This window comes from Acinonyx jubatus, chromosome E3, assembly GCF_027475565.1.
Source record: "Acinonyx jubatus isolate Ajub_Pintada_27869175 chromosome E3, VMU_Ajub_asm_v1.0, whole genome shotgun sequence".
In the NCBI taxonomy this organism is placed as follows: Eukaryota; Metazoa; Chordata; class Mammalia; order Carnivora; family Felidae; genus Acinonyx; species Acinonyx jubatus.
In genome coordinates this window covers 13,070,864-13,353,649 of record NC_069398.1, presented here as the reverse complement: position 1 = coordinate 13,353,649, position 282,786 = coordinate 13,070,864, and the positions used below count along the sequence as shown (strand labels likewise).

At 42.4% G+C, this 282,786-nt stretch overlaps 5 protein-coding genes, 1 long non-coding RNA gene and 1 other non-coding gene across 14 annotated transcripts; 3 read left to right on the top strand and 4 right to left on the bottom strand.

The window, feature by feature from the left end:
• Positions 1-10,713: 10,713 nt before the first annotated feature.
• Positions 10,714-18,006, bottom strand: LOC106970459 (uncharacterized). The gene is made up of 4 exons (XR_003415237.2): positions 17,664-18,006; positions 16,549-16,691; positions 16,079-16,164; positions 10,714-11,076 (listed from the first exon to the last, which is right to left on the bottom strand). It is a non-coding gene; the product is annotated as an uncharacterized LOC106970459 (transcript).
• A 38,284-nt stretch (positions 18,007-56,290) lies between these two features.
• OTOA (otoancorin) lies at positions 56,291-129,603 on the bottom strand. 3 transcript variants are annotated; one of them, XM_027043043.2, is made up of 29 exons: positions 129,424-129,603; positions 120,652-120,746; positions 120,010-120,038; positions 119,888-119,918; positions 119,744-119,771; positions 117,842-117,929; positions 114,353-114,484; positions 111,792-112,027; positions 108,624-108,727; positions 104,426-104,526; positions 102,425-102,564; positions 100,292-100,415; positions 97,467-97,682; positions 94,577-94,744; positions 93,660-93,800; positions 89,696-89,754; positions 89,141-89,258; positions 86,207-86,280; positions 83,547-83,682; positions 82,163-82,353; positions 80,209-80,302; positions 77,361-77,490; positions 73,991-74,178; positions 72,161-72,316; positions 64,957-65,099; positions 64,393-64,529; positions 63,775-63,872; positions 59,293-59,488; positions 56,291-56,884 (listed from the first exon to the last, which is right to left on the bottom strand). In XM_027043043.2, the coding sequence occupies exons 2-29, from the start codon at positions 120,740-120,742 to the stop codon at positions 56,814-56,816; spliced, it is 3,420 nt and encodes a 1,139-aa protein (XP_026898844.2). In that variant the 5' UTR covers positions 120,743-120,746; positions 129,424-129,603; the 3' UTR covers positions 56,291-56,813. The 3 variants fall into 3 exon arrangements, with proteins under 3 accessions (XP_026898844.2, XP_053069266.1, XP_053069265.1); XM_053213291.1 differs by lacking the exons at positions 119,744-119,771; positions 129,424-129,603 and having other exon boundaries at positions 114,353-114,480; positions 120,652-120,688; XM_053213290.1 differs by lacking the exons at positions 120,652-120,746; positions 129,424-129,603 and having other exon boundaries at positions 114,353-114,480; positions 117,842-117,990.
• A 6,847-nt stretch (positions 129,604-136,450) lies between these two features.
• On the bottom strand, positions 136,451-186,033 carry METTL9 (methyltransferase like 9). 2 transcript variants are annotated; one of them, XM_027043047.2, is made up of 5 exons: positions 185,635-186,033; positions 172,000-172,190; positions 166,525-166,734; positions 158,793-158,977; positions 136,451-137,154 (listed from the first exon to the last, which is right to left on the bottom strand). In XM_027043047.2, exons 1-5 carry the CDS (start codon positions 185,797-185,799, stop codon positions 136,952-136,954), a joined length of 954 nt encoding a protein of 317 aa, XP_026898848.1. In that variant the 5' UTR covers positions 185,800-186,033; the 3' UTR covers positions 136,451-136,951. The 2 variants fall into 2 exon arrangements, with proteins under 2 accessions (XP_026898848.1, XP_026898847.1); XM_027043046.2 differs by having other exon boundaries at positions 136,451-137,157; positions 185,635-186,031.
• IGSF6 (immunoglobulin superfamily member 6) lies at positions 139,028-152,961 on the top strand. Of its 4 annotated transcripts, XR_008294731.1 has the most exons (7): positions 139,028-139,176; positions 142,845-143,204; positions 145,090-145,184; positions 145,836-145,883; positions 148,647-148,797; positions 150,423-150,510; positions 152,785-152,961. XR_008294731.1 is itself a non-coding variant. In XM_015067130.3 (5 exons), the coding sequence occupies exons 1-5, from the start codon at positions 139,110-139,112 to the stop codon at positions 148,668-148,670; spliced, it is 594 nt and encodes a 197-aa protein (XP_014922616.2). In that variant the 5' UTR covers positions 139,028-139,109; the 3' UTR covers positions 148,671-149,026. The 4 variants fall into 4 exon arrangements, 2 of the variants coding, with proteins under 2 accessions (XP_014922616.2, XP_026898850.1); XR_008294730.1 differs by having other exon boundaries at positions 150,423-152,961; XM_015067130.3 differs by lacking the exons at positions 150,423-150,510; positions 152,785-152,961 and having other exon boundaries at positions 148,647-149,026.
• A 220-nt stretch (positions 186,034-186,253) lies between the features above and the next one.
• Positions 186,254-215,526, top strand: LOC106970504 (uncharacterized). Its single transcript, XR_003415240.2, has 2 exons — positions 186,254-187,021; positions 215,069-215,526. It is a non-coding gene; the product is annotated as an uncharacterized LOC106970504 (long non-coding RNA).
• LOC106970500 (transmembrane protein 180) lies at positions 207,152-242,001 on the bottom strand. Its single transcript, XM_027043045.2, is given in 7 exon segments — positions 207,152-207,473; positions 224,331-224,453; positions 228,798-228,881; positions 230,450-230,604; positions 239,989-240,711; positions 241,853-241,974; positions 241,977-242,001. Coding segments are annotated over 7 exon segments (1,365 nt in total). The 3' UTR covers positions 207,152-207,340.
• Positions 242,002-246,664: 4,663 nt separating this feature from the next.
• On the top strand, positions 246,665-273,324 carry CDR2 (cerebellar degeneration related protein 2). Of its 2 annotated transcripts, XM_053213686.1 has the most exons (6): positions 246,666-247,082; positions 255,758-255,956; positions 256,607-256,719; positions 269,762-269,910; positions 270,167-270,331; positions 271,397-273,324. In XM_053213686.1, exons 3-6 carry the CDS (start codon positions 256,681-256,683, stop codon positions 272,259-272,261), a joined length of 1,218 nt encoding a protein of 405 aa, XP_053069661.1. In that variant the 5' UTR covers positions 246,666-247,082; positions 255,758-255,956; positions 256,607-256,680; the 3' UTR covers positions 272,262-273,324. The 2 variants fall into 2 exon arrangements, with proteins under 2 accessions (XP_014922618.1, XP_053069661.1); XM_015067132.3 differs by lacking the exon at positions 255,758-255,956 and having other exon boundaries at positions 246,665-247,082.
• Positions 273,325-282,786: the final 9,462 nt, after the last annotated feature.

Here is a 282,786-nt window from a genome sequence, read left to right as displayed (position 1 = left end):
AGCTGGAGAAGGTCTGCCTGATCCAAAGGGGGCGACTGTTTCTCCATTCTACCCACACTTTCCACTGCGGACTGTGGATCCAATGTTACCAGATCATTTTAGTCTTCATTAAAATTTTTAAATTTGGATTGTAATCTGAGAAATAAAACCCTACTTTTGAGCTGGTAGCAAATATTTTTAAGAGTTTAAATACTTTTCAGGCCTTGTGATTTCTCATGTATAAGTTGACTCTCTAGATCTTTAAAGTTTCTTCCCCTTAGTTCATTCTTTAGCAAACAATGTGGTTTGTTTTGTTTTTTTTTTTTAGTTGGTAGCAAATATTTTTAAATGTTTAAATACTTTGCAGGCATTGTGAGTTCTCATTTATAAATTGTCTCTAGATATTTAAAGTTGTTTCTTCCCTTTGATTCATTTTTCCTTTTAACAAACATTCAACAAATGCCCACTGTATGCCCGGCAATGTTCCAGGCACCGGAGATAGAACACTGAACAACATGAAGATCTCTGTCCTTATGGGGGAGATTGACAAAAAGCAATATACATGATACATAGGTAAAGTATACGGTATGTTAGACTAGTGCTAAAAAAGGACAGAAAAAGCACAGTAGGAGTAAAGGGAATTAGAAATTGCAAAAGGGCTACCTATTGATATTTAGACAGGGTGGTTGAGGAAGGCCTCCAGAGAAGGGGACATTTGAGCAGAGACTTGAAGGAGAGAATAAGCCATGCCAATACCTGGGAGAAGAGATTCTAGGAAGAAGGAACAGCCCATGCAAAGTGCCCCAAATAGGAGTGAGCCTGGTGTGTTCAAGAAACAGCAAATAGGGCACCTGGCCAGCTCGGTCGGTAGAGCATGCAAGTTTTGATCTTGGGGTCATGAGTTTGAGCACCACATTGGGTGTAGAGTTTACTTAAAATAAAAATTAAAGTATAAAGTTTTTTTGAAAAGGAAACATCAAATAAACTCATGTGGCTGGAACAGAATGAGTGAGGGAGAAAGTGGCAGGAGGTGAGGAGACAGAACAGCGGAGGGAGAAGATCACATAGGGAGAGAGCGATGGGGCCACATCAGTCACTGGAATGACTTCGGGTTTTAGTCTAGGAGAGATGGGGACCCAATGGAAGGTTTTGAGCAGAGAAGAGATGTGGGCAGACTTGTGTTTTACTTCTCTGTGCTGAGAAGACTTGGAAACAAAGAAGCTACAGCTAGGAGGCCATAGTAGTGCCCAGGAGTGAAAGGACAGCGGCCCAGACAGAGTAGCAGCAGGGGAGGGGGTAGAAAGGTAGCCAGCTTCTATTTTAAAGGTAAAACCAACAGGAATACCTGATGCACGGATTGAAGGGAGTGAGAAAAACAGAAGATTCAAGGGCAATTCCAAGCTTTCAGCTTGAATAACTGGAAGGATGACAGGTATCCACATATACCCCCAAACCCAAATTTTCCCAGATGATTTCAAACAGCCAGGGCACCCCAATTATCATCCCCTGTCCAAGAATAGTGATGATGTTAAGGAGTATTATCTTTTGATTGAGCACTTACTGTACAGCCAGGCACTTTCTATGCATTACTGTATTTAATCCTACCTACACTCTGGGAGTTAGACCCTGTTATTTAGTGCCATTTCCTCCATGAGGACGCCGAGGTTTGGGAAAGTTAAACAAGTTGTCAAGTTCACAAAGCTGGTAAGTGACAAAGCCAGGATTTAAAGCCATGGCTCTATGACTGCAAGCCCTATGACTATAACCACCATGACATCTTCAAATTTATCTTTTTATGGCTATCTCCCATAGGTCAGGCATGGGCCAGGGCCTTCCACAGATGTGGTCTCACTTAACCTCTACAACAGTCTTAGGAAGTAGATATTCATGTTCCCATTTTCAAATGGAAGCCAATGGAAATACCTATCCACAACCTATTTCCCTTATTCAGAAATCTTTGTGTTCCAGGAAAATACGATAGAGCAGGTGACATCTACCCACCTGCCTCCGTACTGGCTTGGGTAGAACAACTGAGTAAATTGGGGGCGGATAAAAAGAGGCAAAAGACACAGTCTCCTCTGGTAGGGGGTGTGACTCCCCCCGAGAAGATAATCAGCTACCCGAGGCCAAACGCCACTAGGTCTAAGTCTGTGCCTGCCTTCGGCAGGCAGCCCACCCAGTGCACGGAGGGCTTGCTCCATGACACACTCTGTGCTAGCCTTTGAGAACAGAAAGATGGACAAGAGGAAACTCCTACATAATCTAAGGGCAATTAAGAATTTTGGAGGCATATGCATTTCTGTAAATGATGTGCAAAGCTTATTTAAATGCATCATAACTGCCACTGAGCCGAGTGTCTATTCCCAGTTCTTTCCCTTAAATGTTAAAGACTAAAGACAGCACTTACCATCTGCTGTAGCTTGAGATCTGCTCCTTCCCCCAAGGTCTCCTGACATGGCAAGGCCTAGCTGGCAGCCCCATCTGACACAGCCCACCAGCAACGTCTAGAAGCAGTCAGAACATCTGCTGGCCTTTCCTCAGCAACATGCAGCTGCTGGAGACTTGTAACCCTTGCCCCTCAGATCACTTCAGCCAGATTCAAGAGCATTTAGTTCAGTTCTCATCCAGTCTGGGCCCCTGGACTCCTGGTTATTTATTCAGCAAGTGTTTACTGAGCACCTGCTAAGTGCCAGGCATGGGTATAAATGATACCATGGTAAACAACAGAGATGTAGAACCTTGCCTGATAGGAAAAAAAATCTAGAAGGGAAACAAACTTGGCATAAGTTCACTGGATACTGGGAAGACGTATAGAGTATTTCAGGAGCATGTAATTGGTAGATCCAAACCAATGTGGGGTATCCTAGAATGAGTGATCTTTGAGCTAAGAAATGACGCAGCATTAGCTCAGTAAAGGCGGGGACTGGTGATCATTCCAGGCAGAGGGAACAGCATGAGGAAAGGTCTTAAGCCTGGACAGAGAAAGTCACTTTTGAAGACGAACTGTACAACAGTGGAGAGGGTGATGTAAAATAAAGCAAAGACACCAGATCATATAAGGCCTGGTCACTGTAAGGAGTTCTTTTTATCTCCTGAAGGCAGTGGGGAGCCATTAAGGGGTTTAAGCAAATGAGGGGCTTGATTAGATTGACAGTGTTGAAAGATCATTCTGTTGGCTGTGAGGAGAATGATGGGAGGATCACAAGAGAACAAGGAGCTGAGTCCAGGCTGTTGCAGTGGTCCAGGTCAGAGAGGATGGTGCCTGAGGCCAAAAAGGTGGAAATGAAGAGGATGGGGTCTAAGTATGTTTTTGGAAGATGCAACCAAATATGGTGAGACTATAGGAGGTGGGTGAGAGGAAAGAAAGAATTGAGGCTGCTTCTGCCTTTTGGGAATGATGATGTCATTTATGGGATGGGGAAAGGCAGAAGAGGGGTAAGTTTGCTGAGTAAGGGTGATGAATTCATTTCAAGACATTCTGAATCTGAGATGACTACAAGATATTCAAGAGAATACATACGTCCAGAAAGAAAACCCAGTCAGCACCCTATACTGGGTGGTTATTTGTTGTGACTCTTACAAAGATGGCATAGCCAGAAAAGAAAAACTTCCAGCCTAGGAGTCCTGCCTGCTACATGCTGCTGCTGCTGCAAATAAAAACATACAAATAGATGGGGTGCCCGGGTGACTCAGTCAGTTAAGCATCCGACTTCAGCTCAAGTCATGATCTCATGGTTCATGGGTTCAAGCCCTGCATCGGGCTCTGTGCTGACAGCTCAGAGCCTGAAGCCTGCTTCAGATTCTGTCTCCGTCTCTCTCTGCTCCTCCCCCACTCATGCTGTCTCTCTCTGCCTCTCAAAAATGAATAAACATTAAACATTTAAAAAAAAAAACACACAGGGGCGCCTGGGTGGCTCAGTCGGTTGAGCCTCCGACTTCGGCTCCGGTGATGATCTCATGGTTCGTAAGTTCGAGCCCCGTGTCGGGCTCTGTGCTGGCAGCTCAGAGCCTGGAGCCTGCTTCCGATTCTGTGTCTCCCTCTCTCTCTCTGACCCTCCCCTGTTAATGCTCTGTCTGTCTCTGTCTCAAAGATAAATAAACATTAAAAAAAAAAATACAAATATGGGGTTCTTGTGTGGCTCAGTTGGTTAAGCGCCTGACTTAGGCTCAGGTTATGATCTCGCAGTCCATGAGTTCAAGCCCCACATCGGGCTCTGTGCTGACAGCTCAGAGCCTGGAGCCTGCTTCGAATTCTGTGTCTGTCTCTCTGTTTCTCTGTCTCTCTCTGCCCCTCCTCTGCTCTTGTTTTGTCTGTCTGTCTCTCTCTCTCTCTCTCCATCTCTCTCTCATACATGCAAACAAATAAACATTAAAATTTTTTTAAGAATACAAATAGATACCTTAAATATCCAGTGGTTAAATACCCAGTGGTGTTTCAGCACGCACTGTATAGCACCTCAGACAGATCCCTGGCTGCCCTCCCCACAAATCTAGGCTTAAGTCATTCTACTTACTGTGCACCATACCTTCTATACTGCCCCTTACTACTCCCACCATCCTCCTCAAACACTACTTTCCACTTGTCAATTCATCTGCTCCTCTTACTTACAGCTTAGAACCCAAACAACATAACCTTGAATTAAAGTCTTCCACCATCTGACTCCTGGTGTGAGATGCCGGGAGACAAGCCTAAGGAAAAGTAGGGGCTGGAGACCACTGAGGATCTTCCCAGCATCTGACCAGGTGCAGGAGACAGAACACTAAACCAGGGAAAGCATGAAGGAAGAGAGAGAGGTACAAGAGATCTGACCGAGAAATTAACTCACGACGGATCCTTCCAAAGCTAAAGTACACTTAGGAGGTCAAGACCAGGGTTGAGCCCTGCAGGACATGGAGCGAGAGACTGGAAAAACAACCAGGAAGATAATGGGAGGAAGAGTAGCTGGAGGACAGGACTTGTAATGGAGCTTGCAGCAACACCAAACAACAACGTATGCTTAAAATGCTGTGCGAGTGGAAGGATGCAGCTTGGTAGTGCATAAAAACACTTCAGTAATGGTATTGATTTAGGTCCACAACTTCTAATTAGGAGATAAAAGGAAAAGCAAGAGCATAAGGTAATTCTTTTGTGTGCCCACATCACATAATGTTCACAATACACTCTGCTTTGGGAGGGGAGAAAAGGAAAACCTGTGGTTCAGAATGCATAGTAAGATCTTGTTTGTGTTTGCACACAAAATTTAAAGTCTGGCAGGATACACCCTAAACTGTTAGCAACAGTTCTCTCTGAGGGGTGGGATCATGATGAGATTCCATTTTCTCTGTAATGTTTTGGTTTTTATAATTCTATACCAGGTCAGTATTTGGCCAGTAGGCACAAGTGCAGTGGTGTGGATTGCTAAAATGAAATACTTCTGATTGGTTGGAAAAAGCCACTCTCACAATCCCCCCACCCCCGCAAAGAACCTTCCACAATCTACCTGTGATCCAGCAGGTGAAGGGTTAACACCAAGTAGGGCTGGTTTGAGACTTTGTTTCTTATTTGCACTTCACCCAGATGTAGCTGCCAAAAGGAGAGTCCCAGCCAGGAGTCTCTGCTTGATGCCTGTCACAGCCCAAATGTGGTTGTTCCTTCCTGAAGACCTGTGTCAGTTCCCTCTCCCCCATTCACTTTATACTTGGCCTCTGTTCCTTAATATTTATTATTATTATGTTCTGTCACCCTGACTGCTTTGTAAGCACTTTGAAGACATATAATTTGGCAGATTTTTTTGTCCTCGCTCTACCTAGCCTGCTGCCTGGTTTGTGGAGACTTTCAAGGATATTTATTGTTATTGATACTGAAACGTGTTATTTGCAAAGTGCTCCTCTTCCCTGGTTACTGCCAGAACTGTCCCCACAGGGTTAGCACGGTGGAGGATACAAATCCTGTCATCGGTGGCTTAAACAGGACCAAGGGTGGGAAATACTCCCCCATCCAAAGGAGCAGAAATCATTTGTCTGTCTGCCTGCCTGTCCCAATGGGCATTGCTTTTACAGTCCTCTCTTATCTTTAATATCCTTTTCTACTCATCCCATTATCTGGTAACAAACATCACTCTCTTCTCTCTGCAAACAGTGGTTACAGGACAAAAGTTCCTTACCTATCCTGTATGTTCCACGCTGGACATTAGGAGTCACTGCTTTTATCAGCATCCCTGTGTTAGGAGGTCAAAGTGCCTTAAGCCAGATGAAGATTTTCAGCACCTGGCTGATCAGCCAGTGTATGGTTAATGAGGGCAATCCATGCAGTTATAATAGGCAAATCCCAAATTCAGTGGTTTAGCATAATGAGAGCTTATTTCTCACTCACATCGAGGCCCAGTGTGAGTGTTTGTGGTCAGCAGGCAACTTCATTCCATGCAGTGACTCAGGGGCCTGGGTTCTTTCCATCTCATAATTCTACTTTTCCCGAGGGCTTTGACATTACCTGCACTCAGCAAAGAAAGAAAAAGAATGGAAAAGGTACCCACTTCTGAAAAGACCCTGACCCAGAAGTGACATATGTCACTTCTGCTCATGTTCCCTTTAAGGGCTAATCCAGTGACCACATGTTGATGCAAGGGGGGCTGGGTTGTGTGGTCCCTGGTACCAGAAGCAACTCCGGGGATAATGAGATATTGGTGGATAGATAGCCATCTGCCATAGCAAATGAATTTCAAAGGTTTAGAAGATCATCCAATGAGGCTCTTAAGGAAAACCATCTCCAAATGGAGGCAAAAGAAGCATTTTCAGGCTTATTCTAAGTCTCTTAAGAACACTCCTGTTACTTGCCACAGGATGGGAATTTTCATGGTAATGGGGGAAGGGTCTGAACTGGGAAGGGATTATGCAAGGTGATACCCATATAAACCTTCAAGCTAGGCTTGTAGCATTATATGATCTGCTTCAGTAAAGCATGTGGGCATCAGGAAGTCAAAAAACATCCTGCAATTCTTTGAACCAAACTGGTCTCCGTTCAGGGTTACCACTGCCCGCCAGAGCACCCCCAGACTGCCATCACCCATACTTCTAGTCCTTGAGACAAGAATCAAGCCCACAAGGGAAACCTGAAGTAAACTCACAGAACACGTGTCTAATATTAAAGCTATTTCTTTCAAAAATATAAGCAACTGCTACTGGTCCATAATGAACATTTTTATTTCTAAAGTATTTTCTTTCATAGGAAAGAAATGTAATTCATTCTCTTCCCCAAAATAATAAAGAAAATTGCTACTGGGAACAGTTTGGCATTTGAAACCTAGTGGGAGATTTCTCCAGCAGATGGTTTTGTGGCAAAAAGCTTTTAAGAATTTCTGACTGCTAGCAAAAAATATATAAGAGAGAGAAAAGGAGAGAAGGAGGGAGGGAGGGAGGGAAGGAGAGAGAGAGGGAGAGATTGATTTGATGTGATCAAGAAAAGATGTACCCAAAGAAAGCAATCCTTATTCAAGTTCTGATGACTCAAATGATCCATAGACTAGATTGTAGATTCCAAAAGCTGGCTGTGCATCAGAATAGCATGGAAGGCTTGTTTAAAATAACCATGGAATCGGAATATCTGTGGGTGGTGACCAGACATGCATATTTTTTTAAGCTCCATAGATGATTCTGTTGAAAACCGGTGGCCCAGTCATTTGTTAAAATTCTGAGGATGGTGATGCAAACTGGTAGGCAATATTATTAGCTTAGCAAAGATCCTGCCCTCTTGGCCACTTGGCTGTCATTTGCTACATGCACACATCCACCTGCAGCAGGGTTTCATCAGGTCCCTCATCTTATCACACAAAGCACTTGGATGATGTTCTTAAAAACCCCATGGGCCAAGATACCAAAGCATTTAATTACCTCATTTGGAAGCAAGGGGGACAGATTTCACAGCCAATCCACCCAGCACTATCTGCAGAGAATCAGAGCTATGTCACAGCCAATGGCTCTACCAAATACCATTGGCCACAGCCTCTGGGAAGTCTTGGGGGGGGGGGGGGCGTGGGGGAATCCTGGGAGGCTTGGGCGGATCAGCTTTCACTTGCAACACAGCTGCCTGCTAGCTGAGGGCCTGGGACAAGTCCCTCCGACCCAGTTTGCTTATTTGTAAAATAGTAACTGAAAATTCTGACCCCATAGTGCTGTGAGCTGCAGATGGATAAAAGGTGAGAAAAGCACCTGGAACCTGGAGAAGAACGTGGGATAGAAAAGGAACTTGATCAGTGGTACTTCCCTTACATTTATTTTAACCTCCTTCTCCCTGGAAAAGGGAGAACCAATTGTCAAAGGCTGACAGAAGACATTCATATTTTCCCAGTACTCCGTGAGTTGTCTACCGAAGGGTTATCCACGATAGAATTTGGAGAGGTGTCGATCTGTTATTCTTTGTTTTTTTTGGTTTTTTTTGGTTTTTTTTTTTATTTTGAGACAGAGAGAGACAGAGCATGAACGGGGGAGGGGCAGAGAGAGAGGGAGACACAGAACCGGAAGCAGGCTCCAGGCTCTGAGCCATCAGCCCAGAGTCCGACGCGGGGCTCGAACTCATGGAACGTGAGATCGTGACCTGAGCTGAAGTCGGACGCCTAACCGACTGAGCCACCCAGGCGCCCCGATCTGTTATTCTTTATGAAAGGTGGCTACCACTGAATAGACTCTTACTTCTAGTCCCTGGTGTCACCTCAACCAGAAAGCATCTCTTGGTACCTGAGGCCATGGTCAGAAATGCCAGGTATGGTTTTTGCAGCTGTAACTTGCATACGGGCATGATCTCTATGAGTCCCACATGATCAAATACTAAATTATATGGGATTCAAATGAATCATATAGGCAGTTATAAAACACCAGACTCTAAATATTATTTACCCAGCATCAAGCAGATGTTTGTTTCCAAGCTACAATCCCCTCTAATTGGCTGACATTGTGCTGCATAAACACCAGTGCAAGCTTATGTTCTCTAATGAATGACAAATGCCTAGAAGAATCCTTTGTGAATTGGCAGCCTCCCCCTCCAGCATGCAAATTACGTGGAAATTCCATCGGCACATGCAGATAAGCTGATCTGCATGATTGGCAGACTAGTGGATAAACACACCCATGGATTCATTGTCCAAATTCAGTTTGGTTGATTCATCTCTGTTTGTAGCAGTCATTTGTTAATTCATTCATCCAGCCAACATTTATTGAACAGCCATTCCACAACAGGCACTGTCCTGGGCTTTAGGAATATGTAGATGACTAAAAATATGGTCTCTCACTTCAAGTAGTCCACAATGAAAGAAGGGAGACACGACTGGTAAAGAAATAAAAATCACAATGTGAAAGGTGCAAAAATAGAATGTGGGCAAGCGTCTGTGGTCAGAAAAAGGGAATAAATCAACTCTACTTATAGGGGTTGGTGACGGCTTCCCAGATTTTCAAGACAAAACTCAGAAGATTTTAGAGTCAGCTAGACAGACAAAGCGTAGAAAAGGAGGCCCCAATAAAAAGAATAGCAAGGACACATGACAAAATATGTCAGGTTCTGGGAACCAACAACAGTTTGAACTTGCTGGAGCATACAGTGCACGCAACTGTCTGCTGTTTCAGCTCCTTAAAAATGCATGCAAACTACACAACCCCTTCGAAGGGTAACATGGCTGTACCTCTTAAAATTTAAAATGTGCGTGTCTTGCTTATACAGTAGCAACAGATGGGGGGGGAGGGAAGTGATCCTCTATAATGGAGTAAATAACCTACATCCACATAAAGAGATACTATGCAAACTAAATACTGTGTAAAAAGGCATGGGTATGTGCTCCGTATACTTATATGAGATTTACAGTTACGGGAAGATCTCCAGAATATACTGTCAAGTGAGAAAAATCATGAGAAAAAAAAGTATATAGATAGGATGCTACCTTGTGTGTAAGAGAGAAGACAATATAGGAATACCTATCCCTTATTCATAAAGAAATCCTGGAAGGATATAAAAGAATACAAGATATATAAGACAAAATAGGAATACCTATTCTTATCTATTCATAAAGAAACTCTGGAAGGATATACAAGAAACTAATATCTATAGGGGTAGGGGAGGGCAAAATAGATTAGAAAACAAGGGGTGAGATTTTGCAATGTATACCTTGTATATCTTTTATTTTCAAATCACATAAATGCATAATCTATTAAAAAGTATGACCAAATTTTAAAACGTATCTGCCTCGTGGCCTGGCAATTCTAGTCTTGGTATCAATCACAATCACTCACTCACCCATGTGCATAAAGGATATTTATTGTGGTACTGTTTTGGTGGGTGAAAAAAAGAAGAAAAAGGAAACAGCAAAACGTCCATTGAGAAAATGATGGAATAAAAAAGTATGTTCATACTTTTGAATACCATGCAGCAGTTAAAACTGTGAAGTAGATCTGTCTACTAACATGGACAAATCCAAGACTCCCCAGAAGGATGGGATACCATTACTATAACACACACACACACACACACACACGCATACCCCAAGTAATGCTGTGCCATCTAAACTGAAATAATCCACACCAAACTGGTAACACTGCTTACATCTGGAAATGGGTCTACAGCAGTAGTCAGTGATCTTTTATAAAGAGCCAGATGGTTAATATTTTAGGTTTTTCAGGCCTTATAAGGTCTCTGCTGTAGATAATCACAGATATGTCAAATGCAACCACAGACAATCTATAAATGAATAAGCTGTGTTCTGATAAAACTTTATTTCAAAACCAGAGAGAGAGCCAGACTGGGACAGTGGGCCACAGATTGCCAATTGCCAGGTTAAAGAACCAAGGTAGGAGATGTTGGTTAAAAACTCTTTAATGATTTTTTTTTTTTTTTACAAGGAGATTCAAAGTAACTCTTACTTATCTAACTAAAGTTAATTAAAACAACATGGGTACATTAGTCTGCTGGGCCTCCATAACAAAATACCATAGACTAGGTGGCTTAAACAACAAACATGTATTTTCTAATTGTTCTGGAGGTTAGAAGTCCAAGATCAAGGTTCCAGGGTTGGCTTTGGTGAGGACTTTCTTCTGGCTTGAAGATGCTGCCCTGTTGCTGTATCTTCACATGCTTTTCCTCTGGGCTCATGGAGGGAAAAAGAGAGACAGCACTCTGTTGTCTCTTCCTTTTTTTTATAAGGATATCAGTCCTATCAGATCAGGGATCGATCCTTATGATGTCATTTCACCCTACCTCCCCCCCTAAAGGCCCTACCTCCACATACAGTCACTTTGGGGGTTAAGCCTTCAACATATGAATTTTAAGGAAATGCAATTCAGTGTGTAAGAGGGGGTCAAGATTTGTCCCCTATAATAACAATGCACATAAGCTCCTCTGCCCAGAATCCAAATCAGTCAAGATCATGATTGCTCTTGATAAAAGAAGGCCCAGCCAGAGGGCACCTGGGTGGCTCAGTCAGCTCAGGTCATGATCCCAGGTTCGTGAGATCGAGTCCCACATCACACTCTACACTGAGCATAGAGCCTGTTTAAGATTCTCTCTCTCCCTCTGTCCCTCTCCCCTACTCACACACTCTATCTCTTTAAAAAAAAAAAAAAAGGCCCAGCCAGGGATTATATCTTCCTTCCCTAACACTCTCTCCTCCTTCTCCCTGAGCCAGGGTTGCTGTCCTGTCTGGGTAGGAAGTCTTTACCAACATCCCTCCCCGACTCTCTCTCTCTCTCTCTCTCTCTCTCTCTCTCTGGATTCCTCCTCACCTATCAGAGGTGCTAGAAAGGCATGTGTTGAGAAAACCATGGCAATAGATCTATACCCCCTTTGGGATTTGTATCTTTGTATATCTCTATCTTTCCCTATTTATCTGTCTATAACTATATCCAGAGAGAGAAATTATAAGGAATTGGCTTATGCAATTATAAAGGCTGAGAAGTCCAGACCCAGGAAAGTCAGTGGTATAGTTCCAGTATGAGTCTGAGTCCGAGTTCAAATGCAAGGAAGACCAATGTCTCATCTTGAAGACAGGCAGAGAGAGAATACTTCAGCCTTGTATTCTCTTCAGGCCTTCAACTGATTGGATGAGGCCCACCCACATTGGGGAGGGCAATGTGCTTACTCAGTCTACTGAATCAAATGCTAATCTCATCCAGAAACTCCCTCACAGACATACCCAAAAATCATGTTTAACCAAATGTTTGGCACCTTATGGCCCAGACAAAATGACACATAAAATTAACCATCACATCAAGTGACTAGAAATGACTCAAATGTCCACTGTTAGAAGACTGGCAAAATAAATTATGGGACAGCCACCAGACAATGGGACACTGTGCAATTGTGAATTTAAAAAAGAAAAAAAAAGGGGTGCCTGGGTGGCTTAGTCAGTTAAGTGTCTGACTTCAGTTCAGGTCATGATCTCATGGCTCATGAGTTTGAGCCCCGCATCGGGCTCTGTGCTGACAGCTCAGAGCCTGGAGCCTGTTTCAGATTCTGTCTCAGTCTCTCTCTGCCCTTCCCCTGCTCACATACTCTCACTCTCTCTCAAATGTAAGTAAACATTTCCAAAACAATTTTTTTTTAATTTTTTAACATTTATTCACCTTTGAGAGACAGAGAGTGAGCAGGGGAAGGACAGAGACAGAGGGAGAGACAGAATCTGAAGCAGGCTCCAGGCTCTGAGCCATCAGCACAGAGTCCGATGCAGGGCTTGAACCCAAGAACCATGAGGTCATGAACCTGAGCCGAAGTCGGACACTTAACCGACTGAGCCACCCAGGTGCCCCTCAAAAAAAATTTTTTTAAATAAAAAGAAAAAAAAATGAACTTCTCTAAATACTGTCATGGAAAGATCAAAAGTGAAAAAAGCAAAGTGCAGAATATGTGTAGAACATTTGAGGAGAAAACGAGGGAAAATTAGCATTTATATTTGTATTTTCTTCTATATATGTAAAGAGCCTCTGGAAGGAGTCATAAGAACCCAGCACTGCTCTCCCATAAAGACAGGAACCAGGCACATACAGGACAAAGAAGCGGGGTGGGGGGGGTTTGCAGACTCCTCATATTGTCTAGGTTTTAACTATGAAGATGTAGTTAACTGAGAAGGGCCATGTAAATAACTGAGAAGGGAAAAACAAGTGTTGGGCACCTCCAAAGGGTCAGTCTGGAAGTCATCAGTACACATCCAGCCAGTAGTGAAAGTCTTGAAGGAAATGAGGCTGTCCAGGCAAATATGGAGAGAAGAAAATAATGTGGAAGTCAGGCCCTGGGGAGCACTGACATCTCAGGCAAGGGGGAAGGAGGGGTCTTGAAGGAGCAGACAGAAAGGTAGAGAAGGGGAGAGGCAGGTGGTCTCTGAGGGCGTGTAATGGTCTCACGACAACAAGAAATATAAAGTACAGACTTAAGCATTCGGCGGTTGGATCATTTCTGGGATGATATATTTAACCAGATAGTCTGTATTGTGTTTGCACTTTCTGTAGGAAATAGATCATGCAGTTACATCTCTTCCCTGGAATTTCTTTAGCTGCTGTCAGTGCAACCTGATTTGAGATGTAAATAAACTGAGGAGATAATGCCGGGATCTCGGCAGACTCAGTTCTGCCACCCGCCCAGGACGAGGGCGGTGATGGATGGTGTGAGGACCACTGCATAATCTCTTCTGTTTTAATACTTGATTATCATGTCCCTCATCTTTCCCAGAACCCAACTCAACACATTAAAATCTCTTTGTTCCTTCCACAATGCTTGTATCTCCCTTGCATCTCCAGCCTCCTTTAATACCGTTCATTATTGAAATGAACACAGAAAACCAATTACCTGGGTGGCAGCAGGAGCTGGTCATGTGCACAACTTGGCCGCACTGGGAGCCTGATTCCCTGTTGAGGTAAACAAGAATCCCCATGCACAGCCGGGCGCCTCACCTGTCCTCAGGCTCCTGGGAGCCACCCTGATGCAGCCACAGGGCTTTAAACATTTGTGTTCAGCTAATTCAGTACATGTTTGTTGTCACCAGATGCCGCGGGAGGGAGGGCCCGGCGTGCCTGAAGTGCCAAGCCAGGCAGCTCTGCAGGCAAAGCAGTTGTTAACACAGTGGTTAAGAGCACAGACTCTCAGAATACCTGAGTTCAAATCCAGGCTCTGCTAATAAAGCTGTTTGATTCTGGACAGATTCTTTTGTTTTGTTTTTTTAATGTTTATTTATTTTTGAGAGAGAGAGCATGTGTGCGCACGCACAAGTTGGGGAGGGGCAGAGAAAGAAAGACACAGAATCCCAAGCAGGCTCCAGGCTCTGAGCTGTCAGCACAGAGGGGCTGGAACTCACAGACCGCGAGATCGTAACCTGAGTTGAAGTCAGACGCTTAACCGACTGAGCCACCCTGGCGGCCTGACTTTGGACAGATTCTTAACTTCACGATGCCTTGCCTTGGATCCTCACTTGTGAAATGGAAACAGTAACAGTACCTCCCTGTTGTGGGTCAAATTGTGTCCTCCCTCAAAAGTTGGAAGTCCTAACCCCCAACATCTGTGAATGTGACCTTATTTGGAAACAGGGTCTTTGCAGATATCATCAAGTTAAGATGAGATCCTGGTGGATTAGGGTAGCATCAAAGTGTGATGACCAATGTCCTTGTGAGGAGAGAGATCTGGAGCCACAGAGACAGACATCCAGGGGAAATGCCATGTGATGGTGGGGGCAGAAATGGGAGTCATGCAGCCCCAAGCCATGGAGCAGAGGGGTGGGGGCCACCAGACGGGGCAGGGGCAGCCACAAGACGCCAGGAGAGTTGGCATCCCCTAGAGGCTGCAGAGGGGGCACATCCTAGCCAACACCTTGATTTCAGACTTCCAGCCTCCAGAACGAAGAGAGAGAAAAATTTCTCTTAAGCAACCAAGTTTGTGGCAATTTGTTACAGCAGCCATAGGAAACTAATACACCCCCTCAAATGGCTGTTACGAGGATTAATTAATTATACAGACAAGCCATGCAAAGTGCCTAGGAGAGTGTCCAATATCTAGTGACTCATACAGAAGTGCAGGGTGATTGTTAACCTACAACCTACAGCTTCTGGTTGGTAAGCAAGTCCTCAGTCCACCTCTGGTGCAGGTGAAGAGACCAGCTTCTCCCATCTACACTGCTTGAGTCACCTTTGCAGGGGTATTGTGAGAGAGAGGATATCAAGGGCATTTCCCTAGGTTGACAACTTTTCAGAGACTAGGCCGGTTTCTGCTATACCGAATAGTCCCGGTGGGATGAACTAATTCTTTAGTCAAGGTAAGTGAGGCAAGGGGAGCACTGTGGGGGCTAGGGACATTGATCTTAGAGTCGGACTATCCGGTTCAAATCCCGCTCCCTCCCCTTACCAGCTCTGTGACCTTCAGCAATTCATTAACCTCTCTGGACCTCAGTTTCCTTGTCTGTAAAATGGGCAAAAGCTAGCATAAAGTATATAATAACGTATAGGTGAATAATCTAGAGAAGGTGGGGAAAAGGGAAGTTTGTTCAGGACCAACAGAGCCACTCTTCCTCCTACACGCACAGGCACACATATGCCTACTGTAATTACCTCTTCTTCTGTCTGTCTCTCTGTGTGGACTAAGCCCCTTCAAGACAGAGGATCTATGTTCTGAGCACCCTGAATGCACAGAGTAGTTGCAATAGAGAACACATACTGAACAAAGGGATAGCTTAAACCAAGTGTCTCAATCCTAAAACATGTACATTCTGCTTTAAGGTTTCTACTATGTCCACTTACTCCCTGAATTCTTGTTTTAATAAGTTCCTTGAAATCAAAGCTCAGCAAGCTGCAGGCCAAACCTGACCACACCCATTCATGTACGATTGTCTACAGCCACTTTGAAGCTTCCACGGCAGAATCGAGTAGTTGCCATACAGGCCATGTAGCCCACAAAACTGAAAATATTTCCTATTTGGCCCTTTACAGAAAAAGTTGGTCAATCCCTGCTCTCAATCAACTCATTTTTTAATTTAAGTGCATTTTTAAATAGGAAACTTCATGCAACTAAGGTAATTGGAAACCAGTATTCCTTGCTATACGTGGAAGGCAACATTCCAATCAATATGTAACTACTGAAATAAACCACAGACCAGCTAAAAGTACTTACCACGCCCCAGGAAGCCAGGTTGCAGTGCACAAAGCAGAAGCGAGGACGGAGGTGGCAGGATGGTGAAAACTTGGTAGCTGGCTACTCTGCAGGAATCAGTGTAGAGAGAAAAAAAAGAACGTGTTAGTACTGGATCTTGAAGGATAGCCATGCAATAGCATGGAAGGAGGAAAAACATGCCAGTAAAGGAGTCAAAGAAGAAACACTTGGGGGCAGAAGATAAACCACAGGTTTTAAGAGCAGGAACTCAGAGATCACACAGGCAAAGGGTCCACTGAGCGAGGTAGTAAAGGCTCCTCAGAGATGAATGAATAAATAGATAGATAGATAGATAGACAGATAGATTTTTCAACATCTCAAAGTAGTAAGCATAATTTATAAACTGGATTAGAAAGTACATCTCAGCACGTTTATAATGAAAACAGCTGATGCTAATGAGAGCAATAACATTTAAATAGAAATCTGTTTACCTTTGGGAGATTCACGCAGAACTTCAATGAGGTCCTGATTGATTTAAGGGCCAGGGACCGGACTGATTAAACTTCCTGAGTTTGGGGGGGGGTCTCAAAGGGTAGTTGGCTGAGGTACAAAGGCACACCGACAACCTCACAGCCTAACCAACCAGTGATTGGGAGTAATTAGAACCAGGTGGAAAAGAGGTCACAGTGCCCAACCTGGCCATATGCTACGGTTCTTTCCTTTATGAGCACCACAGACTCCTCGAAAAAGCTGAAGAAAGCTATGCCCCTCCTTCCCAGAAAACTGCACAGAAATACATACACCAAAACTTTTGCATTTAAATTTTTTTCTATGTTGGAAATATATTTTCTACACATGAAGAAAAATTAAAAGCAATCTTTTTTTAAAAAAAGTCTTGGCCTCATTTTTTTTTATAACACGTTAAGATTCAAGGTCTATTTGAGTGGTAGAGGGAATAGATCTAAAATTGCACATAAAGCAAAAAATTTCAATTCTTCTCAAAATCTCATTTTAATGAGATTTCTGTGATTTCTTGGCTTGAATAGAAAGTTGGAACTGTGCAGTGGTCTTTGCAAGTATCAAAACCAAATCAACTTCATATTTTCATTTAAATGGCACCCGCATCATCAAAAAACCTGAACCCCCGAAACGCACAGGAAAAAGAAAAAATTAATATTCCCGTAATTCACTTTGCCAACTTTGTGTTTGTGTCAATAAACACCAAATCCTCCAAAATATTTTTAACATTGAATTTGTGTCAATTGTTTTTTTGTCTTTAAGTAATGAGAGAAATCCTTACAGATCATGTTTAAATTTGAAGATGGTCTGAGAATAAGTAACCCTTGTTAACCTTAAAAATAACACTGCCAGGGGGCACCTGAGTAGTTCTGTTGGTTAAGTATCTGACTCTTGACTTCAGCTCAGGTCATGGTGCCATGGTTCGTGACACTGAGCCCCAAGTCAGGCTCTGCGCTGACAGTGCAGAGCCTGCTTGGGATTCTCTCTCTCCCTCTCTCTCTGCCCCTCCCCCACTCGCGTGTGCTCGCTCTCTCTCACAAAATAAACAAACTTTTAAATACATAAATAAAAGTGCCAGTTATTTTACCAGGAAAAATGGGTTTATCTGGGAGTAGCAGAGAATTGCAACTACCTAGAACCAGCAAGCTTCGGCAGAACCACAAGCAAGTCTGGAGAACAAAGGAGAGGAACGTTCTTTTCTAGGGGAAAGGGGGAAGCAGGCAAGGCTCTTCTAAACGAAAAGTCCACTGGAGGAAACTGGGAGTCTGAAGTACAGTGGCTTCTCATTGGCTGAGCTGTGAAGGCCTCCCATTGGCTGGGCTGTTGCCAGGTCTTCCTCCTGCTGGAGCAGTAAAGTACTAGCTAAGGTAGCCTATCCCGTGCAAGGTCTCTTCCTGATGGCTCTGTCATTGACTAGCGCTGAGCATGAGAGCTCCCCCTGCCGGCCTCCCAACTCCATCCTAAACAAGGTTTCCTTTTATTAACCTTGTCTTATCTCCCCCCGCTTTGATAAAGATCTTTCTTTGAAAAGCACTGCTGATAAAGATTCAAGTTTTCTACATTTAGTGGTACCTCAGTACCAGGCAGGACCTTTCCTGGTTGTCACGCGTAGCAGCCGGAAGCTACTTAAAGCCACATCTGAGTAACAAGGAAGCTTAGGAAGGAGAAACCCTCAGGCCCTTCCCATCTGTGGTCCATTTTTTGTCGAGATGGTTAAGCACTGCAGACCATCTCGAGATGTTGCGCCAACATCTTCTTGGGTACATTATCTTTAAGAAGTTTGACAGGCAACAAAATACAAAACTTCAAATAATTATACACCAGAAATAGTAACATGACCATTCCAAATTGTATGGTGGTTCTAAATCAGGACTCTAGGTCTGAAAGTAGGCAACTGAAAAAGTACTTATTGGCACTTATTCCAACCTCAGGGATAAAGGTGCTCCCCCAAAGGAGGCATATCTGGACTCACGTATGCCTTCTAGAAGTCTCCACTTAAAGCAGCCATGAAAGCAGAGTGGTGGATGCTGCAAGAGCACACTCAAAGAATTAACCAAGTCGGGGGTGCCTGAGTGGCTCATTCAGTTAAGCATCCGACTTCAGCTCAGGCCATGAACTTGCATTTCATGAGTTCGAGCCCCGTGTAAGGCTCTGTGCTGACAGCTTAAAGCCTGAAGCCTGCTTCGGATTCTGTGTCTCCCTCTCTCTCTGCCCCTCCCCTGCTCACACTCTCTCTCTCTCTCTCTCTCTCTCTCTAAAATAAATAAACATTAAAAAAAAAAAAAAGAATGAGCCAAGTACATTTGGGAAGATACAGTGCAGGTATAAAGAGGAAACAATCACTGATGAACTTTGGGCAAAAGAGCAAAACTTCAAAGACATTTTAAAGTCGTACTCATCACAAAAGAACTGTCTGCACCAAATATTATCAATAATACAGTCTGTAAAGTCATAAATTAAAAAAATCATGAATATGAATAAGAATTCAAAGTCAGTTAATAGTTCAGATGACTTGTAGATTCTGAACTTTCTAACCCTTCAGGAAAAGCAAGTGAAAGATGAGTTTGTCCTGAGATCAAGACGAGGCTATTTCCAAAAGGCCATAATCAGAAAAGGAAGTTTCTGGGGCACCTGGGTGGCTCAGTGAGTTGAACTTACAACTTCAGCTCAGATCATGATCTCACAGTTCATGAGTTCAAGCCCGGCATCAAGTCACTGCTGTCAGCGCAGAGCCCGCTTCGGATCCTCTGTTGCCCTTTCTCTGCCCCTCCCCTGCTCACGCTCTCTCTCTCTCTTCTCTCTCTCAAAAATGAATAATCATTTTTTTAAAAAAAGGAGGGGGTTGCCTGGGTGGCTCAGTCGGTTGAGCATCCAACTTGGACTCAGGTCATGATCTCACAGTTTGTGAGTTCTAGCCCCACGTCGGGCTCTGTGCTGACAGCTCAGAGCCTGGAGCATGCTTCGGATTCTGTCTCCCTCTCTCTGCTCCTCTTCTGCTCTCTTTTTCAAAAATAACTAAACATTAAAAATTTTCAAAAAAAAAAAGGAAAGAAAGGAAAGGAGGTTTTCCCTTTCACCAGGGCTTGGAAAATACAGACAAGGGCATTATCTTTCCACAAAAGACAGAAAAGAAACAACACTGAGAAAAGGTACACAGGCCTAGTCTCGACATCTTGGGAAAGCTGTCTTATCAGATGCTGTCCTGTTCAATTCTGGGAAACCTTAACTTTCAGGTCACCAGAAGGTGTGCGGGTTCAGTCAGGGCTGGGTGCTTCCTTTAGATGTTTTATGTGACTCCAAGAGTCTATCCCCTGGAGTTCGGTGGCACAAAGCAGTTCCTGATAAGGGCTTTTCATTGAGGTTGAAATCTTTTGGGAGGTGTCTTTTCAAATAGATGAAATCTCCAGGTAGCAAAATGTGATGCCTGAGGTCATTGTCTCCTGGAAGCCAACTGAAAAGATTCCTCCACCAAAGCGTGGTTATTTTTAATAGCAGCAATCAGGCCTTTATAATATTGAAGTATATCTCCTTTTAGCAGGTATGGCTCAAAGGAGGCAGGGGCCAAGTACATTGGTTGCCCTGGGACTATCTCAAAGGGTGAGAGGCCATGAGTTCCAAAGGGGGTGGATCTGAGATTTAGAAGGACCAATGATAGTATTTTTGGTCAAAATATTTGGGGGTCTCTACACATTATGCCAACTGAGTCTAATAGTGCCATTAGTATGTTTGACTAATCTTGAAAACGGAGGATGGTACACACAATGAAAGCATTGTAAAACCAGCCAAAAAGCACACACCTGACCTGTAAATGGGTTCCTTGGTCACCATGAAGTTCAAGAGAAGTTCCCCAGGTAACAGAAATTTAGTTACAGAAACACTGGCCTATCTACAAGAGAAATCTTTGGTCCAGTAGAAAACATAGAAACCATGACTAAAATATATTTATATCTATGAGACAGGGAAGCTATATGAAATCTATTTACACAATCAGGTTTCCCTAGATTATACTTTGGACAGTGGGGCAAGTGATGTAGGTACTATCTGGGGCCTTATTAATATTTCCCCACCAATACTGGTTCATAAATGCTATCATTTTGTCACTAGACCAATGGTTTCATGAATATACAATGGTAAACAATGGGAATTTTAGAATTTCTTGTAGGACTGGATTGTTATTTGATCCAAATCAGAGTTCTCTCTTTTTCTTGAGTCAACATTTGTTAGATTTCCAATACTGTTTTTCCCTATCTAGGGCCAAATGTTCGGTATCTCTGGTCAATTTTTCCAAATTATCATTTGGGTGAACATCACTTTGGAACATGACAGAGGTTTGGCTGTGGGTTTCCTTGGAAGCAGTGCTTTTTGTCAGAAATATCAGGGAGGTGGTTTACTTTGGTCTCCAGGGAGCAGAGTCTAGAATGCCCAGGAACCTTAACAGCCAGAGCAGCCAGCAAAAGTATGGCATCGAATAAATTTTGGACATAGGAGCCATTTTAAATTTTATTCCCATTGGAGATAAGGAAACCTCGTTGTTTCCATAATATTCCAAAGTCATGAACTACCCCAAAGATATGCTGACTATAGGTATAAATGCTTAGGGTTTTCTTGGTTAAAGTACAAGCCCAAGTAAGGGCATATCAGTCAGCCTGCAGGGCTGAAGTATCCAAAGGTGAACTTGTCATCTCGATGACTTCAAAAAGAATTGCAATAATAGACTCAGCATGTTTACCATTTCATCCTTTAAACAAGAACTATTGTATACCAGGCGCTCAGTTGGTTAAACATCTGACTCTTGATTTTGGCTCAGATCATGATCTCATGGTTCACAAGATCGAGTCCTACGTCGGGCTCTGTCTGCACTGCAGTTCTTGGGACTCTCTCTCTCCCTCTGCCCCTCCTCTGCTCACACTTTCTCCCTCAAAATAAATAAATAAACATTAAAAACAAACTATCAGTATACCATGAAAATTCTGCATTGGCTAGAGGAGTTTCCTGTAAATTTCCACAGGGAGTCAAAAGGTAATCTATTAGGGTTAAGTGGTCATGAAGGGTTTCATCTGGGACCAAATGTGGTCTTTATTTCAAGATCAGATGCCCTAAGTATAGAACCTGAGTTTAGGCTAACTGCAATTTTTCTTTGGAAACTCTGTGTCCCTTTAAAGCCAAAAGTCGTAATAGGTGAATGTAGTTTCCTGTGAAGAGGTTTAAGAAGGGAACAGAGAAGCAAATCATCTGCATATTGCAACAAAGGAGAGCCTACAGAAAACTTTCTATCAACCAAATCAGCTTTTAAGGTTTGTGAAAAGTAAAGGCTCTGTAAAACTCTGGGGCATTACTGTCCAGATGTATTTCTGTTCTTCCCAAGTGAAAGCAAAAAGATACTGGCTATCCTTATCAACAGGAATACTAAAAATGCACTGTGCATATCATTTGCAATGGAAAAATTGCTTTCAGTGGGAATGGATGTCGGTACCATAACGGGTGTTAGGAAAACAGGGTGCCGAGGGATAACTGTTATTTATTGCTCGCAGGTCCAGGATAAACTTCCATCCTGTTACTAGACTTTCTCACAAGTAAAATGGGGTGTTACAGGGACTAGTGCAGGGACTCAGGAGGCCCTGAGTGTTGTAACCTTCTATATAGGCTTGCTGTTTTCAAGGGCTTCTTTATTTATAGGGTATTAATGAATTCTGAAAAGAGGTTTTGAGGAGTCTATTTGAATCTTGATGGGAGGTACACAGTAGATTCCAATAGGAATTCTGCCCATAAAGAGGATGGTAGCTGACCCAATAGGAATAAAATGATCAGTGTCCCTAGACTCAGCTAGAGTGCCACATCAGAGACAGAACAAATAAAAGATGTCAAAGGGGCATTCAATTCCCCCTGGTTGGCTATTTTGGTTACTACTCTCAAATTCTAGAATTATTTTCCTCTTTTGGGAGAAAGAAATTCTGGCATGATTGTAGATACTTTTCTAAGCAATCTTGGCCCAGGAGTGCTGCCTGGGTGGCTCAGTCAGTTAAGCATCCAACTTCGGCTCAGGTCATGATCTCATGGTTCATGGGTTCAAGCCCTGCATTGGGCTCTGTGCTGACAGCTTAGAGCCTGGAGCCTGCTTCGGATTCTCTCTCTCTCTCTCTCTCTCTCTCTCTCTCTCTCTCTGCCCCACCCTGCTCGCTCACTCTCTCTCTCTCTTTCTCTCTCTCTCAAAAATAAATAAACTTGAAAAAAAAGGAAATAAATTATGGCCCAATAAACGAACAGGGACAGAGGAACTAAGGAGAAAAGGGTGCATATCTTTCAAAGGGCCTAGAAAAAGGGAATCAATTCAGAGACAGGAACCTGTTGAGGTTTGTTAGAGACCCCTAGTACTTGAACTGTTTTAGTACTCGAAAGCAGGGTGCTGCTTTAGAGCAGTGGGGCTGGGCACTGAGAGTGTAGCTCCAGTGTACATAGGGACAGAGACAGATTCATTCGTAATCTGGAGAATGGTTTCTCCGAGCCGATTAAGAGTGAGGATTGGGAAGTTCCTCAGAGCCTGTCACTGGGAATTGGGAGGACACTGGAAAGACTGAGCAGAAGGCTGAGAAGTGTCTGGAATGCTTAAGTTGGTAACATCTTAAACCAGTGCCCTGGCTCTTTACAATAACAGGAGAAACTAGAAGGTTTTTTGATTTTGTTTAAGGCCCTTCATCGGCTGCAGTTAAAAAAATGGAGAATTTTAGCAGTCTTTTAGTCAGCTCATCTAGGATATGAGCAAGCAAGTTGCCAAATTAACTAAATCGAAGTGGACAAAATACACCCCCCCCCCCATTCTATCCTGACCCTTTGGTCTGATTCCTTCTGGAAGCAGGCTGTTCCAAACAGAAGAAAGAAGAAACCAACTCAGCCCATTAATAAACACAGTTTAGGGAGCCTGGATGGTTCAGTCAGCGAAGTGTCTGACTTCGGCTCAAGTCATGATTTCACGGCTGGTGAGATTTGGCCCCACATGAGGCTCTGTGCTGACAGCTCAGAGCCTGGAGCATGCTTCAGATTCTGTGTCTCCCTCTCTCTCTTCCCCTCCCCCCTCCTCTCTCTCTCTCAAAAATAAACATTTAAAAAATTTTAGTAAATAAATAAAAATAAACACAGTGTTAAATGCTACTCACTCTGGTGGGTTCAACGTCTAAAAAGGACCAGAATTTTCTTTAAAGGCAATTTGGAGTTGGTTGTAATAGTCATGAACAGGTTCATCAGGCTTTTATGTGAAAGAATGAATTTGGTTCCAAGCTCGAATTTGGCTTAGAAGAAGCTACAGTAACTGTTCAATGGTGATTTCCAGGGTTCTAACATCTTACCAAAAGTTAGGGGTTTCTCTAAATCCCCTTCAATCCTGAATCCCAGTTCCCACTGGGCTAGTTTTATCCACTGTTGGCCTGGCCCTCAGCAACAAGCATGTAGACTAATTTCTAGAAATCTGAGAAGGCAGGTTGGGAAGTCTGGATAACTATGTTAAATTGTTGAGCAAACCTATGGGAGTCCTCAGCTACGTTAGGAAACTCGTGAACTATGACTGCAATTCAGCCTTAGTCCAGGGAACATAAAGACCTGGGGGGGGGGGGGGTTATTTGGATTCTCAAAAGACTTAACTTTGAAAGGGAGGTTTTAACAGGTTCAGGAGAGGAGGGAGCAGGGGGAGGTTCAGTGGAAAAGGGAAGTTCGGCAGAGAATAGAGGAAAATGGCCCAGGAGGCAGGGACTGAACACACGGTGGCTGCCCTGTGTCAGGAAACACAAGAGAAGCAGGAGGGGGAAAAGAGGCCCCAGAGTCATTTCCACTTCTTTCAACTGTCTGTCTCAGTTAATTTAGAAATAACGTACTATTTTGCAAAGAGGCAAACTTCGAATCCAGAAAGCATTTAGAAGCCTCAAGTTACCATTTAAAATAGGAATCGCATTCAGTTGTTTGTTTTTATTTTAGGAGCCACGGCTTCCTAGTTTAATTTTGAGTAAAATAAGTTTGGGGAGATCAGAAGTTCTCCACAATGGCCATTGATGTTCTAAATTACTTTTGTTGAGGGGCGCCTGGGTGGCTCAGTCGGTTGAGCCTCCGACTTCGGCTCAGGTGATGATCTCATGGTTCGTGAGTTCGAGCCCCGCGTCAGGCTCTGTGCTGGCAGCTCAGAGCCTGGAGCCTGCTTCCGATTCTGTGTCTCCCTCTCTCTCTCTGACCCTCCCCCGTTAATGCTCTGTCTCTGTCTCAAAGATAAATAAACATTAAAAAAAAATTTAAAAAAATAAAAAATAAATAAACTACTTTTGTTGAGTTGGTCCATTTCGTTAGAAATGTGCATCAGGAGGGACCATAGTTTTTAAACAACGCCAGCATTGTCCCAGCAGGAGGTTACCCTCAAGCATTTTGATGACTGGGATCTCATTTTTTTTTCAAGTAGGCTTCATACTCAGCATGGAGCCCAACAAAGGGCTTGAACTCAGAGCCATGAAATCAAGACCTGAGCTGATATCAAGAGTCAGACACTTAAGTGACTGAGCCATCCACCAGACGCCCCAACTGGGATCCCATTTCTTAGAGGCAGATTTCTAGAGCAAAGAGAAAAATTCCTAAACAGCGAAGTTTCAACAGGAGTAGCCTGGTTCCAGAGGGACCAGACCAAAGACCAACACAATTCCAATGGGCACAGTCCGGTCCCAAAAAGAACTCGGACCAAGAGCCAAACAAGGACTCTGAGTAAGGACAAAGCCTTAAATAAAGCCTGTAGAGCTTGGACACAAAGAGAGCAGAGCTCGAAATCCAGGAGAAAACTTACCCTCAGACTCCAGGGTCCCCAAGAAAGCAATGAACTCAGTTGGCTCCGTGGGTGCTGGCACCTGTTCACTCACCAGCCTCAGAGTTGATGGCGGGGGGGGGGGGGGGGGGGGTCTTCTCTGGATCCCACTCTGATCACTAAGTAACATTAACCTTAAAAATAAAACGGCCAGCGGGGGGGCACCTGGGTGGCTCCATTGGTTAAGCGACGACTCTTGATTTCGGCTCAGGTCATAATCTCACAGTTTGTGAGTGTGAGCCTGCACCGGGCTCTGCGCTGACAGCGCGGAGCCCGCATGGGATTCTCTGTGTCTCTCTCTCTCTCTGCCCCTCCCCAGCTCAGGCCAGCTCGGGTTCCCTGTCTCTCTCTCTCAAAATAAATATATAAACTTAAAAAAAATAATAATAAAACAGATATCTTACCATCAAAAAGGAGCGTATTCTAGACAAGAAATCCACTGCAAGTCGGCAGAACAAAGGAGAGGAGCTTTTTTATAGAGGAGAGGGGAGGAGTTACAGGGGCTGTTATAAACAAAGAGCCCATTGGACTAAACTGGGAGTTCTAAGTACAGTGGCTTGTCATTGGCTGAGTTGTGAGAGTCTCTCATTGGCTGGGCTGTTGCCAGGAGAGGAGGCAAGCCTCTTACTTCGGCTGGGGTAGGGAAATAGTATCTGTGTATAAGATGCGTCTCTTCCTTTTGGGTCTGCAGTTGATAAGCGATAGGGTGTGAGAGCTCCGCCTGCCTCCCGATTCCATGACTCCATTCTAAAGAAAATTCCCTCCTGGGGCGCCTGGGTGGCTCAGTCAGTTAAGTGGCCAACTTCCGCCCAGATCATGATCTCATGGTTCGTAGGTTCCAGCCCCGTGTGGGGCTATGCTGACAGCTCAGAGCCTCAGGCCTGCTTCTGATTCTGTCTCCCTCTCTCTCTGCCCCTCTCCCGCTCACTCTCTCAAAAAAAAAAAAAAAAAATTTTTTTTAAATTTTAAACAAGGTTACCCTTTAGTAATTTTCACACCCTCTGAGTTCCTGTGATATTATGATTTATTAGAAATATATATATACTTTGGGGTGCCTCATTGGCTCAGCCAGTTTAGCATCCAACTTCAGCTCAGGTCATGCTCTCACAGTTCGTGAGTTTGGGCCCCATGTAGGGCTCTCTGCTGTCAGTGCAGAGCCCACTTCAGATCGTCTGTTTCCCTCTCTCTCTGCCCCTCCCCCGCTTGTTCTCTCTCTCTCTCTCTCTCTCTCTCTCTCTCTTAAAAAAAATTAGCATTGGGGCGCCTGGGTGGCTCAGTCGGTTGAGCGTCCGACTTCAGCTCAGGTCAGGATCTCGCGGTCCGTGAGTTCGAGCCCCACGTCAGGCTCTGGGCTGATGGCTCGGAGCCGGGAGCCTGCTTCCGATTCTGTGTCTCCCTCTCTCTCTGCCCCTCCCCCGTTCATGCTCTGTCTCTCTCTGTCTCAAAAATAAATAAACGTAAAAAAAAAATTAGCATTTAAAAAAAAATTTTAAATAAGAAACACATATTTGGTCTCGTCCCATTCCTGGCACAGAGCTCCTAAAACCTTTGGAATTTCCTAAATTGTGAGACCAATCAAGGTATCTTTTGTTATGTTAATGAGGTGGCAGTTGGACGTAGAGGAGGGGAGCTGGTTGCCAGGAGAACCAGCCTGGTGCCTAGGTACATGGAGGAGAGTGGGGCTGGAGGTTGAAACAATCACCAATGGCTGATGATTTAATCAATCATATTTGTGCAATGAAGCCTCCATAAAAAAAAAAAAAAAAAAGGACCGGGTTCAGAGAGCTTCTGGGTTAGTGAACACGTAGAGCGCCAAGCTCAGAGAGGGTACGGAAGCTCCATGCCCCTTTCCCCATATTTTTCCCTACACATCCCTTCCATCTGGCTGTTCCTGAGTTTTATCCTTTTATAATAAACCTGTGATCTAGTAAGTAAAATGCCTCTCTGAGTTCCACGAGCCACTTTAGCAAATTAATCAAAGTTAAGGAGGGGTTCCTAGGAACCTCTGATTTTTAGCCATTCAATCAGAAGTACAGGCAACAACTGGGCTTGAGACTGGCATCTGAAGTGATGGGGGAGGCAGTCTTGCATGACTGAGCCTTTAACCTGTGACATCTGATGCTAGCTCCAGGTAGATAGTGTCAGAATTGAGTTGCATTATAGGACACCCAAATGGTGTTGGAAAATTGCTTGCTGGTATGGGAATACCACCCCCCCCACACACACACACATTGGTGAATTGGTACCAGAACCTATTTAGTTCCTCAGTGCTCCTAAGTGTGTTCAGATTTTAACACACCAAGAAGCGAATAAGGATCTGTCATTCTCAACTCCAGTCTGCAGAAGCACTTTCTTTCAGTCTTATACACCTTGGAGAGGCTGAAAGAGCTCACAGCTTTTCTGCAACATCCGTAATGGTAACTGAAGGACCTTGAGTGGAAATGCCTGCCCTATTCAGTTGGCTAGCAAGGCCCTCCGGGTAGGGCCTGTGGTGGAAGAAAGTGCTGCCACATGGTCCACAGGTGGGCTTTTCATCCCCTCCTAGAGGGGAAAATTCCATTCAATATTCAATCAAGAGGTCGGGGATTTGTTTTCTGGAGAGGCAACACACTTGTGTTTAAACAAGATGAACATAATATTACGCTTGCATTTTGTGACAAAAACTCCTCAAAAGACCAGCGTTTACGGCACTAGACAAGACTCCTTTCAAGATTTTGGCCCAGTCTTTGATGACAACGTAGACAGTAATGAGGCACGTGACATCTCCACCAAAGGAAGGAAGCCATGTGTTGTCAAGCATGCCAGATGTTCCCTTCCATGCCCGGATTTTTTTCCAGTTAAAGTGCCCGAGAAAAAAAAACAAAAAAAACTTTTCAGCCATTAACAGCTCCAAAGGGACCCACCAAAAGGAAATGTTTCTTCTGATGACACCAGAGGGCGAGTAGTAGCTCCATACTGAAAAGGGTAGGCATTTTCATGCCATTGCAGGCTGAGGGAAAGGAAAGCTGCGATTTCTGCTTTCAACTATCAAGAAGAAATGTGTGTCTCTTAGGTAGGTGAGGTTATTTGATGGAGACACATCTCTGCTCCAAGTCATAAACCGGCTTGACCATTGCTAGGGCACAGGTATCCCCAGCAAGACATCCCCTACTACACAGATATTCTGTTATTTGGCAATGTGAGAGGCAGAGATGTAGAATGGTCCCACATCTGGCTTTAGGGCAGGAGCAAAGGCAAGTTCAGGGGGAGTTTCATCCTTTTCAAATCTAATCTTCTTCTCAGGAAATATACCTACACTGCAAGATACTGTACGAGGATGCTGAAAAGAACATGCTCTTTCAGCTTTGTTCCATGCACCTGCTGACAAGTCATTCTTATTCCAAAAAACCATTATGGCTTTAGTGACCCATTATGTTCAGTAATGAAACTAAAAACAAGGGATACAGAAGTTTCTTCCTGCTTTCATTTCATGATACTTCCCCTATGAGCTAAGCTTATGCTCTCCTTAAGCATTATGGCAAGGTAAACCTTCTTTAATTTCTATCAGAGAAATTCATCTAGGTATTGACATGTGACAACCATAACCTTAGTATATTACTTTGCTGCGCAACCATCCCATTCCACAGCACAATTATTTGGGATGAACTAACACCTTCATTATATCATTTGAACACAGATGAGGACTTCTATTCCAAATAACAGAAAGAAAACTGGAAGAAAAGCACCGTGCGTGTGTCCATGCACACGTGTATGCCTACGTGCGTGCATGTGTATGTGTGTGTCTGACTCACAGAACACTAGCTGCTTGTCCACAGGCCCCATATCTGGCCCTCCCCTCTCCTCTGCCCCAGGTTAAGAAACTGCAATTAATATTGAGTGGCCTACTGCTGCTTGTACAGATAATCGAATGCGATCGTAGTGTGCCGTTCTGGGAAACCAGACCAAAGGACAGAAATTACAGTCAACATATATCTCAAGCCCAAAGGGGCCCATATTTCCCACCCTTCCTGAATTTTTGTACTCTAACATTGTCCAACTCCTTATTTACAGATAGGGTCCTCCAGTGTTGACTGATACTCCCTTTGTAAACTTTCAGATGCCCAGATTGTTCGAGGTAGGACTATTTACTTTCCTCCAGGGAGGCAATGTAGCCTAGTGGTCAAGCGAACAGGTTTGGAAGTCAGATGGGCGTGGGTTTGGCTTCCAGATCCACTATTTATTTTACTTCTTTAAGAGCTATGTGGCCTATTTAACCTTTCTAAAGCTGTGACCTCATCTGTAAAATTGGAAATTAAAGGAAATAACACATCTGTAGTAAAGAGTCTGACTCCATTTTTTCTTTTGACTGCTGATAAACTTCAAACTCTGCCCTTTCCCCTTCTGCTTCGGACCCACATCTCAGCAAGCTGATAAGAGAGCCTGGGTGTTCCTTCCTTTGGTGACAGGGAGACGTGCACACCACATAAGCCCTGGCATGTGGGCAGGAGTCCTCACCCCAGCCATATCCCCTAATCACCATAAAAGCCAAGACAGTCTCCATTCTTTGCTCTTTCAAGACATTTTATACCTGCTTGGGAAGCTTGCCCTGCTTTTCCCCCAGCAAGCCTTGTGATTTGAGGAACACACCTTGGCATACCCTCCTGTGTGTGTGTGTGTGTGTGTGTGTGTGTGCATATGAACCTTACTGTGACTGATGGAGTCCATCCCACTGCTTCAGGGTGACCACAAGAAGTGGCGCTATTAGCAGGATGTCTAGGCAATGCCCACCAACGGGGGTGTTTCTTCTCTTGCTTTGGTTTGCAAACTGGCTCTTCTACCCACCTTGGAGAGCATGCATTTTAAGGTGCTGCCTGCTGGCTAGCTTGCATTCTGAGCTGAGCTGCTGTGCTGCAGTTGCTGAGTTCTTTCAAGGCTCTGTCATATTTAACCAACCTAAGTCAGAAGTTTTAGTAATAATTGGCATTTAGGGACAGGAGTATGGGATTGGGGCCCTCCTTAAAGTAGCCCTGGGTCATGTGTCTTGGCCTGGACCCACAGGCGTGTCTCAGATTGAACTGTATGTATCTCCATTCTAGCATAAGCCATTCTGCCACTAGGTTTAGGGGAATGACTCCTACACTGTGACCATTGTGTGTGTGTTGTAACCAGGCTTTAGCCCCCTGGAGGGCTCAGGGGAAAGACTGATACCCTACACAACATGCCTGCCCTCTGGGTGGTCACTTATGTGGAAGAACATGCTGACGTCATATGCCTAAAAATGCTTGGGCCCACAAAATGCTTTTGCTGCTGCCTTTGCCTCTGTCACAGTAAGTTTTGACCTCACAGTTATAGGGAAAAACACTCACGGCACCACCTGTGGCACAGCCAAAGGGTTAATTTAAATACTACAGGGGCGCCTGGGTGGCTTGGTTGGTTAAGCGTCCGACTTCGGCTCAGGTCACGATCTCGCGGTCCGTGAGTTCGAGCCCCCCGTCGGGCTCTATATTGACAGCTCAGAGCCTGGAGCCTGTTTCAGATTCTGTGTCTCCCTCTCTCTCTGCCCCTCCCCTGTTCATGCTCTCTCTCTGTCTCAAAAATAAATAAACGTTTAAAATAAATAAATAAATACTACATAAGCTATGGGTACTACAACCCAATAAAACAATCATCTCCATGGGGGAGGCCCCTAATCCTGACAATACCAATTTGAGGGTCTTTGGAAGAAGAAATGTCTAAATATGAGCATGGTAGAGATGACCGACTCCCAGCAATATAGTAACAACCACCAGGTGATGATGATGATGATGGTGGTGGTGATGACGATGATGATGGTGATGATGATGATGGTGATGATGGTGATGGCAGTGATGGTGATGGCATCACCTGGATAGAGAAAGAAACAAAACAACTGAAACAGAGATTTAGCCCAATTGGAAATCCATAACTTACTAAAAGAATTTATAGAATAAAAAGGAGTAGATTGGCTTTTACAACCTTTACAGCATGGGTTCTGAATTAACCTTAGCATCTACTGAGACACACCGGTTAGAAGACCTTCATGGCCTTAATCAACACGGAGACTCAAATTATACTTACACCTGAAGATCCCACTCAAATTATAGCCAAACCTGACATCCCACTAAATTTAAACATGGTATTCCCAGGGTGGCTGGCTGGTTCAGTTGGTGGAGCACACAACTCCTGATCTCAGGGTTGTGAGTTCGAGCCCCATGTTGGGTATGGAGACACTAAAAAATAAAATCTTTAAAAAATAATAATAAACATGGTATTCCCTATAATATTATGGGAGTCACTGAACATAAAATACAAGAGCAAAAACTGTGCCTCTCCTTCACCGTCAGAAACATTGCCTTGCCTAAATTCCCCGTAGTCAAAGTGTCCATTGCCCTAAAATATATCCCATAGTGGGCATGGACACTCTGATTCAAAGTGTGATAAATTAAAATTAAATTAAATCTTTGCCACTTACAATCAGCTTAACAAAAATGAGCCCCACGGACCTCCCTGCCCCTGGTTAAAATATTTAATAAAACCCAATATAAATAAAAACAGCGTATTTAAGGCTGAAACACATTATCCAAGAACTATTTGAAGAAGGGAATGATTGGGGCGCCTGGGTGGCGCAGTCGGTTAAGCGTCTGACTTCAGCCAGGTCACGATCTCGCGGTCCGTGAGTTCGAGCCCCGCGTCAGGCTCTGGGCTGATGGCTCAGAGCCTGGAGCCTGTTTCCGATTCTGTGTCTCCCTCTCTCTCTGACCCTCCCCTGCTCATGCTCTGTCTCTCTCTGTCCCAAAAATAAATAAACGTTGAAAAAAAAAAGGGAATGATTATCCCCATTACTGTTCCATTTAAGAGCCCAAGTTGGCCTGTTCCTAACCTTGAAAGGAATGAATAGTACCTTCCTAAAGATACTGTGATCTTAATGTCATGGTCCCACCCACTGAGGCCCCCCTATCCAGTATTATTGAAATTACTGACTTCATCCAATCAGCAACTGGTAAACACTTTGCAGTCATAGATTTGACTGAATCTCTTCTATTCAGTGTTTATTTTAATAGTCTGTCATTCACAATTTGTCTTCACCATCAAAGAGACATAATACAGCTTTACCTGGCTACCCAGAGAGTACCTCAATGCCCCTGCCATTGCACAATCTTTGCAGGCAAAATCATAACCACAACCAATGTGATGGAACATGCTAGGAAGCTACTGCTTTTCATCCCTAATCAGGACATCCTTAAAAAAGGATGGGACCCAAGGGTCAGCACAATTCACTGAACTTCAGAAAGTTATCTTAGCACTGAATACCCTGGCTAACAATCAGCAACATCTGCACACTTTTATAGGCTCATGGACCATTGCCATGATCTGGTCATTGGTCTTGCCAATGGCAGAAACAATTCCTTATCCAAGGTTGCCCCTTTTGGGGTAAAGAACTCCATGAATCTCTTGCTTCACAGATCCTCAAAATACAAATCAAGGTCACACATGTCTCTGTATATACCTAAGTCACAGTAGAAGGCCTCATCAAGCCACTTTTTAAATCTCCTTTCAAGTTTTGACCAAAGCATTCATTTCAATTCTCAAAATACTCAATGCTGGGCTCTTTAATGATTCATTCAATGGAAATTTCATCTCCCTTACTGCTCTCAAGATATAGGCTCATAGAGAACTATTATTGCTTAATTAAACAAGCTCAAACTCAATTAAATGAAACACAGAACATTTCAGTCATTAGTCAGACATCAAGGGTGAATTGTAATAAAGAGTCTGCCTCCATTACTGATGTTTGACTGATGACATGTCATCCCTCCCTCTTCTACCTCTGCCCCAAATCTGAGCAAGCTGATAAGGAAGCCTAGATGCTCTCTCCTTTGGAGCCAGCAGGAAGTTCCAAGCCTACCCCTCACACAAGACCCCTCACTCCAGCCGCCCCCCTAACCACCATAAATGCTAAGCCACTCTCCTCTTCCTGCTCTGTCAAGCCATTTTTGGACCTGCTCGAGTCTGCCCTGCTCTCCCTAGAAAGCCTCATGTTGTAAGAAATAAACCTCTTCCTACCCTCTTCGTACACATGTGGCATCATCAATCTTAACATCTGAACTAAATTGGGCAGCAGGGGGGAGGGGGGCAGTCCACGTTATCTTTGCTAGGTGACCGCAATAGTTCCTGGCATATTGTGTGTCTAATAAATGGAAGTTAGTGGCGTTTTTATTTTTCTGTGTAAATTGGCGGATATATGTAAACCTGACCGTTTTCGTATTTATGCTTGGATACAAGAGAGACAATGTATTAGTCTAAGTGACATCTTTGATGCCAAAGATGTCAGGAAACTTCTTTGCCAATGGCACATCTTTTATGTCACAGGATGCTAAGAACTCCCAATAAAGAGCACTGAATGAAAGCTTAGAGATTAAACATCTCCTGATCGAGGGAGAAGGTGGCACACACTGGGCATTCAATAAACATTTTTTGAATGAATGAAACATTTTTGGAATGAATGGACCCAGGATGTGGGATTTGAGAACTAACTGGACGTAAGGGAGAGAACAGGAATAAGTCAAAAATAATTCAGAACAAGAAAGCCACCCTGATGTGCTTCATCCAGGGGCACTTGGCAAACTTTGGTGATTAAGAAAGTAATGTTTTTAGAAAAAGTTTTGGCAGTGAGACACTCAGGAAAACCTATCAAAAAATAGCAAGCCTGGTCCTTTTTAAGACACTGTGTAGAAAGAATTCCAAAAAAGATTAAAATCAGTGGAGAAACCAAGGAACCATTTTTTTTTTATATCATATTGATCATTCCAAGTGGAACTGTTAGCTATCTTAGAAAAATTGTGGTTCTGAATTGCTTTTGCCTCTAACTCTGGACCTCTGTTCCTAAAGGATTGTTTCCTAAAGGAAAACATTCAACCAGAAAATTTTAGCACATCAGAATCTCTCTACAGATTAAGAAGTCTGTGTGGGACTGACTGTCTAAATTGAAAAGTTTTTGCTGTCACACTCAGGTATAAATGAAATAGTTCTTCATATCCCCTTCCTTTCTGTCTGTAGTTCACCTCTGTCAACTTCTCTCTCAGAAGTGAAATAAAATTAAAGCCCATGACACTGAGTGTCAGTCATGGAGGGACATGTCCCCAAGTCTGCCTCTGCTAAAGTGTTTCCAGAGACACCTGTCTCACACCAAGTCTCCATTGTGCTTCGTCTCGACTCATTTTCACATAATCCAAAAGTCGTATTTCAGATGCACAGATCCCACTGGGGTATAGGCCTGGCCACCTCTGTAACTATTTGAGAAGTCTCTTGCTTGAATGATTAGTCCCCCTCTCCAGACTGTGTGGGTTGACTTTCTCCCCATCTGGGTTGGTTGGAACAAAAATAACTACCTCAAATCTTTGTCACTAAAGCAAGAGGAGGTGGCGTTAGATTTCTCGGAACTGGATGTCATTACAGGTTTTCCTTGTTAGCCACAGGTAAGACATTTGAGTGGTCCTCCTTCTGCTGACCTTTCTACACCATCCTCCCAAGTCTGGCTTCTGACCTTCAAGGTGCCACCAGCAAAGGGACTCACAATCCAGAAACTTAATGAGGATGGAATGCAGGGATCTGGGGCCCCACCTTTAGCGACTCCACTGGTTTCTTTCGTGTACCTCTGCTTCTACGTTAACTGGGGGAAGGCCTTTCAAGATGGCGGTCAATGAGGGCACCTGGGTGGCTCAGTAGGTTAAGCATCTGAGTCTTGGTTTCAGCTCAGGTCATGATCTTGTAGCTTCGTGGGTTCAAGCCCTGCATTGGGCTCTGCACTGGCAGCACGGAGTCTGCTTGATATTCTCTCTCTCTCTCTCTCTCTCTCTCTCTCTCTCTGTCCCTCCCCACTTGCACTGTATCTGTCTCTCTCAAAATAAATAAACTTCTTTTAAAAATGGTGGTCAACCTTCTTGGTTGTTGGTTGACCTGATTATGTAAACCTCATCCTCCAAATCCAACAGAAAGCTAGCTATTGGCTGGACTTCTGGTGCCTGGAAAGGCCAGATTTGGCTGCTACCTCCCAACCCTCAATCCTGGTAACATCACATGTAGACTTGGGAATGTAAGGGAATGTGGGAAATCCGACTTCATGAATTTACTTATCATCTCTCCATCTTCATTCATTCTTCTTTGGAACCAAGGTAATTTTCCTGCTTAAAGAGCTATTTTATTAGAGTAATGGGCAGGATGGACATGGCTTCAGTGCTTTCAAACTTTCATGACCACCTTCACTATTTTGGCTGTGTACCATTTGTCCTATGACTTGCTTAACATTGTTCTTTAAGTCAGCTCATTCTTAGCTTGTTTTTTTAATCTTAAGCAATAATATCTAAGAGCTAATGAGTTTGGTGTGTTATTTATACACTTTCCATAATATACATTATGCTACATACCCATTCAAATATTTTTCAAATGTTCAACTTGGTACCATTTAAAATAATCTTATACACCACACCATATGTAACAGTCAAGATTCAGGCAGGACCACAGAAACTGCACAAGTTTATCTTAGAATTTTTTAGATAGTATGGGAGAACTAAAAATGCAAAAAAGGAATGCTTGAGTTAACACAGAAATAGTAACTGCATGAAGCAGTTACTGAAGGAACGGAGGGAGGAGTACAGGGTTATAAGAACCCAGAAGCTTGGAAGAAGGAAGCCTTGGAGCTGGGACTCAGACCTCTGAGGCAGAGATGATTCCCAGACAATGCTGGTCCTTATGAATGGGGCTCCCAAGGCTGGTTCTGGGAGTGCGGGGGACGAAACTGGGAACTGGAATGACTGCTGGTGTAACCACATGCCCCTGGCAAGGTACTGCTGGAGGGATGATACCCAGAAGGGCAAGCAGATAAGAGGAAAGCATCCCTTCTTCCTCCTTCTTCCTTCCAGTCTCCCTATTCGTGGAGCATCCAGCTGGCAAAGGAAAAATGTGGTTCACAGATCCCCAGCCCCAGCATCACAGAGTAGAGCCTAGAAGGATGCGTTAGTTGAGAGGCGATACCCTACCAACCAGCATACCACACTTGGCAAAATACAGCAGTCCCCCCCTTCTCTGTGCTTTCAGTTACCCGTGGTCCAGGAGCAGACGATCTTCCTTCTGATATATCATCAGGTCAGTACAGCCTACCACCATGTGACGACACCTACTTCATTCGCCTCACTTCATCTCATCACATAGGTATTTTGTTATCTTGCATGGCCAGAAAAAGAAGGGTGAGGACAGTACAATAAGATGTTTTAAGGGAGAGAGACCACATTCACAGAACTTTTACTATAGTATATTGTTATAACTGTTCTATTTTATTATTAGATATTACTGCTAATCTCTTACTGTGCCTGATTTCTAAATTAAACTTTATTATTGGTATGTACATATAGGAAAAAAACATAGTACATACAGCATCTGGTAATATCTGCGGGTTCAGGCATCCACTGGGGGTCTTGGAACATGTACCCCACAGATAAGGGGGGGACTACTATACTTCCAGAAAAGATGCACAGAAGAGAAATGCCTGATCGGGCATATACGCTTGTGTGTTATAAGAGAGAGAAGTTGGAACAGGCTTTCCAGACCCCCTCAAGGCCCAACAAACAAATTATAATTTAGACAAGTCTGGGATTCTTCGCAGCTCAGCTTGTGGTGAGGGTATTAGCTTCGCAACTCCAAACAAGCTAAGCTGTCTGTACGAAACACCCCCAATGGCACCTCACTGGGAAGCCTAGAGGTGCTGAAAACATAAAGCTTTCGATTCTTGTTTCCAGCCACAGGGCGTTGAGCTGGCAGATGGGCTCTATCCAGCCCCGGGAAAGGATACCACAGACCTTGCATCCAAAGAGATCACAACCAAGATGGTAAGGCATAAACTCTCGACAGTTCCCACCACGGTGCAGTACAACTCACCTTGGTCGTGTGCCCTGTTATTGCTAGCTGCTGCTTAAAAATCACCTGTGCTTTCCAATCACACAAATTCCTTACTTGGTTGCAAAACATGCCCTCAATCGTTCACCCCTCCCTATCCCCACTCTTTACAATGTGACTCTGTAGCTCCTCTTGTCATGAGTTGGTGTCTATTTCCTCACCCCATGGGCTGGCTGTGTGACCTTCTTTGGCCAATAGAATGTGGCAGAAATAACAGAGTGGCAGTTCTGAGTAAGTCCAGAGGTCTTGCGTGCTTCCACTTTCCCTTAGAACCTTGTCATCACGTGACCAAGCCTGCCCAAGCGAGCCTGATGGAGGATGAGGGACCAGATGGAGGGTGGCTAAGGTTCCCCAGCCAGCAGGCAACCTGCCCCCAGAAGCAGAGGCACCTACTGATCTGTAGGTGACTAGAGACACAAAAGAGAGCTCAGCCTAGATCACAAAACCACCCAGCTGAGTCCGGCCTAAATTGCCAACCTGCTGAATCATGAACCAACACATTCCTGTCATTTTAAGCCACTACATTTTGTTTGATATACAGCAACAACTTACTGCAACACACGGCCAATGACACTGTAGGAGAACTCTCCTGCTTCTCTCTCCAGCCACATGTTTCATTTCTCTCCCCCTCATTCACTGTTCTAATCCCTCTACCTAGACCCCTCTTCCTCCTCCCTCACCTGCCAGCCAACTCTCACACATCTACTTTTTGGCCCCTGTTTAAATAGGACTTCCTCTAAGACCTCCCTCAATCTCTAATGTAAATTAAATCCCTATGTCATACTTTCCCATAGAATACTTTTTCCTTCAAGGAATGTATCAGAATCTGTAGTTATGTATGTAGTTGTTAAGGGTCTTGGGTTAAACGTCTACTTCCTCCAGTCTCCTGGAAGCTCTGTGAGGACCTGTCCACAGTCAGCACCTAGGCAGTGCCTGGCACATAGCAGGTGCTCTGTTAATGATCTGTTGAAAAGAAACCTATTTGAAAGCCTGAAGAAGAAAGGGACGCCTTTTCCTCACTGTTTTGCCCATTCCTGGCACCAGCTCAGGACATTTGGAAGGGATGTGACTAATTCCATATGCAGTATTGCCTTTCATGGACATAGATTCCTTCCGGCTCTGGACCCACGTGGCAGAGAAAGCTAATTATCCTCCAATACCTATCCCTCCTTCTTCCTTTTATACGCCTCCATGTGGTTTTAACAGGGCACATTGTTGTCCTACTGGAATCTCACTTCTCAGCAACTAGATATGGTGATGTAACTAAATTCTCACCAAGGCAATGTGAGTCCATCTGCGTCCTGATCATTTCCGTAACAGGAAATTGCTGGTCCTCAATTCCCTTTCTTTCACCCTTCCTATGAGCTAGAATGAGCTGGCAAGTCAGCTTCAACCACACAAATCAAGGTAAAACTCCAGAGGATAGCAAAGCAATAAGACAGAAGGAACCCAAGACTCTGGATGAGTTCATGGAACCAAGCTGTCCTACCCAGGCTTGGGTTAACCCGGATGGGAACACGGGAAAGAAAGAAGCTGTTATCATGTGTCTGAGACATTGTAGCTTAGGGCTTCTTTGTTATAGCAGCCAGCCTATAGTCTAACCAACACACTTCACCAAGTCTCCTGTTCTTGGGGAATCAGGACAGGAAAACGGATGCAGAACATCAACTCCACCGGTTTTGGTCTGTGAGCAGAGTTCAGAATCTTACAATGTTCCTTCACATTCTCCCACCTAGCTCCAGTCATCAGGCAGAATAAATTCCCAGGGGTCCTTCTCCCTCACAGCTTTTACATTAGCAACGAGGGCTTGAGGCGCCTGGGTGGCCCAGTCGATTAAGCGTCTGACTTCGGCTCAGGTCATGATCTCACAGTTTGTGGGTTCGAGCCCCGTGTCGGACTCTGTGCTGACAACTCAGAGCCTGGAGCCAGCTTGGGATTCTGTGTCTCTGTCTCTCTCTGCCCCTCCCCTGCTCACTCTGTCTCTGTCTCTCAATAAATATATAAACATTAAAAAAATTTTTTTAATTTAAAAAAAGAAAGGAGAGCTTAACTTTCACTGTCCTGGGTCCTGCTAAGACTCATTCAAGAAAGCAGGGTGCATAGCCATTGCTAGCATTTCACTTTATGATGCTGAGGCTGGAGGTTTAATGAATGGTAGGAACAAAAATATTCTAAACTCCAACTCATGACAAGTCACACAACAAAATTCTTTAACTCATTATACATTTTAAATTAAAACGTACTTAATGTCTTAACCTAAACAGATCCAGTATTCTGAAAATCCCATATACAGATGGACACCTGCTCTCCTGAATTGTAAGAAAATCTCCCTATACCAACATGCAGAACTTCTCACACTCCTGTCAGAGTTCCCTTACTAGGAAAGAGAATTTGTAGCCAAAGATGTCTGGATTTAGCATAAAGCAGCATTCCACAAGCAGGGGATTTCTTTAAAGTATTATATTTTACTTTCAAATTCCAATGCAGATTGTTTAGACTCCACTTATTTTTCTAAGTTTACTTATTTATTTTTTAGTAATCTCTACATCCAACATGGGGCTCGAACTCACAACCCAGAGATCAATAGTCACATGCTCTACCAACTGAGCCAGCCAGGTGCCCCAACGCTCCGCTTACTTTAATAGGAAACAATGTTTTCATCTGCTTGCTATCATTTTTAGGTAGGTGGAGATACGTTCGACCTCACTCATAATAAAAAGAAAAGCAAATTAAAACTACGACGACATAACACTTTCGCCTATACAATTGCAAACATTTTTAAACGTGATCGCTCTGTTGACAAGAGTGTGAAAAACAATTCTCTCCTCCCTGCCTGATGGGACTCTTCTCCCTGTAAACTGGTACAGCCTCACAGGAGAAGAAGGTGATCAGATGATGTGTATCAAAAGATTAAACGCCAAATTTAAATTGAGCCGCCACCGACTTCTGGGAATTCGCTCTCCGGATACTCTGGCATCTGCATGGAAAGACAGGTGTGCAAAGATTTGCATCCAGCACTACTTGCAAAAGCAAGACTGGAGACACCCTGAGTGTCAATCAGCAGAAGACTGGATCTGGGAGATGCGGGATGTGGGTATGTGTGGCGTGGGGTCTCCGAGAAGCAGATGTCGAGACAGAGTGCAGGATGTATATGGGGGAGTCACAGCTATGAAGGAAAAAGGAGAGGAAATAAAATTGGGTGGGGAGGGCTCCCACTGGAACAAGGTTCAGGGCTAACAAAGCCTCCCCACCTCCCAGAGGGAAGCAAAGATCGCCTGTTAGGGAAATAGCCAGGCTCACCTTGGTATCACCAGTACCACCACCGTTTGCCCAGCCCTGGGCTGCGGGCTGCCTGGAGAAGACCGTGACCCCAACTCAACAGCTGAGGGGGAACCCTGGAAAAGCTGCCAGCTTCCCAGTCCTCAGGGAGGCAGTGAGCCCTTTTACAAGGAGAGTCTAAACAACTCATTCCTGGGTCTGACATAAGAGTCACCCATACAATAAAGAGATAAATCTATATGACTTGCCTGGGAACAGTCTCCAGGATATAGGTTAAGTGAAAAATATATAAATCAAGTGCAAAAGAGAGCACAGTGTTTTGGAACCAAGTACAGGTGATGGTTGCCCAACAATGTCTATGTACTGAACGCCATGGCATTGTACATTTTATTTTTTAATTTTTTTCAACGTTTTTATTTATTTTTGGGACAGAGAGAGACAGAGCATGAACAGGGGAGGGGCAGAGAGAGAGGGAGACACAGAATCGGAAACAGGCTCCAGGCTCCGAGCCATCCGCCCAGAGCCCGATGCGGGGCTTGAACTCACGGACCACGAGATCGTGACCTGGCTGAAGTCGGACGCTTAACCGACTGCGCCACCCAGACGCCCCAGGAATTGTACATTTTAAAATGGTTAATTTTGTTATGTGAAATTCATGTCAATTTTTTAAAGAAAGGACACAATGCGTTACCATCGTGTTAATAAAAAAGGAAATGCACCTATGTGCATGTATGCACAGAAAGGCATGGAAAATCTCCGGAAGGATCCGTGAAAGACTGGTTCTGTGTCTGGCACTGAGGAGAGAGACCTAATTTTCACTGAATGCTCTTGGTACTGCTTAAATTTTTACCACATGCATGTCATTACACCCTCTCTGAAATGAACCATCATCAAAGATGTTAATTGTTCTGATGAATGAATTACTTGCCGTCAGGAGAAATCAATGAAAAATTCCCTGCCAGATTACTATTAACCAGACACTATCATATTGGTCTTTCAATTTCAGAAAATTCAGCCCCCGTCAAGGTGCATGGACAGCACATACCAGGTTCCTTTCCCTCTCGGGGTCAGAGTACTTGAGGAACACAGACACAGTAAATTTCTGGAACCACGCGCGTGAACACCGATACTTGCTAGAAAAGGAGGAAAATTGTATCTTACTGAAAATCCCTTCACCAGCTGCTGTATCATGCAACATTGAGCAAATTAGCATGCCTTCACAGACTTCATTATTTTAAAGATGGCAAAATGGCCAAGTCACTGACGTTTCCCCTTTCATCAAAACGTAGAGGACTGGTTGCCTCTGGGTCTCTCCACCAATTGCTCCAGCATGTCTTTTGAACCCATTTGATGGTGTCACTCAAAAAGGGCACCTCTTTCAACTTGGCTGCCTCTTTTTGACCCAAAATAATTTCAGCCATTTCTACAGCTCCAGGCTCCACCAGGTTTTCTATTATTACATGCATCTTTCACGGTGATTCTGAACTGACCTTGAATGAAGAGACAAACAATTTTTTATCTGTTTGCTTGATTGTACTTCTCAGGCATTGCTCCAAGCCAAGGCTTTTCTTTTGCGTTGCAAAAAACACTAGTGCTTTGCCTCTAAAGTCACACAAGGGGCTTTCCAATGCCTCTGCAAGTGTTTCGTTGCATGCAATCAGGGCTCAGATTTTTCTTGATGGAGAGACATATGGTCGGGCCCATTTTAGCAACTCCGTAATAAAACCAATTACAAAAATAAGCATCTAAGAATATCTTACGCTTTTAAGATTGACACCACTGCTCACACTACTCAATTGCTACTTGTGGCTGGCAGTTCATGCAGTGTCTTCGTGGTCAAGTTCACTGTGGCAAACTCAGAGGCAATGCCATTTCATAGCTAAAGGACTTTGGGTTCTATGGGATCCATTCATTAGGTGGCACATGTTCCTGATTTCAAGCTTTTGCTTCAGATTTTTAAACCTTTTAGCTGATGTAAAACTGTAAGCTTACTGCTCTTTAAGAAAGTAAATGAGGGGCACCTGGATGGCTCAGTCTGTTTGGGCTCCGACTTCGGCTCAGGCCATGATCTCGTGATCTGTGAGTTTGGGCCCCGCATCGGGCTCTGTGCTGACAGCTCAGAGCCTGGAGCCTGTTTCGGATTCTGTGTCTCCCTCTCTCTCTGCCCCTCCCCTGCTCATGCTCTGTCTCTCAAAAATAAATATTGGGGGAAAAAAAAGTAAATGAAAACTAATACTAAAATCCAAAAAGTCAGAATTGTCAGCAACCTTAATAGGTATATATATATATATATTTCATTCATTCATTCACTCATTCACCCATTCATTCAGCAAATATTTATTGAGTGCCTATCTGCATGTTAGGCACTGTGCAGGGCCCTGGAAACACAGTGGTGAGCCATAAGAACAAGTCCCTGACAACACGGAGCTTATGATTTAATAGGAGATACAGATGCTAGATAAATCATCAAACATATAATTATATATTGTGACAAGTGTTCTGAAGAAAAGTATGCTACTCTAAATGAATACAGGAGACCTACTTTAATTTGGAGCAGTAGAGAAGGGACATTTAAGGCAAGACCTTGTCTTGGTCTGTTTGAGCTGCTGTAACAGATCACCAGACACTGGGTGGCTTATAAACAACAGAAATTTATTTCTCATAGTTCTGGAAATTGGAAGTCCAAGATCAGGGTGCCAGCATGGTCGTGTTCTGAGGAGGATCTTCTTCCGGGTTAGACACAGCCAACTTCTCGTGTCCTCACATGGCAAAAAGCCGGAGAGGAGGCAAGCCCCGTCTTCATGACCTCATCTAATTCTAGCCACCTCCCAAAGGCCCCACCTCCTCCTCCTAATACCATCACATTGGAGGGTAGGGTTTTAACATGCGGATTTTGGGGGTGGTGGACACATTCAGTCCACAACAGATAAGTAATCTCACAGGTGCGAAGTGGAAGGAAAAGTGTTTTAAGCAGAGGAAACAACACAAGTGAAGACCCTGGGGAATGAAAGAGAGGATGTAGTCAAAGAACTGGAGGAAGGTCAACATGGCGGGGATACAATGACTGAGGAGGGTGAAGATACTACTGGAGAGGATGGCAGAGACCAGACTGTGTGGGGGATATGGACCACAATGGTAACTTTTAAGGAAGCCTTTGAAAGTTGTAACGGAGGGACCCACTTTAGTGGACATGTGTTTGTTTGAAGTTCTTCTGGCTTTTGTTGAAAGGACAGACGAGGCAGGCAGCAAAGAGGAAGTGAGGGGGTACAGTTGAGACATGATGGTGACCTAGAGTGAGGACAAGGGGATGGAAAGAAGTGGATGAATTAGGGGCCTGTTTTGAAGGTAGAACAGACAACATTTGGAAAGAGTGTGGCTGGTTCAGAGCAGAGGAAGAGAGGGAGAATGTCAAGAATGTCAGTAGAACAGGGGCACCTGGGTGACTAAGTCGGTTAAGCATCCAACTCTTGATTTTGGCTCAGGTCGTGTTCTTGGGGTTCGTGGGCTCAAGCCCCACATTGGGCCCTGCACTGACAGTGCAGAGCCTGCTTCGGATTCTCTCTCTCCTTCTCTCTCTCCACGTCCCCTGCTTGTGCTGTCTCTGTCTCTCTCTCAAGATAAATTTTTAAAAATTAAAAAAAAAAAAAAGAAAAGAATGTCAGCAGGATAGCTAACCACACTCCCTGTTAGAAACCCAGTCTTCACTGACCATCTCCAACATATGCAAGCCCCAATTTCCTCCTGTATGAAACAGGAACACTGCTCCTTGCTACTTACCTTTTCAGGTCGTTGTGCCGATTGAAAGGGTCAATGCATGGAAAGCGTCAATGGGCAATGCTCGAAATGGCCCTCCTATGATTATCCCCTTTTTGCCCCGTATCTTCATCTTTGCCCTTTGGTAATACTGCTATTCTTCAGATGGACCAGATATTGTCCTCTCTTTGCTCATCCACTCACCTCCATCTAAATTTCCTCTCTCTTCCTTTTGAGCAAAATGGAGGTTACCCCTTCTCAGTCCGTGAATTCTCCCAGCCATCAACTTTCAGGTCCACGGCAATTCCTTCTGCAATGCTGAGCAAGAAGAAGCTGGGGTCTCTTCCACTACCGCAGGTCCCTTAGGTACAGTCCCTCAACTTTTATTATTTTGCAGGGCAACAGAGTCACCTAGATATGGTTTCCCTGGTCTCCAACATGGTTGCTAAAGCATTTTCTCCAACAGATGAAGAATAAAATGCCCTCCAACAAGATCTTGTGGATGTGCTCGTCACCCATACGCATGGTTCTCAAGAAAGAAAAGCCATGATAGGGAAACTCAGGTTGTGTCCCCCCAACAAGGTGATGTCATCGTGGAAATTTCTAAAGTATAAGCGGCTAGCTGTTCTCCTAGAAACTAACTGCAACTTCTTGGGCTAGGAATTCCAAAGTTTGTGGTAGCTGCTTCCAGATAACATCCCAACTAAATCAATTAAGGATTTAATAAGTAAATGAAGCTTAAAAATCAATTGGAATGGTATCATGCCAACATCAATCTGCTGGTTTTAACAGTGTGATACGGTTATGTAAATATCACTGAGGGAAGATGGGTGATGGGTATAGAGAAAATCTGTGTAAGTGTTGTTCATCTTACACTATTTCAAAATAAGACGTTATAATTTTTAAAATCAAATGCAACTCAAAAGTTAATTATGGCAATCAGTTTTGAAACGCTCTATGATTGTACTTCTACGTGCTTTAAGGAAGAACAAAATGCTTCATAAGTCATCAAAGCTGCAGAAGCAGAATGCAAGTCATGTGAAAAGTCAGGTAGACACAACACTACAAAAATACCTCCATTGACAGAGTCTGAGTTTCCAGACAGTTACCCCAGAATCCCGAGTGGTAGTGACGCTTCCCAGCTCTTGTGACAAGGTTATCCCCTACCTTGGTTCCACGAAGCCATCCAGCCCTTGGGCCCTCCCCACCTTCCTTAGCCTAAATCCTGAAAAGTTCACTGGGCCAAAAGGTCAACCACATATTTATCCACCCATAAGCCCTGGCACAAATGTCCCCAAATATGCCCAATCAGCTTGTGTGCCATAGTAACAATAACAACAGTGGCTAACAGTGACTGGATACTTCTCTTTTCTTAATTTTTTTTTTTAATTTTTTGAGAAAGAGAGAGAGAGAGAGAAAGAGAGCACAAGTGGGGGAGGGGCAGAGAGAGACTGAAGAAACACAGAATCCGAAGCAAGCTCCAGGCTGAAGATGTCAGCACAGAGCCTGACACAGAGCTCTAACTCACAAGCCGTGAGATCATGACCTGAGCCAAAGTCATACACTTAGCCCACTGAGTCACCCAGGCCCCCCTCCACCTTCATTTTTAGCCCTTCTAGAAAAACTCTGCCCCTCCTCCTCTGAGACCGAAGAATTTATAAGTGAAAAACGACCCCATTTTTCGCAAGTGTGGAGGGAGAGGAATAATCACAGCCACTTTCATCCAAAAGTGTGGAAAAAAAAAAAGCATCACCAAACCTGAGACAAACTTTTTTATGCCTTTGAAAAGACATACAAATCAAATAGCATTTGTCCATCTCTCTGCTCTTCAAAATTATCGTGCTTGCACCTGAAGTTTAAGCAAAGAAATCCGTTCAACAAACCTAAAATCATGAAACCCAGATTTAGAGATGTATCCCCTTGCTCTAATGAATGTCCAATTCAGAATACCATTTTGTCTTCAAAGAGCCCTGAAGGTTCTCATCCTTATCTTTCTGTTCTGGTAGCAGAAATATTACATCTTTGAAAAGAAAAAAAAAAACCACATTATTCTGAGAGCTAAAACAGAAAAGGCTTTGAACTATTTAGAGATAAATCAACTCATAGTTACCAATAAACCAAAAAGAAAAAAAGAGACTATTTCAAACCAAGTAGGCCCCTCTTACATATATTCAAATGTTAATTTCCAAATCAGCCTTAAACTATCCACACATGCATTCGCATTCTGCTGAAATGTCATACAAGCCCCCATTCAATCAGTTAAACAATTTAATTTTCTCTGAGGAAGGAACCAGGTCGCCAGAGAAGCAAACCTCAGGTAAAGCATCTACACCCTAATTCAGGTAGCTATTACCAGTGACATATAACCTCTTTCCCCTGGATGGCATTCCTAAGAATTCATATACAAATTTACCTTACTTCATTTAAATTTTAAAATTCTTCTTTCAGCTGAGTTGCTGAATTTTGTAATGAGGAGGAATAGCAGGTATCCTCAGGGCCTCCAAGGACAGTTGGGCTGTGTGTGCACTGCACAAAGGCACTTGGCCAAGGCGATGAGTGGGGACAAATGCAGTCCTCCCTCTGATCAGTAGCTAAGCCATCTGGCTGGGTCCAAAGGCCTTTAGACAAAGGAAGGAATGTTTTTTGGTAATTTGCCCTCCCCCATCACTCTGAGAAAGCACTTTTTATGGAAGTGGCACTTCTTTGTAAGCCACCTAAAAAAAACCATAAGTGCCAGTTGTGGCCCTAGACATCACACACCTGTGGGCTGTATCCTTAAGATGATCTACATATGACTTGTAGGTAGAGGCTTTTATCCACAGAATTCCTCAGCTCTCAGCTCCAGCCCTTCCCTACTCTTATCCCCAGGCTTCACTCTTTTTTTTTTCCATCTATTTTTAATGTTTATTTATATTTGAGAGAGACAGAGAGACAGAGAGAGAGAGAGAGATTACGCAAGCGGGAGAGGGAGAAAGACGGAGACAGAATCCAAAGCAGGCTCCAGGCTCTGAATTATCAGCACAGAACCCGATGCAGGACTCAAACTCGCTAGCCATGAGATCATGACTTGAGCCAAAGTCAGACGCCTAACCGAATGAGCCACCCAGGTGCCCTTTTCTTAAAGTTTATTTATTTCGAGAGAGAGATTGAGAGAGAGAGAGAGAGAGAGAGAGAGAGAGAGAACAAGCGAGGGAGGGGCAGAGAGAGAGAGAGAGAGAGAGGGAGAGAGGGAGAATCCCAAGCAGGCTCTGAGCCATCAGCACAGAGACTGATACGGGACTCGAACTCACAAACCGTTGAGATCATGACCCGAGCCAAAATCAAGAGCTCAACCAATTGAGCCACCCAGGTGCCCCGCTTCACCCTTATTCCATTTCCATAAATTCAAGTACAAGACCCATTATTTCTGATTCTTAATTTTACCAAGAAATTAAAGTACAGATGCTTCCTGGAATACTCAACCCTCAACAGATTATTTTATAAAGTGCCTAATGCTATTTCATGGATAAATAACATGTTGCATCACAGATGAACCCCAAAGAACCTCAGTATCAGTAAACTAAATTTATTCTTACTCAAAACTGGATAGTGCCTGGCTAATCTGGCAACTCTACAAAATTCAAGTTTTTCCATACATGCCTTCTTTTTTAATGGCCATCACTGAAATACAATTCGCACCCCATAGAACTTACCCATTTAAAGTATGTAAGTCAATGTTTTTAGCGTATTAAGAGTTGTGCAACCATCACCATGATCAAGGTTAGTGCATTTCCATCAGCCCAAAAAGAAACTCTGTACCCATTAATAGTCACTCCCCATTCTGTCCTCCCCCCCAAATCCTGGTAGTCACTGATTTACTTTCTGTCTCTGTGGGTTCTAAACATTTCATATGAATGGATTCGTACACTAGGTGGTCTTTCGTGACTGGTTCCTTTCATTCATTCAACGTAGCGTTTTCAAGATTCATCCATGTTGTAACAGGTGCCAGTATTTCATTGCATCATATGGATGTACCTCATTTGTTCATCCATTCTTCAGTTGATGGGCATGTGGGTTGTTTCCACCTTTTGACTATTATAAATAATACTCTGACTTACCTTTGTAAAGGCATGTTCCGATTGCTGTGTTGAAAATAGAATAGAATGGTGCATCTGAGACAAGGAGAACAGCAAGGAGTTCTTGCAGGGATCCGGGTGAGAGTGGTTGGCAGCTCACGCTTGGGTAAACATGTCAAAAATGGCCACTTTCTGATGTATTTTTATATAACCTGCTTCTGAAGCTTCCCCTGCTTCTTTTTCTTTTTTAAACCATCACTACACTTACTTCACTGCATTTTTGCCGACTTATTGGATTACAGATATAACACCTTGATGTAAACACCTACGATTATCTTTCTTGCTGGGTACGTGTTAGAATTTAACAAAATCTTAGCTCTCCCAGGGTTTGCCTGCATGAACCAACCAAATCAAAATCTGCAAAATGAGAACTTTCCAGTGTCTCTACAGTTTTGCTATAAAGATTTCATGGCCTCAGCCTCTAAAATTATTTCATCAAGTTCAATGGATAGGTGTTCAATTCTTTGCTAGCCCATTTTTTCCAACAATTTTGCTAATGATGTTTCTGTAGCAGACTTCTTGTCTAATGTACTAGTTGAAATGTCAAAAAGCACAGGGTTTAAAAAGCTTTTCTCCAACAGAATATACTCCTTCATATGTGACATGGTAACTTGATTCGAACAATGTCATAAGGGCATTTTCTTGGTTACATTAAAATTTTGTTTGCATGCATTTTTCGATAGCTTTCAGCTATTGAATAGCAATATATATAAGAAGCTGAGAGACTTATGTAATCAATATTTTGTATGTCCAAAAATAGCACAGCTCCCTGAGAAAGTTGGTCTGTGATAACAGAGAAGACCTTATTCTGGGGGGCATCTGGACAAGTTTGTCAACAAGTTTGGGCGTGGAAGTCAGAAAGAGCTAGAATTCTTTGCAAAATGGACAGAAAAAGAATTGAAAACCCAGAAGAAGATAAGAGCCAATGAGACTGGGCATCACAAAATTGAAGAGTGAAATCAAGAAAGAACAGGGGCAATCGGGGCACCCGGGTGGCTCAGTCAGTTAAGCGTCCCACTTCAGCTCAGGTCATGATCTCACGGTCCGTGAGTTCAAGCCCCATGTCGGGCTCTGTGCTGTCAGTTCAGAGCCTGGAGCTTGCTTCGGATTCTGTGTCTCCCGCTCTCTCTGGCCCTCCCCCACTCACTCTATCAAAAAATGAATAAACGCTAAAAAAAATTAAAAGAAAAAAGAAAGAGCAAGAGACAGGATCCCTCTCCTGACCACTGCGAGACCTGAGGATGTACAGGAATGCCTGCTGGATAGGTCAGTGATTTGTTGTGAGGCGTGCAATGCCAATCCCACTTTGATCCCCCCACTGGAATCATCAGTGAAGTCTAGGCTGCTGTATCAGCTATCTATTGCTGCGTAACATGTTACCCCAAAATGCAGTGGCTTAAAATGACCATGTTTATTACCTCACAGTTTCCGTGGGTCAGAAATCTGAGCCTGGATTAGCTGGTCACAAGAGTGTCAGGCCTTGGGGAGAACTGGGATGCCAGAACCTTAAAAGCATGTGTACAGGGATCAGTATTGGGGTTCAGCATCATTGTATATCATCTTCAAGCTTCTGTTCTTTCATTTCTATAGCTAAGTAATTGACAAGACCAGTGTGGGTGTTTGAATATGGGAACGGTCATGGACTAGACACCAACAAAGAGAAAAGCCCCTGCATCTGTACAGAGATCAGAAGGGCCTTCACAAGAAGTCATGTGACAAGGCGATTCTGGGTGCCACTTAGAAAATGAGACTTGGAAAGAGCATGTTGCTGTGTGAGCAACACCAGACTATACAAGGGGACTACAGGTCCCTCCCCACACTCCAGAATTCTTGCCCTGCATGATGCTAAATCAGGAGGAAGAAAAGCAGGAGCCCGTACTGGCTGCCCTTGGGGGACAGGAGGCATAGGCCCAGTTGGACAAGCAGGCTTGAGTACCTGGAGTCAGTTGGATATGACTCAGTCTCCCTGAGGCCAAATTCCCAAACAAGGAAGGCCCCTGGAGGGCCAGAGAAGCAAACCTCTCACCCCCGGTTGAGAGTCACTTCCAGAACAAGCCCAGGGCTCAAGGAAAAAGCCTTAAATATTATTGTGCTATTTTGTCATCTGTGTAAAGACAGTTTTCAAAAACAGGGTCCCTGTAACCTGTCAGGTGCTCAGGTGCATCTGAGCTCAATTCAGGGTAAAGCTTGGTGCTCTCTGGGGCCCTGTGAAGCCAGAATCTCCACACTCTACTTGTTACAGAGAAAATAGCGCTGTGTGATCAGTTGCACCTACAATAAAAAACAATATTCAGATGTCCAAAAATTAAGACAAGCAGGGAAGAGAAGCCATTCTAACCAGCTGAAGGTTATCAGAAAATCCAACCCAAACTTGTTCACGTAACTGAATGGACCAGGGGCAGATCTACAGGTATGATTTGATCCAGGCTCTAAAACCTTTTACCAGAACCTGGTTTTGCTCACACCTTTTTTTTTTTTTAATGTTATTTATTTTTGAGAGAGAGTACACAAGGAGGGGAGGGGCAGAGAGAGAAAGGGAGACACATAATTTGAAGCAGGCTCTAGGCTGTCAGCACACAAACCCACCAACCATGAGATCATGACCTGAGCCGAAGTCAGACGCTTAACCAACTGAGCCACCCAGGTGCCCCTGCTCACACCAATTCTTAGTTCCATTCCTTCACAGCTTCTCTTCCTACGATTTCAAGATGGCTGGACAGTTCATGTCCAGAAGGAAAGCAAATCTTTCTCCCTCGCTTCCTGTCTCTTATTTCTGCCTCTCTGTCTTTCTGTCCATCTCTCTCCTTTTCCCCTCCAATAGTTGAATAAAAATCCATGGTCTGGGGGTGCCTGGGTGGCTTAGTCAGTTAAGTGTCCAACTCTTGATTTTTGTTTTTGTTTTTTTTTGTTTTTAATTTTGAGCCCCACATCAGGTTCTGCACTGACAGCAGACAGCCTGCTTGGAATTCTCTCTCTCCCCCTCTCTTTGCCCCTCCCCTGCTCACGTGTACCAGTGTGCATGCTCTCTTTCTCTCTCAAAGTAAATAAACGTTAAAAAAAAAAAAAAATCCGGGGCACGTCCGACTTCGGATGTATCCAACTTCAGCTCAAGTCATGATCTCATGGTCCGTGAGTTCAAGCCTCGCGTTGGGCTCTGTGCTGACAGCTCAGAGCCTGGAGCCTGTTTCAGATTCTGTGTCTCCCTCTTTCTCTCTCCTCCCCAGCTCATGCTCTGTCTCTCTCTTCTCACAAATAAATAAACATTAAGAAAAAAAAATTTTAAAAATCCACATCCTGGCTGTCACTGGCCCATCCCTGAATCAATCCCTATGGTTTAAGGAATGTGATATGCGGATTGATTTAAGAGAATCAGAGCCCACCCTGGAGCTGAAGGTGGGATTCATCTCACCTAATCCACGAGTGACAGTCCCAGAGGAATGCTTCCCCAAACGAAATTCAGTCTTGTGGGGAAGGAGGAATTGATGCTGAGTCATTATAAATGGTAAGTGCTAAAGATAAATAAACATACCAGGCCTCCATCTTCACAAGAAGTAAAAGATCCCTGAGGGAGAACTGAAAAGGAATAGGATGCCCACCCACAGCAATGTTAGGTTTCCGGGCTAAGCTTACATTCCAGAGCTAGACTGTTTCAGCCAGAGATGGCTGCCTGTTTCTCAGCTCCTTGCACATGGCTGGCATTTGCCTACCCTGCACTCATTTCCCCTTATTCTGTGTATTCAATTCAGGAGGTCACAAGTCGGAGCGTGGCTCGGCTGGGTTCTCTGCTCAGGGTCTCACCTGGCTGAGAGCATGTTGGGGCTGGGGTCCCATCTGAGGCTTGGGTCCCCTTCTAAGATTGCAGGCTGTTTTCAAACTTTAGTTCCTTATGATTGTATGATGAGGTCTCCCCATTCTCTTGCTGGCGGTCAGCCAGGGACCTCTAAGCTTCCAAGGTCCACGCTAGGTCCTTGCCACGTGGTCCCCTCCATAGGCTCTCTCACACTGAATACCTCTGACTTCAGGAAGGGCTAGTTCCTTTGAATGGTACAGCTAGTTAAGTATGACTCACTCGGACAATCTGCCTTTTTTTTAGTGTTTATTTATTTTTAATTTTAAATTATTTATTTATTTTGAGAGAGACAGAGAGAGTGTGAGTGGGGAAGGGGCAGAGAGACAGAGAATCCCAAGCAGGCTCCATGCGGTCAGTGCACAGAGGCTGATGTGGGGCTTGAACTCATGAGACCGTGAGATCATGACCTGAGCCAAAGTTGGATGCTTAACCAACTGAGCCACCCAGGTGCCCCAATGCTTATTTGTTTTTGAGAGAGGAGAGAGCCAGAGACAGAGCATGAGTTGGGAGGGGCGGGGGGGGGGGGGGCGGGGAGGGGGGAAAGAATCCAAAGCAGGCTCCGGGCTCTGAGCTGTCAGCACAGAGACCAATGCAGGGCTTAAACTCATGAACCACAAAATCATGACCTGAGCTGAAGTCGGAACTGAGCCACCTAGGCACCCCAATCTACCTTTTTATTAAGTGAAAAAATTAGTAAAAGCTAATAGCCTAAGACTAAAGTCATAGGAGTGGCACTGCATCACACCCACAGATTCTGCCTGGACTCAGGGGGAAGAGATTACACAGGGTGTGCACACCAAGGAGCTTAGCGCCACCTTAGAATTCTGTCTACCACAGTTTAGTAACTGAACTCTTCTGGAATCATCCATTTCCTTTTCAGTCAGTGTGACTTGGGGTAAAGTGTATCATCTTCCAATCCACAGCATGGGACAAGCACTGTGCAAAGGAGGGCATGCTGAAGACACGGTTTATAAGTCAGCTTTGGCTGCAGTGACAAATAACTCCAAAGTCTCAATGGCTTCCCATAACAAGTATTTATTTCTTGCTCCTGAGTATTCAGGTTGGCTGTGGCTCTGCTGGGTTCTGCTGATCTCAGCTTGGCTGTAAGCTGCAGGATGTGTTCATGTCTGTTCCCTATGTCTCCTCATCTATACATTGCCTCACGTGGAGAAGCAACTACCAACAGGTCAGGCCAAATCATGTGAGCACATGTAAGACTACTGCTGTGGAATCTATCATTTCTGCTCACGTTCCAACAACCAAAGCCCAAAGTCAGCGGTGTTGAGATACATGGATGTATAAGCCTAATAAAGGAAGTAACCAAAGGAAGTTGGGGATGGTCATCTGGTCCACCACACACATGGGAATGTTCCAGAGGATTTCAGAGACTGAAAGCAATTCCTCAGTCTTCTCCTAAGGACAGCCCCTCCCTCCAGATTTCATCAGCATATGTCCAGTCTGAGTCATCAAAGGCCAGGATGGAGGTGAAGGCCAGTAAGGTCTTCACCTGTGGGCAACACCTATGCAGATCTCTCCCAATAGGTCAGACAAGCCCATACCCCTTTCTGAAATAATCAGTAACAATAAGCAGTAAAGGCAGAGAAATATAAAATGAATCTCCTATGGTGGCTGAAAATCCCAGGAATCACTGGACGGCTGGGATGGATTTATAGAGAGGGTACTCACCCCAAGACATACTTTGTAGATGTCGCACCTGTTCACTCTACGACCTGGTAATTCTGCAGTGTTTAATTTTATTTTTTTTATTACATATATGTTTTCCTTGGAAACAATATAGATGTTTTTAAAGGTAAGAATGGGCAACAGACTTAAGGACAAAGGAATATTGAATATTTAATACTAAGCTCTTTACTGTGTTGTCACTCTCAGCATTCCTTTAGTAAAGCCAGGGAAACACACACACACACACACACACACACACACACACACACACCCCAAGACGCAGCCACCTCTCCTTGGTAATGCAACCCATCTCCAGCAACTGTGGTGACTCCCTGGGCACCAGGACTAGAGAGAATAATGTATTTCTAGGTCTCATTGAAGTTGCAGCCCCCACAAGCTACTTCCAGCCCCCACAAGCTACGCTCAGCATCTGGACGGGGCCTGGTATCTGGACGGGGCCTGAAGTTGGGGGTTCCGCCAAAGGATCCAGCTGGGGGTGATATTCAGATATCTAACAACCTATATGGAGCAGGTCCCAACCAATCAGGACCATGACACCGCGACCTGTGTGCTAGTGACCATGATCCCTGCAGCCACCTGGGGGGCCAGTTGTAGAAGATGGAGGCTGGGAATGCAACGGCCGGCCGGGTTGACACTGAAAGGTGAACAGGAACAACACCTATCAGTGTGACCCGCTGCTTCCCTGCGCATCTCAACCTGAGACCCCAGGGGTCCTGCGGGGCATAAGCTGGATTTGTCTTTCTGCCTGAGGCAATCACCAATTATAAGTGCTGTGAGGCAAGCTGGCCTCCCGCCAGAGGAGGAGGTGAAGGGAGTTACAGAATCTCTCTCTGATCTAACTTATTGGAGAAGTTAAAAGATACTCATCTAGGAGGCAGCACAGTGCGAGGTAAAAAGTCAAGATCCAAAAATCCTTCCTACCTGAGGGGCCTTAGACCACAGTTCTTTAACCTCTTGGGCTCAGTCCCCTCATCTGAAAATGGGAATCACAACTGCACCCACGTAGCAGAGTTGTGATGACAACCAAGTGAGCTAATGATATAGGCAAAGCCCCTTCAGCAGTGCCTGATGCAGAGCTGGCCCTCCAGGAGTCACTGTCGCCATCCAACATGGCAGGCAGGGTCCAGGAAGTCAATCAAAACCAAATGATCAGAAGGGAAGGTGAGACACAAAAGCTCCACGACATTGGCAGCGTGACGCCTGACCCAAAGGAAAGTTGTTTTAATTGCTGTTCCCCAGGAAAATCCAAGGCCGAAGGAAAGTGGGTCCTGAGCTGGATCCAAGCCTGCTTGGACCCAACTGGAACCCACAGACCCATTCTCACACAACGCCCCTCTCAGATCAGCCAGTCTGGCCCCGCTAAACCGGGGGCTGGTGCTGTTGGTAACAAGATTGATGATCTGTGATTGAGAAGGAACATGAGCTGCCACTTCCCCGCCAAGATGAGAGAAGAACCAAATCAGACCCTAAACAACACCTGCAGGGCCACACCTTCCATATGCCAGCCTTTCAATTTTCTATCATAACTGCATGTGACATCTGAAAATACACCAGTCTCTACAACACCTACCCATGCTGCTTTTTAAAATCCACCCACCTCTTATGGAACACCAGAGATCTTTGGAAACTCAGGCAGGCTTTTCTTCCTATCTCCAGATGAGACATCTACTGTGGATGCGTGACCAGGAAGAGAACGCAGGGCGTGCTGGTGGCAGAAGAGAAGTGCCCAGGATGTCTAACTTGCTCCCTAAGGGATGTCATGAGAAATGACTCTGATTGCTATTTTTGAGACGGCATAACACCTGGGAGGTGGCAAACCACACTGCCGTTGCCCTTTCCTGAGCCCGACGCCAAGAGCATCCTGCAAATTTCCAGAAGTAACTCCATCCCAGCCTCCAAAAGGATTGGGCCAGTGGGCTGACTTTGCCCTGCTGTGCTATAATCACATGGGTGATTGACTTGCACCATGTATTTCCTTTTTATTTCAACCCATCCCCAAAGCCCAGGGCAACTTAAAACCGGAAGAGCCACCACCTTCGTCAAAAAAAGGACTGTTTTAAAAGCTTAACGGATAACTCCACAGCCATTCATTCAGCTGACTCCCAAAGAAATGGAAGGCATCTGGAAAATGTATTTAAAAATTGATTTAACGTTGAGCCATGTTAAATGTTTTAATTTCCAGGCAATGCAATGCCCACCAAAACATCAATTAGTCCCAGCAATCAGGCAGGAATATTGGCTTCTGTTGAGGGATTCATTTATTTCGGCTCTGCTAAATACCTAAGAAGGAGAAATCCATTGTAGCCTATAGCTCCGAGGAAGAGACATTAAGCCAGAGAAGAAGCCAGATCAGGTCCTGGATAAAATGGTACCACTGCCAGCACCCGCCAATCCTTACGCACAAGTTACTGCCCTCTCTTCGGAGAGAGATGCCAGGAACTCGGGCGTCAGGTCCTCATGCCCTTGACAGAAAACACCCTTCCCACCCACAGTTTCTCTGTCTCCAAGCTGGAAAGCAAGAGAGGCTGAAACGGGGCAGAGAACGTCTCTCTGCTGAGGACACAAGCCAGCTGAAGAACTTTTAAAATCATTTTTGACAATTATTCTTCCTTTTGGTGTCTTTGAAATTTCAAGGCCCTGGGGTCTCCCCGCCCCAGCGGAGGATGTGGATTGGGGTAGGGGGTCTCACAGTCTGAAGTGCCTCTGTTTCCACACACCCTGGGCCGACTGCTTGGGCACTGAAGGGCGATGCACACACGCTGCTCACCACACGGTCTCGGCCATAAGAACCAGCAAAGGACAGCAGAGCCAAAGACCCCAGGCGCTGGAGGCTCCTAAAAGGAAACAGGGATGCACAGGAGGCCTCAGCAACCCGCGGGGGAAGGAGGAGTGGTCGTGGGCAGATGCATCATGCCCAGTTCCCTGAGTCTCCCTCTGGCCCATTCACGTGATTCCCCCCGGAACGCGGTTTGTTTGCTCTTTTCTCTTACGTGGGAATCATGACCCGAATGCAGGGCCCGAGAAGTGAGAATTCAATGTCATTATGTGAATCAGCTGGTACCAGAGCTGCCTTAATCCTAAGAGTCACCTGGGGAGATGGTTAAAAATGCAAATCCCAGGCTCCTCCCCCCCGGAGACTGTGATTGAGCAAGTCTGACACGAGGCCCAGGAATCTGTATTTTAAGGATCCCTCCCAGGTGGTCCTGATAATGAAGCGAGTTTAAGAAACAAGAGAGTAAGGGTCTTCCCCTCAGGAAGGGCCTGTGGGATGAATGCAAGGAGTAGGGCATCTAAGGTCCCACAGGGACACCACTTTCTGACACTGTTCGTTCAAGGAAAAACTAGTCCTGCCTCTCTACAGGGGATTTTGCAATATCCGTCAAAATTACCAATGTACATACCCTCTGACCTAGCAATAACACTTTGAAGACTTTATCCTGGAGACATACTTGAACAGATGCAAAGGATAAAAGGTTATTCCCTGCAGCCTTGTTTGTAAGTTGTTTTTTGTTTTTTGTTTTTAAAGAAAACACTGACCTATCCGTCTGTAGAGATCTGGTTAAATGCAGTTATGATGCAACTAGAAAACCAACCATTGCCGGGCTCCTATGTACAGATACATAACAAAGGGTACAACTACCCTTTATAAAAGTGCGGAGATAATCTATGGACATGCACAGGCTGACTATCTCTGGACAGATACACAAGAAGCTGGTAACATCACTTGCCTCTGGGGAAGGGAAGGTGATGATGGGACAGGAGACAGACAGAGGGAGACATTTCACTGTATTCCTTGTCAGACCTTACTTACCTGTTTTGAACCCTGTGTACTAACTCTTGTGTGTAGTATATAAAACACACAAAACACGATGTTTAAAAGTAATTTTTAAATGTATGCATATTCTATTTCAATGAAAAGTTTTAAAAATAATAGTAGTGTATCAAAGGTCATGGCTCCTGTTTGTGAGTGCCGTCTGTGGCCACTTGTGGTTGCAGAAATTGGGAATTCCCCCAGTCCTCCATCCCCCGCCAAGGGAAGGCTGGGGCAGACGGAGGGAGACATTCAGGTCAGGAAAAGGCAGAGTGGAGGTTTTGAGCACCAAGTTCTCCTCGCTCCCTGGGTATTTGCTGACGCTGCTCCCTCTACCTGGGACACTGTCCATGGGGCTGAGTCTATCTTCTCCCCAGCTTGGGCTCCAGTTTAGACATTACCATCTTTGGGAGGTTGCCATGGGCACTCCCCGATCCCCCCAAGCCCACATCAGCTGCTTCACCCATGTGTTCCCTCAGTGCCTGTGTTCCCCATCACAGCACCTGTCATACTGCCTCATGGTCGCCTGGCTACGTAGGGCCTCCCTCAACCCCAGGCTCAACTGGTAGCTCAGTGAGCATGGAGAACACATCTGGCTTGCTCTCTGCTATCTCCCCAGAGTCCAACACCATGCTTTGTCCAGAGATGGTGCTCACTAAAGATAGGAGGGGCCACAAAGAAGTGACAGACCGAGGGGGAAGGAAGAGAAGAGAAAAGAAAGGCAAGGAAAGCCACACATCCCTGATCCCCTTATCCTAGCTGAGCCCTAGTCACCCCCACCTCCCTCTGCCTCCTTCCGTCCCTGGTCTTCCTGGATGTGAAATCATCTTGTTCATTTACAAGACAGCCTCACCTGTCTTGCTCACCCCCATATGCCCAGCCCCTGCTGCAGGCTTGATGCATAGTAGGTGCCCAATATATACTGGTCGAATTTATTAATTAATAGTGCTCAGTGAGAAGGAGGTAGGATGCAAAGGAACCGGTGAAATGCATTTACACTCGAGAGATTCTGATTCAACGAGTTCTGGATGGGGTCCCAGAAACTGGCTGTTTTAAAAGTTCCCCCAGGGCACCTGGGGTGGCTCGGTAGGTTAAGAGTCCAACTCCTGCTTTCGGCTCCGGTCTGGGCTGGCAGTGTGGAGCCTGCTTGGGACTGGGATTCTCATTCTCATTCTCTCTCTCTCCCTCTCTCTCTAAATAAATAAACTTAAAATTTTTTTCTTTTAATTTTTTAAGTTCCCCCAGGTGACTTCAAAGTACAGGCAGAGTTGAGGGTCATTTACAGACGCTTGCTACGGACTTTAGATTTTTCTCTGAATGCAGAGTCTCGGATGACTATGAGAGACCCCACTTTTAATCTTAGGAAGGTCCCCGCCCAAGAACAGGGAACACGGCTAAGGAGGACCAGGGAGAGTGTCCCCCCCCCCTCACCTAGAGTAGAAGCGTAGGAGACGGTCCTGGTGGGGCTGGCGCTCGGGGGCGTGTCCAGCCAGGAGCGAGTCTTGGCGCCATCTAGCGCCCGCTGGAGGCTCTGCAGCTGCAACACGCTGAGCTGCCTGCGCTGGGCTGGGGTCACCGCCGCTGCGTTCTCGGGACCCAAGGAGGCTATCTGCTCCGCGGACAGCTCCTGCAGCGGGATGGGGGGGGGGGGGGGGAGGGACAGCGCCCTCAGTGGGTCTCCTCCGCGGGTTACCCAAACCTTGGTCATGGGCCGAGGGCCAGGGCCGCACACAACTTTGCCACACCCGTGTACCCTTTCTGCTCCTCTTGAGGATCTTTCCCTAAAATCTCCTCGCTCTTTCACTGCTAGAATAAATTTATTTTTAAAATGGAAAATTTTGGGGCGCCTGGGTGGCTCAGTCGGTTGAGCGTCCGACTTCGGCTCAGGTCATGATCTCACAGTCTGTGGGTTCGAGCCCCGCATCAGGCTCTGTGCTGACAGCTCAGAGCCTGGAGCCTGTTCCCAATCCTGTGTCTCCCTCTCTCTGCCCCTCCCCCAGTCTCACTTTGTCTCACTCTGTCTCTCAAAAATAAATATTTAAAAAAATAAAATAAAAATAAATAAATAAATAAATAAATAAAATAAAATGGAAAATTTTAAGTGGAAATTTCCAAAAATGGAAGACCAGAGTGACTTGCCATCAGTAACCATTAACAATAGGCCCAAAGAAATGAAACAACCTTCCTGAATTCTAGCTAGAGTTGTGGGCCAACAATTTCTGAACCCACATCTCTTAAAATGTAATAAAAAGGAGGCTTTAAGCGTTATAGAGGTGTTAAAGACGTTTTAGCTCCAAACTGAAACTTCCTCCTTGAAGTAATCAGCATTAACAGAGAGTTGAAAAGAGAGTCACGATTTTCTCACTGTGTGACTTAATGTTGTTTAATTCAGCACAAGGTACCTCCTTCTCCAGGCTCCAGGTCCCCCACCTGAGAAACACTGATTTAGAGAAGAAAACACAAGCCTAAAGGCTAACGATCTGAATCTGTGTCCCAGCCAATATCATATGGCTAGTATCTATGTCTGCCATATACTTGCTGTGTGACCTTAGGCAAGTTTCACAGCCTCTCTGGGCTCTAGACTAGATGTGGAATGGCACAGAGAACTCATCTCCTGTGTGGATTCTGATGACTGCATGCACACCATGCGGGTGGGTCCTGTGAGGGCTCAGTGGAGGAAAGTGACGTCTGCCATGGGCACTGGAAGTGGGAAATTCTGCCAAGGACACTAGGGTCTTTGAGGACCCTGACGAAGATGTTTTCTGAAGTCGCTTCTAGCTCAGAGGACTTGGTGGCTAGTTTCAGTGGGTCTGGAATGAGATGGGATGGCAGGATTCTGAATTTGTAGAGGGGCTTTTAAAGTTATGTTGCTTATTTTCTAAGGACCCCAAAGATTCTGGGAAAGGGGTTATGCCCCCTCACCCGCCCCTCTTCTTTCCTTCACCCTCTTCTTATTCCATAAGGAGATGCTTCACTGGAATCGTGTTGTTCCCCTGCTTGGAACCCTTCCCTGCCCCCCGCTTTCAGGACACAGTTCCGGCTCCTGAATGCGGCAATGGGGACTTCATACTCTGGGCCAAGCCCACCTCCGCAGCTGCCTCCCCCCAGGACTCTTCACTGCAGGAGAATGAGTGCCCGTATTTGTAGCCCTCAGGAGAGGCAGCACCTTTGCCCTGCCCTTCCGTGTGCCACACCGTTCCTCCCTCCGACCTAGCTGACCTGCCGCACAAGGTCAGCATCACCTCCTCCCTCAGACACACAGACACACCCAACACAGGTACTCTTCTGGCTTACACCTTACATCTACCATTAATGGAGTCTGTACTATAAAAATTATCTATCTTTCCAATGGGGCTGGCTTGCAGCCCAGAGGCCAGGCTGAATCTCTAGGCCTACCGGACTCTGTTTTAAAAAAATAAATAAATTTAAAAGTGGTTGCCAACATTTAATTATCAGGAGGTTTCACATGAAAATGGAGACCTCTGGAATCTGTAAAATAAAATTAAAAAAAAGGGAGATCCAGTAATAGTGATCCCAGATTGTCACACTGCATTGAGGTGCCAGAGACGAGACGCAGCTTCCCCGTTTAGAGAGGGCTAAGTTTACACAGTTCACCTGAGACTCCACCCAGGCCACTGCACTCTTTCATGTTACCTTCTGAGGCCCAGCATGCACTGGGTTACACCCCAGGGGCCTCTCCCAGAGCCCACCACAGGGGAGTGGTCAGTAGGGATTTCTGACATAAATACCCAAACAAGGAAGCAACCACAAAGTGCATCCCAAACAAGACCAGGAGAAAGTGCTCAGCAGTGTGCAGCATCCAGAACCAAGCTGCCTATCCCATGCAGAGCCCCCCAGAGGGGAAGCTCTGTAGCCTCAAGGACTACGATTTATCTCCCAGAAACAGCTGGGGAACTGTCTGTCCTGGCATCTGTCCTGTCTTCTGAAGTCATTCGAGGTCTGCCATCTGTCTTGAAATGAACCAGTGATGTGGCATCGCGGGAGTCTGTCCGGCCTCGTTTGTGTGTCTTACATGGTTGTGGTGGACAGAATGTATTTCCAAGTTACCCAGCAAGCAAGAGTACCAGGGCCACTCCTCATCAGAGTGCACCGTCCCCACCAAACACTAGTCTTGTACGGGGACACAAAGCAAGGACCCCTCACTGACTACCCCACTACAATTGACCCAATGCCACCCTGTCAATTTTTTTCCATTGCATCATCACATGTCCTTTGAGGTTTTCTTTTTTTTTTTCCATTAATAATTTATTGTCACGTTAGCTAACATACTCCTTTGATGTTTTCTTATCACTTTTCCTTAAACCAACTAAAATATTTTTACTTAAATTCATTTAAAAGGGAAATGTTATGTGGGAATGCAAGCTGGTGCAGCCACTCTGGAAAACAGTATGGAGTTTCCTCAAAAAACTAAAAATAGAACTACCCTACGACCCAGCAATTGCACTACTAGGTATTTATCCACAGGATACAGGTGTGCTGTTTTGAAGGGACACATGCACCCCCATGTTTATAGCAGCACTATCAACAATAGCCAAAGTATGGAGAGAGCCCAAATGTCCATCCATGGATGAACGGATAAAGAAGATGTGGTATATATATATATATATATATATATATATATATATATATATATAGACACACACACACACACAACAGAGTATTACTCGGCAATCAAAAAGAATGAAATCTTGCCATTTGTTATGCTAAGTGAAATTAGTCAGAGAAAGACAAAAATCCTATGACTTGACTCATATGAGGACTTTAAGAGACAAAACAGATGAATATAAGGGAAGGGAAACAAAAATACTATAAAAACAGGGAGGGGGACAAAACAGAAGAGACTCATAAATATGGAGAATAAACTGAGGGTTACAGGAGGGGTTGTGGGAGGGGGGATGGGCTAAGTGGATAAGGGGCACTAAGGAATCTACTCCTGAAATCATTGTTGCACTCTATGCTAACTAATTTGGAGGTAAATTTTAAAAAAGAAAAAAGAAAATTAAAAAAAAAAAGAAAAAAAGGGAAATGTTATGGGCACCTTGGGAGCTCAGCTGGTTAAGCATCCGATTCTTGATTGTGGTTCAGGTCATGATTTCACAGTTTGTAAGTTCAAGCCCCGTATTGGGCTCTGTGCTGACAATGCAGAGCCTGCTTGGGATTCTCTGTCTCCCTCTCTCTCTGCCCCTCCCCAGCTTGCGACCTCTCTCTCTCTCTCTCTCTCTCTCTCAAAAATAAGTAAATAACCATTCTAAAAAAATAAATAATTTAAAAATAAAAACAGTAAGGAAATGTTATATAGGTCTACAATCCCTCATTGGCAATTCTGAAATCCAGAAACGTCTCAAAGCTGAAAGTGTTTTCCAAAGTTTAAGACAAACTTCTTTGCCTGCAAAACCTGAATTGATTGAAGGCCATTTAGAGTCTCTATTCCAATTAATGTGACATCATTGATTACTTCACAGAAATATTAATGCGTAAGGTGCTTCCCCAGACACTGCTGGGGGTGTTAAGTTACATACTGTAGATTCACAGAGTGATCTTTTTATAATCTGGAAAATTCTGAACTCTGAAATATATCTGTCCCCAAGGGTTCTGGATAAAGAAATATGAACCTGTCCTACCATCATAAATAGAAAATCAATACCACCTGCTATGAAGGGAAGACAAACATAAAAATAAGTACAATTAAAACATAAATTAAAGTTTTAAGAAAAAAAAATTTTTAACCCAGAATTATCATGCGACCCATTCATTGTTGGCATACAGCTCCCCCCTGGCCCTTTCCGAGAAGGCTGGTTGCAAGCCTCTAGAATCCGAGGCCTGCCATCTGTTCCCCTATGTGATTTGAAATGGGGTCAAGCTCCTATTCTCCTTGAAGAACTGGGTACCTACTTTGAATATCTCATCAGGAAGGCATTTGATTGCTGATGGCTGGAAATACGGCATCAAATCCTTGTCCAGCATTTGGAGCTCTTCCTTAGTTAATCCAGCTGAGGAGGAAAAGGAATCACGAGGGTTTAGATCCAGCCATCAGAACTCTACTTGTTTTATTAATGGTGCTGCCTAATGTACAGATCTGTCTGTTCTAGGCAAGCCGCATTCCTTACCAAAGGCCCTGAAAATCACACTGGAGAATCAAGTTCCTTAATCAACTCAAAAAAAAAAAAAAAGTGGGTCATAGCAGCCCTGATTGGTCTCCTACAAGGAAATGTATGCCCAGAAGGAACTTTACGCAATTTCAGATTGTGTATGAAACTAGTTAGGAGCCAATTAAATGACATCCTAAACCGCTTTAGTGAGCACAGGAATCACCAAGGGGAGATTTGTAGACCCCACCCTCTTCACCTTCAAGTCATGAATCTAGGTTCCACTGTAACCTTAGAGATGTTCACTACACACAGCCAAGGATTCTATTATTATTATTATTATTATTATTATTATTATTATTTGCTTTTGTCCCCAGGACAAAGGTTGGAAAGGGAGAGAAGGCATGCTCAAGGTGCCTCTTACCTGCAATGGTCCCGAGTTCCTGCAAGACAGGGCCGGACCACTTGGCGGGATCCCCAAATACAACTTCTGCCTTCCTCTTAAACTCAGCCAAGACATGGGTGCTGCAGAGCAGGGTTCCGATTCTGGCCACCACCACCCTAATTAAGAGGGAAGAATATAGTGTGAGCCTGGGAGACTCTTCAGACACAACTGGTATGCAGAAAGTAGGCAGGCTCGGGGCCTGAGCGGCTCAGTTAATAAGCATCTGACTCTTGGTTTCGGCTCAGGTCATGATCTCATGGTTCGTGGGATCAAGCCCTGCGTCAGGCTCTGTGATGACAGCATGGGGCCTGCTTGGGATTCTCTCTCTGCCCTTCCCATGCTTGCTCTCTCTCAAATAAATAACAAACATTAAAAAAAAAAAAAAAAGAAGGTACGTAGGCTCAGCATCCAGAAAGGATCCAGCTGACTCCACTCCTTATCTTAGCCCAGAAAGGCGGCAAAGCATCAGGAAGCGGAGAACATGTTGCTGGATGAATGAGCTGGTCAATCATTTGCCATTGTGCACACAACTGGTTTGGTTACCTGAATTCTGAGATTTTTATAAGTGAGACTTCAGTGATGTTCATAGCACACAAGGTTGTACCAAGTCCTACTAAGTGGAAACTCTTCAGATCCTGGATACGATAGCCTGCATCCTCCAGGAATCCTTGCAGAATGGATTTAGCCTATAAAAAATAAGGAAGAATAAAGATGAACCATCCAGAGACTAGGAGGGAATAACAGAGCTAGATCAGTAGCCTCTGGACCAATCCCCCACCCGTACTCCTCTGGACACACTCCCATTCCGAAGCATCCTAGCCACCGCCTCCATGTTCGTGTCCCTAAGGTGCTGCTTCCATTGAGTGTGTCCCCTGATCCAGGGAGGTGTCTTCTGGCAGTGAAACTCTTGTATCCTTCACCAGCATGAAAGGAACTGTGTCCTGTGCCTGTGTCTGTGTCTGCTGGCGTATTTTCCTCAGTCACTCATGACCTTCAGATAGTTTGCTCACATAAGTTCTCCTGCGTCAGAATCCAAACTTTTCCAGCATCTGTTTCCAGCACTGTCTCACAAACCTTGTAATATTCTGCTCCTTTGCCTTTGCTCAAATCATTCCCTCCATCTGAAATGTACTTCCTGCATCCCCAACTGTTATAATCCAACCAGCTTTTTATTTGGGCGGGATGGTGGGGGCGTGGAGGGGCAGTGGTTCAAGTCAAATGTCACTTTCTTCATGAAGTCTTCCCTGGCTATCTTGGCCACAGTGAATTTTTCTTTCTCTAAAGTCCTACAGAAATAGGTTTGTCCTTCTCTCTTCAATTCCAGAGAGTAGTAAGTATATCAAAGGCTTTGGTGTAGAAAATCACAGAGGAATCTCTTCAGTGAGCTTTGATTCAAGGGGGTTGGTGTGGATGTGTAGGGTTCTCTGAAATTCTTCCACAGTAGCCATTCATTGTGCACGACTTTCCCTGGAGAGCCACCCCTCCCACACTCTTACTTCATGTGGTTCAGCTGGAGTAACTGCCTGCTGAGTTCCAGAAGTGATGCTATGGCCCAGTCCCGACTAGTCAAGTTTTCCCTCAGCTTGGCTGCCATGATTTGTTCTAGACTGGGCATGTGATCCAGTCAAAACCAACCAGGACGTTAGCTGGAATAATTAGGGATGTACTAATTGAAATAGAGGAATAAGACAGTCTTTCTCTGGACTGACCTTGGAAGGATAAACACCTGAACCTGCTAGAATTCACTGCATGGAAAGAACCTGCCTCTGACTGAAGCCAACGCAAAGGAAAGTAGGGTCAAAAGATGGTGAGAGACAGATTCTTTACAATAGTGTTGAAGACTCAGAATCCAGCCATACCTGAACTCTTTACTTGAACTTTTCAGTTAAGGGAGCCAATAAATTCCTTTGCTTGGTCAAGCCACTTTGGGTTGTTTTTTCTGCCACTTGTAACTAAATGAACCCTGATTCATTTGATCTACTTATGTCAGACATGAGGAAGGATTCAAGTCAAGCCTTTGGAGATTCTCTGTATAATAAAGTCTGGATCCCTCAGTGCTCCTACAGGCAGGTGCAAAAGATTACAAGAGGACAAGAGCTCCCAAGGCAAAGAAAGGGAGGAGACATCCAAGGACAAACATCTGAATGGGAGTGAGGGTCACAAGGATATAGTGAGTCTTCCCATCTCCTTTACTTTTACTTCTTTTTAAAGTAGACTTCACACCCAGCCTGGAGCCCAATGCAGAGCTTGAACTCACGACCCTGAGATCAAGACCTGAGCTGAGATCATGAGTTGGACACTTAACCAACTGAGCCACCCAGACACCCCCACCATCCCTTTTCAATTCATCCCTATCACACAATAAGAATAGTTAGTTCATCCTTATCACACAATAAGAATCATTACAGTGTTAAGAGAAAGTGTTCACAAAGACTGTGAAATGTTGCACTGGGTTTCTACTTTTCATGTCTGCTGCCTCCCCATTCCTCAGGTCTGTTTATTTACTTTATTTATTTTGAGAGAGACAGAGAAAGGGCGAGCTGAGAAGGGGCAGAGAGAGAGGGAGAGAGAGAATCCCAAGCAGGCTCTGTGTTCAGCACAGGGCTGAAACCCACAAACCCCAAGATCATGACATGAGCTGAAATCAAGAGTTGGACGCTTAACCCATTGAGCCACTCAGGCACCCCTCCTCAGGTCTGCTTACATGCTACCTCTTCCCCTGATTCACCTATCTTAAATAGCCTCCTTCCTTGACTATTTCTATGAGCACCTTGCCCATTTTCTGTTATCAATTATCGTCATTTTATTTTTTTAATGTTTATTTTATTTTTGAGAGAGAGAGAGAGAGAGAGAGAGAGAGAGTGAGAGTACACAAGTAGGGAAGGGGCAGAAAGAAAGGGAGACACAGAATCTGAAGCAGGCTCCAGGCTCTGAGCTATCAGTGCTGAGCCCGACATGGGGCTCAAACCCACGAACCAGGAGATTAGGACCAAAGTCAGACGCTTAACTAACTGAGCCACCCAGGTGCTCCATCAATTATCACAATTTCGAAACACTTGTCACTGTGCTCACTTTTTTGTCTGTGCCACCGTAGAATCCCAAGACGCACAGAATATCCAGCTAGCTATTGAATCCCTACTGCTTGGTACGACGCCTGACACACAGTTTGGTTCAGTAAGTACTTTTTAAATGAATGAATGAATATCTGAGTGAGTGATCTACAGAAGTTGTAGGCAATAGGTACCCCCTTTGAAATGGCATTGGATCGGGGCGCCTGGTGGCTCAGTTGGCTAAGCGTCCAACTTCAGCTCCGGTCATGATCTCACGGTCTGTGAGTTTGAGCCCCACGTCGGGCTCTATGCTGACAGCTCAGAGCCTGGAGCCGGCTTCGGATTCTGCGTCTCCTTCTCTCTCTGCCCCCTCCCCTGCTTGCACTCTGTCTCTCTCTCTCTCTCTCTCTCTGTCTCTCTCTCTCTCTCAAATACAAATTAAAAAAAAAAGCATTTAAAAATGTCAAAAAAACAAACAAACAAACAAACAAAAGAAATGGCATCGGATTGCTGCCTTCACATGGACTGGCTTCAGGAAGATTTCCCATGTTCCTGCAAATCAGACTGATCAGGTTCTCCATGAAACTTCCCTCAGTGATTACAAAGCTCACAGTCTGACTCCAGAGCCTGTACTCGTAGCCTGTGAAGATGTCTGGGTATGACGAGAACATAGAGATTCGAGGTAGCTTTTGAACGTTTCCTATCAAGGCTTCCCAAATCAGGTTTCACTAGATGACTCGTAACGATGTGTGCTCCTCAACTATCAGGCGTGCCCATTTTAAAATGAAAGCGCAAAAATACAATTCAAATAAAATTACTTTGAGGACGCGGTATTAAATTGTCCTCACCACTGGAACCCGGAAAACGCAAGCTCAGCTTGCGAGGTGATAAGCCAAAATATATTTACTTGAATGACTGGACCAGTGTATCTGTAATGATTCCCAGACAATTAATACTAACACTTTGAGGCAATATTAACCCTCTGAAAAATGAATAGCTCTAAGATTTCAATCTCCCTGTTCATCCCTCTGGCTTCTCTAATAGTTTCCTCCCCCCCCTTATATTGGTTTTTAAACTGAACTCCGTTAATGTAGTTCCGCCAGGTCTGTCTATTAATCTAGAAGCATGCATTTAAGGGTTTGATTGGGAGCGAAAGTTGAGGGACTGACTGCAAATGATCTATGCAAATGTTAGGTTTTCATATCCTCTTCAAACATATTGATAAATCTCACTGGCATCCATGGGAATTAAAACTGGTGCAAAGGGAAAGAGATACTCTAGTTTCTAAGTTGGATATATATTTGTTTCCTCCAGGACTGTAAATAGAAGGATTTTAATATCTGAAGGCTGAGGTGGCACTTCCCAAACCAGTCAAAACCAGTCATTATGGAATGTCAGGATAGAAGGAACCTCCAATTGCTTGGTTTAGACCATCTTGGAAATGAGGCAACTTATTTTTTTCTTTTCTTTTTTTGAGGCAACTTTTAAACTTCCAGAGAGAGGAAGTGTGATGATGATGATGATGATGGCCATGACAATGAAAACAATTACTTTCTGGGCCGCCTGGGTGGCTTAGTCGGTTAAGTGTCCGACTCTTGATTTTGACTCAAGTCATGATCTCACAGTTCCGGGGTTCGAGCCCCATGACAGTGCAGAGCCTGCTTGGCATTCTCTCTCTCCCCCTCTCTCTGCCCCTCCCTTGTTCACGTTCACTCTCTCTCAAAATAAATACATAAACATTAAAAAAAAAAGTATAGGGTCGCCTGGGTGGCTCAGTCGGTTAAGCCTCCGACTTCGGCTCAGGTCACGATCTCACGGTCCGTGAATTCGAGCCCCGCATCGGGCTCTGGGCTGATGGCTCAGAGCCTGGAGCCTGCTTCCGATTCTGTGCCTCCCTCTCTCTCTGCCCCTCCCCCGTTCATGCTCTGTCTCTCTCTGTCTCAAAAATAAATAAACGTTAAAAAAAAAAAAAAGTACTTTTTACTGAACACTATGTGCCAGGCATTGTTCAAAATGTTTCCCATGTATTGACTGGTGTAACCCTCACAGCCATGGCTGTGGAATGGCTGCCTGGAATCCTGGATTCCTGCCTGGAATCATGGAATCCTGATTCCAAAAAGCTCACACAACTGGGGGACATGCAGTGGTTTTGCCTGCCCAGCACCCGTGCCCCCCCCACCCCGTGTTTGATAACACCATGCTTTTCTTTTGGTGAACCCCCCTGTATTTGTTTCCTCTTGCTGCTGTAACAAATTGCCACAGAGTCAGTGGTTTCAAACAACACAAATGTATTCTCTTACGTTTCTGGAGGCCCTAAGTCCTAAAATGGGTCGGCAGGGTGTGTTCCTCCTGGAAACTCGAGAGAATGTTGTTTCCTTGCCTCTTCTAGCTTCCACAGGGTGCCTGTAGCTGCACCCTCCCTCTTCAGAACCAGCAGCCTGGGCCTTCGAATCTTTCTCTGTGTCCTTGTGTATCTGTGGCCTCCTGCCTCCTTCTCATAAGGACCCTTGTGATTACATCGGGCTCATCAGGAGAATCTTCCCACCTCAAAATCCTTAAATTAATCATCTCTGAAAAATCTCTTTTGCCATATAAGGGAACATCTTCCAAGGTTCCAGGGATTGGGGCATAGATGTCTTTGGGGGCCTTTAGGCAGCCCCCACATTCCCATTCTCCACTGTCAGTTCACAGGGTCATGTTGAGACGGACTCTGCTCCCTGACACATGCCTGGCCACCCGACTTGCTCTACTCCTGACTACAGTGATGGTTTGCAGTGGGCAATTACAGCCAATGCTGCAATTTTTTCAAAAATTAGTGCAGAAAGGGGCGCCTGGGCGGCTCAGTCAGTTAGGTGTCCAACTTTGGCTCAGGTCATGATGTCCCAGTCCATGGGTTTGAGCCCCATGTCGGGCTCTGTGCTGACAAACTCAGAGCTGGAACCTGTTTCAGATTCTGTGTCTCCCTCTCTCTCTGCCCCTCCCCCACTCGTGCTCTGTCTCTGTCTCTGTCTCTGTCTCTCTCTCTCTCAAAAATAAACATTAAAAAAATGTAAAAAAAAATTAATGCAAAAGAGGCACTCTTTTTATGGGGTTACTAAGTAGATAATATATAAACCTGGTGTTGAAAATGACCACTGAGGGAGGGCTGCCTGAGAATGAAGATACCACGAAGCAGCTAAGACTCCCCTTTCTAGCAATCCAGTGGGTTAACTTCCCTCCCAGTTGAAGTAATTAAATTCTGGGGAATTCTTCTTTAAACCATGAAGGATTAAGTGACACAGGAATCACCCTCCCACCGTAAACAATGAGAACACTGAACAAAATACAGAAACAATTGTATTCAGACACTGAACAATGGAGAACATAGGACTATAATCCTGAAAGAGGGAAAATAAGAAGAGTCCGAAAATCACCCTTGCTTATGGCCCAGAAGCAGCTTGCAGTCCAGGGAGCAGGGAAGGGACCCCAAAACCCCAGTGGTCCATCTGAGTTGGAAATACAGAGATCCAAGGTCAGGGAGGCCAGGGCACCAGTAATTTGTGGGGGAAAGTACTGGAAAATAAGAAAGTTCAGAGAGAGAGAGACAGAACACCAGAAGAGAAACTTCACAGAAGAGAGAGAGGTCTTCTCCGGTCTGGCTCAGTATTGACCTATCTACACAGGCCAGAAGTGAAATCCACATAAATACCAGGAAGAGGCATCAGAAAGCAGCAGGCTGAACAATTCTCAGAGCTCGTATGGAGTTAGAAAGAGAACACACATTCCCACCAGCCAAAGCAGAAAGGTCTTGAAATACATACACATTAGACAGAGTCCCCCGAAGAATCATGTCTGAGTAATGGGGACAAATTAACTAGAGAATTAAGGTCACTCTGGACTCACCCTAATTACACTCAAAAAGAAGCCTCAGAAGGACCAAACTGATTTGAAAGTAATTTAAATGTATGTCAGAACAAAGCCAAATACTCTTCAAAGGAGTATAACTAAATCAAGCACTCAAAAAGATAAAATTAACAATGCCTATCAGCCAGTCAAAATTACTAGCCATGACCCATACATGACCCATAACTAGGAGAAAAATTAGCCCATAGAAACAAACTCAGAAATGACTGATGATGGAAATTTAGCAGCAAAGATTTAAAAATTTTTTTTATTTAAAAAAAATTTTTTTTTAACATTTATTTTTGACAGAGACAGAGTGTGAGCAGGGGAGGGGGAGAGAGAGAGGGAGACACCGAATCCGAAGCAGGCTCCAGTCTCTGAGCTGTCAGCCCAGAGCACAACATGGGGCTCGAACTCACAGACTGTGAGATCATGACCCGAGCCAAAGTCAGATGCCCAACTGACTGAGCCATACTGGCGCCCCTAAATTTTTTTTAATGTTTATTTATTTTTCAGAGAGAGAGAGAGAGAGAGAACAAGGGAGACGCAGAGAAAGAGGGAGACACAGAATCTGAAGTAGGCTTTAGGCTCTGAGCTGTCAGCACAGAGCCCAACATGGGGCTCAAACCCATAAACCGTGAGATCATACCTGAGCTGAAGTCAGATGCTTAACTGACGCAGCCACCTAGGAAACCCTGGCAGCAAAGATTTTAAAACAGTTATTATAAATATTGTATGTTCAAGATATAAAGGAAAATATACAGAAAATTAAGATCAAAATGGGATATTTAAAAGATCCAGCAACATCTACCTACCTGTCCAGGGGTCCATTCTGTCTGCTGGCTGAGGGAAGCCACAGTGTCAATGGAGCTGAGATCCAGCTGCTCCAGCTCGCTCTCATTAAGAGCCAGAGCAATGCGCCCCAGGGAGACAATATGGTACTCTTTCCAGTAAGAAGGCATGTCCCAAAACTTCAAGCCAAAAAAAAAAAAAAAAATCCAGATTAGACTGACCATTACCAATAGTATTTTAAACAGACACAGGGTAAATCTCTTTAATATATAAAATTCTCTTAAAAATCACAAGAAAAATATGACTACACTTGTTTTTACTTAAATATATATATGCAAAAGACATGAACAGAACAACTTTGTATCACAGGAATGGACTGGTCTGATTTCTTGTTGGCCACATCTAGGGTCCCTGGCCAGTGGACTAAGGCTTTGTCTAAGGCCATTTATCTTGTAAACACAAACATTTTTGCTTTCCCTAGTTTTCTGTTAATGGTGAAAGAACAGAAGCAAAGTTTTACTGATTTTCGAAAAAAAAAAGACATGAATAAGAAATTCACAAAAGAAGAAACATGGAAAAAAGTTCAGTCTTAGTCATAACTTTTTAAATTGTACATTAACAACAATCAAGGGATACCATGTTAGCTGATCATATTGACAAGGAATAAACAGAATGATCATTTATGGTGTTGAAGAGATATGGGATAAAGGATACCCTCATTTGTGGATGTTGAGAATATAATTGGTACGTACTTTTTGGAGAGGAATTTGGTCATATGTATCAATAGCTTTTCAAATATTTACACTCTTTGACCCCAAAATTCCACCTTAGGAATTTATCCTAAGTAAATAATGAGACAAGTATCCAAAGAAATATGTACAAATACGTACTTTGAGGCATTAAAAAAATATAAGCAACCTAAAAGTCTACCAATTTGCTAAATAAATAAGGACAGGAATAAAAAGGACCAGCCATAAAACAAAATATTATATAGCTATTTAAAATGCTGATATAAATTTATATTTCTGATAAAGAAAAATATGCATTTATACTGTTGGGTGTGGACAGCAAGTTATTGAATAGTGAGTGAGCACGATACTATTTTTTGAAACATATATGTGTAAGTATACACGAAATACACGCATGAAATATATAAATATATTTTATACACATATACAGAAGTCTGGGGAGCTTCAGGTGAATATACCAAAATGTTAACAGTGCTTATCTCTAGGTAGAAGATTATGACCGATTTTCTTTTTTATTATTTTCCCACCTTTCTACAATAAACTTGGGTCATCTATATAAAAAAGAGTTATAAATATAATTTTAAGAAATTTAATGCCTTAACCCCACAAAGGTAACTAGATATTCCACAACTATCCTAATGGCTGAAATGAGCCACTCAAAGGGACCCTTTTATAAAAATGAAAAATGACTTCTAGTCTTCTTTTCACTTTTTTCTGCTATGTTTTCCGACAAAATCGCAACAGCCTCTGAGAAAACCTGCTGTAAGCAGCAACTGAGGTCCTCCATGTGGAGAAAGAAAAGGCACAGTTCCTGGAAACCGTCTGAGTCAGAGGCACCAGAACATCCACAGAACTTTTTACTGAACATCCATTAGATGCCAAGACACATGTCTGTTCTCTGCCACAGCCCTAAGAGAGAGGAACTAGAAATTTGTCAGATGCGAAGAGCACGCCTACAGCACTGGGTTCATCCAGAGAAACTGCAACACGGTAACACCAAGTGAAAACCCCCTGGGGTGGGCTCTGCCCACAGAAATGCTGGGACCGTCCTTCTGGGGTTTTCTCTCTGTTGAAAGCTCCCACCCACCCTGACGTGGGCTTTACCTGTACTGCCTTCTCCTTCAGGGTCATCAGCTGAGGTTGGTCGAAACTCCTGACAGCCCCCAGAAGTTCCACGTTCCTGATGAACGTGTGCTCCTCCATGCAGAGCAGGTCCTCGGGGGCCCAGCAGGCATTGGCTTCAGCCAGCGTGAAGATGTCACCAGAGGTAGGAGCCACGACTCCATGGCAACCTGAAGAATGGGGAGGAACAGAAGAAAGAGGGCTTCAGGCACGTTAGTCTGTTTCTTTATTGAAACGAGTAACCTTCTCCAGTTGGATTTATGCACGAGAGGCAGCTTAGCGTCGACGTTGAGAGCAGGGACACATGGAGCAGCCTAAATCCCACTTCTGGAACTTCTTGCTAATTACCTGGTAATGAAATTGCGGAAATGCCAACTTTTTGCACACCACATGCACACCACAGGAGCTCTGCAACGTTTCACTGGGGCTCCAAATTGCCTGGAGGACAGTAGGAGCCGGTGGTGAACAGTTTTGGCTTCAGATTCAAATCCAAAACTATATAACCCCTGTCTGCCTCAGTTCCCTCGTCAATAAAATAAGGATAAAATTACCTCATGGAACTTCTGTGAAGGCTAAATGTATTATTACATCTGAGGCACTTAGAACAATGCCAGGTATACAGTAAGTGCTCAATACGTGTTAGCTATCTTTATTAGCTATGTACCCGCAGCCCCCCTGCATACATTTGAGTTTGCAACCCAGAGTTAAAGCTCCCAGAATTACGAGGAAGGAGCATTCAGTTCTCGGTGTGGGAAGGGAGGATGAATGATGTGCTGTCCATGAAAATCATCGTGGAGGCTATGGCCTTCCCACTGCCTCAGGGAGAGGAGAAATGGACCTGTTGCATTTTCTTCGCAACAGGAGAAACCCGTCCATTTCAGTCTTGGAATAAGTTGAACCTCATCTGGTCAAATGAGCTCACAGCATCAACACGCAAACGAAATGTTTCTCCCAGATATGCCCAACCTGGGAGAAAACCAAACGCTCCTTGTCTTTTTTTTTTTTTTTTTTAAGGATACCATCTCTCTCTCTCTCTTTTTTTTTTAAGTTTATTCATTTACTTTGAGAAACACAGTGAGGTGGAGAGGGACGGAGCAAGAGAGAGAGAATCTGAAGCAGGCTCCACACTACCAGCAGCAAGTCCAATGAGGGGCTCAAAGCCATGAACTGTGAGACCATGACCCGAGCTGAAATCCAGAGTGGGACACCCAACCGACTGAGCCACCCAGAGCCACCAGGGCTCCTTATCTTGAGAGCAATCCTGGCTTTCCTGTCTTAGCAGCTGTCTATCCCTGAGGCTCACAGACTCACCAGCACCACCTGGGCCAGGGCATTCCCAAGCTCTGTGGCCATTCCCTTACCAATGGCAACTCACTGGACTCTGGTCAAGAGGGGAAATCAGACCAGATCAAGGGCACCACGTGTGGTCCTCAAGTATCTTTATCACAAAAGACACCTCCTTCCTAGACTCCCCCACTCCAACCCACTTTCCCAGGAAAACAGGATCCAGTGATAAAGAATTAGAGAGGAACAAAATGGTTGAATAGTGCAGCAGGGACTTGGTATTATCACTGCTGTGTTCCAGGCCCGGCACATAGTAGGTGTTTCGCAAATATTTGTTGAATGAATCAACACATACATATAAATTAACTAAAATGAAACCAAGTTGTAAGTCTGCTAATCCATTAATTACTATAAGTGCGGCAGTAACTAATACCCAGACCACTAAAGAAAATCCCAATGGTGTGCTGGTAACAGAGGCTCCTCCCCAGCATGTGACATGTCTTACCTTCGCACACCCACATGCACAGAGTAGGAGCACTGCCATCTGACAAGGGCACTGCTAGGTCGTGAGGGCAGGAGGAGCTAATGGAGATCACCACCGGCTCTGGGTACGAATCCAAGAGCTGCCATTACTCACTCAGTGACTTTGGCCAAGTCTCTTAATCCCCTCTAAACCTCAGTTTCCCATGTCAAGAAAATGGGAGCAAGCACAGCACCCACATCATAGTACAGAGGTGAGGTGAGACAGGGCACGGAGAGCGGACCACCCGAGGTAAACCTACAACAGACTGTGACACTTCTTTGCTCGATTCCCCCATGACACCCCAACCCAAGGACAAAGACAAAGTCCTTAGGACTTCCTTTATACGGCCCCACGTGGCCTTGCCTCTCGTGTGCTCCAGCCACACTGGCCTCTCATTTTCCATCCCTTCTCGTTCCTGTTACACTTCTATTTGCCCGTAAGAGTCCAACACTACATGTCCACACAGTCCACGCCCACACTCCCTGAGTCTACTGAAAGGTCACCTTCTCAGTGAAACCCGCATCCACCGTTCTTTTTTTAATTATTATTTAAAAAAAATTTTTTTTTAACGTTTATTTATTTTTGAGACAGAGAGAGACAGAGCATGAACAGGGGAGGGGCAGAGAGAGAGGGAGACACAGAATCTGAAATCTTTTTTCAAATTATAATCCCCCACCCCACACCCCCTGACCCCCTTCCTTCCCTTGCTTTATCTTCCTTCTTGGCACTCATCATCATACCATCTACTACGTCTTTTACTTACTGTGCGTGTGATTTATACTGTCTGGCACCTGCCCTCCCCCCCAGGTCCCTTGGAAGTAAGCTCTGCCAGAACAGGGATTTTTGTCTGTTTTGTTCACAGAGCCGGCGCTCAGTAATTATTTGTTGCAGGAAAGCAAGCGAGCACTGGCTGCCAATGATTATTATTACAATTATGATTGGGTCCGATTAACCTTGCCTCCTCCTGCCTGGCACAAGTCTGTGCTGCGTGGGTGCACAAAAGTCATAAAAGTATGACTTTTATGTCATACTTTAAGTGCTCACTTACTGAGCACTTCCTACATGCCAGGCAATGTTGTGAACACATTTACAGGTTCAAATCCATTAACTCTCATAATAACCTAATGAGGTAGAGACTTTCATTGTCCCCATCTTACAGACGTTGAACACTGAGGCACAGAGAGGTTAAAGGGCTTACCCAAAGGCACACAGCCAGTAAGCAGCAGATCCAAGGTTCACACCGGCCAGCCTGGCCCCAGCACTGCAATGCCCAGTCACTCAGCCATTTAGACCCTTTAAGTCAATCTTTTTGAAATGTGTGTTGCACGCATTCACCATTTAACCCACTGGCCTGGGGAAGGAGTGGAAGACGTGATTCCAAATCACTTTTCCAAAGGTGTAGTTCTTTGGTCTATGGCTTTTTGCCATGCCACTGCCTTGCAAACGTTTCAACCAGCCCCCTGGACGAGGAGGCCTCTTCATGCCAGGGACTCAGCCCAAACATTGCTGCCATAGCTCCAGCTCAGACACCCCGGAAACACTCACCAGGGCTGGGGTCAGAGCTGAGGCTCTTCTCACTGCTGTTCCGGACAGATTCAAAGACAGCCCAGAGGAATTCTTTGGGGAGCAAAGTCCCGGCCATCTTGGAAGCTGTTTGTTGAAGGATATCAGGAAACTGTGTGGGGGGAAGAAGAGGAAGGAGGAGGAATGAATAATAATTAAAGCACATTAAACACAGACTTAAACTGTGATACTACTTACTCCCTCAGGGGTTGTTTTTCTTTTATAGCAGCTTCTTATATAAATTTATCTCCTAGCTCAACTAATTTGTTCTCTACGAAGAATCATATAAAATAATACTTAACCTCAATAGCATCCAATAAATGTTCAATAACACGAGTATATATTGTTTTTTACCTATCAGACTGCCAAAAATAAAATAAAGTGATATTACCTAAAAAAAAAAAAAGCTATTACTTAATGCTGAACAAATGCAGTAAATACACACATTTATTTTTCTATGGGACTGTTAAATGGTGCATCATTACTGGAGCAACCTGATAATTTCTATAAAAAATGTAGGTGAGCCTACCCCATTTTGATCTGGTACTGTTTTTAAATTTTTACTAAACTTTCTATTTATCATCAAAAAAGAGGAAAAGAGGGTTATGTCTGATTCTGGGTGGAAACCAGCAATGAAGCGGCTTCCAGAGGTACCCTGGAGAAGGTACCATTTCTAATCTAGAACCAATGCAATTTGTCAAGACTCAGGATCTTTGTCAAGACTCAGGTAGACGTGTTCATGAGCCCAGAGCATTCGTCAAACTCGCTCACACAGCTGTGCATCACTGTGTCCCACTCGGTCCAAAGAGAATGCACCTCAGGTTTCGAGAGTTCCTCTTTCTGTTCTAACCTTCAGAATTTGAGTCACATTCTAAGCCAGTAGTTCCATCTTGGCTGTAGGTGACAATCACCTGGGAAATCTACATATACTCAGGCCCCACTCCAGAGATTCTAAGACAATTGGCCTGGGGTGGAGGCCATGTATGTGTCCTTTTAGAATCTCTCCAGTGATTCTCATGGGCAGGTAAGGTCACATGCAACTCACAAGAGACATGGTTAACTGTTAAACAGCAAAATGCACAGTAGAGTGAATGGTATTTTCCATTTTGCGTTTTTTAAAGGAAGAACACATATAAGGAGGATGAGGGTTTTTATGGAAGGATGCAGAAGAATCTAGGAAAAGCAATTGTCTTTGGGGAGGCAGGCTGGGGAGTGGGAGGGAGACGTCCTGTCATCTTGTAGCTTCTGGTACAGTTGAAATTTCTTAACAGGAGTATGTACTACTTGTTTTATTAAACATTTCTGTCATTAAAAAAAAAGTAGAGAGAATAATACAACACAACACCCATGTACCCACAACCTAGCTTAAAAATTAAACATCACAAATATAATTGATGGGTCCTTGCCTCACTCTTTGGTCTCCTTCCTTCCAGAGAAGGAACGAACCATCACCCTGAATTGAGCACTAACCATTCTCATGCACTCCTAAACTTGTCTTACATGTAGAACTGTTTTGCATGTACTTAAAACTAATGTAACTATTTCCACAGTGGGAAAAAAAACCCACCATTAAAGCATTTTCACAGTGAAAACAAAATTTAACTAGTATCTGCTAATTTACTTAGTATCCTACTATACATATTCTTTTGCAACTTGCCTTTTTTTAACCCTACCTTACACTGTGTTTTTGAGATGTAACCATCTGGAGACAAAACTTTTTCCATTTCAAAAGTTGATCTTTAGAAAATAAGTATATAATATGTAAGTATATCACATATAAGTATATCATATATATATATATATATATATATATATATATGTCTGTGTGTGTGTGTGTGTGTGTATAATATATATATGTATGTATATATCTGCTGCTTATGACTGTATGTTTGGACACACCAGAAGATGATTTTACCATGCATGGACACTGGAATGTGTGCTGTGCATATGTGTGAACCTGGGTGATAGGCCACGTTCAGGTCCTTCTGAGCACAGGTGACAATGTACATCTTGCAGGTGCATGTACAGGGATGAGAGCACGTGGACGTGCCTTGCAGTCCATCTGAGTCTTGTCCAGGAAACATTCACTCCCTCCCCACCCTCCACTTGTGCATGAAGGAGACTACTTCCTATCCCCGCCCTGAGGTTGGGCTCAGTCATGTGACTTGCTTTGACCAATGGAAAGTGACAGTGTGCCATTTCCCTGTGTAGGCTTTAGAAAAACTGCACTTCGGTGCTCCCTTTTCTGGAGTTTCAGACCTTCGTGGTAAGAAGAACGAGCCCCAGGGAGCCTGGGCCCCAGAAGCAGAACTGTCCTGGTGACCCACAGACCAGTCAGCAAGAAATTAATGCTTATTGCTGTATGCCAGTGAGATTGTGTGGCTTCATTATGTAGCAAAAGATGAGGCATTTATGCTTATCTGGCATGACTCTTAGTCTAGACCGTCTAATTTTGGAGACTTGCTCCAAGCAAAGCGTGTGCCCAAAGGCAATGCCCCATGAGATTCTGGTTCTGGATTAAATGTGTTTGTGCACGTGATTATACACACTGGACAGAAGTGTGCATGTGCCTATGGCACTGGAAGGTGTAAGCCCTTGAACAGGCATGCATGTGGGAAGCTCATGGATAGCAGAGTGGTAGCTAACAGCTCCCATCTGTGCACATCTGTCTGAAGGGCCATGTGAAAAGCCCAGAGTTGGATTCGCTGTTGCCTCACTCCCTTTCCCCAAACCTCAGACATCCTGGAGTGGAGCTGGAAACATCTGAGCCCTGTGAAGCAGGGAGGATAGGTTCCAGAAAGCAAAGGGGCAGTAAACCCCACAGAAGTACCTTTGTGGCAATAGAGCTTAATTCATCTCCTGAGAAAAGTACTAGAAAGGGTCCCAAGTCCTTCGTAGTCTCAGCTGTCCAGTTCCCGGGGAGTCTACGAAGAGATGATAAGCAGTGAACTGAAAAACCATGCTGTTGTCCCTGGCTCGCAGCATCCTTTTCTTTTTTTTTTTTAATTTTTAAAAAATGTGTTTTAATGTCTATTATTTTTGAGACAGAGACACAGAGCGTGAGTGGGGGAGGGGCAGAGACAGAGGGAGACACAGACTCTGAAGCAGGCTCCAGGCTCTGAACTGTCAGCACAGAGCCCGACGTGGGGCTCAAACCCACAAACTGTGAGATCATAACCTGAGCTGAAGTCAGACGCTCAACCAACTGAGGCACCCAGGTGCCCCTCCCAGCAATCTTTTCTTGCAGGAACAGATTTCATACGTGGACAAGTCCCACTTCCCCGACCAAGAGAACAGGCACGTGATGCAGGATATCACATGCAGGACACCAAGCCACCCTTGGGGATTTTGTTGGAACTAGACTCTCTTTCTTCTGGTATCCCCAGCAGTAAAGAGGACATTGGAAGCGGTTCCTGTTACCAAGTGCAGAAAGTAAAGGCCACACCAAGGAACACAGAGCTGAGGGATGGGAGGAGCATATTCCCGACAACATCGCTTGAGCCTCTGGATCCAGTCATGTGTGAAGTATACCCCTGCAGTTTTTAGTTACATTCTATTTCTGAACTCAGTAAATTCCCTTTTGTTAGCCTGAATTGAATTGTTGGATTTCTGTCATTTATATCACAACCTTTCCTTCCTCCCCTTCTTCTTCCATACTGTCCCCGTCCTACAGGTGTAGAAATTAAAGTACATGGGGTGCCTGGGTGGCTCAGTCGGTTAAGCGTCCGACTCTTGACTTCAGCTCAAGTCATGATCTCACGGTTCATGAGTTTGAGCCCCCGCATCAGGCTCTGAGCTGACAGCACAGAGCCTGCTTGGAATTCTGTCTCCTTCTCTCTCTGCCCCTCCCCTGCTTGCTCTTTATCTCTTTCTCAAAATAAATAAAAATAAACTTTTAAAAAAAATGTTAAAAGAAAGGAAATTAAAGTGCAAAAAGATTAAGTAGGTTTTCCCAGGTCACACACACAATAAATGATACAAACAAAATTTTAACCCAAGGAGTCGGCCTTCCGAGTCCATGATCTTAAACTGTATATAAAAGGGACATGGTAATTGCTCCACAAACATTTGCTGTTTAACCGCTGACTGATGGTTAGGCCCTACTCAAATATCTGCCCTAACTTCAGAAGACTCTACATGAGAGACAACAGTTCTGTGTTCCCCCAGAGAGCTCCCCCACTGAGCTGACAGTAGTTCAATTAGTTGCATTATTATTATTGCCATTGTTATTTCACAAGAACAATAATGCCACCTCCCTGCAATTGTAAAGTGCCATCGTTCTAAAAACTTTACATAAGCCAAGATGTATTGGTGACAACCACATGAGTGGCTACTGTTACTGTCATTTTACAGGGCATCTGAGGCCAAAAAAAGGTCACATTTCTAGAATAAATGTAAGCCAGACCCTTCTAGAATAAACATAAGCATCTAACCTTGCCCTAAACTAGAGACTCTCTCTGGGTTTTTCGGGGTATTTTTAAATTTTTTTAATGGTACTTATTTGAGAGAGAGAGAGAGAGAGAGAGAGCGAGCTGGGGAGGGGCAGAGAGAGAGGGAGACACAGAACCCGAAGCAGGCTCCAGGCTCTGAGCTGTCAGCACAGAGCCCGACGTGGGGCTCGAACCCACGAGCCGTGAGATCATGACCTGAGCTGAAGTCAGAGGCTTAACCGACTGAGCCACCCAGGGACCCCAAGACTGTCTCTGTTTTAAGGGCAGGAGCACCAGGGCTCGGTGCCCCAGAGCCTGCACCCCACCACAAAGCGAGCCCCAGCCCCTCCTCACCCCTGCTGTTCCAGGAGCCTGAGCCTCACTGCAGTCTTCTGCTCCGGGCTGAGGTGCGGGCAGTCTTGGAGTCTATGCAGGGCTGTGGCCCAGGCCCGGGGGGAGACCCCGTGGTGGATGGTGGCTGCCGGCAAGTGGCAGAGCAGGTCTCCCACGATGTCTACCATGAACTCGTCGGCAATGGAGTTGTTCTGAAACCGACAAGTGGAGCTGATGGGAAGATCCAGCAGGGTTCAAGACCGTGACCCCTCAACAACCCATCCCGATCCCAAACCTTGTCAAGGTTCCAGGATCTGAATCACCCGCCCCACCATGGACTAGTAATGACAGCACAGGGTCTGATTTTACCCCAGGGATGCAGGCTTCGGGAGCTAGAAGGCCCCACCAAGGGGCCGGTGAGGGCAGAAGACTCGGCACATGGTGGACACTCCATAAATGAGGGCTGATGTCGTCACTGGTGCCACTGCTGGGAGGTTACCCCAGAGTTCAACAACCATTCTAATACTACAACAATAATAAAAACAGCACCTCAAACTGTGGATGGGACTAGAAAGCCTCTAAGGCTCTTTCCCCAAATGACCAAAGTAGGTAACATTTGAGTGCTTAATACATGCCAGGTCTTAATCTCCACCTTCAAAGTAACTGTAAGGGATAAGTACTAATATCACCCACTTTTTAAAAATTCTTTTAACATTTATTCATTTTTGAGAGACAAAGTGCAAGCAGGGGAGGAGCAGAGAGAGGGAGACACAGAATCCAAAGCAGCCTCCAGGCTCTGAGCTGTCAGCACAGAACCCGACATGGGGCTCGAACTCACAAATGGCAAGATCATGACCTGAGCCAAAGTCGGATGCTTAACCGACTGAGACACCCAGGTGCCCCTGTATTATTCACTTTTTTAAAGACAAACTGCCAGCCAGTGGCAAGGCTGAGATTTACACTCAGACAGTCCACCCTTTGGGCCTTGGCACTGAATATATTGCCTATTTCATGCCCTTAATAACTTTGTGCAGGAAGTGCTCTTGCACCCATCTTAGGGATGAGAAGACTGAGGCTCAGAGAGAGGAAGTGGCTTGCTGGAAGCCACACAAACAATCACTGCCAGAGGCCAGTCTAGATCCCAGACTCTGTGTACTGTGATCTTTCTAGTCCCCACACCAGCCTCCCATCATTCAAGTCCCAGGATGACAGTCCTCAAAACCAATGGCCAAGACTGTCCCACCCAGGGCTCCAGGACCAGCTTTGAGACCCACAAGTCAGACTTCTGGCCATCACCACAAGCTCAAGATCCCAGCCAGATTCCCTGAGGGCTCCCCAGGATGGCCAAGATACCCAGAGGGGAAGGGACCCCAGGGAAAGTGCCAACCAGGAAGAGTTTCCTTACCAGGCACTGCTGTACCTTCCTAAGGACTGAATTCTTCTTGTGGGTATCTAAAACCAAGGAGTCCAACCGACTCTTCCCCAGGCTGATCAGAAAGGGCACACACTGGGAAGCTGGGACAGAAGCCAGGTAGTGAGCCCTGGAAAGAGACAGAAGAATGAGAGAGGAGGGAACAGTGGCTGTTCTGCATTTGCCCCTGAAATCAGCCTTCACATGCCCAAGAGCTTATCCCAGGACCATTCTTTAAACGTTTGTTCTCCCTAGTGATGTGACTCCTCTTGGCAGGTAGCCAGCCTCCCACCCATCACGCTCCTCTTCCCCACGCCCCTCTCCTATGATCGGGAAGCAAACTCCCATCATGCTTCTCTTCTATGCCCCAGTAGCAATGATCAGGGAATGGGGTCTCCATAAACATATGTTGACTGATGGACTGGCTGAGGGGAGATGAAGGGAAAGAAAGAGAAAAAGTAGAAGAGACAAAGAAGAGAGAATAAAATAGAAAGTAAGAAAGACAAGGAGAGAGCAGAGAAAGTAAGAGAAATGACACCCAATTCTGGCATCTCCGGGGTAGAATCCCCCAAACTCTTGACCATGTATTCTTAACAGAGGCAATATGGCCCCCAAGGGGGAAAAACCGGTTCAGGTAGAGAGAGGGAGTGAAAAAAAAAACTTAGTTACTACAATGATTTGTGACCCACTAAAGCTCAACTCTATTCAACAAAATCTTATTCCTGAAAAATTCTCTCATTCCAGAGAAATTAAATTGTTCCCTTTAGGGAGGCAATAATGAAACAAAAGTTGAGAAAGACTGCTCTAGACCCATACGGCCTACTCATCATGATCACTAGACTGTTCCAAAACCAAATTCTACAGGTTCTTCTTCCTCTATGCCATCCCAGATGTCTTTTTCCCTTTAACCCCAAATCTGTCATTGCTACCAACTTAGTATTACTCAAATCTGTTCTCCCCTCTCCATTCACAGTACTGGGGTTTTATTTATCTCTTCATTCATTCAGCAAATCTCTGCTGCCTGCCAGGCACTGTACTGGGCATGAACACGACATGAGGGGCAGGTGCTCGCTCTCAGGATACTTCATCCTAGTAGAGTAAAGACAACAGAAACCAGTGAATAAAACAGGCCATTTCAGCCAGTGATAAATGAAAATGGTTCTGCAGTGGAGAATGATGGTAAGGACAGCTGGGGAGCCCGTTCTAAGACAGAGGTATTTAAGCTGGGATGTGGATGAGTGGAAAGAAACAGCCATGCCAAGGGCCAGGCTGTAGAAACAAGCTTTCACTGTCTCCCTCCTTCCAGCCAGGCCCCCTGTCCATCCACTGCATGGACAGAGGTAACCATCTCTCTGAAACATAAACCTGAGGATCGTGCCAGGAATACAGGAGGAATACCTCAGGGTGTCACAGAGGCCCTCCCTGATTGGACTGTCCCTTACCTCTCTGGCCTTCTCTCTCCCAGCTACTCTGCAGACACACACCATGCATTCCCCAGAGTGCTTCACTGAACCAAACATCCCTTGTGCTCCTGCCTGGAGTGTCCATCTCGAACTCCAAAATGCCAGCTCCTTCTCTGAGCTTTACTTTAGTCTCCTCCGACTCTCCAGTCGGAAGGAGACAAGTCCCCCTCCGTGCCCTGTGCCTTTCACTCCTTCCCATGGTAGCAGCACCTGGCTCTCTTAGAGAACCACCCACTTCACTCGAAAACCTTGCGGTTTGGAGTGGACCCCGCTTCACTCTTGGCTCCGGGGATGTAATACCAAACTAAGCCAGTCAAAGTTACCCATCTCCCCTAATCTCAGTCAGACTCAAAACTTATTGAGAAGGATGAGGGGAAAAAGTCTTTTAACCAGGAAGATATAACCTTGAATCGGCCAGACACAACCACAGAGAAAGAAATTGTCTAATAGAGAAGCCTACAGAGGAAAGCTGGGTTAAAAGACAGATAGATGACCACTGAGACCCTGGATCCAGCCATGCCTGAAGTCTATCCCTGGATTTTCCAGTTACCTGGAACCAAAACTGCCTTTTACTGTCTAAGCCAGTTTGAGCTAAGGCTTTATCACTTTCAACCAAAGAGCAACTTGACATTGTAATTGACTTCATGCTTGTCTATACCCCCTCCCCAAGATTGTAAGCTCACGTACAGGGGAAAATAAATTATCTTTGAGGACACAGTAAGCACTCAGTAAATATTTTTTGAAGAAATGAGGGCAATTAACAGCAAGAGAAGGAAGAGGGAAATAAAGAGAAGAGGAAAGAGTGTCCAGACTATGAAAAGCAGGGTTGCGCCCTCCCACGTCTGAATGCCCACACATACCAGGAGAAATCCCCATGACTTACATCAGCCCTGATCACTTTGGAGCCTGGCACAGCTGAGAGGCCAGCCCAGATGGGACCTGTGTCAAGGACATTCACTCAGGCTTAGGTTGCTTTGGCTTTGGTTTTTAAATAACCGAAAAAAAGCAAGAGCGTCTGTCTGAAATGTTTACGTGGGACTCAGAATTCAAATCCTGATTTGCAAGGGCTTAACCGTGGAAGACACTCTCCACTCTGTCTCTGGTTCCTCACAAAAACCCGGGGGTAGATGACTTGGATGGCTCCCACCAATCTCACTCTTGGGCCAGAGAGGGGAGCCAATGTTCACTTACGGGAGGGCAGCCAAGAGGAAGGGCGGCAGAGAGGATCTGGAGACCTCCCAGTATTTCCACGCCAAACAATTAACCTGAAAGATTAAAGCAGTTCTAGGAATCTAGTCCTGTAGTAATAAGAGCAAACACAGACTGTGCTTTCTGTGGGCCAGGCACTGTGCTAAGTGCTCTGTATACGCTTACTTTCTATTTAATAAAACACCCTACGACGTAGGTACTGCTACTGTGCCCAGTTTATGGATGAGAAAACTGAGGCAATCACAAAGGGAATACAAAAATTTAAGTCTGAGAATGCTCCCCTGTTTTGCTTATAACTGCAAGGAAGTAAGATATTAGATTAATTAAAGAAGGAGGCCATTAGGGGCATTTGGGTGGCTCAGTCGGTTGAGCGGCCAACTTCGGTCAGGTCAAGATCTCGCGGCTTGCAAGTTCGAGCCCCGCGTCGGGCTCTGTGCTGACAGCTCAGAGCCTGTAGCCTATTTCGGTTTCTGTGTCTCCCTCTCTCTCTGCCCCTAACCCACTCGCATTCTGTCTCTGTCTCTCTCAAAAATAAATAAACGTTAAAAAAAAAAATTTTTTTTAAAAAGAAGGAGGCCATTAGACTAATGTGGCCCTAATGACACGGTGCCCTCAGTGAGCACACCAAAATCTAAGTCTGTAAATGCCTCGAGGTTATGAAATCAAAGCACTGACGACAACCATCACAAAGAGCCAACTGGGCTTTAAGCGACAGCCAGTCAAATAATTTCCTTTCTCTGCGTCTGCACCTTTCTCTCTATAAGTCTTTCCAGAGCGCTCCAAACCACCTCCTGTTTGGTGCTGCCTGATTCTCATCGATTTTTTGCTCAAATTAACTCTTAAAATCTTTAATACTCCTCAGTTTACTTTTTAACAGAGATACAACTTGACTGTCTCTGGGTTTGGGATTGGTGACATAAACTGTGGTATATCCACATAACCGAATGCTGTGCAACTGTTTTGTTTCAATAAGGTAGACTTGTATCTGTGAACACCGGAATGATGGCCAGGTCCTATTTTATATACATACACCCGTGTTACAGAGCGAAACAGAACAGTGTATATAGTATGAACTCATTTGTGTTTTTTTTTTAATTACACGTGCATATGTTTTATACACACCAAAAAAAAAAAAAAAAAAACCTCTCAAAGTTGATAACAAACTTTTCCTTGTGGTTACCTTAAGGGCAGGGACTCTCAATCTTAGATCCTTTGCCATTTTGGGTTGGAGAGTCCTTGTGTGTGGGGCTGCATTGTAGTTAGGAAGCAGCATCCCTGGCCTCTACTCAATGGATGCCGGTGGCATCTCCCCCAGAAGTAACAACCCAAAGTGTCTCCAGATTTGGCCAAACAGTGCTCTGAGAATCACTGCTCCAGGGGAAATGGGGGGAACATTTGCTCTCTCTATATTGTCTTATTTTTTTATGATAATTATGTATTTTCAGCAAAAATGTAAACAATAAAGGCAAATTTTCTAATTAACTGGTATTTGAACGTCCTGAGAATGGGAGGATTCTAGGTCAGGAGCTTTGTCGGGACAATTCTTCCTCTTTGAACGTGTAGGTCTTCCTCAAAGTGGGTCTGACCTCCATCCATTGGATCGGTGTGATGAGTATAAAGGACAAAACCATGCCGGGTCCAGGTTCCAGAAATAATTTGCTTTCCTCCCTGCCTGGGTCAATAGTTCTCACCAGGGAACTGCTGGAAATGTCAATTAGGAGGCTTCACCCCAGGCTTACTGTAAGGGAAGGGAAACTGCCAGTGAGGCTCTGTAATCTGCGTTGGCTTTTCTTTTTTTATTCTGTGTGTTTTTAACAGCTTCACTGAGGAATACTGATATGCAAAGACCTGCACGTATTTAACGGGTACACTGTGATGAGTTTGGACACATGCAAACACCGTGATGCCATTATGACAAGCAAAGTAACAGACACATCCAACACCTCCCAGTTTCCTTGTGTCTCTTTGTTTCTGTTTTTGTGGTAAGAGCACTTAACGTGAGAGCTACCCTCTTAACAAATTCTGAAGTGCACAATATCATATTGTTAATTACAGGCACAGCGCTGCACAGCAGATTTCTAGAACTTATTCATCTAGCAACACTGAAACTTTATACCCATCAAACAACTCCAGCCTTCCAGGTAATGCTGATGCTCACATTTGGGAACCACTGACACAATGGACAATCCAATGGAATGGCAGAGCTTTGTGAAATTTTTGCATAGTCCTCCAATGACCTCAAAGGATTATACACCAAGCTTTACTCTTACTTCCTGGCTCTCGGGAAGAGAATTCGTTGGTTGGAAACTTTTCATTCAGATCTGCAACACTCGGGCCTGAGCTGGGAAGATGCCTTGTACATCTGCCCGCTCACCCTCTCTGGACCCCGTATCACCAACGGTTTACACTTCCAAGTCCAAATGCTGTTCCCAAGGCCTATCTTTACTTGCTTAGATCCACTAAAAAGTCAGTGTCTGCCTCTGGTCTCCCCAAAGAGTTAACGAGCCTCCCTAGCCATTTGGAAAATGAAGTATTAAATGAAGAAGGAAAGTACTCTCCTTGGAGTATTGTTCTATTTCAGGTTACCCCTGGAAAGGCTGGGAAGGAGGGAACGACCTTCGGTCTCAGGAGGACATAATTAGGAATATGAGAAATGGTATACCCTACCACTGGATTTTAAGGTTCAGATCTGAGTATGGAATAACCCATCTGTTGAAGCTCTGGCTGTAGAGATGGGTTATCTGGAGCTTTTAAAAGAGAAACTGGAGAAAAACCTGGCTCAGTATTTGGCCCCACGTCATCGCCTGCATGGGAATACATATCTTGGCACAAATATCTTAAGCCACCACAGTCCATCAAGGCCCACGACTGGGGCAAGAAGAGAGAACGAGAGGCATGAATGTGCTACGACGGTACCTGATACGGTGAGAGCAGGGAGAGGTTGTTCTCAAAATAGTGGAAATGGGCCAGAAAGGAGTCCGCATTCATGGCATCAATGTGCGAGCACGTCACGCCTTTGACCAGCTGCCCTGTGCTGGAAAACAAAACAAGGGACCCGGGAGAAGAGGGGGTGGGGCTGGAGTGCCTGAGTGGCTCAGTCAGTTAAGCATGTTAAGCATGTGACTCTTGATTTTGGCTCAGGTCATGATCCCAGGGTCGTGGGATCAAGCCCAAGTCAGTCTCTGCGTTGAGCATGGAGCCTGCTTGGGATTCTCTCTCTCTCTCTCTCTCTCTCTCTCTCTCTCTCTCTCTCTCCCTCTCCCTCTGTCCCTCCCCTGCTCATGTGCATGCTTGCACATGTGCACTCTCTCCCTCTCTCAAGGAAAAAAAAAGGAAGGGGTTGGGGAGAGAGAGGAAAGGACTAGAGAAGGCAGGTCTGATGGGACACAGCCTGCAGACAGCCAACTTTCCCTCCTGAGAAATCAGGCTCCAGAGGGCCTGTCAGCCCCCAGACCAAGTACACCCGCCTACCTCAGCAGCTCCTCAGGCCTTCTGGTTGTCTCTGACAGAAGCTCAAACAGGAACAAGGCCTGAGGGAAGAGAACGGTTGCCAGCATGGATGGAGCAGTCACTTACTCACTGCTGAGCACTGTGTGCCTAGTACCATGAGGCTCTTGGAGGAAGACACACAATGATCCCATTTTCCAGATGGGGAAGGCTTAGGCTTAACAGGCTATATTACCCAGGCCCACACAATTGCCAGGTGGTAGAGCTGGGATGTGAACTGGGGTCAGAGTAATTGCAGAACCCACGCTCCCACACCCCGGGGATTCCCTATGCTCTAGGACCCGAATGAAGGGCAAAGCCATCAGACGGCAGGCTGGAACTTTACTTTCTATGCTTTACGAAGCCGCTGACCAGGTGAGCACCCTCCGTAACCCCTATTTCCACGCCCACCTGCTAGCTCCCAGGAAGTAAAAGTGGAAGAGACAGATGAATAGACCAGGACAGTCTAGAAAGTACCATGAATAAAGTAACTCCTGCTTGCAGCACTCACTCCCCTCCAACCCTCCCAGATGGGCACTCTAGAAGAACAATATCTAGCAGGCAGGGGAGCCGTTTGTTTTAAAGAACATAATTTTACAGAACACCTAACTTGCAGATGCGATCAAGTATGACATTCATCTATTTTATAGACTCTGGAACTTTGAATGTAATTCCCCAAACAGAATAAATTGTGAGCCAGCATTAGGCAGAGGCATCTGTGACAGGGCAGCCAGGCCCAGGAGAAAGGAACAGCTAGGGAGGTAAGTTCCTGAAGCTCTGTGTGTAGCCCCAGTTATCTCCTCAGGCCGAATCAAGTTCTGGGACCCTCCCACAGTCTTCCCCATCACAGGAAACGGCCACTCCATCAACGCGGTTGCTGAGAAAAAATGGCTGGAAGACATCTATGGCAGGATGTGTTTTCCAAAGTGGCCACAAATTATGCTCTTCTAGAACCTTCCAGAACCACTATCCCACCAAGAGGTAGAGTCTTTGTCCTCTCTGCATGAAGCTGGGGGCAGGGCTGGGTGACTGCCTCCACAGATAAAGCAAAGCAAAAGTGATGCTATGTGACTTCCCCAAGGCGAGGTCACCAAGGTGACACAGCTTCTCACGGATCTCTCCCCTGGGAGTCCCAAACCACCCACAGAAGGCCAGCCACCCTGCATGGGAATGCATGCAGTTCCTAGGGCTGCAGTAACAAATTACCATGAACTTCGTGGCTGAAAACAATAGAAATCATTCGTTCAGAGTTCTGGAAGCCAGAAGTCAGAAATCAAGGAGTCAGCAGAGCTGAGCTCCCGCCAAAGGCTGTAGGGGAGAATCCTTCCTCCCCTCTTCTAGCTTCTGGTGGCTCCAAGCGGTTCCAGCTTATGGCTACATCACTCGGGTTTCTGCCTTCGTCTTCACATGGCCTTCTGTATGCACATCCAATCCCTTTTGTCTGCATCTCTCTACCATCCGGGTTGTCGCCTCTCATAAGGGCTCTTGTCACTGGATTTAGGGCCTGCTCAGATAACTGAGACTGGTCTCATCTTGAGATCCTTAGTTAAATCTGCAAAAACTCTTCTTCCCAAATAAGGCCACATTCCCACGCACACGTTGTGGGTGGACGTATTATTTGGCGGGGGCACCGTTCAGCCCACGACATGGAGGAACATACACAGGTGGAGAGAGACGCCCCCAGCCCTTTGAGAATGCGTCCAGAATGCGACCACTGGTTACCACCCGCGTTGCCACCACCTAGTCCAAGCCACGTGTCTTATCTGGAATACACAATAGCCTCCTGACTGGTCCCCTTGCTTCCACTCTTGCTCTCAATTCAGTCCCCGTGCAGCAGCTGTGGGATTCGATGCAAACGAAAGTCAGAGAACAACCCTTCTCAAACCCTCCCAACAGCTCCTCATGTCACCCACAGTAGAAGGCAGTCCTCACGGTGTCCCTAGGGGTCCTGAAGATCAGCCCCTCCCATAACCTCTCTGAGCACAGGGAGGTCGTCTCCAGCTACCCCCGTCAAAAAGAGCCCACTGTCTACCCTTTCCCATTTTGATTTAGGTTCTCCTTAGCATGCATCATCATCTAGCACAGCTTGGGTTTTACCCACTAATCTTGTATCTCGTCTGTCTCCCTCCTTCACAGGATGGAAATTCTGGGACGGCAGGCCGTTTTGTCTACTTTGTTCACGGCTGCATCCCCAGCAACGTGAACAGCTCCTGGCATCAACTTTCGATGAGTGGATAAAATGCAGAGTTGATTGAATGAAAGTCCAGAGAGCTCGAAGAGGCTTCAGCCTCCAAAGCGCAGTCCTCCCCAAGCAGCCTCAGCACCAGCAGCCCTTAATAATACGTGTGATAACCGCTAATAGTTAGAGCGCACTGCCATGTGCCTGGTGGTGTAAAGATACATCTTGCATCACTGATTCTCATGAAATCATCCCCATTTCGCACATGAGAAAACTGAGGCCAAGTGAGAAGAAGCACCCCAAAATTAACTGATAGCCACACCCAAATACACACTCAGGTCTTGTCCAATTTCTTAACACTACACTGTTTTGCCTCCTGAGTTTAATTACACGGAAATAAATTTCTTTTACCAAATTAACCTTAAACAGAACTTTCCCACAACGCAGACTCAAAAATTCAGGAGTGATCTGGGCATCTTATTACTAATAAAAAATATATACAGTAAAGTCTTAGTTTGCGAGCATAATTTGTTCCAGACACATGGTTGTAATCCAAAGCACTTGTATATCTAAGCGAATTTCAAGAACCACTGGCTCAGTTGTGATCATGTGACATTCAGCGTCACGTGCTACTTGTATTATAAGACATTACTCTTTTACCGAGTTAAAATTTATTAGAAATGTTTGCTCATCTTGCAGGACCCTCATAGAACAAGTTACTCACAACCCAAGGTTCTACTGTATTTAGTTTTGTTTTGGTTTTTAATTTTTTTTAATGTTTTATTTTTATTTTTGAGAAATGCTCCCACTGCGAGCAGAGGAGGGGCAGAGAGAGGGAGATAAAGAATCTGAAGCAGGGTGAGCTGTCAGCACAGAGACCAACAATGCAGGGCTCAAACCCATGAACCACGAAATCATGACCTGAGCCAAAGCTGGATGCTTAACCAACTGAGTCACTCAGTCACCGCTACTGCATTTAGCTTAAAACCCGAGGAATTTCCAAAGTGAGGAGAGCCATCAAGGTGTCTTTTGTTATGTGAATGATGACTTCAGGAAAACACCTGAGGAAGGAGGGATGTTGCAGAAAGAACCAAACACGGGATTAGAGGGTTGGAACTTTCAGTCCCACCCCCAACCTGCAGGGAGGGGAGAAGGGCTAGACGTTGAACGAATCATCAATGGCCAATGTTTTAATCAGCCATGCTTACATAATAATGCCTCCATAAAAATCCAAAAGCACCAGGTTCAGAGAGCTTTCAGTTGGTGACCATGTGTAGGTGTTGGGAGGGTGGCGCATCTGGAGAGGGCGTGGAAGCCCTGTACCCTTTCCCCCATATACCTTGTCCAATGCATCTCTTCAATCTGGCTGTTCCTGGGTTATATCCTTTTATAATAAGCCGATGAGCTAGTAAGTAACATGTTTGAATTCTGTGAGCCACTCTACCAAATTAATCAAACCAAGGTGGGGGCAGCAGGGTCATTGGAACCTTCAATCTAAAACTGGGAGGTCAGAAGCACAGGGGACAGCCAAGACTGGTGACTGGCACTTGCAGTTGAGGGGCAGGGGGTATAGTATTGCAGGACTGAACCCTTACCCTGTGGGATCTGATGCTATCGCCAGTATACAGTGTCAGAATGGAGCTGAACTGTGGAACACCCACGATTCTCCGCTATGTTGGAGAATTCCTTGTTGGTGTGGGAGCCTCCAACCCCCAACACACACACATACACACACATCCAAATTGGTGTCAGAATCCTTAGTGGTCATACCTGACTCCTCCGAAGTTCCTTTTCCTTTAGGACTGTTGTGTTAAATCCGGGTTCCCTCCGTAAATTGAAGAGAGATACTTCTTTAAAGAAAGCCCCCTGTATTTCCACAATGCCTGAGACAGTGTCTCCTGCTTCAATCATCTGCCAAGAGTGAGAATAAACATAATGACAACCTTGTAGAAGGTGCACTGAACTTTGCACAAGGCCCAGGGACTGTGTCAGTGATTCACAGGCCATAAGATTCAGCATTATCTGCTCAGCAACCCTGTGAGGTGGGGGACTTCCCTTACCCCATTTGGCAGGTAAGAAAACTGAGGCTTCATAAATAATTGGTTGGAAGTTGATAAGTAAGATTCAAAGATTCAAGCACAAGTCTGTCTTATTCAGGAACGCATACAATTTTAACCAAACGTGCTATTGCTCTCAGCAAGGTGTTGATATTTTAAGCCAAACTCCTTAAGTTTGGTCTAACAGATTTTGTAACTGGACATCGCAGGTCTGATAGAACAGGATGCCCAAAGACCCACTGCCAAGTGAGAATATAGGTGTGACTTTGGATCATGGAAGGGGCTTTCAGAAGCACTCTGGGACCTTCAGGATTCATTTTTAGATTTGAAAAACTTTCAAAAGTTATTATATCAAGAAACCTAATTTAACTAAAGTCTTCCGGAGTCAACTGGTGAAGGAAAGCACCAGGGTCTGGGAAGAAATATAGTGTGACCCAAGGAGCTCCTTCTGGAAAGGAGGAAAGGTGGGCACCAGGAAAAGGCATCATCTAGGTTCAGAATGCTCCCTCGCCAAAGGCTGAGCTAACCCCAGCCCTGAGTCGACAGCCCAAAGTCATAGCCCACGCACAACACCCCAAAACCACATACTCTGTGAGCCACACGGCTGAGGACGAGATGTCTTTCTCTCACCTTGCTGAGGACGCCTTGCTGCTGGGCAGGTGACAAGTCGGACACATGCAGGGAGATCGTGCTTCTCAGGACCTGCAAGAGGTCCCTGCGATCCATGCTGTAGAAGGCCTGAGTGCCAACCCCAGCCAGCAGCACGCCCATCTGGCTGACGTTGTAGAAAGACAGCACCTGGCAAGACGGGCCGCGAGGAGCGTGAGGTTCTGTTCTGGTTTCTCACCTGGCCGACACTTGCCCCTCTGCATGTTGGGTATCTGGGATGGGTACCGGGGCACCACGGTGAACAGACACATGCTGCCCTCCCAGACCTTCCTTCCTTCCTTCTATCAGAAAAGAGAGGTGATATCAAAACACAACACAGAAGGCAAGTGCTCTGCCGGGGGAAGTACCCTGCTGTCCGAGGCCACAGCACAAATATCAGAAAGTGATGATCCGTGCACCACAGCTTAGCAGGCAATAGGCTTTTGTGTGTGTGTTTAATTTGAACTGGCTGACAACACTTAAAAACTGAGGAAACTGGGGCACCTGGGTGGCTCAGTCGGTTAAGCACCCGACTTCGGCTCAGGTCATGATCTCATGGTTCGTGAGTTCAAGCCCTGCATCAGGGTCTGACAGCTCGGAGTCTCGAGCCCGCTTCAGATTCTGTGTCCCCCTCTCTCTCAGCCCCTCCCCCGCTCACACTCCGTCTCACTCTCTCTCTCTTTCAAAAACAAATAAACATTTAAAAAAAATTTTTTTTAAACTGAGGAAATTTGGAGGCACCTGGGTGGCTCAGTTGGTTAAGCATTCAGCTCTTGATTTCGGCTCAGATCATATCCCTCGGTTCATGAGTTGGAACCCCAAGTTGGGCTCTCCACTGACAGTGCGGAGCCACTTAGGTTTCTCTCTCTCTCTCTCTCTCTGCCCCTTCCCACCCCTCTCTCTCCTCTCTCTCTTTCTCTCTCTCAAAATAAATAAATAAACTTAAAACAATTTTTTTAATTGGGTAAATTTTCATTAAAATCCAGGTTTGAGTCTGATTTTTTAAAAAATCTGAATGCCAAGCAATACTGGGTCCATGTTGGCAACAAATTGGCAAGAACTGACCAGCAGGTGCCCCTTGAGGTTGGGTCGTGGGGCTATCAGTTTACCCAGCCCCACTCACTTGTACCCATTTTTCTCATTACGTCACCTGACATAGCAAAGCCCCATGTTCGTCTATCTCCATGCAGAAGCTCTGAGTTGAAATAAAGAAATGTTTTGGGGGGGGCGCCTGGTAGCTCAGTAGGTTAAGTGTCTGACTTCAGCTCAGGTCATGATCTCACGGTCTGTGGGTTCGAGCCCCACGTTGGGCTCTGTGCTGACAGCTCAGAGCCTGGAGCCTGCTTTGGATTCTGTGTCTCCCTCTCTCTCTGCCCCTCCCCCTACTCTCTCTCAAAAAATAAATAAACATTTAAAAAAATTAAAAAAAAAAAAGAAATGTTTCAGGATCTGGGTCTGATATTTTATGACAAATAGGATTGTAGCTGCCTGCCCCATCAGAAACTATGTTTGTTTTTTCTCCCTCCTTTAGAGTAAAGATGCCAGATGGTTTTCTATACAAACAGGGACATTCAGTCCTTAGGTCTACAAAAAAGCCAGTTGAATGGTTTCCCTGTTATGCTCTGTAGAATGGATAGTCTCTACTGTCCTCAAGGAAAGCAAGACCTTTCGAGCTCTTGGCTTCTTCGTAAGTGGCCTGACCTCTCTGTAGGAAGAGATGGACACTAGGAAAAAGACAAGCCACTTTGTCCAGGGTTGGGAGGAACAAGACAGTCTCCCTCAGCTCCCTAAAATCACATTCACAGAGAACTGTCCAGATAGACTCAGGTGGCCCTAGTCAAAACAGAGAAGGGCTGCAAAGATGTCAAACTAAAGACGCCATGAGGCTAGAGGGCACAAGAAGAATGGGCTAGCCTTGGCCTTGAGTCAGAAAGTAACAATGGGCGGACAACGGTCATGGTGCCATGCTGGAGGTAGTTAGCATGGGAGTTAAGCAAGGGGACTCTGAAGCCAGACATCCTGTGTCCCTTTATGTGACCTTGGCAATTCCCTTATACATTCTGTGCCTCTCATGAATGATATGGAAAATGAAGGTTATAACACACTCCTAACTTCACAGAGTTGTTGGAAACACTAAACAACTAACTCACTTAGACCCGAACCTGGCACACAGTAAGTACTTAATGAATATTTGTAATTGTTGTCATTTTGGAATTGGTCCCGATCCAATCCTCATGAACTAGTTGCATCCTGGGACATGGCTATGACACAGAAAAAGCAGGACACCAAAATGTTTAGGGGCTCAGGTCTCTGGAGCTCCTTCTACCAAGCGCAGGGCAGAGAGACAGCTTCCCCAGGAAAAAGACTCATTTCCCACCCCAGGAGCATCTAGAGCGTGACTAAAGGATCCTGTCCCCCCCAAGCAAAATCTCCTCTGAGGACAATTCCCTCCCTGCAGCCCAAGATGAATAAAATAGCATTATCTCTCATCTCAAGATGAGGGATGTGTTCGCAGCCTCAACAACAAGCAAGGAAATCCTGGGATGGATCCCACGCTTTGCAAACAGCACAACAGTAGCTACTACTACTCCCTGAGCTCATACTCAAGGTCACATGTTCCAACCCCTTCCTGTGTACTGACTCAGAATCCTTACAGCCATCCTGCTGCAGAGGTGCTACTGTTATCCCCATCTTACAAACAGGGAAACTGAGGCAAAGAGAATTTAAGCCAATCGTCCAGTGTCCCACAGCTAGTAAATGGCAGAGCAAGTCCCCCTCGGCACTATTTTCTTACTGATTGGCCACCCTCCCTGTGTATCACTGGCCCTTGGGTCTCAGAGCATTAAAAAAAGAGTTCAAAGCTCCAACTGACCTTCTCATGGGCCAAGTATTTGGCAGACAAGATGATGACCTGGCTCTTGGCCCAGCCTGAGACCTGGTTGAGAGTTGAGATGGCACCATGCACAGCCTCGGGAGAGAGGGATTCCAGCTGACTGTGGGTCAAGCCCACAACCGCATCCGACAAAGAGCCCAGAGTCTCATTGAGGGTCTGGTTCTCCGTGGCAATGTCCAGGAGGTTGGCTTTGAGCTAGAAGGGAAGCAGGCTGAAATGAGGCTCAATAACAAGCAGGACAGTGTCTCGCTCTGCCTACACCCTGGGGTTGTCACAACACCACCACCACCCTACCTTCCCACCCCCTCCACCCTGTCGTCAAGCCCTGGCCAGACAATGAGTCGCCCACTGAGAACACCACCCCCTCTGGCCTTGACCTTAACATGCCGCAAATTCACTTTGTGCTTCATTTAAATATTAATTTGCTGTTAAATCAAACTTAACACATGGCAGAAGGAAATTTTGTTCACTTTATCCATAATTCCACCATACTCTCATAGCATCTATTTTCTTTCTGTGACCTTGAACCCTGCATCCATACACGTCTGTTTTTCTTTCATGAAATATCCATGGTGTTTTTCATGATAATATGTAATCCACATAAAAATAATTCTCAACAGTAACAAGAAAGTAAAAGTCTCCTAAAAATCCTACCTCATAAAAATAACTGATTAATTAAAGTAATAGGGCATGTTTGTGTCTAAGATTTCTGACGCCTTTATAAATATATGCATTATAAGTAAACTACAGCATGTAGTTTTCACATAGTTGTAATACGAATGGAAGTGCAATGTTCTACGCTTTTTACTGAAAACTGTTTTTATACATGTTTTCACATTTCTGGGATATCCTTAACAATTATTTTATTATAATATACCTGTTTAGTGATACAGTAACTGCTTCCAGTAAAGGTGATAAAATTATCTATTGTAACATGAGCTCTGTACCAAAAAAAAAAAAAAAAAAAAAAAGAACCGTTCATGTTTTAACACCTGAAGTTGTAGGAATATATTCATCCAGACAACTGCACCAGGCAATACTGAAATGGCCACTTGGGGGCAGCAGAGCGAAGTGAAAGAAACAGCTGTCACAGCCCCTGGGTTCTTCAAATTCCGCAGCTGTCCTACCTCAGGATTCAGCTTCCCAGTCGGTTAAGACGGAGGCATGTGGTACAGCAGCGCTTCTCAAAGCCCTGTGGTCCTTGACGAGCAGTGTCACCTGGATGCTTGCTAGAAATGCAGATTCTTAGGCCCTACTCCCGCCCTCCTGAACCAGAGACCCTGGGCAAGAAGCCCAGCAACCTGTATTTTAACAAGTCCTCCAGGTGACTCTGATGCACGCTCTGGTTTGAGCAGTACTGAGCCAGGTGATCCCAAAGGGAACACTGCTATCTTCATTTGCTCGGACTTTCTTTTTTTGCAGCCATGGCTACGCATGCAACCTGTGGCCTTAAAATACATTTCTTTTATGTTTGCTTTGAGCTTGCTTGGGAGGGATTCTTTTCCTTCGAAATAAAAATATGTGAGGCACCTGGATGTTTCAGTCAGTTAAGCGTCTGACTTCAGCTCAGATCATGATCTCACGGCTCGTGGGTTCAAGCCCCACGTCGGGCTCTGTGCTGACAGCTCAGAGCCTGGAGCCTGCTTCAGATTCTGTGTCTCCCTCTCTCTCTGCCCCTCCCCCGCTCATTCTCTCTTCTCTCTCTCTCTCTCTCTCAAAAATAAACAAACATTAAAAAAATAAATTAAAGGGGCACCTGAGTGGCTCAGTCAGTTAAGTGTCTGACTTCGGCTCAGGTCATGATCTCGCAGTTCGTGAGTTCCAGCCCCGCATGGGGCTTTGTGCTGACAGCTCAGAGCCTGAAGCCCATTTCGGATTCTGTGTTTCCCTCTGTCTCTGCCCCTCCCCCACTCGCACTCTGTGTGTGTGTGTCTCTCTCTCTCAAAAATAAAGGTTAAAAAAACTAATTAATTAATTTTAAAAATATGCTCTGATCAAGATAATGATGACTGTTGTCAAATGTCAAATGGGATTGGGGATTTTATAGTTACATGTGAAAACCTGCTGTGGAATTATTGATGGTTTTATCAACCTTTTCTTTAATGTTGTTCTCACGTCATCTTTTCCATTAAAAAAAAAAAAAAATGAGAAGGGCCAAAAAAGTGAGAGAAGCAGGGCAGAATTGAGACTTTAAGGGAAGAAAGGAGAGATGGAGGGTGAGAGGACATGAGAAACAGCCTGTGTCAGTTTGTGCAGAGCTTTGGTCTAGGAACTCAACAAACACATTCTAATCCAGGCATCTCAAACAAGGCTGCACTAGAATCATGTGAGGAACTTTTAAAACATACCATTCCCAGGCCACACCTCTGACCAGTACCTGGAGAATCTCCAGGGATGGAGCTGGCCGAGTGCTAATGCAGAGCCAGGTTTGAGAACCTTGCTTTTATCTCCTTGCTGTTCTAAGCACGGTCACCGGACCAGCTGCTTCAGCATCGCCTGGAAGCTTGTTAGACGTGCAGTCTCCCTCCACTTAGGGCTCCGATCAGACCCACTGAATCACAAGCCACATTTAGGATCCCCAGGCGATCCTTATGCACAGTTAAGCTCGAGGTGGCCACTCTGAATTCTGATCTATTCTGGGTTTTCCCCGATACTGTTGAAGCTCATCCCAGGATTTGGGATGGGATGCCATCTGCTGTGGGTGGACCCAGATCCCGATTAACCCCACATATTTTTTCTCGAAGGCCAGGCAGGACTGTGCTCCCCAATTCTCCAGCCATTTCCCCAGCCTGCCCCATCCGCACCTTCTGAACCCCAGCCTGGAAGCCCCTCAGATGGCTGCACTTGATCATCTGGTGAAGGAGGACTTGAGCCACTGCGGCATCCAGCAAATCCAGGTCATGGTAGAAACAGACCAGCAGCCCCAGCCTGTGTGGGAAGATAAGGGTGCTGGCAGGGGGCTCAGAGCTGGGGGTCACAACCACAGCCCCCTCCCACACAGAGCCAAGAATCACAGTCAGAGCAGCTATCACATGCCAGGGACTGTGCTGAACCCTGTACCCGGATTACCCCATCACAGCAACCCTACAAGGCAGATGCTCTGAGCCCCATTTCACAGAAAGGCAGACAGACTCAGCATGGTCAAGTGACTGGCCCAAGACTAGACGTGGCCCCAGGACTTAAATCGAGACCCATCCAACTATGCTCTCTCTTCCCGAGGCAGTAAGGGGCACAAGGAAAGTGTGGTCCTGAGTTAGCCACAGAAAACTCCCCATTTTCCACACGGAGATAAAGGGTTTGTCCACCCTGAGGGATTCTCTGAGGCAGATATATTTCCAAGATGGTTTATGACCTACACCGCCAGAAAGGAAAGAAAAAGGAAGCATAACGATGTAAGGGCGGAAGGGGAATGTGAACCCTGGTCTAGCTGGGGGTGCTGTATTTTGTGGTTAAGAGCATAGATTTAGGCCAACAAGAGTTTGAAGCGCAGCTGTATGGGATGTTTGAGCCAACAAATTACTTAACTTCTCTGCAAGGCTGCTGCACAGTTGAACAGTGCACACGGTGCACTACTGTACAGGGTGGACCTGTCTCTCTGAGCCTTTAATAAAAGGGAGGTTGGCTTTGTTCATCACAGCACATCACAATAAATATGATGAATGTAGGCATCAGGAGTACTGTGAGAGTTCAATGGGAAGAGCCATACCAATTGATTAGCATCCTTCCCGGTAGACACCAGGCACTGATTCATTAATGGATGCTCGTAGAGTTAGTATTAAATCTATTCAATTCAGCATGGCTGGACCACCTGGTTGACCATGCTCAACCTGGATCCACCCTCTTAGAAAGACAGCGACATGCTCAGACATGTCCACAGAAGAGCAACCGGGTCAGGAAGGATTTGAAAATGTGTCAGATGAGAAAAGAATACTCAAGGGAAGTGAAGGCTGAAGAACTACTATCCTGAGCACTTACTATGTGTCAGGTGTGCATAAGCATTACAAGGACCTTGAAAAGGGAGGCAGGTTATTATCTCCCATTTTACAGATGGGGAAGTGGAGGCACAGAGAGGTAAAGTACCACAGCCAAAATCACGCAACTCGTAAGTGGCAGAGCCAGAATTAAACCCAGGAAGTCTGGCTCCAGGTCCCATGTTCTTAACCAGTAAGCTATTTTTGTGTACCCCTAAAAAGGGGACCCAAGCTAATGGATAAAAATTAGTAAGGATGGGGGAAGAAGGTGTAATAGTTTCATATAAGAACATTCCCTATAAGCGACTCTGATAAAATTTAACATAATACAGTAACGTCAGGGGAAGCACTGTGACATGTGTCCTTGAGAGACGGAGAGATGGTTGAACAGCACTCCCCATTGCATGCTCCCTCTGGCTAACATTCAAATCCTTTCTGGGGTCACCAAGTACATAGCTCCAGGCCTGCTTCTGCTGGAAAGCATTCCTGGAGGATCATGTTACAATCACTAAATTCTAGAGCCGACATCATCTGTGGACTCCCCACCCGAGAAGCTGGATAACAAGAGGTTCACAAATATGGGGAGCCAAAAGCTATTTCTAATACTTTACCCACCCTAATGGAAACCACACGTTTACCTTGGAATAGACCAAGTACTGAGTATTTAAAATATTCTATTTCTATGCCCACAGCTGGAATCTTAGCACTTGATAAGGTTGCATTAAATGCCTGGCACAGGAGATGCTCAGAAAGCATTTGTTCTACCTCACCCCACCTCCCAACCCTTTCAAAGGGTGTTTCTTTGGGGAAACGCCTCCCGTCACATGCACAAAGACATGAGGCTATATAAAGAGATAGACCAGCCACCTCCCTTCCCTCCGAGGGTCTTCTGCTGCTCAGAGGAAGCTGGTGCTTAGATCACATCTTGGGAAAGAGCTGCGAGGACCCAGAGCCCCCACCCCTTGCCTGTGGATGGTGGAGGTATTCCTCATGTCAAAGCTGGAGGAGCTGATCCTCTCCAGAAACGCCTGGGCCAGGTCAGGGGTGATGTCATAAACTGTGTCCAGCTGCTTGGTGGCATTGTCATAGCTGATAAACAGCCCAATCTGGTAGACAAGGACAGGAAGGGGGTTGACGTCACCCCAAACAGCCCCACCCTTGCGGTCCACACTGCACCCCATCTCAGAGATTCCAAGATGCCCAGTCCCTGTGGTCATTGATTTCTCAACAGTCTGTAACAACTGTTTTGGTTTCCTCTTCAACCCAAATGCTATTTAGGAAAGTATTATATTTTAATATCAGAGCAGTTGAACTCTTTGAAAGCTAATATTTGCACCCTTATTTGTAGATTTGTTATATGGAGGTCAGAGAATGTGGTCCACAAATGTTTCACTTTGGGGAATCAGGTTTTTTTTAAGTAGATGAGTTTACAAATGGGCCTCAGGTGATGAAAAAGAGTGTGTGTTCCCATGGTAAGATACAAATATATAGAAAGATATAGATAAATAGATTTAACTTTCTTACGTATACCATTCAGATTCTTTCTGTTCTTGTTCATTTTCTGCCTATGTGTCCAAGGGTGTCAAGCTGAAGTCTTATCTTTCTATGCACTGCTACTCTGTGCTTATAAAGTTGTCTCTCCCTTGAGGATTCTACTCTTTCTCCAGATAAATTCCCCCTTCGTGCTGGTCCTCTGTGGCTTTGCCTCTCTTCTCTACACTTTTAGATGATGAAGAAAAGTTGCAAATGGCCTCTTGATGTTAGAAATTCCTCCCCAGGGGCCCAGCTTCCATAAAAATTTAATCTCTATCTAACTTCTGGAAATTCACTCAATATTGGGAGAGTAAAAGCGAGGTTTAATCCATTTTATAACTGAGGATTATAAATTGAAAGTTAGGGGCACCTGGGTGGCTCAGTTGGTTGAGCGTCTGATTTCAGCTCCAGTCATGATCTCACAGTTCGTGGGTTTGAGCCCCACGTCGGGCTCCGTGCTGACAGCTCCAAGCCTGGAGCCTGCTTCAGATTCTGTGTCTCCCTCTCTCTCTGCCCCTCCCTGCTCACACTCTGTGTCTCTCTCTCAAAAATAATAAACAAATAAGTAAATAAATAAATATAAATTTATGAAGTATTCTCAGCCTCCTAGGTAAAAAGAGGAACCTACATATGTCAACCACACTGCAGTCAAAAAATTTTTCAAAAATTTTTGAAAAGAAAAACTTGGCTCTGCCTCCAGTTTCATAATAACCAGACATCGTTGGGTCAATTGGCCCTTGAACAAGCCAGCCATCTGATACAAACACTTCTCTCACTGGCCAGAAGAAAGTCAAGGCACACAAGATAAAAACTGGAGACAAGCCCCAAAGTCTTTATGAATGCCTCTCTGTTGGCAGCGTGTTTTGGAGACTGCTTTCCAGAATCATGATGCCCAGGGGTTTTAGTGTCATTGGGTTAACATCAGGAAGACAGAGACAGGCTGACCAGTGAGTTAAGTAACCTTAGAACTTACATATTTCTCAACTGTAAAGTCTATAGTTAAAATCCAATCATTGCTCATGCTGAAGTAGCAATCAGTAGAAGTAGCTATAAATACAAGTTGCTAGTAATCTATGTTTCATTTGATTGGGGTTCACGCTTCCAAGAACTGGAAACTCTATAGCTGTCGTCCTTGGCCTTTAAATACCCTAAAATGACTTTTGGTTCACAGCCAACATTTTTTTTATACCATGTTTGTTCACATCAGAGCTATCTTGGTTGTCTGCAATTCTTTTCTTGGCCCTTCTGCACTAAACACAATCTGATGACCAACCACATGAGAGTTTTCTCTAGAGGCCCAAGATATATTGGCTGAGGTGGGTACCCAATCTTCCAGGGCACCTGGACTAGCTGGCTAAACATGACAGGTTTAGAATACACCTTTCCCCAGATGGCTTGGTGATGGGGACATGTAAATGTACTTTTCCAACTTACTTCTACAGGACTAATTTTCGTAATTTCTTCAAATGATAGGTGAACCATATATCTGCCCAAAATCCATAAGTTTTCTGCACTGACCCATGAAACAGAGTCATCTGCAAAAAATAAATAAATGAAGAAATATGATAAACAAATAAATCAGTAAATAAATAAACAAATAAAAGCTTTTGCACTGGTATGTGATAGTCAAAAGTATCTTTGATGTCAGGACCTCCTTCCTGTGTTCATTAATTCATTCAATAACCATTCATGAAGCGCCTCCTACCTATGAGATGCTATGCTACACACAGGCAAATCACAGATGCCAGCCATCTGAGGCTTTGTTTGTAAGTCATCAGTGTGGTCCCCAGACCAACAGCACCAGCATCACCTGGGAACTTATTATAAATGCAGGTTATTTTTTAATAGTTAAGGTCACAAAATAAGCTTTTCTTCCAGTTCACTTAGTTACTAAATAGTCTCTCAACTTGAAATGTATTTGACTCTCTTTTCTTACTACCGGTAACAATCATTATTCAGCCATATTGATTAGCACCAGGTTCCTGTACTTGAGCCAAACCAACTACTTCTCCTTCCTCATATGCACCCCAAACGTTCTCCAAATCTTCTCTCACGTGCGCCCTTCTTATCAGCCAGAATGCCTCTGCCCTAACTCTTCCGCTCTGAAATCCTACCTTCAAAAACGACCTCAAACATTTCCTCTTTCTTAACGCCTTGTCTTGTCTCCTCAGTCATCAGTAATTTCTCCCTCTGAAATCCCGGAAGACTCCCTCTGTCACTCTGTTCAGGCATTTGAAATTGCTCATCAGTGGGATGTCAGTGGGACTTCAAGAACAATCATGTTCAGGATCTATCTGGACTTCAAGTTTCACTAAGCTAGAATCGGCCCCCATTACCTCTAATCCTCCAGTAAAAGACTTTTACACACAACAACATTGTGTTGGTGGCACTTCGGAGAAATGGAAGAAGCAGGGGAGCATTTTCAAGGCACAGTGAATCCATTACCAAGAGCTGTTGCGAAAAGCCATGGGCAATGACTCACATGCCCAGATGAGATGGTGAAGTCGGCCGCTGCTTGGGCTGGGTCACAAGAACAACAGGGTGTCTCCCCAACCCAGGAATCAGAGCTGTTGGGGTGAGCACAGGTAAACACCCTAGGATTCCCTAGATGAGATAAAGACTCTGGACATCTGAATTGGTTATTAGAAGGGTGGTCCCAGAAGACTAGAGAGTTTGGGAGAGGGGGGAACCACTAAATTCATCAAGAACCAAGGTGAGTTGTTAATTTTAAATTAATTATAAAGCATAAACTGTATTTCTGAAGTCCAAGGATCTCCAAGATTGGATTTTCTTTTTTTAGAGGCAGACTTTTTTTTTTTTTAAGTTTATTTATTTATTTTGAGAGAGAGAGAGAGCTAGCAGGGGACAGGTAGAGAGAGAGAATCCCAAGCAGGCTCTGCACTGTCAGCACAGAGCCTGATGTAGGGCCCGAACTCATGCACCATGAGACCATGACCTGAGCCAAAACCAAGAGTCAGACACTTAACCGACTGAGCCACCCAGGTGCCCCCTCAAATACTTTGAGTATTTTTAACACTCAAAGTATTTCCAGGTACCTCAAGGAACTTCATGAAAAATAAAAAGCTTGAAGTCTAAACAGAATTTGTTTTCATTCACTTTAGTATAATAATGAAACATAACGTCGAGGAATTTTAGAAGAAAGTCTCTCTCTAATTAAATTTTGGCAATAAGGATTCTGGAAGTCTAGAGTTGAGTGGCTGTCTTAGGGTTACACAGTGTGAGATTTAGAGGCCGTAATTATGCATCAGGCAGAGGGAATTCTGCTACGCACTGAAGACATTGATTATTCTGTTGTTGAATGCTCCTTATGTACAAATCTCAGAGCTTAATTCCAGGAAAAGGATTGATTGGCCCTCAGCACACTCCAACCCCACAGGCTTCCTTTACGTTTCTCCAAATCGCAAAGCTGATTCCTGGCTCAGGGCCTCTGTATTTGCTGGTTCCCCTGCCTGCCATGCCCTTCCTCCGGTGCCTCACCTGACTGATTCCATGTCTCATTTTGGTCTCAATTCAGATGTCAACTCTGATTTCTTAGTTCAGAGGCTGGCAAACTACAGCCCACAGGTCAAATCTGGCCCATCACTTGCTCTTATAAAGGCTGCAAGCTTGGTTTTTACACTTTAAAATAGTTGGAAGTAAAATCAAAAGAAGAAGATTGTTTTGTGACGTGACAATTTTGAAATTCCAATTTCAGTGTCCATAAATAAGGCTTTGCTGGGACACAGCCACTCCTGCTCATCTGTTGTCAATGTTTGCTTTAGCACCAGAACATCAGAGTTGAATAATTCAGCCAGACTACAGGCCCACAAACCCTAAAATATTTACTCTGACCCTTTAAAGAAAACGTTTGCCAAGCCCTGTTCTGGTCGAAAACACTCAGCTTCTCTATAGCATTTATCCATTTTATTTTCTTCATAGCAGCTACTGGTACCTGAGTTCTCTCTCTCCTCTCTCTCCCCTCTCTCTCTCTCTCTCTCTCCTCTCTCTCTCCTCTCTTTCTCTCCCTCTCTCTCTCTCTAATTTGCTGGTTTAAAACTTTTCTCCACCTACTCTCCCCCAATAAAACAAGAGCTCTATGAGAGCAGAGACTTTGTCTTATTTTCCTCTTGTATCTCCAGTGGCTGACACATAATACAATTTGGTAAGTGTTTAAAAAGTTTATTTTGTTTACATTACTTCCGTGGCTCAGTTGGTTAAGCATCCAACTCTTAGTTTCAGCTTAGGTCATGATCTCACAGTTCATGGGATGGAGCCCCACGTTGGGCTCTGCACTGGGATTCTTGCTCTCTCCTCTCTCTCTGCCCCTACCCAACTCATCTCTCTCTCTCTCTCTCTCTCTCTCTCTCAAAATAAATTTATTTTTAAATTTTTTTAACCTTTTTGAGACAGAGAGAGAGAGACAGAGCATGAACGGAGGAGGTTCAGAGAGAGATGGAGACACAGAATCTGAAGCAGGCTCCAGGCTCCGAGCTGTCAGCACAGAGCCCGACGCGGGGCTCGAACTCACGGACCGCGAGATCATGACCTGAGCCGAAGTCGGACGCTCAACCCACTGAGCCAGCCAGGCGCCCCAATTTGCTGAATATTGTTAAATTTGCTGAATATTGTTAAAAGTTTGTTAAAAATTTATTTCGAGAGGGGCGCCTGGCTGGCTCAGTGGGTTGAGCGTCCGACTTCGGCTCAGGTCATGATCTCGCGGTCCGTGAGTTCGAGCCCCGCGTCGGGCTCTGTGCTGACAGCTCGGAGCCTGGAGCCTGCTTCAGATTCTGTGTCTCCATCTCTCTCTGAACCTCCTCCGTTCATGCTCTGTCTCTCTCTCTCTGTCTCAAAAATCAATAAAGGTTAAAAAATTTTTTAAAAAATACTCAGCAAATTGAAGCCATGAGTTTTTGTCTGCATTACTAACCTATATAACCATCCTTTTTGTCTTTTTTTTTCAATTGTAGTAAAATAAACATAACCTAAAATTTACTAACTTCACCATTTTTAAGTGTATGGTTCAGTGACATTAAGTGCATTCACTTTGCTGGCAGCCATTGACACTACCTATTTCTAGAACTTTTTCATTTCACAAAACCGAAACTCTGTCCCCATGAAACAACGACTCCTTATTCCTCCCTCCCACCCCAGCCCCTGGCAACCACCATTCCACGTTCCATCTCCACGAATTTGACTCCTCTAATACACATCTGTAAAATAAATGAATCTTGACCTATTTCTGCTTTGGTTCCCAGGAAACTCGGCACTAAATTTCTGTGCTTTATTGCTTAGATTTCCTTTTAAAAATTTATCATGTCCCACTTTAATACAGATTTATGATACAGATTTTGAACTCGTGACTCTACTGTAAAGGTTCTCTTCGAAGCTAAGATACGGTCATTATTTCTGTTCCACCTGCAAACCAGGACACCCCTTCAGCATGTGAAAAGTGAATTGATGAAATGGGGTATGTGTTTTATTCCAAAAGTCGCATCAAACCCTTTTTGGAAGGTGGGAAGGGTGAGGAAAAATCATACATGACAATGAAATCAATCTATCTTCAGAGACGAAGCACCACTTTTGAGGATGGGCTCCCCCTGACAAGTGATCCCACCTCAAAGCCCGGGCTCACCAGTACCATTGGAGGATGTCTGCAAAATCCCAGTCATCCAGGTGTAGAGAGCTCTCTGGGAATGAGCCGAGGTTTGGTCGTAGAGATCTCTGAACACCGCAGATCTAAATGACAAATGTGGACGTCAGCTAAGGAACAAACAGGTGGAGGCCTTGAGATGGGTCAAAGCAGCAAGTGTCCCCAAAACTGTCTGTCTTGTGTTAACAAGCCTTCTCATTCCCTTGCTGTGCTTGGCTATTTTCGCATTTCTCTTTCTCCTTCACAACTAAACGCCTTCCTTCCAAAGAGTGCTCTCCACTTCCTCAACTCTTGGTCACTACTCTACGACTACTATACTGATACCACTGTTACTGCTCCTGCTATTGCTACTTCTTCTTCCCCTTCTTCTTCCTCTTCCTCCTCCTCCTCCTCTTCTTCTTTTCTAACAGTTTTATGGAGATACACTTCATACACCATACAATTCACCCACTGAAAATGTAAAGTTCAATGGCGTTGTTCCCAAACTGCGCAACTGTCACCACGGTCAATTTTGGAACATTTTAAGCACCTCGAAAAGAAACCCTATATCCTCAGGCTACCACCTCCCAACCATTAGTCAGTCACCTCAAATCCTAGAAACTACAATTTACTTTCTGCCTCCAAAGTTTGCCTGTTGTGGGCATTTCAGACAAGTGGAAGCATGTAATACTCCAGCTTTGTGTCTGGCTTCTTTCACTTTGTGTGATGTTTCCAAGGTCCGTTCCTTTTTACTGCCAAATACTATTCCATTGCCCGTATCCCACCCCATTTTGTTTATCTCTTCATCAGTTGACGGACCTCTGAGTTGTGTCCATCTTTTGTCTATTATGAATAATGCTATTGTAAACATTCATGTACTAGTTTTGTATGGACAGACATTTTCATTTCTCTTGGGTAGATAACCCAGGAGTGGAATTGCTGGGTTACATGGCAACTCTGTGATTGGCCTTTCTAGGAACTGCCAGACTGTTGTCCAAAGAGGCTACACAATTTCATGCTCTGACCAACAGTGTATGAGGGTGCTGATTTCTCCACATCCTCACCAACACTGGTTAGTATCTGACATTCGGCAGGCGGGGGGGGGGGGGGGGCAGGTATTTAAATTCCAGTTAGCTAACATACAGTGTAATATTAGTTTCAAGGTGTACAATATAGTGATTCAACACTTCCATACAACACCCAGTGCTCATCACAAGTGCTCTCCTTAATTCCTATCATCTATTTAACCCGTACCCCACTCACCTGCCCTCTGGTAACTATGTGTGTCCTCTATATTTAAGAGTCTGTTTCTTGGTTTGCCCCTCTCTCTTTTTTTTCCTTTTGCTCATTTGTTTTATTTCTTAAATTCCACATATGAGTGAAATCGTATGGTATTTGCCTTATTTGACTAACTTATTTCACTCAGCATAATACTCTCTAGCTCCATCCACACCACTGAAAATGGTTAAGATTTCAGGGCACCTTGGTGGCTCAGTCAGTTGAGCATCTGACTCTTGATTTTGGCTCAGGTAACAATCTCACAGATCATGAGATCAAGCCCTGCTTTGGATTCTCTCTCTCTCTCTCTCAAAATAGATAAATATACTTAAAAAAAGAAAATGGCAAGATTTCATTTTTTATGGCTGAGTAATATTCCATTATAGATAGATAGATAGATAGATAGATAGAGATATATACATATATTACACATTTTCTTTATTCATTCATCAATTGATGGACACCAGCTGTTTCCATAATTTGGCTATTGTAGATAATGCTGCTATAAATATAAACATCAGGTGCCCATATCCCTTTGAATTAGTATTTTTGTATTCTTTGGGCAAATACTTAGCAGTGCAATTGTTGGATCATAGGGTAGTTCTAGTTTTAACTTTTTGAAGAACCTCCATACCATTTTCCAGAGTGGCTATATCAGTTTGTATTCCCACCAACAGTGCAAGAGTGTTCCTCTTTCTCTGCATCCTCACCAACACTTAGTGTTTCTTGTGTTGTTGATTTCAGCCACTCTGACACGTGTGAGGTGATAGCTCATTATGGTTTTGACTTGTATTTCCCTGATGATAAGTGATGTCGAGCATGTTTTCATGTGTCAGCATTTTGGCCATCTGTATGTCTTCTTTGAAAAAATGTCTATTCATGTCTTCTGCTATTTTTTTTTAAGCTTATTTGAGAGAGACCGAGACAGCGCAAGTCGGGGAGGGGCAGAGAGAGAGGGAGAGAGAGAGAATCCCAAGCAAGCTCCATGCCGCCAGCAAAGCACCTGACAGGGGGCTTGAACCCATGAAACCTTAACATCATGACCCGAGCCGAAACCAAGAGTTGGACGCTTAACCAACTGAGCCACCCAGGAGCCCCTCTTCTGCCCATTTTTAATTGAATCTTTTGGTTTGGGGGTATTGAGTTTTATAAGTTTTTTATATATTTTGGATACTAACCTTTTCTCAGATATATCATTTGCAAATATTTATCTGACATTTTGATTATAGACACTCTGCTGGGTGTGAAGTGTCTTGGTCATGTTTAACCACTATAGCCTGGTCCCCTCCCCACCACACATCTCCTCGTGGCCCCAGTCAACAACGACTTCCTTGTTGTCATATGCAGCAGTCCCATTTGGTCCAAATAAGACTTGATCTTATAGTAATGATATCAAAGTTAGTTTTTAAATAAATGTTAATTAAAAAGAATGAGTCACTATAAAGAAAAAACATGAAGAACAGTGCCAGTGGGTGGAGGGGGTGCCTGGGTGGCTCAGTCCGTTGAGCATCCAACTTGGGCTCAGGTCATAATCTCATGGTTTGTGAGTTCAAGCCCCGCATCAGGCTCTCTGCGGTCAGCGCAGAGCCTGCTTTGGATCCTCTGTCTCCCTCTCTCTCTCTGCCTCTCCCCCATTTTCTCTTTCTCTCCCCATCTCTCTCTCTCTCTCAAAAACAAATAAGCAAAAAAAAAAAAAAATAGTACAAGTGGTGTACACATAGGGCAAAAGTTGTGAGGATGGTACCAGAATGACTAACATTTGGGAGGCACTGTTTTAATCATCCATCTCTAAACTCCACAGATGTTAACCTGTTCCCCCTGCCTTCTCCCCTCTGCCATGCATCACCTCTGAGGAATGGGAAGTGGGGTTCAAGGGCTGGGAGAAGCACTCACAGGTTCTTGAAAGCATCCTCTTGCAGGTGCCGGGGGAGCTTCCCTGGGATGTCTGGCTGGAGAAAGCTGCCTGAGGAGCCCTTCAGTACCCTGCCCAGGATCTCCACACACTCCAGGGAGTTCAGCACCTGGAAACACCTCTCCAGTGTGATGAGAAATAGGCTGCGGTTCACGCCAGGGCTCTGCAAGGCTTGTTTCCGAATCTCTCCCAAGTCAATAATGACATCCCCCAGCTCCTAAAGTAAAGAAAGAAGCTAGGGTTGTCTTGAGAGCAGCCTCTGGATTTGGAAGCCCTGAGAGGGACCACACTTAACAGTGGGGAACTTCAAGACCACTGTTTAACACCACGCTGCTATGTCAAACCTTCTAGAACTTCTCCTTTGTTCTGTAACAAAGTTGAAGCCTTCACTTGCTTCACCCACACTAGGCAACTTCTCACTTTCCAGATATACCATGTGACTCACACCTCAGGCAATCGCTCGAGCTGGAATTCTCTCCCCACCTCCTTCCCCTAGCAAAATCCAGCTCATCCCTCAAGGGTAAGCTCAACTGTCATCACCTTCTTGGTGAAGTCTTCCTGAATGCCCTTCTACTTTGGTCAAATCACCTTGAGCCCAACTCTATGATGCACTAAAGATGCTTATGGGCCTATCTTTCTTTCCTCCACAACAATGGTTCTCAACCCTGGCTGCACATGAGAATCACTGGGGGAGTGATCCCAGCACCACCATACAGAGTGATTTAACTGGTCTGTGGTGGAGCCCAGGCACCTGACTGCAGTGTGCAGCTGGGATTGAGCCAGGAAAGTCCTCGAGGCCCAAGCCATGTGCCTAGTGGAATGCCTGGTACCCAGAAGACATTGAGAAAGCATATTGGGATGGATGGATGGATGGATGGATGGATGAATGAATGGCTCTTCTGAACCACAGAATCCAAGAATGCTGACAGAGCTTGGTCCCAATTTGATTGGCACTCAGTCTTTCAGCCAGCACACCCTGCAAACATAACATTTATTGAACAATGACCACATACTAGGCACCATACCAGGCATGAAGCAAACATGTCTCTTTTCATGTAATTCTCATGACAGTCCTATAGGTTAAGCCCCATAGATCTGAAGGCCAGACATTCCTAGGTTCAAATCCCAGGTCGTCCCCTTATTATCTGTGTGTCCCCAAGCAAGTCACTTACCTTTTTAAAGTCTCAGTTTCCCTCTCTGTAAAATGGAGATAAAACCAGTGCCTATCTCTTAGGTTTGCATAAGAATTAAAGAAGATAATGAGTGTAGACTGGCTGGCACCTAGTGAACGCTCAACAAATGTTACATGCTATTATTATCCCAATATTGCAGGGGATGAAAATAAAAGATAGAATAAGCAACCTGCCCAAATTACACAGAGCTAGGTTCTGTAACAGGTGTATCTGCATTCAAGCCCATACTTCTAACCATGACGAAATGTTTCTTTAACTTTGGTAATTTACTGTCTGGGGCTAAAACAGTACAGTGAGTAAGAGTGCAGCTTAGGGGGCACCTGGGTGGCTCAGTTGGTTAAGCAGCTGACTCTTGATTTCGACTCAGGTCATGATCTCGTGGTTTGTGAGCTCAAGCCCTGTGTCAGGCTCCACACTGACAGTGCAGAGTCTGCTTGGGATTCTCTCTCTCTCTCACTCTCTCTCTCTCTCTCTCTGCACCCCACCCCACCCCAACCCCCCTCCCCGCTGGCGCACACGCTCTCTCTCTCTCTCTCAAAATAAATAAACTTAAAAAAAATAATAAATAAATATTAAAAAATATGTATCATTTTCATAGACCACCATCCTCATTTTTGCCATCTTTGTGCTGCCTTTACTATTATTTACCTCATAGGATTTTTTTTAAACGGACTCTTTCTTTTAAACTTAAATGCGTTTCAAAAAAGGAAACATCACATCTCTCCCAAACTCACTCAATAGAATGATGTATCCATTCTATTTTAATAACAGACACTATAAAATAAAATGTGACTATTAAAATGTTTACATGGGTCAACTCCTTTTGGGAAACACTGTTGTGCACTAAATGGTCTGATAAGGAAAACTCAAAACCTCACCTGTGTCCCAAGATTTCCTGGGTCTCATAGGCCTTACTTTGTGATGCTCTTAGATCACCAACTTTGTTTTTTTGGAAATGTATCTATTTCTGTTTTTTGTCTCCTGCCCCCTCTCCCAGACTGTGAATTCCTTCAGGGCAGGGGTAGTCCTTTGTCTCTGAACCCAGTGTCCACTGATGCAGAGTAATTATTCACGGGTGTTTATCAGGCCAAATAAATTGAACCTCCTCAGTACCCCTCATTTCTTAGTACCTATAAAAGTACAAGCTATAAGGCTCTTCACTTGAACTTTGGAGAAAGGAAGTGAGAAAACCAAGGTCTCCAAGCTCCTGGAGGGGTTGCGAAGGGAGAAGGTGGAAGGAAGACATAAAGAAGGGCCAAGGGTCTAAGTCAGGCTCAGTTGGATTCAACTCAACAAATGTCAACTGGCCCTGGACTTCCCCTACTCCCGGGGTGCCAAGAATGCCTCACCAGGCGGTCCTTCTTGTCTTCCAAGAGGCATTTCATGGCGGTGCGGAACTGCTGAGCATCTGTTTCCTTCAGGTCCTCCAGCAGCTTCTGGGGCTGGTACAGACGCTGCTCCAGGTGGTTTTCCATGGCTGCCTTGATAGGGAGTGTTGAGAGATACAGTGAGGATGGGACAGGAGCATCTGATCAGCACCACGGCCAGCAGCCCAGCCAGGCCACCTACTTCCCTGCAGAGACCACAAGCTGGCAGCTTGCAGCCATGTTTGGTTTGGCTGGCTCCAAAATTTTTCATTAGCTGCCAACATTTTGAAGTCCAGGGATTCCCCACAAAAATCCAGACTTCCAATTTCTCTTGGAAAACACAAAGATTTGGCAACGCTAGGCATGCATCCTCTTCCTGGTGATAATCAGCAAGCCAAGGGCCAGCTGCTCCCTGTAATTACACTCCTGCTCACCACCCACCCAGCCAGCCGATCTCCCCATGCCCTGCCAGGTTCCTATAGGTGCTTGAGGTTTCAAGTCCAGAGCCGCTGGCCTCTGTCCAGGAAGTTTACCACCCCCAGACTGGCACTGCTCAAACCCTCTCCCACGCTGCAAGCTATCAGAGAAAAAGCAAAATTCAGGCAGCATGTACAAACTCCCCCTTGGTATCCTTTCTAAAGTGAGAAGCAGAGGTCTGCAGCCTTTCCTAAAAGAGATTACTCTGCTGTCTGGGGAATTATTTTCTAAATCTCCCTTAAACAAAGGTGCTCTACAAGGGCAGCATACTGTGATGTCATGGGCAAAAGGTGGGCTCTAAAACCAGACAACCCATGTGCACATCCCCACTTTGCCACCAACCAGTTGTGTGGCCTTGGACAAGTTACTTACCTAACATTGGTAGATAAAATACAGAATGCCCAGTTAAATTTGAATTGGAGTTAAATAGTGAATAATTTTTGAGCCCAAGTATGTCCCAAATATTGCATGGGACAGACATATACTAAAAAAAAAAAAATTCATTGTTCATCTGCAAATCAAATTTAATGGGAAATACCATATTTTTTAAAAGTAATCTCTACACCCAACATGGGAATTATACTCACAACCCCGAACTCAAGAGTTGCATGTACCACCGACTGAGCCAGCCAGGCACTCCAGGAACACTGTATTTTTATTTGCTAAATGAGCAACAGTACTTTGGGACCTCAATTTTGTCAGCTGAAAAACAGAGACAATAGAGACTTACTATGTAGGTTTGTTATGAGGATTAAATTAGTGTGTGTAAAGCATTTTCAATATTGGCTAGCACACAGTAAGTGGTCAATTTGTGCCACCCATTATTCCCTATCCTGAATGAGTTGAATAATTATTTACTCTGTGACTGTCCCTCTAGAATGAAAGGCCCATGTCGGTAGTAATGTGACTGCCTTGTTCTCCTGCATCTCCAATGTCTAGAACTATGCCTGGAAGAGAATAGAGGCTAGATAAGTAGATGTTGAATAAATAAATAAATTTATACATAGCAAGAGAGAGAATATATCTACTGGTCAGGTTAAAATATACACATCTTGGGGCATCTGGGTGGCTCAGCTTGTTGAGCATCCAAACTCTTGATTTCGGCTCAGGTCATGATCTCACGGTTCTTGCGTTCAAGCCCTGAATCAGGCTCTGCGCAGGCAGTGTGGAGCCTGCGTAGGATTCTCTTTCTTGCTCTCTGCCCCTCTCCTGCATGTGTGTGCACACTCTCTCAACATAAATAAACTGTACATATATATATGTATATATAACTGTATATATATACGTATAACTGTATGTATATATAACTGTATATATACATGTGTATGTATACACACACACACACACACACACACACACACACACACACACATCTCATGAGAAAACTTACTACTGGCCAGAAAAGGGGCAGGCATTAATTCCCTTCAGGTTGCCACAGACTGATGAACAGAATAAAACAAATGCCATGAAGTCAACAGCCACCTCCAGCTAATGGGTGTCCTGGTAACTAGTTAGCAACCAGCTCTCTGAATGTAGTTCTCATTGTGAATGTTGGTTGATATTTTCATTTCATTATAAAGTAAATAAGGTGTACCTGGGTGGCTCAGTTGGGTAAGCGTCTGACTTCAGCTCAGGTCATGATCTCACGGTTCGTGAGTCTGAGCCCCGCATCGGGCTCTGTGCTAACAGCTTAGAGCCTGGAGCCTGCTTCTGATTCTGTGTCTCCCTCTCTCTCTGCCCCTCCCCAACTTGTGCTCTGTCTCTCTCTCTCTCTCTCTCTCTCTCTCTCAAAAATAAACATTAAAAAAATTAAATAAATAAAAAGTGAAACAATAAAGACATCAGGACTTCATTCATCAATGACCAAACTTCTTTCCTAAATCAAATAGTTTTTGAATACCAAAAGAATATTTTCTCAATTTTCTGTGCTATTCACAGTATAATGGCAAAGATATGACATACCACACTGGGCTGATGCTCATGCTGATGAGGTATGCTGTCCAGTTTGCCACAGTCCCCACCATGCCCTACTGCTCTACAAATATCATTACCATCTATTAACATACCTGTGCTACTGTTTCTCTTACAATAGAGTTAAAAGGGAAGAAAAACATTTCTTGGACCCACGATCAAGAGACTGATAATTATGCCCAAAGATCCAGTCTCCTGTAATTCCATTTAGCAACAGAATCCCACAAGTTTTAGCTGACTACATGGCTTCTCAGAAAGGCCTCTCTTCTTACTTCTCTGCAGTAACGCATGACTGTGGACTGTGAGCCCTACAGAATGTGAGCAGCACAAAGTGTGCAACTTGCAGCTCATGTCCTTGAAAGAGAAGATGCTTGCCCTTCACTTCCTCTTTCCCACCACCCCCCCTCCTAGGTCGGAGAATGGATGTGATGTTTCAGTCATGTGGGCAACAACTCCCTAGAGGATGACAAAGCAATAAGACAGAAGGAACCTGGGCCCCTGGATGGTCTTCTGAAATAGAGCTTCCTCTCCTCTCTGGATCTCCCACCTAGCTCTGAATTATAACACGAGATAGAAAGAAACTAAATTGGGGGTGCCTGACTGGCTCCGTAGAGCATGCAACTCCTGAGTTCAGGGTCATGAGTTCAAGTCCTGTGTTGCACGTAGAGATTACTTTTATAAGTACCGCATGCTAACTGATTGCGCTACCAGAGTGCTGAGATTACTTTTAAAAAATTAAATAAAAAAAAGAAACAAACAAAACTGTTCACGCTGCTAGAATCTGGGATCTCTTTGTTACAGTAGGTCTGCCCTACGCCCTAATACGCCAAGTCTCCATCAAAGGTGGAAGGGTGGAAAAACACAAAAGTTTCAAAACAACTGGACAGAACATGTTTCTTTGCAGAAGTGAAGACTATCTTCATACCTAGCCCACTTCTCCATCTTACCAGGCCCTTGAGTTTACAACTCCTGACTGAGCACTGAGAGGTGAATATATGATAGGGATGAGTCTCAGGTACGCACCTGCAGGCTGGGGATGGTGAAGGCAACATTCCGTGAATTCAGATACTCCAGGACTCTGTGGGACAGGTCCGCTGTCCACCCATGGGAGCTTCATTTGAAGACAGGCAGGAGAAGGTCACAACGATAGGTTCCCCTGATGAGCAGTTTCCCTACTTGCCAAGAGGCCAGGGGACCGGAGTTAAGAGAGGATGTGGGGAATGGGCCAGGAATGCTAGGAACTTTGTGTTTGGAGGAGGTAGGAGATTTGTTAACCTGGCACACTGGTGGGGGAGTTTCCAATTCTAAGAATCCTCCTGAATCCCATTCTCTCAAAGACAATTATCAATTTCTGAGCTAAGTGCAATATTCTAATTCCCATAACATTCCACGTGTGTTATCTACACTCCAAACAGACTCACTTGGAAAGATGTCCTTACTATATAAAACTTAAAGAGCAGAAACAGTGTATACCATGAGAGGTTGGAATAGCACAATTTAAGAGTGTGAACTCAAAACTGGGACTTGAATCCTGGCTCTGTCACTTAATTGTGTGGTCTTAGGCAGTTTACTGAATTTTCCTTTGCCTCAGTTTCCCTTTCTATGCAATATAGATAAAAATAGTGAGGATTCTACTTGTTCACACATCTTAAGTGCTTAAAACAGTACCCAACACATAGAAAATGCATAATTTTGTTCATAACATCCAAAAATTGGAAATGACTCAAATGTCCAACAAGTAAAAGGTTACACAAATGTTTTAACGTTTGTTAAATGTTATGGTACATCCAGGGGCACCTGTGTGGCTTAGTCAGTTGGGCGTCCAACTTCAGCTCGGGTCATGATCTCACCGCTCGTGGGTTTGAGCCCCATGTTGGGCTCTGTGCTAACAGCTCAGAGCCCAGAGCCTCCTTCTAATTCTGTGTGTCTGTCTGTCTCTCTCTCTCTCTCTCTCTTCCTCTCCCTCTCCCCCTCTCTCACTCATGGTCTCTTTATCTCAAAAATAAATAAACGTTAAAAAAAATTTAGAAATGGTATGGTACATCCATTCAATGGAGTGTCACCCAACCATATAAAAGGAATGAGCTGGACTTCAGCTTCCGGCTGTAATGGAGTCATGGGCAGCACATAAATCCTTCTGCCTTAAACAATTGGTAAATTTTTGCTATTAAATAAGTAGATGAATGAATAAGTGAATACAAAGATAGATATAGATAGATAGATAGATAGATAGATAGATAGATAGATAGATTTTAGCCTGAAAGAATATATCCAAAACTATCAACTGAAGTTAAAGCTACATTAGGAAGAAGAGTGTTTATGGGCACTCCTCCTCTTTAATATAATTGAGTGCTCCTGTCATGGGCTCCCAAGCCCCATTTCTTCTCCTTCACAGTACTCATCATATTAGAATTATCCGCTAATATTTGTCTTTTCACAACACTCTCTAGTGCCCTGTCCCACAACCTCAGTATCTAACACCAGCCCACATGCAGTATAAAACATGACAGGGCAATGCATCCTGGAGCCCCACTGCTAGATGTACAACTCAGCTCCGCAACACTGCCCAGCTACGTGACCTTGATTCACCCTTCCTGTGCCTCCCTTTCACTGCTCTGTCCAATGAGAAACAACAGGACCCTCCCTGGGGGTGCTTGTGAGGATTGGACATGTTTCTATGCACAAAGCACTAAGAATGTTGTTGCCACATAGTAAACCCTCAGTAAAGGTTAGCACTTGTGCCAGAGCAGAGAGGAATAAAAGTTTGTGAAGCAAACATATCTACCTTCAAACACCTGTGCACTGGTTGCTATGTTTTTTGTAATAAGTATGTAGGTATTACTTTTTACAATTAACAGACTTCCATTTAAGAATTTTTATAAAGTATCTATTCCATCCCTTCCCCTCCCCTCTAGGGTGGGTTACCTTTGAAACTGTATGAGATCCAGTAAGGCTACATGGGAATAAAATGAAAAGACAACTTTAAAAGAATCATTCCAGAGAGATCACAGGCACATTCTGTCTGAAATTTCTCGAAGCAGCAAAGCGGGGACAGATTAGGGACATTACCATTCAGATAGCTTCCATCTATTATTTCTTCCTAAAAGGCAAAGAAATAATGTCAAGTAAAACACCCAAAGTTGGCAGTTCCAGTAAAGGAGAGTTTGATTCAAAGAAAATGGGATACTCACCGCCATTTTTTGCAACAGGGGATACAAATCTGTAAGAAAGCCATTGGAGGTATAACTAGAACTGAAAGGTATAATCTTCAGAAATATAAACAAGGTTTATATTTATATATATAAACAAGGGTTAGGAAAAGAGCCCCCTCCCCCCAAAAAAAAGACTCACTCATGAGGGAAAATTTTAGTGAATTTTAATTTTACCTGTGCCAATATATGCCCAGTGTGAGAAAACTCTGGTTTGATAAACCCTTTTAGGGGAGCCTGGGTGGCTCAGTCAGTTAAGCATCGGACTCTTGACTTTAGCTTAGGTCATGATCTCATGGTTCATGAGTTCGCGCCCTGAGTCGGGCTCTGAGCTATTAGTGCAGAGCCTGCTTGGGATTCTGTCTCCCTCTTTCCCTGACCCTCCCCTGCTTGCTTGCTCTCTCTCTCTCTCTCTCTCAAAATAAAATATAAACTTTAAAAAAAGAAAAACCCTTTTAGAATAATCCTGAAAATCCTACATATATATGTGGATGGACACACACTCACACATACGCACACTTCCCAAAACACTTCACAGTATCATGTACCTACGTTGATCTACCCCCACTACATTCCCTAAAATGTGTGGAAACTACAACAGATTGTTCCTCCCTCAGGACTTACCCTGCCTGGAATCTGGAACTCTATGACTTGCCATTCCATGGCTCAGAAAAAGGAACAGGAAAACAATGTATGTCCTAGGTTCCCGGGACATCCTCCTGTAGTAATGCAAGCACAGAGGTAATTCAGGTTTGTATTTTTTAAATATAATTAAGAATGTTCAGAAGACAAAAGGGAAAAACAAATAGATCCAGAATCTCTTGAGGCTCTTTTTAACAAATTTTAGTCGGGGGCCGCCTGGGTGGCTCAGTAGGTTGAGTGTGCGACTTCAGCTCAGGTCATGATCTCAAAGTTTGTGAGTTCAGTTTGTGAGTTCAAGCCCCCCATCAGGCTCTCTGCTGTCAGTGCAGAGCCCACTTTGGATCCTCTATCCCCCTCTCTCTCCGTCCCTCCCCACTCTCAAAAAAACATTAAAATAATAGTAGTAATATTAATTAATTAACTAATTTTAGGGGTGCCTGAGTGGCTCAGTCAGTTGGGCATCTGACTCTTGATTTTGGCTCAGGTCAGGATCTTGTACTTCATGGGTTTGAGCCCAGCGTAGACTCCACGTTGGCAGCAAGGAGCCTGCTTGGGATTCTCTCCCTCTCTCTCTCTCTCTCTCTCTCTACCCCTCCCTCACTCACACTCTCTCAAAATAAACAAATAAACTAAAATAAATAAAAATAAAATTTAAATTCCATGTGCCTTGTTCCATCTAAACCCCTATGCTCGTTGAAGACGTGATCATCTCTCTCCTTGATGACAACAGTGGCCTGTTTATATTCTTATACCTGCTCCTTTCTCCTCAATCCAGCAGAGGAGTGGGCTCTGTTATATCTGACAAGGGGTTTATATCTAGACTATAAAGAAGAACTCTTACAATTCAGTAACTAGAAGATAAGCCAGAAGGAAGAAAAGATACAAACCTAAACTTCATTTTAAACAACAACAACAACAAAAGGCCAGTAAACTCATAAAAGATGATCAGCATCATTAGTTATCAGGAATATGTAAATTACATTCACAATTAGATACCACTACATAGGGGCGCCTGGCTGGATCAGTCAATAGAGCATGAGACTCCTGATCTCGGGGTTGTGAGTTCAAGCCCCATACTGGATGTAGAGATTGCTTAAAAACAAAATCTTAGGGGCTCCTAGGTGGCTAGTTAGTTAAGCGACTGACTTCAACCTGGGTCACGAACTCTCGGTTCGTGAGTTTGAGCCCCGTGCCTAGCTCCGTGTTGACAGCCCAGAGCCTGGAGCCTGCCTCAGATTCTGTGTCTCCCTCTCTCTCTGCCCCTCCCCTGCTTGAACTCTGTCTCCCTCTCTCTCTCTCTCTCTCTCAAAAATAAACATTAAAAAAATAAAATATCTCTCTAAAGATACCACTCCATACACTAGAATGGCTAAAAGTTTAAAAGACTGACAATACCAAGGGTCGATGATGATGGAGCAACCAGAACTCATGCACTGCTAATACAGCCACTTTGGAAAATTGTTCAGCAGTGTCTTATAAAGTTAAACATGCAATACTCTGATCCAGGATTCCACTGCTAGGTATCTACCCAAGAGAAATTAAAACTTATGTCTACACAAATACTTGTACAGTTTCATTCATAATAGCCAAAAACTGGAAGCAACCCAAATGTCCAAGCACAGGTGAAACTTTCAACAAATACCATTCAGTGGAAAATCACTCACCAATAAGTAGGAAGTTGGGACTTTTGCTTCCAGGTGGAAGTAATTGGCAGTAGATAAACCCTGCTGCCTTAAATAATTCGAAAACCAATCAAAATAATGAAGCAAAGGTTTTCAGACATTGCCCAACAACAAGGCGAAGATCCTAAGAGAAGGGAAACTGAGATTATAAAAAAAAAAATCAGTCTCTGCCCTGTGTTCCTGGCACAGAGCTCCTAAAACCTTGGTAAATTCCTAAGTGGAAAAAGTAATAGTAACATCTTTTGTTCCATTGAGGCACCTTTGGGTGGGCTCCTGGTTGGCTCCTGGCCAGGAACTGGTCACCAGAAAAAAAAACCAAGCCATGACTAGAAGCTTGGAATTTTCTAGCCCCACCCCCATCCTCCAGAGAAGAGAGAAGGGCTGAAAAGGGACTTAATAATTGATGGTGCCTATGTGAGGAAGCCTCCATAAGATCTCAACAGTAGAGGGTCTGGAAGCTTTGAGGTTGATGAACACATCCACACCAGGAGGGTGACACATCCCAACTCCACAGGGACAGAAGCTCTTGCTCTTGGGACCCTCCCAGACCTTGTCCTACGTATCTCTTCATCTAGCTGTTTATCTGCATCCTTTGTCTGATCTTTCCATAAACTGGTGAAAGTCAGTGTTTCCCTGAGTTCTGTGAGCTGCTCTAGCAAATTGACCAAACCTGAGGAAGCAGCTGTGGGAACCTCCAATTTGTAGCTGTTCGAACAGGCTTAGTTAGGTTGGGACAGGATGCCTGGAGGCCAGCAACAAGGAAGTCCTGGCCTGCCATGGGGAAGGTCAGAGCCCCGTCCAGGCAGCACTCCACAAGAAACCGGATCCAACCAGACAGGCCCAAGATGGCAGAAGCCGTGACAGGAAACCCCTGGCCAAATTAGGAAGAAAAAGCGGGAAACCCTGCTTCCCACCCCAAGAAATGAATATGTCCCCTCCCCCACCACAAATTAGCAACTGCCAATTGAAGATAGAAACCCAACCCGCCAGCCGTACTGCTCTCTGAGCTTCCCAGCTCTCATTTCTCACGAGTGTGCTTTCACCTTAATAAACTTTCCCGCTTGTGTTGCTCATCTGCCGTGCTGCGTGTCTGTCCCTAAATTCATTCTCATGACAAGAACAAGAACCTCTTTTTTTCTAAGCTTATTTGTTCATTTCGAGAGAGCATGTGCATGCAAAAGTGGGGGAGGGACAGAGAGAGAGAGAATCCCAAGCAGGCTCTGAGCTGTTAGAATGAAGCCCTACCTGGGGCTCCATCTCAGGAACAATGAGATCACGACCTGAGCCAAAATCAAGGGTCAGATGCTTAACCAACGGAGCCACCCAGGTGTCCCAACAAGACTAGACCCAGGTCTGGCTGGGCTGACATCCCAGGGGCCCGGGGTCTCCCCAGTTCACCTGGCAATGTAGCCACATCACACAGAAGTTGTAGGTAACCTGGAGACCTACTACGTGCAGCTGGTATTGAAGTGGAACAGGAGGGGACCAGTCTTTTGGGAATGAGCCTTTAACCTGTGGGATAGGACTGTACCTCCAGGTGGATGGTGTCAGAACGGAGTTAAACTGCAGGACACCCAGCTGGCATTACGGAATCGCGTGGTGTAAGGAAAACGTCCGCATCTTTGGTGACCAGAAGCGTCAGGAGTGTTCGTGTCTCGTGCTTTGTGCGGGTGGTAAAGGAGACACTGGGTTTCGAAGACTCACAAGAAAAAGAACAAAGAAGGAGGTGGAGAACTGGGTTTCCCTACTCAGGAGTGAAAACTGAGGTTCCCCCTTATACAAACACAAACATGCTGGGCCCTCGAAGTGCTGCAGGTGGCTGCCTGGAGTCGGCTTCCTTGAAATGGCTCCTAGTGCAGGAAAGGGGGCCACAGAGGACACTCCAAGGAGCGGGCAGGGGATGCGGGGCCTCCGATTACCTGGCACCAGCTCACAGGTCCACCGACAGTCATGTCATCTCTCAAATGATCCTCTCCAACAAGGGGTCACCAAACCACACCCCAATTCAAACAAGCTGCCTGGTTTTGCGTGGCTCACAAGCTAAAAGTGGCTTTTATATATATTTTTTAAATATTTATTTTTGAGACACAGAGAGAGAGCAAGAGGGGGAGAGGCAGGGGGGGGTGGGCAGAGGATGTGAAGCAGGCTCTATGCGGACAGCAGAGAGCCCCTATGTGGGCCTCGAACTCACAAACTGTGAGATCATGACCCAAGCTGAAGTTGGACACTTAACCTCCTGAGCCACCCAGGCGCACCTGGTGTTTGTATCTTTAAATAGTGTTTAAAAAAAACAAAAGAGGGGCGCCTGGGTGGCTCAGTCAATTAAGCAATTGACTTCGGTTCAGGGCATGATCTCATGGTTTGTGGGTTCGAGCCCCACATCAGGCTCTATGCTGACAGCTCGGAGCCTGGAGCCTCCTTCGGATTCTGTGTCTCCCTCTCTCTCTGCCCCTCCCCAACTTGTGCTCGCTCTCTCTCAAAAATAAATAAAATGTAAAACAAAAATAAAAAAAAAAACAAAAGAGCAGTATTTCTTGACCCACGACAATTTCACGTGTGAAATTGAAATGCTAGCGTCCATAAGTAAAGTTTTATTGGAACAGGGCCATGCCTGTTCATTTCAGTATTGTCTACGGCCGCTTGCACACTGCCACAGAGACTGTGCGATCTACAAAGCCGAAAATATTTATTCTCTGTTCCTATGCTGAAAAGTCTGCCAAGCCCGCGTTCAGAGCTACACACATATTTACAGAAGAAATGTGGTGTTGGAGATGGCTTGAAAATAATAGGGGAGGAAGTAGGTGGGAGGTGGTTATGGGTTGCCAACTGAAGCTGAGTGATGAGTACATGAGGTTCGTTAAATTCTTGTCTCCTTTTGTAGGTGTTTGAAATTTTCCATGTAAATGATTTTTTTTAATTTTTTTTTAACCTTTATTTACTTTTTTGAGACCGAGAGAGACAGAGCATGAACGGGGGAGGGTCAGAGAGAGAGGGAGACACAGAATCGGAAACAGGCTCCAGGCTCTGAGCTGTCGGCACAGAGCCCGACGCAGGGCTCGAACTCACAGACTGTGAGATCACGACCTGAGCCGAAGTTGGACGCTCAACCGACTGAGCCACCCAGGTGCCCCCCCGTGTAAATGATTTTTAAAAGAGAAAGCAACAGAGGAGACTGTGTGATTTTAGTGAAAGAAGGTGGAGAGCAGGGCACCTAGGTGGCTCAGTCACTTAAGCCTCTGGCTCTTGGTTTCAGCTCAGGGCATGGTTTGTGAGTTGCAGCCCCACATCAGGCTCTACTCTGATCCACGTGGAGCCTGCTTGGGATTCTCACTCTTCCCGTCCCTCTGGAGCTCTCTGTCTCTCTTAAATAAATAATTAAAAAAAAAAAAAAAGAGGGTGGACAGATGAGGGGGAGAGGGGAAGGAAGCTGATAGGATGGGCTGATAGGGTGGGCACCATCAGCAAAACAGGAGGGTCTTTCAGGTCAAGTGGAAGGAGGAGGGGGAACCACTCAAAATTTATAGGTCACATCAGATAAAAACTGGGAACTGTGTTTTGCTTCATCTCACTCTCAGGCAACCCACACCCCAATTACAGGACACCATCCTCTTGGGGGTACTAACAGGAACTTGAAGGGAACCCCCATAATGCACACCCACGGATTCTTAAGATTATTTTATAAGCCCCCCAGCATTCTTTCATACAGATTTCCCTGGTATTATCTAGCTTTCTTGAGCAAACAGATTCTTTAACCCCCAAGGGCACTTCCACAACCAGCTCTGAAAACAATTATGCTCACTTTACCGCCCAGGGCAAAAACAAACTGAAACTTTTGAAACCTACAAACACCAGAAGGTGCAAACTGCCAACAGGTTTGGAGGGAAGAGGATCGCACAGCACTTTGTAGACCTGTTCTGCCCCACCAATCCCACCCCCAAGGCTGGTACATTCAACTCTCATAATAACTCTTACTGGGTTTGGGTCTTTTGGGCTTTGGGGAAACTTTGGCCCTTTTTTCTCCCTTCCCTTTTGGTCAGCTGCCCTGGGGCATTGGCCTCATTCACAATTCTCCAGTTTCCCAGACAATGAGCCTTCTTGTGCTTATTGCCAGCATCTCCCTATTAACTCTACGGAGAGGTATATGATTACTGAAACAGATGCCCTGCTTTCTGCTGCACATAATGTCTTCGTTCCAAGGAAACCCCAGAGCATCACCAGTACGGGATTTGGTTTTAATTAAAAGCTCTTTGGGCCATTCTCTTTCAGGAGGCTGGCCAAAAGGATTGAATGGAGTGTGCAGAGCAATAATGATTTGGGAGTTGATTGCTTTCTCCAAGGGCCCCTCCCCTTCCCCACCCACCCCCACCCCGTCCCACCACTGCCCAGCCACCTGCAGACTGGTGGAAATCAGGCAGGCTAGGGCCGCCTTGGTGGAACCTATGAAAAACAGCAACAACAACCACAAACCAGAAAGGAACACAGTTTCCCGAGAAACCACGAGGGAGAATTTAGATGAACAGGGAGACCAACCATCCTAGTTTCCCTGGACTGAGGGGTTTCCTGGGACACACAGTTCAGCTTTAAAACAGGAAAAGTTGTGGGGCGCCTGGGTGGCTCAGTCGGTTGAACATCCAACTTTGGCTCAGGTCATGATCATGTGGTTCTGAGTTCAAGTCCCAGATCGTGCTTTCTGGGGTCAGCCTGTTAGCACAGAGCCTCCTTGGGATCTTCTGTCCCCTTCTCTCTGCTCCTCCCCCGCTTGCACTCCCCCCCACCCCAAAAAAGATAAATAATAAAAAAAACAGGATAAGTAGCAGGCAAAGCAGGATAAGCTGGTCACCCTACAGATGAGAAACATTTCATCCTCTATGAAACTTGCTGAAATGCTGGGAATTTCCCCCAATTTTGGCACATCCCATCCCAAACACAAACCAACCATTCACAATTATATGGAGTTTTACTGTCTGCAAAGCAGCCCGATGTAAGGTCTGCATCATGGGTGCATATATATGGGACATACAGATACTAACTTGGAGATTTTCCAGCGGAAAAAAAAAATCATGGTACAATTTTCATTGCTATTAATGCAAAGTGGGCGGACTTGTCTGGCTTGTAGAATAACAGGCTGATTGAACTGGATTTGGTGTTAGAATGGCCAGGCTCACAGCAGGCACACAAGTCAAAAGACTGCTTACTTTCTGGACTAGAGGCATGGAGGCCTGAGCTCTTGCCCCAGCTCTGCCTTTGAGGGGAAGACTCTGGACAGACCTTCCCCTTCCTCTTTTAGTCTCAGGGGGACAAAATGGAAGGTTTGGGATTCTGAGATAAAAGGAGAGGAAGAAAAGTCTCACTGAGCACCTACCATGTGCCAGCATCACGCCAGACCCTCCCCTCCACTTACTCTCTCCAACACACCGAAGGTTTACTTTCCTGGGTTTCACAAATGAGTTCATGGAAACACGAGGTCACACAACAAGCAGATAACAGAGAGGGAGTCCCAATGTGGGGCTGCCTGGCTAGTCATAATCCCAGCAACTACCGAATGTGAGAGAACTAAGTACGCGTCCCTCTAAATACCCGGTCTCACTGAATCCTTGCAGAACCTTTGAGGCAAATATTACCATTATCTCTGCTTCTCAGAGAAGGAAACTGGTTACAAGAAGTCAAACCACCGGCCCAAGGTCACACAGCTACTGAGTGGAAGGGTGGGCGCCCAAACCCAGAGCCCAGATCCCAAGCACTGACCAGCTCTGCCCCCCAGCCTCTCTGCTCAGCACCTGGAACCTAAAACTCCAGGTGGCCAGTGCCATCTCAAGGATAGGAGCTCCACTTTAACTTGAACCACCCAATTTGTGCTCTTGAACAAACTCCTTAACCTCTCCGGGCTTGCATTTCCTCCTCTATACAATGGGGATGGTGAAAGTACCTCCCTCAGGAAGGCTGTTGTTAGCATTTGCAAAGTTCATCAATTGATTCAAAGCAGTACCTCCCTCAGGAAGGCTGTGTTAGCATTTGCAAAGTTCATCAATTGATACCAAGCAGTGTCGGTGTAGGTGCTATTTGCTTTGGGTGCATTTTCCCATTTCTTGCTCACAACAGCCAAGAGGTAAAATATGGGAAATATGTAAAGAATTGCCTTGTATAGGATACAAGTGTGCTGTTTCGAAGAGACACATGCACCCCAATGTTTATAGCAGCACTATCAACAATACCCAAAGTATGGAAAGAGCCCAAATGCCCATCAATGGATGAATGGATAAAGAAGATGTATATATATACACACACACACAATGGAGTATTACTCAGCAATCCAAAAGAATGAAATCTTGCCATTTGCAACTACGTGGATGGAACTGGAGGGTATTATGCTAAGTGAAATTAGTCAGAGAAAGACAAATATCATATGACTTCACTCATATGAGGACTTTAAGAGACAAAACAGATGAACATAAGGGAAGGGAAACAAAAATAATATAAAAACAGGGAGAAGTACAAAACAGAAGAGACTCATAAGTATGGAGAACAAACTGAGGGTTACGGGAGGGGTTGTGGGAGGGGGGATGGGCTAAATGGGTAAGGGGCATTAAGGAATCTACTCCTGAAATCATTGTTGCACTATATACTAATTTCGATGTCAATTTAAAAAAAGTAAAATTAAAAAAAAAAAAAAAAAAGAATAGCCTTGTATAGAAAATAGGTAAAGAACTGAGCCAGCACTGGCACATATAAACACTCAGTGAATAATGGCTATTATTATTAGTGCTATTATTTTTGCAGCTGCTGTCATTATTACAAACGTTTCCATCATTGCTGTTCTTATTACTATTATTAAGTGGGTTTGAATCCCTTTCCTGGAAGTTTACACACACAGACACACACACACACACACCCCATCAAGAGCCCTTAAAGGCTCTGTGTCTGCCCTTGGCTCGCTCTCCTTTCTCGCGGCCCCCACGGCTGCAACCCACCCCAGCCCCAAGAACCCTTTTCTGCCCCTTCCCTGGGGAGGCCCCGTGGCGCGCCCCCGGCCCGCGCACGACCCCTGCGCCCCGGCCCGCCAAGCGCGCCTCACCTGCGGTGCCGGCTCCACCGCTGTGACTCGCGCGTGAGGGGCGAGGGGCGTGGCCACAGGCTCACCAGGGGCGGGGGCGAGCGGTGGGGGCGGTGCCAATCTGCCGGGCTCGACCTCCACTCCCGCAGGGGAGAATGGAAACGCCGCAGCCGCGGGGTCACAGCCGGAGTCTGGGGCTTTCTCTCCAGACGCCGGTGTGCCGCCTGAGGACGGGCGAAATGCACTCTGCCCCGCCCCTCTCTGAGATTGCAGCCAGGGAGGGAGGTTGAAAAGTTAAAGATAGAGCCACCAATTGCAACGTAGGGACTTTATTCGGATCCAGATGCAAACAGACTGTTAACAAATTATAAGACTGTCGGAGCAACGTGATCACTGGATACGTAAAGGCTACGTTTTTTAGTTGTGAGCATTGTAATGTGGTTCTGTTAAAAGTCCTTATGTTTTGGGGGCGCCTGGGTGGCTCAGTCAGTTAAGCATCTGACTTTGGCTCAGGGCATGATCTCCTGGTTAGTGGGTTCAAGCCCCATGTGGGGACTTGTGTGGATGGCTCAGAGCCTGGAGCAGGCTCGGATTTGGTGTCTCCCTCTCTCTTTGCCCCTCCCCTGCTCACACACACTCTGTCTCTCTCACTCAAAAATAAATAAACATAAAAAAAAAATTTTTTTAATCCCATGGGGCACCCGGGTGGCTCAGTCGGTTAAGCACCTGACTTCGGCTCAGGTCATGATCGCACGGTTTGTGGGTTCCAGCTCTATGTAGGGCTCTGTGCTGACAGCTCAGCGTCTGGAGCCTGCTTCGGATTCTGTGTCTCCCTCTCTCTGCCTGCCCCTTTCCCTGCTCGCGCGCTCTGTCTCTCAAAAAAAGTAAATGTTAAAAACATTTTTAAATGGGCATTAACAAAAACCATGTAATAGTAATTCAAGGAAATGATTTTATAATTTAAAAAAGCCAAATATTAAGTACCATGTGCATGCACTTTTATTAAAACTGGGAGGAAGTACACTGAAGTCTTGGGTTTGCATGGTGGGATTCTGCAGAACTGTTTTACATCTTTTCTAGTGAAAACATAATTGTGAACTCTAGAGATTTTCTGGCAATCGTTCAACTTTAATGAAACACATCTCAATACATGAACATTTTTAAATAGCTAAAATGCCTAATGCTGACATTATTTTCTCAGAGCAAAATTAGACCTTCTCTTCAGAAATGGCCACCTGTACTGTTCTGTTGCTCTCTGGTTGATATCGATATAATACTAGTGTTCAGCGTTGTCCAAAAAATCCTTTTATCCCTTGGTTTAGTCCTTTAACCAAGAAGCTTACTCTCAAGCCTTAAATGGTGGGAAATCTCTTCCATCCTTTGTCAACTTTTGATTTAGAAAATAGGTATCTGTGAGTTTCACATAACTCATCCTGCAAGGATAAAATTTTTACATTTTTACATTTCATTTTTACATTTTCTTATGTTAAAAGCTTATAAACGTGTATATGTGTGAGTATACACAGCATAGAAAAAAAGTCCAGGAGAGCACATACCAAAATGTTAATACTATTCTCTCTAGGTTTGTAGATTGGTAGTTTATTTGTGTTTTCTTCATTTCGCCTTCTGTAGATTTATTTTTTTGGTAACAAACATGTCACTTATAATACAAAAAGCAGCAAAGGCTTTATGATCAGTCACAGCCACCTTATAAATAATAAAAACAAGGTGGCAGGGGTGCCTGGCTGGCTCAGTCTGTAGAGCATGTGGCTCTTGATCTTGGGGTTGTGAGTTCAAGCTTCATGTTGGGTGTACAGCTGACAGTTAAAAAAGAAAAAGAAAAAAAAGGAAAAAGGTGGCAAAATCAAGTGTAGGAAAAACTGTTTTGTTCTGCTGAGTATAAAAAAGATTGCAGTATATTCTCAACTACCTCAACTCTAATACCATTTGACAATTTTTGAGGGTTCAAGGACATTTAAAACCAACATTCTGGGGGCACCTGGGTGGCTCAGCAGTTAAGTAAGTGTCTGACTTCAGCTCAGGTCATGATCTCGTGGTTTGTGAGTTCGAGCCCCACGTCTGTGCTGACAGCTCAGAGCCTGGAGCCTACTTTGGATTCTGTGTCTCCCTCTCTCTCTGCCCCCCCCCCCCCCGCTCATTCTCTCTCTCTCTCTCTCTCTCTCTCTCTCTCTCTCTCTCAAAAATACATAAACATTAAAAAAATACATATGCTGCATTGACTCCTAAACAGGATATAAGAAAACAGCATCTGGGTATTGTATCTGTTCTTAATTATTTTCTAGGACTTAAGAAGTGCAGGTGTATAAGACATTCCAATTTTACACGGTCATTTATTTGCGGGGGGGGGGGTGGGAATCTTTTCATTTTTACATATACAATATTGAAAATGATTCTTAAATGGCCTTGTAACAACAATGCACTATTTAATTCATGAGAATACAGCATATTGACTCTAAAATCCAGAGGGAAATCTTAAGTTCTAGTTATGTAATAATACTCTCCTAATTCTCCAAAAGTATACAATTTCCTAGCTAAAAAGAAGTACTTTGGTATCAGCACGGATTCCAATTCAGTGATATCAATATAAATAGCAAGCCACAAAGCACCAATTACTAGTATATGAAACCCAATGCCATACCAGTTGTGCTGTAAAAACAAATCATTAGGGAATCCAAATCAAAACCAGGAGATAACACCTCACATCCATTAGGATGGCTACTATCAAGAAAAACAGGGGCGCCTGGGTAGCTCAGTCAGTTGAGCATCCTACTTCGGTTCAGGTCATGATCTCACGGTTCGTGGGTTCAAACCCTCTCCTGCTTTGTGCTGGCAGCTCAAGCCTGGAGCCTGCTTTGGATTCTGTGTCTCCCTCTCTCTCTGCCAGGACAAATACTGTATAATTCCACTTACATGAGGAACCTAGAATAGTCAAATTCATAGAAAGCAAAATGGTGGTTGTCAGGGGCTAGAGGAAGGGGAAATGGGAAGTAATGGGTACAGAGTTTCAGTTTTAGGAAATGAAGAGTTCTAAAGACAGACGGTGGTGATGGTTGCACTGCATGAATGTACTAAATACCACTATATACCTAAAGATGGTTAAGGAGGTAAATGTTGTTATGTGTATTTTACTACATCTTAAAAAATTGGAAGAGAGGGGCGCCTGGGTGGTTCAGTAGGTTAAGCATCCAACTTTTGGTTTAGGCTCAGGTCATGATCTCACAGTTCGTGGGATTGAGCCCCTCATTGGGCTCTGTGCTGACGTCTGTCAGAAGGCTCTGTGCTGTGAGACAGCCATCAGCACAGTCTGCATAGGCTTCTCTCTCTTCTCTCTCTGCCCTCCCCCCTCAAATAAATAAACTTTAAAAGAAATTGGAAGAGAAATAATGGTACTGTTGTCAGGGAACACTAATAATTTTTAAAGTAAGCAACTAAATGGGATACGGTATTCTGAACTGGCTCCTAAAACAGAAAAGGTTCATTAGTGGGAAAATGGGCAAAATCCCAATGCTCTGTAGTTTATGTAGACTATGCCAATGCTAATTTCTTAGTGTTGGCAAACAGGCCATAGCTACATAAAATGTTAATATTAGGTGGGCGCCTGGATGGCTCAGTTGGTTACGTGTCCGACTTCGGTTTAGGTCATGATCTCAGTTCGTAGGTTTGAGCCCCACATTGGGCCCTGTGCTGCCCGCTCGGAGCCTGGAACGTGCTTCGATTCTGTCTCCCTCTCTCTCTGCCCCTCCCCCGCTCCTACTCTGTCTCTGTCTCTGTCTCTCTCTCTCAAAAGTAAATAAACATTGGGGCGCCTGGGTGGCTCAGTCAGTTAAGCGGCTGACTTCGGCTCAGGTCATGATCTCGCGGTCCGTGAGTTCGAGCCCCGTGTCAGGCTCTGTGCTGACAGTTCAGAGCCTGGAGCCTGTTTCGCATTCTGTGTCTCCGCCTCTCTCTGACCCTCCCCTGTTCATGCTCTGTCTCTCTCTGTCTCAAAAATAAATAAACGTTAAAAAAAATTTAAAAAAAAAAGTAAATAAACATTAAAAAAAAAGTTAACATTAGGGAAATTAGGTTAAAGGTGTACAGGAACTCTTTGTACTAGCTCTGCAAAATTTCTCTAAATCCAACGTTATACCAATATAGAAAATTTATTTAAAAATAAATTTTTTAGGAGCACCTGGGTGGCCCAGTCAGTTAAGTGTCCGACTTTGGCTCAAGTTGTGATCTTGCGGTTTGTGGGTTCAAGCCCAGCGTCGGGCTCTGTGCTGACAGCTCACATTCTGGAACCTGCTTTGGATTCTGTGTCTCCCTCTCTCTGTCCCTTCCCCACTCATGCTCTGTCTCTGCCTCCCCAAAATAAATAAATGTTAAAAAAATTTTTTTAATAAGTTTTTTTAAAGTGACAACTCGAAAAACTTCAAATTAATTCATACATAGAAGACAAAGACAACACGTATGTTAGAATCGATAAAGGAAGCAGTGAAATATGAATGCCTATACATAGCTACAGTAGATATAAAATTTTAATTTTTATTGTGCTGTTCCCTGTTGCCTAACTATTGTCTCATCATCCACTAACTGCAAAAAGGCAGGCTGTCGAATTTTATATTGCAGCAATATTTCCTTAATGATTCTGGGTGTGTATTTCCACTTAGATTACAAATGTTTCTTCGCGTGATTACAGTATGAACTTCTTCTGCCAGTTCATGATGGCGTATCTTTGATAAGTTGGTTGTAAGTTTGTGAGCATCTGGTTTCAAGTCAACTGGAAGCCCCAGTACGTGCTCAGTGGGTGCCCAGGCGGTACGAGTCAGACCAGACTGGCCCTGACTCAGTGCTCCGTTTTCCAACCGGAACACGGATGTGCCGGCTAGAAGCTTATTTGGATGGTACTCAGCTAACCGCACAAATGTGGTAGATCACCTTGAGTCACTGGAGGTCCACGTTGAGTATGTGCTGTAGTTGTTAGAAAAAAGGATCATGAAACATGTCTATCAGTAACCAAGTAGTGGGAAGCAACTGATGCAAATAACTTCAGTATGAATCCATTTAAACACTGTGTGAACACAAAGTGAAAACAAAGCTTTAATCAGCAAGAGGACGTGAACCAACTAAGTTTTACTTTATTTCCCAGCCCAGCTTCTTTTCTGTTGAAGGTCAACTCTCTAAAAACCGGGAAGACATACAGAAGGGTAAAATATACTATCATCGTTAACTACTCTGCACAAGGGAGCAATGGCTGAGGGTATTGTATCTTCTCTCCTTCCCTCCTCTGTAATCAGCAGCCTGAACACTCAAGGGGTTTACACTGCAGCTACAAGGAGCTGGGAATCACAGGTGCAGCTTGCCTTAACTTTCCCCATGACCTTCCAGGTCAATAGGTTAACATGCTTTGACCACAAATACGGCTCTTCTTAATTTCTCTAGCACAATCTTAAACTTGATACGAAGCACTTACACAAGGAATGGTGCGGAAAAGAAGGCAGCTTTATTGCACTTTGGGGAAAAAACAGGATTCCATGGGTGGGGGAAGGGGGGGGCGGGGAGGAAAGCCAAGGATACTCAGTAAGCAATACTGCCACCTAGTGGAGTGGTCACACGCCAGCAAGACTTTCAAGATCAGGTTCACAAATGTGATTGGATTTGCTTATTTAAATTTTCATCATAAAACGGAACTTTTAATACGCTGGTCTTCAGAGAACCTCAGATTTTGAGAAACGATTTGTATCTGTGCAATGCATAAATGAATGTGCTTGCCCTGCTTTCTTTTGGATAAAGAGAGGGGTTTTTTTTTTTTAATAGACCATCAAATTAATTCTTGATTTCCAAATTATAAAACTTTGCAGCAACCTGCCTCTTTGAATATCCATCACTCTTGCACTCTTGCTTGACAGTCTAAACGGCAAGATTATGACAATTTCTAAAGAAACAAAACTCAACTATGTAATAACTACATTAAGTTCACTCATTTCCTCTGTTTTTATAATCTAGGGTGCTAAGTATTTGCACTTCACTTATTTGAATTCCACAGAAAAAAGCACTAGAATGAACCAATAAAAATTTTGCCTAAGTCACATAACCCAACTCTTCTTATGACAACACGATAACAGTGACAGATACTGGTGTGAGGATGTGGGAATGCTGTTCTTAATGAGTAATAAAGTAATTCTTCCCAAGGCTTTAATTCTCCTTTATACCCAGGTGTTGCAGTAAATGTGTTGACTTGATGACTTCTATGAGCATATAAATGAGAATATTTAATGAAAACACCTGGCTGACAAAAAAAGGAACAAAGTCATGAGAATAACATATTGTTAATAACCACCATCTCAAATCCACATCTCTGTTATTATTACTGAGATTTTAGATTCCGGGTTAAGTGCTCTGCTCTCTTTGGAATGTGCACAATGGTTATTGATCTTGCTAATGAGTTCCTCTATTGCAACATTTGTGGGTATATGGTTAGAGGCACTCACGGATTCTAGAATGTATGAGTCTGACATGGTCTTTCTTCATCAATCCATATTCTTGGCCAATAAAGTCAGGAAAGGATTTTAGGAAGAACCAGATTCTGGGAAAGAGGTATACACGTGTGGAGTGAGAAGTTGAATTAAAACATTTTTAGGCAGACTGCATTTTGTCAGCAGGCGAGTGAATGTTTCAATTCTGAGAGCCTGAGATTGTCTAGGAAAACACAATTCTGAGTATAGGGTGGAAGTTATCACAGAGACAGAAGCCAGTGTTTTGCATTTGCCAAAGCAATAGGACATGGGCGTGGGGGGTGATCCCTGAAGTATGTGACCTGCATGAGGTTGTTTGAGGGTTAGACTGCCTCAGGGTTCACCACAATTTGCAATAATCCTCGCAGGCCCCCACCCAGTCCCACCCAGTCCCACCCAGTCCCAGTCAGAAGCCTTTCTTTACGACAAGTCAACCACACCTTGCACACAATGCTACTGTTTGGGCACCCCTGAAGCCAAAACAACAGAAGATCCCGGGGGAGCCTTACATTAATTCAAACAGAATGCCAGAGTCATCTCCAAAACAGTTTATTAGCATGATTAAAAACATTTTGTGAATAATGACAGAAAGAATTTCTAAACATGAAAGAGTATCAGTGGCTATACCTTATAACCAAATATTTGCAATCGAATGGACAGCTTTATTGCCAGTCTTCATTTTATTAAAAACAATCCATATTTATTGGTTCCATGTGAAGTCATGACTATTGCTTTGACTGAGAATGAGTCCCTACTGCAATTAAGTATAAAAAATATCTTCCATAATTGGAGTGTGGCCTGTATTACTGAGTAAAGAGCTGATAAAAATCCTCAAAGAGGTGGGTTTTTGTTTTTTAAAAACATTCCTTTTACACACTACAAAGAAATAATTAGTATTTTGGCTCTTTAAATTCCTACATGATATTTAGAATGGCAGTCCCCAGAGGTCCTCCCTTTACAGAATCGCCAACGCAGACCCTCTTCTGAAGTGTACATTCTTGGGTTGGGCTCTGAAGACTTGGGCCTCCGCGTGTTTATACTGGTTTGAGAACAAAGACAGCATCATCCAGAACGTAGTAGTCGTTGTACATGTCGCCTTCGCACAGGTACGGTAGTCTGGTGAAAGCTTCAATAACAAAACCAGCTTTTCTGAAAACTTCAGGCAGACTATTCACTTGTTCTTCCCAGTTCTGTCCCTTGATTTCTAAAATTTCTGATGGCTTCTCCCACTTGCCACCTACTAAAACAAATAGAAACATTAAGTTAAATTCTTGAACAAACAAGTTATTTAAAGAGAGAAGGGAGGAAGAACGGTATTGGCCAAGGACTTGGCATGTGCCAAACAATTGGTGCTTCGATGAAGGATTCCTCCTGAGGCATGAGGACAAAAAGATGAAGTTTGGAACCAGGTTACTGAGGGTGAGAGCAGAAATGTAATTCTGGGTTTATCTCGATCGAGAGCGCATACATTTACCTTCCCTGACAGATTTAGGTATTAGCCTCCGTTAGACCAACTGGGTTGTAATAGTTAATGGGTCTTGTAAAACTGCTCCTTAAGTACTGGAATATGGAAGCAGAGAGTTACCCATAAGATGTAAAGGAAGGGTTGGGATAAATGCAAGAAAATACACTCCTGATCTAATATATGTATGAAATGCATTGACCAGAAAGGTTTATCAGGCTGCAAACAGACCAACGAAGGCATTTACTTTACAAAGATCATCAGTGTGTTTTTTAAGGAAGTTGATCCACTCTCTTAACTTTTCATAACAATTTTATAAAAGTTAAGCTCCAAGACCAGAGAGATGTAGAACACTAGAAAGGGGAGTCAACCTAGCATTTCTGGGAATAGTGGCTGAAGTCTGTACAGTCATTTAAGATGCCTGAATGGGGGCGAGGGAGGGGGCTGGGTAAGGTCTTAGGTCTTCAAGTTCACACACTAAGCAGTGACTACAGACACACAGACCCACACAGGTAATGGTATATGTAATTTCTGGGGTGCTTTAAGGTATTGTGAGGTCTTAAAAATGCACACATAATTAAAAGTATTACTAAATTCAGATAGAGAATAACTTTCTGTGAGAAAATATAAGACCAATAGGTGCCTAGAGTACAAATACTAGAGTGGAAAGATTTTTCACTCTTCTTGGTGGCCCAGCACCTGGACCCTCTTCCTAGAGTCTTACAGGAGGCAAAGCCTGGGGAAGCAGCTTTCCCCACTGTTCCCTACAGCTAAGGCACTGGCACATGACCTAAGCTCAGACACACTCACCTGAGACATGAAATGAAGAGCTAGTGACCGAGAAAAGCTGGACTCAGGCTCCTTCTCTGGGGGGGGGGGCGGGGGGGGGCGGGGGGCGGAGAGCAGTGGCCATGAGACCCAGCAGCTAGGGCAGCATTAAGTGGCGTGAACAACAGAGTGTGGTCCATGCTATGGTGTCTATTGCTTGGCTGTAGACCCCACACAACTCTCCAGTCTTCCCAGTGACTATGTGAGCCCCCCGCCAAATCCTTTCAATAAATTCCCTTTCACTTACATCAGCCAGAGTCAGTTTCTGCTGCTTCCAAGGGAAAACCTGACCGATGAGGCCTCCACGGGGCAGGAGGTGGGGGAAGAGGGAGCCGAACACAGGGCCCACGTTTTATTCCAACAACACAGCACAAAGGGGTTAGTTACACAAAACTAAGGTACAACTAGTTCCCGTCACACAACATAGTTCTCATTGTTCACTAATTTTTCGCTTGTCTCTGTATGAAGACACTTCCTCTGCTTCTTCCAGCTTGCCAGCAGTTACTGGCCTAGCACTGAGCACACAGCAGTTGCCCCAGGGCCAGTGACTGAACTACTCTGAAGTTTAAAGCACGAATTACCTGTCAACGCTCTTTCCTGGGAATACACACTACATGTAAACCAAAACCCCACTCAAAACACCTAACACCTATGAGGATTTGTAAAATCTAAGAAAAAATTTATCACATAAACATTCAGAAATGTGCTCTAGGCTAAAATCTCAACTTTCAATGGTGAAACTGGGTTACAAACAGTTTTTACACAATTTCAAGAAGTTCCCAATTGTGGTTCCTTAGTAAGAGTTCCTCTCTTTAGTTCTTCCTTTCTAAAGAGAGAGAAAAAAAAAAGCCAACTCTCTTCAAACACACACTCCCCACCACCACACGCTCACACACAACGAAATGGAGACTGTGAAGAGAGGCAAGACCGTCCTCGGCCTGGAAATCAATCTGATTCTCTTTTATGTTGGTAAGGTCTTTTCTTTCCTCCTCCATTTTATTTAATCAATCGCTACTTCTCACCTAATGCATTTATAGTTTAAGCCCCTACGGATTAATTTTTAAATGTCTAACACTATGGAGATGGTCTTTTTCCCCCAAGAGAAACAGGTTAATAAAAGAACAGCTGAGAAAAAGTTTCAGATTGACCTCGAAAATTCCCTTTGCTGCCTTAGGGAAGAGCACCTCAAAAAACAAAAGACTTGAAAATGTTCTTAAAATCGAATGTGCTGCGGGGCGCCTGGGTGGCTAGTCAATTAGGTGTCCAACTTTGGCTCAGGTCATGATCTCATGGTTTCTGGGTTTGAGCCCCGCTGGGGGCTCTGTGCTGACAGCTCGGAGCCTGGAAGCCTGCTTTAGATTCTGTGTCTTCCTCTCTCTCTGCCCTTCCCCAGCTTGCATGTGCTCTCTCTCTCTCACTTTCTCAAAATTAATAAACATTAAAAAATATTAAAAAATAAACATTAAAAAAATTTTTTTAATTGCATGTGGTCATCAACAATGTAGTTTCCATACAGGCAAACTCGTACTGCACATGAGAGGCACTAAACAATATGTGCTGAGAATCTTTTCAAAGAACAATGTTTCTGAAAAGCCAACCTGGTGCAAATTAAACAAATACTTGTCATTTAAAAAAAAAAAAAAGCTGTCATGGCTCCTTCCATACAGCATAACCATCTTATATCTATTTTTAAAATTCTGCCTATACTGGTTTTTGTCTAGGAAAGAGAAAGTGGCTTTAATAATCTATCTTATCAGAGTTGTGATAAAGCTAATAATCTCAGTTGCTCACAAAGTCTGGGTCATAGGACAGGGAAGGTGGCAAAGCTCTTAAAATTAATTTTTTTCTCATCTGTAAATAAATAGATCAAAATGTTAACAGTGGTTATTTTGGGCAAAAGGACTATGGGTGATTTCAATAATATTCTGATTTTTTCCCCTAATCCATATATATGGTTTTCCTAAACTATTTTCATTAGTGTTTTTTTAAAAGAAATTTTTTTAACATTTATTCATTTTTTGAGAGACAGAGTGAGTGGGGGAGGGGCAGAGAGAGAAGAAGACACAGAATCCGAAGCAGGCTCCAGGCCCCGAGCCTTCAGCACAGAGCCTGACGCGGGGCTCGAACCCACAAACCATGAGATCATGACCTGAGCCGAAGTCAGACGTGTAACCAACTGAGCCACCCAGGCTCCCCTTCATTAGTGTTATTTTAAACAAAAATCCTTATCTTTTAAAGATATCCTCTGACAGATGTGAAGAGAGGATAACTGAGATTTACCTAAAATCATGTAGGAGCAAAGGACCAGGTCAGGGGAGAGACGGACAACTTTGGGACAAAGAACAGCAGGGGTGTGTGCTAGCCTGCTACTTCTGCCTAAGCTTGAAATTCTCCATAATTAGTGTCGAAAATCAGTTTTCTATTTATTTTCCAGCTTGAATCACAGTAAAGTGATATTTTTTTATTCCCTCCACCAAGAAGATAAACTTTCAACCTTTTCAGCGGGTCCTGAGTTGAGAGAGAGACAGAGAGAGACAGAATCCTATGGAACATGAGAATTCTTAAAGAGAGCTTCGTAGGACCAGGCTTGCTGTGATCCGTTATCCAAACTTCTCTCTTTTGCAAAGATGTTGCTTAACTGGTGCAGGGGAGGGACGGCAGTTTCCTCACCAGTCAGGCGCTCACAGAGGAAACGGCTGACCGCTCTCGGCTCTCAGACTAACGGTGTAGAAGTCGGAAATCATTGGAGATACACAACTCCAAAGTTGCAAATATTTCTTTTTCCCCGGGGCCTTAGTTCTCCAAAATGTTTAAAAGTCAGCTTCCCTTTTAAAATGCTACCTGAAAGGACTTCAAACTGTTACATCATGGCGGGTCCAGCTCCAAGTCAAATCCCTAGTACATATTGATGATTATACCTTGTGAAGTGTTTGTACTTCTAGGGGGCGCCTCTGAATAGGAGACGTGAGGCTCATTTACCAGACATAGGAGTGAATCCAATCCCTTAGCTGAAGACCAGTGAGAAGCCTGCTGCTTCTCCAGGTGACCTCCCCCTCTCATTTGGCCTAAGCTCCTAGCTCATCTCAAACTGTACATATACTGAAATTAAACCATGGTGAGAATATATTTGCATCACAAATGCCAAGATTCAAATTTTAATTCCTCTTCTGGATTAAGGGTATGGGAAAATTGTTAAGTTAAAAAACAAAGCAAAACAAAACAAAACAAAACAAAACAAAAAGCCTGTCTGAAATTCAAGCCATCAGACCACTTGGATTACTTTTCTATTTCATTTACAGCAGGAAAGGACAAACTCAGACAAATAAGATCATCTGGAACACATAACCAGTTAGGTTAAAGACCTGGTTAAAGTCAGGCTAAAAACCTGCATGAATTCCAATTTGCTTCAACCAATACTGTTTTATGTAGGCCCTCCCTCACCCCAAAAGGGGTTCAGGCAGATCTTCCCATTTATAAACACCAGAGTGGTTTTCCACCTCACGGGCCCGAGATCAGAAGGCCAAGGTGGGGACCCAGCCAGCGTAACTTCGCCAAAGTGCATGGCAGAGAGCAGTAGACTGGGTGTGTGTCTGGTCCTAGCCCTGCTGACACCTGCTGAAACGCCCACAGTTATCTCTAAAATGGGCATCTAACGCCATGGGAACTGAAGTGGTGAGAACAGTGGCAGCAGAAATAGCCTCCTTTCATTAAGTACTTGTTAAGGCTTAGCCAAGGAAACATTGCTTATGCATCAATGGTCTCACTTAGACTTCATACTAACTCCACGAGCTGCATATACCGTCCTCACTCTGCTACACATCACAGAGCTAGGATCCAAACTCAAGTCTGTGCTCTTTATTACGACACTGTTCACTGAACAAGATAGAAGCTACCGGGGACTACAAAGCAGGGTATCAGTGCCAGGAAGAAATCATGTCTGCTTAGCTGTGGCCAGGCTAGCTCATTAGGCCTCTGCTCAGTAACCGAATACCCTGTAGGCTAAGCCAGGGATGTATTTCGGCAGGTGTGCACCATTGTCTTTTATGTTTTCCGTAGGGACAACCAGGCTTTACAAAGGAACAATTGTGAACTGCCATGAATTCCTAGCAATGCCAACCCCCACAAGGCAAAAAAAAAAAAAAAAAAAAAAAAAAAAATCCCTTGTGCTCCTGTGTCCTGTGCCCAGTCATCAGCAGCGACACCTGCATTGAGGGGCTTTGATACCCATCACCACAGTGACTACAACACTGTGAGGCCAGGAGTACAGATAAGGAAACAGGCTCTGAGAGATCAAAGGAAAGCTTGTAATCACACTAGGAGTAAACACGGGACCCCAATTTTTTTGACTCTGGATCTGCAGCCACCTCAGCCTGCAACGCTGATTTCACTGGCACCTCTCTGTCCTCAAGTAATCAGATGTCACAGCAAACCAGCAGGTGAAGGTCAGGAAATGTGGGGAGTCAGGAAAAGTGAGGACCACCAGGGTTTTATTAATACAGTCTTACTTGTGCTGAGAACAGGGAAAGAAAGGAATCTGTTTGGGGTTCCCTAGCCCCAAAATGTCAGTTAAATAAAAAAGCACAGGCAAAGGGAAGTGAGAAGCCCACTAAACATGGCTCATCTGCTTCTGCCCACAGGTGCTGCTCGTGCCTGTATAGTCTCGGTCTCTCAACCACAGTACCTCGAAGTGGACCACACCCAAGAAGCCATAACCATTCAGTGTTCCTACTCCCATGTGGGGTGCCCCGCAGAGCAACCAAGAAGCCTGTGGTTTCGCTATGGAGCTCACCAGCCGGAGAACCTCTGCTTGGATGGATGCACCAGCGATGCGGGCAAGTTCACAGTGAAGGAAGCCCTGACACAAAATCAGGTTTCCCTCACTGTGAACAGGGTGACTCTCAACGACAGTGCCATCTACATCTGTGGAATAGTCCTTCCCTTTTCAAAGGAACCAGGAGCCAAGCGGACCGGAGAAGGGACCATGCTGGTGGTGAGAGGTCAGTCAGCTGAGGCTTTGCTTGGCTCTTTAAATGCATGAAATTGCTTATATGTGGAGAGTAAGAGAGAAATGTGCTAACTCGGTACACTAACCAGTGAAGGGCGTGATCTACCAAAGGGAAACTCGGGGTGATTAGCAAACAGCTTGTTCAGGAACTGCGCTGGCGCTGCGCCATCTAGAACAAAGCATAAGTGACCAATAAATTGGACTGGGGAAAAATATGCAATATGGAGAATAAACACAAATTTGAGGAGAGCCATGGGGAGACCTCCGACCTTACCCGTTCTGTAGGACAGAAGAACAGAAAGGGATCAGTGTGACTCTGTCTTCTTGAGATTTGCTAAAAACCTATGACCATTTCCTTTTTCAAGTGAGGATACTGAACCTAGCTACATCTTACAAATTAAGATATTAAGAAATTTCAGGAAAAAAGTTTCACCCGGAGAAGGGAAATAAATCCTTGACCGTTTTTGATCTCTTCCCTTAAAAAGGACTCTGGTATGATCACTGAGATCACTAAAATACTAACTCAAAATCAACAAGCCTTATGGTTTCAAAATAGGACTTTAGGGACACCCTGAGATCATCCTGTATTATAATCCCTGCTTTTAATTAGTGGTGTTCTAATGGGCTTTTGGTTATCTCCATTGTCATTTAACCTCAGTTTATTCTCACCTATAAGATAAATTATAAATGAGTTAATAAACACAAAGCACTTTCAGTGTTGCTTGGCTTATAGCAAGTACTCAATAAATGTCAGCTACAGATATTAAAACAAATACGCAACTTTGGAGATTTGTGTGTGTGCAGTATATCTCACTGCATTAGTCTTCTATTAAAAATGTTAGCCAAAACTAAAAACAGTTTGTAAAGAGATAGAGGGTCTCAAAACTGCAAGCTCATGTGAAAAGAGATTCTTCTCTAGGAAGAAATGAAAGTATTGCTAAGAAATGAAAATATTGCTAAGAGAGACCTGGCAATTTCCTGCCTTTTCTACCAAGCTCCTAATTTAGCCCTTGAAACATTTTTTTGAAATTTTACAGACATGCTTAATTTGTTAGTTTCACAACAAAAATGTATGTTATACAAACCGAGTTCACAGGATGAGCATCTATGGCATATTTAGTTAAAAAGTGCAGGTTATTCAGATAAGTTACAAATCTAATTGTATTTTGTGCTTCAAATAATCAGGTAATTGAAGACATGGCAGATTACTCTCTCTCTACCTAGAGCATGAGATACTTGCAAGGAGAGAGAAAATCAGATTGTGAAAATGAATTCAATAATTCTACTTCCAAACTTTATTAGAAAGAAGGGGCACATATAACAATGTGTCTTTTAAGGATGTAGTAAGCCCTAAGATCCTCAGTGAATGGCCTTATCAGGTCCTTTCGCAGACTATGCTATTCCGTTATGTATACTAAACAGTTCAAGGTTATAAACGTCAGCATTAACAAATGCATAGCAAAATATCTTAACTCCATGAACAGACTGTTGGTGACACTCGTACATCATTTCTACCAAAAGAAATGTTAAATGCTCTTGAACTGTCCTGAAATGTTTACCTAACTTCACATAATGGGTTATATAAAATGCTATATTCTTAGCATTATGACAAGTAATTAATTGAATTTAAATTTTTTTTTAGTTTTCAAAATGAGAAACAGTTTTGGTATAACACATTTAAAGAACTGATGAACTGGTTTTAATTAAATATACCTGAGTATCTTTTGAATTAAGAGACCCTGAATAAATTTTTACACGAACAGTCAGAGCAAGTTCATGTCTTATCTCTAACACTTGTAGCTCCAGTTGTACTTTATACATGTGTTTGCAATAGTTTCAATAGTGACTGTAGTTCTTTGTTTTTGTAATTAACAAAGAAATGAAGGGGCTCCACAGTCTCCTGATAGCTGTTCTATCACTGCTCTCTATCTACATGACTGTTGTTCTCGGGATCTTCGTGGTCCTCTCCAAAGTAAGTCAAATTTCCTTGCTCTAGATGTCCCTGTAGCCTTGAATATTATCATAAGGAAATAATTTTCACCTCTCCACACGTGAGGCTCAGAATTAGCTTACCTAATTAATTAACATCCTCCTGTACATCTGCAGGAAACACCACCTGCAGGAGTAGTCTATAGAAGTGTAAATTTTCATCACTGAAGTTATTATTAACTGGAGTACACAACTTACAATGTTTCCTCTTTACAACCTGTAATATGGGAATAAGAGATCCTTTTTTATAACTATCTTATATGCTATCTTTCTGCTGCGGAGCATTACAGTTATCTTAAAAAAGCCTAAGAATAGCCTTTAAGAGCAAAAAGGGGTTAACAAAGAAGCTGCCTTAAAATACTTTTAAAAGGCCTGAAGGTTTTGAGGAGGCTGGCTAGTCATATAAGAGGGGGTACATATGTGTTATATTAGGATTACTACAAATCCTATAATCAACATCAGTCTGAGTTATTAGTATAATAAAAGCATCTCAGAAATGCTTTGTAGAAGTTAACTCTTACTGTATATCATTTAAATATTAAATTAGTTTAATCTTAATATGGTATAAGATATCTGCTGCAACTGTTTTGAGTGCATAAAGTGTCTGATAAGACTTTCCTTTTCCTCTTGACAGTCAAAATCTAACTCTCTAAGAAACAAAGAAACAGAAGACTCACAAAAGGTACAGACCAATGCTTGTCAAATGCCTTTAAAATGGTGGTTGGTTGTAACTATTTCAAACCCACAATAATTAAACACAGAGAACATCACGGTAACTTTCAACCACAGATACCATTTCTTTTCTTTTTTTTTTTTAATATTTTAATTTATTTTTGAGAGGGGACAGAGAGAGGGAGAGAGGATCCAAAGAAGACTTTGCACTGATATAGGGCTTGAACTCACCAAGTGTGAGATAATGACCTGAGCTGAAGTTGGACGTTTAACCGACTGAGCCACCCAGGCACCCCTGATACCACTTCTTTCTGTTTTTAATTTCTTTTTTTAATGTTTATCTTTGAGAGAGAGGGAGAGACACAGCATGAGCAGAGGAGGGGCAGAATGTGAGGGAGACACAGAATCCAAAGCAGGCTCCAGGCTCTGAGCTGTCAGCACAGAGCCCGACGTGGGGCTCGAATTCACGGACAGCGAGATCACAACCTGAGCCGAAGTCAATCACTTAACCAACTAAGCCAGCCATGTGCCCCCCACCCTAGATACCACTTCTTATTACTGAGAAACTCGAGGATAATCTCAAGTGGTAAACTAGGATTTAAATTAGATTATTCTCAACCACAAACCCTACCTCACATACTCAGAATACAAAAGTTAATGGAAGTATAGACGTGCTGGGGGTGGAGGGTTATTTCCTCAGACTGGAGGCAATAACGAAAGAAAAAGTTCAGAGGATGTACAATAATAATCACTTCTAGTCCTAAGAGAGACAGGCATTTTTTTTCTCATTTGTGTTTATAGAAGAAGAGTGCTTGGCGTATTTTTCAGGAAATTGCTCAAGAACTATATAATAAGAGACGCGTGGAAACAAGACAACAATCTATAAGTGTAAAATATCACAAAGACGTAATGCAGATATAAAGCATATATATCTGTTTGGCTAAAAGAGCTAAGCTGCCAACGAGCTGTCAATAATCATGTTTTCCTATAAAGTAGGAGTCTGAAAGGGACTTTCACATATGATGCAGGTTTATAGAGAACATGTTTTGATAAATACATAACAAAGGACATTTGCCACAGTATTAAATACAGACCAGGCTGGCATCTTAGTAACATGGAATCTCTCAGAAACACAGTGGATACAGGCAGTGTTTTCGATTCAGACAAGGATGCTTTTGTGGATTGTGAGACCCTTTGGTACAATATCTTGCATGCAGTAGTGGGCAATAAGTTCCAAACATTTGGAACTTGGGTCAAATTATACAGAAAACACTACTAGTAAGGCAGAAATAAGTTCACATTAGAAAAGATGAGCTAGGGGCGCCTGGGTGGCTCAGTCGGTAAGTGTCCGACTTCGGCTCAGGTCACGATCTCGCGGTTGGCGACTTCAAGCCCTGCGTCAGGCTCTGTGCTGACAGCTCAGAGCCTGGAGCCTGCCTGGAATTCTGTGTCTCCCTCTCTCTCTGCCCCTCCCCGCTCATGCTCTGCCTCTGTCTCAAAAATAAATAAACATTAAAAAAAAATTTTTTTAAAGATGAGCTAATGAAAGTAAAAATTAAGTATTTCTTCAGTCTGAAGGATTGGAGTGGCAAGAACAAGCATTTATGTTATCTATAATACATCCAACAGGGTCCCTTTAAAGTCCCATATAACAGGTTTTCCAAACAAGATGCTGTTTGAGTGCTAGCAGAGCACATACTCAGTTTCCACAATGCACAGTCAGGCTGCTCAGATTTCAATTAAAATGTAGACAAAATAATGAACGTATACACTACCAAGGATTTTTCCTCCTAAACAGGAGCCAAGAGGGCAAATTAAGAGCCTGATACCAGGTGTTTTTTTTTTTTTTTTATCCAAACTTTTAAAAAGGATTTTCATCCAGGAGAGAATATAGTCTAAGTAGTCATTTCATACTTCAGTGTGTATACAAATACATCAAGAAATGGTCTCATTAGGGGCACCTGGGGGGGCTCAGTCAGTTAAGCATCTGACTTCAGCTGAGGTCACAATCTCACGGTTCATGAGTTCAAGCTCCGCATTGGGCTCTGTGTTGAGAGCTCGGAGCCTGAAGCCTGCTTCAGATTCTGTGCCTCCCTCTCTCTCTGCCCCTCCCCAACTCCCACTCTGTCTCTCTCTCTCTCTCAACAATAAATAAACGTTAAACAAAAATAAAATAAAATAAAAATAAAAATAAATAAATAAATAAAGTAAAATAAAATAAAATAAAAAAGAGATGGTCTAATTACCTAAGACACCACTGTGAATAATTATAAATGCCTGTTCACTCTTTTCTTGCTGAGGCTGGAGCATCTTTTTCTGCAAACAGGGAAAGATAAGTGTCCTGAAGACAAGTCTAGAAGTGAGTACTGTAAGCCAGGGCTCTCACAAAAGCATGTGAACAAGAAAATTAATTTTCAACAGAGCACAGAAGAACATCAGTGTAGCCCAGACTGGAAAACACTACAGGCCAAATAACCCTGTTACTTCAACAACAACATTGACAATAAAAATGCGATGAATGGAATCTTAATACTCTTAACAAAATATAATAAAGAATGAAAAATGCTTAAAAAAAAAAGAAAGAAAGAAAAGAAATTTGATTTTCAGTTCCCAAATCTTACTCTAAATACAGGGACACTAGTAACTGGACCTTTAAGATTACTGGAGGGTACTTGGGACACAGAATGCAAAAGGGCATAGTAGTTTGTGTTGCTTGCAGTGGGACATCATTGGTTATATAATCTTAATTATGGCTTATTATTTACTATTGCAGGAGAAAGGCAACACTTATGAATAAAGAAGAGCACTTTCTAACATGAAAAGCCACAGAAATGTTTTAATTTTCAATGAAGTCACTGAAAATCCGAATCCAGAAGCCGTGGCAGTGTTAATGGACACACAGGGCTTTACAAAAACAATCACAGGTAAATGGAAAAGATAATTACCTAGAAGGAAGAATGCCACAGTACAAGAAAATTATCACTAACAGTAATTACCAAAACTAAAACCCTACAAAACACAACTGAAAAATACTTTCCTAATTTGCCAGGAGAATTCTGAGTAGTCTAACATTTAAAAAAAAAAAATTTTTTTTAACGTTTATTTATTTTTGAGACAGAGAGAGACAGAGCATGAACGGGGGAGGGGCAGAGAGAGGGAGACACAGAATAGGAAGCAGGCTCCGGGCTCTGAGCTGTCAGCACAGAGCCTGACACGGGGCTCGAACTCACAGACCGCAAGATCGTGACCTGAGCTGAAGTCGGACGCTTAACTGACTGAGCCACCCAGGCGCCCCAAGTCTAACATTTTAAAAACTTCCATTTTCAAAACACATATCCTGTATTTGTTTCATTCAACATACGAGATGCATGATGACCGTTACCCTAAAGATTAGAGGTCACACTACATCCCTCTGTCCCGAGTGGAAGAACTGTCTTTGTGAGTGTGATAGTGACGGGCCAATTAAGACTAAGCTGGGAGGGAGGGAAGAAGATGGAAGCGAGATGCCAAAATCGTAATTAGAGAAACCATCTTAAAAAAAAAAAAGAAAGAAAAGCCATCTTGAAAAGTACCTTGGAGCAAGTATTATTTCTTCCGGTAAGGAACAGAGTAAGAAGATGAGCTAAAATATAGAAGATCCAACGCAGAAGGTTAGACAGAAAACCTCAGAACCTCAGAACAAATAAGCCACAACCAACCCTAGGTGTCAGTGTTGTGCCAAGTAACAGCACCAGCGAAGCAGTGGGCAAGGCAATACTGATTTTTAACTGATTTAGGAGGGAAAGATTCGATAAGGGGTTGGGTACAGCAAAGATGTTTATGGAATCATCACCATCTCACTGAGAAAACATGCTATGGATGGTTCTTTGAAAGCTACCTCACTGTAGAAATCTATTTTAAGTACCCACATGTGTACATTTGTTATTAAGAATGCATTACGATCTGTTTTTATTTCATTAAAGTGTTTCTTTTAAAGTGGTATTAAGTGAAGTGTATTCTATTTTTAAAACCCAGACAGAATTTTAAAATATCTTAAAAGCACTTGGTTACCTCAGTTGGTTAAGCGTCCGATTCTTGATTTTGGCTCAGATCATGATCTCACGGTTTGTGAATTCGAGCCCAGCATTGGGCTCCATGGTGACAGTACAGAGCCTACTTGGGATTCTCTCTTTCACCCTCTCTCTCTGCCCCTCCCCTGCTCACACACGTGCACGCTCTCTCTCAAGAATAAGTTAAAAATAAATAAATGGAATATTTTAAGAACCCTTTGAAAATGTTTTGCAATGACGGCTTCAATCAGTGGTCTCCAACATATGTACCCACATGTGCCAGACAAAAATGGAAAGCAAGCAGGAACACATGAACTCTTTTTGTGTGTTTGTATATGTACGTGTGAATGCCTATGTTGTATACTTGTGTGTTGGGTATAGTGTGTACATGTATGTGTGCATATATGTGTAACTTATACACAAAAGTAGAAATTAAAATGGCATAAAAGTCATATTAATAGACATGTTAATATTTTCTTCCTATAACCCAAAATAAACAGTCGTGTGTTCTCCTGGGTGTAAAGCCCCACTTTGAGACCACTGACCTGGATGAAATAAATGAATTTCTAAGCTACATGGCAAAAAAAGGTAAGCATTATCTAGGTGAATAGAAAGAGGTGGATTAGAGAATTTACTTTTCCTTTCTGGGAGTCCTTACATTTTGGTACTCCCAGGGCTGAAAATCTGCTGTTCTTTGTGTAACTTAATGAGAAGACAAAATCCCTGAGCTACATCAGTATTTGATTTAGAAGAAGCCTTACCCAACACAAGCAAGGGCTGTGTCTCCAAGATTGTTGTTGAAGCTCAAATTCAGAATACGTTCTCCTTTGGAAAAGTAGTTACATTCCCTCAGGTCATACATCACAGTGAATGATGTATATATTAATATCATCCTTTTATTCACCCATCTAACCAACAACAGCTGTTAGGTGCTACACTATTTTTTTTTTTAATTTTTTTTTTTAACATTTATTTATTTTCGAGACAGAGAGAGACAGAGCATGAACGGGGGAGGGTCAGAGAGAGAGAGAGAGACACAGAATCTGAAACAGGCTCCAGGCTCTGAGCAGTCAGCACAGAGCCCGACACGGGGCTCGAACCCACAGACAGTGAGATTGTGACCTGAGCCAAAGTCGGATGCTTAACCGACTGAGCCACCCAGGCGTCCCGGTGCTACACTATTATACAGTCAAAGGCCTTTCTTTCATGCCACCCTTGGATCACACTGACCTTGTCCTTCCCTAATCCCACCTTGCTCACACTCTCCTGCTTTTGCATGTACTGTTCTCTCTGCCTGGTAAAATACTTCCCAGATACAAACACAGCTGAAATGTCACCTCCTACATGAAACCTACCATAACCTCCCCTAGCTCTTAATGGGTCTTTCCTTCTCTAAACCCAGAGTACTCTGTCACATTTCTTATCAGATTATCCTGCCACTGTCTGCTTACATTTATCTTCTGTATGATTCTTCAAGTATCTTAAGACCAGAAGCAAGTTTTACATTATCTTTGTATTTCCACTGTCCAGTGTTCGTTGCCTGGTAAAAACTAGGCTCTCCAACACCTTTATGTGAAAACAACTGAATGCTGTTTCTATAGAAAAATATTTTTTCAGCCCGTCAACTGATATATGAAGCACACTTCACTCCCTGGCCATCGATCCTCACCCCTCTCCATAAGCAGTGTTTGTTGAATCCCTGGCAATATTAATTTTCCTACTAGCTGAGCATCCAGGCTTTTCACTGGAAAAAATTAAGCTACAGCTTTCTGTTCAGCTTTGAGTTTCCCATGGCAGTGAAAGAAGAATAATACTGAAAGAAATCCCAACAAGAGGGAAACAACAAAGACGTGCTTCTAGTGTCTACACACTACCCTCTAGACAAGAACACTTAAACTACATACCAAAAGATGTCAGCAGGATTTTCAGAATAAGTAATTTCTTTTTCTCTTCTACATAAAACCTGGGTGAACTGGAGACGCTGGCTAACAGGCATATAGTTAAGTCTCTGAGGAGTCAAGTCACATGAGGTGATGAAGAATGCACACTTTGAGACAAAGTTACAATGAGGACATCAGGGGCGCCTGGCTGGCTTAGTCGAAGAGCATGAGACTCTCAATCTCAGAGTCCTGAGTTCAAGCCTGGGTGCAGTTAAATGAAGAAATATTACAATGTATCAAACTGATTATTATTTTAAAAGGGAGAGATCTCAAGTAGGTCTGAAGGACACTGATGAACATTGCACACTAAAGGCCTGTTGAACAAATAGGATTAATAAAGCCACAGACAAAAATGAAGTAACAGAACAGAATGGGATGAAAGAAGTCTAACATGTATAAAATATCAACATTGACACAGATGCGGTGGGGCCCTATCCCATAAATGAGATTATTTAATACTCACAACAAACCCCAACATAAGCGTTAGCCCCGTTCTCACAGATGAAACACTAATCTTAATGAGAGGCCCGTGTTTCAAACAGGGCCAGTCCTCAAAGCCCAGGCCTTTTCTGTGGAACAGTCCTATCAGTCTTGCTGATTTCTATTTAGACTTTTGGGAGTTGTAAGACTAAAAATGTCAAATTTAACCAGAAAAATGACCCTAAAAGAAAGTGAGAAAGTTGCCAAAGGCTACTTCTCCAAAGGCACAGGCCTAACTGCTTTCATAGGAGAATTCTACCAAACTTTGCAAGAACAGAGAGCCACATTCAATTTAAACTGTGCCAGAGCACAGAAGAAAAAACTTCCCAATAACTTTTTACAAAGTCAGCAGAACACTGATACCAAAACATGACAAAGATAACATTTTCCAAATAAATAAAATATCAGATAGATATAATATTTTTATTTAAAATTTTTGTAGGTACAACCCAGTGATGCATTACAAGACCATCCCATCTAAGCCCAGAAATGCAAGGGTGGATATGTATTATACAAGTACTATTAATTTAACAAGTCAAAGGAGAAAAAACAGAATGACTATCTCCACAGATGATGAATATACAGGTAACAAAATTCAACAGCAATTCCTGACTTTTAAGCTCTTAATAAAACGAGATTTAAAAGAATATATATTTCAAGTCAATCAACAGCAATCTCAAGCCAAAAGACAGCATCACATGTAAAGTAGAAATATTCTCATTAAAGTCAAAAACAAGACAAAAACGTCCACCATTTAAAAAAACATTTTCTGGAATTAACTACCAATTCACTGGGGGGGAGGGGGGGACTCTAAAAATGAAAAGGAAGTAGCAAAATCATTTGTAGATGCATCAAGGAAACGCAAGAGAATCAGTAGAGAAGCTACTGGAAACACTAAAATAATTCAACAATCTAAACCGATTAAAAAATTAGTACATACACAAAAATTCAATTGCTTATGTTATGTACACCTACCATTCATTCTAAAATATGATGGAAGAGCCCTTTGCAACAACATGGATGAAACTGGAGGGCATTATGGTAAGTGAAATAAGCCAGACACAGAAAGACAAATACTGCATGATCTCTGCTCTCACTTATATGTGGAATCTAAACAAGTCAAACTTGAAGAACCAGAGACTAGAACAATGGTTGCCTGGGGCTGGAGGGTGGGGAAAATGGGGAGATATTGGTCAACGGGTCACCAACTTCCAGTTATGAGTAAGCTCTGGGGATCTAATGTATAGCATGGTAACTATAGTTAATAATACTACACTGTACACCTTAAGTTTGCTGAAAGAATTGATCATTTAAGTGTTATGACACACAAAAAGACTATGTGAGGTGATGGATGTATTAATTAATTTGTAGTAATAACTTCACAACATACAGGTATATTAAATTATCATGCTGTACACCTTAAAAACATCCAATTTTTATTTGTCAATTTCCCAAAAAGCTGGGAAAAAATTTAAGAGTTACAATAATGATAGAAGGAAAATTTCTATTTAACAATATCACACACATAAACACACCATTAGGATAAATGTAACAAAAACTGTGCAGGACGTTTATGAAGAAAAACTTCTGTTACTAAGGAAATTAAAGAATTCAGGGTGCCTGGGTGGCTCAGTTGGTTGGGCATCCGACTTGGGCTCAGGTCATGATCTCGTGGTCCGTAAGTTCAAGCCCTGCATCAGGCTCTGTGCTGACAGCTCAGAGCCTGGAGCCGGCTTCAGATTCTGTATCTTCTTCTCTCTCTGCCCCTCCCCAACCCAGATTCTGTCTCTGTCTCTGTCTCAAAAGTAAATAAACATTAAAAAAATTTTTTTTAAATAAGAGACACATCCTACTACTAGCTAGGAAGACTCAATATTCCCTAAATCAATCTATAAAATTTAAACTAGACCAACTAGTGCTGAAGTTGATCTGTTAAATAAATAAGCCAAGAAAAATCTGCAAAGGAACTAATGAAAGGGGGCTAATGCTGTGACATTAAAGCGTAGGATAAGCTTGGGCCCCCTGGGTGGCTCAGTCAGTTAAGCATCCAACTCTTGATTTCTGCTCAGGTCATGATCTTTCGGTTTGTGGAATTGAGCCCCTTGTCAGGCTCCTAGCTGTAAGTGCGGAGCCCGTTTGGGATTCTCTCTCTCTGCCCGCCCCCCCCCCCCCCCCCCCCCCGCTCATGCTTGCTCATACATGTGCGCTCTCTCTCAAAATAAATAAATAAACATTTTTTAAAAATGTATGATAAGCTACAGTAATTAAAATAGTTGGGTACTGGCATACACGGAAAGATACATCTTAATAGAACCAAATCCATAGGGGACTTCAGTCTATTTTAAAGGTCGAGTTTCAAAGCACTGGGGAAAAGATGACTATTCAATAAATGGGTTAGGACTGCAGGCTAGCTATCAGGACAACTCTTTCACAAGCAGTTTCACTCCTAGAAATGGACTGTACAGAAAACCTTACACCTGAGTTCCTTTTTTTTTTCTATGTCACCCTCTCAGTAAGGCCTTTCCCCGAGTATCCTCTTTAAAATTATAGCACCCAAACCCAACCCCCAATTCCAGATGCCCCGTTCTTGCTTTTATTATTTTCTCCCTAACATTTATCACCAACAGCATGCCATTTGCTTCCTGTCTTCCTCACTAGAAGGTAAGCTCCATGAGCGCAAGGATATTTACATGCTTTCTACGTACTGTATCTCCAGCATCTAGGCACTCAGTAAACACTTTCTAAATGAATGAAGATATTTTGTGGCATAAGAGCAGTCAACACCAATTCCCTTCCACCTTCTTTGCAAGCTTACCCAACAATGTAAATAGGCTGAGGGCAGACGACTCCCTTCCAGACCCAGAGAGTGCATCGTGACTGTTCTATGCCCCTGACCAGTTGCTGGCTGAGCAGGAACATGTGCCCCATCCTTGCCAACGGGCCCTAAAGTGATGGGAAGATTTCTGGGGAAGGTTTCCCTCACTTAAAAAAAAAAAAAAAGATGTGTGGGGATCCTCTCTTTTCAAGACTTTGTCATGCCTACACAGGACACTTGGCACTGTATCTGCCACTTTGCAATTCTTTTTTAATGTTTATTTATTTTTGAGACAGAGAGAGAGACAGAGAAAGAGAGCATGAGCAGGGGAGGGGCAGAGAGAGAGGGAGACACAGAATCCAAAGCAGGTTCCAGGCTCTGAGCTGTCAGCACAGAGCCCGACGCGGGGCTCGAACTCACAGACCACGAGATCATGACCTGAGCCGAAGTCTGACGCTTAATCGACTGAGCCACCCAGGCGCCCCTGCCACTTTGCAATTCTGAGGGGACTATCACCACACTGAAGATGAAGAAAGCAACCTCTCAATTTCAACAGAGCAGCTGTATCACAGAATTAACGCAACCATGCAACCATGGAACTGCTTTTCTAAAATAAACTCTTATTTTTTAAAAGCAATTTGGGTTGCTCCTTCTGTTTCTTAAAGCAGAAAGCATTCTGATACATACTTACACATATGAAAAGACCTGCCTATGAGTGTTCATTTCACTATTATTTATAAAGCAAACTGCTGGTCCCTAAAAGTACAACAGGGGTCTCCTCAAGGAAAGTTCTATACCCAGTGATGTGCTGGTAAATGTTTACCAGCCAGCTTGGAGAAAGGAGAGGCTATCATAGTATTTGCCAATTTCCAAGACCTTAGTGCTCCCATTGACCACTCAGTGGTCACTTTCAATAACAGCCATGTTTAAAAACCAGTTCACTAAATTCACAATGTAACCATCTGCTCTCATGAGCCAGTAAAACTGACTCCAACATACCATTGCTTATATCCAGACCATGATGCAGGTACATATGTGCTGATAAGGAACAATTTCCTAGATACACTTAAGTGGAAAAAGGCAACAAAAGTATTTACAGTGGGGTTTAATAATATAATCATTTTTTTTAGTGCAGTTATATTTACATAGATGATCTTTAACAGAATATTCGAGAGACCTGAGCAAGATTGTGGAACTGGAACAGATGAGAAAATTTTCATTGTATACCCTCTTGCTAGCTGCTTGAACTCTTTTTACCATGACTTATTTTTTTATAAAATTATACTTTTTAAAAAATTAAGCATGCCACTAAATTTTCATTTTTGCAATATAATTGTCTTTTTTTTAATTTAAAAAAAAATTTTTTTTAACGTTTATTTTTGAGACAGAGAGAGACAAAGCATGAATGGGGGAGGGGCAGAGAGAGAGGGAGACACAGAATCGGAAGCAGGCTCCAGGCTCTGAGCCATCAGCCCAGAGCCCGACGCGGGGCTCGAACTCACGGACCGCGAGATCGTGACCTGAGCTGAAGTCGGACGCTTAACCGACTGAGCCACCCAGGCGCCCCTAATTGTCTTTTTATCTACTCTTCCCTTATTTGATGCTTAGAACAATTCTCACATAGATTTAATGACCCCATAACCAAAACTGGGTCAGGAAACCAAATAAATGGAAATTGAAATTAGAAAGATGCATTTTACATTTTTTCCAAATTAACCTAAGAAACAAAATTGCAGTGACAGGACTTAAAGACAAATCAAAAAAGTGCAAAAAATAATTTCATCTACAATTGCTTTTTGTTGAAATATAAATTGGGCCAAGTATGCAAAGCACACTCCTATTTCCTTAAAACAGCCCAGTATTCACGAACTCACACACACAACAAGGTCACTTTGCAGCTCACAGTCCTCACATTGTGTCACATGGAAATCATCAGGATCTAATTAGTGACTTAAAGAAAGGAAGCAATAACGGAGTGCCGTGGAGCAATATGCAAAATGGATAGGTCAATAAAGGCCACCCACAGCAAAAAAGCTTCTTGTATTCAGGTTTGCTACACGTCACGTGCCAGATTCCCGGGACTTAGTAGGCAACTGCACGTCCACAACCAAGGAGCTTGTTTTCAGGCCTTACTGGGGACTGCTCTCTTGTGCAGTTGGATTTCCTCTCAATTTTTAGTGTGAGAAACACAAGGAAATAAAATTCATGGTTAGATTAATGTTTCTTCCCCTGCTCTTCCACCTCCTGCTATGCCAGGAAATAGCACTAAAATTCTATCATGTGGTTACCCAACAGGACACAGGAAACCAGGGCCTTATAATCTGATGACTAGTGATTGCAATGCAGAGATGGAGCTAAGGCTTAATTACACAGAGAACAGCACTGACAAGTCAGGTTGCTGAATTACCAAGGACATTTCCTAGGATCTTCACTGTACTGCACGTACACACACACACACACACACACACACACACACACACATGCATACACGCTATATGGGCACTCACACTGAAAGCAATTTTTTTCTTTACCACGACCAGGTGATTCACCAACAGGAATTGCTTGATCTGGTCTATCTGCACTCCTTCCCACCCTTCTATGTCTAAAGAATTCTGCATTTTCCCCATCATCAACAAACATCTAAAATCATTTGGTAAATGTTAAAACAAGCATTTAATCTGAAGGGACTAAGACCTGAGGGGGCTAAAAATAAGGACAAGAAGAAATAAAGGAGCAAGTCAAATCCATGGTTATAAGCAAACATGAATATTATTCCTTAAGACAGATTTTCACGGATATTTGAGAACTATGAAGCTTATGAAATATTAATGCAGGTCTTAAAAATGTCTGCAGGCTCTTAGAGTTTTTGAACCCAAGGCTGAACCAGGCAGTAAAATGGAAAAACTAAAGATTTTCAAATATTACCATGCATTACTTAATAAATAGTTTTTGTATTACTGCACATTATTAACTAATGAAAATGCAAAGGAGAGGTTTAAAATCATAACTTCCAACAAGACTTGAAATGCAAACCACGTGAGCTAAAACCATGAGTTAATGTGGCTACTACCAGATCACAGTAAATATGAAGTAATACGAAATCAAACCATTTCTTTTAATACATTCTTCACTCGGGATTGTGGAAGAGCAAGACTCTGCAACCCAAAACCCAACGTCATACAAAGAAATGACACATGCTGGAACACAAATGGTCTTCACGAGGGTAAAACAGGTAACGGCATTTACCATTTTTCGAGTCTGGAACAAGAGATGTAAAACACAAAACAGCTGTGGCACTCGACAAGTATATCCAGGTACATTAAAAGGCATCACTTATTTCTTGGCTCAGCTTCTAAGCTGATAAACAAATGGCTGAGGCTCCATTTCAGAACAGAAAATATGGCCACATTTTAGGTTTTCAATTCCACGCAAGCAGACCCAGCTGGGTACTCACTATTACCACTGCAAAGGGGACACCAGGTTCTGCAAAATCCACATTAATATGAACATTAACCAAGGTGATGTTGTGCATGGGTTAACCATATTCCTTTAAATTCCAGGCTATTCTAAGAAAACAGAATCACAAATACCAAAAGACATCTATGTTGGGTAGGAAATGACTTGACCACACTTACCGTTTTCCACATAGGGATGAAAGGGTAAAACCAGGGCAAGGATAACCCTGCCTCTAGTGGGCTCCAAGACGCTTCTGATATCTTTTAACAAAGTCAGGGGCTGATCACAGCGGTCCAGCAAATTCAAGCAGCTGATGACATCATACTGGAACCCTGTATTCTGCCATTCATTTATACCAAGCACTCTAAAAACATCAGAAAGAACTTGATTGATATAAACGCCCTTAAAGACATCTTTGAAAATAATTGGGATGCCTCACAGGCTCTAACTTTGTCTTCTAAATCAAAGTAAACACAAGATCTTTCATTTATAATTTATATTTGCAATAATAAGATGGCCAGGCAAAGAAAAGCAGCAACTCTATTTCTTTAAATTTAGCATTTCACCCATTTCCAAATCTAAAAACATATACTTCCTTTATAAGAACAAAACATATATTTAATAAGAATGAGTTACAAGGCGCTATAAATGGTTATACAACTAGGGCATCAGATTCCTGAACATAAAATGAACCAAAAAAAATCCTACTTTTTACTTCATTGTAATGTAATCATAAAATACATCACATATTCATGGTTTATATTCCTGGAGTCCCCTCTATTTTTAAGAATGGCGGGGTATTCTTATGGCTGGGTATCTTCTTAAAAAGGTAATTTCCACTTACAACCTATGGCCTTTGAGCACACATCTCTGTTTCCAGGAGACAGGTACTATTCATACTCTAGAATTTCCTATCTGAATAACTATATAGAAACGACGAAGCATGGGGCATCCTATTAAAAGAGTCAATGAAGAGCACAGTTAACACACTACTCTCAGCCCTCCCCCTCTCTCTCCTACCATCCCTCTCTCAGAACATTTCTAAGTCCTTTACAATGTTTTATCCACAGGAAGAGTTCCCTTATCAAGAGTCTTTGTCAGCCACACCATTAAGGCAATTCTGTAAATTACTCACTCCTGCTTGGTTGTGACAATCAGAATGTGGCAGATGGGGCATGTTATGATAGAGGCAGGGAAGAAAAGGGAGCAGGAAAAAGGATCTTTGGTAAACAAGTCTTTGATAATGCTGAGTAGATACAGTAGAGTTAACTTAGAAAATTCTGAAAGTATAATGAGGGCTGTTTTAAAAAACTCATTAGCATAGTGATATTTGAGAGCATTTTCAAATAGAATAAAGGAGCACAAACCACTCAGCTGCATCTTGTTTTCAGTCTAGGTTTTTTGTAATAACTAAACCCTCCTCCAAAACAATGCTCTAACCAACTTCAAGGGACTAGTCAGAATCCTTTGTTGCTTGAAATAAGTAGTGCATTAGGGCTCCAAAATCACTTTATTGTGCAATGATTATTTTAGAAACTGGATTTAGTTCATTCAAACTATAAAGGTCCTACTTTGGGGATAAAAATCCCATCAATTCCAGGGCGCCTGGGTGGTTCAGTCAGCTGAGCGCCGGGCTTCGGCTCAGGTCATGATCTCACGGTTTGTGGTTTCAAGCCCTGCATCGGGCTCTGGGCTGACAGCTCAGAGCCTGGAACCTGCTACAGATTCTGTGTCTCCCTCTTTGCCCCTCCCCAGCTTGCACTCTGTCTGTCTGTCTCTCTCTCTCTCTCAAAAATAAATAAACATTAAAAAAAATTTTTTAAATACTATCAATTCTCATTTTAAAAACCAAAATGAACAATTGAAAAGGACTATTTTAGATATTAATACCTCAGTCAAACAGCCTATTTAAATTCATAAATTGTAAAAAACAAACAAAAAAACCAAATGATACACTTGATTTAAAAAAACAAAACAACAAAAAAAGTCTTAGGCTCATCTATAAGGAAGCAGAAGCCAAACTTTTATCAACATGTTTTAATATAGAATAATCTCACCAAATCCATCTCTGAATTACTTGCAGATTTTGAAAGAAAAACATGCTCTAATAAAAAATTATGGCTTTAATAAGGGACAGTTACAGCTACACATTTAGAAGCCCTTCTTCATCTTTGTATGGTGACTTTTCACTTGTAAGCTCAGTTCCACCGATGAAGACAAATGTACTGGCCCCAATCGAACTGTGTATTAGCCCAGGAATTGAGACCCGTGGTTAAGATTTCCTCCATTTATGAGAACAGTGGAAGAAGTCACTTGTCCAAATCATACTGTAAGTCACTGGCGGAGTAAAAATTGCAACTTGGAAACTCCTAATGGGCTATTCAGGCCAAGGAACCCACTCTCCCCACCTAAGGGGAGAAAGAGCCTGACAACTGGTCCGTGAATTGATGCTTTCCGGGTGGTGGGTTGTGAGTGAAGAGCAGTCTGCACTTCAGTCTCCAACATCTTTTCATTAAAAAAAGAAAATAAAGGGGCACCTGGTCTCCCTCTCTCTCTGCCCCTCCCCTACTTGTGCTCCGTGTCTCTCTCAATCTCTCCCCACCTTCTCAAAAATAAACATTAAAAAAATTTTTTAAGAAAATAAAGGATGTTAGCATGAGAAATAGAAAATTTTTTAATTTTATGTTTATTTTTGAGAGAGGGAGAGACAGACAGAGTACGAATAGGGGAAGGGCAGAGAGAGAGAGAGAGAGAGACAGACAGACAGACAGTACTTGAAGCAGGCTCTAGGTTCCGAGCTGCCAACACAGACCCCAACACGGGGCTTGAACTCACGAATCATGAGATCACGACCTGTGCTGAAGTCAGATACTTAACCAACTGAGCCACCCAGGCACCCAGAGAAATAGAATTCTTAAACTATAATAATTTCTTTTCAAGAAAGATCCCAAACCTACAGATAATGGATTCAAGTCAAGTAGCTTTCAAACTTACATTGAGAATTTCTGTTCTCTGGTGTTAACACGTACATACGATTCCTTTTTGTTTTTTTTTTTAATTTTTTTTTAAACGTTTATTTATTTTTGAGACAGAGAGAGACAGAGCATTAACAGGGGAGGGTCAGAGAGACAGGGAGACACAGAATCTGAAACAGGCTCCAGGCTCTGAGCTGAAGTCGGACACTTAACCGAATGAGCCACCCAGGTGCCCCGATAAGATTCCTTTTTGATTACGCATGTGTGAAAGGTCTATGCAGATTTAATTCTAAACCCACACCCTTTACAGCTCAGCATCTTCCCACACCCTTATTTCCTCTACCATCTAACTACCATTCAGACCAACCAATTTTACCACTAACTTTTGGTGAAGCAGACTGAGGAAGGAAAACATGCTGCCAAAATTTTTTCCTGCCACAGAATCTTTTTTAAAAAATTTATTGTCCCCTGAATTGTGGAATTGTTCATTAGTACACCTAATCAAAAATTAACTATATAATCCTTTCCTGTGCCTGTGGCTTTTCCAAAACAGTATTTCTAACCCTGGAATTATTATTTTCAAGAAAACAAGTTAAGTAATAGTTTATCTTCCGGGAGGATTTAAAACATATTTTCCTTACAGAAGTGACAAAGCAATCGGCATGTTGGTAAATCCTCAATAAAAAGCAAAACACCAACAGTATAAAAAAATTGCTGTTTTGTTTTAGAAATCAAAGCCAGATCCTTAAATTTTACAACTGGATTTTTTGGCATAAATAAGGATACCTTGGCAACACAGAAAAAGAACTCAACCATTTTCTGTGTGTTTTTCATGAACTCAGATATTGAAGAGAAACAAAAAATAGTTAGCTCCCAAGCCAAGAAAACGAGGTATTAAGCTAAAAGTCTGCCCTGCCAGCAGGTTGGACAAACCCCAACCTAAGATATAACTTCCTCATTAAAATCTCAGATTGTGCCATCAGAATGGCTAAAATGAACAAATCAGGAGACTGTAGACTGTGGGAATGCAAACTGGTGCAGCCACTCTGGAAAACAGTGTGGAGGTTCCTCAAAAAAAACTAGCTACCCTATGACCCAGCAATAGCACTGCTAGGAATTTACCCAAGGGATACAGGAGTGCTGATACACAGGGGTACTTGTACCCCAATGTTCATGGCAGCACTTTCAACAAGAGCCAAATTATGGAAAGAGCCTAAATGTTCATCAACTGATGAGTGGATAAAGAAATTGTGGTTTATATACACAATGGAAGACTACATGGCAATGAGAAAGAATGAAATATGGCCTTTTGTAGGAACGTGGATGAACTGGAGAGTGTTATGCTAAGTGAAATGAGTCATACAGAGAGAGACAGATACCATATGTTTTCACTCTTATGTGGATCCTGAGAAACTTAAAAGAAGACCATGGGGGAGGGGAAGGGGAAAAAAAAGTTACAGAGAGTGAAGGAGCCCAACCATAAGAGACTCTCAAAAACTGAGAATAAACTGAGGGTTGATGGGGGGGGTGGGGGGGAGGGGAAAGTGGGTGATGGGCATTGAGGAGGGCACCCGTTGGGATGAGCACTGGGTGTTGTATGGAAACCAATTTGACAATAAATTTCATATTAAAAAAACATCTCAGACTGTGCTGAAAAACACCATTTTTGTGAGTATGTTCTTATTTAATACTAATAATATTGTGGAGAGAATATCAACCAGTATGAATTCCCTATTTAGGTCAAACTGCAGATTTTGGCATATGTGCTACGTATTAGGGGAAAAAAATTAAGTATTTTTCATAGGGTAGTAAGTTTACTAGTAGGTTACACAGCATGTAAACTCTAGATACAATGAATTATTAATTCAGATATCTAAATTTCACTGATAATTCCATTTAGGCATTTAGTCTTAAGAAGGGCTTCAATGGCAAGCAAGCAAGGGAAGGAGCAGGGGTGAGTAGGAGGGGAATGAAAACATTTCAAACACCTTCCTCCCCATATCTACTTTTGAACAGATTTTTTTTACATGGGAGGAGAGTGTCAGATTAGGACTTTGGCATGAAGTTTTCAAATGATGAGTTAATTTCTTTTAAGTTTATTTATTTCTTTTGAGAGAGAGAGAGAGAGAGAGAGAGAGAGAGAGAGAGAGGCAGAGAGAAAGGGAGGGAGAGAATCCCAAGCAGGCTCTGCACTGTCATCACAGAGCCCAATGTGGGGCTCCATCCCACAAACCAGGAGATCATGACCTGCACTGAAACCAAGAGTCAGATGCTTAACCGACTGAACCACCCAAAAATACTGAAGTATTTCTTTAATTAGAAATTAATTCATGGGGCGCCTGGGTGGCTCAGTCGGTTGAGTGTCCGACTCTTGGTTTTGGTGGAGGTCATCATCTCCTAGTTTGTGGGATCAAGTCCCACGTTGGGCTCTGTGCTAGGCGTGGAGCCTGCTTAAGATTCTCTCAGAAAGGAGGAAAAGGAGAGAAGAGAAGAGAGAAGAGAGAAGAGAGAAGAGAGAAGAGAGAAGAGAGAAGGGAAGGGAAGGGAAGGGAAGGGAAGGGAAGGGAAGGGAAGGGAGAAGAGAAAAAAGGAGAAAAGAGGAGAAAAGAGGAGAGAAAAAAGAAAAGAGAAAAGAGAAGAATTCAGTTATCACTACACAGGCCCTCCAGGATCTAATCTGAGACAGACTGCTAGTGCTAAAGGGGATCTTACAAATCACACAGTTGAACCTCACACAGACAGAAGTCTCCTATGATAGCATCCCTAATAGCTAGTTAAACACTGAGAGGGGCAAGGACTTGAATACTTGAGCTGTTAGGAAGGTGAGTGTCCCTTAACTCTACCTCAACTTCTGAGACCTAGCTGTGCATGATTATACCAGAAACTACACTTACTCCTCTCTTTCCATATAAAACCCCATTACATTTGATCGTAATCTTCCCTTCCACCCCCTTCCTACTTGGTCTTCTCTTCTCCACGCTTAAAATTTCCATGTTTTGCCAATGTTCAATCAAGTCATGCTCCAAGAGCTACTCTAATGCTGTCTGTAGAAGCAGAAACTTAGGTGGATACAAAAGTGAGTTCATAATTCCTTTTTCCTTCTTTCTAAGGCTAAGCCTGGCTTCCAAAATATCAGAGGAGGAGGCAGGCCCATTCTGTACCCAGCACCTTCTTCTCCTATTCAACAGAATCCATACTGAATAAAAAACAGCTCTCTTTCTAAGTCTCTCAAGCAGAAGATGGTTTTAAAACCAAGATTTGACAGTTCATACCCATTAGGATGGCTATTACCAAAAAAATAAGCAAATAACAAGTACTCGTGAAGATGCAGGGAAACTGTAGCCCTTGTATACTGCTGTCAGGATGTAAAACGGGGCAGCTGCTGTGGACAATGGTATGACAATTCCTAAAAAAATTAAACAGGGTCCTACATTATAATCCAGCAATTCCACTTCTGAGTATATACCCAGAAGCAAAAGCAACGACTCAAACAGTTATTTGTACACTCGTGTTCACAATAGTATTCACAATAGCTAAAAGATGAAGGCAACCCAAGTGTCCACTGACGAATGAATGAGCCAAGTGTGGTACATCCATACAATGGAATATTATTCAGCCTTCTAAAGGAAGGTGATTTTGATACATGCCACAAGGATAAACCCTGAAGACATTATGTTTAGTGAAATAAGCCATTCACGAGAAGACAATTAATGCATAATTCCTCCTATTTCATGTTCCTAGAAGGGTCAAATTCCTAGAGACATGAAGTAGGATGATGGTTGCCAGGGGCCAGGGTGGTAGGGGGGAGGAGTGGAAAATTAGTGTTTAATTACAGAGTTTCAGTGGGGACAACAGAAAGATTCTAGAGATGGATAGTGGTGATGGTTACACAATGTGGATGTATTTAATATCACTAACTGTCCTCTTAAAAATGATTAAAAGGGTTAATTCTGTGTTATGTAGTTGACCACAATAATTTTTTTAATTGAAAAAACAAAAAAACAAAAAAACAAAAAATAAACTTTAAGAATGTCAGATTCCAGGGGCGCCTGGGTGGATCAGTCAGTTAAGCATCCGACTTCGGCTCAGGTCATGATCTTCACAGTTTGTGGGTTCGAGCCCTGCGTCAGGCTCTGTGCTGACAGCTCAGAGCCTGAAACCTGCTCCGGATTCTGTGTCTCCCTCTCTCTCTGCCCCTCCCCCGCTCATGCTCTGTCTCTCTCTCAAAAATAAACAAACATTAAAAAAAAGAAGAAGAATGCCAGATTCCAGGGGTGCCCGGGTGGTTCAGTCAGTAGTCTCCCGATTCCTGATTTCAGCTCAGGTCATGATCTCACCATTGTCAGATCGAGCCTGGCTACTCACTGGGCATGGAGCCTGCTTAGGATTTTCTCTCCCTGTTTCTCTGCTGCTCACACTCTGTCTCTCAAACAAAACAAACAAACAAACAAAAGCCAGATTCCAAACAGGAAAAGTGTCTACACCTTTTTTTTTTTTTTAAGCAAGTAAGAGGGGGAGGGGCAGAGTGAGAGGGAGAGAGATGAACTCAGGCAGGCTCCACACCCAGCACAGAGCCTGATGTGAGGCCTAATCTCACCACTGTGAGACCATGACCTGAGCTGAAATCAAGAGACAGTGGCTCAACCAACCGAGCCCACCCAGGTGCCCCGAAAAAGTCTCTACATCTGATTCCTCTTTTCCAAGTTATTCCTCACCTACCCTTCTTCCACAGTGCCAACTCCTCTAGTCCAGAAACATACTGATGAGGAAAGATGATTTCTCTCTAAATTTCTACTTAACTGTAATATGGAAAGTTTTTAAAAAATTCTAATCATGGAAAACTGTTTCTGATTCACATCCTTTAAGTAATATACTCTCAAGAAGAAATACATCCGAAACCAAGAAATATACCCCAAACCATGTCTAAAAATTATACCTGTATTTCTTCTTCTGAAGCTGCCATATCATAGTTTCAGACAGCTCAGTGGCATAAATCTCTTCAAAATGAGGGCTCATGATTTTTGTGACTTCTCCATCTCCAGCACCTAAATCAAGAAGTCTATGGGTTTTCCAGTCTGGATTAATTTTTAGCAGTCTCTGAAACTGATCTGGTGAAAACACAAACATTGAGCCTCTTCCTAGCAACCTGGAAGAAAAAAAAAGACAAAAATAGAAGAGTCTATGCAAATTAAGCACCCCCACATACATTCAGAGTGACTGCAGTAACTCAGTACCAATAGCCTCCTGAACTTACAAAATATTTATCTTATGTGATTATATGGTTAAATTATATACTACTTTTTTTTTTTAATTTTTATTTTAAAAAAAAACTTTTTTTTTTAACGTTTATTTATTCTTGAGACAGAGAGAGACAGAGCATGAACGGGGGAGGGGCAGAGAGAGAGGGAGACACAGAATCGGAAGCAGGCTCCAGGCTCTGAGCCATCAGCCCAGAGCCTGACGCAGGGCTCGAACTCACAGACCGCGAGATCGTGACCCGGGCTGCAGTCGGACGCTCAACCGACTGAGCCACCCAGGCGCCCCTATATACTACTTTTTATGTGATTTACAGGATTAAAAGCAAAGTTAGTAAAATAAGAAAATACCTCCAGATATCATTTGGCGCTGAGTTTACAGATAACACCCCATAAAGAGTCGGCAAAGGAGAGGAGTAAAAGGTAGAAAGGAAACAGGATGAGACAGGAAGGGAAGGGAAGAAGAATGAGTAAGAGATTAAAAGGTTAATGTGAAGAATTTATGTCAAACTAGGAAGGAGAGATGGAGATAGAGTAACAGAAAACATATTTGTCAGTTAAAAAAGATGACAGCCCAACAGAATCCGATTACAGCACTAGCCAATAATACTAAGCAGAAAAATCAAATAGGAAAAAAAACGCTGTTATTAAACTAAACAATGCGTGAGAAAAAAAATAACTTCAATATCATAGATTTTTAAGAGACACTAGAGAAAAAAATGGTCCCTGCAATATCAGTTAATTTAGACCAAAAAAGTAGATTCATACTTCCATCAGTTTATATATTACATGATCATCTGGGTCTTATTATTTCTAAAGATCCTGAAAACACTCAAAACCACAGTAACGCCTTTTAAAAAAAAGCCTGAGAGGAGTTAAATGGAGATCAGAGAGAACTCTCTGAACAGACACAGGCTATGGCTCAAACCAAGTCTCAAGGAAGCATCACGGTGGGGAACAGAATGCACTCCCTGCTCAGCCTCGGTTTTCTAGCTCTCAAATCCTACTCTCTCCAGGGCAGGGATTCTCCAGGTCCCTTTCCTGAAATGAAGCGGAGCTCAGAGATAGCGCAGAACCACAAATACCGAGCTGCTGCAGAAAGAAGGCGGAAAGCCTGGGAGAAGCGGCCACTTCTGGGCCTTCCCCCCTCAGCAGCTCCTGGGGCACTTCCTTCAGACCCTGGAACACAGTTTGAAAGGCACCGCTCTGGGGGCACCTGGGTGGCTCAGTTGGTTAAGCGTCCGACTTCAGCTCAGGTCATGATTTCATGGTTCGTGAATTCAAACCCCATAGTGGGCTCTCTGATGTCAGCACAGAGCCCACTTCAGATCCCCTGTCCTCCTCTCTGTCTGGCCCTCCCCCACCTGCGCTTTCTCTCTCAAAAATAAATAAACATTAAAAAAAATTTTTTTTTAATGAAAAGCACCAGTCTGGGAAATGGCAGGGAAATCTGGTTTGTACTGCTACTTTCTGGAAATAAGCATATGGTACAGTATGTCACACAGTGACTGGAAAGATGTGTGCAACCTGGTGCTCCTGGTAAGACCAGTTTTAGGAAAGAATTAAAACTGCAGAGTTCATATAACAGGCTCCCTCTCTCTCCACTTTTCCCATTAAGGCCTTAGGAGAGTTTAAGCAGATCTAATAATGTCTTTACAGTAAACCTCCTGCCCCACAGAATGCTAAAAAACTAGGGAAGGGGGGGGGGGGCATAGACATCAGATTGCTAAACATGATGCTATCCCTCAAACTGCTTACTGAGAAAGTGTTACCTCCTCCAAGACCATTATTTTTTAATCTTCTGGTGGAAAAATAGGCTACAGAAAGCAAATATGAGAAAAGAGACTGAACTTACTGAAAGAGCTTTACAAAACTTCACACAGGAGCCACCGTCAGAGGAGGAAGAGGGTACAGGCAGCACAGTGTGGGGGATGCAGTGTTGGTGTTGACTTGCCATAGGATCAAAAGTAAGTTGCAAAACAGTTTTTTGGCTCAAACTTTCCCGGTTATAAAATATCACGCTTCCCCTAGCCACCTTCTTGGGATGTAAGGACTCCTGACATTATAATCATAAAACTCTAGAGCTAGAGGTCATCTGACTTGTCTACATTTAAAGGCATCAGAGATGGAAGCACTGTCTATCCCCAAAGATCATGAGCAACAGAGGCTCCAAAAAGGATTAAAAGTGTAAAAAATAAAAGTAAATAAAAATTTTTTAAAAAATCACCAAGCCCAGTGTTTCTCAACCAGGACCAACTCCACCCTCTAGGGGGCACTGCGAGTAGGTGGGAGAGTCTGGGGTCATCCCCATGACCCGGGAGTGCCACTGGTTAGTGAATCAGGCCAGAAATGCTAGACTTCCAGATGGAAGTGGGTCAGTCCCACACGATAAAGAATTATCCCACTTAAAATACCAAGACACTGACCTCGCTCAGTACAAGGTTTCCAGCAAACATCAGGTATGGCTCTCTAATTTGTCTTTAATTTCTAAAGGTAGTGATGTCCATGGGCAGTGGGGGGTTTGTGTTTATTAACCATCCTAGGTTCTCTGGCCACAATCTAAGTTCTCTCCAGATTTAGAATCTGTAGAGGAGGTGTGTCTCCTTACAGGTATCTTCCTTATAATATAGACTCTGAAAACAGCTATCAAGTCTCTCCTTATTTAGCCTTTCCCTTTCTAACATAAAGGAGGTCTGGTAAGTATCTTCTTAGTCCAACAAGGCACCACAGTGCAGGGTGCCTCAGAGATACCACAGGTCCAGTTCTAGACCACCACGATAAAGCAAGTACCACAAGCAGGCCAAATGAATTTTTTGGTTTCCCAGTGCATGTAAAAGTTGTTTACACTACGCCATGGCCTATAAAGTATGCAACAGCATTATATCTAAAAAAACAATGTACATAACTTAGTTAAAATATACTTTATTGTGAAAAAACAGCTAACCATCAACTGAGTTTTCAGCGAGTCGTAACCACTAATCAGGGATCACCAGAATACAGTAATGAAAAAGTTTGAATACTGGGAGAATTACCAAAATATGACACACAGATACAAAGTGAGCAAATGCTACTGGAAAAAATGGCACTGATAGACGTGCATGACACAGGGTTACCACAAAGTTCCAATTAAGAAAAAAAGGGAATTATCTGTGAAGTGCAATGAGAGGGATGCCTATAGTTATTTAAGACACAGCAATTCATGGTAATAATCTACCATGGATGGAAAGTACCAGCAGGCTCAAAATTAAGCTTTCTGGTGAGAATAAGACACAGGACATGTTTTGAGAGAGTGGGAGGTGAGAGTTAAACAAAACCAAACAAACAACAGAAGAGCTGCAGATAAGGGAATCCAAAGGAATTTATTAATTGCATTGCCTCTCTTTGACCAAACTGTGAAATTCCAAATCAAGGAATTTTAACCAGGGTCCCATGGGGCAGAGGTTGGGAGTAGGGGTGGGGGATGAAGGGGGGAGGTGGTTCAGAATTTGAAATCTCCCAAAACTGTATGTGAAATGTTGAATGAAAATACTATTTGAAGAGAAGATTCCTACCTTTCATCATTTTCAAAAGGTAAAGGACCTCATAAAGGATAAGAATCACTGCTACAATGACTTGCCTGCTTTCCAAAATAAATAAAATGGTATAGAACAGAAATTCAGTGTAGTCAATTTTAGAAACAAAACGTCAGACCAAGTTGTATAAACTCAACTACCAAGACAAAAATAACAACTGCCTGCTGAAGCAAACCTAAGGCAATTTCATATAAACAATGAAGAAAATCAAGAAAGAAATCTTGAGAAATGGCTCATGGTGCCTAAAAACATATTTAAGGACCAGATGATAGACCAGGGATCCAGACAGTCAAGAGAAGCTGGCTCGAAACCTCAAGGGGGGAAAAAAAGTGGGCCCAACCAGTGGCTTTAAGCAGTCCAATAAGGCTTTGTAAACACTAAACTCTACTGATTTTCTCCTTGGCATTCTAGATTCTTGGGCCTTGGGGATTTTTGAAAATTTGGCCAAGAAAAGACTGAAAAAAATCTGTACTCCTAAAGCTTTCTCCATGGATTTATATGAGAGAACCACACTAGAGATGGGCATTCCACAGCAAGTTTACAAAATTCTGGTGCGCCTAGACATTATGTTAAGAACAGATGTTGGGCCTTCACTCGAAACAAGCCATCACACATTGCTGGGTTGATTAAATACCCCCCTCTCAAAAAAAAAAAAAAAAACTTGTTCCTGGGAAGTGTGCTAAAGCAAAGATTTTACTCTTCACCACATGTTAAGGGCTTAGTTCTTGCTACTCTCTACAGTAGGGGACTAGCAGCATCATGGGCATCACTTGGGAGCTTATTAAAAATGCAGAATCCTTGGGGCACCTGGGTGGCTCAGTCGGTTAAGCGTCCGACTTCAGCTCAGGTCATGATCTCGCAGTCCGTGAGTTCAAGCCCCGCATCGGGCTCTGTGCTGACAGCTCAGAGCCTGGAGCCTGTTTTGGATTCTGTGTCTCCCTCTCTCTCTGACCCTCCCCCATTCATGCTCTGACTCTGTCTCAAAAATAAATAAATGTTAAAAAAATTTTTTTTAAAAATGCAGAATCCTAGGTCCCTGACCTACTGATTCACAATCTGCATTTTCACCAGATCTCCGGGTTGTTTCTTGTGCACATCGAAGCTGGGAAGCACTGCTCCAAGTAACTCCCACCATAGAAATACAGACTAATGAGGCTATTTATCAAGTTATGGTGAATTTACTTTCTTAAGTTTTTTTATGTTTATTTATTTTTGAGAGAGAGACAGAGACAGAACATGAGTGGGGTGGGGCAGAGAGAGGAGACACAGAATCCGAAGCAGGCTCCAGGTTCTGAGCTGTCAGCACAGAGTCCGATGCGGCGCTTGAACCCACGAACAATTAGATCATGACCTCAGCCGAAGTCAGACGCTTAACCAACGGAGCCACCCAGATGCCTCAAGTTATGATGAATATAAAAGGCACAGCTGCAGAAGGCTAAGACACTGGACCCACCCACTGCCAAGGATTCTGACGAGCACAAGTATTGTAGCTGAGGTGATCAATACCTTTAACAAAATAGCTTTTCTCTTTCATTTTCTTTTTTAAACCTAAGGAGAAAGAAAAAATACACAAGACTCACTTACCCATTGATAGATGTTCTAGACATAAACAGGCTAAAAACAGATGACACAAAAGAGTGATATAATTGGATAAATAGCCAGCCAGATTTCTCAATACTGTTGTTTAAGAAGATCTGTGTTCCTTGATCAAGATAGCTCTGAACAAAGACAGCCTGGAGTGATTCGCATAATTTCTCTCTGTTGCACACGTACCACTAAAAAAAAGAAGAACAAGTGAAAACACACAACTTAAGTGTCATCTAAGAAGTCCAAAAACAGAAGCCAGAAGACTAAATCAAATCCAGTATTTCTAAATGGTATAATCTCATGGCACTGGGAGGATAATCATCATCTCTTACACTCAGATGACCTATAAAGTGTAAAATACTTCCACATACATAATTTCTCATCTAATTCTCATAATGTAGGGGGCGCAGGGGGAAGAGGTTTCTGAGTCATGCAGTTTAGTAGGTGACAGAGCCAGGCCACAGTCCTTGTATTCTGACCCCCTGCCCAATATTTCAGTCACTATATCCCCAGGACCCTGAGATCTAGGAAGGCTCAGTTGGCCTCTCCTTCACTGAAAATCAACATCAGAAGGCAGTAACTAGCATTATTAACCTTGTTTTTAGATAAGGAAACAGTCACATAACGCAATGGTTTAATTCAAAACCAGCAAACAAATCAATGGCAGAGTAAAGCAGCAGAAATTACCACTCCAGTGACCAGATAAAGCTGCCTTTCTTCTTGTAGGCTATATAGAGGCCTTTAGAATTATTGAGGTGCGCTTTACCAGGTCATAGAACATTCTCACAGACCGGGGGCAATATGTGCTTGAGAAAGATCAAGAAGTTACTTAAGGTCACATCGTAATCGATGAGAAGACAAGGTAATAACATGCTGAGAACGAGACTTCTGGGAACAGGCTCTAACCTGAACGTACTTTTCAGAACAAAATTCAGGAGCTTCAACTGTGGATGAAATTTAACCTTCTATAATAAATGTTTTCCGTTTAGAGTTAGTGTACCAGGGAAGGGAGGGAAGTCAATCATAGGGTATGTCAGCTTTAGAGTCTGCTCCATGATCAAGTTCTGGCTCTGCTATTCGTGTGTAAGCTTGGACAAGTCACTTAATCTCTGGGCCTCTGTTCATTCATCTGTAGACTAGAGATGTCACTGGTATTTATCTATCCTAGTAGGGTATTGAGAGGATTAAATAAGGTAATGCAGGCAAATCCTCAATGTAGTACCAGACACACAGAAGAATCCTATAATAATAGCAACAAGACTCCTCTAACATGGCCTGATAAATAAGAGTAAGCCCATTAATTACAATGATGAAACTGTAGGGTTGACCAGTTATTATTAATCCATTATCTGCTAAAAAAACAATCAATCTTTCCCAATAAAGAGAGCCTTCGTCAAAAGTAATTTGCTTCCGGGGCGCCTGGGTGGCTCAGTCGGTAAGCGTCCGACTTTGGCTCAGGTCACGATCTCACAGTTCATGAGTGTGAGTCCTGCGTCAGGCTCTGTGCTGACAGCTCAGAGCCTCAAGCCTGCTTTGGATTCTGTGTCTCCCCCTCTCTCTGCTCCTCCCCCACTCACACTCTGTCTCTCTCTCACAAATAAATAAACATTTAAAACAATTAAAAAAAAAAAGTAATTTGCTTCCCCTGACAAATATGACCATTTATCAACAGGCATCCTGTAACTGCTTACGCAATTGGTGGGCCAATTTTACAGTCATCCTAAGCTTGCTAAATGTTAAAACAAATCTTGGGTAACATTCCTGACACTAACATTGAAAGGAACCAGTTATAATCCAATACAAGCAAGCAAATAGGCACATTAAAAATTTAAAGATTAACTAATCTTTTTTTTACAAACCCTATATCCAAACTAGATACCAAATTTCCCATCTGTTGATTGATTTGTTAATTTACCTTTTTTTTTTTTTGAGGTTTATTTACTTATCTTGAGAAAGAGAGAGCACGCGCATCTGCCCAAGCAGTGGAGGGGCAGAGAAAGAGGGAAAGAGAGAATCCCAAGCAGGCTCCTGCTCTGTCAGCACAAAGCCCAGCGCAGGGCTCCATCTCACGAACCTAACGGTGAGATCATGACCCAAGTCACAATCAAGAGTCAGATGCTCAATGACTGAGCCACCCAGGAGCCCCTGTGTTCATTTACCATTTAAACACTGTTACCAAAACTGCTTGGACTTGATAACTATTTTTACTTTTTCCACTCTACATGATACGCTTCTTATATTTACTGCCTATACTTTCTTCCTTGGTCTGAAAATGTTCTTGCTTAATCATTAATTCTTAATATTCACTGTGCCTGAAGTTATGCCCCAGTAGAGGTCATAAACCATTTTTTATTATACTCACAACCTCCTGGTACACATTCTGAACTCTGTGATACTGAGGCTACTCTGACTTTTATTTATTTTTTATTTTCTGAAATGACTAATCAAGATGAAAGCCATCACCTTAGTAATAGGCAATCAGGTACATTCTATTAGTGCAGACAAGAAGTCATTCAAGTGAAACAGAGGAGCTAAGAATTCCTTGGCATCCACTTGTAAATGGACAACTAGAACAACAATGGACTCTGACTTCTAGAACGAAGTAAGACTTGGCATCATTAACTGCAAATATTGCTTTCAAGTGCCAAGAGGAAAACTCCAGTTCTTAACAGCATTTCTCTCAATTCACTGACACATGTGGTTGAACCTTTACAGCTATACAAGTGCTTCAGAAAAGAAACTGCTTACTGAACAGAATGTGCTATGGAATGAGAAGGAGTAAAGCCCTTCTCTTTAAAGACAAAGGTTGGAACATTAAAAAAATTTGTATAAGAGGGGGGTGGAAAGCCTGGGTGGCTCAGTCATCTGACTTTAGCTCAGGTCATGATCTCGCAGTTCATGAATTCAAGCCCTGCATCAGGCTCTGTGCTGACAGCTCAGAGCCTGGAGCCTGCTTCCGATTCTGTGTCTCCCTCTCTCTCTGCCCCTCCCCTGCTCACACTGTGTGTGTGTGTGTGTGTGTGTGTGTGTGTGTGTGCGTGTGTGTGTGCGTGTGTTTGAGCGTGCATCTCTCTCTTAAAAATAAATAAATATTAAAGAAAAAATTCTTAATAAAAAGGTTGGGGGTGCCTGGGGGGCCCAGGGGGTTGAATGTCTGACTCTAGATTTCAGTGCAAGCCTGCTTAGGGTTCTCTCCCTCTCTCTCTGCCCCTCCCCAGCTCACGGGCACACGCTCTCTCTCTCTCTCTCAAAATAAATTAATTAAAAATAAATAAATATAAAAGTTGAAACCCATGCTCCTCCTGACCATTTGCATGATACAAATGCCAACTCCACAGCATTATTCAGAATCATCAAAAAGTGGAAACAAACCCAAACGTCCATCAACTGATGGATAAACAAGATATGACTGATCTATACAACAGAATATGGATTGTTCAACCATAAAAAGCAGTGAAGTCCTGATTCAGGTGACAACATGGATGAACTGTGAAAACATCATGCTAAGGGAAAGAAGCCAGTAACAAGTGGCCACAAATGATATGGTCACTTACATAAAGTGTCCAGAATAGGCAGGTTCAGAGACAGAAAGTAGACCAGTTGCCAAGGGTTTGGGGGCAGGGGGCAGTGGGGAGTGTCTACCAATGGATATGCAGTTTCTTTCTGGAGTGATGAAAACGTTCTAAAACTAGAGAGTGATGGTGGTTGCACAACTGTGTAAATATATTGTACTAAAAAACATTGAACTATACACCTTAAAAGGATGAATTTTATGGTATGTGAACTATACATCTCAATAAAGGTTATTTTTAACATATATTTACATATCTAAATGTGGATAGCACTTTAATTAAAAGTGGTTTGAATATTTAAGTGGCCAAACAAACCTCTCTAAAAACTGAAAATTTTAAATGCAAATCTGATCACATCACGACCCTGCTACACAGAAGTCTGAAGCTAATATCCAAAATGTTCAATATGGCTTACCAGGCCCTACACGATTTGTCCAGTCTGTATCCACAGTCACCTCGTGACACTGCCTGCCCACCCATAACACCTGGCCATTCACTATGTCATAACACTGCATGCCTCTCTTTTTCTGGAAGGCTCCTTTCCTCTGGATATCTCACATGGTGTTTGCTCCATCCCCTACATTTCCATCACCCCAACCCACTCTCTCTTTACCTGGTCAATTCAACCTAATACTAAAATATTTCTTCAAGTATGTTTGCTTTGAATTTGCAGACTAGGCTGGGTTCCCCCCATCCGAATACCTCTCTCCTACATCTCATATGTCTCCTTGGTAACATTTATGAACATTGAACTAATAACTGTACATAATTGTATGTTCAGTGTATATCTTCCCAGAAAGAGATTTCATAAAGTGAGGGACAATGACGGACTTCAGTGCCTAATACGGATACAGTGAACAATAAATGTTTGTCAAGTGAACTACTGTTAAAATCACAGGCAGCCTTGGGGCATCTGGGTGGCTCAGTTAGTTGAGTTGCCGACTCTTGATTTTGGTTCAGGTCATGATTCCAGGGTCTTGGGATCGATCCCCGCATCAGGCTCCATGGCGAGTATTGAGCATAGAGCCTGTTTAGGATTCTCTCTTTCTATCCCCTCTGCCCCTCCCATGCTTGCTCTCTCTCTCTCAAAAAAAAAAAAAAAAATTAATGTTTAAAAAATAAAAAGAAATAAAATCACAGGCAGCCTAACATAGAATTTGGAGTTTCTAGCAAAATCCTGGAGGGAATGCATATAAGGATAACCACAGAGATAGCTGTCACTGGGTTTGTGTCAATTTCTGAAACTCCAAGGTTTTTGAAAGGTCTTACTTTTCTTTTTTAAGTTATTTTATTATTATACTTTATTTATTTATTTATTTTTTTATTTATAGTAAACTCTATATCCAACATGGGGCCCGAACTCATGATCCCGAGATCAAGAGTCATATGCTCCACTGACTGAGCCAGCCAGGCACCCCTGAAAGGTCTTGCTTAAACTCACTTCTGCAAACAGTGGTTAAACCTACCCACTCACCACAAAATTGCAACACCACAAGCAAGCAAGGAAGGATGACACTGACTAAAACACCTACTTTGTATCAGGCCCTTGGCCAAGTACATTCACATTTCATTTACCACCCCACAACTTCTGGACAAATGGGAAGCCTGGGGTTTCTGAGCACTTCCAGCTGATTGAGGTTCCTATTCTAGGTGCATGTTGTTTTATAAAGGTTTCTTTCAAAGAAGTTTCTCCTCGGTCTACCCAGTGTGTCTGAGATTTATTTTCAGAAAAGAAAGCAGGACCATTCTGTCCAACTAAACTGGACGGGGGTGTGTTTAGAGAAAAGATAATCTGATCTAGATAGCAACTAAATTACAGGGTTTCTCAACCTCAGCGTTACTGACATTTGGGGCCAGATAATCATAATTTGTTATGAGATGTGTCTGATGTATTAGAAGATGTTTAGCAGCATCCCAAGCCTCTACCCATCAGCTGCCAGGAGCGCTCCCCACTCCCCTCCCATCAGGACCACCCAAAATGTCCCAGACATTGCCAAATGCCCCCTGGGGGACAAAATCACCACTGCTTGAGAACCCCTACATGGGCCTACCCAGAAAATGTCATTAGTGTTTCCTAATTATCCCAGCTTAACAGTGGTCTAGGGAAAAACTAAAGATGGACTTACACTCCAGAGGAGAGAAAAAAAATCAGAAACCAAGGGAATCAAGTAATGGGATTACGATCTTGGCCAAGAACTTCAAGCCTTAAATAAGCAGTCCCCTTGCCCTTAAGATGAGATGCTGATAGAAAAATCAATGCAGGAGCCCCTGCCACCCCACTGGAGTTCCTCTCTCCAGACAACCCAGCTTAAATGAAAAGCTGTAATGAGCTCACAGCACTGAGTGGCCTATCTGCAGGCTCCCATGCACTTTCAAGCAGGTGAGTTCTTTGAATGTGTGCTCCTCAAAGACTACAGAGACCAAGGTGCGCAGGCAAGAACAAAGCATCACGCTCATTAAACGTTTGCATTGGAAGGACTGTGTGCCAAGCCCACTGTGGGCTGGCCTCCTCAGCTGGAGACCAGTGCCGGGAAAAACGTCATTTTAGCATCTTCCTTCAAAGCTCACTTGAACTTTCTCCAATCCAAGAGGGTAAGGAAATCTTTTAAATAACGAATTCTAATCAAACCAGTTATACCATGCAGTCATCTACTAATGCCAAGTCCAAGGTAGGATGTGGTAATTAACCAGAACTTCTAAAAACTACAGTAAATACTGTAAAATACAGTAAATACAGAACTTCTAAAAATACAGTAAATTACTTGCAACAAGACTGTAGCTATACTAAAGATCAGACAAACAGCCAAATGAAGTAGACATGAGTTGTGAATGCATATGTGACAATATTCGCTAATCAAAATATAAGGTATTAGGTCAGGTCCCATGAACATCTCCTAATCTTTATATAATCTTGGTGGATCAATCATTCCTTCAAAGCAGAAATATAATTTTCTGATGAGATTATATTTGCTTATCAAACAGAGGGATATAGTTAAAAGCTTATCAGAATTTATTTTTTAGTTCAATAGTCAAACGTGTTATATAATTATCTTTTCTTCCAAAATACAGAGGACTTGAGCACAGTAGGTAATAGAACTGGAGTTAGAAAGTTATTTTAGGGGGGCACCCAGGTGGCTTAGTCAGTTAAGCATCGGACTTCAGCTCAGGTCATGATCTCACAGCTTGAGTTCAAGCCCCACGTCAGGCTCTGTGCTGACAGCTGGGAGCCTGGAGCCTGCTTCAGATTCTGTCTCCGTCTGATTCTTTGCCCCTCCCCTGCTCGCACACTGTCTCTGTCTGTCTCTCAAATATAAACATTTGAAAAAAGAAAGTTATTTTAGGGGTTGGGCGCCTGGGTGGCTCAGTCGGTTAAGTGTTCCACACTTCATCTCAGCTCAGGTCATGATCTCATGGTTCGGGAGTTCAACCCTGGCATCAGATTCTGCACTGATAGCACAGAGCCTCCTGCAATTGTCTCTCCCTCTCTCTGCCCCTTCCCCACTTGTGCTCTCTTTCTCTCTCAAAATAAACTTTAAATAAAAAAAAAAAGGTTATTTTAGGGGGCACCTGGGTGGCTCAGTCAGTTAGGCGTCCTACTCTTGATTTTGGCTCAGGTCACAATCTTAGGGTCATGAGATTAAACCCTATGTGAGCCCTGTGTCGTGCTTAAGATTCTCTCTCCCTCACCCCCTTTGCTACTGATGCTTTATCCCCTAGATACAGGCACAGAGCCCCTAAGACTCTTGGGGCATCCCCTAAGTGTTAAAGAGTATCTTTTGGGGGCGCCTGGGTGGCTCAGTCGGTTAAGCATCCGACTTCGGCTCAGGTCATGATCTCACGGTTCATGGGTTCGAGCCCCGCATTGGGCTCTGTGCTGACAGCTCAGAGCCTGGAGTTGTTTCAGATTCTGTGTCTCCCTCTCTCTCTCTGCCCCTCCCCCACTCATGGTCTGTCTCCCTCCGTCTCAAAAATAAATAAACATTAAAAAAATTAAAAAAAAATAAAGAGTATCTTCCGTATGCTAATATAGTGATGGGGGAGGGGAGTTTGAACTTTCAGCCCCACCTCCAACCTCTAGACAAAGGAGAGGAGTTAAGAGTGAGTTCTATCACCAAAGGTCAGTGATTTAATCAACCATGCCTAGGTAATGAAACCCTCAAAAAGCCCCTAAACAACATGGCTCTAGGGACTTCCAGGTTGCTGAACACCTGGAGAGGGCATGGAAGCTCTGTGCCACCTTCCACCTGCCATACCTTGCCCTATTCATCTCTTCCATTTGGCTTTCCCTGAATCGTATCCTTTATAATAAACCAGTAAACAAGTAAAATGTCTTCCTAAATGGAGTCATTCTAGCAAATTATCTAACCTGAGGGAGGGTTGTGGGAACCCCAGAATTTGTACACAAATTGGGCAGAAACATTGGGGGGGGGGTTCTCTATGTACCTCCAACTTGCAGCTGGCACCCGAAGGGAGGGCAGTCTTGCAGGATGGAGTCCTTAAACCTCTGGACAGATGTTAACTCTGGGTTGTGTCAGAACAGAAATGAATTGCAGGACACCCAGCCAGTGTCAAAGAAATAGTGGGTGTTAGAAAAAAGACACCATAGGTACGATTTTTTTTCCCAACATTAAACTTGACCAAAGCATTCACAAACTGGATGAAAGCCAGAACTTGGGACACTTATCCCAACGTTGCCGCACTCACACACTACAAAACTGCAACTGGTGTTTTTGCACACAGCTACATAGATTCAATGTCTCCACACAGCTCTGCTAAAGTGGGGGCAGTTTCCTACTAAGGAGACAGCCTACTTTCACAGACCCTCATACAACACAAGGCTTCCTAGGAGTGGCATCATGAAAAGGTGGGAAAAGCCTGGGCCTTGAAACCAGACAGAGCAGAGATCAAAACCCAACTCTGCCACCTACCAAGTATCTCCTGAGCAAGTGTCATCACTCTTAGGCTCAACTGTCTATTAAAAAAGGGGGTGCACCACCTACCTCTGGGAGTTGTTATGAGGATTAGAGAGAATCATTATAGTGTCTGGCAGACAATAGAAACACAGTAACTTGATTTCCTTCCCCTTCCTGTCCAAGGACCACAAAAGCCAGTTAGAGAACTGAAGTTCAAGAGAATGCCTAAAAACCACATGGTAGGTCTGGGCACCCAGCCATTCTCAAAAGGAATGAGTAACCAAAGACCTGAGGCATTTAGCACCACTAAAAACAACTGGAAAGGCTCCACTGATGGGGTCCATGAACACAGAATCTTTTCTACTACAGGGGGTGGTCAGACTAAGCCTGACGACCTGGACCTGGCAGCTAAGGACTCAAAAATCACATTCTAAGTTCTGCAATGAATCCTATCAGTCCAGACATTCAATCATTGACACTTCCTTGCACTGAAGCACAGCATAAGAGTCAACATTCAAACCATTCATTTTTCTTCCACAGATGACAGAAGCCTAAACCAACAACCTCTTTATATGAGATTTCAATGTGTACAGTGACAAGGCACCCAAGTCCATGGAGGGAAACAATTCATATGGGTTAGATTAAGTTGTTTCAGCTTTGATTTAATAAATAAATAATTGGCAATTTTCATTTAAAATATGCACTCACTGTTAGAATTTTATAATCCTAAGATTTTAACAATGCTTTAGAAGGTCTAAGCAATGGTCTTTTACTGGCAATTACCAGGGTGCCCTCAAGCACCTTCAAAGGGGAACATAAATGCTTCTAGTGTATTCAGCAGCAGAGAGAGATCCTGATATTCTGTGAAACTGAGGCAAACACTTGTTGTTTTTTCAATGTCTCTTTATTTTGAGAGAGAGACAGCATGAGCAGGCGGCAGGGCCAGCATAGAGAGAGGGAGACACAAAATCCAAAGCCGGCTCCAGGCTCTGAGCCTTCAGCACAGAGCCGGACACAGGGCTCAAACCCACAGACGGCGAGATCACCACCTGAGCCAAAGTCCAAAACTTAAATGACTGAGCCACCCAGGCACCCAGAGGCAAACATTTGGATAGGGTTTCAACACAATTGTAAGGAAGGAAAGAAACTCCTTTCAGAATCTCTTTGGTATTCAGCTGCAGAGGCCTCCAGATTCTGGAAGGCAGCTCAGAAGAGGATACAAATCCATCAGTGTCCATCTGGCTAGCTGGTGACTGCCCTTGAGCATTGTTAACTTGTGCCTGACTTTGATCAGCCCCTGCAAGGTAAATGGGGAGTGAGGGGACAGGACACCGAATCTGTCCATTAGCACAACCTGTGACCTATGGCTGTGATGTCCAAGTATTTTTTCATTTGGAAAAAAACCCCAGTTGTTTCAATTCCGTCTTATACCCCATCACCCCTTGCAACACAGTTCAGAGCTTACAGAAGGTGAAAAAATAAGTCAGATATAACACAACCTTGCAGTTTTAAGTTATACCTTGCTAATTCCAGATACTCAAGGTTACCTGTGCTCTTAAGAATCCTTACAGTACATCACCTGCAGAAACCGTCCTGGCTTGGTTCCAGGGAGTTCCATAACAATTCTTTTGGCACTCCATCAGTTCAGAAACTACTGAATGACTATTATTATCAAGAACCTAGTTAGTGAGGCCTAAGAGTCCTTTCAAGTTTCAACAGCTCCATAATTGATGCATTAACTTGAAGTACTAGGTACAATGAGACAAAAACACTAGACGCAAAGTTTTTGTTGTTGCTGTCTTCTTTTTAAGTTCCAAGCCTGCCAATGTTGAAAAGTGACATATCTAGTTTCTCACTGCCTGGCTCTACTTCTTCCCAATGAGGCAAACTATCCACCATGCAACCTGTGACCAAGAAATGTGCTGCTGATGAAGGCAGCTGGAAACTTTCTCTGGAGAAGACTCTTTTTTTCTATAAGGGGCTACAGAGTAAATAGTTCAGCTCGTGGGTCACACAGTACCAACCACTGCTGCTGTAGTGTGGAGGCCCCTATGGGCAGTAAGTAAACGAATGTGGTGGCTCTGTTCCAACAAGACCTTATTTGTGGATGCTGAAATTTGAATTTCATGTAAGAAATTTTCGCATATTATAAAATATTACATGCTTTTGCAGCCATTTAAAAACGCAAAACTATTCTTACTTTACAGGCTGTAACAAACAAGTCAGTGAGCCCAATTTGGCCTGCAAGCCACATCCCAGCTTTCTAAGAGAAGCCCTTCCTTGCTTCTCCCTTGCTTAAAGTGAAAAATAATCCCAGCTTTGAAACTAGCACACCAAACCAAGTTATTAAAATGGTGCTGCTACTATAGTTTTAGAACTACTTTAGGGCAAAGGAGCCTTGCAACTCATCTCCAGGCTATCATAACTAAATAGCAATTTTTAATGATAAACATTTCCCAAGATTTCTCTTTTAACCAGAGAATCCTCCACCATAATTTCTTAATAAAATCATCATAAAGAAAACTTGTGCTAAGTACGGTTCAATTAAATCCATTGGGGCACCTGGTGGCTCAGAGGGTTAAGCATGGACTTCAGCTCAGGTCATGATCTCATGGTTTGTGAGTTCGAGCCCCGCGTTGGGCTCTGTGCTGACAGCTCAGAGCCTGGAGCCTGCTTCAGATTCTGTGTCTCCCTCTCTCTCTGCCCTTCCCCCGCTCACACTCTGTCTCTCTCTCAAAAATAAATAAAAAACATTAACTAAAAAAATTTTTAAAAAATCCATAACCCCACTTTCATGCAACCCCAAAAGAATCAGATGTGGCTTGCTATGGAACCCACACCCCCAAATGAACACCAGAAAACCCTGTATAAGACTATAAATGTGAAGGGGGCAAGAATGTTAGAGTCAAGTTACTTTACAAGTAAGAAAGTTCATAAGGCAAACCTAGGATCCTGGATTATAAAGAAGATAACAAATGAGTGCAGGCACTCTGCAGAGAGGAGTCTCCTCTTTCACCTTATCTCACCGTGGTCTCTATACACACATTTCTTTTGTTCATTTTAATCTTTATTCACGGGCAATATTTTCATATGTCAATGCATCACTGGATTGATCACTCTAAGGAAGAGTCAATCTGCCCCTAAATATTCAGAAAGTACCAGATTAGTCTTCACTTTGGAGAAATTAGTGGCCAAATTGTTGGTCCAACTGGTTAAAACACACACATGTACACATATAACTCAGTATCTCAGAAGTGTAACAAAGTAAATGGGGTATCGGAAACCAGTATTAGTAACTGATTCAGTTTTTAAAAGGCACACAATTAGAAAGTATCTCCTGTTAGGAAGTACTTATTATGAGGCTACGTCTCCAGCTATAGTCTACCCAGACTCCACGAAAATCAAATTATGTAAACAGTTTTTCAGTTTTTTAAATATAACCAATTCTTTTATAAGCATTATATAAATATATTACATACAAAATATATATATAATAAATCAAATGTTATAGTAGAGGTAATCACAAGTGTCATAAACACCTACAGCTAAGAGACTCCACCATAATTCCACATCAGTGGAAATAAGCTTCCTTTTTGTCCTAACCGGAACGTTACTTCTACCAATTGTTGAAAATGATATTTCTAATTCATTGTTTTATGCCACTATCCATATTCCACGTGGATATGTGACATTTGGTAACTGTACATTATCACTGCAGTACTTTAGAATTGTTTCTCTAAGAACGATTAACGTAACTAATTTATAGCAAAGAATGTAGTTTCACAACTGAAGATCACCTACTGACTTTATGTACTCTCCTAACAATATCATAGGTATGACTACCTAACAAATCAAAATAGCTCTGGGATCACAAAAAAATTTTATGGGAATTTAGGACTTCCTTTAAAAATAGAAAATGGGCCACAATCAGTAATTACTAAATAAAAACTATAAGCTACTTTCCTTAATGAATTGCTTTATGTCCTTAGATAATTCTTTACTTTCATTAAAACACACGAAATCAACCCGAATGTAAACTCTCTGAACGCCTGGCATAATAAGAAACGTAACATAGGAAAATGAGAAATCTATGAAAACGATAAGTCATAAGATGGGGAATAACCACTTACTGCTCTCTCGAAAGGCAAAATGCACTATAAATGCTAGCAATTATAAGCCAACACTCCGACAGAGTTTAAAAGCCTCTTTTCAATGAATGCAAGGTTAACCACAAACTGTATTATGGTCAAAAATGAAATATCACTCTTAATTCCACAGTTGACCTGCACATACTTCTATAAGTGGCACCACAAACTAAGCTAATGAAAAGACTGCCTAACCGGTTACATCGCGTCGTTCACGATCCACAACTCTGAAAAGAATTCACTCCTCCCTAATTCTGTTTTAAAAACCCTTCCAGGAAAAGCTTGCATCATCTTCCTTCTTACCACATCTTTCTGGTCGACTACCAACATCGAAGTTAAAAGGAGATCTCTCTTTGGTAGGAGAGGAAGGTTCAGCAGGATGGGAGTGTGAGGACCTGTCAAACACATTTAACTGCTGAGGGAAAATGTCACCCGAATAAGCCCAGAGGGTTAAATGGCTCACAATGCACGGTTAAATTTCTTTATGGCCCTTTGTACGTTCAGAGATTCAACCAGACAAAAAGAAGGACCTGCTTTTCGCTTTGATTCCCCGGGGGTGATGAAGGCGGTCGAGGGCGATGGGTTTGGTCTGGTCGTTTACATCGCAGGCCCCGGTGCCAGATGGATGCCCGTGGCCACGCGCTCGCCCCAAAGTTCCTGCGTCGTGCCGCCCGGCGCCTGCAATCACCGCCTGGCACCCGGGAACAATGCGGGGCGCCGGGGCGCCCACACCCGGGCCCGGGAAGGAAAGGGAGGCCGTTGTCCGCCCGCGCCCGGGAACAAAAGGCGCCGCGGGGCCCGGGCCGAACGCTCGAGGGTCGCGGAGCCAGAGCCGGCGGGGACGACGTCGGGGAAACTTTCCGAGGGGCCGAGGCGGCGGGGCGAGGGCCCGGGGAGGCCCTCTCGCCGCGAAGCCCCGCACAATAGCCGGGCCGAGCGCGGGAAGGCCGGGCCGCCACGCCCCCGCCCCCGCCGGGCCCGGGCCCGACCCCGGCCGCGTACCTGGTGGTTCTCCTTCCTGCCGCCCGCGGCCGCCGCCGGCCCGCCGGGGCCGCTCGTCATGTTCACGTACAGGGAGCGGGTGAGCGGGCTCCGCAGCGTCCACATCCTCCGCGCCAGCCACACGGACGCCAGGCTCAGGCACAGCCAGCCCGCGAACAGTCTCATCGGGGGCCGCGGCCGCTCGTTCGGATCACCGCCGGCGCCGGGGCGAGGAGGAGGAGGCGCCGCCGCCTCCGGCCGCCGCCGCCGCCGCCCGGACTCGAGCCATCGCGCCCAACTTGCCCATCCAGCCCCTTCAGGGCCGAGGCGGGGGGTGGGGAGGAGCGGGCGGCGCACAGCCTTCCCACCTCCCCCTTCCTTTCCGCCCGCGGAACGCAACCGCCGCCGGCGCCAGTTTCCACCCGGAGCACTTATGAGCGGCCGAAGCGCGCTCCCGCGCGGATTGAGCCGCCGGCCGGGAGGCGGGACAAAGGGAGCGCGCATTCGCCAGGCGCGCGTCCCCGCCTCCTGTCTGGGCCGCGGCTTCACGTAATGGCGGAGATGAGTTTCATTTTATACGGCAAGGGCGATACTTCCGAAGGCAGTTACTGAAGCCTCCCGGTCCCTCCAAGGTGGTGTCCTTAGGACTTCTGGTCTTTCCTCGCCTTAGTCGTTGCCTCTGGGCGCCTCATTCCCTTCCCCCAACCCCCCCACCCCGACCCCGGCAGGACTTAACCTGGCTGTGCAGATTGACCCGAGGGTGAGGAGAGGGAGTCTCCTGCAGTTCGTACGTCCAGACTGTCCGACCAACACCTTGCCTGAGACGGACGCTGTCAGTTCTTAACTGTTACTGGCTCAGCTGCGTGGCTTCTTATTTACATTTAGAGCCGAAGAGCCAGACCCCCACCCCAAGGGCCTCCACCCTGCTCCGCAGGAGCTACAAAGCGGTCTGGAATCTAGGGAGAAAGGATATCACCAAGCCCTTGGCTCTTACCAGTCCTGTTCCCCAAGCCTGGCAAGTTGCTGGCTATATGTTTCTAAGAGATATCAGTGAAAGCTCTGCCTTTGTTGGAAGCCACTGCAGCTCAGGCACCTGCAAGTATTACGTTCATGTATTGATGACCCTGCCCAAGAACGAAGACCCCCAAATCCGAGGCCCTTGCTGCTTGTTTCCTTGAACTAACAGATGGAAGTTGGACCCAGCACTCTTAAAGCGAACTAAGCTCTGGGAGCAATATTTACCCGGATGTTTCTTTGATCATTTCTAGCACGAGGAGACCTAGCAACGTTTCAGAACCGAAGGGTTACACCGTGTTCCTGTGTCTGAAGTTCTTCCTGCTGCTACCACCAAGCTACAACTAAGGAGTAATATATTTCATGGGTTCTCTAGCTTCAACACCTTTTCCAGGTTTGTTTGGAAACTGCTTTTAATTTAACTGCACTAGAAATAATGTAAATACATTTTATTTTAGTTCAAAAGAAGTAAGCCTTACCGTCAACTCCAGTATTGCACTTCAGAGATTACCATTTATGAAGCATTGGTATGGTGATCCACTGATGAAACAAAATCGTACTTTACCCACAAACTTATTTATTAGCTTCTAAGAATCCTGGCTTGGGACTTTTTGGGAACAGGGGCATCTTGTTGCCTAATGTGAGGTAGGCTATAACAAACACAAAGGGGAAAGGGGAGGGTACTTTGTGTTCTCTCTTTTCAGTATGTTACCTGACTACTTCCTGCTAAAACGCCAAAGAACCTGAACCTTACTAAATCTAGTTCAAACTTGTAGTGGTCCTGGCCCAAGTCATCAAAAGGGAACCATATTAGCCAGTCTAGGTAAACTCAGTTTGTTTACCATGTCACCTGTCCGTCCTGTCTCATGTAATCAGTGTCAGATAAAGCAGCCTTCATCTTTTTAGAGGTGGAGTGGGGAGGAGGGTGAAAGCAGTAGGAATACATAAAGTGACACATTTCATTTCTGAAAACAAAAAAGACAAAAGGTATGCCCCCCAACTATAGAGTAAACCTGAGGAGCCACAGCACAGAGACTGCAAAATGTGTCAGATGAACAAGAAGCAACTAGATGCCTACTGAACTCTGAAGGATTTGGGGGTCAGTTGACAGCCAGGAAGCCTAGCATCTCAAAGGAGCAGATTTTCATTTTATACCTGAGCAGTTGGCCTGGAAAAATAAATCACCCACACATTTAAAATAGTCTATAATAATCACAAAATAGTCAAATACATGTTATTTACACTTAGCAAACACAGGAAGAAACCAAAGCACAACATGATCAAATGATTTGCCTAAAGGTAGAGCAAATTCAATAGCAGACCTTTTCATAGAACCTGGTATCCCAGCTTGTGATCCTTCGATCCATCTAAGAAGCCTCTTCGTTGTCTCTCTCTTCTCAGAGAGCCTCCTGAATTACAAATGAGGAGGAAGGAAAACAGCAAGAGTAAATATACTAAGCAGAAGTTCAGATTGCCCTCGGGGACTGCCCCCTTCCTTCATCTACTAGAATGTCACTACTGTATATTAAAACCTCAATTAAAAAGCTCAGTTATCCATAATGGAGAGGGGCAGAGGCACGAATAACACAAGAAGCTGAAAACCAGCCAATATCCCTTCTAACGTGGCTTTTAAATGCAGTCAGTAATATTCCAAAAACACAGAAATAACACCCTCTGTATTGACCTCTGCTCACTGCCCTCCTGACCAGGAGCTCAGGTACTGAACTTGGGTCATAGTGCTGTGCATAGGCCCCAAATCTTGTCTGGATTACTTTCTTCTCTAGAACTCTAAGCAAGGGTACCTTTTGGTGTAATTGTTCTTATCAGCTACAAATTACAACATATCCATGTCCTCTTTTCAGTGACAAAATCTAATGTAAAGGGAACCCATGGAGAGCCTTGCAGGCGCCTGGGTAGCTCAGTTGGTTAAGCATCCGGTCCCTGATTTCAGCTCAGGTCATGATCTCATGGGTTATGAGTTGGAGCCCTGCATCAGGCTCTTTGCTGACAGTGCAGAGCCTGCTTAGGATTCTCTCTCTCTGCACCTTGCCTACTGTACCTTTCTCCCTCTCTCTCTCTCAAAATAAACAAATGTAAAAAAAAAAAAAAAAAAAAAGCTTTAAAAAAAAAGAAAAAGAGAGACTTGGATCTGTAGAGGCACAAAATGTGCCAGTCACTGTTGGTCATTGTCCTCTCCTTGAAGAGATTAAGTAGTGTAAAAAGCACTCAAAAATCACAAGTTTTTGTGGACTTTTTTATACTTAATATTTTGTAGAGTGTCAGAGAATGGTACAAGTTTCTCCCAGTATAGATGTGCCCTGTGGTAATTAAGCAATGAGCACCTCCAAAAAATAAAATTAGTAAATGTATCCAACAATTTATTTTTATTTATTTTTTTAGAGAGAGAATGAGAGTATGAGTAGGGGAGAGGGGGAGAGAGAGAGAGAGAGGGAGGGAATCCTAAGCAGGATCCACACAGCACAGAGCCCCACTAAGGGCTCCATTCCACAGCCCTGGGATCACAACCTGAGCCAAAATCAAGAGTCAGACGCTCAACCGACTGAGCCACCCAGGCACCCCGACATTTTTTTTCATTAGTAAACAGGGCATTTTTTATCTGAACTTGGTTGATATAATTTCAGTCATACACAGTGATCACTGTGATCTCTGCTTGATAAATTCTAAGTTCTGGTGAAACTGCAAACAGGTTAGAAAAAAACTGGCAACATAAAGTAGCAATATTAAACCAGGAGTTACCTATAGAGGCAAGTACAAATAACACAATGTACTCTTGGAGATCTCCCAGTGCTAACTCATCAGCATACTGGTTTGAGACAGACCAGCTGGGTTTGAATGGCTCTATGCTTCTTGGTAATGCAATTTGAGGCAAATAACTTGATTGCTGTAGGTCTCACTTTCCTCATCTGTGAAATGGGAATAATAATAATGGTTACCTATCTCATGGGGATGTAGTAATGATTAAAGTATATATTCTAAATATAAAAGACTATATATTCTAAATATAAAGGACTATTCTAAATATAAAGGTGCCTCAAGATGCAGGAAGCTCTCCAGAAATGTTAATTTGCTCTTGTTTTCATTATAACATGGATAATTCAACCTCTTCTGATGACCCCTTTTCCTTATCCATAAACTAAGGGCCATGATTCTGAACTGCCTACTTCATAATACACCTACGAGAATCAGATGATCTTAAAGTCTCAACCAAGATTATCATAATAAGGATGTTCGGTCCTAACATAACCATGATCTCTGCAAAGCTACTCTCCATAAAACATTCCCTTAGAGCCCTTGATGAGAGCTCCTCCTCATTATGTGTTTATTCCCAGGCTCCTTCCTGAGACTTGGGACTAAGGGAGGAAAGATGAGAAGAGGAAAGAGAACACAAATCTAAAAAACATTCAAACCTAAAATTACAAAATCAGGCAGCACATAGAAGTCATTTACTTGTGAAGGATGACTGTCTTAGTAGGAAAGCCTTTCCCTCTCTGATATATAGAACTCCACACCAACCATGGCATTTCACCTGCTTACAATCTTCTGAACCCTGCGGCTTCCCTCTACCCCACACCATGGCAATCTCATACCTGTCTCAGTTGATGTCAGGAATAACAGCAGAAAGACAAATAGCACTTTCATGTGGTCAATTAACATTTATCGAATACATGCCACACGCTAGGCTCTAAACTAAGTGGAATAGAAACACAGTGCCTCACCCTCATACAGCTTGCTGTCTGTCTGTCTAATAGGGAGGCAGACCTGCCCAAATAATCAAAAATATATAATTACAAACGGCTGAGTGCTAGAAAAGAATTGGATATTGTTAGAACTTAGAGGGATCTGACTTGACTGGGGTGTGGGGAATGGAGTGTTCAGGGAAAGCTGAAGTATGAGGAAGTGTGGCATCATGGCCCTCGTTTTGACATCTCCTTGCTAAGCTTGAGAGCTTCCGAGTTGCCCAAGTTCCTCTAGATTATAGATGCGCCTAGTAATTGTGAGAAAAGAAATAGGGGTGCTCTTGGAGCCTTCTGGGATGTGAAGACTCACGGTGGCCACCTATGTAATTATGTTGTATATCTACATGACTGCTTTTAGGACCCTTCGAGAAAATCTGCACATAATAGTTTAACTCACTTAGAGGAATATGTGTATTATTTAAAAATACATATTTCAACTCTGCAGTGTCCTTCTAGTAGGAGGTCTGAGTCAGAGCTCTGAAAAAAGAGAGAAGGCTGTTGTTTTTCATTCACTTTCTGGGATATTTTCAAAGGTCCAAAGATCTTTGATCTCGTTTTAAGTATATTTTCAAAACATCCCTATCCTTGGCCTCATAATTGCTGTCTCCTGCATGTATGTGGGTTTGGTCTTATGAATGGCCACTTCCTCTCCACCCAGTGTGCCATGTCACTTCATGCCACTGTGTTTTCATATACTTGTTTTGAAACTATAAAACACTCAAACTTATGGTTTATATGAAATACATGAAAAAATTGCACGGTACAATGAGAAAGCTTTAAAACAAAATCTAAATATTTCATAGTAGACAAAATATATATGTGCATACATAAACATAAGTGATCTTAAAGAGTTTGTGTAACATAGCACAGAACCACATCTCTGCTGGCATGAAAGACGATGACTATTTTATTTTTGCACAACCCCATACTGGTCTGAGAATGAGGAAGAATACATTTATGAAAGAGGATACTTGAGCAGTCAAGCAACCTGAAAATCAGACAAAACTATCTCCCTTCTCTGGTAAAAACAGTGATTGATTTTTTTTTTCATGGCCACAACTAATGTGAGTTTGCTTTACAACTTAACCTAGGATCTTCCTTAAACGTGTTGTGCCTACAAATCATTAAACCCAGAAGAAAGGCATTTGACTATTAAATATCCAAAACCTCAGCATTTTGAAACCCCCACAGCTGTTTTCCTTCAGTTCATAGTTTCCCCTTACCAACAAACATCCTTTGTTCCATATAGTTTCCTAAAATCGAGAGTGAATACTGCAAACAGCTATTAAGCTATTCCACAGTAGAAAGTTTATTTCAAGTTCATTAGCTTTCTGTCCTCAAGTCTTTCAAGTAAAGTTTTAGATATGGCAGGCACAGGCATTAAAGGCCATTAGCTTTTCCTTCCACTAACAGAGCTCAGATTCCACCCTCTTCCTCCAGCCTCCCACACCAGTTCTGGCGGGTGGGGTGGGAGAAGCCAGCTTTGCTCAAGGACCTCACTAAAGTGTAGTTTGTGAATATAGAACAGGCTATTCTCCCTCCAGGAAAAGTCCATTTTATAACCAAAACTATAAATGACATTGGAGCCAAATGTGCTGTTTTTTAGACAGACATAATTTTAAACAAATTGCCTTAGGTTATACATGCACTGTTTTTATTTTCATAAGGAGACATATTTATAGATAATTTTCACCACATCTACAATGCTCATCATAATGATTCAATGGAATGAGGCTTTATGTAAAAAAGCCTTAAGTTATCCCTGTAGACTTTGATAGAACAATGGATTAATTTTTAGAGTCTCCAACGTCCTGGTTGATAAATGAATGGGAATTTCTCCATTGTCATACTATAAACAGCAACATATACATAGGAATATGTATACATGATACATGGTAAATCATATTTGAGAACATTTAATATTTATTAGCTCTTTTCCTCATTTAGAATTTATATTTGGACACAAGTATCAGGAATACATTATATTTTTGACATATAGTTTAAAGAATTTTTAATTTTAAGCAAACTCTGTGTCACATGTGGGGCTTGAACTCATGACCCAGAAATCAACAAGAGTTACATACTCTACCAACTGAGCCAGCCAGGCACCCCCAAAGATGTTTTAGGGAAAAAATTAAGTCAGATCATTTTGACATGATAGGCAGTACATACAGTTGATTTTTTTTTTTTTTTTTGAGAGAGAGAGGGTGCAAGTGAGTGAGGGGCAGAGAGAGAGAATCCCACAAAGGGCAGAAAGAGAGAGAGAGAGGAAGAGAGAAGCACGGCTCACCCCGGGCTCGTGTTTTACTCAAAGCAGGGCTGTACTCACCCTAAGTGGGGCTCATGCTTACCCGATGTGGGACTCGAACTTACAAACTTTGAGATCATGACCTGAGCTAAAGTCAAATGCTTAATGACTTAGCCACCCAGCCCCCCCCCCCATGCAGCTGATCATTAATATTGTCCTGAAATAAATTCTGGAAATACAGAAATAAAATTGCTGTGTATGTATAATGGATTAGAAAAAAGAAATGTAAAGTCACCTTTTTTTTTAACGTTTCTTTATTTTTGAGACATAGAGACAGAGTATGAGTGAAGGAGAGGCAGAGAGAGAAGGAGATACAGAATCCAAAGCAGGCTCCACGTTCTGAGCTGTCCGCACAGAGCCCAACATGGGTTCCAAACCCACGAACTATGAGATCATGACCTCAGCCGAAGTTGGACGTTCAACAGACTGAGCCACCCAGGTGCCCCATAAAGTCACCTTTTAAAAAGGCAGGTCTGGGGCTGCTGGGTGGCTCAGTTGGTTAAGCGTCCAACTTCAGCTCAGGTCATGACCTCACGATTCGTGAGTTCAAGCCCCGTGTCAGGTTCTGTGCTGATAGCTCAGAGCCTGGAGCCTGCTTCGGATTCTGTCTCCCTCTTTCTCTGCCCCTCCCCCACTTGTGCTCTGTCTCTGTCTCTCAAAAATGAATAAACATTAAAAAAAATTAAAAAAAAATAAAAAGGCAGGTCTGTTGTGGTGCCTGGGTGGCTCAGTCAGTTAAGCATCTGACTCGATCTCAGCCCAGGTCTTGATCTCAGGGTTGTGAGTTCGGTCAGGTCCCGAAGCCAAGACTTGATTGCAGATTGACTGAAGGAAGATCATAACATATCTACAGAAAAAAACAGCTCATTGGGGGTAGAGGTGGGGAGGAGTTGTGTCAGCCTTGGGAAATGGAAAGGCAGGCTGATTTGGTAGTGGATCTCCATCATCAGCCCAGGAGACAGTATCCTTCACTTTGCTCAATGCTGCACGTGTCTCTCTGTGTGGATGGTGATGGGTGCCTCCATTTTATCCAGGCTCCATGACATCGTCCATTAACATCATTCTAAATGGCCACATCCCTCATTCCATGCTCACCACATGGCTGGATGTGCTTCACCCAACAAATATCAGATAGACCTCACTTGCCTGAAAAGTGCAATTGATAGGGATGAGAGCATTTCCAGATTGTTGAGGCATGCTGTGGTTCTCTTTCAAGGTCTTTCTTGCCCCACCCCACATTCCTCATCCCTGAACCTCATTTCCATTTATCCAACTCTCATCTTTATCATCAAAAACAGGGTGAACACTCACACCAAGAGACAGGAAACTCAAATTCTAGTTACATCCCCGACATTTTCCATGTGACCTCGTAAAATCACATAACTTTCATTATTTTGTTGTAAAAATGGTAATTAATAAAGACCACCTGTGCATATGCACCTGGATTAGAGACTCTTCCAGTTATGGGATCTGTTCCTTCACCTGCTTACTTTCTTTCATGAATTATGGGTTCTGTGGATATTTCCCCAAGTGATAATATAAACATACCTATACTTACATAGTACACAAGAGAAGTGGTATAATTTTGTTTTCCCACACACTTTAACAAGAAATCTCACAAATTCAGTCTCATAGCACTCCACAAAATAGGAAATAATTTACAGCAAATCGTACATACCTGTGACAAAGTTTGTAAGTAGAGCCATCTTTCGTCTTGACAGTTGTGTGCTTGACAAATTGTCAGCTTCTTATGATCTGAAACCAAAATCCTTACATTTCCTCCTCCCAATATCAGTCACTCTCCCACTTAGTGTGAGGCTTGCCCAGTCCCCTGGGAGGAGGCACTCATTAGGAAAAGTAGGAACGAAAATGAACATATTTCTACCGCATGAAATTCTAGATCTGGGCCACAGCCTCACTCTTTATGAAAAAGAGCATTGCAAGAGTACCACCCAGGCCACTGAAAACGACAATGGCTCACAATAGATGCCAGACATTGTGGTAGGTATCTTAACGTGTGTCATCTCTTTATTTTTTTTTAATTGTTTTCTTTTTTTTTAGAGAGCACGTACGCATGTACACCCAACTTGCAGAGGGGCAGAAGGAGAGGGAGAGAATGAATCATAAGCAGGCTCTATGCTCAATGCACGACTGGTGGCAGGACTCTAGCTCAGCGCAGAGCCCTGCAGTGGGAGGTGGGGGGAGGCTCTATCTCTCCACTGTGAGATCATGACGAAAGGACCTGAGCCAAAATCAAGGGTAGGACGCTTAACTGACTGAGCCACCCAGGCATCCCCATGTGTCATCTCTTTTTTCTTTTTTTAAGTTTATTTTTTGAGACAGAGAGTGCAAGCGGGGAAGGGGCAGTGAGAGAGAGGGCGACACAGAATTGGAAGCAAGCTCCAGCTGAGCTGTCAGCACAGAGCCCGACACGGGTGGAACTCATGGACCGTGAGATCGTGACTGAGCCCAAGTCAGATGCTTAACCAACTAAGCCACCTACATTCCCCTGTGTCATCTCTTTTAATCCTCAATACAATCTAAGAAGGTTGATACTATTGTTATTTCTTTTCTTTCCTTCTTTTTTCTTTTCTTTTTTTCTTTCTTTTTTTTTTTTTTTTTTTTTACAGAGGAAGAAACCAAGGCACATAAAGCTTCTATTGCATAGCCAATGAGTGGTTGAGGCAGGATTTTAAAGCAGGCGGTCTGATTTCAGAACCCACATTCTTCACACAATGCTCTACTGCCTCCTAGTGTTTTAGCCATCCTCAGCCCAGGAGCATCAGAATCCCGGGTGGTGGTGTTAGTTACACTGCAGGTTCCTGGGTCATTCGAGGTGTACTGATTCAGAATCTTGCTGTAAATCAGAAATCTTTAACATGGTTCACAGGAAGAAGGCGGGGAAGAGGTCCTTAGCAGAAGTGCTATGTTCTTTTTTTTTTTAATGTGTATTTGTTTTTTTGAGAGCGCAAGAAAGCTAGTGGGGGTTGGGCAGAGAAGGAGGGAGGCAGAGCATCTGAAGCAGGCTCTGGGCTGACATCAGAGAGCCTGACACAGGGGTCGAACTCACAAACTGTGAGATCATGACCTGAGCCAAAGTCGGGTGCTTCAGCCACTTAGCCACCCAGGTGCCCCAGAAGCAATATGTACTTTAATAAAAAGTGTTAATAAAACAGTATTCAATAGTCATGACATTGTTAATGAGGTAATTATTTTTAAAGTGTTGAGATACCCTAAAAGTGTTGAGATAACCATTTGACTTTCTGAATAGCAAGTCAAATGTCACTTGTGTAATCACTTCAAAACAATCTTCCAGAAATAAAATGAAGACAATTTCTGTGGTCTATAAATATTTTTTAAGTCCAGTAATTCACCCTGTATAGTATACAGTTTGAGTTTTGACAAATGCATACAAGGGTTGTGACCAATACCCACAATCAAAATACAGAGTATTTCCATTCCTTAAAAAAATTCCCTGTGTCCCTTGTAGTCAACCTCTCTCCCCATCTTAGATTCTGCCAACCACTAATGTGTTTGCTCCCCTGAAAGTTTTACCCTTTACAGAATATGATTTAAATGGAATCATACAGTTAGGTAGTCTTTTGAGTCTGGCTTCTCTTCCACTCAGCATTGTGCACTTGGCATTCATTCATGCTGATGTATCAGTAAATCTGTCTTCTTACTGACATATGTCATTCCATGATATGGATGTACCACAATCTGTTTCCCTGTTAACCAGCTGAAGGACATTTGAGTCACTTCCAGTTTTTTTTATGTATGTGATAATGACTAAACTGCCATAAACAACTGTGTACATGTTTTGTGTGAACACAGTTTTTGGTTCTCTTGAGCAAATAGCTAGCAATGGGATTTCTGGATTCTATGTCAGATTCTATGTCTATTTAACTTTTTTAATAAGCTGTCAAAACTGATTTCTAAAGCAGCTGTGCCATTTTAATTCTTCCAGGACTGTATGAGAGTTCTAGGTGCTCCACAATCTTGTCAGCACATGGTATTGTCAGTTTTTATTTTAGCCAGTCCAATAGTTATGTAGTGGTATTTCACTGTGGTTTTATTTTTCTTTTAATGTTTATTTATTTATTTTGAGAGAGAGAGCATGAGCAGGGGAGGGGCAGAGAGAGAGAAGGAGAGAGAGAGAATCCCAAGCTCCCAAGCTCCATGCTATCAGCACAGAATCTGATACAGGGCTTGATTTCATGAACTGTGAGATCATGAGCTGGTCGGAAATCAAGAGTTGTTCACTTAATTGACTGAGCCACCCAGACACTCCTTCACTGTGGTTTTAATTTGCCTTTTCCTGATAACCAGTAATGTTAAAGATCTTTTCATGTACTTACTTTCCATCTGTAGCTCTTCTTTGGTGGAATGTCTGTTCAAACATTTGCCCCTTTTTTATTGGGTTGTTATCTTTTAATTGGTTGAGAGTCTTTTTAAAATACTCTGCATGCAAGTCTTTTATCAAATATGGATTTTGCAAATATTTTCTCCCAGACTGTGGCTTACCTTTTCATTTATTAACAATGTCTTTCAAAGATCAGGAGTTAATTTTTTTTCCCCAGACTTAATGAGGTATCATTGGCAAGTAAAAATTGTGTATATGTAGATTGTACAACATGATTTTTTAAAGGTGTACAATTGGATGATTTAATATACATATAAATTATGAAATAATTATAATAATTAAGTTCATTAACACATCCATCACCTCATATAGGTACCTTTGTGTGCATATGTGGTGAGAACACTTAAGAGCTACTCTCTTAGCAAATTTCAAGTGTATAATGTAGTGTTATTAACTATAGTCACCATTTTTTACATTAGATTCCCAGAATTTATTATAACTGAAATATTGTGCCTTTGGACCAACATCTCTCTACTTCCACACCCTCATGCCATAGCAACCATTGTTCTCTGGTTCAATGTTTTAAGCTTCCATTTATAAGTGAAACCATACCAGTATTTGTCTTTCTGTTCTGGCTTACTTCACGTAGCATAATGTCCTCCAGGTTCATCCATGTTGGTGCAAATGATGAGACTTCTTTTTTATGGCTGAATAATCTCTGTATCTATATCACATCTTTATCCATTCATCCATCAACGAACACTTAGGTTGTTTCCATACTTGGATATTGTGACTAATGCTGCAACGATCATGGGAGTGCAGATACCTCTTTCTTTTAGTTTTGTTTTAAGTTTATTTTGGGAGAGAGAGAGAGAGAGAGAGCGCACGTGCACAACACAAGCGAGGGAGGGGCAGAGTGAGAGGGAGAGAGAGAATCCCAAGCAGGTTCCACACTATCAGCGCAGAGCCCCACAAAGGACTCGATCTCATGAACTGTGAGATCATGACCTGAGCCGAAATCAAGAGTTGGACGCTTAATGGACTGAGCCACCCAGGCATCCCTCTTTTTCTTTCAGTTTTACTGAGATATAATCAACATACAGCATTGTGTAAGTTTAAGGTATACAGCATAACGACTTGACTTACATATATTATGAAATGATCATCACAATTAGTTAACATCCATCACCTCATATAGATACAAAAAGAAAAAAAAGAAAGAAAATGTGTTTTTCCTTGTGTAAGAACTCTTAGGATTTACTCTTAACAGCTTTCAAATATACCCTACAGCAGTGTTAACTACAATCATCATGTTGTACATTATATCCTGAGTACTTATTTATCTTATAACTAGAAGATTGTGCCTTTTGACCACCTTCTTCCAGTTCCTCCTTTCCCACCCCTGCCTCTGGAAACCACAAATCTTCTCTTTTTCTGTGAGTTTTGTTTTGTTTTGTTTTTCTGTGAGTTTCTGGGGTTTTTTTGTTGTTTTTTTGGTCGTTGGTTTTTTGTTAGATTCCACATATAAGTGAGAGCCTATAGTATTTCTCTTTCCCTGTTTTAGTTCACTTAGCATAATGCCCTCAAGATCCATCTGTGTTGTCACAAATGGTAAGATTTCCTTCTTTTTATGGCTAAATTCCATTGCATATATATATACCAAAACTTTATTTATTCATCTGTCTATGGACATTTAGATTGTTTTCCCTGTCTTGGGTATTGTAAAGAATACTGCAGTGAATATGGAGATACAGATATCTCAACATAGTGTTTTCTTTTCCTTCAGATGTAGTCCCAGAAGTAGAATTGTGAATCATATGGTTGTTCTATCTTCAAATTTTTGAGGAACCTCCATGCTGTTTTCCACAGTGGTTGCACCAGTTTACATTGCCATCAAGAGTCCACAGGGATCCCTTTTCTCCACATCTTCACCAGCAATTTTTATCTCTAATCTTTTTGGTGATAACCAAACAGGCATCTGTTTTCAATTTTATTGATCTCTGATGTTTATTATTTCCTCCTGCCTGATTTGGGTTTAATTTGCTCTTTTTTGTTTGTTTGTTTCCTAAGGTGGAAACATAGATTATTAATTTCAGACCCTTCTTTTATTTATATATAATATATAGGCACATATGTATAATATATACACATATTCATTTAATGCCACAGACTTCCTTCTAGGCACTGCTCTCATTGCATTCCACAAATTTTGATATACTGTATCATGTTTTCATTTTTGTTCAATTCAAAATATGTTCCAGTTTCCTTGCTGACTTTTTCTTTAATCCATGAGTTATTTAAAAGTGTGTTTTTAACTTCCAGATTTGGGGGGGATTTCCCAGGTAGGTTATTGGTTTCTAATTGAATATACCATTATAATCAGAAGACATACTTTATGTGACTTCTTTCATATGTGTTGTTATTTCTTTTTTAATTTTTTTTAATGTTTATTTATTTTTGAGAGAGAGAGACAGAGTACGAATGGAGGAGGGGCAGAGAAAGACGGAGACACAGAATCTGAAGCAGGCTCCAGGCTCTGAGCTGTCAGCACAGAGCCTGACGAGGGGCTCGAACTCACAGCCTTGAGATCATGACCTGAGCCGAAGTCGGACACTTAACCAACTGAGCCACCCAGGCACCCCATTATTTCTTTTACTGCCCAGATGTTCTAACTTGCTAAATATTTCATTTGCACTTGAAAAGAACGTGTATTCTGCTGTTGTTGGGCAAGCTGTTCTATAAATGGCAACTAGGTCAGGTTTCTTGATGGTATTGTTCACTTCTATATCTTTATTGATTTTCCTTCTAAATGCCCTATTGATTACTAAGAAGTGAATTCCCACCTAAAATTGTGGATTTTGGGGGCACCTGGCTGGCTCAATTGGTAGAGCATGCAACTCTTGTTTTTAGAGTTGTGAATTTGAGCCCCATATTGGGGGTAGAGTTTACTTTAAAAATATTATTTAAAAAATTATAAAATTATGGCTTTATTTCTCCATTCACTTCTATTAGTTTTTTGCCTCATGTATTTAATTTTTTTTTTTTTTTTTACATTTATTCATTTTTGAGAGACAGAGACAGAGCACAAACAGGGGAGGGGCAGAGAGAGAGGGAGACACAGAATATGAAGCAGGCTCCAGGCTCCCAGCTGTCAGCACAGAGCCCAGTGTGGGGCTTGAAATCACAAACTGCAAGATCATGACCTGAGCCGAAGTCAGACGCTCAACCAACTGAGCCACCCAGGCGCTCATTGCTTCATGCATTTTGAAGCTCCATTATTAAGTACATACATATTTAGGATTATTACATTTTATTGGTAAGTTGATCCACTTATTACTAGGTAAGCTCTCTCTTTACCCCTGGTAATATTCCTTCTTTTGAAGTTGACTTAAATGTTAACATGGCCATTCCAACTTTCCTTGGATTACTGCTTACATGTTATATTTTTTGGTCCTTTGTCTTTAAACATACCTGTGTCTTCATATTGGAAGCGGATTTTTTGGTACATATCATGTAATTGGATCTTGTTTTGTTTTTAATCCAATCAATAATTTCTGTTTTTTAATTGGTATATTTAGACCATTTGTATTTAATGTAATATTGATTAACATCTAGTCAGTTGTTTTCTCTGTTCCATTCTTGGCCCTCTTTCCACTTTTTCTGCCTGCTTTTAGGATGATTAATTTTTATTATGCTATTTCCACTATAGGCTTATTATTCATGCCTCAGTTTAAATATATGTATATATTTATGGGGCGCCTGGATAGTTCAGTTCGTTGAGCATCCAACTTCAGCTCAGGTCATGATCTTGCAGTCTGTGAGTTCAAGCCCCATCTTGGGCTCTGTTCTGACAGCTCAGAGCCTGGAGCTTCAGATTCTGTGTCTTTCTCTCTCTCTGCCCCTCCCCTACTCATACTCTGTCTCTCTCTCTCTCAAAAGTAAATAAACATTTAAAAAAAATTTTTAATATATATATTTAATGGTTGGTCTAAAGTTTATAATATACATCTAAAATTAATCACATCCTACCTTAAAATAATAATATACTTCTTCCATATGGTGTAAGAACCTTTTAACAATATATGACAAATTGTTCCCTCTAATCTTTTATATTATTGTTGTCCTATATTTTATTTTTGCATGTACTGTAATTCCCAAATACAGTGCTGCTATTTTTACTTTAGATAGTCAATTATCTTTTATTGAAAATTTTATTGAGATAATTGTGGATTCACATGCTGTAGTAAGAAATAGTGCAGAATTATCCCATGTTATCTTTACCCAGTTTATCCTAATGGTAACATCTTACAAATTAGATAGCACATATTACAATGAGGATTTTGACACTGTTAACATTCCACTAATCTTTTAGATAGTTTTACGTGTGTGTGTGTGTGTGTGTGTGTTTAGTTCCATACAATTTTATCACATGTACGTTCATCTGTCCACCACCATAGTCAAGATACGGAACAATTTCATTGCCACAAGGATTGCTTGTGTTGCCCTTTTATTTATTTTTTATTTTTTTAAACGTTTATTTAGTTTGAGAGAGAGAGGGCATGAGCAGGGGACAGGCAGACAGAGAGGGAGAGAGAATCCCAAACAGGCTCCCCACTGTCCGCACAGAGCCCAACACAGGGCTTGACCTCACGAACTGTGAGATCATGACTTAAGCCAAAATCAAGAGTTAAATGCTTAACTGACTGAGCTACCCCGGCGCCCCATGTGTTGCCCTTTTATAACTAGGATCATCCTTATCACTTCCCACTCCCATCTTAAACCTCTGGCTACCATTAATCTGCCCTCCATTTCTAAAATTTTTTCATTTCAACAAATGTTACATAAGTGGAATCATATGGTATGTAACCTTCTGTGATTGGGTTTTTTCATTCAGTATAATTCCCTGGAAAATCATCCAAGTTGATGTGTGTGTCAATAGTTTAACTTTTATTGCTAAGTAGTATTCCATGGTTTCTATGTATCACAGTTTGTTTAACCATTAATCTGTTGAAGGAATTGTGTAAATGTAAGTTTTCATTTCTCTGGGATAAATGCTCCAAAGTGCAATTGCTATGTTGCATTATAATTGCATGTTTAGTTTTATAAGAAACTGCCAAATGTCTTATAGAGTGGCTGTACCACTTGACATTTTCACCAGCAATGTATGAGTGATCCTTAGTCACCTTTTAAAGTGATTTAGCCTGGGTGGCTCAGTCAGTTAAGGGTCTGACTTGGGCTCAGGTCATGATCGCAGGCTTCTTGGCTTTGAGCCCCACATTGGATTCTGTGCTGACAGTTCAGAGCCTGGAGTCTGCTTCAGATTCTGTGTCTCCCTCTTTCTCTGCCCCTCCCCACTTATGCTCTATCTCTCTCTCAAAAATAAATAAAACATTTTTAAAATTTTAATAAAAATAAAGTGATTAAAAATAAGGGGCACCTGGGTGGCTCAGTCAGTTGAGTGTCCAACTCTTGATTTTGGCTCAGGTTGTGATCCCTGGGTTGTGGGATTGAGCTGTACATCAGGCTCTGTGTTGAGCATGGAGGCTGCTTGAGATTCTCTCTCCCTCCACCCCTCTCTCACACTCTCTTTCTCTCTCTTTGAAAATAAAAAAATAAAAATTTTAAAATGATTATAAAATAAGAAAAAAGAAGTCTTTTGTATTTACCTCCATTTTAACCATTTCTAGAGATCTTTATTCCTTGGTTTAGACCCAAGTTTCTATCTGGTAACTTCCTGAACACTTCATGTAATGCACATCTGCTGGTAATGAAACTTTCAGCCTTTTGTTTGTCTGAAAGTCTTTATTTCACTTACTTTTTAAAATGTTAGTTATTTATTTTGGGGGGCAGAGAGGAGAGACAGAATCCCAAGCAGGCTCCATGCTGTCCACGCAGAGCCTGATGCAGGCTCCCACGAACCGTGAGATCATGACCTGAGCCAAAACCGAGTCAGAAGCCTAACTGACTGAGTCACCCAGGCAACCCTCACTTAATTTTTAAAGATATTTGCCTGTGTATAAAAATTTAGGTTGACAATTTTTTTCTTTCATATTTTAAAGATGTCATTACATTGCCTTCTGTCTTCCATTATTTATGGTGAAAAGTGTGCTGCTCATCTTATTTTTGTTCCTCACTATGTAATGTATCTTATATCTTGGGCTACCTTCAGTGGTTTATCTTTATCTTTGGCTCTCATCAGCTTGAATATGATGTGTCTAGGTGTTTTTTGTTTTGTATGTTTGATGGGGTTTTCAATATTTATCGTGGTATTTTCCTGGTTCTCTGAGCTACTTGGATCTTGAACTTCTGGGTTTGATGTCTTTCATTATTTTTTTTGAAAATTCTTGGCTATCGTCTTTTCAAATATTTTTTCTAACCTGTTCTGTTCTCTTTTGGGGTGGGAAGAATTCCATTAAAATGTACGTTTGACTATTATATATTGTCTCAAGTCTCTTGGGTGCTCTATTCTTTTTGATTCTCACTCTCTTTGTGTTTCAGCTTGAGTAATTTCTACTGACATATCTTCAAGTTCACTGACTCTTTCCTCATGGGATACTCTGCATATTAAAGTTTGCACAAGTTTAGGGTGCCTGGGTGGCTCAGCCGGTTGAGTGTTTGACTTCAGCTCAGATCATGATCTCATGGTTCATGGGTTCAAGCCCCACATTGGGCTCTGTGTTGTCAGCTCAGAGCCTGGAACCTGCTTTGGATTCTGTGTGTGTGTGTGTGTGTCTCTCTCTCTGTCCCTCCCCCACTTGTGCTCTGTGTGTGTGTCTCTCTCTCTCTCTCAAAAATAAACATTAAAGTTTGCGCAAGTTCAAACTTCTTCACCACTTTTAGCTCTCCCTTCAGGATTGAGTGTGGATTTATGATTAATAGACCATTCTGAAAGATAATAGTCATATCCCCATCCCTAGTTGTCCTTATCTCCAGGCTTGGAAAGAACTTTGCTGATTTCAGGAAGAGCAAAATGAAAAAAAATGCAGGAAATACACCATTTTGTATTCTCTTACTGCAACACCCTGGCTTGGATCAGAGAACTCAGAATATGAATCAGGTCTACTCTACCTACACTGCTTCCAATTCTTACTGAACATACCCACCAACAGACCAAGTAATGGAAACGCATTGAGTACTGTTATGATGTACACCCCGTGGTAGGCTGGAGCCTGCTCATCCTGGCTGGTAAAAGCCATTATCAACTTTTCAGGAATTTCTCAGGCTGGGTTTTTGGTTTTTTTTTAATTTTTTTTTTCAACGTTTATTTATTTTTGGGATAGAGAGAGACAGAGCATGAACGGGGGAGGGGCAGAGAGAGAGGGAGACACAGAATCGGAAACAGGCTCCAGGCTCTGAGCCATCAGCCCAGAGCCGGACGTGGGGCTCGAACTCACGGACCGCGAGATCGTGACCTGGCTGAAGTCGGACACTTAACCGACTGCGCCACCCAGGCGCCCCTCTCAGGCTGGGTTTTAAACACAGCAATTGTTAAAAAAATAAAGTAAATAAAAAGCGGGGGGGGGGGGCGGAGGGTGCTTTGGTGGCTCAGTCAGTTAAGTGTCCGACTTTGGCTCAGGTCATGATCTCACAGTTCTTGGTTCGAGCCCCGCCTTGGGCTCTGTGCTGACAGGTCAGAGCCTGAGCCTGCTTCAGATTCTGTGTCTCCCTCTCTCTCTGCCCCTCCCCTACTCACACTCTGTCTCTCTCTCAAAAATAAATACACATTGAAAAAAATTTAAACACAGAAATTGTTAAAAATTAATATACTTAAGTTTATGATTAAATGATATTAAAAACAAAAGTGATAAGTACTCAAAACATTACTTTCTAGTTGCTACATTTTACTGTTATTTATGCTTTTAATGTTATTAATACCTGCCATATCTGTATGGTGATACAATATGTGCATATAGTGTTACGATTATGTGTTTTGTTTTTTAATTTTATAATGGCATGATACTGATCATCTCTCCCCCTAAATCTGTGTTCAGTAATATCACATTTATAGCCTGAAATTAGCTATAGTGGATGTATTTATGCCATGGAAATCAGTATATAGTATTGTTTTGTTTTGTTGATTGTCTAGACCAGGGGTTGGCAAACTTTTTCTATAAAGAGCCAGATAATATTTTTGTCTTCTGAGTCACATACAGTTCCTGTCACACAACAATTATTTGTTTGACAAGCCTTTCAAAATGCAAAAATTATTCTTAGATCTCAGACAGTATAAAAAGAGACCACATGTTGGATTTGGTTCATAGGCTAAAAGAGGTGTGCCAACCTCTGGTCTAGACTTAAGAAAGTAATAAAGAAAATGTTAACCATGCAGCTGAAACTCCAAACTGTCATCTCTATATCTGTGACACTGTGAAAACACAGGGAATTGAGGACATATTCTTTCTAGTATTGAAAATTATCATTCAGTTATTCAGAGAAGTTACTCACATCATTAATGACTGAGTAAAGTTCTGAAGTATGTCTTTATTGTTTCTTACTGGTTATTATAAACAAAAATATAAAATAACATTTAGATTGTAACTATACTCCTTGGCCTATGACATAAGTGACTTTGTTGAATTGAATACTAATCAAGCATTTATTCTTAGTCTTGATTTCATGATTATTGCTATGAATTATAAAACCTTATGAGTGGAATTTTTAAGAAATAACAAGTCACACTGACATTATAGGTGTATGAAATTTACAATAAAGAGTAGGTATTATTAGTATTTTTAAGTCATATGCTATACATCCTTTTTATCAGTAAAATATATAATAAAGTTATATATGCATATATATGCATACATTTTGTTTTTCAGAGAGCCAGTTCTTAAGTATTTTCAGTTCACCAGTGTAAACAATGTGTCATGCTGAGCAATGACCATTCTTGGGTAGGAGAATCTAACAGGCTGGCTCAGTCAGAAGAGTATGCAACTCTTGATCTCAGTGTTGTGAGTTTGAGCCCCACATTGGATATAGAAATTACTTATAAATAAATAAATAAATAAATAAATAAATAAATAAATAAATAAATAAATAAATAAATAAATAAAACTTTAAAAAGAGAGAGAGGGAGGCACCTAGGTGGCTCAGTTGGTTAAGCATCCAACTTCGGCTCAGGTCACGATCTCACAGTTCATGGGTTCAAGCTCCGTGTCGGGCTGTGCACTGACAGCTCGGGGCTTGGAGCCTGCTTCAGATCCTGTGTCTCCCTGTCTCTCTGCCCCTTCCCTGCTGCTCATGCTCTGTCTCTCTTTCTCTGTCACAAATAAATATTAAAAATAATAAATAAAAGAGAGAGAATATAATAGGCACACAGAGTCTGAGTCAGTTAGATGAAGATGAGCAAGTGATCTGAAAGGTCTGGTGCTCAGTTGAGAGTATGTGTGTTTGAGAGAGAGAGGACCGTGAAATAAAGATGTCAGAGGCAGAGAAAGCTACCTCAGGCCCTGCCTTTCTCAGTCCAGTCCTTGTATGATTCAACTCTATTTTATTCCCTGTCTGCGATGCCTATGAATTTCCCTACTGTATCCTTACAAGGAACCTCTCTTTATTTAAGACAGCTGAAGTTGAATTCCTATTCCTTCATAACCAAAAGTTCTATGACCAAGCCAGCCACATAAATCTGGGTTATATGGGTTCTCTTATATTGGCCCTGGAATCTACCAAATGTGACCACTATCAGTCACAGGGTAATCTACAGATGATGGTGATGCAGCATTACTTAACGAAAAGGAAAAAAAAAAAAAGATGTCTTCACTGATATAATCTGTTGAAGCATCAGTATGAGGCTTAAAATAAAAGGAAGTAGGGGGAGACTGGGCGGCCCAGTCAGTTAAGCATCTAACTCTTGATCTCAGCTCAGATCTTGATCTCAGGGTCATGAGGTAAAGTCCCCGCCTTGGGCTCCACACTGGGCATGATGCCTACTTAAAAAAATAATAATAAAATAAAAATGAAGGAAAGTGGCATGCACAATCAGGCGGACTCTGGAAACTGAAGGAAATCACATAGCAGTTCAAGGGTGAAGAAGAACAGTTGCGACCAGGCCACAAGACCACTTGGAAACAGCCAACAGAGAGGCCTGAACTCATATTTAACTTTCTTATTAGTTTATTACGGTAGTCAAAACACCCTAAAACATGTTGTATTTGTTTCATCTGTTTTGTTTTCTAAACAAATTAGGGGTTATAAAATACAGTTTTGCCTTCTGGTAGAATGTAATCTCTGTAAGAATAAACAACTGAAGATTTGTTTGAATCCCATGCTAGCCAAGCATTGGCCTTAAAGAGCCCCTGTGTAGTCTGTCTTGTTCCTCATTGAGAATGGACTCCAAACCAGAATCTGAATTACTGCAATGCCCAGGGGGACCGGGCAAATCAAATTAAACATAGCATCATGAAGATCGAAAATTGTACTAGGGAAAAAAAAAGATTTAAAACATAATTAGCTTCTCTAGCGATATCTCTTCTTAATTCAAAGATATATAACAAAAGGCTTCAGAAAAATTTTGCTTTCAAAAAGTAATAGAAATTTTATCAAATAATCTGGATTTTTGTCCCAAATAATTGAATAATCCCTACCTTCCAGTTGCCCATACCAGAGGAGGCTGACATGTAAATGGGTGATGCTAATGCCTGATGGGAAGTCATACAGCTTATCCTGAAGGATCATTCACAGTACATGGGAAGACAGAGGGTGGAGGTGAGGCACACGTACACGCTCATGATGCTTCAGTCTTGAAATTACCCTCCAACATGTTTTAAACAAAGTGGTGGGAATTTGGCATTCATTTTTATCACTAAACTTACTTCCATTCAACACAACTAGAGGTTACAAAAAGAAACTAGAGTTAATAGTTATATTCAGGAGTAGCAGGTCCTGGTTTTCTGCCAAGAACTTACACTAAGCTCCCAGGTCCCTGTGGTTCTTCATTATGCTCCTGGTAGATCTTTTTTTTTTTTTTTTTTTCCTTCATTTAAATCACATACATGAAAAGAGGGCTCCTGATTATTTGGGGACTGATTATCCAGTCTTCAGCTTCTTTCTGGTCACCTAGGCTATCTAAAATATCACCTCATCCCCTCAGCCAAGTGAGGAACTAATGGAAAAGATCAAAAATATCTGATAGTTTAGGAAGAAGAAGAGGCAGTTTATTACATTTTCATACTAAAATCAGCTGCTATTCCCAGAAACTAGGTATCATTCATTCATCTTAAAAAAAAAAAAAAGGCACTGTGTGATTATTAAATGTGTTGGCACTGGACCAAGTACTGGGTATTCAATGGCAGGCAAAACTGACAGAGTTCCCACCCTCAAGGAGCTCACCTCTTGGTGCAGAAGGCAGATCTTAACCAAGCAATCACAGATAAGAGTGATTTACATATGGTGACTAGGATTACTGCATTAAGGGGGCGCCTGGGTGGCTTGGTCGGCTAAGCGTCCGACTTCGGCTCAGGTCATGATCTCGAGGTCCTTGAGTTCGAGCCCCGTGTTGGGCTCTGTGCTGACAGCTCAGAGCCTGGAGCCTGCTTCGGATTCCGTGTCTCCTTCTCTCTCTGCCCCTTCCCCTCTCATGCTTCACCTCTCTCTCTCTCTCTCAAAAATAAATATTAAAAAAATTATTTAAAAGATCATTAAGTGCTGTGATGGAAAAACACAAGGTATTAGATGGCAGCACATAGCCAGAGGGGCTGGCCTACTCTTGGCAAGTGGAGTCCAGAGGAGGCTCCCCTGGGGAGCAGTATTTGAGCTGAGATCTGAAGGGTAAGTAGGCATTAGCTAGAAGGCCTGCACCTAGAATCATGTGCAAAACCTCCAACTATCACTACCTCCTCCTCCAAAAGCCATAGCTGGGAATGTCCTTGGTGCTCTGGACTGGACTGCATTTGTTAGGAATGGCCACACCTTCCGATCAGTGCTCCACAAGACCACCCTTCATCTCAGGTCCTGCTTGGTCCAAGAAGTGATTGGTAATGACCTACCCAACCCATTGCTCTTGTGCTGCTAGTTTCTGGGCTCTGAGACACAGAGGCTTGGGTCACAGGCTGGGCCATCAACACATATCTACTATAGCCTCTGGAAGTAACAGAGGCACCAAGGGTGCCACTGATACATGATGTCACTTCTGCTCCACACAAACTATCTTTGGAAAAAACTCATTTGGGGGCATGTGGTGTTGTATCTTCCCTGCATTCTTTCCTTTAAGAAAAATCCTCCCTGCTCTTCCTTTCCTATCTGATTGCCCAACTCCCAACCCCAAGATCAAGTACATGCCCAGACCTAGTCTGAGAACTCCAACCTCAGGCTACAACTACTGACTCAGGGATGGGCATGTGACTCATAAAGCTTTTCAAGGTCCACTGGGGGACTTCTGCTGGGCTAATGGGACAAATGTTAAGTGTTTCCTTTAGGATCTTAGGTTGTTGGGCCCAAGTAAGCTTGGAGTTATCTTGCAGCCATGTGGTAAAAGACTGGACTCAATACAGAAGGAAAGTCAGAGAAACAGGTTCCTATCATCACCTGTTCAGCTACCCAGATCCACCTCTGCCTGACTTCAGTTACAGGAGCTGGCAAGGTTTTTTTTAATGTAAGCTAGCCTGCACTCGGTTTCTGTCACTTACAGCCAAAGTGACTTGAATAATGTACCTTTCCCATTGGCACATATGTCCAAATTACCATAAATTGGCAACCTCTAACCATTATCGGGAAAGATTCAGTGATTTCTATTTGGCCATTACTAACAAGGACACAGGAAGTTTGAAACAGCTGAGCACAGATTTCAAGAATGGGAAGACAAGGTCATGGTTGGTACTTTTGAACAAGACGTAGGTGCACACAAGCATGATGCTTCTCTCACTGCCTTGGTTCATTGATTGGAACCACAAGACCAGATGAGAGAACTGGACCGACAATGGGTACGAGATGCCAAAGAGGTAATGGAAACCCAAGTTCCAGTGTGAAGCAGCCTCAATCACACATTTCTCAAACACAAAGAAGAAAGGAATTGGCCTGATCAAGACCTTTAAAGGGGAAAAGAACCACAGAGCCATGACGGTGAGCTGCTAGTCACGGAATTAGTACAATGTGTGCTCAGAAGCCCAGTGTTTTATGAAAAGACTGGTTTCTGCTTGGCCGAGGCTCTTCTGTGCGTCTTATCTGAGTGGTTAGCAGCAGGAGCCTATTATCTTCCAGCATTTTCTAGTTATAACAGATTCCAGTTTCGGAAACATCAAGAAATTGGATTCCAGCTTCCAAGGGTTCCCTCTGGGAGATATTCGCTCTCCAGGACAGAACTGTCTTTTTCTCTTTTTTTCACAGTGAGTGAGGGCATGGGGAACACCTGTGGTAATCTGCAGAGGCAAATTGTGAGCACGCCAACAATACTGCAGAGAGAGAGCCTTAGGCTGAAAGTTCAAGGAAAGGCAGGGGGATGAACAGGATGAGTAAAGCAAGCTGAGAACTACCATGTTGTGGTTTAAGACCGAGTTCTTGCAGGCAAGAACATTGTTATTACTGAAGCTGCAACCATGTTAATGTTTCCAGCGGCCAGAGCAAAGGTCATTTCCCTACCACTTGATTGAATTATTTGATGCTCTTCAAAAGTCTCTCTGGTCTTTCTGCTCCTTTCTTAAGATTTCTTCTCTTTCTCTTAAAATGTCATTCTAATCTGGAAAAGATGCCCAGGATTTAGAGAATTTCTTTTCCTCTTTCACATATGTTCCCTCTACCTGGATATGATTGGATCTATTGACCAGTCAGGCTTTTATGCTTTCAGAATGTCAATTCCAACCTTTACATTTTTTAATGAATCTCTGGTAGAAAAATAATTCCTAAGCCTTGCTTATAGTTTTGTTCACTTAATAAATATTTATTGCACACTTACTGTTTGAGGTGCTTGCCCTATAGAGTAAATCAATACCGATCCTTACCATCAACAAAATGTATATATATTATAGTGGAGGCAAAAAATATTTTTAATGTTACTTTATAATAACAGCAATTGCACCTCTTACTTATGGAAAAATTTTTGCACCTCATATGCTCTCATAATGTTCTGCTTTCAAAAGAAGTACCCACCTGCGGGTTATAACATTCTAAAATATTGCTGTTGGTGTCTTTTTCTTCATTTTCTTGTCTTAGCTTACACCTGCTAAACAATAATATTGTTTTGTACCAGTACAGATACTTTTGAATTAGGGATGGCAAAATTTGAGTCCCTCAAATTTTGAGTCCCTCTTTGCTACCTCTAGAAAGGGAACTTCTCCTTTCTAGGGTCAGCCTGATGAGACCCTTGTAAGAATAATGATGGCATCTCATGTATTGCAGGCTTATATGTGCCTGGCCCTGTTTGACACTTTTTTGTCACTGCTACAAATTTTTACAATAACCCTGAAGATACTAAGGCTTACCTAGGTTAATTAAATTGCCCAAAGTTCGGGGTGCCTGGGTGGCTCAGCCAATTAAGCACCCAACTCTTGCTTTCAGCTCAGGTCATGATCCCACGGTTCATGAATTCAAGCCCTCATCGGGCTCCATGCTATCAGCATGGAGCTTGCTTGGAATTCTCTCTCTCTGTACCTTCCCTGCTCACTCTCTTTCTCAAAATAAATAAATAAACTTCAAAAAATTAAAAACAAAATTTCCCAAAGTTCCACAGCTTGGAGCTGGGCTTATCTCAATCTGAACTAAAAATCTCTCCAGGAGAAAATGGAATTTATAATATGACTTTAGAAGAAAAAAACATTTTTAAAGAATAAAGTCACACACTTTCTGTGGAAATGAATTCATAAGGTCTGAATGAAAGGCAATGGCCTATAACAAATGTCAAGAACACTAAAACCTTAATACGATCACATTGCCGGAATGGTAAGGGTCTAAATCTCTACACTTCTTTGCCAGAGGTTGGGGCTATTGTTTTTTGGGTTTTTATTTTTAAGTTTATTTTTTATTTTGAGAGAGAGAGGGAGGGGCAGGGACAGAGGAAGAGATAGAGAATCCCAAGCAGGCTCTCCACTGTCAGCATAGAGCCCAACATGGGGCTTGAACTCAAGAACCATGAGATCATGACCTGAGCTGAAACCAAGAGCCAGATGCTTAACGGACTGAGCCCCCAGGCACCGGGGGTTATTGTTAATGTTTCCACCTATAAAGATTAACTAGAGGGGCACCTGGGTGGCTCAGTTGGTTGAGCATCTGACTTCGGCTCACATCATGATCTCACAGTTCATGAGTTTGAGCCCCACTTCAGGCTCAGTGCTGTCAGTGCAGAGCCCACTTCAGATCCTCTGTCCCTCTCTCTGCTTCTCCCCCCGCTTGCATGCATGCCCCCACCCTCTCTCTTTCTCAAAAATAAATAAACATTAAAAAAAAAGACTAGGAAAAAGCAGCAGTATAATATTTATTGGAAAAAAACAAGAAACAAAAAACAAGCAAACAAACAAAAAACCCCTGAAGTTGATGATCTCCTCTTTTGGACATAATCTTGTCCTCAGGTGGTCCCTTTGCAATGGAACATAACTTTTTTTTTTTTTAACTTAAATTCAAGTTAGTTAACATATAGTGTAGTGTTATTTCAGGACTAGAATCCAGTGATTCATCACTTACATATAAAACCCAGTGCTCATCACAAGTGCCTTAATACCCATCACCCATTTAGCCCATCCCCCCACTTCTCGTACAGCAACCCTCAGGTTGTTCACTATATTTAAGGCTTTTATGTTTTGCATCCTTCTCTGTTTTTATCTTATTTTATTTTTCATTCCCTTCCCCTATGTTCATCTGCTTTGTTTTTTAAATTCCACATATGAATGAAATCGTATGATATTTGTCTTTCTCTGACTGACTTATGTCCCTTAGCATAATACGTTCTAGTTCCACCCATATTGTTGCAAATGGCAACATTATAACTCATATACAGAGGAAAAGAAGCAGGCAATGGGAAAGAAATCAAAATTGTTGATAATTCTGTAGTGGTAAAACACAGGCTATATATTATCATGGTCCTGTGAACTTGTGGATAGAGTTTCCTCAACAAAATCTCCCATCACAGCCCCATTTCGGACACATCATTAGGAAACTGATTTAGCTAAAATCATAATCTTTTGGACCAAATGCTCTTCATTTAGAATGTTACAAGTGCTCATGTTCATGATACTTGGCAAATGGACTTAGCATGGAACATTGTTAAAAAGTGATTATCCCAAATTCTAGCAATCTCAACAAAGTATATGCTTATGTGTACACACTTCTTTGCAGCTATAATATTTTATATACATTTAAAAAATTTTTAATGTTTATTTTTAGAGAGAGAGAGATGGAGAGTGAGCAGGGGAAGGGGCAGAGAGAGAGGGAGACACAGAATCGAAGCAGGTTCCAGACTCCGAGCTGTCAGCACAGAGCGTGATGTGGGGCTCAAACCCACAAACCGTGAGATCACAACCTGAGCCGAAGTTGGACACTTAACCAACTGAGCCACCAGGCACCCCTATTTTGTATACATTAAAAAAAAATTTTTTTTTTAATCTTTATTTATTTTTGAGAGAGAGCATGTGAGCAGGGAAGGAGCAGAGAGGGAGGGAGACACAGAAGCAGAAGCAGAAGCAGGCTCCAGGCTCCAAGCTGTCAGCACAGAGCCTGTCGTGGGGCTTGACCTCACAAGCCGTGAGACCATGACCTGAGCCGAAGTCAGATGCTCAACCGACTGAGCCACCTAGGTGCCCCTATACGTTTTTAATCTTATCTTCCCAGTGATGTGGGAGGGGAAGTCCTATCTTACAGTTTGAGGCTCTGAATACATGGAGTGTCCTAACTACTGTTTCTTGCTCTTCCAGGGATCGTTATAGAAAGCTATATGCACTTTTCAGAGAAATGGTTGTTTGTGTTTCCTATTCAAGGCACTATGCTTCAATGGCTTACTAGGTCAAGAATATGTAAAAACATTAATCAAAAAGGGGCGCCTCGGTGGCTCAGTCAGTTAAGCGTCCAACTTTGGCTCAGGTCATTATCTCAAGGTTTATGAGTTCAAGCCCCTCATCGGGCTCTACACTCACAGTGCAGGGCCTGCTTGGGATTCTGTCTCTCTCCCTCTCTCTCTGCCCCACCCCTCGCTCAGAATAAATAAATAAAACTTTAGAAAAAGACATTAATCAAGGAATTTACAATAAGTATTTCAGAATCAACAGCATGCTTATTGAATTGACAGCTTGAAAGAACAAAATCCACCAGCACCAAGTATAATACATAAGACTAGCTCATTTCTAGTCTAGGTAACCTAATATTTAATACTGAATAAACCCACCAATTTTGTCCTAATGTGAAACAGAATTCATTAAACAAGCAGAAGAGAGTCCTTGCCTGGAAATTTCCAGGCTGCTGCTGTAGTAAATCACTACAGAAAGCACTTGTTTTCCAAAAACAGCTTTAAAACTGATTTTAATGATTAGCTACATAAAATTAAACACTAAGAATATTTTCATTGTTTAAAAGACAAAGCCTTGAGGTTACTTTTTATTCACTCTGAAGCAATTCATTTTCCGATCTGCTCCTTTGCTGGAGTTTAAGACAGTATCGTTTACTATGTCATTGAGAGAAAAACCACTTTCTAAACTTTTATTGTAAGTGTAATTTTTGAAGTATTATGAGGCCTTCAGACAAAAGAGAAGCAAAGGGAAAGCTGCACTTACAGTATTTAAAAACATACTTGGTTAGGGGCACCTGGGTGGCTCAGTCATTTAGGCATCGGACCGCAGCTCAGGTCATGATCTCGTGGTCCTGAGTTCAAGCCCTGCGTCTGGTTCTGTGCTGTCAGCAACCTGGAGCCTGCTTCAGGTTCTGTGTCTCCCTCTCTGTCTCTGCCCCTTCCCCACTTGCGCGCGCTCTCTCTCTCTCTCTCTCTCTGTCTCAAAAACAAATAAACATAAATTTAAAACAATTTTTCAACATATGGCTATGTAGCAGAGTGATCTAGAAGACTATTTTTTAAGTAATGGATTTTGTTTTGGTTTCTGGCAGAGTATCCACAGATGACAGTGTAACTCAACAAATAAACTGGCAGATTTGGACTACTGGGGAAATGCATCTTTCCATTCCAGAATGTCTTCTCAAGCAGCAAGAATTGGGCCAGGGCTGTAAGACAGTGCTACCACATGGAGTCAGTGCTGTGCTCCGTGTCCTGTAATAAGCAGCCGAGTGCCCAGCTGGTGTTCCTCTCGCACTCTGGGCTTATCTCAACCTTGGACTTAACTCGTTGTACCACACCTTCTGGTCTGCCTCCTGCACTAATGCCATGTGAGTTCCCAAGGGCAGAAAGCATCATGCCTTACAACTCTGTATCTCAGGTCCCAGCTCAGTGCTAACACCTGGTAGATACTCCACAAATGTTTGCAGACAAAAGAATGCAAAGCATGCTTAACTGTCCAAATAGAAGGAATAGCCGTTGTTTTCTATAATATACTATAATTTCATTGTCACTTTTTTGTGAAAAGTGTGGACTTTGTTGCACTTTTAATAGAAGCTACATGCATAAAATAAGAGAATCAGTTTCTAATATTATCACATGAAGTACCTTATACCCTATAATTAGGAGATATTACACATTGGTTTTTTTGCCCAAGTACCCCATTTATGAATCTACATTAACAATAAACTGATCATTATACTTACAGGCTACTGAGTAGTATATCCATAGGTCAATAAGAAGAAAATAGATCTATCAAACTTGATGAAATAACATGCCCCTTAGAACCAACATTTCTCTAACTATATCAAGAAATCACAGACCATCTTTCAAAAATGGCAGGGGCAAGAATAATACCCTTGAACCATACAGTTCTGCATACTGTAACAGTAAAATATTAATCAGGTATTAGAAGACTCCCTTACAAGCATGAAATTTATTTCAAATAGACATTTGCTAAATTCATCCTACGTGAATCTCCAAGCACTCTCTGATCACCTAACCATATCCTGTTCAGTGTGCAGTTGGCCTCTGGACTTCAGTCAGACACTTTCAGATTAGCATTAGCTGCGTAAGGCCACCAGATGCCAAATGCTACGTTATCACACAAAGATAAATGATCTTTAAGTGCCCTAAATAAGTTTATACCTCTAAAAATGCTTACTGGACCATGAGACTAGTTTGCCAGCGTGTCTGATTGTCAATGTATCTATGCCCAAATCGACAAGAATTAGTCTCTAGAGCGTCTGTTTCCAAGGAAGTAAATCTCTAGGTTCTCCACATTGGCTGCCCAATAGAATAAGCTAGTGACCTTTAAAAAATACTGATGGGGGCACCTGGGTGGCTCAGTCAGTTAAGTGTCCCACTTCGGCTCAGGTCACGATCTCATGGATGGTGAGTTCAAGCCCCATTTCGGGCTCTGTGCTAACAGCTCAGAGCCTGCAGCCTGCTTCAGATTCTGTGTCTCCCTCTCTCTCTGTCCCTCCCCCACTTGCACTCTGTCTCTCTGTCTCTCAAAAATAAACATTTTTTAAAATGTAATAAATAAATAAATAAATAAATAAATAAATAAATAAATAATACTGATGCCTGGACCTCACCCCCAGAGATTCCGATTTAACAGGTCTAGGGTATGGCCTGGACATCAGAACTTTTTCAAGCCCGAAGTGATTCTAATGTTCAACAGGGTTGAGGAACATTACTTTAGGGCCTCTATTCTCAAGGAAAATTTAGAGACAGGTTAAATGCACCCCTTCTTCCTGCATTGCTCTTACATCTATCAACAAATGAACTTTGAGTTCTTTCTACCCCAGATTCTGTTCCTCTTCCCTTTCAACCACCATGGTTTTCTTCCACAACATTGCTTGAGATTTTTGATGTTAACCTGGATTTCAAGCAACTTCCCCAGTGCAGGTGGAAAACATTCACTTAGTAGATGTAGAAGCTGAGATTGAGAGAGTTCCTTCAAATTCTATAGAAGAAATGCCATCCAGAACAGTCCACATTCAATTCCTGTGTATACTCAACTCATTTCTCAACACACAATCACCCAGTTGTGAGTCATGCCTCTATAACAAGTGTCACCAAGTGCTGTTGATTCTAATTCCTCAATCCCTTTCATGTAAATCACTTCCTTGCCTTCCATGTTACATTGCTTTAGTCCAGGCCCACACCAGCATTTCTCATATAAAAGCAGTTCATCGGCCTTCAAACTGTTCTTTGCAATTCTGCTAACCTCCCTTCGAACCATTATGTACACTTCAGGGTGATGTTTTCAAAAGCAAATCTGATATTATGACTCCTTGGCTTAATAATAATAATATTCCATTCCTTTTAAGATCAAATCCACACTTCTCAAGCCTTTCTAAACTCTTTGCGGTTCCTCCAGCCATGTCACATGATCTCATGCCTCTCTGTACTTGCAGACTCCTTTTACATTGTCAAAATTCATCTGAGAGATCGCTTCTTTGCTACCCAGTCTGAATTGCATGCTTAGCTAGGTGTACTCACACAGCATACTTACATCAATCAATAATACCTAACACGTAGCCTTGTGATTTTCACTGTAATTGACGTTGAGCTTATTCAGGGAGGGGGCTTCATCTTTCGTCTTTTTGTGCTTTAGGGCTTATATATAACCTGATTTATAGTGTTTGGTAAATGTTTGTTGAACGAATACGCTGTCATTTTATATGTCCGTGCTTTGCACGTACCATTACTCTTCCCTCGCTACCTCCAATCTCTGTTTACACTATTAACACCTCCATTGAAACCCAGCTCAAGCATCTTTTCCTCTGTGCTACCTTCCTGGACTTGGTTTCCAAGGCAGTGTCGATCATACCCACCTTTTAGTCACCATTATATCTTGTATATACTTCTAACTATAGTAACTACCACTCTGTGCTGAAATTATCCTCATGTCTCCCTGACTAGATTGTAGGCTCCTTAGTGGCAGCAACCTGTTTCATTTACTTTTGTATCCAAAGCACTTGGTACACAATAGGCAACAAGTAACAAAGTTATCATTTTTGTCCCTCTCGAATCCTTGTTTTATACAACTGCCAGAATGTTCTCAACAAAATTCAGATTATGTCTGTCCCAGCTTAAAAACTTCCAATGATTTCCTTTATCTATAGCAGTCTTTCTCAAAGGACAGCATCTGTATTCCTGGTAGTACATATGACAATTTTCAGATATTACACAATTGTTCTTTTTATTCTAATGGTTAAGTGTTTTGTGTTAGCAAAGAATGAAACCCATGAAATGAATTATTTTGTGTCTTACTTGTTTAAGGCATGTAAGATTTTTTTATGTTCATAATTAAAGAAAAATATTTAGCAAATAATAGTACAGAGACTAATCATACAACAAAAGACAAAAAAGTCATCATATTTGGGAAACCCAGATGTATAAGATTAAGAACATCTAAATCTAGCATACAGATCCTTTAGTCAGCCCCTGATTTCCTTTCCAGCCTCACCTCCCTCCAGCTGCCATCAGCGTGACATACCATATGTTACGGAATACAGGTTTCCATGTCTTTCTCCTTTCCCCCATCCAGCCTATTTTCAACACAGTAGCCAGAGGGATGCTGTTTAGGTCGTTACTCAGATCAAACCTCTCCAGTCAGAATGCTTTTATTTCTAAGAGATATATACTAAACTAGAAGAGATATATAAATTATAAGATGTACGAAGTGCCACTATCTGCAACTTAACCTTAAAATAGAGAACAAAACACACACATGCACATAGATACAGAAAAAGCGGATACGACAAAATGTTAACAACTGTTGAATCTAAGGAGTGGGTGTATGGATTTTCTCTGTATGTTTTTTTTTTTAACTTTTTTGTGCGTTTGAGATTTTTCATAATAAAAAGTTGTGAGGGGGCACCTGAGTGGCTCAGTCGGTTGAGTGGCCGACTCTTGATTTCAGCTTAGGTCAGGATCTCATGGTTCAGGGGACTGAGCCCCATGTTAGGCTCTGTGCTGGCAGCACAAAGCCTTGCTTGGGATTCTCTCGCCCTCTCTCTCTGCCCCTCCCTTGCTCTCTCTCTCTCAAAATAAATAAATAAAACTTTTAAAAATTATACGTGATAAAACAAATATAGGTACAAATAAATAGTGAATCTAGCTGGTGAATATATGAATCTTCCCTATACATCTTTTTCAACTTTTTTTGTATATTTGAAAATTAAAGTGTTCATAATAAAATGGGGGGGGTGTAAGAAAAACTTTAATACTTTTTTTTTAATGTTTATTTATTTTTGAGAGAGAGACAGACAGGCAGAGCATGAGTGGGGGAGGGACAGAGAGAGAAGGAGACACAGAATCTGAAGCAGGCTCCAGGCTCCAAGCTGTCAGCACAGAGCCCAACGTGGGGTTTAAACTCATGAACCGTGAGATCATGTCCTGAGCCAAAGTCGGACATTCAACTGACTGAGGCACCCAGACGCCCCTATAAGAAAAACTTTAAAAAATAAATCCTATGGATGCCTGGGTGGCTCAGTCAGTTAAGCATCTGACTCTTGGTTTTGGTTCAGGTCATGATCTCACAGTTTGTGACTTTCAGCTCCACCTTGGGCTGTGCACTGACAGTGTGGAGCCTGCTTTGGATTTCTCTCTCCTTCTCTCTCTGACCCTCCTTGGCTTGCTCTCTCTCTCTCTCTCTCTCTCTCTCTCTCTCTCTTAAAAAAATAAGTAAACATTAAAAAAAAATCCTTGGGGGTCCCTGGGTGGCTCTGTCAGTTGAGCATCCAACTGTTGATTTGGGCTCAGGTCACACATGATCTAGCAGTGATGGGATCGAGCCCCGCATCAGGCTCTGCACTGACAGCACGAAGTCTGCTTGGGATTTTATCTCTCTCTCTCTCTGTCTGCCCCTCCCTCACTTGCACACATGCACACATGTGCACACAGTCTCTCTCTCTCAAAATAAATAAATAAACTTTAAAAAATATGTTTTGGGGCTCAGTCGGTTAAGCCTCCAAATTTGGCTCAGGTCATGATCTCACAGTTTGTGAGTTGGAGCCCCACGTTGGGCTCTGTGCTAACAGCTTGAAGCCTGAAGCCTGCTTCAGATTCTATGTTTCCTTCTCTCATCCCCTTCCTGACTTGTGCACGTGCGGGCGCGCGCTCTCTCTCTCTCTCAAATAATAAGTAAACATTAAAAAGATTTTAATGAAAAAATAAAAAATATGTTTCAAAAATAAAGTAAAATAAAATCCTTGGCTATGTAGAGTAGAAAATCCAAAAGAATCAACAACAACAAAAACTTCCTAGAACTAATAAGCAATTATAGCCAGGTTGCAGGATATAAGGTTAATATACAAAAGTCAATTGCTTTCCCAAAAGTCAACTGTTTCCTTGATAAACAAGTGGAAATTGGAAATAAAAACATAACACTATTTACATTAGCATCCTAAAAATTAAAGACTTTAGGGGCTCTGAGTCGTTCAGTTAAGTGCATGACTCTTGATTTCAGCTTAGGTTATAATCTCACGGTTCGTGAGATCAAGCCTCACGTCGGGCTCCATACTAGACATGAAGCCTGCTTAAGATTCTCTCCCCCTTGGGGCTCCTGGGTGGCTCAGTCGGTTGGGCGTCCGACTTCAGCTCAGGTCACGATCTCGCGGTCTGTGAGTTCGAGCCCCGCATCGGGTTCTGTGCTGACAGCTCAGAGCCTGGAGCCTGCTTCGGATTCTGTGTCTCCCTCTCTCTCTGCCCCTCCCCTGCTCATACTCTGTCTCTGTCTCAAAAATAAATAAAAACATTTAAAAAAATAAAAAGATTCTCTCCCTCTCTCCTTCTGCCTCTCCCCTGCTCACACTCACACGCGTGCTCTCTCTCTCTCTCTGAAATAAACAAACAATAAAAAATGAAGAATTTAAGTATAAATATAACAAAATATGTAAAAGATATCTATGAAGAAAACTACAAAAATCTGATGAAAAATAGAAAATTAACTAAAGAAATGGGAAAATATTCCATGTTCATCGATAAGAAGACTCAATATTGTCAAAATATCAGTTTTTCCTAACTTGATCTATAGATTTAACTCAATGCCAATCAAAATCCCAGAAGGTTATTTTGTGGTTATCAACAAACCGATTCCAAAATTTATATGGAAAGGCAACAGCCTTTCCATATAAGTCAGTGGGCCTACATAACCTGACATTAAGACTTCCTATAAAGCTACAACAATCAAGATAGTATAGTATTGGCAAAATAACAAATAGATCAATGCAATGCAACAGAGAGGCCAGAAATAGATCCACATAAATATAATCAACTGATCTTTGACAAAGGTGCAAAGGTAATGCAATACAGAAAAAGGTAGTCTTTTCAACAAATGGCTGGAACAACTGGATATCTACCTGTGTAAAATGAATCTAGACCTTGCACCTTTATAAAAATTAACTCACAACAGATCACAGACCTAAATGTAAAGTGCAGAACTATACAATTCCTAGAAGATAACACAGGAGAAAATCTGGGTGATTTGGGTATAGTGATGACTTTTCAGATACAACATGAAAGGCAAAACCTATGAAAGAAGTAATTGATAAATTGGACTTCATTAAAATTAAAAACTTCTTCTCTGCCAAAGACATTGTCAAGAGAATGAGAAGGGAGGCCACAGACTGAGAGAAAATATTTGCAAAAGGCATATCTGATAAAGGATTGTTATCCATAATATGCAAAGAAATACTAAAACTAGAGGCGCCTGGGTGGTTCCGTCGGTTAAGCATCCAACTTCAGGTAGGTCATGCTCTCACGGTTCGTGAGTTTGAGCCCCATGTCGGGCTCTGTGCTGACAGCTTGGAGCCTGGAGCCTGCTTCAGATTCTGTGTCTCTTTCTGTCTCTCTCTGCTCCTCCCCTACTTGTGCTCTGTATCTCTCAAAAATAAATAAATGTAAAAAAAAAAAAAAATCCTAAAACTCAATAATAAGAAAATGAACAGCCTGATTAAAAAATGGGCAAAAGACCTGAACAGACACCTCACCAAAGACATGCAAATGGCATATGAGGATATGAAAACATGTTCCACATCATAAGTCATTAGGAAACTGCCAATTAAAATGAGGTACACACCTGTTAAAAAGGCTAAAGTCCAAAACACTGACAATACCAAATGCTGATAAGGATGTGGAGCAACAAGAACTCTTTATTTCTTTGCTGATGGGAATTCAAAATGGTACAGCCTCTTTCAAAAACAGTTTGGCTGTTTCTTACAACACTAAACATACTCTTATCACACAATTCAGCAATTGTGCTCCTTGGTATTTACCCAAAGGAATTGAAAGCTTATATGCACACAAAAAGCTGCATATGGGTGTTTATAACAGCTCTATTCATAATTGCCAAAACTTGGAAGCAACCAATATGTCTTTCAGTAAGTGAATAGATAAATGAGGTGTACATCCAGACAATGGAATCAGTGCTAAGCCATGAAAAAACATGGAGGAAACCTAAATGCATATTACTAAAATTTAATCTATCTGAAAAGGCTACATACTATATGATTCCAACTATCTGACATTCTGAGAAAGGCAAATCATGGAGACAGTAAAAAGATCACAGGTTGTTGGGGTTAGGGGAGAGAGTAGGATGAAAAGGTAGAGCACAGAGGATTTTTAGGGCAGCAAATCTATTCTTTATGATACTGTAATGGTGGATACATGTCATTACATGTTCATCCAAACCCACAGAATGTACAACACCAAGAGCAAACCCTAATGTAAATTATGGACTTTGGGTGATAATGATGTATCTATGTAGGTTCGTTGATTATAACCAGTATAACACTCTGTTGATATAGGGAAGGCTGTACCTAGTGGAGGGCAGAGAATATACAGGAACTCTGTACTTCCTGTTCAATTTTCTTGTGATCCTAAAACTTCTTTAAAAAATAAAGCAAATAAATAAAAAATAAATCAATCCTCCACTGCCTCACCACTACCAGAAATGTCATAGTGAAACCAAAGTAACAAAGCAGGGCTCTAAGGACCTACTAGACCTGACCTCCTCTCACTTACTCTGCTCCAGCCACACCAGTTTCCTTGTGAGATCTAGAAAGCCAGGCATGGTACCTCTCCATTCTTTTGCACTTACTGTGTTTTCTGCCAGGACCACTCTTGCCCCAGAGAGCTGCCATGGTGCCCTCCCACCTCCCTGCATTTATTCAAATGTCACCTCCTGGGGCCTTGCCCATCACACTAATTAAAAATGCAGCTTTCCCCAACTCTTCTCATTCCCCTTCTTTCATTTTTCACCAAAGAACTTATTGCCAACTAACATAATATGTATTTTATTTAATTTTTTGTCTACCTGTCTCCCACGGAACTTAAGTTCTAGGAGGGAAGAGATTTCTGTTGTTTTGTTCCCTGCTGTTTGCTGCCCTATCACAGAACCTAGAACATGGTAGACTCTCAACGACGTTTGTTGAGTGAATAAATGAATAGCTTATTAAGAGTGCTCTCGTGCGTCCAGACATTTGCCATGCTGTTTTATCTGCCTGGAATGATGTTCTTTAATGTTCAGGAGGAGAAATCCAACTTAGCATCCAAAACTCAGCTCAGGAACCCCCTTTTCTCTGAGGTGCCCCCTGCCCCAGGCAGACCAAACAAAGTAGGAATTTCTTATCTGTATTACCACAGTGCCCCATTTTATGCTTCCAGTAGAGCCCTTATCACAGTGTTTTACAATCTGTGGGGCTCCTTAGAGGCTCCTTATTCATCTTGTATCTGCAGCACCCTGTTTTTTTTTTGTAGTTTATGAGGGGGGGGGGACAGGCAAGGGGTGGGGAGGGGAGAGGAGGAGAGGAGAGGAGAGGAATGGAGAGGAGAGGAGAGGGGAGGGGAGAATCTTAAGCAGGATCCAAGCTCAGCACAGAGCCCAATGCAGGGCTCGATCCCACAACCATGGGATTATGACCTGAGCAGAAATCAAGAGTTGGACCCTCAACTGACTGAGCCACTCAGATGCCCAGACCCCAGCACCTTTAAGCCTGGCAGGCCCTCAGAAACATTTGTGCAATGAAATAATAAATGAATGAATGACTTAGATAAAAGCAATCAATATGTAGCTTAGTGTGGATTATATAGATATTTGTAGTATAATTTAAAGAACACCCTTAAAGATACTCCTATGAAAATTCCTTTGATATTAATACTCTCTACTATAGCTTACTCAAAATCTATGAATTAATAACTAATAATATCCAAAGTCCAAGATAATTGCCTAGTAATCAATATAAAAGTCTGAGTTTGCTTTAATATTTCCTTTACATTATTTCAAAGGCATTTTTACTCTACCTTTTATCTGCGTTTCCATATCCATACTGTTTTAGCTTAGAGAGTATCATCATGGGAGCTAAAGACTGAGCAGGTTTGGTAAACAAAGCATTGATGCCAAAAACCATTGAGGAAAGGGGTGACCTGAAACAGACAAAGATAGCATGGGTCTGTATCACACAGAAATCAAGGAACTTTTTGTCAGTTAAGTCCTCCTTGACTGTAACTAGACAATAGAAATATATAGTAGTTATAGAACATTAACCTCTTAGTCATAGTGGTTATAAACTTAAAAGAACCAAACTCTTTCAGTGAAGAAATGGATCAAAGAGGAGACACAGCTAGACTCTTACATGCTCAATAATGAGAGCTATATGTGCCCTGTGCTTTTAAGTCATTTTTTCTTAATTTTTAAAGTTTATTTATTTATTTTGAAAGAGAGAGAGAGAGAGCTCGAGTTGGGGAGGGCAGAGAAAGAGGGAGAGAGAAAGAATCCCAAGCAGGCTCTGCACTGTCATGACAGTGCAGAGCCCGACACAGGGTTTGAACCTGTGAACCATGAGATCGTGACCTGATTTGGAATCAAGAGTTGGACATTTAACTGACTGAGACACCCAGGCGCCCCTGTGGTAAGTCATTTAAATCCCACCATAGCGGCACCTGGCTGGCTCTGTTGGTAGAGCATGTGACTCTTGAGCTCAGAGTCCTGAGTTTAAGCCCCACACTGGGCATGGCGCCTACTTAAAAAAAAATGCAAACCTGTAAACTCCACAACAATCCTATGAGAAAGACATTGTCACTCCTGTTTTAGAGATGGGAGAATAGATTAACTTGTCCACAGTCACACAGCTAGTAAGTAGTAGAACTGGGATTCACACCTAAGTTTCTCAGCCCAGATTTCATTAAGGATTACTCAAATGAGCTCTAAGTGAGAATCCTGCCATATCATTTTTGATAACTAAGTTATGTCATATAAAATAAACCTAAAAATCCAGTGCATTGACTGAATAAAGTGAAATCTTGTCATATTTCAACTATCGGTGGAAACCTCTCCAAGGAGGAGAAAGAGAAGAAAAAGCAAGAAAATGGAGAGGAGGAGAAAGAAAAAAAGACAGGGAAGAAAGATGAGGCCAGAGAACTGGAGGAAGTCTGATTTGACAGGAAGAACTTGGGTTTCACTTCTAGTTCTTTAATCTGCTGGTTTTATTACCTTGGGCAAGCTGACCCCTCAAGAGTCTTAGTTTCCTGAAAATGAGGGTACTTCTGATTGTATGATATAATACTATAATACAATTGCTGTCTGTCTCCCCCACTAGGCTGTCACTGCCACAAAGGGTGAAGGCTACATCTATTTTGGCTCATTGTATTAAGTTCTTATCTGACATGATCCGGAGGACAGTTGGCTAGAGCAGAACAATCCTTTTTATTTATTTTTTATTATTATTTTTTTTAGTTTTTAGAGAGAGACAGCACGTGTGCGTGGTGGAGAGGGGCAGAGGGAGAGTGAGAATCCCAAGCAGACTCCACACTCAGTGTGGAGCCCAATGTGGGGTTTGATACCATGACCCTGGGACCATAACCTGAGCCAAAATCAAGAGTCAGGCGCTCAACTGACTGAGCCACCCAGGTGCCCCCAAAACAATCCTTTTTAGAAGAAGAGAAATTAACCATTCTGTTTTAAATGAAATGTACTTGTTCATCAATCTTTCCTTTGGGCTTTTCCTTTGAGTATGGGCCCATGGGTGGAAGTGCTATGCCACCATTCTCGCGAGGACAGTATCCATATTACATGATCTACAGTTTCTACTGTCAGTTATAGAGAGAACTACAGTTATTTACAAGGCAATCTGAGTACACAATAGCTTTAGGCTTTTATGAATTTCCCCCAAAACATTTATAGTTCTCATTGCATCAGATCTGATAATATTTTTTTATACCTTACCTTTGTCAGATCTTTATAAAGCATTCAACTTAGTTTTCACAGAAACAACTTTCATCTCACCCTTACAGTTCCTAAGTACTTTTTTTAAGTTTGTTTATTTATTTAGAGAGAGACAGAGACAGCACGAGTTGGGGAGGGGTAGAGAGAGAGACAGAATCCCAACCGGGCTCCATGCCAGTGCAGAGCCCAACTGAGCCACCCAGGTGCCCTGTAAATGTTCTCATTAAAATAACCATTGCAGCTGACATTAACAGATCTGAAATAAAAAGTACTAACTCCTGGTAAGGATACAACTTATGCCAGCAGAGAGGCACAGGTATCCCCTGGGGTAGCCACTGGTCAGGAGCATACAGCATGCCATATGCATAAGAGAGTATGTTTTAGGAGAGCCTGGCAGTCTCAGTCTGTGGAACATGTGACTCTTGACCTCAGGGTTGTGAGTCTGAGCCCCACGTTGGGTATAGAGATTACTTAAAAAATTAAAAATAGGGGCGCCTGGGTGGCGCAGTCGGTTAAGCGTCCGACTTCAGCCAGGTCACGATCTCGCGGTCCGTGAGTTCGAGCCCCACGTCAGGCTCTGGGCTGATGGCTCGGAGCCTGGAGCCTGTTTCCGATTCTGTGTCTCCCTCTCTCTCTGCCCCTCCCCCGTTCATGCTCTGTCTCTCTCTGTCCCAAAAATAAATAAAAAACGTTGAAAAAAAAATTAAAAAAAAAATTAAAAATAAAAAAAAAAAGAGAGAGAAAAGTATGTTTTAGAGGGACTCTGTTACAAGGCCTCCTATATCGTATCTCCAGTATTTACCACAGTGCCTGACACATTAGCAGGCAAGCAACACATATTTATGGAGTGAGTAGTATCTACCACACAAGGCTGGTGTGAGACCTGAACGAGCAAAAGCCATATAATGTTTGCACACCTTGGAATGTGGTAAATGTTAGTGCCTTTTCCTTTCTATTTGAGACATTTTATTTACTTGTATCCAGTTTCATTCAAAAAGAATTTGAGAGTTGTAAGATGTTTACTGAGGTTTCTTCTTTAAAAAAAATTTTTTTTAAATGTTTAGACAGAGAGACAGAGCATGAGCGGAGGAGGGGGAGAGAGAGAGAGGGAGACACAGAATCCGAGGCAGGCTCCAGGCTCTGAGCTGTCATCACAGAGCCCGATGCGGACCTGAGCCAAAGTCAGATGCCCAACCAAGTGAGCCAGCCAGGCACCCCTCTTCTTTTTAAATTACTCATTCATTTTTTTAATGTTTATTTTTGAGAGACAGAGAGAGACAGAGACAGAGCATGAGTCGGGGAGGGGCAGAGAGAGAGGAAGACAGAATCCAAAGGAGGCTCCAGGCAACAAACTCTGAGCTGTCAGCACAGAGCCCAACTGGGGGCTCAAATTCAAACCGTGAGATCGTGACCTGAACCGAAGTTAGACACTTTACCAACTGAGCCACCCAGGCACCCCTTAAATCACTCAATTAAAAAGAGTGGTTTGAGCCAGTCACTTTTCTAGACACTAGAGACACACAAGGAGAACGGTCCTGCACTGTAAGGAGCTCACCATCTTGCTTATCCTTCAAACATAACTTAGCAACAAAACCCTGAAACAGAAGAGGAATTATATAAAGAAGACATCAAGCAGTTTGACTGGCAAGGCTTTTCGCAGTACAGATTTCATTAAAAAAAAAAAAAAAGAGGCCATGTAGTCTAAGTGTTTCTACAGAGCTAATAAAGAATGTACCTGTGGGGCACCTGGGTGGCTCAGTTGGTTAAGCATCAGACTCTTGAGATCAGCTCAGGTCGTGATCTCTTGGTTGTGAGATCAAGCCCTGCATTGGGCTCTGCAATGAGCCTGAAGCCTACTTGGGATTCTCTCTCTCCCTCTTTCTCTACCTCTCCCACGTTTGCACATATGCACACATGCACATACATGCTCTCTCTCTCTCTCTCTCTCTCTCTCTCTCAAAATAAATATTTAAAAAAAGGATATACCTGTGTTAAAATAACACGGGTATTCCTCTCTAATCTGTAAAATAGGGCACAGATAAGAAAACATTTACCAATCAAGTGAATTTTATAGCTGATGTAAAAAGCTTATAACCACACCAAAGAACAAAACCTCTCATCAGCAGCCCCTTGTACTTTTTCAAGTAAAAAAAAAGATAAGATTTTTAATCATTAATTTTAATTCTTGCAATGTCACAGAGAAAAGGTCATTTTGCCTTCGACATCCAGTGTAATAAGGCGTACTGCAATACGTAGAACATAAAGCTATCTGAATTTCACTTTGGTTTTGGAGATCTAATCCTGTCATAGCATTGGCTGTATGAACCTGCCGTATAAAAAATTATGATGCCCTTTCAGAAACAGGGAAAAGTTGCCCAGGGCAGACAATTATGAATATCCTATTATGTTCTGCTCTCTAATTCCCAGTGATGCTCTTATGATCATCTCTTAGATAGATGATTTGTAGTGGAAATATAAAAGGCAGACTTACAGGTCCTGCCTCCATGTGATATTGTTACGGCTGATATTTGAATAAATGTACTTACTGCCGATTGAACTTCAGTAAATCTGCATCCACCATGTCAGCTAGTGGCAGGTTAAACAAACAGAAAGAAGCTTGCACAATTACCCTAGAAACGATTTTAAAATATATGTATAAAATACACATATAACTAGGAGGCACAGATTTTCTTTTTAAAAACCAAACATCAAATGAAAGTTGAAATTTTGTTTATAAGAAGGAAAAATGAAATAATGTACAGTTGATTCTTGATTAACACAGAGGTTCGGGGTGCTGACCTCCCGGGCAGTGGGAAATTCACATATACCTTATGCCTCCCCTCAAATTTAACTACTAATAGCCTACTGTTGACCAGAAGCTTTACTGATAGCATAAACAGTTGATTAACACATATTTTGTATATTCTATGTATTATATAAAGTAAGCTAGAGAAAAGAAAGTGTTAATAAGAAAATCATCATGGGGCACGTGGGTGGCTTAGTTGATTAAGTGATCAACTATTGATTTCGGCTCAGGTCATGATTTCACGGTTCGTGAAACTGAGCCCCGCATTGATATCCATGTTGACATTGCAGAGCCTGCTTGGGATTTGGGATTTTCTCTCTGCCTCTCTCTGACCCTCCCCTGTTCGTTCATTCATTCATTCATTCTCTCTCTCTCTCTCTCTCTCAAAATAAATACATTTAAACAAAAAAAGAAAAGAAACACCAGGAAAGAGCCAGGCAAGAAATGGTGAAGAGCTTTCCAGACACAGAATGCTACATGTTAGATATGAGGTGCCTACACTACAAAGTATTCCTGTTTGGTGTGGAGTACAGAAGAACTAGAAGAGTGATATGAGGATGAAGAAGTAAACAGAGACTATATAACAAAAGACCTCATATTTCATCATTTTATGATATAAATCTTAAAAGCAGTAAGAAGCTACTTAAGATCATTAAGGAATGACATGTTACTGTAGGAACAATGTGGACGAAGGTGTCGGAAGGACTGGAGACTAGAAACAAGGGAACCATATGGGAGGCCAGATACTACTCCATGTGAGAGATGATGAGGACCTGAGCTAATGGAAGCAGAGAAGGGATGGATTCAGGACGTATCAGGACTAATAACTGGTAGCCTATTGGACACAGGTGACAGAGAAGAAAGAGAAGACAAAGACAAAATCTCTGACTTGGACATCTAAACAGATGGTAGAGCTGTTTTCCAATATGGGGGACAAAGGCAAAGAACAACAGGCAAAGAGAGAGAGAGGAAGCAGGGAAGGAGCAGAGGGAGAGGGAGAGTGAATCCTAAGCAGGCTCCATACCCATTGAGGAGCCCAATGCAGGCTCAATCTCACAACCAAGAGGTCATGACCTGAGCCAAAATCAAGAGTTAGACACTTAACCAACTGAGCCACCCAGGCGCCCCATGGGGTCAAATCTTTATTTGGCAGCAACATTTACTAAATGATGCACTTTAATAGGTTAAAAAGAGGAACATAACTTTACTACAAAATCTAATGTATGAAATCTCTCCAAAAAAGAAACTGTGAACATTCAGTTTGCCAGAAAGGTACAATGATTGCCTAGAAATGAATATTCAACACAGTTCAGATAAAAAATGTTGCACTGCTTGAAAGTGTAAATGGCAAGACCTAGTGTAATTTTGGGACTGGCATTTGGATTTACTTACATGATAATAGTGAGATAAAAAGCCAAAAGGTAATAGTATTGCTGTCCAAGAAGTGACATGACAATGGAGGCTGTTCCTTCTAGGTAGAAAGAAATTAAGATAATTTTATAGTAACCAAACTTCTTCAGCCAGGACTGACTGATAAGTACAAGGCACTGAAAAGGAAACAAAGAGACATCGTATTAAGATGGACCACCATTAATTATGCTTGCTCTTGCTGGTGACAAAATAAATGTGCTCAGCAGAAAACACATTGCTTCTGAACTATAATAGCAGCTGAAACACACAAGTAATACTGTCTATTGTGGCTAGAAATGTTGTGACCCATGTGTATCCGTTGAAAATTGACTAATGATAGTAATATTCCATAATAACAAAGAAACAGCTATTATTTCCTTTAAAATGAACAAACCAGGAAATGGTTTCCTACATTTTTATTTTCACACTATTATGAAGAAATTTTACCAAAACCAACCATATGAAAGAATCCATTGCTTAGAAACAGTCAGCATTGCTTTATGGTGATGTGAAAGGTGCAACTAAAATCTACTATAAATCCAGATTTTAAAATTTGGGGTTGGGGCACCTGGGTGACTCCGTCGGTTAAGTGTCCAACTTCAGCTCACGTCATGATCTCATAGTTCACGAGTTCAAGCCCCATTTTGGGCTGGGTGCTAACAGCTCAGAGCCTGGAGCCTGCTTCAGATTCTGTGTCTCCTTCTCTCTCTGCCCCTCCCCTGTTCACTCTCTGTCTCTGTCTCTCTCTCAAAACTAAATAAACATTAAATTAATTAATTAATTAAAACAAAATTTGGGGTTAAAGCCCAGAATTCACCTAGCACACAGTAGGTAAAACAAATATTTATTGAATAAGTGACTATACATTTCACTATTCTTACTGTAATCTATCTGAAATGTACTTTTTATACTAAAATCAAGTTTATGATTCTATCTACATTTCTTTGGGTTTTGTTTCCTGTCTTATCTTACAAATTTTATAATTCTAATAGATTCATGTTGAGGGCTCAGGCTTACATTTTTTCTGTGCATTTCATGCTATCAGTGAAGAAGTTCATTGTTCTAGAGTGAAAAGTTTTTGCTAAATATACATATTACATTAACAAAGATTAGAAGATACTCTTTGTCTTCAATTAAAAAGTACATTGTTTAGCCCTGAAAAGTTTTCATTAACCAAATGTACATACATTGTAATTACAAGAGAATTCTGAGTGATGCAAGTAGAATGCAAATGTGCTATAATAAACAAAAGGGTTCTTTCCCCTAACATTTTGGCTTACTTCTCTACTTTCAAGGAACAAGAACTCCTTTTCTGGATATTAAAAACAATGGCTCAGGGACTGATGTGATCCATGGCATTTCTTAGAGTTCTGTAAGAGTGAGTACATAGAACACCCCAGCAGTATAATATCATTATATTCCTCCACATAATGATAATATTCAATAATTTCAATATTTCAATAACATTTCGATAATTTCAATAAACAATATTGAATAATATTCAATATTTCTACATATTGAAATGAAGCTTCTTGTTCTCACCCTCTAACACATAAACATAAAATACAAGAAATTAATGATAACGTAAGGAATATGTGGCAGAGTAGAAAGTGCAAGATTTTGAAATCAGATGTCCCTCGGTTTGAATTCCAGCTGTGCCACTGTGCCAGTTGTGTGGCCAAGGACAAGTTACTTTACCTAAGGAGCATTTCATCCAACTAACACTCTCTCTGTGTGTTTCTACCTCCCACTGTCTCTCGTTCTGTCTCTGACTCTCTCATCTATAGCACACACTCAACATATAAGGTACTCAATTGTTAGTTATTATGATGATGTCCAATATATAAAAAGATATGAGCCAATGATAAAAATGATGAAAGATACCACTTTTTCATTTATTAAAATAAAGTGTTCACAAACTGAGGATTTTGGCTCTCCATTCATGTTTATTGAGTAGGAGTTTGTGAATAGTGAATCTCAGCATGAATGTTGGCAACCTGTGCCAAAGAAGCCCAAATCAAAACAGATAAGGTCAGTGTGTGCTTGCGGTGAAAACTGAATAAATATTTGCTGCATGGAGTCTTAATAATAAGAGCTAACATTTCTAGAGTGTTTAGTTTGTGCCAGGAACCATTTTAAGTACTTTGTGTATTTTGATTCATTTAATCCTCATAATTATTCTATTAGTTAGGCACTATTTTTATTCTAATTTTACAGATGAGGAAACTGAGACACAGAACTGTTGAGTAACTTGCCCAGGCTCACACAGCAAGAGACTCCCCTGTGGCAGACTCTATGCACTTAACCCATTTACTATCCTGCCTCTCTGATAGGAGTGGGATGTGGAAGATCTCAGACCTGTTGTTGTTGCTGTTGTTATAATAGTAATGGTGATGATAAATATAATTATAGTTATTATTTATTAATAATAAATATAATAATAATTATTACAATTACTATTTTAGAGAGAGAGAGGGCACGAGCAGGGGAGAGGGGCAGAGGGAGAGAGAGAAAGAATCTTAAGCAGGATCCACGCTCAGCATGGAGCCTGACTCAGGGCTCAATCCCATGACCCTGAAATCTGACCTGAGCCAAAATCGAGTCGAACACTCAACTGACTGAGCCACCCAGACACCCTGTCACAGACCTATTAAAACAGTTATTAGAATGGAATACTACTTGGCAATGAGAAAGAATGAAATACGGCCTTTTGTAGCAACGTAGATGGAACTGGAGAGTGTTATGCTAAGTGAAATAAGTCATACAGAGAAAGACAGATACCATATATTTTCACTCTTATGTGTATCGTGAGAAACTTAACTGAAGACCATGGGGGAGAGGAAGGGAAAAAAAAAGAGAGAGGGAGAGAGTCAAACCAGAAGAGACTCTTAAAAACTGAGAATAAACTTAGGGTTGATGGGGGGTGGGAGGGAGGGGAGGGTGGGTGAAGGGTATTGAGGAGGTCACCTGTTGGGATGAGCACTGGGTGTTGTATGGAAACCAATTTGACAATAAATTTTATATTAAAAAAAAAACAGTTGTTAGAATGAGCACTTGTTCATGCTTTTCTCCTTTCACTTATACAAATCCTCCAAAAGAAGGCCTCTGAAAAGACAGCCTTGGAAAATGAAAACATGGTGCTTATCCTTCATGACTATACCCAACAGTTAAAGTGACTTAGCCAAAAATAACAAATAAGCTATCATTTTTTTTCTTTTTATTCCAATAATTTATGTGAATGTCACTTGTCTGGATATTAGGAATACACTTGAAGCAATTTTGGGCTTCCACTTTATAATGATTTTTTTTTTGTTAAGATCAACAGAAATTCATGTTAGTGTTGAGGGTTTGAGAAAAAAGATTGTGGAAATCTTTTGACCATGTTCTCTTAAAATGTAATAGCCAAGATGAAGAAGTCATGGGTGTAAAAGGTGCAGCATAGAGAATATAGTCAATGGTACTGTTATAGCATTGTATGGTGGCAGATGGTAGCCACACTTGCAGTGAGCAGAGCATAACATATAGAATAGACTTGTCCAATCACTACGTTGTACACCTGAAACCAATGTAACACTGTGTGTCAGCTATACTTCAATAAATAGTTTAAACTTTTATAGCCAAGAGAGACTAGGAGAAAATACTTGCTGAACATACATCCAACAAAAGACTTGTATCTAGAGTATATAAAGAACTCATATAATTCAGTAATATGATAACAAACAGCTTGGTTAAAACATAGGCAGGGGTGCCTGGGTGGCTCCAGTCAGTTAAGCGTCCGACTTCAGCTCAAGCCATGATTTCATTGTTCCTGAGTTGAAGCCCCGCGTTGGGCTCGCTGCTGTCAGTGAGGAGCCTGTTTTGGATGCTCTGTCTCCCTCTCTCTCTGCCCCTCACCTGAGTTGTCTTTCTCTCTCTCTCTCAGAAATAAACATTGAAAAAAATTTTTTAAATAGGCAAAAGATCTGAACCACCTGAATTCACCAAAAAGCCAAATGGATGGCACATGAAAAGATGAAAAGATGCACTAATAATATCATTAGTAGTCATTAGGAAAATGTAAATCAAAACCATAATAAAATACTATTACACACATACTAGTATGACTAAAACTAAAAAGACTGATCATAAACATTGGCAAGAATGTTGAACAACTGCAACACTTATACACTACTGGTGGGAATGTAATCTGGAAAACACTTCAGCAGTGTTTTTATGTTTTTTAAACATTTTTTTCTGGAAAGTTTTTTTTTTTAAGTTTTATTTAAGCGATCTCTACACCCAATATGGGGCTCAAACTTAAGTGGAGATCAAGAGTCCCACACTCTTCTAACTGGGCCAGCCAGGCACCCCAGTGTTTTTATTTTATTATTATTATTTTTTAAGGCAGGCTTCACGCCCAGTGCAGAGCCCAATGCAGGGCTTGAACTCACAACCCTGAGATCAAGACCTGAGCTTAGATCAAGAGTCAGATGCTTAACTGACTGAGCCACCCAGGAGCCCCTATTTTAGCAGTGGTTTTAAAAGTTAAAACACACGGGGTACCTGGATGGCTTAGTTGGTTGAGTGTCCAACTTTGGCTCAGGTCATGATCTGGTGGTTCAATTACAGAACACTGATGTAATTTACCCCAACACAGCTATTTTTAAAAAGTAGATTTATATGTGACATGGAAATTTGCATAACTTATTAAATTTAAAAAGCAGTATACAAAAAAATTCATGGATGTTTCAATAGTGTATGAATCTTTACAGCAAATATGTATTACTTTTGTTAAAAAAAATAAAGAAAAAAGTTGTTATGGTTTTCTCAGAAGCACAGTAGCCCTTCATTCCATCAGAATTCAACCATCTGGCAATCTCTACCCAGAACATGTCTATGAGCTAAAAGGAAACAAAAAACATTTATGGGAATCACCAGAATAAAGCCACTAAATCCATGCACTTAATAAAGCTCATGTACTTGTTCTGAAAGAGCCTCTCAAGTCTTCACTAAAAATCTATCTAAATATTTAGGAATAAATTTAACAAGGAAGGGGAAAATTCATCCTCTGAAAGCTACAAAACATTGTTGAAAGATATTTTAAAAGATTGAAATAGATGGAAAATACTCTACGTGTCAGAAGATTTAACATTGCTAAGATAGCAATACTACCCAAACTGATCTACAGATTCAATGCAATCTCTATCAGCATCCAATCTGTCTTCTTTGTAGAAACTGACAGGCTGATTCTAACATTCACATGGACTCCAAAAGACCCTGAATAGCCAAAGCAATCCTGAAGAGAAAAGGAAAGCTGGAGGCATCGTGATTCAGGACTCCAAGCTGTATTACAAAGCTGTAGGCATCAAGACAGTATGGTACTGGCACAAAAACAGACACATAGGTCAACAGAACCCAGATAAGGGCCCACAACTATATGATCAACTAATCTTTCACAAAGCGGAAAAGCATATCCAATGGAAAAAAGACAGTCTCTTCAACAAATGGTGTTGGGAAAACTGGACAGCACATGCAGAATGAAACTCTACCACTTTCTTATACCACACACAAAAATAAATTCAAAATGGATGAAATACCTAAATGTGAGACAAGAAACCATCAAAATCCTAGAGGATAAAACAGGCAGCAACCTCTTTGACCTCAGCTGGAGAAACTTCTTACTAGACATGTCACCAGAGGCAAGGGAAACAAAAGCAAAAATGAACTATTGGGACTTCATCAAGATAAAAGCTTCTGCACAGTGAAGGAAACAAACAAACAAACAAACAAAAAGCTAAAAGGCAGCCTGTGGAACAGGAGAAGATATTTGCAAATGACATATCTGATAAATATATAATTTATCCAAAATATATAAGGAATTTATGAAATTCAACACCCAAAAAACAACCCTGTTAAGGAAATGCGCAGAACATAAAGAGACACTTTTCTAAAGAAGACATCCAGATAGCTAACAGACACATGAAAAGATGTTTAGCATCACTCATCATCAGGGAAATGCAAATCAAAACCTCATGAGATACCACCTCACACCTGTCAGAATGGCTAAAATTAACAACTCAGGCAACAACAAGTGTTGGTGAGAGTGTGGAGAAAAGAAAATCCTTTTACACTGTTGGTGGGAATGCAAACTGTTGCAGCCACTCTGGAAAACAGTATGGAGATTGCTCAAAAAGTTAAAGATAGAACTACCCTACGACTCAGCAATTGCACTACTCGGTATTTACCCAAAGGATACAAAAATACAGATTCAGAGGGGGTACATCTACCCCAATGTTTACAGCAGCATTTACCAACAATAGCCAAACTATGGAAAGAGCCTAAATGCCCATTGACTGATGAATGGATAAAGAAGATGTGGGGTGTGTGTGTGTGTGTGTGTGTGTGTGTGTGTGTGTATACCTATATGTAATTGAATATTAGTCAGCCATTAAACGGAATGAAATCTTGCCATTTGCAACGACATGGATGGAGCCAGAGTGTATTATGCTAAGTGAACTAACGCAGAGAAAGACAACTATCATATGATTTCACTCATATGTGGAATTTAAGAAACAAAACAAATGAACACAGGGGAAGGGGGGAAAAGAGAACAAAGAAAAGAGAGAGAAACTGTAAGAGACTCTTTATGATAGAGAACAAACTGAGAATTGATGGAGGAGGGTGGGGGGTAGGCTAAATGAGTGATGATATTAAGGAGGGCACTTGTGTGAACACTGGATATTAATATATCAGTGATAAATCACTAAGTTCTACTCCTGAAAACAATATTACACTACATGTTAACTAACCATAATTTAAATAAAAATTAGAAAAAAAAGTAATAAAATTCATATGGATTTGCAAGGTACCCAGAATAGTCAAAACAATCTTTAAACTTTTTTTTTAATTTTAGAAGGAGGGGAGGGGACAGAGGGCGAGAGAGAGGGAGAGGGAGAGGGGGAGAGAGAGAGAGAAAGAGAGAATCCAAAGCAGGCTTCAGTGCAGAGCCCAATGCGGGGCTCAATCCCATTACCCTGGGATCATGACCCTAGCTTAAATCGAGAGCTGGACACTCAACTGACTGAGCCACGCTCAGGCGCTTCTGTTTTTATTTTGAGAGATAGGGAGAGAGAGAGAGAGAGCGCATGAGATGGGAAGAGGAGCAGAGTGAGAGAACAAATCTTAAGCAGGCTCCACTCAGCACAGAGCCTGACACCGGGCTTGATCCCATGACCTGGGAATCACGACTTGAGCTGAAATCAAGAGTAAGATGCTCAACCAACTGAGCCACCCAGGCACCCCATATCTACTCTTTATTTATTTGTTTGTTTTCTATTTTTTAATGTTTATTTATTTTTGAGAGAGAAAGACAGAGCACAAGCTGGGGAGGGGCAGAGAGAGAGGGGAGAGACAGAATCTGAAGTAGGCTCCAGGCTCCTATCTGTCAGCACAGAGCATGACTTGGGGCTCGAACCTACAAGCTGTGAGATCATGACCTGAGCCAAAGTGGGACGCTTAACCAGCTGAGCCACACAAGCGCCTCTCTACTCTTCTTATTTTTTTATTAAAAATTTTTTTAAACATTTATTCATCTTTGAGAGAGAGAGGCAGAGCATGAGCAGAGGAAGGACAGAGAGAGAGAGAGGGAGACACAGAATCTGAAGCAGGCTCCAGGCTCTGAGCTGTCAGGCAGCACAGAGCCAGATGAGGGGCTCAAACTCACGCACCACGAGATCGTGACCTGAGCTGAAGTCGGACATTTAACCGGCTGAGCTACCCAGGTACCCCAACTCTTTTTATTTTTAACATAAGAGTTTAACAAACTTTTTTCTACTTTGAGGAGATACTATAGGCAAGTACATGATTAAAAGTGGGAAGATATATATATATATAATATTTTATGTATTTTAGAATCTGATAAAGCAGAGATAGGAACCCAAACAGCTCCCCATCCTAGGTCATTGAACATAGGAGCAAACAGTTAGACAAACGTCAGACTGTCCTGAAGGAATAGCATCATTTCAATATACATACCCAGTACCAGGGACTATTCTGATAAGCCAAAAATGATACTCTATTTGGCATACTCTGCTAAGTAAGCCATGTAAACACAGTACATTTTAGAGAGAGAATCTAAACATGCACAACTCTAAAAGCAGATGCCTCTGTACATCCCTTTTCTCATCTGTAAGGATAAGAAGAGTCTTTCCTTTGAAGGGGTTGTGAGGATTAGGTGAGGTAATGTATACAAGGTGCTTGGCATAGTTCATGGCACATGGTAAGCACCCAATGTGACTTTCCATTATTATGATGTATACAGTAACCAAACTATGACAAAGGCCTGGAGCTAATCGTGGAAAAGACAAATTGCATTCTGTAGAGTCTGCATAAGGAACCATGTCAACACTTAAAATATTTTAGAACTATTTCTATCTAACATGGTTTAAATATTTTTGAAGCCAGATAAACGTGTAAACAGTAAAAACTCATCTATCTAGAATGACTTATTCTCTAAATAATGAATTTTACTTATTTAATTATGAAAATAGGAATCATAGGCTACATTAAGTCATATTTTGGGGTGACATATTTAGGTGAAAGAAAGCAATATGATTCATCAACTCTCTAAATGCTGTAAAAAAAAAACAAACAGCAGGCTGGTTTATTTTTTGAAGGAGGACATACCTTTTCCAGTAATGGTCATGAGCATGGAATTTTAATAATGCTTTGGAATTCTAGGACTCAGTCTTTTAGCCAAGTGTTTTGAAACCTGGCTTCAAGAATTCTTTTTTAAATAAAAAAAAATTATTTTAGAGAGGGAGAGAGACAGTGTGAGCTGGAGAGTGGGTGGGACAGAGGGAGAGAGAGAGAATGGCAAGCAGACTCCATGCAAAGCGCGGAGCCCAACGCAGGGCTCCACGTGGGGCTCGATCCCATGATCCTGGGATTATGACCAGAGCCAAAATCAAAAGTCGGACACTGAACCAACTGAGCCACCCGGGAGCCCCAAGAATTCTTGATCAAGTAACTTTCTTCCTTATAATGGTACAGGAACGTTAACTGCCCCGGTAAAGCAAAACTGCCATTTATTTCCCTCCATATCTCTGCTAAGGTTTAAGTGAGAAAGTTCAGAAGAACAAAATTCAAAAGCTAAGATGTTTCAATTATCATGTCACTCAGCCTTAATTGGGTTTGCTTTTCTTTTTCCCTTTCACTTCTTATTTCCATTATGTTTCTACTGAAACATAATATCTGGGGCTCTGAATCTTTGGGTCTCTTTTTTATTGAAGTACGTTTGACACACAATGTTACACTAGTTACAGGTGATTGGACAAGTCTGTATGTTATACTATGCTCAGTGCCAGAGTAGCTACCATCTGCCACCATACATTATTGCAGTATCATTGACTATATTCTCTTTGGGTCTCTTATGTGCATCATTTTGTCAAACTACTGACATAATCAGGCTTTTAATTTCCTCAGCCAGGTGAGAGTTAGACCTCTAATTCCCGTAGGAAGATAAAGAAAGAATCATCACATACCTGTGGGCAAATAAAGCCTGCCCCATACATGATGCTCCTTAGGAAAGAAGGAAGAACGTCCTCGGGAATGAGATTATCTGCAAAGATCATCATGAAGTTTTTGAAGAAAGTTAAATGGAAGACTTGGAAGAAACTCATTATCAGAAAAAGGCAAAAGTTTTTCTGGGTCAAGAGCTGTCTCATCAATGAGACGATGGAGGTCCAGGGGAGATCCTGTTCACTTTCGGAGAAGAGGTTTTCCTCGGGGCTTCTTTTCGGTCCAAAGTGACTCATGCGGTACATGCCAGTGTAAAGGCTGGCAGTGGCAAGAATGGCAATGAGCACAGTGAAGGCCTGAAAATTGAAGAAAATTTCCATGTTATCAGAGATGAGGCCACCAAAGAGGATGCTGGTGGATCCTACTAGTGATGCCACTTGGTTAATTTTAATAAGCTGAAGCCAACTTTCATGTCTAGTGAAAATCTCTGCAAACAGCATATACTGGGCTTGCTGAACGAAGGTAAGCGTGCTATCAAAAGCACATAGCGATACCACCAGATGAAGTCCACTCAGCCAGTCACCTTCGTGATAGTATTTCCAAGGGAACCAAGGAAGCAGGAAGGCTATCGAATACAAAGGGGCACCAGACAACACAGAACTATGACGACCGGAACAGCAGTCAGCCTGAGAGTTGTGAAAATACCCAGTCAGGTCATTAAGAGCATTCCAGATCATTAAAATCATCTAGGAGAAAAAACAAACAAACACAGGGATTATTTTAGTGTGGTTTATCCTGATGAAAATGACTCCTGAATTTTTATTTAATGTAAAGTAACCAAAACTATCCATAAAAAACAGAAAACAAAAAACAAAACAAAACAAAACAAACAAAAACAAAAACAAAAACCACCACCACACACACTCAAAACCCTCACTGCTTTCAGGACCAGCAGGGGGCATATATCCTATAGTATCAATAATAATAACAGCTCATGCTACTCCAAAAGCCAATGTGCATTCACTTTGTATTTAGGCATTGTACAAATACTTTCATGAATTAATTCATTAAATCCTTAAAATAATCCTATGAAGCAGGTACTGTTATTATTATCCCTACTTTACAATGAAGAAACTGATGGCCAGAGAAGTTAATCAATTTGCTTACCTGATAAACGACAGAGCCAGGGGCTGAGCCAAGGCAGATGACCCCAGAATCTGTGCTTTCAATCATTACGTTAGACTGCTTCCCCACAAGGCACTCAGGGCCATGCCTCTGCAGGGAATGATGGCCCGTATATATACCATGGCATAGTTTTACATAATTTCATTAGGAAAAGTTAAAATACCAATGTTTACCATTGCAAAATGCCAAAAACACTAATTAAGTCAAGTATGTAATTGACTTACATACTTATTACCAACTTACATACATATTACCAACTTACATACTTACAATATGACTTATATACATATTACCAACAATTGTTGGTAATAAAGGAGTAACATTATAAAATATAAAGGTTTTTAAGGGCATTAACTTTATCCACCCTGACCACATAATTGGTAATGAGTTACAGCATAATTTGTGATTACCATGGACCTTTTCAAGATATAGTATCTTAATAATAATTCTAATTGTCCCGTATAAGTGAATTTTCCAAATAACCAAAGCTTACCCTTTAAATTCTAAAGCTTTAAGGTTTTAAGTGGCAATCTTTTAATAATTTCTTTGCCCTCAAGCAGAGGATCTTGGACATGGATAACCTTTTCTTAAAAACTCTTCCAGCTGTGTGAAGAATTAGCTCTTTGGGAAATTACAATAACATATAACTATGGGGAAAGAGAAACTGTCCTAGGTGAACAGATAATAAGGGCTCCATCTCACCTGGGCTTGGTAAAAAGCCACTTCTGAAATCTTGTACAGATGTGAAAACAGCTTCACATAGTAGAAACTGAAGACAGAATTTAGCATTTCAGTCCCTAATGTTATCATAGCATATGCCCAGCAATGGGTTTGATACTTAAAAGTGTCATTTTCCACGCAAAGGAATTCTTCCTCCTTTTGTTTAAAAAAAAAAGGTTAATGGTTAAAATCCACTATTTGCATATAATAGCTGATGGGTGGCAAAATTCCTCTGAACACTAGCTCAATTTTAATTAAGAATCCCAAACCACTAGCTGTGCATATGTCATCAGATTTAACACTTAACTTTCTTATCCATTCACTCAACCTTTTTTGAGAAGTTGACAGGAATCCTAATTTGCATAGAGTGTGACTCTGCTTCTATATATATATATATATATATATATATATATATATACACACACACAATATACTGAGTACAATATATATACACAATATATATTCAGTACAATATATACATATATGCACAATATATATTGAATGAATATATATTCATATATATTCATATATATGTATATATGTATATGTATATAAATATATATGAATATATATTCATATATATATATGGCTTGAACCTATGACCCCAAGATCAAGAGTCACATGCTCCTCCAATTGAGCCAGCCAGGCCCATGCCAGTGAACGTATTTTTATGAACTCTTCCAAGTTATCCAAGTGAGATTTATCCATGAGTTTGGGTATGCTTAATTGGAGGCCAGAGGGATGTGTTTATGTCATTATTATCCTCCCTACTTGGGAGGGTGCAACAGAAAAGGAATGATGAGGTGACATCCCTTAGCTAAAGTCAGAAGGAATAGAACCCTTCATCTTAATATAAAGCTGACCATTCAGTGGTTACAGACTTGCATTGGAATATTTATGCTTGGTCTTCTCCTGACAGACTATATAACTTTGGCCCAAAGGACATATCTAAGATGGCTATAGAAGTAACACATTCTGGGGGTGCCTCCGTGGCTCAGTCGGTTGAGGGTCTGAGTCCGGCTCAGGTCATGATCTCACGGTTTGTGGGTTCAAGCCCCGCATGGGCTCTGTGCTGACAGCCTGGAGCCTGCTTCGGATTCTGTGTCTCCCTGCCTCTCTGTCCCTCCCCCACCCTCACTTTGTCTCACTCTGTCTTTCAAAAATAAATAAATGTAAAAAAAAATTTTTTTTAAAAAAGAACACATTCTGGTCTTTGCTCTAATGTAGATACTCCTCTTAAATCTGGCCTATTGTCTTACCCTTTCAATGAGTTGATTTATCCAACGGGAAAATAGGAAAAGGTTAACCAAGCAAGAGGTAAGTACAGATCCATCTTTTAATCCTGACTATAATTTAAGACAATGCCATAATTTTTCTGTTTTATCCCTTTCTTACTGGAATATTTGGCCAGGTCTCCACAATCTAACTGAATCACAAAACAGACAGATACTCAGATAACTCAAGAGATGTTACTTGCTTATATAATCCTCGGGAATTAAGCAGACACCGCAGTCTATATTGTCCAATCTCTTAGGGAAGGAGAGGGCAAGCTAGAAGCAGGGTTCAAATGACCAAAATATCTAAGTCTCTGAGCTTCACTTTGCATTGGGTAGATCCAAGAATGATTGTGATTCTATGGGAAGTAGGGCCCTACAATTAAAAGGGGTTATTGAGGTACCTGGGTGGCTCAGTTGGTTGGGTGTCTGACCTCGGCTCAGGTCATGATCTCATGGTTTGTGGGTTCGAGCCCCATGTCAGGCTCTGTGCTGACAGCTCAGAGCCTGGAGCCTGCTTTAGATTCTGTGTCTCCTTCTGTCTCTCTGCCCCTCCCCCACTTGTGCTCACTCTCTCTCTCTCTCTCTCTCTCTCTGTCTCTCAAAAAAAAATGAATGTAAAAAAAATTTTTTTAAGGGGTTATTAAACCCATATGCAGACCAAGCATTGTCTATAGACTGAATAAAGAATATTTTGCTCATATGTGCACTAGTATTCTTTAAATGTTTCTGCTGTAAGGATTCCACCTGAAGTTTTTTGTTGTCATTATGCAGTGCTCAAACACTTGAAAAGTACAAGTACTATTACGCGGAGGTCAGCCAACATTTTTGGCTTTAAACACAATTTTCGGATTTGAAAAAACTGGGAACTACTGGTGAAGACCCCACTCTAGGGAGTTACTTTTGGCCTAAGTGAGAATGAAGATTGAAGGCCAAAAGAAGGCAGTCAGTTGAACCAAAAGCCAAGATACAAATTTAGCCCACCAAAATGTAGGCACTCTTCTTTTTCTTAGTTTTATTTCAGGCATGCCGAAACAAGAAGCCTGCCACGCATTCTACGCTGATCTATCATTAAGTCAGAAGGTGGGTATTTATAAACCGAGAATTTTGCAAAGGGTCATAAACTCGCTGAGTTAAAATTTTTTAAAAAGATTTCGAGTTAAGCACCCATCCTGTCTGAAACGTGTGAATATAAGGTTTTAATAACGTTATGAAAAAGTCTTATAACCTGAATGTCTCTTTGTTTCTACATGCTAATCTTTGTATCATTCCAGTTTTAGTCTACGTGCTGCCGAAGTGAGCCCTCTTTGTTTATGTATACTGACAGAAGGAAGTAAAATCCCTCTTATTTTCATTTGCAAAAGGAACCATCAATGTTTTGCTTTAGACTATTTTCATCATAGTAAATACTTGTTTCAGTAAGTATCAAACTGAAAATCACGTAGAATTTTTTTTAAAGCCAACACTACTCTCTAAAAACTCTCCTTACCTGACTTTACTATAGCAACAAAACACAAAGAATATTGTATCTTTCTGAGCAGCGACAAAAGACTTCTGACACTGGTTCTTCTTTAGCACAAAACGTTTTATACAGAAGAGTTTAAGTGGCAAAATAGGGCAAAAAAGAGTTTAAGTGGCAAAATAATGATATACCCATTAATTATTAAACGAAAACCCAAAACCCTCCTTTTAGAATCACCCTGGGTTGTTATTCACTAACCTACTACTAAACCAAGTAATATTAATGTCACTGAAGAGGTGTTCATGATTGCTTCTATGTTTTGACTAAGTAGACTGTATGAGCATGATGGAGACCCCTCCAAAGCATGGCTTCAAACAGTGAAAGCTAACATCTCTTTTTCATTGCAATTTTTGTGCAAGATTTCCCAGGGGGAAAAAAAAGTTTCCCCAAAAGGTTTTCTTAGAAAGAACCCACTAATCCCAAAGACAGTCTGTTGTGGGTTTGGGTTTGTTTTTTTGCTTTTTTGGTTTTTTTTTTTTTTTTTTGCCATTTTAAATTATCAGTAACTTTAATTCTCCATATCTTTCTCTTTGTTTTTTGTTTTTGAAGGAGAATGTGAAAGAACGTTTCAATACACTGTCCAATTTGATATGGAGTCAAATGAGTTATTTGCCATGGAGAAAAAAGCTAGCACTTTCAATCTTGCGGATCAGTGACTATGGAAGATGAGTCCCTTGAAGGTCAGATGCCTGATTCTAGCCCTCAGCTTCCACAAACCACAGTCAGCAAATCCTAAATCCAATCATCTCTTTCCAAAGAGCTCTATTTGTAGTGACTTACTTTTAGATTAAGATAGTTGGCTTTAAATTATTTTCTTTTGGCTCTGGACTCTATCTCTACCTGAATTTTGACAATTAGGGCAGTAAAGGCTCTCGGTAACCTAAATTTCTTCTTTTTTTAACCTAGCAATAAAAGTAATCAGTAACATTTTGCCTTTTAGTATATCTGGATTCAGAAGAGAAGGATTTGTGAGTTTACCATTCCTCTTTTATTACTTTCTAACACCATTATTCCTTCTGCATTTATTGGTTGGCATTCAACTATAAGAGAGAGCACTGCTGTCTTCTATCAGTTGTTATCTTTACCTTTACATCAAGTCGAGAACATTGACCTTCTGGTCTGTGCCCTATGTAGGAGTTTCTGGGTTTTGCCTGCACGATGATGGTAAAAGCCGCACCCCAGGAGCAACAGTGTCCCTTAACTCTGTGGAGAACGAAGTTCACTGCCTTGCTGGCCATCAGGTGCTAGGGCTGCATTTCCCTCCAGGTGCAATGTCATGACCCCGGGTGCTTAACTGGCGGTCTATGAATCTTTTAAAAGTCGTATACAAAAGTGCTTGTAACTTTTTTTTTTAAGGAGATACCTTCAAGCGCACCCCTTTTCTGCCCCAGATACTCAAGTGGATCCGGGGCCCTCTGTTTCAGGGGAAGTAAGTACAACTCTCAGCAGGTTTAAGGTGAGAGTTCAGTTAATCAAGGAGAAGACAGCTAACAGCTGTCGACCGACCCTTAATTTCCCCAGATCAAGAAGAGCAAATCTGAGAGTCAAAAGGCCCCAAGGGCCAGCCGGGCAGCGGACCTCGGGCTCCCGGCACCCTTCGCGCCTCCGCTTGCACGAAGGGCGCCCCCACAATAACCGCCCACTGCTCTGAGGCCGGACTCCCGCCTCTCAAGCCCACGCACCCTATCCACTGGCTAACTGGCCGGCTGGACACCCGCCACAGGCGCCGCTGATGTCGCCACCTCCACAACCAGCACCCGAAACACTGGCCCAGGAACGACCCTAAGCAGAAAGGAGGGCGGGGTCCTCGGCCGCACCCCTTCGCCTTTCCCCCGCCTTCTTTGTTTCTTCCGGAGTCGCCATTGGCTGCCTGCCCGCGAGACCGGGCGACCCGCGGGACAACGGTGAGACAGGATTGGACGACGTCACTGCCGTTCGGCCAGCGGCCCGCTCTCGATTGGCCGAGGAGCCGCCGGGGGTTTGAATCGCGGCCCCGGCCGGGGAGGGTTCTGCCAAAGTGCCACGTTGGGCCCGGCTGCGACGTGAGGAGCCGGCTCAGGGCTCCGTCTCGGGCGTTCGCGCCTGGGCACCGGCCGTTGGGGCAGTTGGGCGGCACGAGTAGAGTCGGGAAGCCGGTCCGCGGCGTGCGCTGCGGGCCGCCCCGCGGCGGCGGCGGGGAACGGCTCTGGTCAGGCGGCGCCGCGGAGCCTGGGCGGCGGCGCGTCCCGCCCGAAGGCGGCTCTGGCTGAGGGCGGAGGGGCCGGCGGAGCGCCCGGGGCAGCGGCTGAGGCGGGACGGCGGCGGCGGGGGCCGCTGCCCCCGGAGGAGCCGGTCGAGATGCTGGCGGAAAACCTGGTGGAGGAGTTTGAGATGAAGGAGGACGAGCCGTGGTACGACCACCGGGACCTCCAGCAAGGTGAGGGCGCGGTCGCTCCCCGGGCGGGCGGCCTGGAGAGGGAGGCTCCGGGGTGCGAAACCGTTAAAAAGTTGGTTTCCCTGGCGGCTGGCGGACGTCAGGTGCGGGAATGTCCGGCGCTCACCTGGCGTGGGGACCGGGAGGGTGCCCAGCCCGCCGGGAGGCCGCTTCTGCTCAGTGACTCTCACCGTCCCTGCGTGTGGGGTGCTAACTGCGCCGGGCACCGCTGGGACCGCCTCCCCAGTTAGCGGTTGAATCCTCCCCGCGTTACCTGGAAGCTCCAGTTGCCCCTCCGCACCTCCAGGGGGACCCCCGGCCCACGCCCGGTGGGAGCTGCTGCAGGTGTTGGGGGTAGCAGTGCTGGGGGGCGGGAACGGTGCCGGGCCCTCCCATTTCATCCTCCCGACACCTTACTTGGAGAGCAGCATCTCTTGTCCCCATTTCCCAGATGAGGAAAGCGAGGCTAAACCACCAAGTGATCTCCCCCAAGTCAAGCGTGGGGGCAAGCATTTTTGAACCCATACACTCACAACGAGGAGTCCTAGCTACTGCCCAGACCTTATCTCTCCTTTATCACCGGCTTACAGCTTCTTAAGTTGGGTGTCAGAAGGTTGAAAAACTTTTTTTTGCTAATGCATCGTACACCAGATGCCAAGTGAAAATGACTTGAGGCACTTCTGCCTCTGCCACTTCTCCTAGTTGGCATCTAGTTTTTTAGTTGCAAACAGGCTTTCAGATCTGGGCCTGCCTCGAATTTCTTGCTGAAGATGTCTCAAAGAAAAATGTTAAAGCAGCCTTCAGTTTGGAGGCAGTGCCCCCACCCTTTTTTGCATATTAATAGAGATCATTTGCAATTAGGGAACGCTTTTTGTGGATTTTTAACACTGATGCCCATTTAGTCTTCCCATCAAGCTATGGATACTGTTACTGGCGGAGATAGGATTCCACTCCGAACTTCAGAGCAAACTTTTTAACCAGCACACCGAATACTCCTTAGGAATTTTATCCAGGCATCTTCGGTTTCTGCAATTCTGTGCAAATCAACTTTCTCAGCTCTAAAACCACACTGCAAATTAACATCTCATTTAGTTGAATATTAAATGGCGGTGATACTTGTTCATGCTAATCATTGAATTTGGGGTGGAGGTGGGGAAGGGTGTAGGCTTGAGTAGCTTGTACTTAGAAAAGGAAAACAAGACAAGCAACTCTTGAGAGGGGAGGTGGTTTTGTTCTTTCTTTTTCTTTTTCTTTTTTTTTTTTTTAAGTGTTTCGTGGACAGTCACTTGAACCAAAGTGGTTCACAAGCTCACTTACATAGTCCAAGCTATTCAGTGGCTATAGTGCATGATTTGCCATCATGTTCCCAATATCCACAAGGCAAATTTGTCTTACATTTTAACAAACCCGTTTTCAGAATTCCCCATAAGGATTGATGGCCTAGTTTGATACTTTCTCTAGGATTAATGAGTCAAATACTGCACCATTGCAACATTTCCCTACAATACCTTAAGCAGTTTGTATAATCGAAGCTAAATATTTTTATTTAGCAAGCATAGATCTGTATAGGCCCTTATTAAAAAATCTAGCAGAACACTGATCACAAAATAGAGGCTCAGTTTTAATATTTGGTGAACTGAGGCTCTCAAACTGTTTTCATGTCTCCCATCAGGTGCTTTTGTCCACACTACACTTTACACCCTGTGGGAAGTTGTTAAGAGCAGATTTAAGTTGTAATACTTAAATTTACAAGAAGCAAATGTAACATGTTGGGGTTACATGTGGAACTCTTTAACCTCTAACCAAAACAAAGTCATCAGATGTTCAAGTTTAATGAAACCTTAATGAGCACAGGTCTGAACCTCCTTAATGTCAGTTTGCATTTGGAATTTGTTCTCTGCTTTTCAGAAGACTTTCACATCTGTTATTACAGTGGACTTTGACAACCCTGTATGTCATAACCAAGTGTGTGGGGGTAGGAATAGGTGTGAAATTGCAAAAGTCATAACTTAACGAATAGGCCTGTAAAAGAATGACGTCTGCACTGTGAATAAAAGAATAGCTTTGTCCCAGTTTTCATTAAAAAATTTTTTTTAACATTTTTATTTATTTTTGAGAGACAGAGACCGAGTGTGAGCAAAGGAGGGGTAGAGAGGGAGATACAGAATCTGAAGCAGGCTCCAGGCTCTGTGCTGACACAGAGCTGGGGCTCAAACCCATCAACTGTGAGTTCATGACCTGAGTCGAAGTCGGACACTTAACCAACCGACTGAGCCACCCAGGCGCCCCTGTCCCAGTTTTTAAAAATTATATATTAAAGAATACCTAAACTTCTAATGAATTTTTAAGTGTGTTAATTTCTGAAAAATTTATTATCTACTCTGTGCCAGGTATTCATCTAGGCACTGGGGCCACAAGATAGGATAGATAAGATCCTATCCACAAGATAGGGTAGATAAGATCCTACCTTTGGAGTTGACAGTGTAGGAATCTGTTTACTAGAGAAGCCTGGAGATGTTGCCTCCTGGTGTGTGCCCAGCTACAGTGCCTGGTGCATGGTAGGCCCTTAGTAGATATTTGCTGCTAAATACAGTTTGGGAGCAAGTCTGTCCTGTTGAACAGATTGATAAACACATCTAGTGGGATTTTTATCAAGTGCGGACATTTGTTTATTTTTTTAACATCCTCATTATTAACTTTACTGAGCAAGCCTTGTTTGGAGAGAGCTCCTAAAACAACTTTTTAAGATCCTGTTCTCAAAGTCATTAAACTACAAATTTGTTTCCTTTAGTAATAGAAGTATTATTTAAGTAGATTGATCGTATCAAAGTTTGGTGGGGCATTCTTTTTTAAATTAAAATTGCAGAAAAATTCTAATCTCAGAAGGCTCTGGTCCACCATTTATACCTTGTTAGAAACATGTAAAGCTTGTGCAGGCAGAAGGAGAAAACCTTTGCTTTTACAGAACACTTTGATAAAGAGACTGTCTTTTGTCAGCGAGCTGAGTTGGCGCAGTAAGAATACTGACAATGATCTCTATGGGTAAGATCCTTTCTGGGACAACAGGAGCCTTCTGTGCAGGTAATGATGGTGCTTGCTTTGAAATGTGTGCCTGAGAACAAGGTGGAAAGACTTCAGAGACTAAGTTTTCTTTCAGTCCAACTGCTATTATAATTGTCATTTGGTGAGCTGTGCAAGCTTAGAATAACGCTTCAAGTTTCTACTATATGGATCAGTAAATGAAATCTTAGTTTAAAGGAATCCTTAGACTTCTGCTTCTTTTCATGATGAGTATGTTTTCCAAGTGCACAACTAATTTGCTGAATCATTGTTGAAGGGTCATTAAAACTGGCACCATCATTTTTCTTGATGTTTATATTCAGGCTTTTTTGCTTTTCCAATTATAGTAACGTTGGCAACAGGAGTTACACAGAAGCATCACCCAATGACGCATCTGATTTTGTAATAGGAAAAGCTTTCAGCCTTAATGTTGTTGAATTACTGCTGCAGTCTTCAGCTAACATGGGAATATGTTGTCCTCATGGTTCATGAAAAACTGAAGTCAATTAAAAATATAATAGCAGTGGAATTTAAAGGTTTCAGAATTCTGGAAGAAAGAGCCTTTAAAAAAAAAATCACTCAGCTGCCAGAGGTAGTTTTGCTTAAGGCATAGGGCTGGGTAGAGTACCGGTTTAAACCTTACAGTTTATCTGTTAAAATAGATGATTATTATGTGCAAAGATTGATTAGTGAAAATATTAAACATGAAGATACTGATAGGTTGTAATTCTCAAGCCTGCAGGAAATGTGTGGTATTTTTATTTATTATTTTTGATGTTTTATTTATTTTTGAGAGAGAGACAGAGCACCAGCAGGTGAGGGGCAGAGAGAGAGACAGAGAGAGAGAGAGGGAGGCAGACACAGAATGAGAAGCTGGCTCCAGGCTCTGAGCTGTCAGCACAGAGCCTGACGCGGGGCTCGAAACTGCAAACCATGAGTTCATGACCTGAGCTGATGTCAGATATTCAACCGACTGAGCCACCCAGGTGCCCCAGTGTGTGGTATTTTTAGTGGCTGCCTAGATCAGCTCAGTAAGTTCAATAGGATTTAGAAAAGACCATCTCTTAATGAAAATCCTTATCGTAAACTAGAGATGATCAGGTGCATGAAGCTTCAAAATGATATTGTATCCTTTTGTGTCTTACTTTAAAATATAAGGACATTGAACATTCTCCCATTGCCCCCACTAATTATTTAGAAATGCTTCTTGGGCTTCCTGCCAGCTTTTGGCTTCTTATGGTTATGGAAGCCAGATGCTACACAACAGGAAATGAATTTTTTTTAAGACCAAAAAAAGACCCTTGTCTTTAAACTAACAGATGAAGTAATATCCTATTATGCCTAGTGACTTCACAGACACTTACTTGTAGTTGAGACTTGTTTTTGCCGGAATTCTATCCTAAACATCTATGAAATATTTAGGAGATTGAGACTTCAGGTTACCGAACCAGGTTGGGGCTTTGTTTAACTGGAAATAAGGATTGAGATAAGGGCAAGTCTCAAATTATTTTCTGCTTGCTGTTTACTGGAAGCGTGCTATGCTTGACATCTCTTTCTGCAGCAGCAGGAGGAGAAAAGCTGCTCCTGGCTGCGTATTAAGTAGCAGGTAGTTTCATAAGTGAATGAAAGTAGTTGAAGATGGCCACAAGTTAGCCTTGATTCTGGAGGAGGTTTTGGCTCAGGTTTTGATCGCTAGTTAAGAACACCTTTGATGAGTCTCTGGTCCTTCCCAGTGAGGAATTACCACCTTACAACAGGCCAGGAGAGATTTAAGTAATGTCTAGGTAATGTTTATATGCTTTGTCTTTGATAAGCATGGTGGCTTCTTGGTGGTGGGGCTGTGTATACACATTACACACCCTATGAGTACAAAGCCTCTGCCAGCGGCACATAGTTCCTTCTGCATTTAGTGAAAACAAGATATTAACTTGCCTGGAGTTGTATGTGATTTCACTGGCAGAACAGGCAGTAAAAGCCAAGTAGCTCAACTCTGGCTTCTCATCGCCATCTATAAAAACAAGTGAAAAGATTAAGTACCTCATAGAGGGAAATCTACTCTCCATCCGAAACAAAGACGTGTGTGGGCCTCCTGGTATAAAGATGTGGAGTATGATGTAAGCGAAGTTAGAAGCTGTTGACAGTAGTTGCTGTTGTGCGGTGACTCACCATGTAGATTTGGTCAGTCAGGTAGCATCTTTGTGCTTCAGGTTGTTTCATTTGAAAATCTGGGCTAAATACCTTGAAAAGATAGAAAGATTAATCTCTTAAGTGCTTTGAGCTGTTCGTAAAGTTCTGTGCCTTGCGAATAGAAGATGTTATTTCATGGACTTGTTATCTGAAGTCTTAAGTTCATTAATAGGCTTTTTAATATTTAAATCATGAGAAAATGTATCTTAACACCTATCTGCCAACATATATACTGTTTTATTATAAATGGGTGTAAGGTGTTTTAAAATGAGCTGGAGTGGTGTCTGGGAGGTTTTGCTACTTTGTTTTTTCCTAATGAGGAAAAACTAATCAAGTAGAATACTAATTATGCACTCGAGTGGACAGTACCACATAACAAAAATTAATTGCTTTTCTTTTACCACTTTAGGTTAAGTTTTAATGTCGATGGTAATGAATAAACATAAAAACTTGTCAACCTCTAAAAGTCAAGTTTTTAAAGGTTTTTGTTTTGTTTTTTAGAGAGAGAGAGAGAGCACACCAGAGGGACAGAGGCAGGGTGAGAGAGAATCTCAAGCAGGCTCCACACCCAGCACGGAGCCCAATGTGGGGTTCGATCTCATGACCATGAAATCCATGACCTGAGTCAGATGCTTAACTGACTGAGCTACCCAGGTGCCCCTAAAAATTAAAAAGCATATGTGTGAGGTTCCCTGTTTTCATCATGAATATTGTTTTCATAATATTTTCTGACATTAAGTAAAGTGACTTTCCATCATACTTAGAGTAAAATTTAAACTGTCTCTACATGGGCTATAAGCTCTTGTATGCTCTGCCTACGGTCCAGCTTCATCTCTTCCTGCTCTCCCTCTCCCGCTTCTGTCACACTGGCTTCTTGTCAGGTTGCAGACTGTGCCAGCTTCTTTCTTGTTGAAGTGCCTGTCTCACTTTTTTACTCCTCACTCTTCAAGCCTCAGCTAAAATATCCCCTCAGACTTTTCTTGTGACCTCTTTCTAAAATAGATCCTTTGTTCATTATCACCAAATCTATTTTTTTTCTCACACATCACATTCAGTTGGTTGACAAATCTCTTTAGCTCCACTCTAAACCATAGCTGGATTCCTACCCCTGTCTTCATCTCCTCCACTGTGGTCCAAGCCACCACCGTCTCTTACCGAGATGATTGCAGTATCCTCCTGTCACCCTGCTTCCATCTTTATCTCTTCAGTCTGTTCACACAGCAGCCACTCATCCTGTCAAAAGCCTTCACTGGGTTCCATTTTACTCAGAGTAAAAGCCAAAATCTTGACCTTCTTAGTTAGGTCCTATACCAGCTGGCCTGGCAACCTTGGAGCCCCTCTGACTTGTCACCCTCTTGCCCCTTATGCACACTTCGTTTCAGCCTCATTAGCTCCAATTACACTTCCTCCCAGAGCCTTTGGACTTGTTTTGTCTCTGCGTGGAATGGTGGTCCTCTAGATTGATCTAGGTGGGTCATTTATTCAGTTTCTTCACACCTTAGTCCTTTTTGTTTTTTTAATATTTATTTTGAACAGCAAGTGCAAGTGGGCGAGGGGCAGAGAGATGGGGTGACAGAGGATCCGAAGCAGCTCCAGGCTCCCAGCTGTCAGCACAGAACCCGAGACGGGGCTCTAACTCCAAAACCGCAAGATCATAACCTGAGCCGAAGTTGGACACTCAACCAATTGAGCTGCCTAGGTGCCCCCACATCTTAATTCTAATGTCACCCTGGTTGCGTGTTCATAAATTTCAACCTCCCACATCCACATTCTTCACATCCCCCTAACTCGATAAATTTTTTCTCTTTAGCACTTACTGCTATCTTTTTTAAAAAAATTTTTTAACGTTTATTTATTATTGAGACAGAGAGAGACAGAGCATGAACGGGAGAGGGTCAGAGAGAGAGGGAGACACAGAATCTGAAACAGGCTCCAGGCTCAGAGCGGTCAGCACAGAGCCCGACGCGGGGCTCGAACCCACGGACCGTGAGATCATGACCTGAGCTGAAGTCGGACGCTTAACCGACTGAGCCACCCAGGTGCCCCAGCACTTACTGCTATCTATTTTATATTTTATCATGCTGTTTCTCCCAATAGAAAGAAGCTTCATGAGGGCAGGGAATTTTTTAGCTAAGTTCATTCTTCTATTCCTAATGTCCAGAACAGTGTCCGGTATTAATGAAGGTATGCATGCATGTATGAATGAAAAGTGTTTATCACATTTGGCAAATTTATTTACTTATTTACTGTCTGACTTTTCCCATTCATCTCTTGGAATGTCAGGATAACAGGAACTTCATCCATCTTATTCACCATTCTGTAGCCAAAACTTGGCATAGTGCCTAGCAATAAAAACATTAATTTGTGAATCAATGCATACTAATAATACTTTGATTTTGTATGCAGCTTAGTTTCTGAAGTACTTCCTTATATATTATTTCATTTGGTTTTTATAATCTTACACTGATAGGACCATCATCTCTCTACACAAGAATACTAAGTGTAGGGACCTTTAAAGTCACCATATTGAAAGAGTTAACCTGGTAAATGGTAGTCAGAACTCGACCTCAGACCTTTCTACTCAGTTCAGTGCATTTCTCACTATATTGAAGGACCTCCCATGAAACTTACTATGCAGATAGGTGTTTCAGTTACTTATATTAGAACTATTGTCCATTTTAGTATCATTAAATTTTTTGTTTCGGGTATTGTGTATAATACAAACAAACCTTGTCTTAGGTACACATATGCCTAAGAAGAGAGAGAGTTGGAAAATTAGGTTTAAAATAGAAATATGGTAGGGCTCCCGGGTGGCTCAGTTGGTTAAGCGTTTGACTTGCGCTCACGTCTTGATCTCACAGTTCGTAAGCTCGAGCCCCACATCAGGCTCTGTGCTGACAGTTCAAAGTGTGGAGCCTGCTTTGGATTCTGTGTCTCCTTCTCTCTCTGCCCCTCCCCCACTCACACTCTGTCTCTCTATCTCTTTCTCTAAAATAAATAATAAAACATTAAAAAAATTAAAATAGAAATATGGTTTGTGTTAAGTCAAAGTATAAGCTATGGACATGTAATTACCTTAACTCACTGTATTGCTTATCTGATGTGCTCATCTTGGAGAAAGACATGAAGAGAGGTAGAAAAAAATGAGAGACCTGGAGCAGGTATTATTATTGATTTTTTTTTTTTTAAGTTTATTTTGAGAGAGAGGGGGGAGGGAGGGGCAGAGGGAGAGAGAGAATCCCAAGCAGGCTCCACAGTGACAGTGCAGGGTTCAAATCCACAAACCTTGAGACCGTGATGACCTGAGCCAAAATCAAGTGTCCGTTGCTTAACCGACTGAGCCACCGAGGCACCCCAGTTTTTCCCTTTTTTCACTTAATTTTAGTCTCCTTAGGAGTTCAGGATCTGTAATACATACTTTGCTTTGACAGATTCACAACAGCCAGATTTCATGGGAACTCTAGAAACTATTGAAAGATCTGCCTGTACTTTGGCGTAAAGATCTTCTAGAAGAAGGTAGACAATGATATGAATAAGTCCAGTCCATGAGCAAATAATTATTATGTTAGAGGTCACTGTGATGAATGATCATTTCTGAATGAATAAATACATCTCCATCTTACAAGTAAGGTATATAACAGTGTACATTACTGGATAGAGGAACCCAGTTCAACTGAATTTTAAATAGAACTCTGGTTTCTTTCTGTGCCATTTTTCCTTCCATTGGGATCTGACTGAAACTTTGTGTTGGGTTAGGTCCTGATTCATTCTTAAAAAAAATTTTTTTTAATGTTTTATTTATTAAAAAAAAATTTTTTTTAACGTTTATTTATTTTTGAGACAGAGACACAGCATGAACGGGGGAGGGTCAGAGAGAGGGAGACATAGAATCTGAAACAGGCTCCAGGCTCTGAGCTGTCAGCACAGAGCCCGATGGCGGGGCTCGAACTCACAGACCATGAGATCATGACCTGAGCTGAAGTCGGCCACTTAACTGACTGAGCCACCCAGGCGCCCCTGTTTTATTTACTTTTGAGAGCAAGAGAGAGCACAAGTTGGGGAGGGGCAGAGATAGAGGGGGAGACACAAAATCCAGAACAGGCTCCAGGTTCTGAGCTGTCAGTAGAGAGTTCGATGTGGGGCCCAAACTCCCAGACCATGAGGTCATGACCTGAGCCACCCAGGTGCCCCTTGATTCATTCTTACTTTAGGCACTGGGTTATATAGAAGGTTGAAGTGTGATCATTTGCATTATTGTGCTTGTTGACTTGTTGTGCTAGATCTCCAACTTGCTGCTGAACTTGGGAAGACATTACTGGATCGGAACACAGAGTTGGAGGATTCTCTTCAGCAGATGTACACAACCAATCAGGAGCAGTTACAGGAAATTGAGGTAATTTACTCATTAAGAGAGTTACGCTTTGAGGTATGGCCTATTGCTGTTACTATACCAATCATGTTCTGCACTTTCAAAGAACCATTGGAGAGGGTGGGGAGGTTGATTTCTATTTTCTTTATGCTTTCCCAACATAGAAGTCTGATGAAAGAAATTTCTCTCTTCACCCTTGGTAAAGTGTATTAGAAGTAAATGGTCCAGTATTTGCCAGTATGTGAAGCACAATAAAGTTGTCCATATTATACTTCATTTTTTACTTTTTTCTTTTAAAAAATGAATTATGCAATATTCCAGATATGCCAAGAGGTATAAGAATAATACAGTTAACAGCTATGTACCCACCACCCAGCTGAAGTAAAAATACCCACATTGTTGAGGCTCCCTCCTTGGTTACAGCCCCTCTCCTAACCACTGCCAAACTCCATCCTAAATTTGGGTTTAGATGGAAAAAATTTTAAATCATATTACCTGATTTCATAATATGTTTAAACTTCTTATGCCATTCAGGAGTGCCTGGGTGGCTTAGTCAATTAAGCATCCGACTCTTGATTTCGGCTAAGGTCATGATCTGACCTTTGTAAGATCCCAGCCCTAAGTCAAGCTCTGTGCTGAGCGTGGAGCCTGCTTGGGATTCTCTCTCTCTGTCTCTCTCTCTGCCCCTCCCCTGCTCGTGCTCACTCACTTGCAATCTCTCTTTCTCTCTCAAAATAAATAAGTAAACTTAAAAAAAAAAAACAAAAAAACCTTCTTGTGCCATTCAAAGAATTAATCAGGGATACCTGACTGGTTCAGTCAGTAGAGCATGTGACTTGATTTCAGGTCTTAAGTTTGAACCCCATGTTGTGGGTGGAGTTTACTTAAAAAAAATTAACCATAAAATAGATATTTCTTTCTCCCTGCTATGATATTAATTTATTTACATTTTTAGTAGATTTTTAAAAAAAATTTTTTTGATGTTTTATTTATTTTTGAGACAGAGAGAGACAGAGCATGAACGGGGGAGGGACAGAGAGAGAGAGACACAGAATCGGAAGCAGGCTCCAGGCTCCGAGCCATCAGCCCAGAACCCGACGCAGGGCTCGAACTCAAGGACCACGAGATTGTGACCTGAGCTGAAGTCAGACGCTTAACCGACTGAGCCACCTAGGCACCCCAATAGATTTTTTAAAATTAAAAGAGTACTTTTTCCTTTAGTTGAACAAACTAAAATGAAATACACTAGATTAAGGCTTTAAAAATGCAAGGTGCTGTCTTATAAATGGTCCCATTCTAATAGCCCAGTTATGTGTAAGTCATGTGACTGTAAAGATGATAATTTTGGATATTAACCTGACAGTTGTCTGATTAGAATACTTTTCTCCATGCTCCAACCCCCCCGTATGCCCACCCAAAAAAGCTTTGCACTTAAATTACAATTCCTTCTCTTCAAATTGGTACATTAAAACCAGCACTCTTGTGTGAGTATAAAAGACCTTAGAACAGTGATCACGGGCACCTGGGTGGTTCAGTTGGTTAAGTGTCCGACTTTCGATTTCAGTTCCAGTCATGATCTCACAGGTTCATTAGATCAAGCCCCACCACTGTGCTGATAGCAAGGACCCTGCTTGAGATTCATTCTCCCTCCCCCCGCCCGTCCCCAACTTCTGCACACTTGCTCACAAGTGTGCTCTCTCTCTCAATAAACAAGTAAATATTCTAAAAAAAACCAACCGTGATCAGAACTTACTGAGTCTAATTATATACTGAACCAGGTTCTAGAAACTCAAAGAAATAGAATTACATATAGTCCTTGACTTCTAAGCAATCAAAATTACACAAACTTCAGTTTTTTAATACAAATAAATCTACCATCAAAACTAAGGCAAATTCATAATCTCAGTGTCCTTATTTTTACATAGTAGCCATAATTAAGATGTATATATACAGTAGCTCTGCCTCTTCATCAGGATTTATGAATATAGCCAATAATGTGATTGGCTATGTGGGAAATACACTTTTATCATTCTAGGAAGGTGTATCTTGTAATGATATTAAAGTCACCAGCTGCCACTTTTAGCACTTTTCTATATCAAAAGAGTGTAGAACATGCCATACCCAAAATTAGATGTAATTACTGTACAGTTTGTCAGAAACCTAAAAATGCAGAAAAACCAGGCATTTTTTTGAAAGTTTATTTATTTTGAGAGAGAGGGAGCATGTGCATGTGAGTGGGGGAAGGACAGAGAGAGAGAATCCCAGAGAGAATCTTAAGCCCTGAATCTGACTCAGGGCTTGATCCCATGAACTGTGAGATTATGACCTGATCCAAAACCAAGAGTTAGGTGCTTAACCGACTGAGCCACCCAGGTGCCCTCCAGAAATACCAGAATAAATTTTTTAAAACTGTTAAAACTAGCCAAATGTTGTATGTGCTCAAGGAATTCGTACTTGCTTTGTGTTGTAGACTTTGCTTTACAACTCATCAGAAGATGTCCTAGAGTAGTCTATGAAGTAGTCTATGAAGACTATCATATACTGTGAGATATGTCTATTAGTATTTGTGTAGAAGCATTTTCTTAATACACTGTATTGATGTTTTCTATGAAAAGCACCTGAATTCATTGTAACTGAATTCTATAACTGCTACTTATTTTAGAATATCTCCCAAGTATAGATGAAAAAAGGGTATTATTTGCATACTAAGAGAGTGATGCCTATTTGCTACCACTGTAGGAGATCACAAACACGATTGCTTTATGATCTAAGTTACTTATTTTCTACCTTTTTTTCCCTGTTGTATTGAGGAATATTAAGACAGATTGTTAACATTCTGAAAAAAAAAAAAAATCCACAGATCTTTAAGATTCTCCAAATCTATAAGTAACACTCTATACCATCTATTGTTTTCTATAAGATGTTGCAAAGCATAATGGAAATGAACTACTCATACTCAGTTCACATCTTAATGGTTAAATAAATATGAAATTAAATACATGTATAAACTATTCAAATAAATTTAGCCTGGAGTATTCCAGAAATGTTTTCATGAATCTCTTGTTTCCATAATAGAGCATGCAGTCCCCTGGTTCTTAGATCCAAGAATTGTAGCTTTCAACATTTTACTCTTTATCCAAAGCTGTGTTTTGGCTGAGAACAACACTGTCATAGATTACTTCTCTGCCATTGCACTTGGCTTTCTTCTTTCTTTTTGTAAATCACATTATGAAAGTCAATGGGGATGGGACAAAATGGGATGAAATGGCAGTGCTGGTTAAGCCCACTTAGCAGTGAGAGGACCCCCACAAACTGGCCTTGTTGCCTGCTCAGTTCACATCTGCTCCTGTGCAGACTTACAAATCACAACATAGACTTGAAATAGTCTAAAACAAGGTAGGCTTGATGTTCTTATAAAAGTAAGCGGGCAACCAAAGAGCCTAATTCCCTACTGAAAGGGAATTATGTGCCTCTTATCGTTGTAACCTTTAGGAACCCCCTAAACTTTATAAGGGCTCTTTCCTTAATTAAAACCTTCTATCAGTTTCTTTTTCTCTTTTAAGTAAACTTTTTATTGAAATACACATGCAGAAAACACAGATCCTAAATATATAGTTCAATGAGTTTTCATAAAGTAAACATATTAATACAGTCAATACCCAGATAAGAAATGAGAACATTATCAGCTCTGCCAGTTGTCACTGCCACTAACCAGCATTCTAACACCTAGATTAGCCTGTTTGAACTTTACGGCTCATACAGGTTTTTTGTTTTTTTAATTTTTTAGTGTTTTGTTTTTTCTTTTTTTAGAGACCGTTAGCCGGGAAGAGGGGCTGAGGGAGAGGAAGGGAGAAAGTGAGAGAGAATATTAAGCAAGCTCCATGCTCATTGTGGGGCTTGATCTCATGAACCATGAGATCATGACCTATGCCAAAATCAAGAGTTGGGTGCTCAAACGACTGAGCTACCTGGGTGCCCCCCACTTGGACATTTTTTTTCTTAATATTTTTTAGTTTGTTTGTTGTTTAGTTTTTAAATTTATGTAGTTTATTATTGAGAGAGAGCAGAAAAGAGTAAGCAGGGGAGGTGTAAAGAGAGAGGAGAGAAAGAACCCGAAGCAGGCTCTGCACTGTCAGCACAGAGCCCAGCGTGGGGCTAGAACCCTGAACCGTGAGATCATGACCTGAGCCGAAATCAAGAGTCGGATGCTCAACCAACTGAGCCACCCAGGTGCCCCCCACTTGTACAAGTTTTAAGCTAACTTTTCAGAATGTTTATTGGGAGTTTTCCTGATTAGAAAAGTAATACATGATCATTTTTTGAAGTTAGTAAAAGGTGTAATTGAAAACCAGAAAGTCAGCCTTTACTCTACCCCCAGAAAAATTTGAAATGAGACAATCCATAAAAATAGTACTGGTACAAACTACTTAAAGTGGATAAACAATATTGCAGAACTGGTAATAATACTAGGATAAAATCCCCCAAACTGGACTCATTATAGACATTATAGAAATAGACAACTAAGAAAGTGTCAAAGGGTATTTTGAAAGTAGAACTACAAATGTGCTCTCAAATACTCGGCGGGTTTCAAATAATCCTAGTAGAAATTGATCGGTATTCTTTTAGAGATTGTTATTAATTATAAAAAAGAAAAAATATTAAACTATTGAAAGTAATGATTGGCTTCAGAGATGCCTGCAGCCTGTGTCACTTGTATTCAGTGTTGATCTGCACAGTAAGTTTTTCTCTCCTGGATGAAGGGAGGAGAAAGTACTTCAGAGAGTAATGACATCTGACACCCTCAGACACAACTGGATTCTCTTCAAGATTCCTACAAACACGTAAGCAAGCCTACAGCCTTGTGTTTTGTTGCCTCTCTGCTTGGAAATCTGCATGATTCCCAACAGTGACAGGACTTGTCACTCCCACCTTCAAGGCATCCCTTCTTTCATCAAGAGGTTATGTCTTCCTTAGAAATTTTAAAGCATTTTATGCTTCCTTTACTACATTTACCAATGTTCTATATATTATATTGACTGATTTGTTTCAGTCCCTCCTCCCCACACCCGTTTATTTCCCTTTGCTGTTGCTGTGTTTATCCATGATAGATCATCAATAAACGCGTGTTGAAATCAGTATCTTAAGAGAGGACAGATAAACAGTTTGCGATCCACTTCTGATGATTCCTAAGCTGTGGGTTTCCACCTCTGGAGATTTTTTTTAAGAAGATGGAAGGAGCTCTGGCTTCAGCCTTAGAAGATTGAGGTTTAAGCCCTCAATTCTATGGCAAATAGCTAGAGACTTGAGGCATGTGAATTACTTCTCAGGTCCGGTTTGCTCCACTGTGTCTTGGTGATAAGAACGCTTGTACTCCATTGGTACAGACTTGTTCTGAGGGGATGAGATTATGTAAGTGTTTGCTTTTATTTTGGATGTAGAAATTGTTGCACAGTTTATCCATGTTTTAAGAATTTTAGTAATGAAAGAATCTTAATTCAGAAAAAAAATAAATCCTTTTCAATTACTGGAAAGTTGATCTTAAAAACAAGCCAAGCTTTTAATAGATTATATTATAAATGGTTTTTATTTTCATATTCATGCCCTTTTTTTCCAACTTAAATTTCCTACAGGGGAAATAAAATATTTTAATCAGGGAAAAGAGGTTTTTCAAAGGTAATAAGAAATCTTTCTTCAGTATTGTAGAAGGTCATTTTGATTCTAAATTCAGAGGATTTGGGCTGTAATCCTTAGTATAAGGATAATCCCAAAAAGCCAAATTTCCATTCCATTCCTTATGCATTTTTAGTTGGGGTTGTTGGTCTTTCCCTGCATTCTAGGTCGGGGTGCTACAATTGCAAATAGGTGTTAATATAATTCTGCTGGCCTTTCTTTTTTAAAGGGTTGCCTCAGTTGTTAAGGTGACCTGTTTTATAGCTTTTGTGCATAACCTGAACCTTGTACTCACAGTCAAGGTGACCTTCTATGTAAATTCCAAGACAGGCATGTGATAACTCACAGAACTTAAATGTTTATACTTTTGCCTATAAAATTAACATTTTTGCCTGTGATTTTGCTACTTTCATGTTCCCCTCCCAATGTTTTGCTTAAATGTCTCCCTTTCCACAGTTTAATATGGCAGATACTTTTGTACTTGAGCAGTTTTTGCCACTTGAATTTGGGGATCTTGGCAGTCCCATCAAATTTATTTGAGGTGGTGTATCAAAGATTCTGGATGGAGAAAACCAGAACATTAGTAGCATACCTGTGCCTTTAAATGAAGGTTAGAAAATGAGCTAACCTGGTTCCTTCTAGATTCAGAAAAAATTTGATAAAACTAATTTGAAACTTGAGAGGCCAAGCATAAAGCATTATGCTCCACATAAATGGAGTCTGGATTCTCTAGCCCTATATGAGAACTTGCTGAGAGATCTATTAATTTTTCTTTTAAGTTGCTGACCAAGTTAGTTCAGACTTTTTGATGAGGTAATCTGTTACAGATTCTTGGGGGAAGTAAAGGGCTTCTCTGATTAGTTTTGATTTAATAATAATAAGATTAAACTCCTACCATGTGAAAACAAGCTCCCTGCCATTCTTTAGATTGTTCTTAAAGCCAAATCCTCTAAGGCCAAAACATCACAAGCTCTTTGTAAATGGTCTCATTGTGTTTTTATTACAGGTCCATATATCAAATGAGGGGGACTTATGGTAGCTTTTTTTTTAGCATGCTAGTCTTCCGCACCCCCCAGTGTGTGGTTTTACTATCCGTAGTTTCAGTTATTGTGGTTAGCCCCTGTCCAGAGGCAGATGATCCTCTTCCTGATGGATGGTCAGAAGGTCACTATTAGCCCAACAGCTGTGTCACACCTCCTGCGTCCTCTTGTGGGCATTTTATCACCTTCCATCATCACGAGAAGGTGGTACACGACTATGAGATATTTTGAGACCACATTTGTATAACTTCTGTTACAGTATATAGTTATAATTGTTCTATTTTATTATTAGTTACTGTTAATTTCTCACTATGCCAAATTTAAATTAAACTTCATCATAGGTATGCATGGATGTATAGGGAAAAAACGGTCGTATATTTAGGGTTTAGTACTAAACATGGTTTAGGCATCTGCTGGGGGTCTTTGAATGTGTATCCCCAGTGGATGAAGGGGGACTGCCCTAGCCTCTTTGTACGTATTTGCGTATTTACTTGTTTCCTTTATGTTGGCCACAACTCTAATTTGAACATTATATCTTTAAAAGGGGTCAACAGCTTGGGGCCCACATAATAGCTGGTAGGAATTATAAAGGTCTTTCAGATTACTGGAAGGTATTCTTGCCACGGGAATAAATTAGAAACATCTATAAATGGAGCTAGAGAGGAGAGAATTAGTGGCTAACAGGGCCTTTTCCCAAGAGGGCTTTACCCAAGACCCTTCTCAAAATCTTTCAGTTAAGTGTCTCAACATTTCAGTGGCCCTAGTTGTGTAGAGAGCACAATCAGCTGTTGTCCAGAAGTCTAGAAATTGCTGTTTAGGGGCACTTGGCTGGCTCAGTTGGTAGAGCATGTGACTATTGATCTCAGGGTCTTGAGTTCAAGCCCCACAGTAAGAGTAGAGCCTACTTGAAAGAAAGAAAGAGAAAAGGAAGGAAGAGAAAGAAAGAAAGAAAGAAAGAAAGAAAGAAAGAAAGAAAGAAAGAAAGAAAAGAAAGGAAAAGAAATTAATTGACATTTAGCCAATGTATTTTTAGTCCGTACTGTGTGTCAGGAATTGTGCTGAATGAACTAGGTATACAGAAGGCTTTCCTTTTCAAGGAGGGTTAGAAAGACTGGACACTAACAACTATGCAATTTGAGTGTTTATTATTACATTGTTTTGAGGGAAATTAATAGGGTGCCTTGGGAAGGGGGCTGCTTTCAAGGGGGTGGTTTGGAAAGGCTGCTGAAGAGGTTACGTTTGAACAGAGACCTAAATTTGTGCCATACTCGATGCTGAGCATGGAGCCTGCTTAAGATTCTCTTCCTCTGCCCCTCTCCCCCACTTGAGCTCTCTCTCTAAAATAGAAGAAAATAAAAAAATTTATGTCATAGGTCCCTTTGGCTGTCTAGTGAGGTCTGTGATGATCCTCTTAAAATACATAGAGTTACAAAGGGAATCTGTTAGATTGAAATGCCTGTCAAAACATTGAAAAAATGAATGTGTGATGTAGTAATAAGTTTCTTTATTAATACATTAAATACTAGGATCTAGGGGCGCCTGGGTGGCTCAGTCAGTTGAGCGTCCGACTTTGGCTCAGGTCATGATCTCACAGTTCATGGGTTCGAGCCCCGCATTAGGCTCTGTGCTGACCGCTTGCTCAGAGCCTGGAGCCTGCTTCAGATTCTGTGTCTCCTCCTCTCTCTGCCCCTCCCCCATTCACGCTTTGTCTCACTCTGTTTCTTAAAAATAAATAAATGTAAAAAAAAAATTAAAAAAAATACTAGGATCTAATGTCGGACTAAAAACTAATTTCAAATAGTGATGAGTGTTACCAATGAATCAAGATTTCTGCAGCCTCTCTGACATGATATGAAAATGTCTGTGATTTCTATTGGTGATGAAGTCCTAGGTGCCCTGTCATACTACTGATGGCTTGCTGCCTCCATTCAAAATCAAAGGGAATGCTAAATTTCAGTTAGAAGTTAGAGAAAATGAACACATAACTTCTCTTTCATCCAAGTTCACAGACCCTCTCAATTCTGTGTGAGGACCCCATGTTAAGAACTGCTGGATTAGATGGAGCCAGCAGGAAAAACACATCCTTAAAGAAGGGGGAGCTTGCTTAGAGTAAGGCAGCTCTGCATTTTTAAGGTAAATGTGTGAAATAAGGAAGAATCAGTAGCTTCCCGGTGAAACTGGAAAAACCATTTAAGAGACAGTTGGGAAAATATTAATACTGAAACATAAATAGTTGATAGTAAGGGATTATTGGGGTATTTAGGTATGGTTAAATTGTAGTTAAAATGGTTCTCTTAGAAATACATGAATCTGTATACCTCAGTTAAGATGTCTTGGATGTGTGGGGTGCCTGTGTGGCTCAGTGGGACAAGTGTCTGACTGGATTGCAGCTCAGGTCATGGTCTCGTGGTTCGTGGGATCGAGCCCAGTGTCAGGCTCTGTGCTGACAGTGCAGAGCCTGCTTGGGATTCTCTCTCCCTCTCTCTCTTTTTCTCAAAAGAAATAAGCTTAAAAAAAAAAAAAGGCTGTCTTGGATTTGCTTAAAATGATTGGAGATGAGAGTAGAAAAGTAGAGGTGTGACAAGACTGATAACTGTTGAAAGTGGATGATGGATAGATGGAGCCTCATTAAGCCATTTTTCTGCATTTATATGTTTGAAATTATCCATAATAAAAAGCTTTTTAAAGGTAGATAAAATTAGCCATCTGCAAAGAGTCAGGACTTGGGTGGACTAAGAATTTAGGCAGCAGCACTCAAGGTGAAGACACCTCATACATTATTTCCCGGAAGTATGGTAAAAAATGCTGCTGCAACAGTTCAATACAGCTTCATCTTTGTGGAGCGCTCCAACTAAACCAAGTCCTAAGGAGGGAGGCGGTAAACGGTGAGCTTAAGAATCACTCTTGATCTAAGTGAATGCTGATGCCTCCCGGACCCAAGAGAAAGAGACATTAGGTTAGGGGAGGGGGGAGACCTCCAGGATTTTCCATGTCCAAGAACAACATTCCTCTAGTAAGTGTGATCCATGGACCACTCGTACTAATATCACCTGGGGTTTTTGCTAAAAATGCAGAATACTGGCTCTACCCCAGTCTCACTGACTCAAAACTTTAGGGGAAAGGGGCCCAGGTTCCTATAGTTTAATCCCCCAGATGAATCTTAACACATGTAAAGTTTGAAAACTAACTGTAGGTAGAGATGAGAATACCTTTTATCGAGCAGTTGTACCATATGCCAGATACCACGCCAAACCCTTCACATTCTTTTTAATCTTACAGCAACCCTTGTGAGGTAGGTGATGAGGAAATCTCACCTTAGAAGAATTAAGCTACTTGCCAAAGGTCACCTGATTAGAAGTGGTAAAGTGTAACTTCAAATTCTGATCCCAGAGCCTATGCTTTTAGCTATGGCAGCCTCCCACCAGGCTCTTTTCGCTGATCCAATGCCCACCACAAGATTTCTGTGAGAATTGAAAAAATTACAAAGCAGATGTGTCCTATAGAGGATGTGAATATTCTAGTCACCGGGCAGAGACCGCTCCTATTGTAAATTAATACTTAGTGTCTGGTCTATGTGTTACCTTTTTTTCAGGTTGTTGTGAATCCTCCCAAAGAATACTTAAGGCCTCTACTTGATATAAAAGCGGCTTGCAAAATTTCTGTAGCTATTGTATGTATTCCTGTATTCTAAACCTTTGTTCCTAAGAGATTGAATACCTTCCCTTCATTGACGGGACCTACTAGGACATTGCCAGTCAGAGGGCAGGGTTAAGGCCCGACTCCTGGAGAAGCTGGTGGGGGTGGAGGGAATGAAGAATAAACACAGGCTTTTACAGGGACTGCTCTGTGCTCACTTACCTTATTTAATACTTCAAGCCCTACAAGATAGGTTAGTAACCGATCCACAGTTCCTTATTTTCAATTCCAAACCCAAAAGGCTCTGTAAAATAAGATTTTTTTCTTAAGTTTACAGCAGATTCATTTGGCAGCAAACTCTGAGCTAAACTGCTGTGAGGCTGTTTTATGATCCTTATTCATACTTTTTGATGCAGAAATATTAATGCTCAAGGGGTGCCTGCCTAGGTGGTTTGGGAGTTCTAGCCCTGCATAGGAGCCTGCTTGGGATTTTCTCTCTCCCTTCCCCTCTCTCTGCTCCTCCCCCATTTGCACTCTCTCCCTCTTTCAAAATAAGTAAATAAACTTTAAAAAAAGTTTAAAATATTAGTGTTCAATTATAGGGTGCTGCCCATACCTCACTGAGGATGCTATAAAGTGTATGGTGTGTGTGCCATGTTGTTCTAAAATTTAAATAATTTTCTAAAACATTTTTGGCCCCAAGAGTTTCAGATGAGAAAGTTGAAGTTAGGAGAGTTAAGTGTTTTCTCAACACCTTGCTACCAAGTTATATAATTAGATATAAAAAGGTCACATAGGGGCACCAGGGTGGCTCAGTCAGTTAAGCATCTGACTTCCACTCAGATCATGATCTCCCAGTTCATGAGTTCGAGCCCCATTTCAGGCCCTGTGCTGACAGCTCAGAGCCTGGAGCCTGCTTCAGATTCTGTGTCTCACTCTCTCTCTCTCTGCCCCTCCTCTGTGTGCTCTCGCACACACTCTCTCAAAAATAAACAACTAAATTAAAAAATAAAAAGGTCATTTATGCTTTGTTTTTCAACTTTGCCACATGGTCGTTTAAAGAGCCCACTGAAAATCATTGAGCACGTTCTTTGAAGGAAATCTATCAGCTCTGCAAATACATTTGTATAGTTGACCCTTGACAACACAGGTTTGAACTGCATTGGTCCATTTACACAAGAATTTTTTTTTTTTAATAAATACAGAACAATACTGTAAAAGTATTTTCTCTTATGATTTTCTTTACATTTTCTCTAACTTCATTGTAAGAATATAGTAGATAGTATATACAACAGACAAAATATGTGTGTTAATCAACTGTTGTCAGTAAGGCTTCTGTCAACAGGCTATTAAAGTTTGGGAGAAGTCAGAAGTTATACACGGATTTTCAACTGTCTGGGGGTCGATGCCCGAAACCCCTGTGGTGTTCAAGCATCAACTGTATAGTTGTATAAAAAGCCCAAGAAAAGTGTTTTTAAGGTCCATTTAGAAAGCAGTCTTAGCTGTACCAGAATAAATAATCTGGTAATTTTTTTATGAGTGAGGAGGATTGTGGTGATAACTTTTCTCACAGCATTAAAAATAACAAGAGTCTTTGAATCCTAGTAAGCTAAATATCTCTTTCTGCTTAAATCAGTGTTATTTTCCCTATTTTTTGGTCCAGGATAGCTCATTTAGAGAAGAAAATTTGATTTTTTTCCAAGCAGAAAATCATCTAACGTTCTCTAAAGAGAGAAAAAATACATGGTCTTTTTGCTTAAACATTGATCATGTGTTCCATACTTTTTTCTCTTGTGGGATTATCAGGCTCCCTATAGATTTTCATGTCGAATCTTAATTTTATGTATGTATTGTGCTTTGTAAGCGTAGATCAGCCTTATATGATAAATAGGATGTTGGTAAGCATTAGGGGAAGTAAACATATAAAGGATGGCCTATGTTTATTTCCTCTTAGGTACTTTAATTGGGATTTAAAGTTTTTTTCATAAAATGAACCTGTAGTATTGTGGCATAATAAAAATCATAGATTTGATTTTGTCTCCAGTTCCTGGCACAGAGCTTCTAAAACCCTTGGAATTTCCTGAGTGATAGGATGGGAACTGGTTGCCAGAAGGAACACACCCATGTTATTAGAGGGTTAGAACCATCAGTCCAACCCCCAACCTCTGGGGAGGGGACTGGGGCTGAAGATTGAGTTCAGTCACCAATGCCAGTGATTTAATCAGTCATGCCTATGCAGTGAAGCTTCAGGAAAACCCTGAAACCAGAGCACATTGATGTGCTGGGAGGGCGATGTGTCTGAAGAGGGCGTAGAAGCACCACTCTGCACCCCCATACTTTGCCCTATGCATCTCTCCCATGTGCTCTTCCTGAGTTGTTCTCCTTTAAAGCAGTCAGTGTAAATACAGCGATTTCCTGAGTTCTGTGAGTTGTAGTGAATTACTGAACCTGAGGGGAGGTCATGGAAACCCTCATATTTATAGCTAGTTTGTCAGAAAGAAGTACAGGTGGTCTCTGAGCCTTGCAGTTGGTGTCTGAAGTGGGGCAGTTTCATGGGACTGAGCCCTTCCTAACGTGTGAGGTCACTACAGGAAGGTAGCGTCAGAATTGAATTGTAGGCTACCCAGTTGGTGTTAGCGAATCGGAGAATCGGTGTTGGGACGCCGCAGGTGTTTTATCTGCCTAGTGTGTCACCTGGTCACAATCATCTTCTCTTACAGTATCTGACCAAGCAGGTGGAGCTCCTACGGCAGATGAATGAGCAACATGCAAAAGTTTATGAGCAATTAGATATAACAGCACGGGAACTGGAAGAAACCAATCAAAAGCTAGTTGCGGACAGCAAGGCCTCACAGCAAAAGATTCTGAGGTAAATTTTCTAGAATCCATTGAGGAAGCCCTAGGGTAAGTCATTTAGTATAAACTAGAATAGAACTTGCACATAGAGGGTTTGGGTCAACACAAGGTATGGTTTAACTTAATTCTTTATGGAGAACAGAGATGAAGTAGAAGTCCTTTCCAATTAAGAAAACCCAGTTTGAGTGGCTGGCGACTAATCTCTCCTCACTGCTTATGCCCTTAATTTAATATGACAGCAGCAAATGGCTTCTATCTGTTCCTCACAGTCTGACTGAAACCATTGAATGCCTACAAACCAACATTGACCACCTCCAGAGCCAAGTGGAGGAGTTGAAGTCATCTGGCCAAGGAAGAAAGAGCCAGGGGAAGTGTGACCAGGAGAAATCGGCACCCAGATTCTCGTGTCTGAAGGAACTCTACGACCTCCGCCAGTAGGAGCCTGCCTTTCTTTGGCATTTATGAGCAGGGGGACATCTCATGTCAGGGACACATACTGGATCCCAGTAGATTAAAAGTACCCTTTTAAGAAATGCCACTTGGTTATTAGACCACCAGTGGTTTGAACAAAACCACTTAAACATATGATGGATAGAGTTCTTGAGTCTTGGTAATTCTGCAAAAGCTTATTTTTGGAAGTCTTGGGAGTGCTCACTTCAGTGCTTTTCATGTGTTAAGTCTTCATTTAAATTAAGGTGCAGTACTTGTGATAGACTACAGATTTGGGGCTGTACCTCACATTAGGGTGCAAAAAATTGAAATGTCAAAACAAGTTTTTTGCCTACAGAAATGCCTTTATAATTTAGAGTTAAGAGACTGAATCTTTAAGGACTATTTCTTGAGCACCTATTGTATGGCAGATGCTATGCCAGACATGAGTGGTGAGCAAAATAGACACCATTGCTCCTGCCCTCACACTTTCACTCTCAGGGAGGGGCAGATACAATCATCACAAAGATAAACCCAGTTACAAGTTGCCCAGGACCCTACGCAGGAGAGAGACCAGCTTCTGCATTTTGGTAGTTTTCAACCTTGACCCTTCATCAAATCACTTTGGAGTTTTTCAAACTGCAATGACAATGAGGCCCTTAGGCCTGAATTAAAATCTCTAGGTGCAGGTAAAAAGCTGTCCAGATGATTCTGATGCACAGCCAAAGTCGAGAACCACGGGGCCATTCTAATTTCCTTGAAAGATATCCATCATACTGCTGGGCTTTGAGAATAGGTGTTCTGAAGTACTTTTAATGGTTAAAAAAAAATAGTCACAAAAATTATGTTTTCTTACATGTGTTTATTTGCCAGCCTTACATAATTTCGTGTTAGCCATTGCCCTAGTACGGAATAGGCAAATAAATAAATAAATAAATAAATAAATAAATAAATAAATAAATAAGATGACCGTCAGAGTTCCTCAAAAATACTTAGTTGGAAAAAAAAATCAATCTCTTTTCATTCCCAGTCAACCTACATAATATATTCTTTCAACATTTTTCTCCTAGACACTTTGTGTATGATCATGTGTTTGCCGAGAAGATCACTTCCTTACAAAGTCAGCAAAGCCCCGATGAGGAAGAAAATGAGCACTTGAAGAAAACAGTGACGATGCTGCAGGCCCAGCTGAGCCTGGAGCGGCAGAAGCGGGTGACGATGGAGGAGGAATATGGGCTTGTGCTGAAGGAGAACAGTGAACTGGAACAGCAGCTGGGAGCCACGGATGCCTACCGCGCTCGGGCGCTGGAGTTGGAGGCCGAGGTGGCCGAGATGCGGCAGATGCTGCAGTCGGAGCATCCATTCGTGAATGGCGTTGAGAAGCTGGTGCCGGACTCTCTGTTCACCCCTTTCAAAGAACACAGCCAGAGCCTGCTGGAGGAGCTGTTCCTGCCTTTGCCAGAAGCACACAGAAGGCCTCTTAAGCGCAGCAGCAGTGAGACGGTGCTGAGCAGCTTGGCCGGGGGGGACATTGTGAGGGGCCACGAGGAGACCTGCATCCGGAGGGCCAGGGCTGTGAAGCAGAGGGGCATCTCCCTTCTGCATGAAGTGGACACTCAGTACAGCGCCCTGAAGGTGAAGTATGAGGAGTTGCTGAAGAAGTGCCAGCAGGGAGAGGACTCCCTGTCCCACAAGGCTGTGCAGACCCCCAGAGCTCTCGCCAAAGACCTGGCGGGGACCAACGCCCAGCCTGAGCTGGGCACCAGTGGCTGGGAACCAGCCTCTTTCACCCCAGAGCCCGTCAGTTCCCCCACCACCACAACACCTCCGGAATACAAGGCGCTTTTTAAAGAGATCTTTAGTTGCATCAAGAAAACAAAGCAAGAAATAGATGAACAGAGAACAAAATACCGATCTCTCTCCTCTCATTCCTAATTCAACCTCCAGCTCTACTACTAATTTGCTCGTTTCCTTTCACCTCTCTCTCCCACTCCGACCGGTGTCTGTAAACCCCATGGCCACGTGGCTCATGATGTTTGCCTTGCTGTTTTGCTTACTAAGCAGCCAACAGCAGGGAACGAAGGTGGCTGCTGGTGTCAGTTCTATAACCCGGTTCCGTTTAAGCTCCTCAGGAAATCCCGTGACAACCTGGCCTCTGGCTGGTGCACTGATTTGTGTTGTGATTCCTTGAAAAGCCCCAGAACCAGTGGAGGGATAGATGTGTGTTCCTAGAGATGTAGGCCTGGAGTCCCTATATATGTAGTATATAGAGAGTGTATAGTATACTGGGGAAAAGGGCAGAGTTGAAACAAAACTAAGGCGACTCCTACTGCCTCCTCGCTTCTCAAAACTGTAGGAGTCAGATGGCTGCCAACCTGAAATGGCTTCATAAACACTGTTGTATACTGTGAACTCGTTAAGAAGAATGTCCAGGAGAAAGCAGGGTCTAATCCAAAATCAATGGCATTAAAAAATACTCCAAGCCTTGAGTTTGGTTACATCTGCTACCAGTTGAGCTGTGACTGACAAGGAATCATAATATGTCTAAATCCAACTGATACCAAACTGAAAGGCAAGCTCTGGTTTGACCTTTGCTGTTACCATCTTGCTAGCTTATGAGCATAGGCCCTGGAGGGCCCCCACCCCCACCTTCAGATGTTTTTACTCAAAGCTATAGTGGTTAGCATAGGCAAATATGTAAATCATTCTTAAAGTCAGACTAAAAAAGCAAGATCACACCCCTCACTGTGTTGTCCAAGCTGGCTAAGCTGACAGCCACAGGCTGCCCTTGTTCAGTTCCTGTCGTTCCTATAAATGTTTTTGACTTGCTGCAGAAATTCCCATTTGCTACTTTATTAAACAGTATTGTTCTTTGGGAATCTACTCATCCTCTCACTTTGCATACTTTTAATTTAAAACTATTTAAGAGACTGAAGTTCCACTTACTGTATATATTTTTTCTAAAAACCAAATAAAACTACCTGTGAAAATGAACAAATGGATCACTTGCTTATTTTAAGCTGAAGCCATTTTAATGTTCTAACCAACTGTTCCATTTTTTTCTTCCAACAGATATCTCTGAGATTTGATAATGATTTTTTAAATTTCTATTCCCTGTTCTTTGGGATTCTTATGTTAATGTGTTCATTAGAATTACTATATGATTGCAAAATATTTTCAAATGTATATACTTTATATAATCACAAGTTTAGAAATGTCAGACCTGGTTCTGAATTAATAGCATTTGACTCAAAACATTTGATTATTCAATCCTAGGAAAGACTTACAATATTTAAAAACTAAAGTGAGCCCTGAATCTGAATTTTCTTTTGGATTATTTAAAAAGGGGTAAAATCCTCTTTTGAGACAGCACAAAGAGTTTGTGAAGTAAGTCATCTTGTTGTCCTGACCTCCCAACTCCTCTCCCCAGGATCAACTAGTTACCAGTTTCTTGTATATTCTTCCAAAATATTCTGTGCATATGTTATTACGTATGTTTATATCACTCCCTATTTCTAAGCAAAAGAGTATACTATAAACCTTCACTGTATCTTCCATTTTCACTGAACCGTGTATCTTTGAAACATTTATCTGACCATTTACATTCTTTATGATAGTACCGTAGTATTACATCTATGGATATAGATAAACTCCATATGTATATTTAACCAATGTGGACAGCGAGGAAACAAGAAGGCTGCTGGTGTCAGTGTTACAATCTAGTTTTGTTTAAGCTCCTCGGGAAATCCCACGACAAACTGGCCTCTGGCCGGTGCACTGATGTGTATATATGCACATATACACACATCATATCACATATATATCCTATCTATGTATATATGAGAATTCATTTAAGTAATCCCTGTATCTTTGGACGTTTTTGAATCTACAAGGTAAATAATTAGGAGTGAGGTAAAAGAGGACATTTTGCTCTTACCATCTTGCAGAAGTTTACTCAACCTTGCTCCCCAAGATAGGAGGATGCCTAGTTGCTCACACTCGTGCCAGTAAACTTTTTGACCTTTGCCAAACTAATGGAAGAAAAGTGAGGTTTCCTTGTAGTTTAAATTTCATTTATTAAGGTTGAATAGTTTGTGATCTGTTATGCCATTTATGTTGTCTTTTGCCTGTGTTTCTTATTTAAGAGCTCTAGCATTTAGAAAATTCACTTTGCAATTAGAAATCACAAATCTTTTGTTTGTCTTAATTTTACCTTGTTATTGGCATTTTGTCAAGCAAAATTTGTATGTGGTTATGTTAATCTTGTAATACTTTTCCTTTTTGTGTTTGACAGGTGTTTGATCCATCTGAACTTCATTTATTTTTCTTTTTTTAAATTGTAAAAAATACACATATAATAGTTATCTTAACCATTTTGAAGTGTGTAGTTAAGTGGTATTAAATACGTTCACATTCTTATGCAACTGTCACTACAATTCATCCCTGTAACTCTTTTGATTTTTAAACATGAAACGAGGCCAATTTAGTAATAACTCCCCATTCTCTCCTTGGTTCGTGACAACTACCATTATACTTTTCTGCCTTTGTGATTTAAGTGTCTCATGTAAGTGGGATCCTACAGAATTTGTCTTTTTGTGATTGGCTTATTTCACTTAGTATGATGACCTAAAGTTTCATCCATGTTGTAGCGTATTAAATTTCCTTTATAAGGCTGAATACTGTTCTGTATGTATATGCCACATTTTTTTATCTGTATGTATATGCCACATCAGTGGACACTTTGGGTTGCTCCCATGTTTCAGCTATTGTGATTAATGCTGCTATGAACGTGTGTGTGCAGGTACCTCTTTGAGATCCTGCTTTCAATTCTTTTGGGTCTGTAACTGGAAGTGGAATTGCTGTTCTTTAATGTTTTGAGGAGACTTCATACTGTTTTCCACAGTGGCTGCACCAGATTTTCCCACCACAGTGCACCAGGATTCCAGGTTCTCCATGTCCTCGCCAAAATGTGCTTTCTGGTTTTGTGATAGTAGCCATCCTGATGGGTGTGGGGTGGTACCTTGTAGTTTTGATTTGCACTTCTCTAAGGATTAGCGATACAACTTTTGATGCACTTGGCCATTTGGAGATTTTCTTTGGATAAATGTTCAAATCCTTGGCCCACTTTTGAAGATGTTTTTTCTCTTGAGTTTGTTTATATATATATATACATATATATATATATATATATATATATATATATATAAAATCATATGATTTGGAAATATTTTCTCCCATTCTTGGGTTCCCTTTTTACTCTGTTGATAGTCTTTTTTTTTTTAAGTTTATTACTATTTTTTTAGTAATCTCTACAACCAACGTGGGGTTTGAACTCACGACCTTGAGATCAAGAGTCACATGCTGTTCCCACTAAGCTAGCTAGGTGTCCATTGTCTTTTGATGCATAACATTTAAAAATTTTCATGAAGTTCAGTTTGTTTGTTTTTCCCTTTTTTTACCTATACCTCCGGTGTCATACCAAGAGATCACTGCCGAACCTAATGTTAAGAAGCTTTTGCAATATGGTGTTATTGAAGGGTCCAGCATCATTCTTTAGCATGTGGATATCTAGTTTTCCAGCACCATTTGCTGAGTAGATTGTCCTTTCCCCATTGAACGTTCTTGGAACCTTGTCAAAAATCATTTGACTATACATGTGAGGGTTTGTTTCTGGGCTCTCTGTATTCCGTTGGTCTATGTGTCTCTCTATGCTAGTACCACACTCTTGATTACTATAGCTTTGTAGTAAGTGTTGAAATCAGGAAGTATGAGTCCTCCAGTTTTTTTCTTTTTTCTTTTCTTTTTTTTTTTTTTTTTTTTTTTGAGATTGTTTTGGCTATTCAGTATCCCTTGAGATTCCATATGAATTTTAGGATAGTTTTTTTTTTTTTTTTTTTTAATGTTTATTTTGGAGTGCAAGTAAGGGAGGGGTAGAGAAAAAGGGGTTTGGGAGATCTGAAGCAGACTAGTTGTTGACAGCAGTAAGCCCAATGCTGTTTAATTTTTTAACGTTTATTCATTTTAGAGACAGAGACAGAGCATGAATGGGGGAAGGTCAGAGAGAGAGGGAGACACAGAATCTGAAAGAGGCTCCAGGCTCTGAGCTGTCAGCACAGAGCCCAATGCGGGGCTCAAACTCACAGACCGCGATATCATGACCTGAGCCGCAGTCGGTCACCCAACCGACTGAGCCACCGAGGCGCCCCTAATTTTTTTTAAATTTACTCTTATTTTAAGTTTATTTATCCATTTTAAAAAAGAGGGAGAGTAAGAATCCCGAGAATGTTCTGCACTGACAGCACAGAGCCCAATGCAGGGCTCATACCCATGCACTGTGAGACCATTACCTGAGCTGAAACCAAGAATCAGACACTTAACCAGTTAAGTCACCCTGGTGCCCCACCTTGATGCCATTTTAAATGGAATTGGTTTTTAATTTCCTTTCTGGATTGTTCATTGTTAGTGTATAGAAATGCAACTAATTTTTGTGTGTTGACTTTGTATCTGGCTACTTTGCTGAATTCATTTATTCAAACAGTGTTTTTGTGGAATCTTCAGAGTTTTTTACATATAAGATCATATCATATGCAAAAAGCTAATTTTACTTCTTCCTTTCCAATCCGAGTGACTTCTCTGTTTTTCTTGCCTAATTGCTTTGGCTAGAACTTTCAGTACTGTTAAATTAGAAGTGGTTAAAGCGGGCATACTTGCCTAGTTCCTGATCTTTGAGTAAATGCTTTCAGTTTTTCAATATTGAGTATGAGGTTCACTGTGGCTTTTTCTTTTTATTTTTTAATGTTTATTTTTTAAAATTTTAAATGTTTATTATTTTGAGAGACAGCGAACAGGGGAGGGGCAGACAGGACAGAAGAGGAGCGGGACACACAGAATCCGAAGCAGGCTCCAGACTCTGAGCTGTCAGTACAGAGCCTGATGCAGAGCTTGAATCCATGAACCATGAGATCATGACCTGAGATGAAGTCAGACACTTAACCCACTGAGCCACCCAAGTACCCACTGTGGGTTTTTCATATATGGCTTTTATTATATTATAGTTATCTTCCTAGTTTTTAAGTGTTTGGGTTTTTTATTTTTAATCATGAAAAGGTGTATTTTGCCATATGCTTTCTCTGAATCGTTTGAGATGATCGTGAGTTTTTTCTTCCATCATTCTGTTAATGTAGCATATTGTGTTGATCAATTTTTATATGTTGATCTTTCCTTGCATTCCAGGAATAAACCCCAGTTGATCAGGATGTATAATCCTTTTAATGTGCTCTTGAATTCTGTTTGCTGGTATCTTGTTCACCAGTGAAGCCACCAGGCTCTTCCTTGTTGGGAGAGTTTTTTTTTCATTACTGATTCAATGCATTACTATTTATAGGTCTGTTCAGATTTTCTTTGTGATTGAGTCTTGGTAGGTTTTGTGTTTCTAGGAATTTGTCTCTTTCATCTAGGTTATCTAATTTGTTGGCATAGAATTGTTCATAGTTCTCTCTCAGCAATGTCTATAGTGGTTTTAAGTTATTTTAAAAATTTTATTTAAAAAAAATTTTTTGAGTAATCTCTACACGCATTGTGGGTCTTGAACCCACATCCCCAAAATCAAAAGTTGCATACTCCATCAACTGAGCCAACCAGGTCCCCCAATATAGTGGTGTAAACATATTGATTGGACAATTCTATATATTACTCAATGCCTGTAACCATATGATTCTCTTAAAGTCCTTTTTATTTTTTTGAGAGAGGGTGCAAGTGAGTGAGGGGCAGAGAGAGAGAGAGAGAGAATCCCACAAGGTGCAGAGAGAGGGAAAGAGAGAAGAGACAGAAGCGGGGTTTACCCAAAGCAGGGCTTGTGCTCACCTGATGTGAGACTCAAGATCACCCAGCGTGAGACCCAAACTCAGGAACCATGAGATCATGACCTTAGCCAAAGTCAGATGCTTAAGGACTGAGTCACCCAGGCACCCTAGTCCTTTTTATTTCTGTAGAATCTCCACTTTCATTTCTGATTTTAATAATTTGAGTCTTCTCCCTCTTTTTCAGTCTATCTAGCTAAAGGTTTTTCAGTTTTTTGATCTTCTCAAAGAACAACTTTTGGTTTCGTTGACTTTTCTCTATTGTTTTATATTCTCTATTTCATTGATCTCTCAATCTTTATCATTCCATTCCAACCCATTCACTTTGGGTTTAGTACCTTTTATAGTTTCTTTAGTTGTAAAATTAGGTTGTAGATTTAATATTTTTCTTGGTTTTTTTTTAAAAGACTTTTTAAAAAAGTTTATTTATTTTGAGAGAGAGTGAGCAGGACAGGGACAGAGGGGAGAGAGAATCCCAAGCAGGCCCCACACTGTCAGTGCAGAGCCTGATTCAGGGCTCACACTCACCCCAAGATCATGACCTGAGCTTAAGTCGGATGCTTAACAGATGAAGCCACCCAGGTGCCCTGAGACTTTATTTTTTATTTTTTAAATGTTTATTTTTCAGAAAGCATGAGCAGGGCATGGGGGGAGCAGACAGAGAGAGAGGGAGACCCAGAATCCAAAGCAGGCTCCAGGCTCTGAGCTGTCAGCACAGACCCCAATGCAGGGCTCAAGCCCATGAACTGTGACAACATGACCTGAGACAAAGACGCTTAACCAGCTGAACCACCCAGGGACCCCAAGACTTTATTTTTTTCAAGTCATCTCTCACCCAGTTTGGGACTCAAACCTACAACCCCAAGATGAAGAGTTGCATGCTCCACCAACTGAACCAGCCAGATGCCCTTTTTCTTGTTGTTGTTTTGTTTGTGTTTTAGAGAGAGTGCGTGCGCACACACAAGCAAGGGTAGAGATAGAGGAGAGGGAGAATCTCAAGCAGACTCCTTGCCCAGTGCAGAGCCCAATGCAGGGCTTGACCCCACAACTGCGAGATCATGATCTGAACTGGGAAGAGTTGGATGCTCAACTAACTAGGCACCCAGGAACCCCACCTTGTTTTTTAATGTGAGTATTTATAGCCCTAAATTTCCCCCTTAGTACCACTTTTGCTGTGTTCCATAAGTTTTGGCATGTTGTGCTTTCATTTTCATTCATCTCTTTAAGTATTTTCTAATTTCCCTTTGATCTCTCTGATTGGTGGTTTAAAAGTATGTTGTTTAATTTTCTCAATTTTGTGACTTTTCCAATTTTTTGTTACTGATTTTTAAATTCATCGTGTTGTAATCAAGGAAGATACTTTGTATGATATCTTTTAAAATCTGTTGAAACTAATTTGTGGCTTATGGTCTCTCCTTGAAAATGCCCTATCGGCATTTGAGAAGAATGTGTGTATTCTGTTGTGTAGAGTGTTGCTTATACATCTGCTAGATTTGCTTACTGTGTTGAATCCTATATTTCCTTAGTTATCTTCTGTCTGGTTGTCCTGTCCATTATTGTGGTTGGGGTATTAAAGTCTCCCAATTTCCCTGGAATATCTTTTTTTTTTTTTTTTTTTTTGATCCTTTTAATTTCAACCTGTTTGTGTCTTTGGAACTCAGGTGAGTCTCTTGTAGACAGCATCTAGTTGAATCGTGTGTGCGGTTTAATTGATGTATAATTAACATACAGTGTTATTAGTTTCAGATGTACAATATGATGATTCAACAATTCTATAACTTTGTGCTCAAGATAAGTGTATTTTTAGTCCCCTTTATCTATTTCACCCATCCTCTCCCCACACTCTGCTCTGGCAACCATTAATTTGTTGTCTGTATTTGAGTCTGATTTGTTTGTTTCTTTGTTCATTTGTTTCTTAAATTCTATATATGAGTGGAATCATGATATTTGTCTTTCTCTGGTTTATTTCACTTAGTATAATACCCTCTAGGTCCATCCATGTTGGATCATGTTTTATTTATTCTGCTGATCTCTGCCTTTTGAATGGAGTTAAATCCATTTACATTTAAAGTAATTTTGAAAAGGAGGAAATTTATTGTGCTGTTTTCTACATGCCTTACAGCTTTTTTGTCCTTAATTTCCTGCATTCCTGTCTTCTTTTGTGTTTAGTTTATTTTTTTATTGTAATGAGATGTTTAAATTCCTTTCTCATTTCCTTTTGTGTATATTCTACAGCTGTTTTCTTCATGGTTAGCTTGGGGATTACATTTAACATCCTAAAGTTATAACACTAATTTGAATTTATACCAGCTTAACTTCAATAACAAAAAAATCCCTCTGTGTCTTTACAGCCCCACCCCCATCCCTTTTGGTTATTGATGTCACAAAGCTGCCTCTTTATTGTGTACCCCAAAACATAAACTATTGTGTTTTTTTTTTTAAATGCATTAATCTTTTAAGTTACATAGAAGACAAAATTTGGAGTTATAAATCAAAATTACTTACAAAAGGTAATTATTACAAAAGGTAATACTACCTTTACACAAATAGTTTTTCTTTAAATGTATTAGTCTTTCTCTCTCTCTTTTTTATTAAGCTCTATGCCCAGTGTAGGGCCTGAACTCACAATGCCAAGATCAAGAGTCACATGCTTTACTGGCAGAGCCAGCCAGGCACCCCAAATGTATTAGTCTCTTGAATCATGTAGAAAACAAAAAGTACTATTAGAAAACACTGTTATAGTTATACTGGCTTTTATAGTTGTCCATGTATTTACTTACTTTTATTGAAATCTTTGTTTCTCAGTATGGCTTCAAGCTATTGTCTAGTCTCTTCATGTTTCACCTTGCAGGACATGTCTAGTGATCGTGAACTGTCAGCTTTTGTTACCTAGGAACATTGTAACTTCTTCACTTTTGAAAGACAGTGTTGCTGGATATAAGGTTCTCGGTTGACCGTTGTTGCTGTTGTTGAAGCACTTTGAATATATTGGCTCACTGTTTTCTGGCCTCCAAAGTTCTAATGAGAAGTCTTTTGATTATCTTATTGAGGAACCCTCCTCACCCCCTGTATGTGATAATTTGCTTTTCTGAGGCTTTCAGGATTCTCTTTGGCTTCTGAAAACTTGATTATAATGTGTTTCAGTGGGTCTGAGTTTTTCTTACTTGGAGTTTATTGAGCTTCTTGAATGTTTATCTACATGCCTTTTATCAAGTTTGACAAGTTTTCAGCCATTATTTCTTCATATATTCTCCACTTCTTTCTCTCTCCTGGGACTCCCACAATGTGTATATTGGTCTTTTTAATGGTGTCACACAGGTCCCTTAGATTCTGCTCACTTTTCTTCATTTTTTCTTTCTTTCTGTTCCTCAGACTGGATAATTTCCATCATCTTCAAGTTTGCTGATTCTTTCTTCCGCCTGCTCAAATCTGCCTTTGAATCCCTCTCATGAAATTTTCATTTCCATTACTGTGTTTTTCTGTGCAATTCTGTGCCCAAGTTTTTTTTTTCTTTAGGTCTCTTTTTATTATTTCCATTTTGTTCACACATTTTCTTTACTTTCTCTACATCCTGTAGTTCTTTTGAATGTCTTTAAAACACAGTTGTCTTAAAGTCTTTGTCTACTGCACCTGCCACTGGGTCTTTCAGGGACAATTTATGTTGATTTATTTTTTCCTTCGCCCTGTATTTTCCTGGTTTTGTATGCCTTGTGGTTTTTTGAACACTGGACACTTGAATCTAATAATAACTCTGGGAATCAGATTCTCCCCTCTTTCCCAGGGTTTGTTGGTTTTCTTGGTTATTGTGTCTGTTCCTTAGATTGTTGCAGGCTGTGTCTGCTGAGGATCGGCCTGAGGTGTAAACTTCAGGGCTTCTCAGGTCTCTCGTGAGCCTTTCCCTGGGTATGCATGGTCACTTTCTAATTTTCTCTATGTAAACAATCATTTTTTTGAATATCCTAGTTTTTAATGTCTGGCTCACAAAGGGGGAAAAGTGAAGAAGGAGGGGGACAGGGAGCATTCCGGCCCTTTAAAAATCCCCTGGCAGTCACTTCACCCCCAGCTGTAGAGGCTTGCAACCGTGAGGGGAGGTACAACAGCAGCTGCCCACCTCTGGTAGAAGCGGCAATCAGATCACAGATTCCTGGCATTTGAACAGGATCTTTTTGCCCACCAGGTTCCTACAAGCTACTGCGAGCTTCTCCATGAATGTGGCTCGTGGTGGAGTAGCAACTACTATTACTACTAGCTACTACTAGTAGCAGCAGCTACTGTGCTAAGAGCCAAAATTGGCCAAAATTGTGTGCCATTGACAGTCCTTATTCTCCCTGGAAGTTGCAAGCCTTTAGACTCTGGGATTCTAAAATACATCAGGGGCACCTAGGTGCCTCAGTTGGATGAGTGTCTGACTCTTGGTTTTGGCTCAGGTCATGACCTCAGTTTCATGGGATCAAGCCCCACATTGGGCTCTGTGCTGATGGCGTGGAGCCTGCTTGGGATTCTCCCTCTCCCTCTCTCTCTGCCCCTCCCCTGCTAATGCTGTCTCAGTCTCTCTCAAAAATAAATACATAAACTTCTAAAAAATAGCTACATCACATCAC

What these genes read in the sequence shown, in the direction of transcription:
- OTOA (XM_027043043.2), bottom strand. Translation starts at nt 120,742, where the DNA reads ATGTCCCGGGAACCTAGGACATACATTGTTTTCCTGTTCCTTTTTCTG. An exon ending in GAGGATGCTTTCAAGAACCT is followed by an intron (nt 108,728 to 111,791) that starts GTGAGTGCTTCT and finishes TTTGTCATTTAG; the next exon opens with ATCTGCGGTGTTCAGAGATC. An exon ending in TTCCTCTTGGCTGCCCTCCC is followed by an intron (nt 83,683 to 86,206) that starts GTAAGTGAACAT and finishes GTCTCTTTCCAG; the next exon opens with GGCTCACTACCTGGCTTCTG.
- IGSF6 (XM_027043049.2), top strand. Translation starts at nt 139,110, where the DNA reads ATGGAGACTGTGAAGAGAGGCAAGACCGTCCTCGGCCTGGAAATCAAT. An exon ending in TCTTCGTGGTCCTCTCCAAA is followed by an intron (nt 145,185 to 145,835) that starts GTAAGTCAAATT and finishes TCCTCTTGACAG; the next exon opens with TCAAAATCTAACTCTCTAAG. An exon ending in AAACAGAAGACTCACAAAAG is followed by an intron (nt 145,884 to 146,674) that starts GTACAGACCAAT and finishes TTGTGTTTATAG; the next exon opens with AAGAAGAGTGCTTGGCGTAT.
- METTL9 (XM_027043046.2), bottom strand. Translation starts at nt 185,799, where the DNA reads ATGAGACTGTTCGCGGGCTGGCTGTGCCTGAGCCTGGCGTCCGTGTGG. An exon ending in CTTCAGAAGAAGAAATACAG is followed by an intron (nt 158,978 to 166,524) that starts GTATAATTTTTA and finishes TGATGTTTTTAG; the next exon opens with AGTGCTTGGTATAAATGAAT. An exon ending in TCATCCCTATGTGGAAAACG is followed by an intron (nt 137,158 to 158,792) that starts GTAAGTGTGGTC and finishes TATTTGTTTTAG; the next exon opens with TAGGTGGCAAGTGGGAGAAG.
- CDR2 (XM_015067132.3), top strand. Translation starts at nt 247,004, where the DNA reads ATGCTGGCGGAAAACCTGGTGGAGGAGTTTGAGATGAAGGAGGACGAG. An exon ending in CCACCGGGACCTCCAGCAAG is followed by an intron (nt 247,083 to 256,606) that starts GTGAGGGCGCGG and finishes TTGTTGTGCTAG; the next exon opens with ATCTCCAACTTGCTGCTGAA. An exon ending in TCACAGCAAAAGATTCTGAG is followed by an intron (nt 269,911 to 270,166) that starts GTAAATTTTCTA and finishes TGTTCCTCACAG; the next exon opens with TCTGACTGAAACCATTGAAT.